The 250,033-nt window shown below is 32.8% G+C and overlaps 25 protein-coding genes, 2 long non-coding RNA genes and 2 other non-coding genes across 77 annotated transcripts; 20 read left to right on the forward strand and 9 right to left on the reverse strand.

Annotated features, from left to right (window-relative positions):
- Window positions 1-36,121: 36,121 nt before the first annotated feature.
- Window positions 36,122-47,211, reverse strand: LOC110632566 (sterol 3-beta-glucosyltransferase UGT80B1). 5 transcript variants are annotated; one of them, XM_058134874.1, is made up of 15 exons: window positions 47,101-47,211; window positions 46,386-46,457; window positions 46,168-46,261; window positions 45,872-46,014; window positions 45,672-45,742; window positions 45,162-45,243; window positions 44,877-44,978; window positions 44,671-44,726; window positions 44,172-44,206; window positions 43,187-43,394; window positions 42,870-43,082; window positions 37,698-37,757; window positions 37,552-37,591; window positions 36,544-36,646; window positions 36,122-36,429 (listed from the first exon to the last, which is right to left on the reverse strand). In XM_058134874.1, exons 1-14 carry the CDS (start codon window positions 47,179-47,181, stop codon window positions 36,590-36,592), a joined length of 1,314 nt encoding a protein of 437 aa, XP_057990857.1. In that variant the 5' UTR covers window positions 47,182-47,211; the 3' UTR covers window positions 36,122-36,429; window positions 36,544-36,589. The 5 variants fall into 5 exon arrangements, 4 of the variants coding, with proteins under 4 accessions (XP_057990857.1, XP_057990854.1, XP_057990855.1 ...); XM_058134871.1 differs by having other exon boundaries at window positions 36,544-36,765; XR_009143356.1 differs by having other exon boundaries at window positions 36,311-36,429; window positions 37,552-37,637.
- A 2,016-nt stretch (window positions 47,212-49,227) lies between these two features.
- Window positions 49,228-53,935, reverse strand: LOC110632563 (protein SUPPRESSOR OF GENE SILENCING 3). 2 transcript variants are annotated; one of them, XM_058135047.1, is made up of 7 exons: window positions 53,757-53,935; window positions 53,412-53,609; window positions 52,112-53,077; window positions 51,648-51,942; window positions 51,042-51,286; window positions 50,018-50,172; window positions 49,228-49,748 (listed from the first exon to the last, which is right to left on the reverse strand). In XM_058135047.1, the coding sequence occupies exons 3-7, from the start codon at window positions 53,033-53,035 to the stop codon at window positions 49,523-49,525; spliced, it is 1,845 nt and encodes a 614-aa protein (XP_057991030.1). In that variant the 5' UTR covers window positions 53,036-53,077; window positions 53,412-53,609; window positions 53,757-53,935; the 3' UTR covers window positions 49,228-49,522. The 2 variants fall into 2 exon arrangements, with proteins under 2 accessions (XP_057991030.1, XP_021636522.2); XM_021780830.2 differs by lacking the exon at window positions 53,412-53,609.
- A 12,702-nt stretch (window positions 53,936-66,637) lies between these two features.
- On the reverse strand, window positions 66,638-68,088 carry LOC131173274 (uncharacterized). The gene is made up of 3 exons (XR_009143529.1): window positions 67,999-68,088; window positions 67,496-67,553; window positions 66,638-66,922 (listed from the first exon to the last, which is right to left on the reverse strand). It is a non-coding gene; the product is annotated as an uncharacterized LOC131173274 (long non-coding RNA).
- A 7,621-nt stretch (window positions 68,089-75,709) lies between these two features.
- LOC131173324 (GATA transcription factor 27-like) lies at window positions 75,710-99,897 on the forward strand. 2 transcript variants are annotated; one of them, XM_058135470.1, is made up of 5 exons: window positions 75,712-75,817; window positions 76,313-76,446; window positions 76,566-76,639; window positions 99,223-99,586; window positions 99,668-99,897. In XM_058135470.1, the coding sequence occupies exons 1-5, from the start codon at window positions 75,761-75,763 to the stop codon at window positions 99,687-99,689; spliced, it is 651 nt and encodes a 216-aa protein (XP_057991453.1). In that variant the 5' UTR covers window positions 75,712-75,760; the 3' UTR covers window positions 99,690-99,897. The 2 variants fall into 2 exon arrangements, with proteins under 2 accessions (XP_057991452.1, XP_057991453.1); XM_058135469.1 differs by having other exon boundaries at window positions 75,710-75,817; window positions 76,313-76,639.
- A 490-nt stretch (window positions 99,898-100,387) lies between these two features.
- On the forward strand, window positions 100,388-101,211 carry LOC131172647 (uncharacterized protein At5g64816-like). Of its 4 annotated transcripts, none has more exons than XM_058134054.1 (2): window positions 100,388-100,527; window positions 100,673-101,211. In XM_058134054.1, exon 2 carries the CDS (start codon window positions 100,678-100,680, stop codon window positions 101,059-101,061), a length of 384 nt encoding a protein of 127 aa, XP_057990037.1. In that variant the 5' UTR covers window positions 100,388-100,527; window positions 100,673-100,677; the 3' UTR covers window positions 101,062-101,211. The 4 variants fall into 4 exon arrangements, with proteins under 4 accessions (XP_057990037.1, XP_057990036.1, XP_057990038.1 ...); XM_058134053.1 differs by having other exon boundaries at window positions 100,676-101,211; XM_058134055.1 differs by having other exon boundaries at window positions 100,409-100,531; window positions 100,676-101,211.
- LOC131172646 (uncharacterized protein At5g64816-like) lies at window positions 100,414-111,132 on the forward strand. 3 transcript variants are annotated; one of them, XM_058134052.1, is made up of 2 exons: window positions 100,414-100,527; window positions 110,597-111,132. In XM_058134052.1, the coding sequence occupies exon 2, from the start codon at window positions 110,599-110,601 to the stop codon at window positions 110,980-110,982; it is 384 nt and encodes a 127-aa protein (XP_057990035.1). In that variant the 5' UTR covers window positions 100,414-100,527; window positions 110,597-110,598; the 3' UTR covers window positions 110,983-111,132. The 3 variants fall into 3 exon arrangements, with proteins under 3 accessions (XP_057990035.1, XP_057990034.1, XP_057990033.1); XM_058134051.1 differs by lacking the exon at window positions 100,414-100,527 and adding an exon at window positions 110,307-110,448 and having other exon boundaries at window positions 110,594-111,132; XM_058134050.1 differs by lacking the exon at window positions 100,414-100,527 and adding an exon at window positions 110,307-110,448.
- LOC131172645 (GATA transcription factor 26-like) lies at window positions 100,714-109,914 on the forward strand. Of its 10 annotated transcripts, none has more exons than XR_009143214.1 (8): window positions 100,721-100,863; window positions 101,576-102,387; window positions 102,999-103,040; window positions 107,517-107,643; window positions 108,159-108,485; window positions 109,150-109,518; window positions 109,600-109,749; window positions 109,854-109,914. XR_009143214.1 is itself a non-coding variant. In XM_058134030.1 (8 exons), exons 4-8 carry the CDS (start codon window positions 107,587-107,589, stop codon window positions 109,638-109,640), a joined length of 675 nt encoding a protein of 224 aa, XP_057990013.1. In that variant the 5' UTR covers window positions 100,721-100,863; window positions 101,576-102,387; window positions 102,999-103,040; window positions 107,517-107,586; the 3' UTR covers window positions 109,641-109,845. The 10 variants fall into 10 exon arrangements, 9 of the variants coding, with proteins under 9 accessions (XP_057990015.1, XP_057990011.1, XP_057990009.1 ...); XM_058134030.1 differs by lacking the exon at window positions 109,854-109,914 and having other exon boundaries at window positions 108,159-108,292; window positions 108,412-108,485; window positions 109,600-109,845; XM_058134031.1 differs by lacking the exon at window positions 109,854-109,914 and having other exon boundaries at window positions 103,004-103,040; window positions 108,159-108,292; window positions 108,412-108,485; window positions 109,600-109,845.
- On the forward strand, window positions 110,635-120,573 carry LOC110653239 (GATA transcription factor 26-like). Of its 16 annotated transcripts, none has more exons than XM_058134046.1 (8): window positions 110,642-110,784; window positions 111,488-112,395; window positions 112,972-113,013; window positions 117,370-117,496; window positions 118,007-118,140; window positions 118,260-118,333; window positions 118,997-119,365; window positions 119,864-120,510. In XM_058134046.1, exons 4-8 carry the CDS (start codon window positions 117,440-117,442, stop codon window positions 119,875-119,877), a joined length of 648 nt encoding a protein of 215 aa, XP_057990029.1. In that variant the 5' UTR covers window positions 110,642-110,784; window positions 111,488-112,395; window positions 112,972-113,013; window positions 117,370-117,439; the 3' UTR covers window positions 119,878-120,510. The 16 variants fall into 16 exon arrangements, with proteins under 16 accessions (XP_057990031.1, XP_057990023.1, XP_057990029.1 ...); XM_058134045.1 differs by having other exon boundaries at window positions 111,488-112,299; XM_058134047.1 differs by having other exon boundaries at window positions 111,488-112,299; window positions 112,977-113,013.
- Window positions 120,574-128,089: 7,516 nt separating this feature from the next.
- On the forward strand, window positions 128,090-129,751 carry LOC131172648 (uncharacterized). Of its 2 annotated transcripts, none has more exons than XR_009143215.1 (4): window positions 128,090-128,223; window positions 128,348-128,416; window positions 129,077-129,440; window positions 129,522-129,751. XR_009143215.1 is itself a non-coding variant. In XM_058134057.1 (4 exons), the coding sequence occupies exons 1-4, from the start codon at window positions 128,108-128,110 to the stop codon at window positions 129,541-129,543; spliced, it is 576 nt and encodes a 191-aa protein (XP_057990040.1). In that variant the 5' UTR covers window positions 128,096-128,107; the 3' UTR covers window positions 129,544-129,751. The 2 variants fall into 2 exon arrangements, 1 of the variants encoding a protein (XP_057990040.1); XM_058134057.1 differs by having other exon boundaries at window positions 128,096-128,223; window positions 128,343-128,416.
- Window positions 129,752-133,627: 3,876 nt separating this feature from the next.
- On the forward strand, window positions 133,628-134,431 carry LOC131172649 (uncharacterized protein At5g64816-like). 2 transcript variants are annotated; one of them, XM_058134061.1, is made up of 2 exons: window positions 133,628-133,747; window positions 133,893-134,431. In XM_058134061.1, exon 2 carries the CDS (start codon window positions 133,898-133,900, stop codon window positions 134,279-134,281), a length of 384 nt encoding a protein of 127 aa, XP_057990044.1. In that variant the 5' UTR covers window positions 133,628-133,747; window positions 133,893-133,897; the 3' UTR covers window positions 134,282-134,431. The 2 variants fall into 2 exon arrangements, with proteins under 2 accessions (XP_057990044.1, XP_057990043.1); XM_058134060.1 differs by having other exon boundaries at window positions 133,896-134,431.
- On the forward strand, window positions 133,939-143,780 carry LOC110670657 (uncharacterized). Of its 3 annotated transcripts, XM_058134058.1 has the most exons (6): window positions 133,939-134,083; window positions 139,789-139,830; window positions 140,625-141,561; window positions 141,757-141,852; window positions 142,524-142,660; window positions 143,258-143,780. In XM_058134058.1, exons 3-6 carry the CDS (start codon window positions 140,680-140,682, stop codon window positions 143,427-143,429), a joined length of 1,287 nt encoding a protein of 428 aa, XP_057990041.1. In that variant the 5' UTR covers window positions 133,939-134,083; window positions 139,789-139,830; window positions 140,625-140,679; the 3' UTR covers window positions 143,430-143,780. The 3 variants fall into 3 exon arrangements, with proteins under 3 accessions (XP_057990041.1, XP_057990042.1, XP_021688471.2); XM_058134059.1 differs by lacking the exon at window positions 139,789-139,830 and having other exon boundaries at window positions 133,946-134,083; XM_021832779.2 differs by lacking the exon at window positions 133,939-134,083 and having other exon boundaries at window positions 139,440-139,830.
- A 766-nt stretch (window positions 143,781-144,546) lies between these two features.
- Window positions 144,547-152,070, forward strand: LOC110670674 (partner of Y14 and mago). 2 transcript variants are annotated; one of them, XM_021832794.2, is made up of 4 exons: window positions 144,547-145,161; window positions 146,438-146,554; window positions 149,096-149,347; window positions 151,806-152,070. In XM_021832794.2, exons 1-4 carry the CDS (start codon window positions 144,931-144,933, stop codon window positions 151,947-151,949), a joined length of 744 nt encoding a protein of 247 aa, XP_021688486.2. In that variant the 5' UTR covers window positions 144,547-144,930; the 3' UTR covers window positions 151,950-152,070. The 2 variants fall into 2 exon arrangements, with proteins under 2 accessions (XP_021688486.2, XP_021688487.2); XM_021832795.2 differs by having other exon boundaries at window positions 144,551-145,161; window positions 149,099-149,347.
- Window positions 152,071-152,879: 809 nt separating this feature from the next.
- Window positions 152,880-154,674, reverse strand: LOC110670673 (pectinesterase). The gene is made up of 2 exons (XM_021832793.2): window positions 153,693-154,674; window positions 152,880-153,577 (listed from the first exon to the last, which is right to left on the reverse strand). Exons 1-2 carry the CDS (start codon window positions 154,672-154,674, stop codon window positions 152,880-152,882), a joined length of 1,680 nt encoding a protein of 559 aa, XP_021688485.1.
- A 2,545-nt stretch (window positions 154,675-157,219) lies between these two features.
- Window positions 157,220-159,452, forward strand: LOC110670656 (pectinesterase-like). The gene is made up of 2 exons (XM_021832778.2): window positions 157,220-158,458; window positions 158,578-159,452. Exons 1-2 carry the CDS (start codon window positions 157,462-157,464, stop codon window positions 159,273-159,275), a joined length of 1,695 nt encoding a protein of 564 aa, XP_021688470.1. The 5' UTR covers window positions 157,220-157,461; the 3' UTR covers window positions 159,276-159,452.
- Window positions 159,453-160,869: 1,417 nt separating this feature from the next.
- LOC110670600 (pectinesterase-like) lies at window positions 160,870-162,808 on the forward strand. The gene is made up of 2 exons (XM_021832704.2): window positions 160,870-161,954; window positions 162,064-162,808. The coding sequence occupies exons 1-2, from the start codon at window positions 160,988-160,990 to the stop codon at window positions 162,756-162,758; spliced, it is 1,662 nt and encodes a 553-aa protein (XP_021688396.2). The 5' UTR covers window positions 160,870-160,987; the 3' UTR covers window positions 162,759-162,808.
- A 465-nt stretch (window positions 162,809-163,273) lies between these two features.
- On the reverse strand, window positions 163,274-166,843 carry LOC110670661 (uncharacterized). The gene is made up of 8 exons (XM_058135229.1): window positions 166,686-166,843; window positions 166,439-166,604; window positions 165,527-165,617; window positions 165,371-165,429; window positions 165,066-165,126; window positions 164,701-164,791; window positions 164,524-164,600; window positions 163,274-163,671 (listed from the first exon to the last, which is right to left on the reverse strand). The coding sequence occupies exons 1-8, from the start codon at window positions 166,711-166,713 to the stop codon at window positions 163,555-163,557; spliced, it is 690 nt and encodes a 229-aa protein (XP_057991212.1). The 5' UTR covers window positions 166,714-166,843; the 3' UTR covers window positions 163,274-163,554.
- Window positions 166,844-168,178: 1,335 nt separating this feature from the next.
- LOC131172640 (separase-like) lies at window positions 168,179-169,274 on the forward strand. Its single transcript, XM_058134014.1, has 2 exons — window positions 168,179-168,464; window positions 168,583-169,274. The coding sequence occupies exon 2, from the start codon at window positions 168,645-168,647 to the stop codon at window positions 169,095-169,097; it is 453 nt and encodes a 150-aa protein (XP_057989997.1). The 5' UTR covers window positions 168,179-168,464; window positions 168,583-168,644; the 3' UTR covers window positions 169,098-169,274.
- Window positions 169,275-170,028: 754 nt separating this feature from the next.
- On the reverse strand, window positions 170,029-174,465 carry LOC110670624 (uncharacterized). The gene is made up of 3 exons (XM_021832724.2): window positions 174,094-174,465; window positions 173,387-173,459; window positions 170,029-171,433 (listed from the first exon to the last, which is right to left on the reverse strand). The coding sequence occupies exon 3, from the start codon at window positions 171,419-171,421 to the stop codon at window positions 170,324-170,326; it is 1,098 nt and encodes a 365-aa protein (XP_021688416.1). The 5' UTR covers window positions 171,422-171,433; window positions 173,387-173,459; window positions 174,094-174,465; the 3' UTR covers window positions 170,029-170,323.
- A 3,732-nt stretch (window positions 174,466-178,197) lies between these two features.
- Window positions 178,198-180,437, forward strand: LOC110670666 (transcription factor bHLH91-like). Its single transcript, XM_058134845.1, has 4 exons — window positions 178,198-178,410; window positions 178,524-179,444; window positions 179,608-180,039; window positions 180,144-180,437. Exons 2-4 carry the CDS (start codon window positions 178,548-178,550, stop codon window positions 180,255-180,257), a joined length of 1,443 nt encoding a protein of 480 aa, XP_057990828.1. The 5' UTR covers window positions 178,198-178,410; window positions 178,524-178,547; the 3' UTR covers window positions 180,258-180,437.
- Window positions 180,438-181,107: 670 nt separating this feature from the next.
- Window positions 181,108-182,655, forward strand: LOC131173247 (uncharacterized). Its single transcript, XR_009143497.1, has 2 exons — window positions 181,108-181,406; window positions 182,039-182,655. It is a non-coding gene; the product is annotated as an uncharacterized LOC131173247 (long non-coding RNA).
- A 724-nt stretch (window positions 182,656-183,379) lies between these two features.
- Window positions 183,380-183,451, reverse strand: TRNAM-CAU (transfer RNA methionine (anticodon CAU)). Its single transcript has one exon. It is a non-coding gene; the product is annotated as a tRNA-Met (tRNA).
- Window positions 183,452-186,064: 2,613 nt separating this feature from the next.
- On the reverse strand, window positions 186,065-192,908 carry LOC110670662 (mitogen-activated protein kinase kinase kinase 1). Its single transcript, XM_058133773.1, has 9 exons — window positions 191,722-192,908; window positions 191,026-191,110; window positions 190,778-190,840; window positions 189,902-190,059; window positions 189,284-189,356; window positions 189,137-189,196; window positions 188,480-188,590; window positions 186,507-186,757; window positions 186,065-186,224 (listed from the first exon to the last, which is right to left on the reverse strand). Exons 1-8 carry the CDS (start codon window positions 192,840-192,842, stop codon window positions 186,554-186,556), a joined length of 1,875 nt encoding a protein of 624 aa, XP_057989756.1. The 5' UTR covers window positions 192,843-192,908; the 3' UTR covers window positions 186,065-186,224; window positions 186,507-186,553.
- A 7,527-nt stretch (window positions 192,909-200,435) lies between these two features.
- Window positions 200,436-206,730, forward strand: LOC110670596 (uncharacterized). 4 transcript variants are annotated; one of them, XM_021832699.2, is made up of 6 exons: window positions 200,440-201,660; window positions 202,273-202,503; window positions 202,603-203,018; window positions 203,126-203,212; window positions 205,317-206,078; window positions 206,184-206,730. In XM_021832699.2, the coding sequence occupies exons 1-6, from the start codon at window positions 201,543-201,545 to the stop codon at window positions 206,313-206,315; spliced, it is 1,746 nt and encodes a 581-aa protein (XP_021688391.2). In that variant the 5' UTR covers window positions 200,440-201,542; the 3' UTR covers window positions 206,316-206,730. The 4 variants fall into 4 exon arrangements, with proteins under 4 accessions (XP_021688390.2, XP_021688391.2, XP_021688392.2 ...); XM_021832700.2 differs by having other exon boundaries at window positions 200,440-201,651; XM_021832698.2 differs by having other exon boundaries at window positions 200,436-201,651; window positions 202,273-203,018.
- An 8,163-nt stretch (window positions 206,731-214,893) lies between these two features.
- On the forward strand, window positions 214,894-217,271 carry LOC110670653 (probable WRKY transcription factor 9). Its single transcript, XM_021832775.2, has 5 exons — window positions 214,894-215,201; window positions 215,347-215,481; window positions 215,649-216,038; window positions 216,162-216,275; window positions 216,387-217,271. The coding sequence occupies exons 1-5, from the start codon at window positions 214,953-214,955 to the stop codon at window positions 217,140-217,142; spliced, it is 1,644 nt and encodes a 547-aa protein (XP_021688467.2). The 5' UTR covers window positions 214,894-214,952; the 3' UTR covers window positions 217,143-217,271.
- A 4,708-nt stretch (window positions 217,272-221,979) lies between these two features.
- Window positions 221,980-225,773, forward strand: LOC110670588 (uncharacterized). The gene is made up of 10 exons (XM_021832682.2): window positions 221,980-222,196; window positions 222,284-222,394; window positions 222,502-222,567; window positions 222,809-222,985; window positions 223,086-223,199; window positions 223,356-223,427; window positions 223,883-223,966; window positions 224,077-224,177; window positions 224,485-224,569; window positions 225,131-225,773. Exons 1-10 carry the CDS (start codon window positions 222,116-222,118, stop codon window positions 225,515-225,517), a joined length of 1,278 nt encoding a protein of 425 aa, XP_021688374.2. The 5' UTR covers window positions 221,980-222,115; the 3' UTR covers window positions 225,518-225,773.
- Window positions 224,771-224,924, forward strand: LOC131173723 (small nucleolar RNA snoR135). Its single transcript, XR_009144036.1, has one exon. It is a non-coding gene; the product is annotated as a small nucleolar RNA snoR135 (small nucleolar RNA).
- A 1,969-nt stretch (window positions 225,774-227,742) lies between the features above and the next one.
- On the forward strand, window positions 227,743-231,972 carry LOC110670589 (uncharacterized). 4 transcript variants are annotated; one of them, XR_002497930.2, is made up of 3 exons: window positions 227,744-228,610; window positions 230,586-230,847; window positions 231,244-231,373. XR_002497930.2 is itself a non-coding variant. In XM_058135266.1 (2 exons), exons 1-2 carry the CDS (start codon window positions 227,939-227,941, stop codon window positions 229,954-229,956), a joined length of 774 nt encoding a protein of 257 aa, XP_057991249.1. In that variant the 5' UTR covers window positions 227,743-227,938; the 3' UTR covers window positions 229,957-230,161. The 4 variants fall into 4 exon arrangements, 3 of the variants coding, with proteins under 3 accessions (XP_057991249.1, XP_057991250.1, XP_021688376.2); XM_058135266.1 differs by lacking the exons at window positions 230,586-230,847; window positions 231,244-231,373 and adding an exon at window positions 229,855-230,161 and having other exon boundaries at window positions 227,743-228,610; XM_058135267.1 differs by lacking the exons at window positions 230,586-230,847; window positions 231,244-231,373 and adding an exon at window positions 229,859-230,161.
- Window positions 231,973-233,344: 1,372 nt separating this feature from the next.
- Window positions 233,345-238,280, forward strand: LOC131168762 (uncharacterized). 3 transcript variants are annotated; one of them, XM_058135498.1, is made up of 7 exons: window positions 233,345-233,464; window positions 233,566-233,693; window positions 234,313-234,393; window positions 234,645-234,733; window positions 234,829-234,903; window positions 236,611-236,672; window positions 237,428-238,280. In XM_058135498.1, coding segments are annotated over exons 1-6 (402 nt in total). In that variant the 5' UTR covers window positions 233,345-233,463; the 3' UTR covers window positions 236,639-236,672; window positions 237,428-238,280. The 3 variants fall into 3 exon arrangements, with proteins under 3 accessions (XP_057991481.1, XP_057991482.1, XP_057991483.1); XM_058135499.1 differs by having other exon boundaries at window positions 236,611-236,667; XM_058135500.1 differs by lacking the exon at window positions 236,611-236,672.
- Window positions 238,281-238,596: 316 nt separating this feature from the next.
- On the reverse strand, window positions 238,597-239,816 carry LOC131173360 (F-box/kelch-repeat protein At3g06240-like). Its single transcript, XM_058135662.1, has one exon. The coding sequence runs from the start codon at window positions 239,677-239,679 to the stop codon at window positions 238,597-238,599; it is 1,083 nt and encodes a 360-aa protein (XP_057991645.1). The 5' UTR covers window positions 239,680-239,816.
- Window positions 239,817-250,033: the final 10,217 nt, after the last annotated feature.

Raw genomic sequence — 250,033 nt, forward strand, 5'->3', positions numbered from 1 at the left:
TTTCCTATCTCTGTTCTTAACTCTTTGCATAAGCATTCTGTCTCCTTCAGGATTTGATTACACATCAATATTCATCTTTTCTATGCTTTAAACTTATAAACTGAATTCTGAAATTGCATTAAGCAAAAGAGTAAGTGTGAATATAATATCCCATTTCCCGAGGATGCAAAAATTTCACTCTGTTATCTTTTGACAATTTTCTTCTCATCAACTTTGAATCTTCTTCTATCAATTTAACATTTAAATTAATCAGAAAATGCACACCTAGGAAAGCAGAAGAGACGGCTATCAAAGAGACAGACCCCCTCTTCACTGTACTGCCTTTAATCAAAATGCAAAGTTTTGGTTGCAACAACTTTAATTGCTTCATCCAAAGGCTTATAACATGAAGTAAAAAGGACAAATCTGAAATTTGTGATCTCCAGGACAGTCTGAATAACCATGAGGAATGCTTCAGGGTGCTCAAAAAAACCTATGCTGAAAAGGCAAATAGAAACACAGAAAAAAAAAAGATCTGAATAATAAGGAAACAAGTTGGATGGTCTAATTAAACTTCCCGTTCTTTGTAGTCAATATTAGATAATAAATAAATTCAGAGATGGGCAACGAAATGAATAGATGTTCAATTGCTTACCCACAATGACAGAGAAGTAAGCAGATTTCAAGACAGGCTTAGGAGCAGGCTTAAGTAAGATTTCGCTATCAACATCACCACTGCTGCTTGTTCTAAATGAATTATTAGAATCAAGAGACACAGCATTGCCTTGGTCAGCAATGAAATCTGTGGTGGTGACAGAGTATTTACAAACACAGTGCCATCTCATGGCACTCCTAAAACTCTGTTTAGATAAAGAAACTCTCCGAACAAGTGACGAAGAAGTATAAGAACAAGTGAAAAGTAAAGCATGACTAAATATAATATTCCCATGGCTTGTCACACACTCATTGTGACCAATAATTGGATATATATCAACACAATTATAAGATACATTAAATGCTCCTTGTGGAAGTTGAATAGCACATTAAAGTTTATTTCTTGCAATGTGATGCAGTGCTTGCAAGAGAACGGTGTCAAGGAGACACTGAGCAATGGTTCTTCTTCGCACCAAGACAAGAGAGAGAAGCTATTGGAGGAAGACCAAAGCGCACTACAGCATCTGGGTACTGGAAGGCCACTGGCTCTCCATTTTCCATCTTCTCGATCATTGAAGCATCCTGACTAGAAAAGGTTATGGCGGAATTCGATATTAATTGGGTTTTCTGTGCGTCCGCTGTTGGACCGTGAAAATAACACCGTCTACCTAGAAATGCAGAACGGTGTGGATGGCTTGGTAATTAATTTATTTTCCTGCACTACTCTTTTTTTAATATCTTCAAAATTCTTGTAATTTAGACTCTATTTGTTTTTTAGAAATATTTTAAGAAAACTAGATCATTTTTAAAGAATATGATAATTTTATTAAAATAATTATAAATACATAATAACTGGAATATTTTGATCTTTTTCCTAATGAGTCATGAGATGAAAGAATAATAATGGAAATTAATTATTGAGTAAATAAATTTTGTCTTGGTTTTTCTTTCAATAAATTTACTATTTTGATTCACTCCTTAAATAGCAAATCAAGTCATGATATCATATTCAATAATTATTGTGACAATAAACTCTATAATTTTCTTAAGTTCTGATAAGAGAACTGCTCCCATGAAACCTACTTGACAGTTAACGGAATGACAAAAGAAATAAAGGAAAAGAGACACATTTGCTTTTGTTAAGTTTGCAGCCCTGGAAGCAATCCATTAAGTTTATTTCCTGTAAGATACTTGATTATTCAATGATTTGTAGGTGCATACAAACCAAAAAATTAAAATTAAACAAAAATTATTGGCTAATCTCTCTAGCTCTCTCCTAAGCAACCCAGTAGCCATTGATGGTGCTGCGTCTAGAGAGAGAAATTTACAGCCCATATATTGGAAATATATATAGAAAATGTTGACCCCGTGTAGCTCAAAATGAGCATTGATTTTGATGATAACAAAACTCAAACATAATCTATCTAACCCAACTTTAAAGTGATGTGTAGATTCCTTTTCTTATTCCTAAAGAATTTTTGAAGTTGCATATAAAGAGGAAGAATACTCAAAGGCATCTCAAGACAAATCCAAGATGAGAAAGGACAAGATTATGTAAGCCAAGACTCAAAGTAAAGGTATGAAAGTCATAGAGGTAGAGATTGAGTCTTAGGTCTTATGTGAAAAGAATAGATGAGAGTTTAGTCGAATGGAGCTCAAAAATGAAACTTTATTTTCTGATTACTTTTCCTCATCATGACCTTGGATACTGCTATTGGAACTTATTTTTCTTCTTAAGGTCTAAATCTTTGTTTTTAATATTACAAGTTAAGATATGTAGCTGTTGACTTAGTTTGCTAACTGCTTTGCTAAACAATTAGTTTGCTAATATGTTTGCTAAAACATTAGTTTACTAACTAGTTTACTGCTGTTGCCAAAATTTCATTAGTTTACTAAATGATCAGAGCTGCTCAACCTCGCACAAAAAGAGAAAACAACGGCCATTTTGTCTTGAGCAGTGTGTATAACGTTCCAAAAAGGTTTCAAACGGTCTAAAATGATTTGGGACTATAAATACACCTTCATTACTCCATTTTACACTTGATGAAATCTTACATTTGAACTCCAACCTTGATTTTCATTTATTGCTTTCATTCAAGAGCTTTAAAGTCTTTGAGCTACCATTGACAAATCAACTTATCTCTTCTGTATAGTTTGATTTGTATTGTGTAAGAGTGAGTTTTAAAACATTAAGTTGCATTTAAGAGAGGTTGTACAAGCACCTATTGAAGCTTGAGAGTATAAGTGCTTGAGATAGCACTTGTTAAGGGTTCAAGCTACCTTGGTGTTGAAAAAGTGTAAAGGGCTTTTGGTCTCTTGCCTTTAAAAGAGCAAATAGTGGAGAGAAGACTCAAAGAGGGTTCTTTGAGAGAGTGGATGTAGGCTAGTTAAGCCGAACCACTATAAAAATCATTGTGTTTGATCTCTCTAACCTTAACCTCTTTACTTTTGTGCAATTTAATTTTTATACATGACCTTGAATGTTGATTGAATATATTGAGTTGGTATATTTGAGAAATTATGAGTATGATGAGAAATTAGTTGAATGTCTTGTGATGCATGTTTTGGTAGCTATAAATATTGATTAAAGCTTGACTTGCAACTTAGGGACACTTTATTGAAATACATATCACTGTCATTATATATTAAGAAGCACCTAGTTGAACAAAGCCACAATTTTTCATTAGGCTACAAGCAAGGGCCGAAAAATTGTTAAAGTCCAATTCACCCCCCTCTTGGACTATTTTGGGACAACAAATTGGTATCAGAGCTTGTCTCTCTTGCTTAGGGTGTTACAACCTTAGAGTGATCCATAATGGCTGGTTCATCTAGCAATACTGCCAGTATACCCGCACCAATAGCTGAAGGCTACTCAATCACTAGACCACCACTCTTTAATGGCACTAATTATTCATTTTGGAAAGTAAGAATGAGATATTTCATACAATCTGTAGATATTGATGCATGGAGAATTATTAAAAATGGTCCACATGTTCCTCAAAAGAATGGTCCAGGAACTACAAAAGTTCCAAAACATGAAGATGAATATGATGACAATGATTGGAAGAAAATTTCTATAAATGCTAAAGCTATTAATATTTTGCATTGCTCACTTGACCTTAATGAATACAATTGTGTTTTAGGATGTCAATCTGCTAAGGAAATTTGGGATAAGATTGAAGTTACTTATGAAGGAACTGATGTCGTCAAAGAGTCCAAAGCAAACCTTCTTATTCGAGATTATGAGCTATTTGAAATGAAGCCAGGAGAATCAATTGCGGATATGAGTACAAGGTTTACCGATCTTGTAAATCTTCTCAAAGCACTTGGTAAAAGATTTGAGGAAGCTGAACTTGTGAAGAAAATTCTTAGATCACTGCCAAAATCTTGGGAAGCAAAGACTACAGTTATCCAAGATACCAAGGATTTTAAAACATTCACTTATGATGAACTCATTGGATCTCTCATTGCACATGAGATGGTATATAAGAAAGATGAAGTTGAAAATGAGCAAAAGAAGAAGAAAAGCATTGCTCTCAAGTCAAACAAAGATGAAGATAAGAAGAAAGGAGTTGCATTCAAAGCTAACTCAAGTGACAACTCAAGTGCTTCAAGTGATGATGATGATGAAATGGCTATGCTTGCAAGAAAATTCCAAAGAGCTTTCAAGAAGGGAGGAAGCAAATACAAGAAATTCTTGAAAAAGTATAATCCCAAGGATAAACATTTCAAGGATTCAAAAGAAGAAATTGTATGTTATGAGTGTCACAAACCTGGACATATCAAGCCCAAATGTCCATTACTCAAAAAGAAGAAAGGAAAAGAAGATAGGAGCAAGAAAGCTATGAAAGCAGTATGGAGCAACAGTGAAGAATCTTCAAATGATGAATCAAGTGACAAAGAGACTGCTCTTCTTTGTATGATGGCACTTGAAGAGAAAGTCGGAAGTTCACAAAAGGAAGAAGAAAGTGACAATAAGGTAAACTCTTATGAATCTCCAAATGTAGAAGAACTTGAACTTGCATTTGCTAGAGTATATGATGAGTATAAAAATTACAAAAGAAAATGCACTAAAATGAATTTAGAGATTGAATCATTGAGATCACAAAATATTGCCATGTCCAATGTGTATAAAGAAAATGAATTTTACAAAGGACAAATTGCCTTGTTTAAAGAACTAGATTTAGAGTTGAAAATCTCAAAAGAAACTTGTGAAATGCTCATTGAGAAAAATAAAGTTCTTGAAGCTAAAGTAGAATCTTTTACAAATGATTTGGCAAAATTTACAAAAGGAAAAGAAACTTTAGATGTACTTCTTGGAAACCAAAGAATTTCAAATGAAAAGTATGGAATTGGCTTTGATGGTTTCATGAACTATGGTAAATATAAGAATCATTTCATTAAAGCATCTACATCCTCCTTGCCTAATGTTACATGTTATTATTGCAATAAAAGAGGTCATATGATTAGTTCTTGTGCACATAGGAAAGGTCTTCTTAAGGTAAAGAAGGTATGGGTGCCAAAGGGAACCTTACCTAAGGTCACTAACCCCCAAGGACCCAAAGTTGCTTGGGTACCTAAAGCTTAATGATTAAATTTCAGGTTTGTTTCAAAGGAATGAAGGAAAGTGAAAAATGGTATATAAATAGTGGTTGTTCAAAGCACATGACCGGTGAAAAGGACAAGTTTTCAAAAATCACAATGAAAGATGGAGGACATGTAAAAGTTGGAGATAAAGGGAAAGGAAAAATAATTGGAAATGGTACAATTGGAACCAAACCTTGTATTGAAGATGTGTCGCTTGTTGAAGGATTGAAATACAACTTGCTAAGTGTAAGTCAACTTTGTGATAAAGGTTTTGAGGTAAAGTTCACTTCTTCTCTATGTACAATCAATAACTTAGATAATGACACATTGTTCATTGCCAATAGATCCAATAATGTTTACTTGCTTGACATGAATAATTTTGAAACTAATCATGGTACATGTCTAGTATCTTTTGATAACTCTAGTTATTTGTGGCATAGAAGACTGGGTCATGCAAGCATGCATACAATCTCAAAACTGTCTAAGAAAGAACTTGTTAACAGTCTTCCTAAGACTCACTATGAAAATAAATTTCAATGTAGAGCATGTGCACTAGGAAAGCATACTAGAGCATCTTTTAAATCTAAAAATATTGTGTCTACCACTAGGCCATTAGAATTGCTTCATCTTGATTTATTTGGACCAGTAACTCCTACTAGTCTTGGTGGGAAGTCATATGCTTTAGTTATTATTGATGACTATTCAAGATATACATGGACATTCTTCCTTGCTCACAAGGATGAGACTTTTGAAAAATTCACCTCTTTTAGTAAAATGGTTCAAAATGAAAAAGGATTTTGCATCACATCTATAAGAAGTGACCATGGAACTGAATTTGAAAATCATTTATTTGAGAAATATTGTGATAAATATGGAATCAACCATAATTTTTCAGCTCCTAGAACACCACAACAAAATGGGGTAGTAGAAAGGAAAAATAGAACTTTACAAGAAATGACTAGAACTATGTTGAGTGAAAATAATTTGCCAAAGTACTTTTGGGCTGAAGCTGTTAATACATCTTGCTATGTGTTGAATAGAGTTTTGATTAGACCAATTTTGAAAAAGACCCCCTATGAGCTGTGAAAAGGAAGAAAACCAAATATCTCATATTTCAAAGCATTTGGTTGCAAGTGCTATATTTTAAATAACAAGAAGGATAACTTAAAGAAATTTGATGCTAAATCCGATGAAGGAATCTTTCTTGGGTATTCAACAAAGAGTAAAGCCTATAGAGTGTTCAATAGAAGAATTTTAGTTATTGAGGAAACTATTCATGTTTTGTTTGATGAGACCAACCCCTCTATCAGAAAGAAAAATGTCTGTGATGATAATAATGAGTAGGTTTTTGGAAAAGAAAATATAATATCAAGTCAAGAAATGGAACAAATTGATGACAAAGATGAAGAAACTCAAGGAGAAACCACAATAGATGTCCATAATGCCAATGAAGATCAAATCAATGAAGAAATGCCAAATTTGGAAGACTTACAAGTAAATGAGCCCCAACATGAAGATTTACCTAAAGAATGGAGATTCCATAGAAATCATCCCCAAGAAGACATTATTGATGATCCATCTCAAAGGATGATGACTAGAGCACAATTAAGAAGATATTTTGGTAATGTTGCTTTTGTTTCACAAATTGAACCTAAATGTTTTGAAGATGCTCAAAATGACAAAAGTTGGATTCTTGCCATGCAAGAAGAACTAAATCAATTTGAGAGAAATAAAGTTTAGAATTTAGTGCCTAAACCAAAAGATCATTCAATTATTGGTACTAAATGGGTTTTTGGAAACAAAATGGATGAAAAAGGCAATGTTGTTAGGAACAAAGCTAGACTAGTGGCTCAAGGCTACAACCAAGAGGAAGGGATTGATTTTGATGAAACCTTTGCTCCGGTTGCTAGAATTGAAGCTATTAGAATGTTGTGTGCTTTTGCATGTTACAAGGACTTTATGCTTTATCAAATGGATGTCAAGAGTGCATTTTTAAATGGTTTTATTGATGAGGAAGTGTATGTTGCACAACCTCCAGGCTTTGAAAATCATGAGCATCCAAATCATGTTTATAAACTTACTAAAGCCTTATATGGTTTAAAACAAGCTCCTAGAGCATGGTATGAAAGGCTTAGTAAATTTCTTTTACAAAATGATTTCCAAAGAGGCAAAGTGGACACAACACTTTTTGTTGAGAAGCATCATAATGATATGCTCATTGTGCAAATTTATGTTGATGATATAATTTTTGGTGCTACTAATGAATCTCTTTGTAAGAAATTTTCTAAGATTATGCAGAATGAATTTGAAATGAGCATGATGGGTGAGCTCACATTCTTCCTTGGACTTCAAATTAAGCAAATGAAAGATGGCATCTTCATAAATCAATCAAAGTACATCAAGGATATGCTAAAGAAATTTAAAATGGAAGATTTGAAGAGCATGGGCACTCCTATGAGTTCAACAATTAAAATGGACAATGATGAAAAAGGTAAAGAAGTGGATACCAAGCTTTATAGAGGTATGATTGGCTCTCTTTTGTACCTTACTGCATCTAGACCAGACATACACTTTAGTGTTTGCTTGTGTGCAAGATTTCAATCGTGTCCAAAAGAATCCCATCTAAGTGCAGTTAAAAGGATCTTTAGATACCTCATTGGCACATACTCAATTGGTTTATGGTATCCAAAATGTAAATCATTTAATCTTGTTGGTTATAGTGATTTCGATTTTGCTGGAAGTAGACTGGATAGAAAAAGTACTTTGGGCACTTGTCAATTTCTTGGTCTTGCACTAGTTTCTTGGCACAGTAAGAAACAAATTTCAGTAGCTTTATCTACAACTGTGGCAGAATATATAGCTGTTGGTAGTTGTGTTGCTCATATTTTATGGATGAAACAACAATTGGAAGATTTTGGTTTAAAATATAATCTTGTTCCAATTAGGTGTGACAACACAAGTGCCATAAACTTGATCAAAAATCCAGTCCAACATTCAAGAATAAAACATATTGAGATCAGACATCATTTTATTAGAGATCATGTTCAAAATGAAAATATCAAAATAGAATTTGTTGCCTCTGAAAACCAACTTGCTGATATTTTTACAAAACCACTTAATGAGGAAACCTTTTGTAAAATTAGAAGGGAAATTGGTATGTGTGAATCACTTGCTTGAAATTTAAGTCATAGTAATATATCTGCATATTATCCAATGTGTGAGTGATTTGCAGTGATATAAGTTTACTGAGAAAACTCTAAAGAACATTAGCTAACTTGTTTGCGTACACGAGAAATTAGTTTACTAAGTTGTATGCTAATGTTGCGTGACTAAAATTAGTTTGCTATATCGTGTACTGTTCAAATTTCAAACCAAAAAGTGATTGTGCTTAAACTCTCTGCATGTCCAGCAATGCACTTATCTATTCACATTTGGTATCACATTCTCAGTGCTGTGTCAGACATATAGAAATATATATATGTGCATGTAAAGATAGATAGATATATTTGAAATTAAAAAAAAAAAAAGGGGAAATAAGTTCAGATAAGGTACACTAGAATAGAAAAACGCGGGACTCAAGAAAACTTAAAACCTCTGCTACACGAAACCGTCACCCATTTTTCCTCTCTCCTCTGCATTGGTTTATGACATTACACCTCCAAAAATTTTCTGTCCGGCAAAACTAACCCATTTTCATCAGACTGCTCATCTCTCTTCTCTTCTTCATTCATCACTGCCCCGAAAGCCATTTTAGATTTCACCATTTTTATTTTTCATCGATGGCTCGCACTAAATACAAATCCCCTGCTGCTGCTGCTGCTTCGTCATCCTCATCTACATCTGACGATCTCCCTGTCGCCGCATTACGGAAGAAATTAAAAGAAAAGAAGAACTCACCTGAACCTGAATCAACTGGTGCATCCTCTGACCCATCTAAGGTTGTCGAACCCACTGTATCGGCACCAGAAAAGAAAAAGAGGAGAAAAATGCGCGGGATTGATACCCAACGCAAAAAGGGCGCTGCCCAATCTTCGGGTTCAGTGGATAAAGCGCTGCTTGATTGTAAATTCATCAAATGGGATTACGTTGGTCAGGTAAATTTTCAATTCAAAGAACTTTTTGAGTTTAAAGAATGGATGACTGTTTGTGAGTGTACAAATGCGTATTACCCTAGACTGGTTCAAGACTTTTATGGAACTCTAAGAACAGTTGATGACGAAGACAAATTTGAAGTTGTTTTGAATGATAGTGTGTATGTTGTTTCTGTTGAGATGATTGCTAAAGCTTTGAACTTGCCTAATGATGGAAATAAAATCTCCACTCATAGAGATGTTGCTAGGGTTCCAGGCTTTAATTTTGCTGAGTTTGAAAATGAAGTCTTCCCTGCCAACACTGCCACAAATGAAAAGTCCACTAGCACAAAAGCTTTTCAACATCTTAAAATCATTCACAGTATGGTGAACTACATTTTCTGTCCTAAGTCTGGCAGCTATGGTTATTTGAGTTATCTGGACATGTGTATCATGTGGCACATTGTTAACAAAGTAAGGATGAATTTGGCTTAGTTGATTTTCAAGAAAATGTGCAAAGCTTATGGGATTGGAAAATTGCCTTATGCACATCTCTTGACTGCTTTGTTTAAAGAGCTGAATATAAATGTCTCTAAGGAAAGTTCTAGGACTGATTTGATTGTGCTTAGAGAAATTCACTCTGACACCGATGGAAGAAAGAAAAGGTTTGAAAAAGGTGGTTCTTCCTCAGCTAAGGTTGGTTCAGATTCTACAAATGAGTTTATTAGTGAGCTCCAAGGGCTAAAAATTGCTATTACTGAACAATTTAGTTCAACCCATCAGTCCATTGAACTTCTGAGAAAATTTGTGGATGTGGTTGACTACAAAGTGAGTCACTTGCTTACTCAAAATGAAGAATTAAAGAAGCTAATTGTGGATCTTCAACAGGCCAAGGAAACTGGTTTCCCAACTAAAGTTGAGGCTGCTACTCAAGTCTCTGCTCATAGTACTGATAGGGGTGAAAGTAATAAGGTTGGTGAGTCTCCAGCTGCTGTGGCACATGAAAGTGAACAAGTGGTTGAATATGAAATTGGACCTGCAGCTGAAGCCCCTGTTGAACATGCTAGTGAACAGGTTGTTGAACCTGAAGTTGGTCCTGCAACTGATGTCCCTATTGAGCATGGTAGTGAAAAGGTTATAGAACCTGAAGGTGAGCTAGCTATTGAACCTCAGAGTGAACCACTTCTGGAACTTGCAGCTGCCTCTACACAGCAGAAGGAAGCCTCTCTCAAGGATCACCAAGAGAGTGCTCCATCTCAACTATCTGCAGCTGCTGCACCTCCAGCCAAGAAAGGTAGCAAAAGATCTAAATCTACCGTGTCAAATCCATACCAGTCTCTAGCTGCTGCCCTTCAACCACCATCTGATGAAGATGAAGCACAGAAGCATGACCAGTTGGCTGACCAAGGTTCTCAGCCACCTGCTGCTAAACCCACCAGGAAGAAGATGGTGCCTTCCAAAGCCACTCGCAGGAGCAAAAGACTTAAATGATTAGAGCATCTAATCTGGATTTTTAGTTTCCTATCTGCATTTTTAGTTTAGTAGTCTGTTTGCTACTATTGTTGACTGCGTTTTTAGTTTGCTACTGTTTAGCTTACTGCGTTTAACTTTGGGCTAACTTGATTCTTTTTGGGTTAATCTCTCCTGTTTCCTTTTTGGATGATGACAAAAAGGGGGAGAATAGGATGGATATGTGTTTATACTTGTGTTTATACTTTGATAGGATGGATATGTGTTTATACTTTGACAAATGGAAGCATGTTTATGTGCATATTTTTTTTGAGAATATTGTGAATATCTTATGAACATGCTTTATAGCATAAACTCAGGGGGAGCTTTTGTATAGCTGATAAATGTCTTGGAAGTTATGTGCATATATTTAGGGGGAGCACTTTTCTGCATACTAACTTGCTTGGATATACTTACGCTCATTTTTATTATTTCTTGATTGATGATTCAATTGAGTTTTGTCATCATCAAAAAGGGGGAGATTGTTGACCCCGTGTAGCTCAAAATGAGTATTGATTTTCATGATAACAAAACTCAAACAGAATCTATCTAACCCAACTTTAAAGTAATGTGTAGATTCCTTTTCTTATTCCTAAAGAATTTTTGAAGTTGCATCTAAAGAGGAAGAATACTCAAAGGCATCTCAAGACAAATCCAAGATGAGAAAGGACAAGATTATGTAAGCCAAGACTCAAAGTAAAGGTATGAAAGTCATAGAGGTAGAGATTGAGTCTTAGGTCTTATGTGAAAAGAATAGATGAGAGTTTAGTCGAATGGAGCTCAAAAATGAAACTTTATTTTCTGATTACTTTTCCTCATCATGACCTTGGATACTGCTATTGGAACTTATTTTTCTTCTTAAGGTCTAAATCTTTGTTTTTAATATTACAAGTTGAGATATGCAGCTGTTAATTTAGTTTGCTAACTGCTTTGCTAAAAAATTAGTTTGCTAATATGTTTGCTAAAACATTAGTTTACTAACTAGTTTATTGCTGTTGCCAAAATTTCATTAGTTTACTAAATGATCAGAGCTGCTCAACCTCGCACAAAAAGACAAAATAACGGCCATTTTGTCTTGAGCAGTGTGTATAACATTCCAAAAAGATTTCAAACGGTCTAAAATGATTTGGGACTATAAATACACCTTCATTACTCCATTTTACACTTGATGAAAGCTTACATTTGAACTCCAACCTTGATTTTCATTTATTGCTTTCATTCAAGAGCTTTAAAGTCTTTGAGCTACCATTGACAAATCAACTCATCTCTTCTTTATAGTTTGATTTGTATTGAGTAAGAGTGAGTGTTAAAACATTAAGTTGCATTTAAGAGAGATTGTACAAGCACCCATTGAAGCTTGAGAGTGTAAGTGCTTGAGATAGCACTTGTTAAGGGTTCAAGCTACCTTGGTGAAAGCTTGGTGTTGAAAAAGTGTAAAGGGCTTTTGGTCTCTTGCCTTTAAAAGAGCAAATAGTAGAGAGAAGACTCAAAGAGGGTTTTTTGAGAGAGTGGATGTAGGCTAGTTAAGCCGAACCACTATAAAAATCATTGTGTTTGATCTCTCTAACCTTAACCTCTTTACTTTTGTGCAATTTAATTTTTATACATGACCTTGAATGTTGATTGAATATATTGAGTTGGTATATTTGAGGATTTATGAGTATGATGAGAAATTAGTTGAATGTCTTGTGATGCATGTTTTGGTAGCTATAAATATTGATTAAAGCTTGACTTGCAACTTAGTGACACTTTATTGAAATACATATCACTGTCATTATTTATTAAGAAGCACCTAATTGAACAAAGCCACAACTTTTCATTAGGCTACAAGCAAGGGCCGAAAAATTGTTAAAGTCCAATTCACCCCCCTCTTGGACTATTTTGGGACAATAGAAAGCCAATCTAAATACTAAAAAAAAATAAAAAATTGTAAACAGGTGAAAATTTAGCTCTCTATACCACATTTATCATTGGTTGATTGTTGATAAAACCCTTGCCTCCATGCACTTCCAAATTCTGCATGTATCCCGATGTCCGTACGATCTCTCATTTGTCAAGGACTTGATAAAATGACAAAGCGGCTGAATTAATACTAGTCAAATTTCAATATCAGTTTATATATGAATTTATTAATAGCTGTAAAAAAATTGATCATTAAGAATCTTGAAAATTCCAATTAGTCAAGTTATTCAAATATAAAAATTTACAGAAAATTTGGATGCTAAACCGAAAAAAGGAAAAACATTTTATTCCGAGAATTGCATCCCACACACAATTTTAGAGTTAACCAACTAGGGCACTAAATTTTTCACAGACAAAATAAAAATAAAAATAGGTTGAGAGGCAAAGGTATGGGGAGGGAGAGCTTACAGACATTATAGTCTCCAACCATGGTTCTGTTGAGACCAAAATTTTGATGTCTAAGCAGAAGTCACAATTGATAAAAGAGATACGAAAATTATAGGTGATCTACCTGCCAATCCCAAATGCCAGTATAAGCAAATTCTTTGGGAATGGAAACATCTCCAATAGACATGAAATTATTTAAATTTTCATGCAATTCCAAAATGGACGGTTCCTTTTACATCAAACAAATCCAACATTTGCTGTCTTGTTGCAGCTGTATTTACCCAATAAAATTAGGTCAACAACTCACTCAAAAAGGTTAAAGCTGGAAATGAATTCCACTAACATGACATTTTGTGAACAATTTCAAAATCTCTCCTTCCAGGACTCTCTACAAAAGGCTATTTGAAACGTTCACTGAAATTATGCAAAAACTTTGCTTACCATTCCAACCCCACATCTCACAGGATAGCTTTCTTCCCTGGAACTTTCCCAGCTACATTCTTAATCCTGAAACACCCAGCAGTTATTTTAACAGGAAGCACCTAAAGATATATGTCTAGGAAAAACTCCAAAATATACAGTACCCACCTGAGAGATCGACAAAAGGGTGATTCCAACAAGGCCTAAAAGCCCCAGTTGCTAAAGGGGCATTCTTTTTAGGTGGGTAAACTGTTATGAGACCAAAGTAAGGTCCTCTGTGGTTCTCTTCTTTAATGATATTTAGAGACTTTATCCTGTCAATTGGAGAGGTTGATGCATCTATAACTATCAAGAAAAATAAAGCCAGCATAAGTGAACATAGTACATATCATAGTTGCCAGATTCTCCTAACCCCCTTGAATTCTGCGACCTAGATCGCGCATTCCAAAACACGAGTCCTTTGCATCCTAAATCGCTTTGGAACGCATTTTGGATCTCTAATCAAGCGAACCCATTTCATTATATTCAACACAAAATCAAAGGAAAAAAGAAGAAGATCCTATTCATTTTTTCTTATTTTTTCTTCTATTTCTTTTTAATAAAATAAGGGATATCAGTATACAAAGAAAAAAAAAACTAGGAATAGAATAAACAAGAGCAAAAAACAATAAGAAGCAGGAGCCACAAATTCTTAAGAAGAGGAAGAACAAAAATCTTCTAAAAGAAGCCTCATATCTCTTATTCTCTTTTAATCTTCGTTGGCTTAGGTCATAATGAATATGAGTTGCTAATTTCACTTGCTATTAAGTCTAATAAGACCCATTAAGTAATTATAATATGTTATACATACCATTAAGTTCTGAATTATAAAGTCCATTAAATGTCAATTAAAAGCCCATTTAATTTAAAATATTATTATTTTTTAAAATTTTAATTGATAAAAAAATTTTAATAGTATATTATAAAAAAAGTTAGATTTTTAAAAATTTCTTTTACTAATATTAATCTTGTAAAATATTACATCATAAAAAATTTAAAAATTATGAAAAGAGAAATTATGTTATTATTTGTTTTTAGAATAGAGATTATACTAATTAATTGTAGCTTATGTTTCACAAATTGAATTGATATAATTTACATATTGCATTCTGAATTAACGTATCGACTAAATATATCCCTGCATGCCCTATATTTAGCTAAGTGACGAATCGTACTTATACTCATATCACGATCCAAGACGCTCCATGCTCCAAGTGACTATGGTACAGCTTGTTTTGCAGCCATGTTTAATTGCATCAACTCATAACAAAATCTTGCATATATAAGCATATTTTGGTCAGAAATTGCAGCTATTATATATTGTTACACAAAACATTGTCAGTCTTTCATGTGGAATTGGAGGGATTTTTTTTTTTTGAAGTTTAATAAATAGATAGGCTGATTCAGGAAAAAAAAATATTAATTATGACTACAGTCAATTCAGAAAGTATAATTTTTGCATTATCAAGGACATTACAGTCAAGATTTTGCTTACGTGTCAAATAATTTTAGTAAAAAATTAAATCAAATTCCATTAGTAATCAACTTTTAACTGTCCTTAAGCTTGTTGCAAGGTTATTGCCTATGAGAGTGTGATGTGATGTAACCTCAACACTAAACTTCTACCAACTCAAGAAAAGATTGTAGCATTAACGCAATAATAAGATATTTATTTTCAATAGAGCTATGTGGCTTAAGAGAAAACATATTCAATGCACCTTATGTAACTCAAAGTGGAATCCTCAACTTATATGATCAAAGCATTTGTAACTTTTGATGAAACAATCCTGTAGAAGCCAAACCAATCAAAATAGCAAAAAGAAGCACTATGAAGATCATAGGGCTATTCACACACACAGTACATAAGCATATGCAATTTTCGTGCAATTGATTCATTAATAAATACAATTTCAATATATACCAATATCGATTGTTATTAATCCGTAAGTATAGGAAATCACACAAGTAATATAATGATGAGTAAAGTATCATTTCCTTGAGAATTGTCTTTAATTATTAAAATTTATGTAAATTTCACTAATATCTAAACAACCAAATTAACTTGAATAAGGGAAATTATGATACGGTTTCTACCCTTAGTAGCTGATTCCACTAAGAAGAAAGACCAAAGGACCGTCTTCAAAACAAGCCAAGAAACTCCCTTGAACCTTCAACCCTTCACCTTGAAGATGGAGAACTAAAAATATAATTCCCAAGAAAGACAGCCAAGAACAAGACCAATTCACCTATGCTGATGAACAACCTTGAACATATAATAAAACTTAGCAAATCAAGGCAAGAATTTGCTAAGAAAAATAGAGAGAGTTCTAAGAAGAACTTTGAAGCAAAGCTCCAGCAATTTTGCTCAAAAAAATTACCATCTGAATTATGTCCCAAAAATGAAACAAAAGAAGGCAGAAATATGTGTTGGTGTATTCTGCCAAGACACTTCAACAACCATGGGATATGTGCAAGTCTTGGTTAATACACCAATCTCTCCTAAAAATAGATACAAGGTTCAAACATTAATAGGAAGGTCAGATTTGGCAAGCTACAAATGAGAGACAATCTGAAAAGAGATGTTTTGTCTTGAAGCTGAAAGTAGTAACTTTGCTTTTCCTATAAATAGTTGAAGCATGGCTGGAGCTCTTGGACAAAGTTATGGCTTCCAATATTTGCAAAATGGATAAAAGCATCTGTCACGACCCAACCTATGGGCCGGACCGGCACTAGGACCTGGGCCAGCCTAAAGCCCCCGAGGCCCGTAGTAAGCCTAACTGTTCATTAACCCAACTCTAAGGCCCATTTGGGCCCAGTATCAAGAAAACAAACGGACAGAGTCCGGCCATAAAATGGACTTACCAACGGGGAGTTTTCGACTCACCCGACCTGTAAACACAATATATAGTCAATTGGGGAGCTCAGCTCACTCTCCACATACTCATCAACATAATAATAAATGGGAGCTCAGCTCCCTCATCCAATCCATCAACATGCATAGCATATTAAGTTTACAGGTCCCAAAATAATAATTTAGTTTACAGACCCAAATCAAATAACATTTCTAACACATGCGGAAATTCTAAGATTTAACAAGTTTATACAAACAGTAATAATTGACCTGCGAGGGAGAAAAGCAGGTTAACCAAAATAAAATCCTCCTGTAGCCTGAAAAAATATTGAACAGGAGTGAGCGTTCGACTCAGAGAGTAAAATATCAATTTTAACCATAATCTCTATAACTATCTAGCACTAATGCAACCTGTAGAGTGAAATGCAACATCAACAACATTTTCACATCATAACATCAAAAAGGTAATTTGGAGCACTCACACACCCTGTAGTATCAATCATAACATATGGGAGCTGATCCTATCTGACTCTCTTAAATCCAACCAGTGCGGTGAATTACTCAAGCTCGGACTTCCACTTAATAACCAAATCGAGGGTCCCAGCGAATTACTCAAGCCGTGACTACCCCTCGAAGGAACGGGTCCCAGCGAATTACTCAAGCCGTGACTACCCCGTCCTATCCATAGTCCACACCACATCACACGCACGCCAACGCACGCACACTGCTCCAAATTACCACAACAACATCCATGGCACATCAACAGTTATGAATGCAATATAAATCGTGCCTAGAGTTTAACTAAATAAATATATGCATATAAGTGATGCATGGGCATGCTGAACATATAATAATATCGAAATTACAATTAAAATTAATATTTTACTCACAAACTGGACGACAAATTACTGTGGCGGCTGGGCGGAGGAAGAAGGCTGTCCCGGCTCACCTGACAATCATATTACATTTATTTAATACAATCTGACTCAATACAAACAAAGAAAAAGACCAATTACGTCCTAAGTCGTGCCGAAAATCCGGCAGAGTCTCCCCTATACCTAGGACCTACCCAAATTGCAAAAGGGCTCAAAACACACTTCTATATCCATAATTCATATATCCAGAACTCAATCACATCACACACCCCTCCCGGCCCATCAAATCAATCATTCATCACAATATGTAAAATTTCAATTTAGTCCTTATAATTGATCATTTTTGCAAAACCGCTCAAATAAGCTCTAAAAATTATAAAACTCTTGCATGGTCCTTAGAAATATTACTAAACTATTGCAAAAAGAATCGTAATTTTCTAAGCTACCACGAATATTTTATGGATTTTTAATCCTATTTAAGCACTAGAAAATTACGAAAAAGCAAGGTTCGGGTTTACCTTTGCCGATTCCGACTTCGGGAACGCGCTCGGGATGCCTGACAATAGTGGGGTAGCCAAAACCTCGATCCAATTCGGAGACTTTTCCGGTAGCTGGTCTGTCTGGCCGGAAATTCACAGATCCGGACAACTGTCGAATTTTCGCGAATTGAGGATACCTACACGAAGCCCAATAATAATATATAAAAAATCAGGGGTGTTACATTCTTCCCCCCTTACAGAAAATTCGTCCTCGAATTTTACACAAGGCAGAATAAAGCACATGATTATACATTGAACAGATAAGGGTACTTGCTACGCATGTCCCGTTCTAACTCCCAGGTGCACTCTTCCACTGATTGACTCCTCCACAAAACCTTAACCATAGGGATCTGTTTTGATCTCAAATTGCCTCACTTGGTAGTCCACTATGGCTCTGTTTGCTCCTCAAATGTCAAGTTCTCTTTTAGCTCTATCACATCCGGCTGCAGTACATGAGAAGGATCGGGAATGTATTTCCTGAGCATGGAGATGTGAAACATGGGATGAACGTGAGAGAGGTTGGGTGGTAGCTCCAACCTGTAGGCAACTGCTCCAACTCTATCAGTAACCTCAAAAGGTCCAATATACCGAGGTGCCAACTTGCCCTTCTTTCCAAATCTCATGACTCCTTCATTGGAGAAACCTTCAGAATACATAGTCGCCATCGCAAACTCCACATCCCTCCGTCTGGGTCCGCATAACTCTTACGCCTACTTAAAGTCAATTTGATCGTTCTCGATTAAAGGAACTATCTCTGAAGTGTACTGCACTAGGTTTACATCATGCACCTTCGCTTCCCCCATTTCTGTCCAACACAGAGGAGACCTACACTTTCTTCCATATAGTGCCTCGTAGGGTGCCATTCCTATGCTGGAGTGATAACTGTTGTTGTAGGCAAACTCCACCAAAACTAGCTGATCATCCCATTGACCTCCAAAATCCAAAACACTCATGCGAAGCATGTCTTCCAGTGTTTGGATTGTCCTTTCGGACTGTCCGTCTATCTGAGGGTGGAAAGCCGTACTAAAGTTCAACTGTGTGCCAAGTGCCTCCTGCAACTTTCTCCAAAACCGAGAAGTGAATTGGGGCCCTCTGTCAGATATTATGGAAGCCGGAACTCCATGCAATCTGACTATTTCTCGAATGTAGAGCCGGGCATACTGTGCCACAGAGTATGTAGTCTTTACAGGTAAGAAGTGAGCTGATTTGGTCAAGCGGTCTACGAGGCAACCCAGTCACAAAATCCATAGTGATCATTTCCCACTTCCATTCTGGGATAGGGAGCTCTTGCAGCTTCCCTGACGGTCTCTAGTGTTCAAACTTCACCTTCTGACAAGTCAAGCACTTGGACACAAAGTCTGCTATGTCTCTCTTCATGCCATTCCACCAATAGCTATCTTTCACATCATGGTACATCTTGGTGGAACCTGGGTGGACATTGTACAGTGTATAGTGTGCCTCTCGCATGATTTCATCTCTGAGATTGTCTACATCTGGCACACATATCCTAGAACCTTGCACTAGGGTACCATCATTGGCAAATCCAAACTCACCACCTTCACCTTGCTGTACTCTTTCTATGATCTTCATTAATTGTTGGTCTCTGTGTTGGGAAACTCTAACTCTATCTCGCAAGTCTGGCCTCACTGAAAAATGAGCCAACAAGACCCCCTCATCTGAAAGATCTAGGATTAAACCTTGATCCATCAACTCATGTACTTCCTGAATCAACGGTCTCTTCTCTGCTGAAATGTGCGCCAAAGCCGTGGAAGATTTTACGCTTAAAGCATCTGCTACTACATTGGCCTTCCCAGGTGGTACCGATGGGGCAATCATAGTCTTCCGTAAGCTCCATCCATCTCCTCTGTCTCAAGTTTAAATCCCTCTGTTGGAAGATGTACTTCAAACTCTTATGGTCGGTGTATATCTCGCACACTTCACCATACAGTAGTGTCTCCAGTTTTTAGTGCGAAGACTACACCGCCATTTCCAAATCATGGGTGGGATAGTTACGCTCATGCCTCTTGGTGCCTTGAAGCATAAGCCACTACTTTTCCATTCCGCATCAAAACACACCCTAGGCCAACTCGAGGCGTCCACAGACAGGTGTATCCTTCACCGCTCATAGGTAGTGTTAACACGGGGCGGTGGTTAGACACTCCTTATCCTCATCATTATAACCGACTCTATCGAGCTCTCTTCCTGTCCTTTGCATCTTATCCACTTCCCTTTTCCTATTTTTGGTATTGTTGGTATCATTTCAACTCTTGTACTTATTCCTTAATTTTAGTCCTATCTCATCCTTACACCTTTTCCTTCAAAGATGTCTATCCCATCAACAAATTTAACTTTCTTTATAGTTCTTATTCTTATATTGAATACTAGTTTAATTACTTCAAGAATTCTAACCCTATGATTTACTCCTACCAAAGACATTCTTCACCTTATGTAACACTTATAATTACCCATAGAAAAAAAATTTTTTTCTTGTATCCCCTTTTTCCAACTTAACTATCGAACATTATCATTCCCTATCACTTAGTAGGAAATTGCTTATCCTGGATGAATATGAGCACCATAAACTATAAGTTCCATCTGAACTAACACGGCTGTAGGAAATATGTGTCATGCCTTAATTCCAAACAAGATACTTCACGTGTTCATTCTCCTTACTATAATCATATATACTACCCATAGCTTTCTAAACTTCAACCTCAAATTACCCATCAGCAACAATTTCATCTATTGAATCTCAACCATAAACAGTACTTCCTCCAGCTCATAGTTTAAAACAGTTGCAAGCCTTAGTAGCTAACTCAATTTAACTCCTATCATTACTCTGTTCATCCTTTCATACTTAATACTAGGTATGCACTTACTGTCATTCTCATATCAGGAAATTATGTATGAATTTGTGCCTACTAAACTCTCAATAACTAGGTCTCCTTGACTCAGTTTCTGTTCCTTATATAACCTTCTAGAACCAAAAGCACAAGCTAAACTTGAAAAGAAAGAAAATATCCTCTTATATTCAACTACACCCGATTGTCATATTATAACGTTTCACCTAAGTTTCTTGGTCTTTCTCTCCAAATTTCATCATCTCCTAGCACAATTATGCTCTACCTATAAGGTATCATCTGCATGAACCCTTTACCGTACCATTTTCCTTCTTGACATAATATTTTATAATTTATTAACTTTACTTATACTCGACCTATGATTCATATCTATCATCGTTTTTATTGTGCCCTTAACTTTTGTTGATTCCTGAAAGATTTCTCTCACTAATAAATTCTTCCAACACTAATTCCACCCTTATATAGGGTCATTAATTTGATCCTTGAACTTTCTAGTGATTTATAACCATCCAGACTTGTCACTTTTCGTTCTACCCCTACTATTGTCCTGTCGTTATTGCTTCACTACAAAGTGATTATGTTGATCACACTAAAAATGTTTGCCTGACATTCATAACGAACCTCTAACTACCTTCTCACTATCTCAAAAGTCTAACCTAAAACCTATGTGTCATTATCTATCATTCTTTTCCTCTCATCATACCTATTTGATCCCTTAGACTGACTTTTATTCAACTTATTGCTTACTAACTTCTCTTTCTCTACCTATTTAGGTAGTCCGCAATACCATCGCACACCTTCTAACATTTACTCATTATTATTGTATTCCATACCTCCATCACTTTTCTCACTAATGTGGTCCCATTTTGGGTTTTCCATCCTTGTCATTCTCCTTACCAAGAATAACACTTAGCCTATCCTATATCTTAACTTTGTTCCTTTTATTATGCGCTCTTTAGGTTGTCCTTTCATTTATTTCCTTTGTCTTACCCAAAATAGAACTTGACTATTCTATCCCTGGTTCCATTCTTCTTCCTAACATAATAGTTGTACTTGCTAACTATATCTTTCAGAGTCTCTATCGCGTTATCATATGTCTGTGCTACTCAGATTTGGTCCTTTGACCACTCTAGCTAGTACTTCCACTAGCATTTAGATTATATTGCATCTGCAATCAATTGCCCAAACTTTCATTCTGCACTTTCTTTATCCATTGGCCTTCTGTGATTTATCTTCGCTAATTTATTACTCTTAACACTATTATAATTAGATTATACTATTGTTTTGAATAATTTGAAATTAGAAAGGAACTCAGCAAATTACAGTCATACTTTTATTGTATGATCTCTATTCTTATCCTTTAGCTTACATAATACCCTTACTACCTCGAGAACTGATTCTGCAGTAATTTTATTTATTATTATTATTATTATTATTATTATTATTATTATTATTATTATTATTATTATTATTATTATTATTATTATTATTTTCCATGTTTACTCAATTCCAAAACTTAAGATTTCGGGCACCCAAACCCGTCATCCAATTCAAAGGATTTACATCCATCGTGATCTGATTATATATGATTCCTATAATGGAACTTGTATCCTCTCCAGGATACCCGAGCCAACTACTCTCTACCACACTCTACAGTCCCATCTGGGACACTATTCCATAAGTCATCATTATCAGTAATAACCTTCGATCCATTCTGAAAAGATAGGACTATATCTTAACTTGCTGCAACAAAGGTACTACATCTACCACCTTGCCAGAACCATGTCAAGTTAATGACTCTTTTATCATATCATAGCTCTATAAATCATCAATTCATAGTTTCGACCTTCTCTAGGTAGTAGGGTTGTACTTTATTCCATACTGATACACACAAGGTATTCTATTCTCACTAAGTTCTAAGCAAAACGTCTATCGTTCTGCAAAAACCATCCAAAATTCCATACCGAAGACTAGATGGTCTCACTCTATAGGTATCAACTTTACTTTGCAACTAGTCCGAAACCTCTGGTCTGATGGCAACTCTTACTGTAACTCTAGCTCATGCTAGGGTAACTGAGTCACTGACTCTAGTTACCACCCAACTGTGACCTTTCGATATTCTAGCTCTAGACTCTTAACCAGGAGTTCCCAACTCCTTTGCAGATATAGAACTCTGTTCTGGTATTACTGTACCAAAATAGAGACTGCCTGCAACATCCTCATTATGGAGCACCACGGGGATGCACGCAGCTCTACACAATAATCTCATGTCGGTACTGTAATCTGCAGCTTACAGAGCAGACATCGAGAACATTGTATAGTTACTACGATACGTCCTGACAGACTAGGTCTCCTAATTTCTTATCTCTCCTGAATCTTCTATTATCACAAACTTATTCTGACTGGGTCATCTACTGATGACTGCTAGTAGTGGTATCCTCATCCTTATCTAGGGCAACTGTACTTTTAAGACTCACTTTTATGTACTCGTGTCTTACACGAAATGGGCACACCATTTAAACCCATACTGACAAAAATATAACATTTCTTGGAGTACGTATCCTCATGATAGATCTCACATGTCTACTAACTCTATTTCACATTTCTGTATACTCCACGAAAATCAAGACACTAAGCGAGGTAATCTTATATTTCCGAGGTATAACGTAGAATCTAGAAACAAAGAATTTTAGGAAAAGACGTAAATGAATCCTATACTCCGCATGTGACTCCTAGTAGACTCTTCCCAACACTTAGATAATTTTTCCCTATGAATCTGGAGCCTAAGCTCTGATACCACATTTGTCACGACCCAACCTATGGGCCGGACCGGCACTAGGACCTGGGCCAGCCTAAAGCCCCCGAGGCCCGTAGTAAGCCTAACTGTTCATTAACCCAACTCTAAGGCCCATTTGGGCCCAGTATCAAGAAAACAAACGGATAGAGTCCGCCATAAATGGACTTACCAACGGAGAGTTTTCGACTCACCCGACTGTAAACACAATATATAGTCAATTGGGAGCTCGGCTCACCCTCCACATACTCATCAACATAATAATAAATGGGAGCTCGGCTCCTCATCCAATCCATCAACATGCATAGCATATTAAGTTTCTGAGTCCCAAAATAATAATTTAGTTTACAGACCCAAATCAAATAACATTTCTAACACATGCGGAAATTCTAAGATTTAACAAGTTTATACAAACAGTAATAATTGACCTGCGAGGGAGAAAAGCAGGTTAACCAAAATAAAGTCCTCCTGTAGCCTGAAAAAATATTGAACAGGAGTGAGCGTTCGACTCAGAGAGTAAAATATCAATTTTAACCATAATCTCTATAACTATCTAGCACTAATGCAACCTGTAGAGTGAAATGCAACATCAACAACATTTTCACATCATAACATCAAAAAGGTAATTTGGAGCACTCACACACCCTGTAGTATCAATCATAACATATGGGGTGATCCCTATCTGACTCTCTTAAATCCAACCTGGTGCCAGCGAATTACTCAAGCTCGGACTTCCACTTAATAACCAAATCGAGGGTCCCAGTGAATTACTCAAGCCATGACTACCCCTCGAAGGAACGGGTCCCAGCGAATTACTCAAGCCGTGACTACCCCGTCCTATCCATAGTCCACACCACATCACACGCACGCCAACGCACGCTGCTTGCTCCAAAATACCACAACAAAATCCATGGCACATCAACAGATATGAAAGCAATATAAATCGTGCCTAGAGTTTAAAAAAATAAAAATATGCATATAAGACAAGCATGGGAAAGCTCAACATAAAATAATATCGAAATTACAATTAAAATAAATATTTTACTAACAAATGGACGACAAATTCTGTGGCGGTGGCGGAGGAAGAAGGCTGTCGGCTCACTGACAATCATATTACATTTATTTAATACAATCGACTCAATACAAACAAAGAAAAGACCAATTACGTCCTAAGTCGTGCGAAAATCCAGTGAGTCTCCCCTATACCTAGGATCTACCCAACTTGCAAAAGGGCTCAAAACACACTTCTATATCCACAATCCATATATCCACAACTCAATCACATCACACAGCCCCTCCTGGGCCCATCAAATCAATCATTCATCACAATATGTAAAATTTCAATTTAGTCCTTATAATTGATCATTTTTGCAAAAACTGCTCAAATAAGCTCTAAAAATTATAAAACTACTTGCATGGTCCTTAGAAATATTACTAAGCTATTGCAAAAAGAATCGTAATTTTCTAAGCTACCACGAATATTTTATGGATTTTTAATCCTATTTAAGCACTAGAAAATTACGAAAAAGCAAGGTTCGGGTTTACCTTTGCCGATTCCGACTTCGGGAACGCGCTCGGGATGCCTGACAATGGTGGGGTAGCCAAAACCTCGATCCAATTCGGAGACTTTTCCGGTAGGCTGTTGCATCGGCTGGAAATTCACAGATCCGGACAACTGTCGAATTTCCGCGAATTGAGGATACCTACACGAAGCCCAATAATAATATATAAAAAATCAGGGGTGTTACAGCATCTTCAAAAGGTTGGTGGAGATGGGCTGCCAATTGTGCTGCCACCTAGGCACTCCACCTGGATGCCACATTGGTTGCCAACTAGGATGGACTTGCTGACGTGGCTGCCACATGTATGCCACCTTGGACAGATGCCACTTGGACTCTTGGCTCCTCAAATATGCAAAGGAATGTACAGTAAGGTTGGCTTCCCTCTTCCAAGTCTAAACCGAATACTTGCAAGAGGTTGGACTTGGTGATGTGCTTATGCACCAAGCCTTGAAGCTTCTTAGCCATTGCTCTAGTTATTGGCCCTTGGTGTGGAATTGGTGCAACCGGTTCCTCATCATCCTCTGCCTCTTTGAAAGAATTCGTCCTCGAACTGTCATCATCTCCTTGAAAGTGCATCAGCCACCACATTCTCTTTGCCTTGCTTGTATTGAATCACATATGGGAAACCTTCAATGAATTCACTCCACTTGGCATGGCGCCTGTTGAGCTTGTTCTGCCCCTTTAAGTACTTGAGTGACTCATGGTCACTATGAATGACAAACTCCTTCGGCCACAAGTAGTGTTGCCAAGTCTCAAGTGCACGTACCAGAGCATACATCTCTTTGTCATAAGTAGAGTACTTCAATGTAGCCCCACTTAGCTTCTCACTGAAGTAGGCAATCGGTCTCCTTTCCTGCTTCAAAACAGCTCCAATACCCACTCCAGAGGCATCACATTCAATCTCAAAAGTTTTAGAAAAATCAGGTAAAGCAAGTAAAGGTGCAGAACACAATTTCTCCTTAAGTGAATTAAATGCATGCTCTTGTTCTTCCCCCCACTTGAATCCCACATTCTTTTTTACAACTTCATTCAAGGGTGCGGCTATGGTACTAAAATCCTTTACAAATCTCCTATAAAAACTAGCCAACCCATGGAAGCTCCTCACATCACTCACGGACTTAGGTGTAGGCCACTCTCTAATGGCTCTTACCTTGTCCTCATCAACCTCAATTCCCTTGCCACTCACCACAAATCCTAAGAAAATAACTTTGTCCATACAGAAAGTGCATTTCTTAATATTGGCATACAAGTGCTCTTTTCTCAACACCTCAAAGACTTGTCTCAAATGCAGCAAATGATCATGCATATTTTGGCTATATACTAGGATATCATCAAAATACACTACAACAAATTTTCTTAGGAAAGCATGCAACACATGGTTCACAAGCCTCATAAATATACTAGGTGTATTGGTCAAGCCAAATGGCATGACTAACCATTTATATAGTCCATATTGAGTCTTAAAGGCAGTTTTCCATTCATCTCCTAATTTCATGCGAATTTGGTGATAACCACTCTTTAAGTCAATTTTAGAAAATATGCATGCACCATGCAACTCATCAAGCATATCATCAAGTCTAGGTATGGGATGTCTATACTTTACAGTGATTTTGTTGATGGCTCTACAATCCACACACATGCGCATGCTCCCATCTTTCTTAGGCACCAAAAGAACAGGTACGGCACATGGGCTCATGCTCTTCCTAACATGGCCTTTTGCTAGAAACTCCTCCACTTATCTTTGAAGTTCCTTAGCCTCTTCCGGATTGGTTCTATAGGCTGGCCTATTTGGGATTACAGCTCCAGGCACAAAATCTATTTGGTGCTCTATGCCTCTAATGTGTGGTAGCCCATTAGGTATTTCTTCAGGGAAGATATCCTCAAACTCCTGCAATAAGGGCAAAGCACAACTAGGAATGGATGGGTCAAGGTTAGAAACAATGGTGTAAGCTCCCTTACAAATTAGCAAAGCCATTGGCATACTAGAAAAATATGTAGTCCTCACATCCTTGGCTTTTGCTAACAAACTGACTTTATTCTCTCCACTCTTCTCACAACTCTCCTTTTGCCCTGAGCCCTTTCCTTTTGGTTTCACTCTTTTTGAATTTTCTCTCTTCTCTTTCTCTCCCTCATTTTTCCCTTTTGCTTTTTCCTCTCTTTCTTTTCTTTCTTTCTCTTTTTGCACTCTTAGCTCGGCCTCTCTTTGTTGTTGATCATTCATGGTCTATTTTATCCTTAATTGATCTTCAAAAGCTTGTGCGGGTGATAATGCTGCTAAAGTAACCCTTCGTCCATCATGATCAAAGGAATACTTATTCCTAAATCCATCATGCACTACCTTCCTATCATATTGCCATGGTCTCCCTAGCAAAATATGTCTAGCATGCATTGGCACCACATCACACAACACCTCATCCTTATACCTTTCAATAGAAAAAGCCAACATCACTTGCTTGTTCACCTTAATTTCCCCACAGTCATTCAGCCATTGCAACTTGTATGGTCTAGAATGCTTGATGGTGCGCAAGCCAAGCTTCCCAACCATGAGTGTGCTGGCAACATTCACACAACTACCACTATCTACAATCATGCTACAAGTTTTACCATTCACCAAGCATCTAGTGTGGAAAATATTTTCCCTTTGTAGTGCATCTCCTTCTTCTTCCTTTGCTTGTGCACTTAGTGCACGCCTAGCCACCAGAATATTACCTCCCACCGCATGCGCTACATCACTAGCTTCCTCCAAAGGAGGCATACTCTCACTAGCATCATCATCATCATCAACATCATCATCTTCTTATTCGATCTCCCCATTCGGCCTCATCACCATCACCCTCTTGTTAGGACATTGAGATGCATAATGTCCCTTCCCTAAGCACCTAAAACATTGGATCCCTAGTTCTTCCACTAGAGGTATTCTGTCCCTTGCCTTTCTCAGTCACACTAGGCTTTTCTCCACCCCTAGTCTCCTACTTTCTTTTCCTTAGAAACAGCCTTGGAATCACAAGTTTCACCCTTCTTCCAATTCAGTTTCCATGGAGCATTGTTGCTCGAATTCATACCTACACCCATTTTGAATGCTTTCTTCTTCTTTAGTTGTTTTTCTATCTTTATTGCCATATTTAACATGTCATCAAGCTCTACATAGTGTTGTAGCTCCACTATGTTGGCAATATCAAGATTTAGCCCCTTTAGGAACCTAGCCATAGTGGCTTCCCTATCCTCCTCTACATTGGCTCTTATCATAGCCATCTCCATCTCCTTGAAATATTCTTCCACACTTTTGTTTCCTTGCACCAGCCCTTGCAACCTTTGGTGCAACTCCCTATAGTAATGTTGAGGTATAAATCTATCTCTCATGATTTGCTTCATCTCATCCCAAGTTTCAACACCCCTCATCCCATTTCTCCTTCTTTTAGTGAGCAACTGATCCCACAAAACTATGGCATAATCTGTAAACTCAACTACTGCAAGCTTCACCTTCTTTTCCTCACTATAATTGTGACAATAAAAAATGAGATCCACCTTCCTCTCCCACTCTAAATATGCATCCGGATTGGCTTTGCCTTGGAATGGTGGAATTTTCATTTTGATCCCAGTATTGTTACCATCCACTCTCCCTCTCCCTCTTGCTTCCTCCATATTACCTCTTCTCAAGTTTCTGCCTCCACCTCTTCCACCCCTATTACCTCTCATCCCTCTCGGTCTATGGTGGTCATCATGTGCAGCAGAGTGCTAGTCATCCTCTTCATCAAAATCATCATCATTTTCATCCTCCCAATCATCCATAGGTGGTGCATTGTTCACTCTAGATCCCCTAGCCCTATTCTGCCCCTCATTTGTGTTTTGTCTACCATTCCCACTATTCTGCTCAATTCTTTCAATTCGGTCAGCTAGGTTGCTCAATTGTCTACCAATTCTTGCCAAATGTTGAACAAGTGCTTGTTGGTAAAAAGGATTATCCATATTAAGTCCACTAGTTTGTTCTTGTGACATTTTTAATACCTGCACAAAAAAGTTAGTAAAACAGAAAATAACCTCACAAATTCACTCAATTTTTGGTCACTCAAGTGTTTGTACTCAGTTTATATGCTTTTACCCTCTTGGAGTTCTTGCCACTCGATGCCTTTTTCCACTCAAGCTTGCTTATGAAGTTCTTGTTAGAACCAATGCAATTCCAGCAAGTTTAAATCAAGTTTTAATATATGTTCAAGCACAAACTCAAGCAAAACGTGTGGAATAAGTGTTTGTTATGACACTTGAAGCAAGAAATGAAGACACCAAGCTCTAGAGCAATGAAGTGAAATAGGAGTCGAAATTAGCTTGCCAATTTTTAAAATTAGCTTGCTATTTTTGCCTCTCCTTGAAAAAAAGGCAAAGTTGGAATTTTATAAAACTATTTTAAGGGCAGCAACAAGACGTAATTTTAGTAGGGAAAATCAAGTCTAGAGGTTCCAGAAAGCACCTTGAAGTTTTGGACTCCAAATTGGCCTAATATGTGCTAAATTTGACTCACCAAGTAAACGGTAGAATTTTTTACAACAAATTCGATTTCTAGGCTTAATTTCCCTTACAAAGCACCCTTATGAAGTTTTAGAATTTTCTGTGTTGGTTTGGCTATACCTCCCGCAAAACAGCCACCAAATAGAAATGTTGAACTTACAATATTCCAGCACTCAAACTTACACTTTTGCACCTTTTTTTTTTACCTTTTCTTTTTCTTCTTTCTTTTTCTTCTTTTTTTTTTTATATCATGTAACCACACAAGAGATGCACTCAACACATTCAACACTAAACGCTTCAACAACACACTTCACAAGCCACAAAGATACAAATAACCAGGTTGTGAAGAAAAGACTTGAGGTAGAAAACAACACAAATGTAACAAAACTAGGGAAACAAGGATAGATGTAAGAAAGACTCTAATATACCCTAAGATTAGTAGTATTGAGTGTTAACTCACTACTAAGCCCTGAATATGTTCATATTTTCTTAAAAACATCAGAAAACACAAGGACTTGAAGAACCTTCAAGGGTGAAACACAAGGAAGATAAAAGAAGGAGAAAGGAAAAATAAGAACACAACAAAATGGATGACCAACCTGTTTTGAAGAGAGCCTAAGCTCTGATACCAAATGATACGGTTTCTACTCTTAGTAGCTGATTCCACTAAGAAGAAAGACCAAAGGACCGTCTTCAAAACAAGCCAAGAAACTCCCTTGAACCTTCAACCCTTCACCTTGAAGATGGAGAACTGAAAATATAATTCCCAAGAAAGACAGCCAAGAATAAGACCAATTCACCTATGCTAATGAACAACCTTGAACATATAATAAAACTTAACAAATCAAGGCAAGAATTTGCTAAGAAAAATAGAGAGAGTTCTAAGAAGAACTTTGAAGCAAAGCTCCAGCAATTTTGCTCAAAAAAATTACCATCTGAATTATGTCCCCAAAATGAAACAAAAGAAGGCAGAAATATGTGTTGGTGTATTCTGCCAAGACACTTCAACAACCATGGGACATGTGCACGTCTTGGTTAATACACCAATCTCTCCTAAAAATAGATACAAGGTTCAAACATTAATAGGAAGGTCAGATTTGGCAAGCTACAAATGAGAGACAATATGAAAAGAGATGTTTTGTCTTGAAGCTGAAAGTAGTAACTTTGCTTTTCCTATAAATAGTTGAAGCATGGCTGGAGCTCTTGGACAAAGTTATGGCTTCCAATCTTTGCAAAATGGATAAAAGCATCTTCAAAAGATTGGTGGAGATGGGCTGCCAATTGTGCTGCCACCTAGGCACTCCACCTGGATGCCACATTGGTTGCCAACTAGGATGGACTTGCTGATGTGGCTGCCACATGTATGCCACCTTGGACAGATGCCACTTGGTCTCTTGGCTCCTCAAATATGCAAAGGAATGTACAGTAAGGTTGGCTTCCCTCTTCCAAGTCCAAACCGAATACTTGCAAGAGGTTGGACTTGGTGATGTGCTTATGCACCAAGCCTTGAAGCTTCTTAGCCATTGCTCTAGTTATTGGCCCTTGGTGTGGAATTGGTGCAACCGGTTCCTCATCAAATTATAAACAACTTAAGCTAAGCTTAACTAATATTAAACAAATTTAACTTAATTGAAAATTAACCAACAAAAGAATCAAAGATAAGAGTTTAAAAATTAATCAAAAGAAGGCTAGAGATTTTGACTTCACTTAAGTCAATATGTAATTTTATCCAACTTTGTCATATGATCAATTTAACTATCTTAGCAAAGGCAATAACACAAATATATCTAATAATCCTTTCCAAGCATTATTAAACATTTCAATTAATCAAAATAAGCCCAATTTCCCAATAAGAATTATTTAGTTAACCAATGCATTACAAATCTAAGTTATCAAAAATATCCCATAGTCTTTAGCCTTAGTATCCACTCTTAGCTAAATAACTATGTTAAAGGTTGTTCTAACAAGATTCATAAAATACTTTCCAGCCAAATCATGAATCAAAGGTCATTCAAGTATTATTTCAAACACCCAAAAGCATTAAAATAAAAAACAACCATTAATTGCTAAAATAGAGAAAATATATCAAAATTGATAAATCACTCTAGTCAAGTTATATCAAAATCGCTACCTAAAGTATTTAGCGGCTCAAGTTAATAAAAACAAAATCAAACATCATCAAATGAAAGTGGGTTTCTATCAAAAGGAGAAAAGAGAAGAAAAAAAGAAACTCAATTATGATTGATAGTGGAAATCACAGGGCCAAAACTTTAAGAAACCCACTTAAAATGTTTGATTTTCCTTCAAAGATGGATTCTAGAAAGTGTTTGGGACTTTTTGGGGGTGAAGAATGGTGTAGAGAGCTATTGGAATCGTCCAAAAACCGTTTTGATATTTTCTCTCTCTCCTATCACACGTGTAAGGTTCGTTAAGGAGAAGAAATTGCTCATTTCATGATTCATGCCCTGGGCGTGCGTGAGGTTCTATTTCCAGGGAAAAAAAAAGGTTTCCTTTAAGGATTTTGTGGGATCCAAGGCTTGGAAAAAACACATTTGAGATCACCACCGCTACCTTTTTATTCTTGTTTCATTAATGGTAGGGCTGGCCACTGTCCGGTTTTGAACTGAACCGAATCAGAACCGGTTCGGTCAAAATCAGACTGAAATCGGTTAAAATCTAAACTGACTTCGAACCGAACCGAAACCGTCCTTCTACAGTTTGGTTCAAATTCATATTTTTTAGAAACCGTAAACCGGCGGTTCCAAACCGGATTGAACCGACGGTTCCGAATCGGATCAAACCGGCGATTTAAATACAAAAATATTCAATAAATATCTCACTCCACTCCTAATTCATTTATATATATCATTAATTCTCTACACAATTATTCTCTACACTCTCTTTAATTCTTAAAACTCTTTCAATTTCTCTCAAATTTTCTAAATAATTATTTTCTACACTCCTTTTAATTCTCAGTACTTTCGTAATTCCACTACTTTATTATTTTATATGCTCACTAAAATTTTTAATACTATCTCAATTACTCTGTTATTATTTTATATCTTCGATAAAATTTTCAATACCCTCTATTTTGATTTTTTTTCTTTTATATTTTTTTAATTATCAATTATCATATAATTTTTTAAAAAAGGGCAAGTAATACTCAACTCAACTCAATTAAGCTTTTATCCCAAAAATTTATTGGAGTCAACTATATGGATTCTCTTTCTCCACTTTAAACGAATTTGGGTTAAATTTTCAGAAATGTATAATGTTTCTAAGTCATGTTGTACTATTATCCTTCAAGTCAGTTTAGGTCTATCTATTCTTTTATTTTTATCCTCTAACCCAATGTGCTCTACTTGTCTAACTGGTGCTTTCCTATGTCTATGCTTCACATGACTAAACTACTTCAATCTCCCTTCTCTCAACTTATAACTGAAAATTTTGATTCCTCTAAACCCTAAAGGGATACATAGGCAAAATTATGTTAATGCACATTTTTCATTTTTAAAAAAAAATAAATAATTTCATCTCTAATTTTTTAATAAGTTCAAGTCTTTGCTTATTAAATTTTTCTTAAAAATAAGTTATTTTTATTCTTTTTTTTCTTATTTTATTTTGATTGAAAGATTTCTAAGAAAAATTAAAATATTTTTACAAATATAACTTAAATTCTAAATCAATAAAATTTTCCTATAATTTTTTTTCCTTTAAGTCGCTCTTAAACCACCGCTAAACCACTTTCAAACCGTCCTCAAAACCGTCTTGAACTATCATTTTTCGAACCGTCCTTTAAACCGTTTTAAACAGGAGCTCGAACCGGAACCAGCTGTTCAGGAACCGTCTTCCAAACCGTCTCATGACGGTATGGTTCATATTCATGATTTCATTGAATCTGAATCGGCGGTTCAGGAATCGTAACTGGCGGTTCATGAACCGTGGCCACCCCTAATTAATGGATGTTGACATTCTAACGACCACAGGGTGTGCTTTAATTTCAGTATCACTATATATCATACACAGATATCCTGATATGAATAATGCAGAAGGAAGGAATGAGCCTGGACCTGGAAACTTGAGGGTTAGCAAAAGGTTCTAGGAAGGGGAGGAAAGCTGGCACAAGTAACAGAAGAGCATGTGCAGGGAAAATCTATAAATAGAGAATAAATGGTAGAAGGGCATGCAGTGTGTATTCCTTGTAATTCAGCTTGATTTGCTGGGCCAAGAGATTCCCTGGGAATTTCTTTGGATTTTGAGTTTACGTTCACAGGAGCTCTGTTGGAGCAAATTCATTATAATTGCATTTCTTCTTTCATTTACAAATTTTCCAGTTCCTAACTTTATCATATCCTGGCAAGTCACAAGCGCCTGAGACTAAAATGAAGAAAGCAACAAAATTTGTTAGTAAGGAGTTATCTTCCAAAGTCCAAAGAGAATCTAATTTGAACAATTCATGTTTTGCTTAAGAATCTTTACGGCTTCCATGACTCCATCCTACAAGTTGAGTTTAACAAAACTTGGATGTTAGCAATGCTGCACTCTGACTTTAATGTCACATATAAACCAACAATTGTTGGCTTTAATGTCACATATAGAATCACTTCCTTTGTCTCCATCCCACAAAAGCTCATATCGATCGAGGTGAAGACTTTTCCACCGAAGAATGAAGTGGAACGGATTTCTCTGTGAGAAGTTTTATTTTTTTATTATCGGAATCCCTGAATTATCAATAATTTTTTAGGGGACTTGCATATGATGAAGAAAAGCCGAAGCAACATCGGCATTACCGGCATCCAATATAGAACACGGGCAAGAAACATACAAGCACACGGGGGGACGTTGTTTTTAAGGAATCCAAGAAAGAATTAGTAATACCTTATTCCTCGTTGCTTTTTTAAATTAAATTATATTATATTATAAATTTTAAATTTTTTCATTTCAATTTTTCAGCAAAATATCTAAATTTTTATTTTTCAGTAAAATGCGACAAATTTGAAGATTAAAAATTATATTTTATCAAATATAAGCTATTCTATTTTTCATAAAATTTTTTTATAGATTTTAAGAACTTGGAAGTTTCTAACTCTACGCCTATAATTAGGTCCGAGAGGAAATAACAGGACAGTGGTAGAGGCAGCTGCTAAAGCAATCTAAATCCTTCAATGGTCAACCGTATCATCAAGAATTTATTGGAAACTGGATATTCTATAGATGTCCAAAACGCTAATAGCAATGGCGATTTTGAGTCGCATGGCACGACAGATGGCTTGAATCAAAGGGTAAAAGATTTGTAAAGCTGCAGCTTACAATTGTGTTTTATACTCAGTGTCTCAAGTTTTACTACTTGTCTTCAAAACCTCTACTATGGCTGTTTTTAATTTCTTTTCACCTTCTTGTTTGAGCTTAGGCTACCAAAATGCAATCAATTTTACTATTAATATTCAATAAATTGATTATATTATATTATGATAAGAAAGAGAATGTTTTGTGGAGAAAATTTAACCTTTTCTCCTTTGAAATAGGTCACAGGAGATAGCCTGACTGAATGCGAGGTTGCCCTCAGCATAGATGGCCAAGAAGAGAACCGAAACAGGAATGAAAGCTCGAATCAAAGGGTATTCATTTATTTATGTTTCTTGGAAAGCCCTGGATTGTAAACGATTCAGTGGTGATCGATCCAATTTCCGAAACTTAGCACTAATTTAGCTAAGCAAGATTGGCATATGTTCTATGATTACCAGCTAAATGTACGGAGTAATCTGAACATCTCTATCAACTTACTACCACTTTTTCTTGGGAAAATCAGGATATGACCGTGGAACGGATTATACTTATCACAAATTTTGTTGTGGAGATTCCATCAGCAGTTTTTGATCAGCTATCCTCAGTGCGCAAACCCTAATATGCATTAATCAGTATGATCATGTCTTTCACAGTGATGCTCATCTCCATTATTGATCTTGCTCGACCAGGTCGAAGTGAAAGAGTTAAATTCATGATGAGAGGCCATATACCTTGGTTTTACTCCCCATTTCCAAGTTACGAGCCTCTGGGGACATTTGCTGATATTGTTGGATTAGTTTGTGGCATCTTCCAATGTGTTTTTGCAGCAATTGCTGATGCCTTTCAGTCTCATAAAGCTGAAAGTCCTATCAAAATCTCTGTTTGGCCGTTAATCTTTGACTCTGGTGTATTATGGTCTAGATTTCCCCGGAATCCACAAGTCCCTGAGCACTCAGATATTCATCCACAGAATCCTACTCCTGCTCAACATGCCCTGCATGCACAACTGCCTCCTAAGAGGGGTCAAATAAGAGCAAGGGTAATGAGATAAAAGTAGTATTTTCTCTATCAATGATTTCTGTTTGTCTTAATTGCTGCGCTGTTTTTGCCCACCAGGTTTTTGCCACATTTGTAAAGGGCATTGCGCGAACTGCTCAAGCATTGTGGGAGTTGCAAGAGTGAGCAGCTCAAGGAACATGAGATTGACCGTGTTGAATTTTGGACAAGAGAAGTGAAACCTAGATTATGAGAATCAGGATGCTTTCCTTTAGTTTCCTGGAAAAAAAATGCAACGGTTGGAAAAACAACATTTGGAATCACCGCCGCTACCTAGTTGCATTAATTGACGCTGACATCCTAAAGACCCCAGGCTGTGCTTTAATCTCAGTATCACTATATATCATACAGAGATCTCCTGGCAAGTGACACAGACTAAAATCAAGAAAGCAAAAAATTTATGATAATAGGAGTTATCTTCGCAAGTCCAAAGACAATCTAATTTGAACAAGTCATCTCTTGCTTAAGAACCTTTACAGCTTCCATAACTCCATCCTACAAGTTGAGTTTAACAAAACTTGGATTTAGTAAAGCTGCACTCTGAGTTTTATGTCACATATAAACCAACAATAACACAAGTAACCCACTTGAGTCAAGATAATGTATTACCTCGAGAGAGATCATTTCAGCAATTTTTAGAGCACATTCCTTAACTTCAGGAGATAATGCATAAGCTATGGCTCTTGATAGCACATTTGCAGCTACCCTGATTCTGAAGTCATCCATTCTATCAGGAACCAAATGGTTTCTTTTCAATGGTTCTGGAGCAACTCCAAGCCAGTACATCCTCTCAGCCCAATAAAATTGATCCAACATAAATGGACATAGTACCTGCCATCGAAGCATGTTGATTGGTTATTTTGAGACAGCAATATACAGAGAGATGATTAAAAACACAACCAGAATGGCAGGTGCAACTGTGGGGAATTAATTAATATATATTTTTAGCAGCATTGAGATTTTCAACAATACAAATACATGTAAGAAAGCTGACTACAATGAAGAACAATCTCAATCATGAAGCGTGACGAAATTTTTACGTTGGTTGTCACCTACCGCAACTCTTCTCCTTTATCCAGGCTTGAGACCGTCTAAACACAAACTACTTTGGCAGAGTTATAATGAAGAACGATGTGCCAATAATATTGATATGTGGATTAGAAGTGCATGTCAGTCCCGTAACCAAAGATATATATATTTATGCATGGATGGAATGATAATATAGTAATGTACTAGAAAGAAAGTCCAATTTTCCTTAAAAAAGCCATAGTTAATTGTAGGAAAATGCTATTAATGCAACAATATTCACCCTATAATAACCGAATGTATAGCACATCCCAGAGATACTCAATCCATAACATGGATAATCTTTTGGCATATTCCTCAGATGGTTAATGGTTCCACTCAAGACATTTATTATCCAGTGCTAAGCTATCAAATCTTTCCATCAGATTTCTAAGAAAGTTTTGAGTAAATTGACCAAGTTGTAGAACTGCCCTTTATTGAGCACACCATGCCCAAGCAACAACGAAAATTTTGAAGACAAAACCATTCACATGTTAGATGAGATATACAACGATGAAGATAAAGTAATAGGGTTTCAATTTCGCAACAAACCTGTGGGATTCCCGCATATAGAGCTGCAGCAGTTGATCCACTGATTTACCGTTGAAGGTAAGTAATGCAGAAGGAAAATATCCACACTGAATGCTTTAGATTTAATCAATGAAAGGATAAAAAAAAAAAAAGAGTAGAACATTTACCTTCCCCCATGATGAACAGCAGCCAGACATTTTTTAAATAGCCAATTGTATGGTATCGTACTGTTTTGCACAATAAAAGATGTCAATTTACAAAGACAAATAAACAACCACCCCACACCCACCCAAACCCACCACCACCAACAACCACCCCCCCCCCCCCAAAAAAACCTCCAACCTACCCAGCCTCTCTTCCCTCTCTACTTGCAGCTATGGGAAAAGGGATGTTATTAGCTATTTCACTTCAATGGAGTCCAGATGTGATGCTCACTGTCGCAAGGTATTTTGCGGTCGCCTGGACGAAGCTCTTTACCGAAGTGGGAAGTGTGAGGAGTCGCCACTTTAATTTTGAGGAAAATTAAAGAAAACCACTTGTGAAAATAAATTAGAAAGAAACCACTTCGAAAACAGATATTCTAAGTTCAGGATCCATATACGGGCGAGGAAGGTGTTAGGTACCCCGCCTCGTCCCTCAACGAGGGTAAACAGAGTTAATATTATGCTCTTTCATAAATTAAAAGGGTAATTAGGGGATTGGGATAGTGATGATGTTAATCCTTTGTGCAAAAATAAAGGAATGTTTAATATTTCACTTATTTTGGGTTGCCCAAGAACACGAGTTCATGAGATGACCCTTTAGTGAATAGGTGTTTGAGTGAAGTTGTCTCGTGTATTGGGGTTGTGTCGCTTGGTTTGGATTTTGCTAAGAGAGCCCGGGCGGGGAGCTTCTCTCGATCTCTAGATATGTTTTATCAAGGGTTGTAAGCAGGAGATTTCGGATAAGAACTCTCCTCCGATCTCCCTGTTTGATTTAAACGAGAATCAGGTAAGAACTCTCCCCCGATCTCTTAAAGTATTTGATTTAAAATTTGATGAAGGATCTAGTATAAGAACTCTCCTCCGATCTCCGTTTTTTTTATTTGAATGAGGATCGGGTAAGAACTCTCCCCCAACCTCTGTGTTTGGTTCAAAAATTTTAAAGAAGGATCTCGGATAAGAACTCTCCTCCGACCTCCGTGTTTTTTATTTAAATGAGGATCGGGTAAGAACTCTCCCCCAACATCTGTGTTTGGTTCAAAAATTTTAAAGAAAGATCTCGGATAAAAACTCTCCTCCGATCTCCGTGCTTTTTATTTGAATGAGGATCGGGTAAGAACTCTCCCTCGACCTCTGTGTTTTAATTTGAATAAGGATAGGGTAAGAACTCTTCCCCGACCTCTTTAAGTGTTAGTGATATAAGACCGAACTTTTCACCGATCTCGTATATGACTACCTTGTCCGAACTCTTTTGCTGGCTATATCCGATCTTTTTCGGTTACTAGTCTGGGGTCCAATCTTTTCTCGATTCCCGCTCTATTATGCTATTTCCTATACTCGTTTAGTAGCCCGACCTCATAACTTTTCCTCTGATTCCCTATTCATTCTTTTATTATTTTTATTTATTCAAAAAAAAACTTTCACATTAGGATACTGCTACTAACATTTTATTAAATTACCTACAAGTTACCTGCAACCGGAACACTTATATTCGAAGGAAATAAAAACTAAGAACGAATAAATAACGTGAACTGATGAATAGAAAAAGTAAACTCAAAAGAATAACTATCGGCCTGAAGGCTCCACGTGGGGATCTTTAGTATAACTAAACTTAATGAAAATTTCGTGAATAAAAGCAGAGAAAGTAAAATGCGAGCGTTCGGCAAAGTGACAGTCTAGACACTTACCTGTGTGAGGTCAAGGCTATCAAACCGACTCCGGAGATCACAAATATTGTGGAGTTGAAAGCTGGTGGTACAGGGACCAATGCTTACTTCGAGATTGCGAGAACCGGGTTAGAATGTAGTTGAGCCGAAGCGACGGAAACCGGGTCAAAATGAGATCAAGCCGAGAAAATAATATGCTGATGTTAGGGTGATGAAGACGAGACTGAACGGAAATGATATAGCAGAGTGATAAACAAGCTGAAAATGAAGGATTTCAGGGTTCAAAAACTCTTTCAATGGAGATACTTAAGAAAACTAGTTTCTGAAGTTTCTCAATTTTATGCAAGCTCAGAATGGCAAAGTAGCAAGACTGAATTAAATTTCAAAGCCTTTGCACTATAATCATCACCACCCTCCTTTTTTTGTCCGTCCGTCCCTCTACAGTATTGCATGCAGGTATATATAGGGAACGGGTGCTCTAAATGAAGGGTCAGAATCTCCCCTGGGGGAGACAGAGGGTTTGGATTCAAAGGTACATGATCCGATGTCTGAGAATTAAAGAGAATCAAAATGGGCGGCTGAGATCCTATTCAGAATATCTGTCCTTTCTCTTCTTAATCCAACGGCTCAGGATCTTGCCTTACAAGACGGATCTGAAGGCTGGGAATGAAAGGCGCCCTGTTGTCTGCTTTTGATCCAAGGGCTCCGGGTTCGTCCTTGCAAGTATGATCAACGGTGGAGATTGTGATATACAGAACTGCCATAACTGTTTTTGGCGTCTGTCAGCAATGTGGGCGATTCTGCAAATGAGGCGTGCGGTGAAGATTTGATCACGCCTGCAACGCTTTACCTACCTCGGCTCTGATTATGTAGAGAGTTATTGGAAGCCATCTCATTTTCTTCGTGCTTTCCGATCTCTATTCCTTCCGATCTCTCTGTTATGACTCTTTTCTTTTCCGATCTTTCTCATATTGGGTCCCTCATTGCTTCCCGATCTCTCCCATTCTAGAACTTTCCTCTTTATCCGACCTGCCTTAATCAAAGTAATTAATTCTTCAGTTACCGATGCATCCGCTTCGGTTTCTGTATGCAATAAATGCTCAAGCCCCTATATATATGCACCAGCAAGAAAACTTCTCCACACTTTATTTCTCTTTCTTCCATTTCTCCATTTCTCCTGTTCCAGCTTCTCCGGTGACAATCCCGATTATGGTGACGACTTTTGATCTTTTTCCAACTGTTTTCTTTGCTCCTCGACTGAAAATTTATGATCCCGGTGATCGGAGAATCACGAGGACAATATCTGATGACAGTGAGGAAACCGGATTAATTTACCGATCAAGATCGATAATGTCGATCGTGCCGATCTCGAATCGGTCCACCAGTATAATTGGTAGGCCGATCTCGGGCAAGAGTACTGCTAATTTCAATCCTAATGTCGGTGACCGCCTCTTGAAGTTCATTTGGCTGCTCACCACATCGGGTGTCCCGACTGCAGCTCGGTTCTGGTCGATGACATCGACGATGACTCCGCTCACCATCATGAGAGTCATAGTCACCCTATCTAAGCTGCACATCTATCTAATACTTGTGGCTGGCTTTATAATCAAACACATCTTTGGATTCAGCCACAAGACTAGGCTTTGACATAGGCCGCTACTAGGTAAAATGTAGTGCTGATCTTTCGAGATCGCCCAAATGATGTAATCTGATCTTTAAAGGTTCTCTTATTGCTGTAATCCGATCTCTTGAGATCGCCCAAATGATATAATCTGATCTTTAAAGGTTCTCTTAATGATGTAATCCGATCTTTTGAGATCGCCCAAATAATGTAATCTGACCTTTTGGAAATGAAATGAAATTCTATTTGAAGGTTATTATTTTATTTATTGCATTAGTTATTTTTCCGATTTCTGATGTGCATATCCGATCTGATCTCTAACTGAATCGTCATTAGCCGATCTGTGGCTTTGAAAGTTGGCTTAATCCGATAACCCTAGCTAACCGATCTCTTTAATTTGGTTTTATAATGACCATCTGGCCGAGCTGAAAAAACGGTATCCTGAAGATGACTTCTCCTGGATGAACGAGCTCGCCCCAGAGGCCGAAGACAAGAGCGACAAGGAGCCCAAGAGAGAGAGAGGAAATGAGAGAGATGATGATGTACTTAAAGAACAGGCTGGGGGAGACCCTCCAGCCGAATGACTTGTAAATTTTTTTTTTGAAATGAAATGAAGTTCTCTCTTCTGTTCAATTTCTTGATGAGATCGGGAAGCGTCCCAATTGTATGAGTACTTGATTGTTTGATCGTTTTAGAACATCAAACTTAAAAGCAACTATTAATCTAAGTATAAGAGATCGGAAAAACATTGTAAGTATGAGATCGGACTAAGCCATGACCAAACACCAGGTATAACTTTAGAACATTAGAATAGGAAAGACTTGACTCGAATTCTTAAGATCGGAATCATCATTAAATCGGACAGAAACCTTAACTTTATTTTAAGGAATATCTCGGACATACAAGTGAGAAACCTGGTTCTAGCATTAGCTAAACAATTTTCCGCAATATTTATAAAGAGAGAGATCGGGAGGTAAGACTGGAGGGTATGGAGACCTGAAATTGGTTCGAACCCCTCTAATAAGAGATCGGAAAACAATTTATTAAGTGCAGGATCGGTTTATTTCACGATTGAACAATCGATGTGTTTGGAAAAGTCATTTGTTGATCGAAGGACGTCGGCTGGGGGTCAATTTAAAGTCCCTTGACCTCGGTGATCGGCCAAAATATGGTGTCGACACTCACCGGCAATGTCACTTATATGATTCTATAGGTTGAATCATAAGCAATGTCACGCAAAATCAACTTTTGGATATGGAAATATATTTTATGACATGCGGACATTTTTAAAAGCAAGGGAGAAACGTAACATCAGAAATTTCATTCAAAAAAGGGGTATTTTTATACACTAATCGAACGAAAGTTCCCTAAGAATTTCTATGAATCTCTCCAATTTGTTATTGTTGCATCCATGTTGGTCTTTCAAAGTGAGTGCATTAGAAATTTTCACATTAGAATTTCTTATTTTGATAGGAAACAAGATATTCCAAACAATCATATTTTTCTTATTTTGATAAAAAATCATTTGAGAGTTTGATTGCATATGCAAGCCCATTGAATCCTCTCTCACCATGAGGCATGTTTCCTATCTTTGTTCTTGACTCTTTACATAAGCATTCTGTCCCCTTGAGGATCTGATTACACATACATATTCATCTTTTCTATGCTTTAAAACTTTAAACCTGAATTCTGAAATTGCATTACACAAAAGAATGAGTAAGTGTGAATATAATATCCCATTTCCCAAGGATCCAAAAATTTACATGCAGTTATCTTTTGACTATTTTCTTCTTATCAACTCTGGATCTTCTTCTATCAATTTAACATTTAGATGTATCAAAAAATGCTCACCTAGGAAAGCAGAATAGGCGGCCATCAAAGAGACAGACCCCCTCTTCACTGTACTGCCTTTGATCAAAATGCAAAGTTTTGGTTGCAACAACTTGGATTGCTTCATCCAAAGGCTCATAACCTGAAGTAAAAAGGACAAATTTGAAATTTGTGATCTCCAGGACAGTTTGAATAACCCTAAGGAATGCTTCAGGGTGCTCCAAAAAACCCATGCTGCAAAATGCAAAGAGAAACATAGATCAGAAAAAATAACTTTTACTTCCCCCCTTTAACCTAATGTTGGTTTCAGAAAAAAACCAAGAAAGCAAGGAACCTGCCTTCCAGCAGAACTTAGTCCTATAAAAACAGGTGGCACTGTTGTCCTCAAAAAACATTGTAACTTTACATGAGCTGCACATATTTCGTCCTTTGTTCTAGTCCCAGGAGAAAAAATTGCTGAAATTTGTCCACATTTCTTACATGTAAACTGCCATTCAATAGGGAGGAACCAAAACCCACAAACACGAACTTGTGATGGCCAATAATCTGTAAATGTAATGGAAGCAGAGGAACTTCACTAAGGAATCTTTGATCATCTCATTTGTAGATAATAAAAATATTTAGGGTGCTAAAATGGTGTAAAGGCGCAACCCTGATACATAGACTGTACTTAATTGAGACCCTCAAAAGACCAAATAGAAACACAGAGAAGAGAAGGGGAGCATTTCTCTGCCTCAGCACCACAAAGAAGGGTCTCAAGAAAACCAATTTACTTTGAGCAATTTTCCAATCTCTTGAGATTAGACCATTGCTTCTCACTAGGAGACACCGCAAACCACCACATTGCAGTGGCAGCATGATAGTTCAAACCCCAACCCCACCCCCTTTTGTTTTTTGTTTTTCCTTTATTGAGAATATAAAAGACATATTAGTAGAGAACAGTTGGCATGTATTACAATAAGGTATACATTGGAACTGCATGAATAGTGTTCATACATAATTTAATGAAAGCAAATCAAGGTTTGTATGATAAGATCAAGCCCTAACAAGCTCAACTTGTCATAGAATTTAAAAGAAAATACAAAGTAAACTCTTGAAAGATAATAATTTCAATAACCTCTAAAAACTTATTTATAAATTATCCTTGGTAATTTTGCATGAATTAAGGCTAGCATGATCAGTAAATCATACTTCTAACTCTTACCAGCCTTCAGAGTTTTGACAAAAATGAGGGAAAAAAATTGAAGGATATATATATATATATATATCACAGCTTGGAGCACAACAAAGAAGAGCATAAGTTAGGAGGAAAAACAGAGTTACCTGGGCATTCAACAATTTCTTTGCTAAACCCATACCTGTTGCATAAAGGTAGCCAATGATTAGAATAATATATCAGCATAAGTATTCTACAATTGAAATACATATCAATGTTTAAAGTCTTCAATTTGCATTTTGAGTGAGAGAAGGAGAAGCAGCAGCATGTAGAGCAAGCAAAAAAATAGCATGTTTCTGAAAAGAATGAGTCAAATTTTGATGCCATTAGCAAATAATTTATTGATGAAGCGCATCATTAAAGGATGCTCATTCAATGTATTTTGTTCAGTTCCTAACATTTATTTATCAGTGCACTCCTGGAATGAAGTCACTCAGTTGTCTTATCATTCTGAAATATGAACTTCAAGGATCAAGGTCAACTTGAAATGTTCCATTTCTTACAATCAAGGGGATTTTTACGGTCCATCCATGAACAGATTCCTTTATCTTTTTGCTCATATAAGACTAAATTTGTGGCATCGTATGTTCCAAAAACATGACTTACAAGAGGCGGGGAGATGGTGGCCAATCATGCCAAGTGGGAAGGCCCGTTACAGGATCCTGCATTCATGGAACAAGGCATTTAATGAGTTTATAGATGTATTCTAGCAACACAACAACAATTTATCAGAATCTAGATGAACTAGGAAGCAGCGCTTGTCACATTATTGAATCAAACCAACAAGGAATTCTGACTACTAAAGCACCGACTGTAAAAGGAATAGGACTCAGGTTCAAATCATCACTTCTCCATGATCCCCAATTTTCAGTAAAAAGTGGCCACATCCAGTGAATCACATCTTTCCAGCAAACCTAGCTTCATCAAAAGGTCAAAATTTTAATAGTCAAGTTGCACGTCAAAAACCAATCCGAATATAACAGGTGAAGTAATATAATTAGAATTACATTTTGTTTGTTAGCACTTAGCATTGCATGGTACAAGTCAGTTTTTAAAGGAGTAAGAGTAAAGATTCTACAAAAGAAAGTCAAAACCACCTTGTTAGTCGGAGCTTCTTGGAGATATTCATAGAGAAGGGGAAGCTCTTTTCTGAATTGATGCTCAAATGATGAAGGTGCACTGTAGAGTACATAAGAAAAAAAGTGAGCAAAAAAATTGTTTCAAAAAAGAATGCTAACAATCAATCACACACACACGCACACACACAGAGACACACATACACATACACATACACACACACACACATATACATACCACTTCTTCTCACTATTTCCTGAATATGGCACTTTGAACTCATACATGTAAACAACATCCATACATGCCACAAACAATTGCATATTCCCTTATTTTCACATGTATACATAAGATGAAGAAAAAAAAAATTGAAATCTCTTGTACATTTATCTATATTTCTATGTTCACAAGTACATGAATTTATGAATACTTATTTAAAACGCATGGACATAACACAAAATAGAATAATCATTTATGCTAAATTCCTTGAGGTATGGAGAAATCAGGTATGTAAGGCTATAATCTTGAACCACCTGTATGGAATAACATAAGGAGAAGCAACTACACAACGAACACGAAAATGTTCCGCAAGGCTCCACCCTTCCTGGCCCAGTATGCAAAGAAAACTTTTTCTTTATTAGGTGATACTTCTATTAATACAACAACATAAATCTTGACCAGAATTTCAATTTATAGAAAATTTTACATGAATTTTTTAATAAAAAAAAAATACCAATGCAAAAAAATTGATCACAATAAAATCACCCTCCATGCTTGGGCCATGTCCAAAAATTCCTTCAACTACAGAATAGCATTTTCGTCTGTGCTCTCTTGAGATAATCCTTTTCTGAAGTGAGAAAGCAGATTCCTCTGTCTCTGTAAGAAAAAAAAAATGATGCATCAAATATTTAAAAGTAAATACAGAGTGGTTAATTTATCCCTTTAGTTGTAAAGTTCATTTATTTCCACAATCATAGTCCTCCTACATGATATATAGACAATATCTTATTTGAAAACAGTAATTCAAACCTGTGGAATTATAACTCTCATGAATAGAAATAACAGATGGCGATTTAATAGGAAGAAAAGTAACATGTCTGTCTTCCAAATGGGACCTTAAGTTCTGAAAAAAAAAAAATTATATTAGGAGGGCACACTGTATCCAAAGGAAATTTTAAAGAAAGAGGAGAAAGAAGATACGGGGAAGAACATTTTCTTGTTTTTCGTTTCTTCAATATGATGCAAACCTCATGTGCTGAGTGTGTTACTAAAACCACATGATATTGATTCTGATCATGAGCAAAAGCTGCAGCAATGGCCTGAAAAGGATAAGCTCTAATTACAATAGTTTTCTTTTTTTCTTTTTCTTTTATTCAGTTGGGAGGGGAGTCAGTGTTCAATTTATTAGACATAACACATGAAATTGAATAAACCATGATTCATTGCCAACCTTTTAAAAAAAAAAAACCTTCAACATTCACAGAAAGAGCTAGAGAATTCACATAAACTAATACATAGAGATGCAACTATTCAATTCCTTTTTGGAAAGACCACCATGAGACATTACAACAGAACCCAATATATTAAATCTCAACTGGAAGTTATTTCACTTCATCTAATTATTTCTCAACCAGTTCACCAACATTAATAAGCCCAATCACAGTTCCAAATGCTAATCAAACATTAAGCAGTCAAAACAATCAATCACCAAACTTCATCAATTTAAACTTGAAACTAAACGATTATGGCAAGCACAGTGAAACAAAGAATCGACTAAAAACCTATCAGACACTAAATTTGCAAACAGGAATCAAAATGTTAAGTTGAATTAGAAGAATCGTGTAAAAAAAAATACCAAATGCTATAATCATAATCAAGGAGTAAAACTAAAAACTCTCAATCATAATCAAAGTCTCTCAAAAACAAAAAAGAAAGTCAATTTACTTGTTGTTAAGTACTTACAGCAATTGGGTTGACATCGCCTTTGGTACCGAAAGCCATGAAAAGAGCCACCGGATTCCTCTCCTCCGTCTCCGTTCCCATTTTCTGCACCGCAGAAGATCGTAAGAGTCGCAGAAACCAGACTGGATTGAAGCTGGGGAAGTTTTTAGTGTGGACTTGTAATGGGCCCAAACTGATGTGGGCTGCAATCGGCCCAAGACATAAATATTTTCGAAAAAAATTTGAATTTACTAAAGTATAAAATAAAATTACAAAAAAAAAAAAACTACATTCCATAAAAATAAATGCACTTGATTTTATATGAGAAAAGGAAAAAGAGTTATCATAGATTTTATTCTTTATTTTTCATAAAATTCATTAAAAATTTTTACAAATTAAGATGGAATTTTATTAATTATTTTTTAAATTAAAATATTATGAGTTAAGCTCTCACTTGTTTCCTTAATCTTCTTTAGCCAGTTCTCAACATAAAATTCGAACTTGAGAAACATGGTTAAGAGTTGAAATAAAAAAAAAAAATTTATGTATTAGAGCTTAATTTCATCTTCCATCTATTAGAGCTTAATTTCATCTTCCATCCACTAACTTTAAGGTTTATTTCATCATTATTTCTTAATTTTAATTATATTTCAAGATACTCTAATTTTAATTTAATATCACTCAAAATTCCTCTGATTCAGAGAATACTTCAGCTATAAATTATCTAAAAATTTGGTCATGTCTGAGTGAATAGGCTATTCTCTCCATTTGCCAAATAGAGAAATAATTTTTTTTATTGTATCTAATCCACCTAAAACATGCCTAAATTAGCTACTAGTTGAAATACTCTATGAAAATTAGACATTATACTTTTAGTGGTATTAAATTGAAATTTTTTTTTTATCCAAATTAAAATAGAGAGGCCAATAAAATAATTCCTACACTCCTTTTTGGCCGAGTGTAATATAATTTATTGATGTATTGTATTGTAATAGTATTATATAGTATGACTTTTGTTATTAACATGTTTGGAAAAATTGTATTGTACATAATGATTTCATAACTTTTTATTTTATTTTATTTGGTTAGATGGTTTGATATGTAATATTGCCTATAATTCTCATGTTGTCAAATGAACTCTATAAAGCATGCAAACAAGAAAAAATATAAGGTCGGTAGCCTGAGTAAGGCTATTCTGATAGTCAAGTCATTAAATTCCAAGGAATGAAAAACAAATACTGGAAGAGAATGAGAAATAAATTGTGTACTTTGACAGATGTTATGGGGTCTTATTTATAGGACAAAGGATTACGCCCTTATGCCAATCGGAATCTTGCTAATTCATATCTAGTTATTTTCTTCTGTGTATTATGTAAATGCAACACAATATCTAGCGACATTTTCAGCAAAAATATAACGCATCCCAACAGCCTGTGTCTAATTTCTAAGATCACTCCTTTTATTGAACTTGACTCGAGTCAGACATTCAAAGTCCTCTTAATGATTTTGCTCTATCTTATTCAAACTCTTTATATCTTATCCAAATATTTTGTGTCTCGTCCGAACTACTCATGTTCTGTTGTCTTGAGTGACGAATTTAGATTCAACTCGGACTTAAAAGTATCCAAGTCCTTTAAGAATTAGTTCAGATTTTGAGGTGTAGTATATCAGTATGCTTTAATAAATGTAAAGATTATTTAATGAAATATTAATTTATAAATAATATTATAATAATAATTAAAGATACATTTTATTTTTTTTATTTAATCACTAAATACGTATTATATATTTTTTACTTAATTGAGAAAAATATAGGGTATAATTGAATTTTATAGATTGTGTAAGAATAAAATGGAAATCTCTAAACTTTAAATCATATGAATCACCCAGTTAACAGCCTAAAACCACTAATTTTTTAGCCATACCAGCTGTTGTGAAATAATAGCCAACCATTATCCAAATAGGAATGTTAAGTAAAATTAAGCCACTGCTTTAATATATGAAAAAGGACAGTGATACCAATAATTTTTAATTTAATAATAATAATATTATTAAAGTCATTTTAAAGATGTAAAATTTTGAATTTTAGTTCTAATCAAAGCCAAATAAAAAAAAAAAATTGTTAATACTATGTCTTTATAGCTGATATAATCATCAAAATCGTGAAGATTTCATTTCCTGCAAGTCCAGAATTGGAACATAAAGAGTACATATGGAAAAGATGAAATTTTTGCACTAAGGAATATGGGCTGAAATTACCATTACAGGCAGCTCAGAAACAAAACATGAAAAGTGATAAGAATCAGTTTTTGGTTCCTATCTTTTTCTTTCAAAAGAAAATAAATTCTCTTTTTTCATGCTGTTTACCAGTGTATGCATGTACAGATTCTGTATTCAGTATCTTCTCTATTCTCTTACTCTCCCTTCAGCTTAAAATTGATAGCTAGTTGTTGCTGGTTTGCATCTCAGGGTGATTTTTGTTGTACTTTTCCATGAGTTGGTTTAAATCATTTTCCAACTTTTTTTCCAACTCAAGCAGCTCCTCCCAGTATTTCTTCATAATTGAAGCCTTCTTGTCTTCATGACTTTTTATCAGCTTCTTCCTCTCTGCTTCAAATTCTTCCATTTCTTTATCCTGAATTTTTATGAAACTAACAATGTCCTCCATCCTATTTGCACAGAGATTTCAAAAACAATGCAAGTCGCGTGAGCATAGAATTGCACGCAACAATTTGAACTCCTAGCTATGGATTTTTGATTAATCAATACAATGATAGGGTATGCATTTCTTAACAAGCTAAAAGGAATTGCACTTATTCTGACTGAATGCTTTCTAGCCTAGATTGTTGTTGTTCATGTAACTGGTTTACCTACATCACAAGCAGCTGTTTTTTCTAGGGACAATGTTAGTTTAGCATGCTATAGGGGAGGTACTTACCGACTTGTATACTTTATGGTAAAAAGATTTGCATTTGACTGCTCAACTTTCTCCCACTTTTCCTGTTGTAACTTCTCAAAATTATCTTCTTTTGCATCAATAGCTAGATGTATAATTTTTATTTGATCCTTGAAAAATTGTTCTTGGGAATCCATCTGAAAAGAATGCATTAGCATGGAAATACAACAGTAAGAAATTGATAACAATGTGGAAGTATAAAACAAGAGAGAGAGAGGGGGGGGGGTGGTGGGGAGAGGAGGATGGGGTTGTTGTGGGGAAATAAAAGAGATTAGTTAAACTTTATGTTGAATTCCTATAAATTCTGGTTGGCATTAGCTATAACTTTGAATAAAACAACAGAGGGTTTATGAAGTCCAAATTAACTATGTGAACAGAGAAGAGTTGGAAGAAATACTAAGAAGAACAGAGCATATCAATGCAAATTTAGGGGTAGAAATGCAAAGACTATAATTCTAATATGCTATAGATTGACACATAGTGTGTTGCTTAATCATTCTAGTAAAACAGAGAAAGGATTATGAGGAATTCTGAAAATAAGAGTCTTGGTGATTTACTAGGGCCAGAAACTAGAATTCTCGAATAATATTTGCTACACAAACTGCAAAAAAAAAAAAAAAAAAAAAAAAAAAAAAAAAAAAAAAACCTTCCTTCAGCTGAAAACTGTAAGAATTGTTGCTTGCATGTGCTGTTCCTTTTCTTTTTCTTTTTGGACCACAAGTTTAAATTGTGTAAAGCCTTTTAATAGTCAAACGTTAGCGTGTAAAACTATATCTGCATAAAACATATGCAGAGTATACACATGAGTTCTTGAAATATATTTAACACAAAGAAACCATGATAAATAATAACATTCTCATAGGTTCCTTGCATCTAATAGATAAATCAATTTAAGCAAAATACCAGCATCATGCCAGAGCACATGGTATTAGCGCTTAAGTAGAAGTCACAATGAAATCACAACACATGATAATAATAACAACAATTTGCAATAAAAAAATATCACCTCTTCCCTGTTTTCTTCAAGCAGCAACTTAGTTCGCTGTCCCATACCGCAACTCTTTTCTATACTCTTGGGCAGCTCCTTGCTCAATCTGCTTACTGACTCAGCTAGAACTTTCGAATGCTTTTGTTCTTGAGCAATCTTGTCCTTAAACTTGACGATTTGTTGGCTATTCTCATTTATTTGCTTTATTTGTCTCTCAACCATCTCTTGGTATGACCTCATCTCATATTTCAGCTTGGACCTCCCTAATAAGTTTAGTTAAACACCACAGAACTGTTAATTACTGAAGTTTCACCATCAATAGAGGATGGGGAAGCAGAGAAGTGAAAGCAAATGAAATAGCACTAGAAGTTGATTGCAAAACAACATGGTAGCCAAGTCACATTCTAAGTATTAGATACCTGTAATGTAGGTCTCCTGTATAAATATTAAGCATGGGATATTTCATGGACTTGGAAAGGAGCATTCCAACTGTTGTCCTAAAAACAGACTAGCTTGCATATTCACACACACACACACAAACAAGGGTTGGAAGGGGGGTTGAGGGGTTGGGGGGGGTGGTGGTGGAAGAAGGGGTGGAGAGAGAGAGAGAGAGAGAGAGAGGACCTTGAGAATGCAGGTTGAAAATATCCAAATCTTTTTTCAAAGCCATGTACCCATAGAGCTGGCGCTTCCCACCTGAACAACATGAAACTCGATTACTGTCCCAGGCATTCCTGTCTCTTCCTTGGTCTTTGAAGTGCTTGTGCAGACGAACAGCCTCTAAATAACCAGCTGCTGTGTCATCAAAAATCAACATACTCATCCCTCTATGCCCTTGTGGACCATACGAATGCCTAGCCTTCAATGCAGCATATGATTTGAAGTGATCCAGAAGCTCTTGGTTTCCCATGCCAATCCACTGCTAGAATCCAATTTAGCAGAAAAAAGTTAGCTGTTATGGATTCAATAAGTCTTGCTTAATTAAATAAAAACTTTATTCATCGTAATAACATATTCGTGGAATAAAAAGTTCAGCATAATAAATAGATTCAATAATTCAGTGCGCAAAGCAGAAAGCATGACATTACCTTGCCATTTTCCTCCTGCTCATATCTTGTGTTCATGATGACAACCATTGAAGGCCAAACTATTTCATAATCTTTGACTCTCTCATTTAGACCTTCCCACCTGCCAAAGGCTACACCAAGTGGTGCCAGTGAAATTCCCCACCTTCGCGTCTCTTCATCCAAAGTTTCAGCAAACACACGATGGAGCTTTGCCCTTCTTGTCTTTCTTGTCATTGCGTGATACATTAAGGGCTCCAGGCCTCGATACCAGTCAATGGCGCCAGGACCACCTTTGCAAGCAGGGCAATGCCATTTTCTTCCTGGTGAATTCATCTCCTCAACAGTTAGTTTTTCCAAGTCATCAAAGAATCCCTTGAACCATTTGTTCTTCTTACGCATTTCGTGGCTCTTTTCACTCGTATATAAATCAAAATCATCCTCAGAAAGCTCATCATCACTACTGCCAAATATCTCCTCTTCGTCATCACTGTTATCAACAATCCCATTCTTATCATCAATAACGCCACCATCTTGGCAGTTGGGGAGTTCATGCTTCTTCCTCTCTTCCCCACCATTCAACTGAGGGGAACCAACTTGAGTAGTAGTCCCATTCTGTCCCTGCTTAATACAGTTGTTCCGTTGAGAAGGAAAGTCATTTCCAGAGCTGGAGAAATTCTGGAAACCACCAATTTGATTTGTCCTGGCATTGTCATATCTTTGTATCCCAAGCTTATGCATCAAATTTGGACATCCCCATGCACCAGGAACAGAGATCTGAGGACCACGGCCTTCTGCAGGAATCTTTCCATCGTTATGTGCAGATTTTCCACTGGCATTTGCTACATTTTCACTCGACAACTTAACATGGCTACCACCAGAACATTTTCTATACACACTCCCCAGCCGAGGAAATGGATCACCGTTATCATCCATGATGTGGGTCATTAACTGCCTTAACCAGAAGCTTTCTTTGTATCAAATGCTGTCCTGTTTTCAATGTTTTTTCAGCAAAAAGAATCAGCTCAACAATCTTTTCTTTCTCAAACAAACAACTAAAGACAAATTTGGAACCAATCAAGGGGACCCATCCTTGTAGAAATAAAATCTTATAATTTAATTTGAAAGCACATCCAGAATGAATTGATTAATAACCAAAAGTGCATGTAAACAAATATTAATCAAGAACTAAAGAAACCCATACGATGGTATTCAATGACGTGGCATTAGATCATACATTTTATTATATTTAAAACCAGAAGATAATAAGAGAAGGCACTGAATTCAAGAAAAAAAAAAAAAAGGCACCGTTACATTACATCACCTATTTAGTGGGTTTCTTTCTCCAAAGTCATTCCAGTAACCCAAAATATAAATCCACTCAGAAGCGTCTGAAGAGACATTTAGTCGTACAAATTACGAACAAAAGAGCAAACAAGCATTAAAGTTAACTATTTCAAGACATCGGCCCATAAACTCACAACCCTTTTCCCATTGGAGGCATTTACAAGCAAGAATGTGCCTTAAAAAATCAGGAAATACCCATTAATATAAATCATAAAAAGAAGAAAGAAAATAAAGAAAGAAGAGATCTCGAAAGTGTTTTGCATGGAAACTAAAGAAATAAAACTTGCAGAAAATGGAAAAAAAACAAAGTACGGAATGGAACCTGCAGGTGATTTCAGTGGATTTGCACACAGAGGAATATCAGCTCTGCCGATTCAGTCTTCAGAGATAAATGTTTCCTTATATAATGGCTTACCGCTAGGATAAGAAAAGGAGCTAAAAGAAAAAAAGCTGCTAGATTCGAGAGCTGCCTTTTTTTTTTCTCATTAATTTTTTTTTATATTTATATTAATATTCAATAAATAATAATTTTATATAAATAATTAATAATATATTCAAGCATTGATATTAACGCTAATATTAATAGTGGTGTGTTTCCAACGACACTGTCGTTATAAACATTATATTCCTTACCTTTTTTTTTTAATTAATTATATAGTTTCTATTTATTTTTTTAATTTACTTTTATTAAATTTATATTTATTTTTATAACATTTTTATTTTATTTTTCTTATTTTTTATAAATTTTCTTTTTTTTTTTACATATAAAATCAAATTTTCCATATGTGAACTGAACTTTCTATGCGATTCTTCTTACTTTCATCTTTTATCTTTATCTTTTTTTTTTAGTAAAAAGTTTTTTAATTGAATTATTGTTAATATATTTTATTAATAAATAAAATTTTCAAAAAATAAATATGATGAAAAAAAAAGACTATATTTAAAAAGATATTAGTAAAATATAAAATTATTTTATTTTCGGTCAGATAAATCATAATTAAAAAAAATCTTATCTTATTTCTATGAATATGTAATAACTTTTATTTTTTTTAAAAAAAATAATTATCATTATTGAGTGGCTGTTGCTTTTGGCATCAAAGTCATACAAAGCGGACTCAATAAAATAAGGGTTCCCACGTGTCACATCGTGTTGTTAAACAAAAACATTTAATACTTTTAAATCATTTTCTATTAAAAAAATTAATATTATTATAATTTCTATTATTTTCAAGTTTAATTTAATATTACCACCAAATTAAGTTCTGTTTGTCTGTTTTGAAGAAAATAATTTACAAATAATTTTTTTTTTATAAAAATTATTTTTTAAAAAAATATTTTATATTATTTAATTATAATATTAATTATATTATATATAAATAAATATTTCATATTAAAATTATTAAAATTTAGACACTAATTTTTTCTTTTAAAAAAAAAATATAATTTATCTAATAGATGTAAATTCAGTCTCATTTCAATCTGTTTAAAAAAAATAAATTCAAAAGCTTTTTTTGAGAAATTTTATTATAATATAATCACTTCACGCGATTAATAACTGAAAAAAAAAATTTACTGTATAATTATTTTGTGATTAATTCATTTATTAATTAAATAAAATTTTAAAAATTATATTATAATTTATCATTACTTTCTCAATTTTAATTTTAATTTAATTAAATATAATTATGACAACTAATTAAATTTTAGCTTTAAAATTAAATTATAGTGGAAAGGTTAAAAGTTTTAAATTTTTTTTATTCAATAAGTTAATTTTAAATAAATCAATAAATTATTAAATAAAATTTTGAATTAAGCTAATATATATATATAATATCAAGTTCAAAAAAAAATTTTTGGATATTAATAAAATTGTATTTTCAAAGTTTATTTAATTTTAATATTTATTACTAATTATTCAATTTTATATTATATGAAAAGCCTTTTATTTGAATTTATTAGAAATAGTAATACCTCTTTTCGAGGGTGTTTTTTTTTTTTTTTTACCGTCCCTTCGTCTCTCTGCAATTTTGATTATATAATAAATGTCTTATTAAATGCTAGTTTAATTGAGCAGTAGAAACTAGAAAGTTTTAATTATGAAAAATTCTTGTTTATGGTAGGGTAAATAATTTAAATTATACATTTAATAAATACAAAATAGGAAGGTATGATTTTAGTAATTTTTTAGATAATATTTATTGTGATTTCAAATGATATATTAATTAAATTAAGGTAACAAATACAAATGGGAAATAAATGTAAAAAATAAAATAAAATCTGATAGAATTAATTTAAATTAATAATAAACTATTAAAATTATATTTGAAATTTCATATCGATAAATTCAATATCAGACTATCCATGTAATTCTTCTGTTCTGATAGCATTATTTTATGTTTTTGAAATTTGAATCAAGAATTGAAATTGGGTTAAAAATTTCTTATACATTGAAATTTTTTGATATAAGTGAGCCGTACTCTATCTCTTAAACGAAAACGAGTGTTCAATCCTCGTTAATGAAGAATATACCTATTGAGAGCTCTTTATTTCTTAGTGGGCCGACCCATTAATGAGTCAACTCAACGCAAATAAGATTAATCTTAGTTTATTAGATGAAAACATCTGTGAAATATCAAAAAAAGAGATATTTTAGACATCACTAAGATAGTGTTTAGAAGTCCTAAAGACCCTCTAAGTTCTTCAATAACTCCTACTATTTTTCATTTATAATCATAAAAGATTTTATTAGTATCAAAATGGTTTACCTAATGAGATATTGAGAATATTAGATATATTAAATTGATGTTTATTTAATTTTCAAGCTTCTATAAATAATTTTTTAATATTTCATTTAATTATGTAAATATAAAAGTTATATTTTTTAAAACTAGTAAAAAGAATATAAAATTTTGTTTAAAAATAAAATTATAAATATATCGTGTAATGCTCAGACATTAACTATTGTATATATAAAATGTTGTTTTACAATTTGAATTATTCGGTTTTAATGAAACGGAATCAATTGATTATTTAATTATTTTAAAATTAAAATATTTTAATAATTGGAATCAATTTATTAATTTTTAGTTGAAACATAAGAAATATTAGCGTCAGTCAACGAATTTAAACCGTCAATACATTTGGATCATTTGTATTAAATAATGAGACCTCAAGTATCAACGGCCCAGATACATCAATTATGTCACCCACGATCAATACACTAGCTCTGACACTCCTTTTAAAATATGTATATTTTCATAGTATGTATCAATTTGATTAGTTTAATAATTTTTTATTAAGAAATTTAAATTAAATCAAATTAATTAAAAATTAAAATCAAATCCAACAAAATTAATAAAATAATATAATTAAAAAAATTATAGTGGACTTAATTTTTCAATTTAATTAAACAAAATAATGGTGGCCCATAATATCAATCCCAATTCACATGCCCAAAACCATAACCAAAGAAAAATATAAGAATTTTATACTTGAAGCAGTAGTAAGAGGTACATAAAACTTTTTTTTTTTTTTAGGAAAGCAAGGTAAATGCTAAAATTTATTTGATTAAGAAGAATGGATGGTTAGATGAAGTATGTCAATTTAATTATTAATTAAGATATGAGGAAAAGAAAGTTTGTATATGACTGAATGAGTATGAAATGGAGAATATGAAGGGTATAATATCTTATGGAGCTAAAAGTTGGACATTTGAAGATATTGATATTAATTATTTGAGTTTTGTGATAGGGAGTTAGTAAAATTTTTAGAGAAAGTGTTGTTGAATTTTTATTAAATTAATATTTAATATGGAAAGTAAAATTATAATTGATTTTGATTATTGAATTGTTATGGTTTTAGGAGAAACTTTTGGATTATGGTTTATATGGAAGGAAAAGTGGTATATGCTACTTAGAATCTTGAAATACATGTGAATGGATAAATATACTTTTATTTTTTTTAATTTATATTAAATATGTTATTTTCTCATTATGCAAATGAGAATAAAGAATGGTAGTTATGTGTTAAGATTTACAATAACTGAATAAATGACTGAATATACTTAATATATGCACTGAATAGATAGCACATTGATAACATGTGATTTATTTTTAGCTTAGCTTATATTTATATTATTTTTGGGATAATATTTGATATGCATATAACTTTTTGGACGTCTATCAGGTGATCACCCTTTAAAGATAGCTTTACATATTTGTATAACTAGTATTTTTATTGTTCTTGTGTTATTTGTGTCATTTTAGAGTCTAAGATACTAGTATTACTCTCAGGATGCTAGAGTTTATTTTATGTGCTTGAAATGCCAGCACTATCTACAGAAAGCGTATTGCGAGTGTATGAGGATATTACAGATATTATGATATTTCAGTATATTTATTTTTGTAATATTTTGACAAAATAAATTTTATTTTACCATAGTTATGTGATTTGAAAAAAAAAATGATATTTATTCTCATATAGCATATCGATACACTTAAGTACTGAAATATTATATGTTTCTATTTGTTATTTATTTATCCACTCACTGAGTTTGTATTCACCCCACCTAACTCACCAATTTTGTAGGTTATATAAGGTGATTATTGATATCAATTGATGGTTTTAAAGCTCTCATTGGTTAGACTCCACGGTCTTGGGAAGAAAAGGAACGATAAGGTATGGTGTTACATGGAGCTTTGTGGTGGATTATGAATAGGAGGAGCTTGTCCAGATGGATGAACCATGCCCTTGATCAACATCTCAAAAAGGCTAAGTGATGGCGGATTATGAATAAGCACAGCTTCCCTAAATGGAGAAACAAGATCCTCGATCAAGATCCCAGAAAGGCTAAGTGATAGTGGATTATGAATAAGTGGAGCTTATCTAGATGGAGGAAGGCGAAGCTTATTCAGATGGAGGAAAAAGACCCTTGATCAATATTCCAAAAAGGCTAAGTGATGATGGATTATGAATAGGCAAAACTTGTTCAGATGGAGGAGCAGGACCCTTGGTCAATATCGTAGAAAGGTTAAGTGATTGTGGATTATGAATAGGAAGAGCTTATCTAGATGGAGGAATAGAACCTTTGATCAATATCCTATAAAAGTTAATATGTCATGACCCGATCCCATGGGCCAGACTGGTACTAAGATCTAGGCCGATATAAAGCCTCTGAGACTCGTAGTAAGCCTTACTATTCCCAAATCCATAACCAATGCTCAAAAACTGAGGCCCAACATGTAAATAAAATAAAAATAAAAATAAAATATTTCATTTTAATTCGGATCAACCCAACTCAATGAATATCAGCTACTAAAGCAAGGGGAGCCCAGCTCAACCCTATTACTACCATTTACAAATTATTTATATATCATAAAAATTTTCGTTAAGTAAAAATCAATAACTCAATTTGACACTGTCTCTAACAAGATCTATAATACTGCTGACACATGCGGAGTTCTAAATTTCAAATTTTGAAAATAATAAAACAAATAAATAACTGATGTTAAACCTGCAAGGAGAAAGCAAGTTACTCTGAAAAAGAACTCCTTCTGTAGCCTGGAAAAATAGTGAACAGGAGTGAGCGTTCGACTCAGAGAGTAAATATTTATTTTACATATAATTTCTATAACTATCTAATTCTAATGCATCATTGGAAATGAAGTGCATCATTTTCATACAAGTCACACAAATCATATTAAGTCACATCAAAGATAATCTGGAACACTTAGGTACCCGGGTCAAATCCATACTCACACATACATATATGGGGAGCTAATCTCCCTATCCAACTCTCTTAATCCAAGGCCTGTGTCACGACCCAACCTATGGGCCGGACCGGCACTAGGACCTGGGCCAGCCTAAAGCCCCCGAGGCCCGTAGTAAGCCTAACTGTTCATTAACCCAACTCTAAGGCCCATTTGGGCCCAATTTCAAGAAACCAAACGGACAGAGTCCGGCCATAAAATGGACTTTCCAACGGGGAGTTTTCGACTCACCCGACCTGTAAACATAATAAATACTCAATTGGGGAGCTCACCCTCCACATACTCATATCCTCATAAAAATAAATGGGAGCTCAGCTCCCTCATCCAATCCATCAAACATACATATCATTATACGTTTACAGGTCCAACATGATAATAATATTACAGACCATAATCAAATAAATACTTCTAACACATGCGGAAATTCTAGGAGTAAATAAAATTACACAAATATTGATAAACAACCTGCGAAGGAGAAAAGCAGGTTAACCAAAAATAAAATCCTCCTGTAGCCTGAAAAAAATATTGAACAGGAGTGAGCGTTCGACTCAGAGAGTAAAATATCAATTTTAACCATAATCTCTATAACTATCTAAAACTAATGCAACCTGTGGAATGAAATGCAACATCAGCAATAAATTCACATCATAGCATCAAAAAGGTAATTTGGAGCACTCACGCACCCTGTAGCATCAATCATAATATATGGGAGCTGATCCCCTATACAGCTCTCTTAAATCCAACCTGGTGCCAGCGAAGAACTCAGCTCGGACTTCCACTTAATAACCAAATCGAGGGTCCCAGCGAAGAACTCAAGCCGTGACTACCCCTCGAAGGATCGGGTCCCAGTGAAGAACTCAAGCCGTGACTACCCGTCCTATCCATAGTCCACACCACATCACACGCACGCCAACGCACGCACACTGCTCCAAATTACCACAACAATATCATGACACTTTAACAGTTATCAATGCATCATAAATCGTGCCTAGAGTTTAACTACATAAATATATGCATATAAGTGATGCATGGGCAGGCTGAACATATAATAATATCGAAATTACAATTAAAATTAATATTTTACTCACAGACTTGACGACAATCACTGTGTGGCGGTGGCGGAGGAAGGAGGTCAGCTCACCTGACAATTTTATTACAATCATTTAATAAATTTGACTCAATACAAACAAAGAAAAAGACCAATACGTCCTAAGTCGTGCCGAAAATCCGGCAGAGTTTCCCCTATACCTAGGACCTACCCAACCTGCAAAAGGGCTCAAAACACACTTCTATATTCACAGTCCATATGTCCACAGCTCAATCATATCACACAGCCCCTCCTGGGCCCATCAAATCAATCATCCATCACAGTATGTAATATTTTAATTTAATCATTATAATTGACCATTTTTGCAAAAACTGCCCAAATAAGCTCTAAAAATTCTAAAACTTTGCCCCGCGGTCCTTAGCAATATTACTAAGCTATTGCAAAAAGAATCATAATTTTCTAAGCTACCACGAATATTTTATGGATTTTTAATCCTATTTAAGCACTAGAAAATTACGAAAAAATAAGGTTCGGGTTTACCTTTGCCGATTCCGACTTCGGGAACGTGCTCAGGATGCCTAACAATGGTGGGGTAGCCAAAATCTCGATCAAATTCGGAGACTTTTCCGGTAGCTGGTCTGTCTGGCCGGAAATTCACAAATCCGGACAATTGTCGAATTTCCGCGAATTGAGGATACCTACACGAAGCCCAATAATAATATATAGAAAAATCAGGGGTGTTACATTCTTCCCCCCTTACAGAAAATTCGTCCTCGAATTTTACACAAGGCAAAATAAAGTACATGATTACACATTGAACAGATAAGGGTACTTGCTACGCATGTCCCGTTCTGACTCCCAGGTGCACTCTTCTACTGACTGGCTCCTCCACAAAACCTTAACCATAGGGATCTGTTTTGATCTTAGCTGTCTCACTTGGTAGTACACTATGGCTACAGGTTGCTCCTCAAATGTCAAGTTCTCTTTTAGCTCTATTACATCTGGTTGTAGTACATGAGAAGGATCTGGAATGTATTTCCTGAGCATGGAGATGTGAAACACGGGATGAACATGAGAAAGGTTGGGTGGTAGCTCCAACCGGTAGGCAACTGCTCCAACTCTATCAGTAACCTCAAAAGGTCCAATATACGGAGGTGCCAACTTGCCCTTCTTTCCAAATCTCATGACTCCCTTCATCGGAGAAACCTTCAGGAATACATAGTCGCCTACTGCAAACTCCATATCCCTCCGTCTGGGGTCTTCATAACTCTTCTGCCTACTGAAAGCTGTTTTCAATCGTTCCCTGATTAAAGGAACTATCTCTGAAGTGTACTGCACTAGGTCTACATCATGCACCTTCGCTTCTCCCATTTCTGTCCAACACAGAGGAGACCTACACTTTCTTCCATATAGTGCCTCATAGGGTACCATCCCTATGCTGGAATGGTAACTGTTGTTGTAGGCAAACTCCACCAAAGCTAGCTGATCATCCCATTGACCTCCAAAATCCAAAACACTCATGCGAAGCATGTCTTCCAGTGTTTGGATTGTCCTTTGATTTGTTAAATGCGAGGGTGGAAAGCCGCATCAAGTTCAATCTGGCGCCAAGTGCCTCCTGCAACTTTCTCCAAAATCGAGAAGTGAACTGGGGCCCTCTGTCAGATATTATGGAAGCTGGAACTCCATGCAATCTGACGATTTCTCAAATATAGAGTCGGGCGTACTGTGCAACAGAATATGTAGTCTTCACAGGCAAGAAATGAGCTGATTGGTTAGGCGGTCTACAATTACCCATATCGAATCATATCCTCGCGTGGTACGAGGCAACCCAGTCACAAAATCCATAGAAATCATTTCCCACTTCCATTCTGGGATAGGGAGCTCTTGCAACTTCCCTGACAGTCTCTGGTGTTCAAACTTCACCTTCTGACAAGTCAAGCACTTGGACACAAAGTCTGCTATGTCTCTCTTCATGCCATTCCACCAATAGCTATCTTTCACATCATGGTACATCTTGGTGGAACCTGGGTGGACATTGTACAGTGTATAGTGTGCCTCTCGCATGATTTCATCTCTGAGATTGTCCACATCGGGCACACATATCCTAGAACCTTGCACTAGGGCACCATCATTGGCAAATCCAAACTCACCACCTTCACCTTGCTGTACTCTTTCTATGATCTTCATTAATTGTTGGTCTCTGTGCTGGGAAACTCTAACTCTGTCCTGCAAGTCTGGCCTCACTGAAAAATGAGCCAACAATACCCCTTCATCTGAAAGATCTAGGATTAAACCTTGATCCATCAACTTATGTACTTCCTGAATCAACGGTCTCTTCTCTGCTGAAATGTGCGCCAAACTGCCAGAAGATTTTCTGCTTAAAGCATCTGCTACTACATTGGCCTTCCCAGGGTGGTACTGGATGGTGCAATCATAGTCTTCCAGAAGCTCCATCCATCTCCTCTGTCTCAAGTTTAAATCCCTCTGTTGGAAGATGTACTTCAAACTCTTATGGTCGGTGTATATCTCGCACACTTCACCACACAGGTAGTGTCTCCAGATTTTTAGTGCAAAGACTAAAACCGCCATTTCCAAATCATGGGTGGGATAGTTCTGCTCATGCCTCTTCAGCTGCCTTGAAGCATAAGCCACTACTTTTCCATTCCGCATCAAAACACACCCTAGGCCAACTCTGGAGGCGTCACAGTACACGGTGTATCCTTCACCGCTCATAGGTAGTGTTAACACAGGGGCAGTGGTTAGACACTCCTTATCCTCGTCATTATAACTGACTCTATCGAGCTCTCTTCCTGTCCTTTGCATCTTATCCACTTCCCTTTTCCTATTTTTTGGTATTGTTGGTATCTTTTCAACCTGCTGTATTTATTCCTTAATTTTAGTCCTATCTCATCCTTACACCTTTTCCTTCAAAGACGTCTATCCCATCATCAACTTTAACTTTCTTTTTATTTCTTAGTCTTATCTTGATTACTAGTTTCATTACTTCGAAAATTCTAACCTTACTGCTTACTCCTGCTAGCACATTCTTCACCTTTTGTAACACTTATAATTAACCATAGAAAATTCGTTTTTGTAACCCCTTTCCCAACTTAACTATCAGAACATTATCATTCCCTACCAGCCTTAGTAGGAAATTGCTCATCCTGGATGGATAGGAGCTCCAGAAACTATAAGTTCCATCTGAACTAACACGGCTGTGGGAAATGTGTGTCATGACTTAATTCTAAATAAGATACTTCACGTGTTTATTCTCTTTAATATAATCACATATACTGCCCACAACTTTCCAAACTTCAACCTCAAATTACCCATTAGCAATAATTTCATCTATTGAAACTCATCCACAATTACTATTTCCTCTAGCTCATAGTTTAAAACAGTTGCAAGCCTTAGTGGCTAACTCAATTTAACTCCTGTCATTACTCTGTTTGTCCTTTCATACTTAATACTAGGTATGCACTTACTGTCATTCTCATATCAGGAAATTATGTATGAATTTGTGCCTACCAAACTCTCAATAACTAGGTCTCCTTGACTCAGTTTCTGTTCCTTATATAACCTTCTAGAACCAAAAGCACAAGCTAAACTTGAAAAGAAAGAAAATATCCTCTTATATTCAACTACACTCGATTGTCATATTATAACGTTTCACCTAAGTTTCTTGGTCTTTCTCTCCAAATTTCATCATCTCCTAGCACAATTATGCTCTACCTATAAGGTATCATCTGCATGAACCCTTTACCGTACCATTTTCCTTCTTGACATAATATTTTATAATTTATTAACTTTACTTATACTCGACCTATGATTCATATCTATCATCGTTTTTTATTGTGCCCTTAACTTTTGTTGATTCCTGAAAGATTTCTCTCACTAATAAATTCTTCTAACACTAATTCCACCCTTATCTAGGGTCATTAATTTGATCCTTGAACTTTCTAGTGATTTATAACCATCCAAACTTGTCACTTTTCGTTCTACCCCTACTATTGTCCTGTCGTTATTGCTTCACTACAAAGTGATTCTGTTGATCACACTAAAAATGTTTGCCTGACATTCATAACGAACCTCTAACTACCTTCTCACTATCTCAAAAGTCTAACCTAAAACCTATGTGTCATTATCTATCATTCTTTTCCTCTCATCATACCTATTTGATCCCTTAGACTGACTTTTATTCAACTTACTACTTACTAACTTCTCTTTCTCTACCTATTTAGGTAGTCTGCAATACCATCGCACACCTTCTAACATTTACTCATTATTATTGTATTCCATACCTCCATCACTTTTCTCACTAATGTGGTCCCATTTTAGGTTTTCCATCCTTGTCATTCTCCTTGCCAAGAATAACACTTAGCCTATCCTATATCTTAACTTTGTTCCTTTTATTATGCGCTCTTTAGGTTGTCCTTTCATTTATTTCCTTTGTCTTACCCAAAATAGAACTTGACTATTCTATCCCTAGTTCCATTCTTTTCATAACATAATAGCTGTATTTGCTAACTATATCTTCGAGTCTCTATCGCGTTATCATATGTTTGTGCTACTCAGATTTGGTCCTTTGACCACTCTAGCTAGTACTTCCACTAGCATTTAGATTATATTGCATCTGCAATCAATTGTCCAAACTTTCATTCTGCACTTTCTTTATCCATTGGCCTTCTGTGATTTATCTTCGCTAATTTATTACTCTTAACACTATTATAATTAGATTATACTATTGTTTTGAATAATTTGAAATTAGAAAGGAACTCAGCAAATTACAGTCATACTTTTATTGTATGATCTCTATTCTTATCCTTTAGCTTACATAATACCCTTACTACCTCGAGAACTAATTTTGCAATAATTTTATTATTATTATTATTATTATTATTATTATTATTATTATTATTATTATTATTATTATTATTATTATTATTATTATTATTATTATTATTTTCCATGTTTACTCAACTAGCCAAAACTTAAGATTCCGGGCACCCAAACCTGTCATCCAATTCAAAGGATTTACATCCATCATGATCTGATTATATATGATTCCTATAATGGAACTTGTATCCTCTCCAGGATACCCGAGCCAACTACTCTCTACCACACTCTACAATCCCATCTGGGACACTATTCCATAAGTCATCATTATCAGTAATAACCTTCGATCCATTCTGAAAAGATAGGACTATATCCTAACTTGCTGCAACAAAGGTACTACATCTACCACCTTGCCAGAACCATGTCAAGTTAATGACTCTTTTATCATATCATAGCTCTATAAATCATCAATTCATAGTTTCGACCTTCTCTAGGTAGTAAAGTTGTACTTTATTCCATACTGATACACACAAGGTATACTATTCTCACTCTATAAGTGTCACCTTTACTTTGCAACTAGTCCGAAACCTGCAGTCCGATGGCAACTCTTGATGTAACTCTAGCTCATGTCAGGGGTAATCGAGTCCGACTCTAGTTATCACCCAACCGTGACCTTTCAATATTCTAACTCTAGACTCTTAACCAAGAGTTCCCAACTCCTTTGCAAATACAGAACTCTGTTCTGGCATAACTGTACCAAAACAGAAGCCATCTCAAACACCCTCATTATGGAGCACCATGGGGATGCACGCACTCTACACAATAATCTCATGTCTGCATCAGTAATCAGTAGCTTACAGAGCGGACATCGAGAACATTGTATAGTTACTACGATACGCCTTGATGACTAGGTCTCCTAATTTCTTATCTCTCCGAATCTTCTATTATCACAAACTTATTACATTGGGTCATCTACCGATGTTGCCAAGAGTGGTATCCTCATCCTTATCTAGGGCAACTGTACTTTTAAGACTCACTTTTATGTACTCGTGCCTTACACGAAATGGGCACACCATTTAAACCCATACTGACAAAAATATAACATTTCTTGGAGTACGTATCCTCATGATAGACCTCACATGTCTACTAACTCTATTTCACATTTCTATGTACTCCACGAAAATCAAGACACTAACTGAGGTAATCTTATATTTCCCGAGGTATAACGTAGAATCTAGAAACAAAGAATTACAGGAAAAGACGAAACAGAATCCTATACTCCGCATGTGACTCCTAGCAGACTCTTCCCAACACTTAGATGATTTTTCCCTATGAATCTGGAGCCTAAGCTCTGATACCACATTTGTCACGACCCAACCTATGGGCCGGACCGGCACTAGGACCTGGGCCAGCCTAAAGCCCCCGAGGCCCGTAGTAAGCCTAACTGTTCATTAACCCAACTCTAAGGCCCATTTGGGCCCAATTTCAGAAACCAAGCGGATGAGTCCGGCCATAAAATGGACTTTCCAACGGGGAGTTTTCGACTCACCCGACCTATAAACATAATAAATACTCAATTGGGGAGCTCAGCTCACCCTCCACATACTCATATCCTCATAAAGATAAATGGGAGCTCAGCTCCCTCATCCAATCCATCAAACATACATATCATTATACGTTTACAGGTCCAACATGATAATAATATTACAGACCATAATCAAATAAATACTTCTAACACATGCGGAAATTCTAGGAGTAAATAAAATTACACAAATATTGATAAACAACCTGCGAAGGAGAAAAGCAGGTTAACCAAAAATAAAATCCTCCTGTAGCCTGAAAAAAATATTGAACAGGAGTGAGCGTTCGACTCAGAGAGTAAAATATCAATTTTAACCATAATCTCTATAACTATCTAAAACTAATACAACCTGTGGAATGAAATGCAACATCAGCAATAAATTCACATCATAGCATCAAAAAGGTAATTTGGAGCACTCACGCACCCTGTAGCATCAATCATAATATATGGGAGCTGATCCCTATCTGACTCTCTTAAATCCAACTCGGTGCCGTGAAGAACTCAGCTCGGACTTCCACTTAATAACCAAATCGAGGGTCCCAGCGAAGAACTCAAGCCGTGACTACCCCTCGAAGGATCGGGTCCCAGCGAAGAACTCAAGCCGTGACTACCCGTCCTATCCATAGTCCACACCACATCACACGCACGCCAACGCACGCACACTGCTCCAAATTACCACAACAATATCATGACACTTTAACAGTTATCAATGCATCATAAATCGTGCCTAGAGTTTAACTACATAAATATATGCATATAAGTGATGCATGGGCAGGCTGAACATATAATAATATCGAAATTACAATTAAAATTAATATTTTACTCACAGACTTGACGACAATCACTGTGGCGGCTGGGCGGAGGAAGGAGGCTGTCCCGGCTCACCTGACAATTTTATTACAATCATTTAATAAATTTGACTCAATACAAACAAAGAAAAAGACCAATACGTCCTAAGTCGTGCCGAAAATCCGGCAGAGTTTCCCCTATACCTAGGACCTACCCAACTCGCAAAGGGCTCAAAACACACTTTTATATTCACAGTCCATATGTCCACAACTCAATCATATCACACAGCCCCTCTGGGCCCATCAAATCAATCATCCATCACAGTATGTAATATTTTAATTTAATCATTATAATTGACCATTTTTGCAAAAACTGCCCAAATAAGCTCTAAAAATTCTAAAACTTTGCCCCGCGGTCCTTAGCAATATTACTAAGCTATTGCAAAAAGAATCATAATTTTCTAAGCTACCACGAATATTTTATGGATTTTTAATCCTATTTAAGCACTAGAAAATTAGGAAAAAACAAGGTTCGGGTTTACCTTTGCCGATTCCGACTTCGGGAACGTGCTCAGGATGCCTAACAATGGTGGGGTAGCCAAAATCTCGATCAAATTCGGAGACTTTTCCGGTGGTGCATGCGGCGGAAATTCACAAATCCGGACAATTGTCGAATTTCCGCGAATTGAGGATACCTACACGAAGCCCAATAATAATATATAGAAAAATCAGGGGTGTTACAGCCTGCCAGTGAGATCAACTCGAGCCAGACTTTCGCTTAATAATCTATATGCGGGGGTCAGCGAAATCAACTCAAAACCGTACTCACCTCGACTTCCTCAAAAAGGACAGGGTCCCAAGCGAGACTAGCTCAAGCCGATTTGCCCATCCTACCCATATCCATCACACCACAACACATAGCTCCAGATTATCAAAACACAGTAACTAAGAAAATATCATCAAATATAAATGCAAAACAGGGCATGCCTAATATTTAACTATATAAATATAAGTATAAGTGATGTATGAGCATGCTAGAAATATAATGATATTGAAATTATAAATAAAATAAATATCTACTTATAGTATACCGGGAACTATTTTGGCTACTGGGTGAAGAAAAAATAGCTGACATCGATCACCTATTTAACTATATTATAAATTTATTAGTACTAATTCAAAATAAGACTCTAAAGAGACAACAGACAGTCTAATTCATGCCGAAAATCCGATAAAATTTTTCCTATACTTAGGACCTACCCAACCTGCAAAATGGTTCAAATAACACTTATAAACTCAACTCATATCTCATCAATATCATATGGCCCCTCCTAGGCCCTCCAACTCAGGCAAATTTCACATAATCTAACAATTTAATTATAAGGTTTAAAATGGATATTTTACAAAAGTCATTCTAACTAGCTCTAAAAATTCTAAAATTTTGTCCCACGGTTCTTAGCAATATTATAGACCTAACGCAAAAGGAATTATAATTTTCTAGCTACCCATGAATATTTTATGGAATTTTATTCTAAACTCAACACTATAAAATTAAAGAAACTCTTAGTTCGGGTTTACCTGTGCCAATTTTGACGCTTGGAATGCGTCCAGGGAGTCTGAAAATGGTGGGGTAGCCTATAACTTTGACATGGTTTTAAAGTGATTCCGGCAGCTTATCTACTCGGTCCAAAATTATAGATCCGAACGATAGTCGAATTGCCACGAAATGAAAGTAACTATGCAAAGCCCACAACACTAGGGGTTAGACTAAAATATTTATATTTACATATAAAATAATTATTTGAAAATTAAGGGTGTTACATAAGAGATGATGGATTATGAATGGGTAGAGTTTGTCCAGATGGAGGAATAGGACCTTTGTTCAACATCTTATAAAGGTCCTATAAAGCTTGTTCAGATGGAGGAACATGAACCTTTATCAACATCCCAAAAAGGCTAAGTGGTGGTGGATTATGAATAGGTGAAGCTTGTCCAGATGGAGGAACATGACCCTTTATCAACATCCCAAAAAGCGCAAGTAATGGTGGATTATGAATCGGCGGAGTTTATCGAGATGGAGGAGCAGGGCCCTTGATCAACACCCCAGAAAGGTTAACTGATTGTGGATTATGAATAGGCAAAGCTTGTCCAGATGGAGGAACATGACCCTTGATCAACATCCCAGAAAGGCTGAGTGATGGTGGATTGTCCAGATGGAGGAGTAAGACCCTTTATCAATATCCTAGAAAGGCTAAGTGGTAGTGGATTGTGAATAGGTGCAGCTTGTCCAAATAGAGGAACATGATCCTTTATTAACATCCCAAAAAGGCTAAGTGGTGATGGATTATAAATAGGTGAAGTTTGTCTAGATGAAGGAATATGACCCTTGAACAACATCCCAAAACTCCAATACCTCAACAGTGGTGGATCATAAATAGGCAGACTCTGTCCAGATGGAGGAACAGTGCCCTTACGCAATACTCCAAAATTGATGGATGAATGATCCTCATAACTAGGGGTGGCCACGGTCCGATTTTGAACCGGAACCGAATCGGAACCGGTTCGGTCAAAAGCGGACCAAAATCGATCAAAACTGGAATCGGCTTCGAACCAGACTGAAACCGTCTTTCTGCGGTTTGGTTCAGATTCATATTTTTTAAGAACCGTGAACCGGTGGTTCCGAACCGGATTGAACCGACGATTTCGAATCGGATTAAACCGGCGATTTGAAAATAAAAAAATTCAATAAATATGTTACGTCACTCCTAATTCATTTATATATATCATTAATTCTATACACAATTATTCTCTGCATTTTCTTCAATTCTTAATATTTTTTCAATTTTTCTCAAATTCTCTAAATAATTATTTTCTACACTCATTTTAATTTTCAATACTCTCACAATTTTCCTACTTTATTATTTTATATCCTCAATGAAATTTTTAATACTATCTCAATTACTTTGTTATTACTTTAAATCCTCAATAAAATTTCCAATAACCTCTATTTTAATTTTTTTTTCTCTTTTATAATTTTTAATTATCAATTATTATATAATTTTTAAAAAAAGGCAAGTAATAGAACTAGAATTTTTATTCCTCTAATTCCTAAAAGGATATATAGGCAAAATTAAGTTCATACACTTTTTGCTAATTTCTTTAAAAAAATTTAATTTAATTTCTAGTTTTTTAATCAGGGTCAAATATTTATTTATTAAATTTTTCTTAAAGATAAATTATTTTTTTTTCTTATTTTATTTTAATTGAAAGATTTCTAAGAAAAATTAAAATATTTTTACAAATATAACTTAAATTTTGAATCAATAAAATTTTTCTCTAATTTTTTTTGTCTAAGCTACCCTCAAACCATCCCTAAATCGCTTCCAAACCGTCCTCCAAACTGTTTTAAACAATTCTTTTTCGAACCGCTCTTCAAACTGTTTTAAACCGGGGCTCAAACCGGAACCGGCGGTTCAGGAACCGTCTTCCAAACAGTCTCCTGACGGTTTGGTTCAGGTTCATGATTTCATTGAACCTTAACCGGCGGTTCCTGAACTGTGGCCACCCCTACTCATAACCCAATTTAGCTTCAACAAGACAGAGCAAAAACAATGACCAATAGAAGCATAGAAAATATGCAAAATGGAGTTCTACTAATCTTTGCCATTATTTTCATTTGCTTCAAAAATGTTTCATATCATCCTTTAAATATAGGTGGATGATCCTTTGGCAAGCAAAATTTTCTATTCTATCGTTTTAAATTTATTCAGCTAAAATATAAAATAATTATTATTTCCAATATATATTCTTAATGTATTAGTTTTCATTACCAATTTATGCTTCATTCCACATTAATATAAACATCGCTAAGTTAGGAAACACATGATTTCTTTTTTCAATTCATTGTTTTGGTTGAATTAGAATATATATATATATATATATATATATATATATATATATATATATATATATATATATATATATATATATATATATATTCTCTTTTTAAAAAATTTACCCTAAAAATTATTTAAATCTTTTTTATGTTGTGTTTGAATTCATGTATTACTTGTAACACATACGTATTTCTCTATCTATAAAAAAAAATATAAATTACTTAAAGCAGTTGAAGAGCATTTGACAATGATGAATGAGATTAATTAAATTCCTACGAATAAGTTAATTAACTTGAAATATTATATGGAATTTTAGAAATTAATTTCATAAAATTATTTGAATTTTATTTACATTAATAAACTCTTTAATTAAAAAAAATTTGCCAATGGATTATATTTTAATCCAATTAAAATTATTAAATAACGAATATTAATAAATTTTATAAATTTAATGATATTGGAATCTTTCATAAAATTGTGAAGTGACCCATATTTAAATTTTTTTATCAAAATTAAATAAATGACAAAAATAAATATAAACAAATATATAAGTCCAAAGTTTGACACCCTCACATATGTAATAAATAAAAATATGAGTAAATTACTATTGTTCATGAGTTCAATCAAAATTTATTAGTTGGTCCACTCAATAAAAATGTCTCTTGCTTATTCAAAATGGAACTATTTAGTCCTTCAATTACAGATTTTGTTGATCAAAGATAAGTTGCCTCGGTCACAAGAGAGAGAGAATAGTTTTAAATTCCGAAAATACCCCTTCTTCCCCTTGACCTACCACTCCACCTTCCCTTATTTCCCATGAATGCGCCATTCTTTCTACAGAAAGCTTACTATTCACTTGCAATTTAAGAGTAAGGTGCTTTTCCATAGTTAACATCCTCCAATCCAAATGAAGCCAAAAGCCAAATTAGACAAGAATGTAAAAACTCCAATCAACTAGCCAAGGCAAGCCTAGGAGGCCGAAGCCCCACTCTCCCCCGCCATCTCAATTGATCAAACCCATGCCCCTTTGCAAGCCCAAATCCTAATCCCCCTTAACCTCAAAATCCCCTTAATTTCACCAATTACGGGTAACAGCCTGCAGGACCTGAGGCAGTAAGTAGCTGTTGCAATGCTGTTGTGACTCTTCAGGGAGCTGGCCAGGCAATGCGCCAGTCAAAAGAATTGAGTCATCTTGCTTCTCATTTATCAAAAGATATAGAGAAGCATAAAGGGAAAAAAAAATAAAGAAAAAAAATAATTTTCTCTCCTTATTTAGATAGCTTTTTTGCATAGTGAAATATATATTTTATTTTTTTATTTACCATTAAAATAAATAATTTTAGATTAAAATATAATTTTATTTAAATTTTTTATTTATTTTCTTTTTAAATTGAAGAGAAAAGTATTTATGGGTCCACATTAATTATATTTTCCTTCCTTGTGTCCTTTTTCCTTTTATTTTCTTAGTTTTCAAATTAGTCAAAATTATATGAACAACAAAAATAACGATGGGATTTAATTCAGCAATATTAATGTTGTCTTCAAAATTATGGGATCTCAACTTTGAATCCCAATTGAAGCTAATTATATCATACATATGAAGAGACATACTATGCACTGTTGAATAGAATGCAAGCATCAAACTGTGAGAATGTTATAGATTATGGTTTATTGATGGAGATCTATTACATTGGCAAACAAGAATGCCTTAGGAACATTCCAAAATTTCAAGCCTTTTCAGATGGAGGAACAAAATCTTAAGGCATCATCTTAAAATTCCAATGCTTAAATTGTGGTGGGTTATGAATGGGACTGGGTGGACTTGGACCAGATGGGGGAACAGGACCCTTAGGCAGCATCCCAAAATTCAAATTCTTAATTTCTGGTAGATTATGGATTGGTGGCTTGCCCCCAGATGGAGGAACAGAACCTTTAGGTAGCGTCACAAAATGTAATGGTGGTAGGTTATGAATGGATTTAGTGGGTTGAGAAATGGGAATGTCTTTGGGTGGAATAGCAGAATTCACAAGTTTGTATGTGGAAGAAGCCCATTTCAGCCTTTCATTGTCCACATCCAAACCAGAGGAATGAGCCTTGGTATCCAACTTGGCGTCAAGAAAACAGAAAGCAAAAACAAGTAACAACAGAAGCACAGAGAATACCCAGAATGGATTTCTTCTAGCTTCTGCCATTCTTTCACTGGTTTCTTAGTCTCTAGTGCCTAGTGCTTCAAAACATGTTGCATAACCCCTTTAAATATGAATAGACTAGTAGACTACCCTTTGAGAAAGAAATGATTTTCATTACACTCTACCATTGATTAATTGAATTTCAGTGCAAATTTATTTGTTCCTTCAATGTTAGATATCGCATAATTAGGAAAGAAATCAACCCAAATTTTCGATTTTCCTTTCCATTTAAGGCACCATTTCCTTGTTGATTTCCATAAAGGTAAAAAAGCTTAAAAATCTATAAATTTTATTTATTTATTTTTATTTAATGTATTGTAATTTAAATCACACTTTAGTCTTGAAAATTTTAAATTTAGCTACTATTTGTTTGTCTAACTTCTCATATTAAAAAATATTTTAATCCCTTAAAATTTTATATTTTCACAAATAAAATTACGATAAATGTTGGCTATTTAAGGTACAATATATTCACAAGATGAGTGGAATAAAAATGTAGAGATTAAGATGAATGTTTAATAACACAATAATAAATAAAATTAGGGAAGTAGTATTACAGGATTTACAGTTTCAGATATTGAAGTGAATCTAATGTTTAACCGAGTTGAATGGCAAAAAATAATTTATATAACCGACCTCAATTATAGTTTTGATTAAAACTTAGTTATAGTTGTATAATATATTCACATCAAGCTTCTATATAAACAAAATGAAACATTGTATAATCATAGAACAATTTTTTAAATTAGATTATTTGACAAAGCTTTTATGTATTTATTGTCAGAGATATTCCCATTAGGGGAGAACATTCGGTTAGTTGAATTGAATCGAATCGAATTTTTAACTAATTATATTATTAAATGACTTTGAAATTATTAATTGAATTCAACTAAAATTGAGAGAAAATTGAAATTAACAAAAATATAAAATATTCAATCGGTTATTAGTTACAACTAGAGTAACAAAAAAACTAAAAAAATATATTTTATATTATTAATTAATTAAATGTTAATAAAAATATATTTATAATTTTTTTATATATAAAACATAATAAATATGATTTAATATTAATAAGAGAATAATTATAAGTTAAATGTTATTATAAAATATAAAAATAATAATTATAAATAATATATTATTAATAAAATTATAATTAATATATTAATTAATAAAAATTCAGTTATTTTGATTGCTAAAACAAAAGTAATTACACTGAAAATTGAAAATTAAAAATTATTATTATTATTAATTGAAAATTAAACTAAACCGAACTTATTCTTATCGAAATAATCGAAATTCATCAATTTGATTCGGTTAAAACTGAATAATGTATACCCTAATTCTCATGATAGTTTTTACGTATCATGATTAAATTATCTATTCAAGTGATTTTAATAATGCACTCTTTCATATTAATTTTATACACTTAGAATAAATAAATTTTAAGTGATGTATAACAAAATCAAACCCTGATTAATTAAGAATAAAGACTCTCGTTCTTATTAAATCAACTGACCCTATTATATATTTATATAAAAAAAAAAACACTATTAGATTTTGACAAAGCAATTTCACGCATACATATAAATGTCTGAATTCTGAGCACTATAATTGCCAATTTAAAAGAAAGCAATTTGTAGAGAATCCAAATATTCTCAAAATAAATTTGTAAAGAATATCCAAAGAAAGAAATGGGTTAAAAAAAAATACAAGAATTGTAGGAATTTCCATTATTAGATATAAAACTTTAATTACATTTCACTATCTTTTTCCTTCTGCAACACATTCATGGAATCATGGTTGTTATCTCCTTATTAGACTCACCATTGTCAAATTAATGAAATTAATCCTACAATTGTCATTGAGCAAGTGTTTTCCACTATATATCATCTAATATTGCATAGTAAAATTCCCATCAATTCCCCCATTAACCCTAATCATCTAACATCAGGCCAATTACTAATCATCGCCTTGGTAAGTTATTGCTTCACCAACTAGATAATCAGACGCGAGTCCCTTCTCAAGCAGATTCTTCCTTTTGTTCCTATCAATCAATAGTCGTTTCTAGTTATTATTCCCTCCCCACCACTTATATTAAATTTTTATTTTTTATGTAAGTTGTTTGACTTAATTTTTGTTTTTCTTGTAGATTCATTTGGATTTGTCTATTGTTTCATTGGGTTGAGATCTTGAAGCAAATTTGAAGTTGGATTAATTTTATGAGCACTGTGTCAATATGGGAAAACAAGGGCCTTGTTATCATTGTGGCACTAATAGTAAGCCTTCTTCACTTCTCTTTTAATTTGTTTCAAGAAAAGATAACTTCTCACTATATGAATGTACTTCTAATATCATACACCTTCAACTTTCAAGTTATGATAATCAATTTAAGTAAATAGCTTATCATATAATATTAAATTATATATTTAATTAATAAATTTTAATTTAACGATGTTGAAATCATTTCTAAAATCATAAATTTTGAAATTTAAATTTTATTCAAAATCAAATGAATTATAAAAATACAGATACTAATACTCAATAAATGTAATTTTTGAAGATCCGTTTAAGAGGAAATCATTCTATTCTATTTTTTTAAAGATTTTTCTTATTTAAATTCAATTTATCATAAATTTAAAATATAAAATGAGATTCACTTATTATATATATAAATCTCATGTATTTATGTATTGAATATACGGACTGAATCTGGACAAATTTTCCTTTCTATTAACTTTATTTAATTTCTCTTTTCCCTATCTTTGGAACAGGCACTCCACTATGGAGAAATGGGCCACCTGAGAAGCCAGTGTTATGCAATGCCTGTGGATCAATGTACAGGATTAGAGGAAGTCTTGCAAACTATACACCTAAGCATGCCCAAGGACAACCAACTGCTAAAAGGGTAAGAATTAAATCCAAGTCGGCTCCAAAGAAATGCAAATTGATAAGTACTGAAGAAAACTTCTCCATTGACGTTTGCCATTCTCCTGCTTCTGATGATTTTACAACCAATAAATCTAGCTCAGAATCTGCAATATCATGTTCTCAGAGCTGCTACAATGTAAAAGAAGAAGAGAATGGAGGTGAAAGTCCAGGTAAGTTTGCAGTCTGCATTCTATAACACCATTGAAAAATTGAGATTTTGCTGTCCAAAATACTCCTAGTGCCTGTATCTTCATTCACATAATTGTGATGTTCAACTTCCAAAGGTCTTATATTCTAGGGGTGAGCAGAATTCTATTCAAATTGAAAAATTTTATCGAATGGATTTAGTTGGGAAACTCAATTTAATTTTTTGTAGTAATTTGGTTTTTCTTATTTAAGAAATTTTATTTATTTAGTTCAGTTTTATTTTTTGAGACAGAAAAATAAATTAAACTGAACTGAATAATTTTTTTAATTAGTTATTATAAGGCTTTAAATTAGAATTAAAATAAGAAATATAGCCAAAATTGAGTCAGAAATGAGTTCAAAATAAGTAAAAAAAAAATTAAGATGGAGTTTAAATCAAACTGAATTGAACCAGTTCAGTTCAGTTTTATTTAATTTGCAAAAAATTATTCAGTTTTTTAATTTGATTTGATTTAATTTTCTTTCTAATTTGCCAAAAATTTTGATTTTGTTCAAATTTTTTATTGTTTTTAAAACTGAACCGAATCAAACCCTTTGATTCTTGCCCCGCACTTAGACCTGTTAAAACTCTGGACAGAACAAGGCAGGTAGGCAAATTTAAGCATATGGTTATGGTTTGCAGGTGGATTAATCCAGGGAAGCTTGTGGAAGTCTGGTATACCTTCAAGAAAGAGGTCTGTAAACGTTCAACGCTGTCTTACACTCATTGAAAGACTTCAAAGGGAGCTTTGCAATATTTTGAAGAATGATCCTTCCATCTTGTCTGAAAATGAAGACGATGATCTTCTCATTTATAATGCAAACAACCTGCAAGTATCCTGCAATGAAATTGGCCTTGGAGGCTTTCTTCTCAAACCCAATACCACCACCACTACTACTACTACTACCACAGAAGTTGCACCACCACCAGCTGAGCCTAAGAAACACTCCTCAGCAGTAGATATCAAGGATTCTGCTTTGAGTCTCAAAGTAGATCCTCATCATCCATGTAAGTAATAGATTTTTGTCACTGTTTATGAATAAATAGCGCATTGATAACATGTGATTTATTTTTAGCTTAGCTCATATTTATACTATTTTTGGGACTATATTTGATATGCATATAACTTTTTGGACGTCTATCAGGTGATCGCCCTTTAGAGATAGCTCTGCACATTTGTATAACGAGTATTTTTATTGCTCTTGTGTTATTTGTGTCATTTTAGAGTCTAAGATACTAGTATTACTCTTAGGATGCTAGAGTTTATTTTATGTGCTTGAAATGCCAACACTATCTATAAGAAAGCGTATTGCGAGTGTATGAGGATATTACAGAAATTATGATATTTCAGTATATTTATTTTTGTAATATTTTGACAACGTAAATTTTATTTTACCATAGTTATGTGATTTGGAAAAAAAAATGATATTTATTCTCGTATAGCAGATCGATACACTTAAGTACTGAAATATTATATGTTTCCCTTTATTATTTATTTATCCACTCACTGAGTTTGTATTATCTCCACCTAACTCATCAATTTTGTAGGTTATATAAGGTGATTATTGATATCAATTGATGGTTTCAAAGCTCTCATTGGTTAGACTCCACGGTCTTGGGAAGAAAAGGAACGATAAGGTATGGTATTACATGGAGCTTTGTGGTGGATTATGAATAGGAGGAGCTTGTCCAAATGGATGAAACATGCCCTTGATCAACATCTCAAAAAGGCTAAGTGATGGTGGATTATGAATAAGCACAACTTCTCCAAATGGAGAAATAAGATCCTCGATCAAGATCCCAGAAAGGCTAAGTGATAGTTGATTATGATAAGTGGAGCTTATCTAGATGGAGGAAGGCGAAGCTTTTCCAGATGGTGGAACAAGACCCTTGATCAATATTCCATAAAGGCTGAGTGATGATGAATTATGAATAGGTAGAACATGTTCAGATGGAGGAGCAGGACCCTTGGTCAATATCATAGAAAGGTTAAGTGATTGTGGATTATGAATAGGTAGAGCTTATCTAGATGGAGGAATAGAACCTTTGATCAATATCCTATAAAAGTTAATATGTCATGACCCAATCCCATGGGCCAGACTGGCACTAAGATCTGGGTGGATATAAAGCCCCCGAGGCTCGACGTAAGTCTTACTGTTCCCAAATCTATATCAAAGGCCCAAAAACTAAGGTCCAACATGTAAATAAAATAAAAATAAAATATTTCATTTTAATTCAAATCAACCCAACCCAATGAATATCAGCTACTAAAGCAAGGGGAGCCCAGCTTAACCCTATTACTACCATTTACAAATTATTTATATATCATAAAAATTTTCGTTAAGTAAAAATCAGTAACTCAATTTGACACTGTCTCTAACAAGATCCATAATACTACAAAAACATGTGAAGTTCTAAATTTCAAATTTTGAAAATAATAAAATAAATAAATAACTGATGTTAAACCTGCGAGGGAGAAAGCAGGTTACTCTAAAAAAAGAACTCCTCCTGTAGCCTGGAAAAATGGTGAACAGGAGTGAGCGTTCGACTCAGAGAGTAAATATTTATTTTACATATAATTTCTATAACTATCTAATTCTAATGCATTATTGGAAATGAAGTGCATCATTTTCATACAAGTCACACAAATCATATTAAGTCACATCAAAGATAATCTGGAATACTCAGGTACTCGGGTTAAATCCATACTCATACATACGTATATGGGGAGTTGATCTCTCTATCCAGCTCTCTAAATCCAAGGCCTGCCAGCAAGATCAACTCAAGCCGGACTTTCGCTTAATAATCCATATGCGGGGGTCAGCGAGATCAACTCAAAGCCGTACTCTCCCCGATTTCCTAAAAAAGGACAGGGTCCCAAGCGAAACTAGCTCAAGCCAATTTGCCCATCCTACCCATATCCATCACACCACAACACACAGCTCTAGATTATCAAAACACAATAACTAAGGAAATATCATCAAGTATAAATACAAAACAGGGCATGCCTGATATTTAACTATATAAATATAAGTATAAGTGATGCATGAGCATGCTAGAAATATAATGATATTGAAATTATAAATAAAATAAATATCTATTTATAGTGTATCGGGAACTATTGTGGCTGCTAGGTGAAAAAAAAATAGCTGACCTCGATCACCTATTTAATTATATTATAAATTTATTAGTACTAATTCAAAATAAGACTATAAAAAGACAATAGACAGCCTAATTCATGCCAAAAATCTGATAAAATTTTTCCTATACTTAGGACCTATTCAACCTGCAAAATGATTCAAATAACACTTATAAACTCAACACATATCTCATCAATATCATATGGCCCCTCCTGAACCCTCCAACTCAGGCAAATTTCACATAATATCAATTCAATTATAATGTTTAAAACGGATATTTTGCAAAAGTCATTCTAGCTAGCTCTAAAATTTCTAAAATTTTGTCCCGCAGTCCTTAGCAATATTATAGACCTAACGCAAAAGGAATTATAATTTTCTAGCTACCCGTGAATATTTTATGGAATTTTATTCTAAACTCAACACTATAAAATTGAAGAAACTCTGAGTTTGGGTTTACCTGTGCCAATTTTGACGCTTGGAATGCATACAGGGAGTCTGAAAATGGTGGGGTAGCCTATAACTTTGACCTGGTTTCAAAGTGATTCCGGCAGCTTATCTGCTCGGCCCGAAATTATAGATCCGGACGACGGTCGAATTGCCACAAAATGAAAGTACCTACGCAAAGCTCATAACACTAGGGGTTAGATTAAAATATTTATATTTACATATAAAGTAATTATTTGAAAATTAAGGGTGTTACATAAGAGATGATGGAATATGAATGGGTAGAGTTTGTTCAGATGGAAGAATAGTACCTTTGATCAACATCTTATAAAGTTCCTATAAAGCTTGTTCAGATGGAGGAACAAGACCCTTTATCAACATCCCAAAAAGGCTAAGTGGTGGTGGATTATGAATAGGTGAAGCTTGTCCAAATGGAAGAACATGACCCTTTATCAACATCCCAAAAAGCACAAGTGATGGTGGATTATGAATCGGCGGAGTTTATTCAGATGGAGGAACAGGGCCCTTGATCAACACCCTAGAAAGGTTAACTGATTGTGGATTATGAATTGGCAAAGCTTGTCCAGATGGAGGAACAAGACCCTTGATCAACATCCCAGAAAGCACAAGTGATGGTGGATTATGAATCGGCGGAGTTTATTCAGGTGGAGGAACAGGGCCCTTGATCAACACCCTAGAAAGGTTAACTGATTGTGGATTATGAATTGGCAAAGCTTGTCCAGATGGAGGAACAGGACCCTTGATCAACATCCCAGAAAGGCTAAGTGATGGTGGATTGTCTAGATGGAGGAATAGGACCCTTTATCAATATCCTAGAAAGGCTAAGTGGTAGTGGATTGTGAATAGGTGCAGCTTGTCCAAATAGAGGAACATAATCCTTTATTAACATCCTAAAAAGACTAAGTGATGATGGATTATAAATAGGTGAAGTCTGTCTAGATGAAGGAATATGACCCTTGAACAACATCCCAAAACTCCAATACCTCAACAGTGGTGGATCATAAATAGGCAGGCTCTGTCCAGATGGAGGAACAGTGCCCTTACGCAATTCTCCAAAATTGATGGATGAATGATCCTCATAAGCCAATTTAGCTTCAAAAAGACAGAGCAAAAACAATGACCAATAGAAGCATAGAAAATATGCAAAATGGAGTTCTACTAATCTTTGCCATTATTTTCATTTGCTTCAAAAATGTTTCATATCATCCTTTAAATATAGGTGGATGATCCTTTGGCAAGCAAAATTTTCTATTCTATCGTTTTAAATTTATTCAGCTAAAATATAAAATAATTATTATTTCCAATATATATTCTTAATGTATTAGTTTTCATTACCAATTTATGCTTCATTCCACATTAATATAAACATCACTAAGTTAGGAAACACATGATTTTTTTTTTCAATTCACTGTTTTGGTTGAATTAGAAAATAATATATATATATATATATATATATATATATATTTTCTCTTTTTAAAAAATTTACCATATAAATTATTTAAATCTTTTTAATGTTGTGTTTGAATTCATATGTATTTCTCTATCTATAAAAAAAATACGAATTACTTAAAGCAGTTGAAGAGCGTTTGACAATGATGAATGACATTAATTAAATTCCTATAAATAAGTTAATTAATTTGAAATATTATAAGGAATCTTAGAAATTAATTTCATAATATTTTTTGAATTTTATTTACATTAATAAACTCTTTAATTAAAAAAAAATTGCAAATGGATTATATTTTAATCCAATTAAAATAATTAAATAACGAATATTAATAAATTTTATAAATGTAATGATATTGAAATCTTTCATAAAATTGTGAAGTGACCCATATTTAAATTTTTTATGAAAATTAAATAAATAACAAAAATAAATATAAACAAACATATAAGTCCAAAGTTTGACACCTTCGCATATGTAATAAATAAAAATATGAGTAAATTACTGTTGTTCATGAGTTCAATCAAAATTTAATAGTTGGTCCACTCAATAAAAATGTCTCTTGCTTATTCAAAATGGAACTATTTAATCCTTCAATTACAGATTTTGTTGATCAAAGATAAGTTGCCTCGGTCACAAGAGAGAGAGAATAGTTTTAAATTCCGAAAATACCCCTTCTTCCCCTTGACCTACCACTCCACCTTCCCTTATTTCCCATGAATGCGCCATTGTTTCTACAGAAAGCTTACTACTCACTTGCAATTTAAGAGTAAGGTGCTTTTCCATAGTTAACATCCTCCAATCCAAATGAAGCCAAATTAGACAAGAATGTAAAAACTCAAATCAACTAAATCAAAACTTGAAAATAAAATCAGTAAACAATTGCCGAGGCAAGCCTAGGAGGCCGAAGCCCCACTCTCCCCTGCCATCTCAATTGATCAAACCCATGCCTCCTTGCAAGCCCAATTCCTAATCCCCCTTAACCTCAAAATCCCCTGTAATTTCACCAATTACAGGCAACAGCCTGCAGGACCTGAGGCAGTAAGTAGCTGTTGCAATGCTGTTGTGACTCTTCAGGGAGCTGGCCAGGCAATGCGCCAGTCAAAAGAATTGAGTCATCTTGCTTCTCATTTATCAAAAGATATAGAGAAGCATAAAGGGAAAAAAAAATAAAGAAAAAAAATAATTTTCTCTCCTTATTTAGATAGCTTTTTTGAATAGTGTAATATATATTTTATTTTTTTATTTACCATTAAAATAAATAATTTTAGATTAAAATATAATTTTATTTAAATTTTTTATTTATTTTCTTTTTAAATTGAATAGAAAATTATTTATGGGTCCACATTAATTATATTTTCCTTCCTTGTGTCCTTTTTCCTTTTATTTTCTTAATTTTCAAATTAGTCAAAATTATATGAACAACAAAAATAACGATGGGCTTTAATTCAGTAATATTAATGTTGTCTTTAAAATTATGGGATCTCAACTTTGAATCCCAATCGAAGCTAATTATATCATATATATGAAGAGACATACTATGCACTGTTGAATAGAATGCAAGCATCAAACTGTGAGAATGTTATAGATTATGGTTTATTGATGGAGATCTATTACTTAGGCAAACAAGAATGCCTTAGGAACATTCCAAAATTTCAAGCCTTTTCAGATGGAGGAACAAAATCTTAAGGCATCATCTTAAAATTCCAATGCTTAAATTGTGGTGGGTTATGAATGGGACTGGGTGGACTTGGACCAGATGGGGGAACAGGACCCTTAGGCAGCATCCCAAAATTCAAATTCTTAATTTCTGGTGGATTATGGATTGGTGGCTCACCCCCAGATAGAGGAACAGAACCTTTAGGTAGCATCACAAAATGTAATGGTGGTAGGTTATGAATGGATTTAGTGGGTTGAGAAATGGGAATGTCTTTGGGTGGAATAGCAGAATTCTCAAGTTTGTATGTGGAAGAAGCCCATTTCAGCCTTTCATTGTCCACATCCAAACCAGAGGAATGAGCCTTGGTATCCAACTTGGCATCAAGAAAACAGAAAGCAAAAACAAGTAACAACAGAAGCACAGAGAATACCCACATTGGATTTCTTCTAGCTTCTGCCATTCTTTCACTGGTTTCTTAGTCCCTAGCGCCTAGTGCTTCAAAACATGTTTCATAACCCCTTTAAATATGAATAGACTAGTAGACTACCCTTTGAGAAAGAAATGATTTTCATTACACTCTACCATTGATTAATTGAATTTCAGTGCAAATTTATTTGTTCCTTCAATGTTAGATATCACATAATTAGGAAAGAAATCAACCCAGATTTTCTATTTTCCTTTCCATTTAAGGCACCATTTCCTTGTTGATTTCCATAAAGGTAAAAAAGCTTAAAAATCTATAAATTTTATTTATTTATTTATTTTTATTTAATGATATTGTAATTTAAATCACACTTTAGTCTTGAAAATTTTAAATTTAGCTACTATTTGTTTGTCTTACTTCTGATATTAAAAAATATTTTAATCCCTTAAAATTTTATATTTTCACAGATGAAATTACCATTTAAGGTACAATATGTTTACAAGATGAGTGGAACAAAAATGTAGAGATTAAGATGAATGTTTAATAGCACAATAATAAATAAAATTAGGGAAGTAGTATCACAGGATTTACAGTTTTGGATATTGAAGTGAATCTAATGTTTAACAGAGTTGAATGGCAAAAAATAATTTATATAACCGACCTCAATTATAGTTTCGATTAAAACTTAGTTGTAGTTGTATAATATATTCACATCAAGCTTCTATATAAACAAAATGAAGCATTATATAATCATAGAACAATTTTTTAAATTAGATTATGTGACAAAGCTTTTATGTATTTATTGTTAGAGATATTCCCATTAGGGGAGAACATTCGGTTTGTTGAATCGAATCGAATCGAATTTTCAACTAATTATATTATTAAATGACTTTAAAATTATTAATTGAATTCAACTAAAATTGAGAGAAAATAGAAATTAATGAAAATATAAAATAATCAATTGGTTGTTAGTTATAACTAGAGTAACAAAAAACTAAAAAAATATATTTTATATTATTAATTAATTAATTAAATATTAATAAAAATATATTTATAATTTTTTTATATATAAAACATAATAAATATGATTTAATATTAATAAGAGAATAATTATAAGTTAAATGTTATTATAAAATATAAAAATAATAATTATAAATAATATATTATTAATAAAATTATAATTAATATATTAATTAATAAAAATGCAATTATTTTGACCGCTAAATCAAAAGTAACTAAAAATCGAAAATTAAAAATTATTATTACTATTAATTGAAAATTAAACTCAACCGAACTTATTCATACCGAAATAATCGAAATTAATGAAAATATAAAATAATCAATTGGTTGTTAGTTATAACTAGAGTAACAAAAAACTAAAAAAATATATTTTATATTATTAATTAATTAATTAAATATTAATAAAAATATATTTATATTTTTTTTATATATAAAACATAATAAATATGATTTAATATTAATAAGAGAATAATTATAAGTTAAATGTTATTATAAAATATAAAAATAATAATTATAAATAATATATTATTAATAAAATTATAATTAATATATTAATTAATAAAAATTCAATTATTTTGACTGTTAAGTCAAAAGTAACTACACTGAAAATCGAAAATTAAAAATTATTGTTACTATTAATTGAAAATTAAACTCAACCGAACTTATTCATACCGAAATAATCGAAATTCATCAATTTGATTCGGTTAAAACTGAATAATGTATACCCTAATTCTCATGATAGTTTTTATATATCATGATTAAATTATCTATTCAAGTGATTTTAATAATGCACTCTTTCATATTAATTTTATACACTTAGAATAAATAAATTTTAAGTGATGTATAACAAAATCAAACCCTGATTAATTAAGAATAAAGACTCTCATTCTTATTAAATCAACTGACCCTATTAGATATTTATTAAAAAAAAAAAAAAACTCTATTAGATTTTGACAAAGCAATTTCACACATACATCTGAACTCTGAGCACTATAATTGCCAATTTAAAAGAAAGCAATTTGTAGAGAATCCAAATATTCTCAAAATAAATTTGTAAAGAATATCCAGAGAAAGAAATGGGTTAAAAAAAAGACAAGAATTGTAGGAATTTCCATTATTAGATATAAAACTTTAATTTCATTTCTCTATCTTTTTCCTTATCCAACACATTCATGGAATCATGGTTGTTATCTCCTTATTAGACTCACCATTGTCAAATTAATGAAATGAATCCTACAATTGTCATTGAGCAAGTGTTTTCCACTATATATCATCTATTATTGCATAGTAAAATTCCGATCAATTCCCCCCATTAACCCTAATCACCTAACATCAGGCCAATTACTAATCATCACCTTAGTAAGTTATTGCTTCACCAACTAAATAATCAAACGTGAGTCCCTTCTCAAGCAAATTCTTCCTTTTGTTCCTATCAACCTATTAATAGTCGTTTCTAATTATTGTTCCCTCCCCAATGCTTCTATTAAAATTTTATTTTTTATGTAAGTTGTCAGACTTAATTTTTGTTTTTCTTGTAGATTCATTTGGATTTGTCTATTGTTTCATTGGATTGAGATCTAGGAGCAAATTTGAAGTTGGATTAATTTTATGAGAATTGTGTCAATATAGGATGTCACGACCCAACCTATGGGCCGGATCGGCACTAGGCCCTGGCCAGCCTAAAGCCCCCGAGACTCGTAGTAAGCCTAACTATTCATTAACTCAATTCTAAGGCCCATTTGGGCCCAATTTCAAGAATTTAACCGAACAGAGTCCTGCCATAAAATGGACCTTTCAACGAGGAGTTTTTGACTCACCCGACCTGTAAATACAATATATAATCAATTGGGGAGCTCAGCTCACCCTCCACATACTCAATATGTCATAAAAATAAATGGGAGCTCAGCTCCCTCATCCAATCCAACAAACATGCATATAATAATAAATTTACAGGCCCAACATAACAATTATATTACAGTCCCAAACAAGGGCCTTGTTATCATTGTGGCACTAATAGTAAGCCTTCTTCACTTCTCCTCTTTTAATTTCTTTCAAGAAAAGATAACTTCTCACCATATGAATGTGCTTCTAATATCATACACCTTCAACTTTCAAGTTATAATAATGAATTTAAGTAGATGTTGACAAAGCAATTTCACACATACATCTGAACTCTGAGCACTATAATTGCCAATTTAAAAGAAAGCAATTTGTAGAGAATCCAAATATTCGCAAAATAAATTTGTAAAGAATATCCAGAGAAAGAAATGGGTTAAAAAAAAGACAAGAACTGTAGGAATTTCCATTATTAGATATAAAACTTTAATTTCATTTCTCTATCTTTTTCCTTCTCCAACACATTCATGGAATCATGGTTGTTATCTCCTTATTAGACTCACCATTGTCAAATTAATGAAATGAATCCTACAATTGTCATTGAGCAAGTGTTTTCCACTATATATCATCTAATATTGCATAGTAAAATTCCCATCAATTCCCCCCATTAACCCTAATCACCTAACATCAGGCCAATTACTAATCATCGCCTTAGTAAGTTATTGCTTCACCAACTAGATAATCAAACGCGAGTCCCTTCTCAAGCAAATTCTTCCTTTTGTTCCTATCAACCTATTAATAGTCGTTTCTAATTATTATTCCCTCCCCACCGCTTATATTAAAATTTTATTTTTTATGTAAGTTGTCGGACTTAATTTTTGTTTTTCTTGTAGATTCATTGGGATTTGTCTATTGTTTCATTGGATTGAGATCTTGGAGCAAATTTGAAGTTGGATTAATTTTATGAGAATTGTGTCAATATGGGATGTCACGACCCAACCTATGGGCCGGACCGGTACTAGGACCTGGCCAGCCTAAAGCCCCCGAGACCCGTAGTAAGCCTAACTATTCATTAACTCAATTCTAAGGCCCATTTGGGCCCAATTTCAAGAATTTAACCGAACAGAGTCCTGCCATAAAATGGACCTTTCAACGGGGAGTTTTTTACTCATCCGACCTGTAAATACAATATATAATCAATTTGGGGGCTCACCTCACCCTCCACATACTCAATATGTCATAAAAATAAATGAGAGCTCAGCTCCCTCATCCAATCCAACAAACATGCATATAATAATAAATTTACAAGCCCAACATAACAATTATATTACAAGCCCAACATAACAATTATATTACAGTCCCAAACAAGGGCCTTGTTATCATTGTGGCACTAATAGTAAGCCTTCTTCACTTCTCCTCTTTTAATTTGTTTCAAGAAAAGATAACTTCTCACCATATGAATGTGCTTCTAATATCATACACCTTCAACTTTTAAGTTATAATAATGAATTTAAGTAGATTTTGACAAAGCAATTTCACACATACATCTGAACTCTGAGCACTATAATTGCCAATTTAAAAGAAAGCAATTTGTAGAGAATCCAAATATTCTCAAAATAAATTTGTAAAGAATATCCAGAGAAAGAAATGGGTTAAAAGAAAGACAAGAATTGTAGGAATTTCCATTATTAGATATAAAACTTTAATTACATTTCTCTATCTTTTTCCTTCTCCAACACATTCATGGAATCATGGTTGTTATCTCCTTATTAGACTCACCATTGTCAAATTAATGAAATGAATCCTACAATTGTCATTGAGCAAGTGTTTTCCACTATATATCATCTAATATTGCATAGTAAAATTCCGATCAATTCCCCCCATTAACCCTAATCACCTAACATCAGGCCAATTACTAATCATCGCCTTAGTAAGTTATTGCTTCACCAACTAGATAACCAAACGCGAGTCCCTTCTCAAGCAAATTCTTCCTTTTGTTCCTATCAACCTATTAATAGTCGTTTCTAATTATTATTCCCTCCCCACCGCTTATATTAAAATTTTATTTTTTATGTAAGTTGTCGGAATTAATTTTTGTTTTTCTTGTAGATTCATTTGGATTTGTCTATTGTTTCATTGGATTGAGATCTTGGAGCAAATTTGAAGTTGGATTAATTTTATGAGAATTGTGTCAATATGGGATGTCACGACCCAACCTATGGGCCGGACCGGCACTAGGACTAGGACCTGGCCAGCCTAAAGCCCCCGAGACCCGTAGTAAGCCTAACTATTCATTAACTCAATTCTAAGGCCCATTTGGGCCAAATTTCAAGAATTTAGCTGAACAGAGTTCTGCCATAAAATGGACCTTTCAACGGGGAGTTTTTGACTCACCCGACCTGTAAATACAATATATAATCAATTGGGGAGCTCAGCTCACCATCCACATACTCAATATCTCATAAAAATAAATGGGAGCTCAGCTCCCTCATCCAATCCAACAAACATGCATATAATAATAAATTTACAGGCCCAACATAACAATTATATTACAGGCCCAACATAACAATTATATTACAGTCCCAAACAAGGGCCTTGTTATCATTGTGGCACTAATAGTAAGCCTTCTTCACTTCTCCTCTTTTAATTTGTTTAAAGAAAAGATAACTTCTCACCATATGAATGTGCTTCTAATATCATACACCTTCAACTTTCAAGTTATAATAATGAATTTAAGTATATTTTGACAAAGCAATTTCACACATACATCTGAACTCTGAGCACTATAATTGCCAATTTAAAAGAAAGCAATTTGTAGAGAATCCAAATATTCTCAAAATAAATTTGTAAAGAATATCCAGAGAAAGAAATGGGTTAAAAAAAAAGACAAGAATTGTAGGAATTTCCATTATTAGATATAAAACTTTAATTACATTTCTCTATCTTTTTCCTTCTCCAACACATTCATGGAATCATGGTTGTTATCTCCTTATTAGACTCACCATTGTCAAATTAATGAAATGAATCCTACAATTGTCATTGAGCAAGTGTTTTCCACTATATATCATTTAATATTGCATAGTAAAATTCCCATCAATTCCCCCCATTAACCCTAATCACCTAACATCAGGCCAATTACTAATCATCGCCTTAGTAAGTTATTGCTTCACCAACTAGATAACCAAATGCGAGTCCCTTCTCAAGCAAATTCTTCCTTTTGTTCCTGTCAACCTATTAATAGTCGTTTCTAATTATTGTTCCCTCCCCACCGCTTATATTAAAATTTTATTTTTTATGTAAGTTGTCGGAATTAATTTTTGTTTTTCTTGTAGATTCATTTGGATTTGTCTATTGTTTCATTGGATTGAGATCTTGGAGCAAATTTGAAGTTGGATTAATTTTATGAGAATTGTGTCAATATGGGATGTCACGACCCAACCTATGGGCCGGACCGGCACTAGGACCTGGCCAGCCTAAAGCCCCCGAGACCCGTAGTAAGCCTAACTATTCATTAACTCAATTCTAAGGCCCATTTGGGCCCAATTTCAAGAATTTAACCGAACATAGTCCTGCCATAAAATGGACCTTTCAACGGGAGTTTTTGACTCCCCGACCTGTAAATACAATATATAATCAATTGGGGAGCTCAGCTCACCCTCCACATACTCAATATGTCATAAAAATAAATGGTAGCTCAGCTCCCTCATCCAATCCAACAAACATGCATATAATAATAAATTTACAGGCCCAACATAACAATTATATTACAGGCCCAACATAACAATTATATTACAGGCCCAACATAACAATTATATTACAGTCCCAAACAAGGGCCTTGTTATCATTGTGGCACTAATAGTAAGCCTTCTTCACTTCTCCTCTTTTAATTTCTTTCAAGAAAAGATAACTTCTCACCATATGAATGTGCTTCTAATATCATACACCTTCAACTTTCAAGTTATAATAATGAATTTAAGTAGATTTTGACAAAGCAATTTCACACATACATCTGAACTCTGAGCACTATAATTGCCAATTTAAAAGAAAGCAATTTGTAGAGAATCCAAATATTCTCAAAATAAATTTGTAAAGAATATCCAGAGAAAGAAATGGGTTAAAAAAAAGACAAGAATTGTAGGAATTTCCATTATTAGATATAAAACTTTAATTACATTTCTCTATCTTTTTCCTTCTCCAACACATTCATGGAATCATGGTTGTTATCTCCTTATTAGACTCACCATTGTCAAATTAATGAAATGAATCCTACAATTGTCATTGAGCAAGTGTTTTCCACTATATATCATCTAATATTGCATAGTAAAATTCCCATCAATTCCCCCCCATTAACCCTAATCACCTAACATTAGGCCAATTACTAATCATCGCCTTAGCAAGTTATTGCTTCACAAACTAGATAATCAAACGCGAGTCCCTTCTCAAGCAAATTCTTCCTTTTGTTCCTATCAACCTATTAATAGTCGTTTCTAATTATTGTTCCCTCCCCACCGCTTATATTAAAATTTTATTTTTTATGTAAGTTGTCGGACTTAATTTTTGTTTTTCTTGTAGATTCATTTGGATTTGTCTATTGTTTCATTGGATTGAGATCTTGGAGCAAATTTGAAGTTGGATTAATTTTATGAGAATTGTGTCAATATGGGATGTCACAACCCAACCTATGGGCTGAACCGGCACTAGGACCTGGCCAGCCTAAAGCCTCCGAGACCCGTAGTAAGCCTAACTATTCATTAACTCAATTCTAAGGCCCATTTGGGCCCAATTTCAAGAATTTAACCGAACAGAGTCCTGCCATTAAAATGGACCTTTCAACGGGGAGTTTTTGACTCACCCGACCTATAAATACAATATATAATCAATTGGGGAGCTCAGCTCACCCTTCACATACTCAATATGTCATAAAAATAAATGGGAGCTCAGCTCCCTCATCCAATCCAACAAACATGCATATAATAATAAATTTACAGGCCCAACATAACAATTATATTACAGGCCCAACATAACAATTATATTACAGTCCCAAACAAGGGCCTTGTTATCATTGTGGCACTAATAGTAAGCCTTCTTCACTTCTCCTCTTTTAATTTCTTTCAAGAAAAGATAACTTCTCACCATATGAATGTGCTTCTAATATCATACACCTTCAACTTTCAAGTTATAATAATGAATTTATGTAGATTTTGACAAAGCAATTTCACAGATACATCTGAACTGTGAGCACTATAATTGCCAATTTAAAAGAAAGCAATTTGTAGAGAATCCAAATATTCTCAAAATAAATTTGTAAAGAATATCCAGAGAAAGAAATTGGTTAAAAAAAAGACAAGAATTGTAGGAATTTCCATTATTAGATATAAAACTTTAATTACATTTCTCTATCTTTTTCCTTCTCCAACACATTCATGGAATCATGGTTGTTATCTCCTTATTAGACTCACCATTGTCAAATTAATGAAATGAATCCTACAATTGTCATTGAGCAAGTGTTTTCCACTATATATCATCTAATATTAAATAGTAAAATTCCCATCAATTCCCCCCATTAACCCTAATCACCTAACATCAGGCCAATTACTAATCATCGCCTTAGTAAGTTATTGCATCACCAACTAGATAATCAAACGCGAGTCCCATCTCAAGCAAATTCTTCCTTTTGTTCCTATCAACCTATTAATAGTCGTTTCTAATTATTGTTCCCTCCCCACCGCTTATAATAAATTTTTTTTTTTTTTATGTAAGTTGTCGGACTTAATTTTTGTTTTTCTTGTAGATTCATTTAGATTTGTCTATTGTTTCATTGGATTGAGATCTTGGAGCAAATTTGAAGTTGGATTAATTTTAGGAGAATTGTGTCAATATGGGATGTCACGACCCAACGTATGGGCAGGACCGACACTAGGACCTGGCCAGCCTAAAGCTCCCGAGATCCGTAGTTAGCCTAACTATTCATTAACTCAATTCTAAGGCCCATTTGGGCCCAATTTCAAGAATTTAACCGAACAGAGTCCTGCCATAAAATGGACATTTCAACGGGGAGTTTTTGACTCACCCGAATTGTAAATACAATATATAATCAATTGGGGAGCTCAGCTCACCCTCCACATACTCAATATATCATAAAAATAAATGGGAGCTCAGCTCCCTCATCCAATCCAACAAACATGCATATAATAATAAATTTACAGGCCCAACATAACAATTATATTACAGGCCCAACATAACAATTATATTACAGTCCCAAACAAGGGCCTTGTTATCATTGTGGCACTAATAGTAAGCCTTCTTCACTTCTCCTCTTTTAATTTGTTTCAAGAAAAGATAACTTCTCACCATATGAATGTGCTTCTAATATCATACACCTTCAACTTTCAAGTTATAATAATGAATTTATGTAGATTTTGACAAAGCAATTTCACAGATACATCTGAACTGTGAGCACTATAATTGCCAATTTAAAAGAAAGCAATTTGTAGAGAATCCAAATATTCTCAAAATAAATTTGTAAAGAATATCCAGAGAAAGAAATTGGTTAAAAAAAAGACAAGAATTGTAGGAATTTCCATTATTAGATATAAAACTTTAATTACGTTTCTCTATCTTTTTCCTTCTCCAACACATTCATGGAATCATGGTTGTTATCTCCTTATTAGACTCACCATTGTCAAATTAATGAAATGAATCCTACAATTGTCATTGAGCAAGTGTTTTCCACTATATATCATCTAATATTGCATAGTAAAATTCCCATCAATTCCCCCCATTAACCCTAATCACCTAACATCAGGCCAATTACTAATCATCGCCTTAGTAAGTTATTGCATCACCAACTAGATAATCAAACGCGAGTCCCATCTCAAGCAAATTCTTCCTTTTGTTCCTATCAACCTATTAATAGTCGTTTCTAATTATTGTTCCCTCCCCACCGCTTATAATAAATTTTTTTTTTTTTTATGTAAGTTGTCGGACTTAATTTTTGTTTTTCTTGTAGATTCATTTAGATTTGTCTATTGTTTCATTGGATTGAGATCTTGGAGCAAATTTGAAGTTGGATTAATTTTAGGAGAATTGTGTCAATATGGGATGTCACGACCCAACGTATGGGCAGGACCGACACTAGGACCTGGCCAGCCTAAAGCTCCCGAGATCCGTAGTTAGCCTAACTATTCATTAACTCAATTCTAAGGCCCATTTGGGCCCAATTTCAAGAATTTAACCGAACAGAGTCCTGCCATAAAATGGACATTTCAACGGGGAGTTTTTGACTCACCCGAATTGTAAATACAATATATAATCAATTGGGGAGCTCAGCTCACCCTCCACATACTCAATATATCATAAAAATAAATGGGAGCTCAGCTCCCTCATCCAATCCAACAAACATGCATATAATAATAAATTTACAGGCCCAACATAACAATTATATTACAGGCCCAACATAACAATTATATTACAGTCCCAAACAAGGGCCTTGTTATCATTGTGGCACTAATAGTAAGCCTTCTTCACTTCTCCTCTTTTAATTTGTTTCAAGAAAAGATAACTTCTCACCATATGAATGTACTTCTAATATCATACACCTTCAACTTTCAAGTTATAATAATGAATTTAAGTAGATCTTGACAAAGCAATTTCAGACATACATCTGAACTGTGAGCACTATAATTGCCAATTTAAAAGAAAGCAATTTGTAGAGAATCCAAATATTCTCAAAATAAATTTGTAAAGAATATCCAGAGAAAGAAATGGGTTAAAAAAAAGACAAGAACTGTAGGAATTTCCATTATTAGATTTAAAACTTTAATTACATTTCTCTATCTTTTTCCTTCTCCAACACATTCATGGAATCATGGTTGTTATCTCCTTATTAGACTCACCATTGTCAAATTAATGAAATGAATCCTACAATTGTCATTGAGCAAGTGTTTTCCACTATATATCATCTAATATTGCATAGTAAAATTCCCATCAATTCCCCCCATTAACCCTAATCACCTAACATCAGGCCAATTACTAATCATCGCCTTTGTAAGTTATTGCTTCACCAATTAGATAATCAAACGCGAGTCCCTTCTAAAGCAAATTCTTCCTTTTGTTCCTATCAACCTATTAATTGTCGTTTCTAATTATTATTCCCTCCCCACCGCTTATATTAAAATTTTATTTTTTATGTAAGTTGTCGGACTTAATTTTTGTTTTTCTTGTAGATTCATTGGGATTTGTCTATTGTTTCATTGGATTGAGATCTTGGAGCAAATTTGAAGTTGGATTAATTTTATGAGAATTGTGTCAATATGGGATGTCACGACCCAACCTATGGGCCGGACCGACACTAGGACCTGGCCAGCCTAAAGCCCCCGAGACCCGTAGTAAGCCTAACTATTCATTAACTCAATTCTAAGGCCCATTTGGGCCCAATTTCAAGAATTTAACCGAACAGAGTCCTGCCATAAAATGAACCTTTCAACGGGGAGTTTTTTACTCATCCGACCTATAAATACAATATATAATCAATTTGGGAGCTCAGCTCACCCTCCACATACTCAATATGTCATAAAAATAAATGAGAGCTCAGCTCCCTCATCCAATCCAACAAACATGCATATAATAATAAATTTACAGGCCCAACATAACAATTATATTACAAGCCCAACATAACAATTATATTACAGTCCCAAACAAGGGCCTTGTTATCATTGTGGCACTAATAGTAAGCCTTCTTCACTTCTCCTCTTTTAATTTGTTTCAAGAAAAGATAACTTCTCACCATATGAATGTGCTTCTAATATCATACACCTTCAACTTTCAAGTTATAATAATGAATTTAAGTAGATTTTGACAAAGCAATTTCACACATACATCTGAACTCTGAGCACTATAATTGCCAATTTAAAAGAAAGCAATTTGTAGAGAATCCAAATATTCTCAAAATAAATTTGTAAAGAATATCCAGAGAAAGAAATGGGTTAAAAGAAAGACAAGAATTGTAGGAATTTCCATTATTAGATATAAAACTTTAATTACATTTCTCTATCTTTTTCCTTCTCCAACACATTCATGGAATCATGGTTGTTATCTCCTTATTAGACTCACCATTGTCAAATTAATGAAATGAATCCTACAATTGTCATTGAGCAAGTGTTTTCCACTATATATCATCTAATATTGCATAGTAAAATTCCCATCAATTCCCCCCATTAACCCTAATCACCTAACATCAGGCCAATTACTAATCATCGCCTTAGTAAGTTATTGCTTCACCAACTAGATAACCAAACGCGAGTCCCTTCTCAAGCAAATTCTTCCTTTTGTTCCTATCAACCTATTAATAGTCTTTTCTAATTATTGTTCCCTCCCCACCGCTTATATTAAAATTTTATTTTTTATGTAAGTTGTCGGAATTAATTTTTGTTTTTCTTGTAGATTCATTTGGATTTGTCTATTGTTTCATTGGATTGAGATCTTGGAGCAAATTTGAAGTTGGATTAATTTTAGGAGAATTGTGTCAATATGGGATGTCACGACCCAACCTATGGGCCGGACCGGCACTAGGACCAGGCCAGCCTAAAGCCCCCGAGACCCGTAGTAAGCCTAACTATTCATTAACTCAATTCTAAGGCCCATTTGGGCCCAATTTCAAGAATTTAACCGAACAGAGTCCTGTCATAAAATGGACCTTTCAACGGGGAGTTTTTGACTCCCCGACCTGTAAATACAATATATAATCAATTGGGGAGCTCAGCTCACCCTCCACATACTCAATATGTCATAAAAATAAATGGGAGCTCAGCTCCCTCATCCAATCCAACAAACATGCATAAAATAATAAATTTACAGGCCCAACATAACAATTATATTACAGGCCCAACATAACAATTATATTACAGTCCCAAACAAGGGCCTTGTTATCATTGTGGCACTAATAGTAAGCCTTCTTCACTTCTCCTCTTTTAATTTGTTTCAAGAAAAGATAACTTCTCACCATATGAATGTGCTTCTAATATCATACACCTTTAACTTTCAAGTTATAATAATGAATTTAAGTAGATTTTGACAAAGCAATTTCACACATACATCTGAACTCTGAGCACTATAATTGCCAATTTAAAAGAAAGCAATTTGTAGAGAATCCAAATATTCTCAAAATAAATTTGTAAAGAATATCCAGAGAAAGAAATGGGTTAAAAAAAAGACAAGAATTGTAGGAATTTCCATTATTAGATATAAAACTTTAATTACATTTCTCTATCTTTTTCCTTCTCCAACACATTCATGGAATCATGGTTGTTATCTCCTTATTAGACTCACCATTGTCAAATTAATGAAATGAATCCTACAATCGACATTGAGCAAGTGTTTTCCACTATATATCATCTAATATTGCATAGTAAAATTCCCATCAATTCCCCCCATTAACCCTAATCACCTAACATCAGGCTAATTACTAATCATCGCCTTAGTAAGTTATTGCTTCACCAACTAGATAATCAAACGCGAGTCCCATCTCAAGCAAATTCTTCCTTTTATTCCTATCAACCTATTAATAGTCGTTTCTAATTATTGTTCGCTCCCCACCACTTATATTAAAATTTTATTTTTTATGTATGTTGTCGGACTTAATTTTTTTTTTTTCTTGTAGATTCATTTGGATTTGTCTATTGTTTCATTGGATTGAGATCTTGGAGCAAATTTGAAGTTGGATTAATTTTATGAGAATTGTGTCAATATGGGATGACACGACCCAACCTATGGGCCGGACCGGCACTAGGACCTGGCCAGCCTAAAGCCCCCGAGACCCGTAGTAAGCCTAACTATTCATTAACTCAATTCTAAGGCCCATTTGGGCCCAATTTCAAGAATTTAATCGGACAGAGTCCGGCCATAAAATGGACATTTCAACGGGGAGTTTTTGACTCACCCGACCTGTAAATACAATATATAATCAATTGGGGAGCTCAGCTCACCCTCCACATACTCAATATGTCATAAAAATAAATGGGAGCTCAAATCCCTCATCCAATCCAACAAACATGCATATAATAATAAGTTTACAGGCCCAACATAACAATTATATTATAGGCCCAACATAACAATTATATTACAGTCCCAAACAAGGGCCTTGTTATCATTGTGGCACTAATAGTAAGCCTTCTTCACTTCTCCTCTTTTAATTTGTTTCAAGAAAAGATAACTTCTCACCATATGAATGTGCTTCTAATATCATACCCCTTCAACTTTCAAGTTATAATAATGAATTTAAGTTTACAACTTATCATATAATATTAAATTATTAAATTATATATTTTGAAATCATTTCTAAAATCATTTCTAAAATCATAAATTTTGAAATTTAAATTTTAATCAAAATCAAATGAATTATAAAAATACAGATACTAATACTTAATAAATGTAATTTTTGAAGATCCGTTTAAGAGGAAATCATTCTATTATATTTTTTTAAAGATTTTTCTTATTTAAATTCGATTTATCATGAATATAAAATATAAAATATAAAATGTGATTCACTTATTAAATATATAAATTTCATGTATTTATCTATTGAATATATGAACCGAATCTAGACAAATTTTACTTTCTATTAACTTTATTTAAATTTCTCTTTTCTCTATCTTTGGAACAGGCACTCCACTATGGAGAAATGGGCCACCTGAGAAGCCAGTGTTATGCAATGCCTGTGGATCAAGGTACAAGATTAGAGGAAGTCTTGCAAACTATACACCTAAGCATGCCCAAGGACAACCAACTGCTAAAAGGGTAAGAATTAAATCCAAGTCGGCTCCAAAGAAATACAACCAACAAATCTAGCTCAGAATCTGCAATATCATGTTCTCAGGGCTGCCACAATGTAAAAGAAGAAGAGAATGGAGGTGAAGGTCCAAGTAAGTTTGCAGTCTACATTCTATAACACCATTGAAAAATTGAGATTTTGCCCTCCAAAATACTCCTAGTGCGCTGTATCTTCATTCAGATAATTGTGATGTTCAACTTCCAAAGGTCTTATATTCTAGGGGTGAGCAGAATTCTATTCAAATTGAAAAATTTTATCGAATCGATTTAATTGGGAAACTCAGTTTAATTTTTTGTAGTAATTTGGTTTTTCTTATTTAAGAAATTTTATTTATTTAGTTCAATTTTATTTTTTGAGACAGAAAAATAAGTTAAACTGAACTGAATAATTTTTTTAATTAGTTATTATAAGGCTTTAAATTAGAATTAAAATAAGAAACATAGCCGAAATTGAGTTAGAAATGAGTTCAAAATAAGTAAAAAAAAATTAAGATGGAGTTTAAATCAAACTGAATCGAACCAGTTCAGTTCAGTTTTATTTAATTTGCAAAAAATTATTTAATTTTTTAATTTGATTTGATTTAATTTTCTTTCTAATTTGTCAAAAATTTTGATTCTGTTCAGGTTTTTTATTGTTTTTAAAACTGAACCGAATCAAACCCTTTGATTCTTACCCCGCACTTAGACCTGTTAAAACTCTGGACAGAACAAGGCAGTTAGGCAAATTTAAGCATATGGTTATGGTTTGCAGGTGGATTAATCCAGGGAAGCTTGTGGAAGTCTGGTATACCTTCAAGAAAGAGGTCTGTAAATGTTCAACGCTGTCTTACACCCATTGAAAGACTTCAAAGGGAGCTTTGCAATATTTTGAAGAATGATCCTTCCATCTTGTCTGAAAATGAAGAGGATGATCTTCTCATTTATAATGCAAACAACCTGCAAGTATCCTGCAATGAAATTGGCCTTGGAGGCTTTCTTCTCAAACCCAATACCACCACCACTACCATTACTACTACCACAGAAGTTCCACCAGCTGAGCCTGAGAAACACTCCTCAGCAGTAGATATCAAGGATTCTGCTTTAATTGAGTCCCAAAGTAGATCCTCATCATCCATGTAAGTAGTAGATTTTTATTATTGTTTATGATTTTATATATATACGTGTTACAACTCAAATTTTGCCTTGTATCAATGCAGGGGTGGGTTTCAAGAAAATTGAACCAGTTGCAGATGGCTAGCTTCAAGGGCAACTGGGCAAGAGCAGGTGGAACCATATTAAAAAACTGTAGTCACATTTTTATTTTTTCATTTTTGCCATCCATTGAAATCTCAAAAATGTACTTCTTTACATTAATTTGATGTATTTATTTTTAACAGTTTGCAGTAAAACTAAATTTGACTGATAAATTATAAGATTAATTTTATTATTTTTTTTTCATTAAGTAGATTTTATAATTAATATTAATTTATAGTTACCCATTCTATTCAATTGGCATAAATACAAATTTTTAATAGAATTTATGATTTTTTTATAAAAATATTTGTATATTTTAATATTAATTAGTCATAGCACATTTCTAATATCACTTTTAATAAGAGTTAATAAAAATAATTTTTAATACAAAATAATGATAAATTATCAATAAAATAAAATTTTAAAAATTAAATTATTAAAAAATTTGTGACTAAATTATTTTTATATTAAAAATAAAGATAAGACAGTTTAATCATTTGTATTAAAATTAATGATAAGTTAAAAAAATTTTAACGGTATGAATTATTATTAAATTTTAGGATTAAATTATTTAATTTTAAAAAATATAAAGATTAAATTATAAATTTTATTAAATTTTGTGGATTAAAATATAATTTATTTTAATAAAAATAAAAATAAAAATAAAAATAAAACCAAAATGACTCTTATGTCCCATAAAATTGGAACGATTTAGACTGACGAGTTTACGCTTCTCTCCATTGCCTTTTAATCCCACCGCCGCAAGCGCAACTTCCCGCTTACAGCGCCCCCCAGCGCCACCGCTGCCGCCACTACTGCTTTGGTAGGTTTTCTTATTTAGTGTTCCTCGTTTGCTGCTGTCTGTTATCGAAATTGAGAAGCCATGAACATTTACTGCTAGAACCCACTTCTCTGAAGGGATTTCTTTTTGAATGGTTAATTGTTGATCGATTGCTTTGTTTTTGTAGCAGCAATGGTGGATCCATGGTGGACTCTGTTAGGTGCGGCCATACCAGCCATAATTGCAGGTCAAGCTTTCAGAATGAAGAAGAAGAGTGTTGAAGAGCAAAGGTTAAAGAGTGCTAGAGGACGTGAAAAAAGCTCTGATGAAATTTTTGTTTGTGAAAGGGTATGCACTTCGAAAAGGATGTTAAAAAAGGTTGGTGCTTTTTCTAAAGACCCAACTGTTGATTCTTGTGTCACTGTTTGTGGTGTTTCTGAACTTGATGCTTGTGCTGATGCTTGTGCAAGAACTTTTTGTGTTAATCAACATCAAGTACCCAATTGGAATGATGTCTGTTTAAAGAGGTGCCAAAATGAGTGCCTTAGGCTGTCTAATTCCTCTGTTGCTTCTTGAGAATTTCGTGTATCTGCAATTTACTTGACTTTGATTTGCAAGAAGTTTGTGTTCTTCTATATTTTAGTGAATTGATTATCAACACTGTCTATGTTAACCCATATCCATTCGAAGTGTTTATTTTATACCATTTTCGGGTTGAAGTAGAAATTGATTTGATTCTAAAATGCATATTGAGATTGAGTGGATCAGGTCAGAGTTTCTTATATTTCTTTTTGTGTTCACTATGATTTTTTTTTTCTTTTTTTGTTATGTAGTTCTCTTTGCATTTTAGATATCTTGGTGGACTCTTATCTTGCTCAAAGTGATTTTTTATGCTCATGCCTCTGAATATTAAAAAGTTTTGAGTGTATATTTAGCACTGAGGTTGAAAATTTGTCCAAGAAAGTACCTTTTCAGGTGTTTTTGCAATGCTTTTACAGAGAAACCTAGTTGCTTAGGAGTTCTTGTAACCAGAACAAGTTAAATTCTCTCTCTCTCTCTCTCTCTCTCTCTCTCTCTGTCTTTTGGTTAGAAAAGGGAAATGCGGGACTCAAACTTGTGTCTTGGCCCTAGTTGAGAGATGCAACTAAAGGTGCAAGTTGCCTTTAATTAATGTATGCAACATCAATACTAAGAAGCCTAACAGATATCGAGTATAAGCCAAGGCGGGCACCTGCCACCTAGTCAAAGTTCATTCTGTCATCCAGCATATCCAAGGTAGGATTAGTTTAGATACTTTGTGAACTGTGGACAAGTACAAGTGCTACTTTCAAGTGGTACTGCAAACATGCTATCAAGGTCTCTTTTTCTTTTATTCTTAATGCTCTAATCTTCATTATACACAATTGTTGATCTTACACAGTTAGTTCCCGAGTTGTCAGCTACTGGCAGGCAGTTCAATATTTGAGTTTTTGCTGCCTTTCTTGGGCGTCTGACTTCTGCGGTGGGAGTAGAAGTTGCTGGATGTAATAACATGTTTGCATCTGGATATATATGATTTTTCTTGTTTATACTATATGTACTCTTATCTCTCAGGTTAGCATTTTTCCGATTAAGCTACTAGCCCTTTAGGCATGAGCTTATGAAAATGCGCCACTCCCTTAATCTCATCTTTTGTTTCCAATCCATCTTATCTTTGAGGCAAGCAATTTGCTAATGAACAACAAGCCAATTAGGCATGAACTTATGATAACACTCCGCCACCTTCATCTCATCTTTCTTGTTTCCAATCCATTAGTGAAAGTGGCAATGCAATTCTCATTTTGAGGACTCTTCAACAAGTCTTGCACTTGCACTTGTGGACTCTCTTGTTGAAAGTGTCATCTAAAGTCCAGGCTCAACAAGGTAGATGCCAACCCTTATTTCTGGTTAACATGTTCTTGTCTTGGCAGCAGCAGCAGCATAAGTAGCACATGAGCATTGGATGTGTTAAAAAATCATGTAATTTTAAATTGTCATTTTCATTATACAAAGGATGTGTTATCATTTTCATTGTTTAAAGAAAATTGATGATGAGAATTATTTAAAAACTAGAATGTAAAGAATAATCTTTTGTTCACTAATCACTCCACCTCATATAACTCGATAAAATAAAGCATCCATTTCAAAGGGAAATTTAATAATTAAAATTTTAAACTTCTATTAAAAAAAATTTAATATCTACTTAATTAAAAGTTTTATATAAAAGAAAAGAATCTTGTTAGTAAAAAAAAAAAAAATCATCATACACCTAAATAATTAAATTCTGATTATCAATCGTAAATTATTGAAATGTCATAATTGTTTTATAGACTTTGTTACAATTGCTTATGTCTTAGCGATTATTATGGAATTACAAAGAGATTATGTAGAATTATAACCATTTCTTATTTTTCATTTTTCAAATAAATTTGTTTTAAAACATGATACAAATGATATATATATATATACCTAACTTACCTTTTTTCCGGTGGCAGCGAAGGCATTGTGGCCGCCTGAAATGGCCGTTCTTATATCAGGTACCTATCAATTGCTTCTGAATTAACTTATATATTCTTATTATTATTATTTCCAATATATATTCTTAATGTATTAGTTTTCATTACCAATTTATGCTTCATTCCACATTAATATAAACATCGCTAAGTTAGGAAACACATGATTTTTTTTTTCAATTCACTGTTGTGGTTGAATTACAAAATAATAGGTACATATATATATATATATATTTATTTATTTCTCTTTTTAAAAAATTTACCCTAAAAATTATTTAAATCTTTTTTATGTTGTGTTTGAATTCATGTATTACTTGTAACACATACGTATTTCTCTATCTATAAAAAAAAATACAAATTACTTAAAGCAGTTGAAGAGCGTTTGACAATGATGAATGAGATTAATTAAATTCCTACGAATAAGTTAATTAACTTGAAATATTATATGGAATTTTAGAAATTAATTTCATAAAATTATTTGAATTTTATTTACATTAATAAACACTTTAATTAAAAAAAATTTGCAAATGGATTATATTTTAATCCAATTAAAATTATTAAATAACGAATATTAATAAATTTTATAAATTTAATGATATTGAAATCTTTCATAAAATTGTGAAGTGACCCATATTTAAATTTTTTTATCAAAATTAAATAAATGACAAAAATAAATATAAACAAATATATAAGTCCAAAGTTTGACACCCTCACATATGTAATAAATAAAAATATGAGTAAATTACTATTGTTCATGAGTTCAATCAAAATTTATTAGTTGGTCCACTCAATAAATATGTCTCTTTCTTATTCAAAATGGAACTATTTAGTCCTTCAATTACAGATTTTGTTGATCAAAGATAAGTTGCCTCGGTCACAAGAGAGAGAGAATAGTTTTAAATTCCGAAAATACCCCTTCTTCCCCTTGACCTACCACTCCACCTTCCCTTATTTCCCATGAATGCGCCATTCTTTCTACAGAAAGCTTACTATTCACTTGCAATTTAAGAGTAAGGTGCTTTTCCATAGTTAACATTCTCCAATCCAAATGAAGCCAAAAGCCAAATTAGACATGAATGTAAAAACTCCAATCAACTAGCCAAGGCAAGCCTAGGAGGCCGAAGCCCCACTCTCCCCTGCCATCTCAATTGATCAAACCCATGCCCCTTTGCAAGCCCAAATCCTAATCCCCCTTAACCTCAAAATCCCCTGTAATTTCACCAATTACGGGTAACAGCCTGCAGGGCCTGAGGCAGTAAGTAGCTGTTGCAATGCTGTTGTGACTCTTCAGGGAGCTGGCCAGGCAATGCGCCAGTCAAAAGAATTGAGTCATCTTGCTTCTCATTTATCAAAAGATATAGAGAAGCATAAAGGGAAAAAAAATAGAGAAAAAAATAATTTTCTCTCCTTATTTAGATAGCTTTTTGAATAGTGAAATATATATTTTATTTTTTTATTTACCATTAAAATAAATAATTTTAGATTAAAATATAATTTTATTTAAATTTTTTATTTATTTTCTTTTTAAATTGAAGAGAAAATTATTTATGGGTCCACATTAATTATATTTTCCTTCCTTGTGTCCTTTTTCCTTTTATTTTCTTAATTTTCAAATTAGTCAAAATTATATGAACAACAAAAATAACGATGGGCTTTAATTCAGTAATATTAATGTTGTCTTCAAAATTATGGGATCTCAACTTTGAATCCCAATCAAAGCTAATTATATCATATATATGAAGAGACATACTATGCACTGTTGAATAGAATGCAAGCATCAAACTGTGAGAATGTTATAGATTATGGTTTATTGATGGAGATCTATTACATAGGCAAACAAGAATGCCTTAGGAACATTCCAAAATTTCAAGCCTTTTCAGATGAAGGAACAAAATCTTAAGGCATCATCTTAAAATTCCAATGCTTAAATTGTGCTGGGTTATGAATGGGACTGGGTGGACTTGGACCAGATGGGGGAACAGGACCCTTAGGCAGCATCCCAAAATTCAAATTCTTAATTTCTGGTGGATTATGGATTGGTGGCTCACCCCCAGATGGAGGAACAGAACCTTTAGGTAGCATCACAAAATGTAATGGTGGTAGGTTATGAATGGATTTAGTGGGTTGAGAAATGGGAATGTCTTTGGGTGGAATAGCAGAATTCTCAAGTTTGTATGCGGAAGAAGCCCATTTCAACCTTTCATTGTCCACATCCAAACCAGAGGAATGAGCCTTGGTATCCAACTTGGCATCAAGAAAACAGAAAGCGAAAACAAGTAACAACAGAAGCACAGAGAATACCCACAATGGATTTCTTCTAGCTTCTGCCATTCTTTCACTAGTTTCTTAGTCTCTAGTGCCTAGTGCTTCAAAACATGTTTCATAACCCCTTTAAATATGAATAGACTAGTAGACTACCCTTTGAGAAAGAAATGATTTTCATTACACTCTACCATTGATTAATTGAATTTCAGTGCAAATTTATTTGTTCCTTCAATGTTAGATATCACATAATTAGGAAAGAAATCAACCCAGATTTTCTATTTTCCTTTCCATTTAAGGCACCATTTCCTTGTTGATTTCCATAAAGGTAAAAAAGCTTAAAAATCTATAAATTTTATTTATTTATTCATTTTTATTTAATGATATTGTAATTTAAATCACACTTTAGTCTTGAAAATTTTAAATTTAGCTACTATTTGTTTGTCTTACTTCTCATATTAAAAAATATTTTAATCCCTTAAAATTTTATATTTTCACAGTTGAAATTACGATAAATGTTGGCCATTTAAGGTACAATATATTTACAAGATGAGTGGAACAAAAATGTAGAGATTAAGATGAATGTTTAATAACACAATAATAAATAAAATTAGGGAAGTAGTATCACAGGATTTACAGTTTTGGATATTGAAGTGAATCTAATGTTTAACAGAGTTGAATGGCAAAAAATAATTTATATAACCGAACTCAATTATAGTTTCGATTAAAACTTAGTTGTAGTTGTATAATATATTCACATCAAGCTTCTATATAAACAAAATGAAACATTATATAATCATAGAACAATTTTTTAAATTAGATTATGTGACAAAGCTTTTATGTATTTATTGTTAGAGATATTCCCATTAGGGGAGAACATTCGGTTAGTTGAATCAAATCGAATCGAATTTTTAACTAAATATATTATTAAATGACTTTAAAATTATTAATTAAATTCAACTAAAATTGAGAGAAAATTGAAATTAACGAAAATATAAAATATTCAATCGGTTATTAATTATAACTAGAGTAACAAAAAAACTAAAAAAATATATTTTATATTATTAATTAATTAATTAAATATTAATAAAAATATATTTATAATTTTTTATGTATAAAACATTGTAAATATTATTTAATATTAATAAGAGAATAATTATAAGTTAAATGTTATTATAAAATATAAAAATAATAATTATAAATAATATATTATTAATAAAATTATAATTAATATATTAATTAATAAAAATTCAGTTATTTTGATTGCTAAATCAAAAGTAAATACACTGAAAATCAAAAATTAAAAATTATTATTATTATTATTAATTGAAAATTAAACTGAACCGAATTTATTCTTACCGAAATAATAGAAATTCATCAATTTGATTCGGTTAAAATTGAATAATGTATATCCTAATTCTCATGATAGTTTTTACATATCATGATTAAATTATCTATTCAAGTGATTTTAATAATGCACTCTTTCATATTAATTTTATACACTTAGAATAAATAAATTTTAATTGATGTATAACAAAATCAAACCCTGATTAATTAAGAATAAAGACTCTCATTCTTATTAAATCAACTGACCCTATTAGATATTTATAAAAAAAAAAAAAAAAAAAAAAAACTACTAGATTTTGACAAAGCAATTTCACACATACATACAAATGTCTGAATTCTGAGCACTATAATTGCCAATTTAAAAGAAAGCAATTTGTAGAGAATTCAAATATTCTCAAAATAAATTTGTAAAGAATATCCAAAGAAAGAAATGGGTTAAAAAAAAGACAAGAATTGTAGGAATTTCCATTATTAGATATAAAACTTTAATTACATTTCCCTATCTTTTTCCTTCTCCAACACATTCATGGAATCATGGTTGTTATCTCCTTATTAGACTCACCATTGTCAAATTAATGAAATGAATCCTACAATTGTCATTGAGCAAGTGTTTTCCACTATATATCATCTAATATTGCATAGTAAAATTCCCATCAATTCCCCCATTAACCCTAATCACCAAAAATCAGGCAAATTACTAATCATCGCCTTGGTAAGTTATTGCTTCACCAACTAGATAATCAGGCGCGAGTCCCTTCTCCAGCAGATTCTTCCTTTTGTTCCTATCAACCTATTAATAGTCGTTTCTAATTATTGTTCTCTCCCCACCGCTTATATTAAAATTTTATTTTTTATGTAAGTTGTCTGACTTAATTTTTGTTTTTCTTGTAGATTCATTTGGATTTGTCTATTGTTTCATTGGGTTGAGATCTTGGAGCAAATTTGAAGTTGGATTAATTTTATGAGCATTGTGTCAATATGGGAAAACAAGGGCCTTGTTATCATTGTGGCACTAATAGTAAGCCTTCTTCACTTCTCCTCTTTTAATTTGCTTCAAGAAAAGATAACTTCTCACTATATGAATGTGCTTCTAATATCACACACCTTCAACTTTTAAGTTATGCTAATGAATTTAAGTAAATAGCTTATCATATAATATTAAATTATTAAATTATATATTTAATTAATAAATTTTAATTTAATGACGTTAAAATCATTTCTAAAATCATAAATTTTGAAATTTAAATTTTAATCAAAATCAAATGAATTATATAAAAATACAGATACTAATCCTCAATAAATGTAATTTTTAAAGATCCGTTTAAGAGAAAATCATTCTATTATATTTTTTTAAAGATTTTTCTTATTTAAATTCGATTTATCATGAATCTAAAATATAAAATATAAAATGGGATTCACTTATTAAATATATAAATCTTATGTGTTTATGTATTGAATATATGGACTGAATCTAGACAAATTGTCCTTTCTATTAACTTTATTTAATTTCTCTTTTCTCTATCTTTGGAACAGGCACTCCACTATGGAGAAATGGGCCACCTGAGAAGCCAGTGTTATGCAATGCCTGTGGATCAAGGTACAGGATTAGAGGAAGTCTTGCAAACTATACACCTAAGCATGCCCAAGGACAACCAACTGCTAAAAGGGTAAGAATTAAATCCAAGTCGGCTCCAAAGAAATGCAAATTGATAAGCACTGAAGAAAACTTCTCCATTGACGTTTGCCATTCTCCTGCTTCTGATGATTTTACAACCAATAAATCTAGCTCAGAATCTGCAACATCATGTTCCCAGAGCTGCTACAATGTAAAAGAAGAAGAGAATGGAGGTGAAAGTCCAGGTAAGTTTGCAGTCTACATTGTATAACACCATTGAAAAATTGAGATTTTGCTGTCCAAAATACTCCTAGTGCGCTGTATCTTCATTCACATAATTGTGATGTTCAACTTCCAAAGGTCTTATATTCTAGGGGTGAGCAGAATTCTATTCAAATTGAAAAATTTTATCGAATCGATTTAATTGGGAAACTCAGTTTAATTTTTTGTAGTAATTTGGTTTTTCTTATTTAAGAAATTTTATTTATTTAGTTCAGTTTTATTTTTTGAGACAGAAAAATAAGTTAAATTGAACTGAATAATTTTTTTAATTAGTTATTATAAGGCTTTAAATTAGAATTAAAATAAGAAACATAGCTGAAATTGAGTCAGAAATGAGTTCAAAATAAGTAAAAAAAAAAAAAATTAAGATGAAGTTTAAATTAAACTGAATCGAATCAGTTCAGTTCAGTTTTATTTAATTTGCAAAAAATTATTTAATTTTTTAATTTGATTCGATTTAATTTTCTTTCTAATTTGCCAAAAATTTTGATTTTGTTCAGATTTTTTATTGTTTTTAAAATTGAACCGAATCAAACCCTTTGATTCTTACCCCGCACTTAGACCTGTTAAAACTCTGGACAGAACAAGACAGGTAGGCAAATTTAAGCATATGGTTATGGTTTGCAGGTGGATTAATCCAGGGAAGCTTGTGGAAGTCTGGTATACCTTCAAGAAAGAGGTCTGTAAATGTTCAACGCTGTCTTACACCCATTGAAAGACTTCAAAGGGAGCTTTGCAATATTTTGAAGAATGATCCTTCCATCTTGTCTGAAAATGAAGAGGATGATCTTCTCATTTATAATGCAAACAAACTGCAAGTATCCTGCAATGAAATTGGCCTTGGAGGCTTTCTTCTCAAACCCAATACCACCACCACTACTATTACTACTACCACAGAAGTTGCACCACCACCAGCTGAGCCTGAGAAACACTCCTCAGCAGTAGATATCAAGGATTCTGCTTTAATTGAGTCTCAAATAGATCCTCATCATCCATGTAAGTAGTAGATTTTTATTATTGTTTATGATTTTATATATATATGTGTTACAACTCAAATTTTGCCTTGTATCAATGCAGGGGTGGGTTTCAAGAAAATTGAACCAGTTGCAGATGGCTAGCTTCAAGGGCAACTGGGCAACGGCAGGTGAAACCATATTAAAAAACTGTAGTCACATTTTTATTTTTTCATTTTTGCCATCCATTGAAATCTTAAAAATGTACTTCTTTGCATTAATTTGATGTATTTATTTTTAACAGTTTGCAGTGAAACTAAATTTGACTGATAAATAATAAGATTAATTATATTATTATTTTTTTCATTAAGTAGATTATATAATTAATATTAATTTTATAATTACCCATTCTATTCAATTGGCATAAATACAAATTTTTTAGTAGAATTTATGATTTTTTTAAAAAAATATTTGTATATTTTATATTAACTAGTCATAGCACATTTCCATTATCACTTTTAATAAGAGTTAATAAAAATAATTTTAATACAAAATAATGATAAATTATCAATAAAATAAAATTTTAAAAATTAAATTATTAAAAAATTTGTGACTAAATTATTTTTATATTAAAAATAAAGATAAGACAGTTTAATTATTTTTATTAAAATTAATGATAAGTTAATAAAATTTTAAAGATATGAATTATTATTAAATTTTAGGATTAAATTATTTAATTTTAAAAAATATAAAGGTTAAATTATAAATTTTATTAAATTTTGTGGATTAAAATATAATTTATTTTAATAAAAATAAAAATAAAACCAAAATGACTCTTATGTCCCATAAAATTGGAACGATATAGACTGATGAGTTTATGCTTCTCTCCATTGCCTTTTAATCCCACCGCCGCAAGCGCAACTTCCCGCTTACATCGCCCCCCACCGCCACCTCTGCCGCCGCTACTGCTTTGGTAGGTTTTCTTATTCGGTGTTCCTCGTTTGCTGCTGTCTGTTATCGAAATTGAGAAGCCATGAACATTTACTGCTAGAACCCACTTCTCTGAAGGGATTTCTTTTTGAATGGTTAATTGTTGATCGATTGCTTTGTTTTTGTAGCAGCAATGGTGGATCCATGGTGGGCTCTGTTAGGTGCGGCCATACCAGCCATAATTGCAGGTCAAGCTTTCAGAATGAAGAAGAAGAGTGTTGAAGAGCAAAGGTTAAAGAGTGCTAGAGGACGTGAAAAAAGCTCTGATGAAATTTTTGTTTGTGAAAGGGTATGCACTTCGAAAAGGATGTTAAAAAAGGTTGGTACTTTTTCTAACGACCCAACTGTTGATTCTTGTGTCACTGTTTGTGGTGTTTCTGAACTTGATGCTTGTGCTGATGCTTGTGCAAGAACTGTTTGTGTTAATCAACATCAAGTACCCAATTGGAATGATGTCTGTTTAAGGAGGTGCCAAAATGAGTGCCTTAGGCTGTCTAATTCCTCTGTTGCTTCTTGAGAATTTCGTGTATCTGCAATTTACTTGACTTTGATTTACAAGAAGTTTGTGTTCTTCTATATTTTAGTGAATTGATTATCAACACTGTCTATGTTAACCCATATCCATTCGAAGGGTTTATTTTATACCATTTTCGGGTTGAAGTAGAAATTGATTTGATTCTACAATGCATATTGAGATTGAGTGGATCAGGTCAGAGTTTCTTATATTTCTTTTAGTGTTCACTATGATTTTTTTTTTTCTGTTTTTGTTATGTAGTTCTCTTCGCATTTTAGATATCTTGATGGACTCTTATCTTGCTCAAAGTGATTTTTTATGCTCATGCCTCTGAATATTAAAAAGTTTTGAGTGTATATTTAGCACTGAGGTTGAAAATTTGTCCAAGAAAGTACCTTTTCAGGTGTTTTTGCAATGCTTTTACAGAGAAACCTAGTTGCTTAGGAGTTCTTGTAACCGGAACAAGTTAAATTCTCTCTCTCTCTCTCTCTCTCTGTCTTTTGGTTAGAAAAGGGAAATGCGGGACTCAAACTTGTGTCTTGGCCCTAGTTGAGAGATGCAACTAAAGGTGCAAGTTGCCTTTAATTAATGTATGCAACATCAATACTAAGAAGCCTAACAGATATTGAGTATAAGCCAAGGCGGGCACCTGCCACCTAGTCAAAGTTCATTCTGTCATCCAGCATATCCAAGGTAGGATTAGTTTAGATACTTTGTGAACTGTGGACAAGTACAAATGCTACTTTCAAGTGGTACTGCAAACATGGTATCAAGGTCTCTTTTTCTTTTATTCTTAATACTCTAATCTTCATTATACACAATTGGTGATCTTACACAGTGAGTTCCCGAGTTGTCGGCTACTGGCAGGCAGTTCAATATTTGAGTTTTTGCTGCCTTTCTTGGGCGTCTGACTTCTGCGGTGGGAGTAGAAGTTGCTGGATGTAATAATATGTTTGCATCTGGATATATATGATTTTTCTTGTTTATACTATATGTATTCTTATCTCTCAGGTTGGCATTTTTCCGATTAAGCTACTAGCCCTCTAGGCATGAGCTTATGAAAATGCGCCACTCCCTTAATCTCATCTTTTGTTTCCAATCCATCTTATCTTTGAGGCAAGCAATTTGCTAATGAACAACAAGCCAATTAGGCATGAACTTATGATAACACTCCGCCACCTTCATCTCATCTTTCTTGTTTCCAATCCATTAGTGAAAGTGGCAATGCAATTCTCATTTTGAGGACTCTTCAACAAGTCTTGCACTTGCACTTGTGGACTCTCTTGTTGAAAGTGTCATCTAAAGTCCAGGCTCAACAAGGTAGATGCCAACCCTTATTTCTGGTTAACATGTTCTTGTCTTGGCAGCAGCAGCAGCATAAGTAGCACATGAGCATTGGATGTGTTAAAAAATCATGTAATTTTAAATTGTCATTTTCATTATACAAAGGATGTGTTATCATTTTCATTGTTTAAAGAAAATTGATGATGAGAATTATTTAAAAACTAGAATGTAAAGAATAATCTTTTGTTCACTAATCACTCCACCTCTTATAACTCGATAAAATAAAGCATCCATTTCAAAGGGAAATTTAATAATTAAAATTTTAAACTTCTATTAACAAAAATTTAATATCTACTTAATTAAAAGTTTTATATAAAAGAAAAGAATCTTGTTAGTAAAAAAAAAAAAATCATCATACACCTAAATAATTAAATTCTGATTATCAATCAAAAATTATTGTAATGTCATAATTGTTTTATAGACTTTGTTACAATTGCTTATGTCTTAGCGATTATTATGGAATTACAAAGAGATTATGTAGAATTATAACCATTTCTTATTTTTCATTTTTCAAATAAATTTGTTTTAAAACATGATACAAATAATATATATATATATATATATATATATATATATATATATATATATATATATATATATATATATATATATATATATATACCTAACTTACCTTCTTTCCGGTGGCAGCGAAGGCATTGTGGCCGCCCGAAATGGCCGTTCTTATATCAGGTACCTATCAATTGCTTCTGAATTAACTTATATATTCTTATTATTAATATATCCAATATATATTCTTAATGTATTAGTTTTCATTACCAATTTATGCTTCATTCCACATTAATATAAACATCGCTAAGTTAGGAAACACATGATTTTTTTTTTTCAATTCACTGTTGTGGTTGAATTAGAAAATAATAGGTACATATATATATATATTTCTCTTTTTAAAAAATTTACCCTAAAAATTATTTAAATCTTTTTTATGTTGTGTTTGAATTCATGTATTACTTGTAACACATACGTATTTCTCTATCTATAAAAAAAAAATACAAATTACTTAAAGCAGTTGAAGAGCGTTTGACAATGATGAATGAGATTAATTAAATTCCTACGAATAAGTTAATTAACTTGAAATATTATATGGAATTTTAGAAATTAATTTCATAAAATTATTTGAATTTTATTTACATTAATAAACTCTTTAATTAAAAAAAATTTGCAAATGGATTATATTTTAATCCAATTAAAATTATTAAATAACAAATATTAATAAATTTTATAAATTTAATGATATTGAAATCTTTCATAAAATTGTGAAGTGACCCATATTTAAATTTTTTTATCAAAATTAAATAAATGACAAAAATAAATATAAACAAATATATAAGTCCAAAGTTTGACACCCTCACATATGTAATAAATAAAAATATGAGTAAATTACTATTGTTCATGAGTTCAATCAAAATTTATTAGTTGGTCCACTCAATAAATATGTCTCTTGCTTATTCAAAATGGAACTATTTAGTCCTTCAATTACAGATTTTGTTGATCAAAGATAAGTTGCCTCGGTCACAAGAGAGAGAGAATAGTTTTAAATTCCGAAAATACCCCTTCTTCCCCTTGACCTACCACTCCCCCTTCCCTTATTTCCCATGAATGCGCCATTGTTTCTACAGAAAGCTTACTATTCACTTGCAATTTAAGAGTAAGGTGCTTTTCCATAGTTAACTTCCTCCAATCCAAATGAAGCCAAAAGCCAAATTAGACAAGAATGTAAAAACTCAAATCAACTAGCCAAGGCAACCCTAGGAGGCCGAAGCCCCACTCTCCCCTGCCATCTCAATTGATCAAACCCATGCCCCTTTGCAAGCCCAAATCCTAATCCCCCTTAACCTCAAAATCCCCTGTAATTTCACCAATTACGGGTAACAGCCTGCAGGACCTGAGGCAGTAAGTAGCTGTTGCAATGCTGTTGTGACTCTTCAGGGAGCTGGCCAGGCAATGCGCCAGTCAACAGAATTGAGTCATCTTGCTTCTCATTTATCAAAAGATATAGAGAAGCATAAAGGGAAAAAAAAATAAAGAAAAAAAATAATTTTCTCTCCTTATTTAGATAGCTTTTTTGAATAGTGAAATATATTTTTTATTTTTTTATTTACCATTAAAATAAATAATTCTAGATTAAAATATAATTTTATTTAAATTTTTTATTTATTTTCTTTTTAAATTGAAGAGAAAATTATTTATGGGTCCACATTAATTATATTTTCCTTCCTTGTGTCCTTTTTCCTTTTATTTTCTTAATTTTCAAATTAGTCAACATACTATGCACTTTGAATAGAATGCAAGCATCAAACTGTGAGAATATTATAGATTTTGGTTTATTGATGGAGATCTACTACATAGGCAAACAAGAATGCCTTAGGAACATTCCAAAATTTCAAGCCTTTTCAGATGGAGGAACAAAATCTTAAGGCATCATCTTAAAATTTCCAATGCTTAAATTGTGGTGGGTTATGAATGGGACTGGGTGGACTTGGACCAGATGGGGGAACAGGACCCTTAGGCAGCATCCCAAAATTCAAATTCTTAATTTCTGGTGGATTATGGATTGGTGGCTTACTCCCAGATGGAGGAGCAGAACCTTTAGGTAGCATCACAAAATGTAATGGTGGTAGGTTATGAATGGATTTAGTGGGTTGAGAAATGGGAATGTCTTTGGGTGGAATAGCAGAATTCACAAGTTTGTATGTGGAAGAAGCCCATTTCAGCCTTTCATTGTCCACATCCAAACCAGAGGAATGACCCTTGGTATCCAACTTGGCATCAAGAAAACAGAAAGCAAAAACAAGTAACAACAGAAGCACAGAGAATACCCACAATGGATTTCTTCTAGCTTCTGCCATTCTTTCACTGGTTTCTTAGTCTCTAGTGCGTAGTGCTTCAAAACGTGTTTCATAACCCCTTTAAATATGAATAGACTAGTAGACTACCCTCTGAGAAAGAAATGATTTTCATTACACTCTACCATTGATTAATTGAATTTCAATGCAAATTTATTTGTTCCTTCAATGTTAGATATCACATAATTAGGAAAGAAATCAACCCAGATTTTCTATTTTCCTTTCCATTTAAGGCACCATTTCCTTGTTGATTTCCATAAAGGTTAAAAAGCTTAAAAATCTATAAATTTTATTTATTTATTTATTTTTATTTAATTATATTGTAATTTAAATCACACTTTAGTCTTGAAAATTTTAAATTTAGCTACTATTTGTTTGTCTTCTCATATTAAAAAATATTTTAATCCCTTAAAATTTTATATTTTCATTGATGAAATTACAATAAATGTTAGCCATTTAAGGTACAATATATTTACAAGATGAGTGGAACAAAAATGTAGAGATTAAGATGAATGTTTAATAACACAATAATAAATAAAATTAGGGAAGTAGTATCACAGAATTTACAGTTTTGGATATTGAAGTGAATCTAATGTTTAACAGAGTTGAATGGCAAAAAATAATTTATATAATCGACCTCAATTATAGTTTCGATTAAAACTTAGTTATAGTTGTATAATATATTCACATCAAGCTTCTATATAAACAAAATGAAACATTATATAATCATAGAACAATTTTTTAAATTAGATTATGTGACAAAGCTTTTATATATTTATTGTTAGAGATATTCCCATTAGGGGAGTACATTCGGTTAGTTGAATCGAATCGAATCGAATTGTCAACTAATTATATTATTAAATGACTTTAAAATTATTAATTAAATTCAACTAAAATTGAGAGAAAATTGAAATTAACGAAAATATAAAATATTCAATCAGTTGTTAGTTATAACTAGAGAAACAAAAAACTAAAAAATATATTTTATATTATTAATTAATTAATTAAATATTAATAAAAATATATTTATAATTTTTTTATATATAAAACATAATAAATATGATTTAATATTAATAAGAGAATAATTATAAGTTAAATGTTATTATAAAATATAAAAATAATAATTATAAATAATATATTATTAATAATTTATAATTAATATATTAATTAATAAAAATCCAGTTATTTTGATTGCTAAATCAAAAGTAACTACATTGAAAATCGAAAATTAAAAATTATTATTATTATTAATTGAAAATTAAACTGAACCGAACTTATTCTTACCGAAATAACCGAAATTCATCAATTTGATTCGGTTAAAACTGAATAATGTATACCCTAATTCTCATGATAGTTTTTACATATCATGATTAAATTATCTATTCAAGTGATTTTAATAATGCACTCTTTCATATTAATTTTATACACTTAGAATAAAAAAATTTTAAGTGATGTATGATAAAATCAAACCCTGATTAATTAAGAATAAAGACTCTCATTCTTATTAAATCAACTGACCCTATTAGATATTTATAAAAAAAAAAAAAAAAAAAAAAAAAAAAAAACTCTATTAGATTTTGACAAAGCAATTTCACACATACATACAAATGTCTGAATTCTGAGCACTATAATTGCCAATTTAAAAGAAAGCCATTTGTAGAGAATCCAAATATTCTCAAAATAAATTTGTAAAGAATATCCAAAGAAAGAAATGGGTTAAAAAAAAGACAAGAATTGTAGGAATTTCCATTATTAGATATAAAACTTTAATTACATTTCACTATTTTTTTCTTTCTCCAACACATTCATGGAAGCATGGTTGTTATCTCCTTATTAGACTCACCATTGTCAAATTAATGAAATGAATCCTACAATTGTCATTGAGCAAGTGTTTTCCACTATATATCATCTAATATTGCATAGTAAAATTCCCATCAATTCCCCCATTAACCCTAATCACCTAACATCAGGCCAATTACTAATCATCGCCTTGGTAAGTTATTGCTTCACTAACTAGATAATCAGACGTGAATCCCTTCTCAAGCAGATTCTTCTTTTTGTTTCTATCAACCTATTAATAGTCGTTTCTAATTGTTGTTCTCTCCCCACCACTTATATTAAAATTTTATTTTTTATGTAAATTTATGTAAGTTGTCTGACTTAATTTTTGTTTTTCTTGTAGATTCATTTGGATTTGTCTATTGTTTCATTGGGTTGAGATCTTGGAGCAAATTTGAAGTTGGATTAATTTTATGAGCATTGTGTCAATATGGGAAAACAAGGGCCTTGTTATCATTGTGGCACTAATAGTAAGCCTTCTTCACTTCTCTTTTAATTTGTTTCAAGAAAAGATAACTTCTCACTATATGAATGTGCTTCTAATATCATACACCTTCAACTTTCAAGTTATGATAATGAATTTAAGTAAATAGCTTATCATATAATATTAAATTATTAAATTATATATTTAATTAATAAATTTTAATTTAACAACGTTAAAATCATTTCTAAAATCATAAATTTTGAAATTTAAATTTTAATCAAAATCAAATGAATTATAAAAATATAGATACTAATAGTCAATAAATATAATTTTTGAAGATCCGTTTAAGAGGAAATCATTCTATTATATTTTTTTAAAGATTTTTTTTATTTAAATTCGATTTATCATGAATCTAAAATATAAAATCTAAAATGGGATTTACTTATTAAATATATAAATCTCATGTATTTATATATTGAATATATGGACTCAATCTAGACAAATTTTCCTTTCTATTAACTTTATTTAATTTCTCTTTTCTCTATCTTTGGAACAGGCACTCCACTATGGAGAAATGGGCCACCTGAGAAGCCAGTGTTATGCAATGCCTGTGGATCAAGGTACAGGATTAGAGGAAGTCTTGCAAACTATACACCTAAGCATGCCCAAGGACAACCAACTGCTAAAAGGGTAAGAATTAAATCCAAGTCGGCTCCAAAGAAATGCAAATTGATAAGTACTGAAGAAAACTTCTCCATTGACGTTTGCCATTCTCCTGCTTCTGATGATTTTACAACCAATAAATCTAGCTCAGAATCTGCAATATCATGTTCCCAGAGCTGCTACAATGTAAAAGAAGAAGAGAATGGAGGTGAAATTCCAGGTAAGTTTGCAGTCTACATTCTATAACACCATTGAAAAATTGAGATTTTGCTGTCCAAAATACTCCTAGCGCGCTGTATCTTCATTCACATAATTGTGATGTTCAACTTCCAAAGGTCTTATGTTCTAGGGGTGAGCAGAATTCTATTCAAATTTAAAAATTTTATCGAATCTATTTAATTGGGAAACTCAGTTTAATTTTTTGTAGTAATTTGGTTTTTCTTATTTAAGAAATTTTATTTATTTAGTTCAGTTTTATTTTTTGAGACAGAAAATAAGTTAAATTGAACTGAATAATTTTTTTAATTAGTTATTATAAGGCTTTAAATTAGAATTAAAATAAGAAACATAGCCGAAATTGAGTCAGAAATGAGTTCAAAATAAGTAAAAAAGAAAAAAATTAAGATAGAGTTTAAATCAAACTGAATCGAACCAGTTCAGTTCAGTTTTATTTAATTTACAGAAAATTATTCAATTTTTTAATTTGATTCGATTTAATTTTCTTTCTAATTTGCCAAAAATTTTGATTTTGTTCAGGTTTTTTTATTGTTTTTAAAACTGAACCGAATCAAACCCTTTGATTCTTACCCCGCACTTAGACCTGTTAAACTCTGGACAGAACAAGGCAGGTAGGCAAATTTAAGCATATGGTTATGGTTTGCAGGTGGAATAATCCAGGGAAGCTTGTGGAAGTCTGGTATACCTTCAAGAAAGAGATCTGTAAATGTTCAACGCTGTCTTACACCCATTGAAAGACTTCAAAGGGAGCTTTGCAATATTTTGAAGAATGATCCTTCCATCTTGTCTGAAAATGAAGAGGATGATCTTCTCATTTATAATGCAAACAACCTGCAAGTATCCTGCAATGAAATTGGCCTTGGAGGCTTTCTTCTCAAACCCAATACCACCACCACTACTATTACTACTACCACAGAAGTTGCACCACCACCAGCTGAGCCTGAGAAACACTCCTCAGCAGTAGATATCAAGGATTCTGCTTTATTAAGTCTCAAAGTAGATCCTCATCATCCATGTAAGTCGTAGATTTTTGTCATTGTTTATGATTTTATATATATATATGTGTGTGTGGGTGTGTCTGTCGCGCGCTACCCTTTGTGTAAATCTTAGTTGTGATCGCCCTTTAGAGATAGCTCTGCACATTTGTATAACGAGTATTTTTATTGCTCTTGTGTTATTTGTGTCATTTTAGAGTCTAAGTTACTAGCATCACTCTCAGGATGCTAGAGTTTATTTTATGTGCTTGAAATGTCAGCACTATCTACAAGAAGTGTATTGCGAGTGTATGAGGATATTACAGATATTATGATATTTCAGTATATTTATTTTTGTAATATTTTCACAGCATAAATTTTATTTTACCATAGTTATGTGATTTGGAAAAAAAATGATATTTATTCTCGTATAGCAGATCGATACACTTAAGTACTGAATAATTATATATTTCCCTTTGTTATTTATTTATCCACTCACTGAGTTTGTATTCACCCCACCTAACTCACCAATTTTGTAGATTATATAAGGTGATTATTGATATCAATTGATGGTTTTAAAGCTCTCATTGGTTAGACTCCACGGTCTTGGGAAGAAAAGGAACGATAAGGTATGGTGTTACATGGAGCTTTGTGGTGGATTATGAATAGGAGGAGCTTGTCCAAATGGATGAACCATGCCCTTGATCAACATCTCAAAAAGGCTAAGTGATGGTGGATTATGAATAAGCATAACTTCTCCAAATGGAGAAACAAGATCCTCGATCAAGATCCCAGAAAGGCTAAGTGATAGTGGATTATGAATAAGTGGAGCTTATCGAGATGGAGGAAGGCGAAGCTTATCCAGATGGAGGAACAAGACCCTTGATCAATATTCCAAAAACGCTAAGTGATGATGGATTATGAATAGGCAGAACTTGTTCAGATGGAGGAGCAGGACCCTTGGTCAATATCGTAGAAAGGTTAAGTGATTGTGGATTATGAATAGGTAGAGCTTATCGTGATGGAGGAATAGAACCTTCGATCAATATCCTATAAAAGTTAATATGTCATGACCCGATCCCATGGGCCGGACCTGCACTAAGATATGGGCAGATATAAAGCCCCCGAGGCTCGTAATAAGTTTTACTGTTCCCAAATCCATAACCAATGCCCAAAAACTGAGGCCCAACATGTAAATAAAATAAAAATAAAATATATCATTTTAATTCGGATCAACCCAACCCAATAAATATCAGCTACTAAAGCAAAGGAAGCCCAGCTCAACCCTATTACTACCATTTACAAATTATTTATATATCATAAAAATTTTCGTTAAGTAAAAATCAATAACTCAATTTGACTCTGTCTCTAACAAGATCCATAATTTGCTAACACATGCGGAGTTCTAAATTTCAAATTTTGAAAATAATAAAACAAATAAATAACTGATGTTAAACTTGCAAAGAAGAAAGCAGGTTACTCTGAAAAAGAACTCCTCCTGTAGCCTGGAAAAATGGTGAACAAGAGTGAGCGTTCGACTCAGAGAGTAAATATTTATTTTACATATAACTTCTATAACTATCTAATTCTAATACATCATTGGAAATGAAGTGCATCATTATCATACAAGCCACAAATATCATATTAAGTCACATCAAAGATAATCTGGAATATTCAGGTACCCGGGTTAAATCCATACTCATACATACATATATGGGGAGTTGATCTCCCTATCTAGCTCTCTAAATCCAAGGCCTGCCAGCGAGATCAACTCGAGCCGGACTTTCGCTTAATAATCCATATGTGGGGGTCAGCGAGATCAACTCAAAGCCGTACTCACCCCGACTTCCTCAAAAAGGACAGGGTCCCAAGCGAAACTAACTCAAGTCAATTTGCCCATCCTACCCATATCCATCACACCACAACACACAGCTCCAGATTATCAAAACACAATAACTAAGGAAATATCATCAAGTATAAATGCAAAACAGGGCATGCCTAATATTTAACTATATAAATATAAGTACAAGTGATGCATGAACATCCTAGAAATATAATGATATTGAAATTATAAATAAAATAAATATCCATTTATAGTGTACCGGGAACTATTGTGGCTATTGGGTGAAGAAAAAATAGTTGACATCGATCACCTATTTAATTATATTATAAATTTATTAGTACTAATTTAAAATAAGACTCTAAAGAGACAACAGACAGGCTAATTCATGCCGAAAATTCGATAAAATTTTTTCTATACTTAGGACCTACCCAACCTGCAAAATGGTTCAAATAACACTTATAAACTCAACCCATATCTCATCAATATCATATGGCCCCTCCTAGGCTCTCCAACTAAGGCAAATTTCACATAATCTAACAATTCAATTATAAGGTTTAAAACGGATATTTTGCAAAAGTCATTATAGCTAGCTCTAAAAATTCTAAAATTTTGTTCCGCGGTCCTTAGCAATATTATAGACCTAACGCAAAATGAATTATAATTTTCTAGCTATCCATGAATATTTAATGGAATTTTATTTTAAACTCAATACTATAAAATTGAAGAAACTCTGAGTTCGAGTTTACCTATGTCAATTTTGACACTTGGAATGCGTCCAGGGAGTCTAAAAATGGTGAGGTAGCCTATATCTTTGACCTGGTTTCAAAGTGATTCCGGCAGCTTATATGCTCTGCCCGAAATTGTAGATCCGGATGACGGTCGAATTGCCACGAAATGAAAGTACCTACGCAAAGCCCACAACACTAGGAGTTAGACTAAAATATTTATATTTACATATAAAGTAATTATTTGAAAATTAAGGGTGTTACATAAGAGATGATGGATTATGAATGGGCAGAGTTTGTCCAGATGGAGGAATAGGACCTTTGATCAACATCCTATGAAGGTCCTATAAAGCTTGTTTAGATGGAGGAACAGAACCCTTTATCAACATCCCAAAAAGGCTAAGTGGTGGTGGATTATGAATAGGTGAAGCTTGTCCAGATGGAGTAACATGACCCTTTATCAACATCCTAAAAAGCGCAAGTGATGGTGGATTATGAATCGGCGGAGTTTATCCAGATGGAGGAACAGGACCCTTGATCAACACCCCAGAAAGGTTAACTGATTGTGGATTATGAATAGGCAAAGCTTGTCCAGATGAAGGAACAGGACCCTTGATCAACATCCCAGAAAGGCTAAGTGATGGTGGATTGTCCAGATGGAGGAATAGGACCCTTTATCAATATCCTAGAAAGGCCAAGTGGTAGTGGATTGTGAATAGGTGCAGCGTGTCCAAATAGAGGAACATGATCCTTTTATTAACATCCCAAAAAGGCTAAGTGATGATAGATTATAAATAGGTGAAGTTTGTCTAGATGAAGGAATATGACCCTTGAACAACATCCCAAAACTCCAATACCTCAACAATGGTGGATCATAAATAGGCAGACTCTGTCCAGATGGAGGAACAGTGCGCTTACGCAATACTTCAAAATTGATGGATGAATGATCCTCATAACCCAATTTAGCTTCAACAAGACAGAGCAAAAACAATTACCAATAGAAGCATAGAAAATATGCAAAATGGAGTTCTACTAATCTTTGCCATTATTTTCATTTGCTTCAAAAATGTTTCATATCATCCTTTAAATATAGGTGGATGATCCTTTGGCAAGCAAAATTTTCTATTCTATCTTTTTAAATTTATTCAGCTAAAATATAAAATAATTATTATTTCCAATATATATTCTTAATGTATTAGTTTGCATTACCAATTTATGCTTCATTCCACATTAATATAAACATCGCTAAGTTAGGAAACACATGATTTTTTTTTTTCAATTCCCTGTTGTGGTTGAATTAGAAAATAATACGTACATATATATATATATATATATATATATATATATATTTCTCTTTTTAAAAAATTTACCCTATAAATTATTTAAATCTTTTTTATTTATGTTGTGTTTGAATTCATGTATTACTTGTAACACATACGTATTTCTCTATCTATAAAAAAAATACAAATTACTTGAAGCAGTTGAAGAGCGTTTGACAATGATGAATGAGATTAATTAAATTCCTATGAATAAGTTAATTAATTTGAAATATTATATGGAATTTTAGAAATTAATTTCATAAAATTATTTGAATTTTATTTACATTAATAAACTCTTTAATTAAAAAAAAATTTGCAAATGGATTATATTTTAATCCATTTAAAATTATTAAATAACGAATATTAATAAATTTTATAAATGTAATGATATTGAAATCTTTCATAAAATTGTGAAGTGACCCATATTTAAATTTTTTATGAAAATTAAATAAATAACAAAAATAAATATAAACAAACATATAAGTCCAAAGTTTGACACCTTCGCATATGTAATAAATAAAAATATGAGTAAATTACTGTTGTTCATGAGTTCAATCAAAATTTAATAGTTGGTCCACTCAATAAAAATGTCTCTTGCTTATTCAAAATGGAACTATTTAATCCTTCAATTACAGATTTTGTTGATCAAAGATAAGTTGCCTCGGTCACAAGAGAGAGAGAATAGTTTTAAATTCCGAAAATACCCCTTCTTCCCCTTGACCTACCACTCCACCTTCCCTTATTTCCCATGAATGCGCCATTGTTTCTACAGAAAGCTTACTATTCACTTGCAATTTAAGAGTAAGGTGCTTTTCCATAGTTAACATCCTCCAATCCAAATGAAGCCAAAAGCCAAATTAGACAAGAATGTAAAAACTCAAATCAACTAGCCAAGGCAAGCCTAGGAGGCCGAAGCCCCACTCTCCCCTGCCATCTCAATTGATCAAACCCATGCCCCTTTGCAAGCCCAAATCCTAATCCCCCTTAACCTCAAAATCCCCTGTAATTTCACCAATTACGGGTAACAGCCTGCAGGACCTGAGGCAGTAAGTAGCTGTTGCAATGCTGTTGTGACTCTTCAGGGAGCTGGCCAGGCAATGCGCCAGTCAAAAGAATTGAGTCATCTTGCTTCTCATTTATCAAAAGATATAGAGAAGCATAAAGGGAAAAAAAAATAAAGAAAAAAATAATTTTCTCTCCTTATTTAGATAGCTTTTTTGAATAGTGAAATATATATTTTATTTTTTTTATTTACCATTAAAATAAATAATTTTAGATTAAAATATAATTTTATTTATTTTCTTTTTAAATTGAAGAGAAAAGTATTTATGGGTCCACATTAATTATATTTTCCTTCCTTGTGTCCTTTTTCCTTTTACTTTCTTAATTTTCAAATTACTCAAAATTATATGAACAACAAAAATAACGATGGGCTTTAATTCAGTAATATTAATGTTGTCTTCAAAATTATGGGATCTCAACTTTGAATTCCAATGGAAGCTAATTATATCATATATATGAAGAGACATACTATGCACTGTTGAATAGAATGTAAGCATCAAACTGTGAGAATGTTATAGATTATGGTTTATTGATGGAGATCTATTACATAGGCAAACAAGAATGCCTTAGGAGCATTCCAAAATTTCAAGCCTTTTCAGATGAAGGAACAAAATCTTAAGGCATCATCTTAAAATTCCAATGCTTAAATTGTGGTGGGTTATGAATGGGATTGGGCGGACTTGGACCAGATGGGGGAACAGGACCCTTAGGCAGCATCCCAAAATTCAAATTCTTAATTTCTGATGGATTATGGATTGGTGGCTTGCCCCCAGATGGAGGAACAGAACCTTTAGGTAGCATCACAAAATGAAATGGTGGTAGGCCATGAATGGATTTAGTGGGTTGAGAAATGGGAATGTCTTTGGGTGGAATAGCAGAATTCACAAGTTTGTATGTGGAAGAAGCCCATTTCAGCCTTTCATTGTCCACATCCAAACCAGAGGAATGAGCCTTGGTATCCAACTTGGCATCAAGAAAACAGAAACCAAAAACAAGTAACAACAGAAGCACAGAGAATACCCACAATGGATTTCTTCTAGCTTCTGCCATTCTTTCACTGGTTTCTTAGTCTCTAGTGCCTAGTGCTTCAAAACATGTTTCATAACCCCTTTAAATATGAATAGACTAGTAGACTACCCTTTGAGAAAGAAATGATTTTCATTACACTCTACCATTGATTAATTGAATTTCAGTGCAAATTTTTTTGTTCCTTCAATGTTAGATATCACATAATTAGGAAAGAAATCAACCCAGATTTCCTATTTTCCTTTCCATTTAAGGCACCATTTCCTTGTTGATTTCCATAAAGGTAAAAAAGCTTAAAAATCTATAAATTTTATTTATTTATTTTTATTTAATGATATTGTAATTTAAATCACACTTTAGTCTTGAAATTTTTAAATTTAGCTACTATTTGTTTGTCTTACTTCTCATATTAAAAAATATTTTAATCCCTTAAAATTTTATATTTTCACATATGAAATTACGATAAATGTTGGCTACTTAAGGTACAATATATTTACAAGATGAGTGGAACAAAAATGTAGAGATTAAGATGAATGTTTAATAACACAATAATAAATAAAATTAGGAAAGTAGTACCACAGGATTTACAGTTTTGGATATTGAAGTGAATCTAATGTTTAACAGAATTTAATGGCAAAAAATAATTTATATAACCGACCTCAATTATAGTTTCGATTAAAACTTAGTTGTAGTTGTATAATATATTCACATCAAGCTTCTATATAAACAAAATGAAACATTATATAATCATAGAACAATTTTTTAAATTAGATTATGTGACAAAGCTTTTATGTATTTATTGTTAGAGATATTCCCGGGAGAACATTCGGTTAGTTAAATCGAATCGAATCGAATTTTTAACTAATTATATTATTAAATGACTTTAAAATTATTAATTGAATTCTACTAAAATTAAGAGAAAATTGAAATTAACGAAAATATAAAATATTCAATCGATTATTAGTTATAACTAGAGTAACAAAAAACTAAAAAAATATATTTTATTTAATTAATTAATTAATTAATTATTAATAAAAATATATTTATAATTTTTTTATATATAAAACATAATAAATATGATTTGATATTAATAAGAGAATAATTATAAGTTAAATGTTATTATAAAATATAAAAATAATATATTATTAATAAAATTATAATTAATATATTAATTAATAAAAATTCAGTTATTTTAATTGCTAAATCAAAAGTAACTACACTGAAAATCGAAAATTAAAAATTATTATTATTATTAATTGAAAATTAAACTGAACCGAACTTATTCTTACCGAAATAATAGAAATTCATCAATTTGATTCGGTTAAAACTGAATAATGTATACCCTAATTCTCATGATAGTTTTTACATATCATGATTAAATTATCTATTCAAGTGATTTTAATAATGCACCCTTTCATATTAATTTTATACACTTAGAATAAACAAATTTTAAGTGATTTATAACAAAATCAAACCCTGATTAATTAAGAACAAAGACTCTCATTCTTATTAAATCAACTGACCCTATTAGATATTTATAAAAAAAAAAAAAGCCTCTATTAGATTTTGACAAAGCAATTTCACACATACATATAAATGTCTGAATTCTGAGCACTATAATTGCCAATTTAAAAGAAAACAATTTGTAGAGAATCCAAATATTCTCAAAATAAATTTGTAAAGAATATCCAAAGAAAGAAATGGGTTAAAAAAAAGACAAGAATTGTAGGAATTTCCATTATTAGATATAAAACTTTAATTACATTTCACTATCTTTTTCCTTCTCCAACACATTCATGGAATCATGGTTGTTATCTCCTTATTAGACTCACCATTGTCAAATTAATGAAATGAATCCTACAATTGTCATTGAGCAAGTGTTTTCCACTATATATCATCTAATATTGCATAGTAAAATTCCATCAATTCCCCCCATTAACCCTAATCACCTAACATAAGGCTAATTACTAATCATCGCCTTGGTAAATTATTGCTTCATCAACTAAATAATTAGACGCGAGTCCCTTCTCAAGATTCTTCCTTTTGTTCCTATCAACATGTTAATAGTCGTTTCTAATTATTGTTCCCTCCCCATCAATTATATTAAAATTTTATTTTTTATGTAAGTTGTCTGACTTAATTTTTGTTTTTCTTGTAGATTCATTTGGATTTGTCTATTGTTTCATTGGGTTGAGATCTTGGAGCAAATTTGAAGTTGGATTAATTTTATGAGCATTGTGTCAATATGGGAAAACAAGGGCCTTGTTATCATTGTGGCACTAATAATAAGCCTTCTTCACTTCTCTTTTAATTTGTTTCAAGAAAAGATAACTTCTCACTATATGAATGTGCTTCTAATATCATACACCTTCAACTTTCAAGTTATGATAATGAATTTAAGTAAATAGCTTATCATATAATATTAAATTATTAAATTATATATTTAATTAATAAATTTTAATTTAACGACGTTAAAATCATTTCTAACATCATAAATTTTGAAATTTAAATTTTAATCAAAATCAAATGAATTATAAAAATACAGATGTTAATACTCAATAAATGTAATTTTTGAAGATCCGTTTAAAAGGAAATCATTTTATTCTATTTTTTTAAAGATTTTTCTTATTTAAATTCGATTTATCATGAATTTAAAATATAAAATATAAAATGTGATTCACTTATTATATATATAAATCTCATGTATTTATATATTGAATATACGAATCTAGACAAATTTTCCTTTCTATTAATTTTATTTAATTTCTCTTTTCTCTATCTTTGGAACAGGCACTCCACTATGGAGAAATGGGCCACCTGAGAAGCCAGTGTTATGCAATGCCTGTGGATCAAGGTACAGGATTAGAGGATGTCTTGCAAACTATACACCTAAGCATGCCCAAGGACAACCAACTGCTAAAAGGGTAAGAATTAAATCCAAGTCGGCTCCAAAGAAATGCAAATTGATAAGTACTGAAGAAAACTTCTCCATTGACGTTTGCCATTCTACTGCTTCTGATGATTTTACAACCAATAAATCTAGCTCAGAATCTGCAATATCATGTTCCCAGAGCTGCTACAATGTAAAAGAAGAAGAGAATGGAGGTGAAAGTCCAGGTAAGTTTGCAGTCTACATTCTATAACACCATTGAAAAATTGAGATTTTGCTGTCCAAAATACTCCTAGTGTGCTGTATCTTCGTTCACATAATTGTGATGTTCAACTTCCAAAGGTCTTATATTCTAGGGGTGAGCAGAATTCTATTCAAATTAAAAAATTTTATCGAATCGATTTAATTGGGAAACTCAGTTTAATTTTTTGTAGTAATTTGATTTTTCTTATTTAAGAAATTTTATTTATCTAGTTCAGTTTTATTTTTTGAGACAGAAAAATAAGTTAAATTGAGCTGAATAATTTTTTTAATTAGTTATTATAAGGCTTTAAATTAGAATTAAAATAAGAAACATAGCCGAAATTGAGTCAGAAGTGAGTTCAAAATAAGTAAAAAAAAAATTAAGATGGAGTTTAAATCAAACCGAATTGAACCAGTTTAGTTCAGTTTTATTTAATTTGCAAAAAATTATTCAATTTTTTAATTTGATTTAATTTAATTTTCTTTCTAATTTGCCAAAAATTTTGATTTTGTTCAGGTTTTTTATTGTTTTTAAAACTGAACCGAATCAAACCCTTTGATTCTTACCCCGCACTTAGACCTGTTAAAACTCTGGACAGAACAAGGCAGGTAGGCAAATTTAAGCATATGGTTATGGTTTGCAGGTGGATTAATCCAGGGAAGCTTGTGGAAGTCTGGTATACCTTCAAGAAAGAGGTCTGTAAATGTTCAACGCTGTCTTACACCCATTGAAAGACTTCAAAGGGAGCATTGCAATATTTTGAAGAATCATCCTTCCATCTTGTCTGAAAATGAAGAGGATGATCTTCTCATTTATAATGCAAACAACCTGCAAGTATCCTGCAATGAAATTGGCCTTGGAGGCTTTCTTCTCAAACCCAATACCACCACCACTACCATTACTACTACCACAGAAGTTCCACCAGCTGAGCCTGAGAAACACTCCTCAGCAGTAGATATCAAGGATTCTGCTTTAATTGAGTCCCAAAGTAGATCCTCATCATCCATGTAAGTAGTAGATTTTTATTATTGTTTATGATTTTATATATATACGTGTTACAACTCAAATTTTGCCTTGTATCAATGCAGGGGTGGGTTTCAAGAAAATTGAACCAGTTGCAGATGGCTAGCTTCAAGGGCAACTGGGCAAGAGCAGGTGGAACCATATTAAAAAACTGTAGTCACATTTTTATTTTTTCATTTTTGCCATCCATTGAAATCTCAAAAATGTACTTCTTTACATTAATTTGATGTATTTATTTTTAACAGTTTGCAGTAAAACTAAATTTGACTGATAAATTATAAGATTAATTTTATTATTTTTTTTTTCATTAAGTAGATTTTATAATTAATATTAATTTATAATTACCCATTCTATTCAATTGGCATAAATACAAATTTTTAATAGAATTTATGATTTTTTTATAAAAATATTTGTATATTTTAATATTAATTAGTCATAGCACATTTCTATTATCACTTTTAATAAGAGTTAATAAAAATAATTTTTAATACAAAATAATGATAAATTATCAATAAAATAAAATTTTAAAATTAAATTATTAAAAAATTTGTGACTAAATTATTTTTATATTAAAAATAAAGATAAGACAGTTTAATCATTTGTATTAAAATTAATGATAAGTTAATAAAATTTTAACGGTATGAATTATTATTAAATTTTAGGATTAAATTATTTAATTTTAAAAAATATAAAGATTAAATTATAAATTTTATTAAATTTTGTGGATTAAAATATAATTTATTTTAATAAAAATAAAAATAAAAATAAAAATAAAACCAAAATGACTCTTATGTCCCATAAAATTGGAACATTTAGGACCTGTTTGGTTTAACTGTTGGATACAACTGATAGCTGTTATTGTTAGTTGATAGCTGATGATTGATAGCTGATGATAGCTGTTTTATGTTAAGTGTTTGGTAAAATTATATTTAGCTATTGCTGTTGATATGTGAAATGACTATAAGGGTATATATCATATAATTCATTTAATTTTTAAATAAATATAAAATTATAAATTTATTACATTATATTTGTCACGACCCAACCTATGGGCCGGACCGGCACTAGGACCTGGGCCAGCTTAAAGCCCCCGAGGCCCGTAGTAAGCCTAACTGTTCATTAACCCAACTCTAAGGCCCATTGGGCCCAAATTCAAGAAAACAAACGGACAGAGTCCGGCCATAAAATGGACTTTCCAACAGGGAGTTTTCGACTCACCCGACCTGTAAACACAATAAACAATCCATTTGGGAGATAATCTCAACCTCCACATACTCATCAACATAATAATAAATGGGAGCTCAGCTCCCTCATCCAATCCATCAAAACAGACTTAAAATATTAAGTTTACAGGTCCAACATGATAATAATATTACAGACCAAATTCAAATAATTACTGCTAACACATGCGGAAATTCTAGGAGTAACTAAAATTACACAAATATTAATAAACAACCTGCGAAGTAGAAAAGCAGGTTAACCCTGAACAAAATATCCTCCTGTGGCCTGTAAAAATTTTTGAACAGGAGTGAGCGTCGACTTCGAGAGTAAAATATCAATTTTAACCATAATCTCTATAACTATCTCAGAACTAATGCACTCGTGGAGTGAAATGCAACATCAACATCATATTCACATCATAGCATCAAAAGGTAATTTGGAGCACTCACACACTCGTAGCATCAATCATAATATATTGGGAGCCGATCCTATACTGACTCTCTTAAATCCAACACAGTGCCTGAAGAACTCAAGCCGGACTTTCGCTTAATAAACCAAATCGAGGGTCCCAGAGAAGAACTTAAGCCGTGACTACCCCTCGAAGGAACGGGTCCCAGCGAAGAACTCAAGCCGTGACTACCCCGTCCTGTCCATAGTCCACACCACATCACACGCACGCTAACGCACGCACACTGCTCCAAATTACCACAGCAACACTCATGGCACATTAACAGTTATGAAATGCAACATAATTCGTGCCTAGAGTTTAACTACATAAATATATGCATATAAGTGATGCATGGGCATGCTGAACATATAATAATATCGAAATTACAATTAAAATTAATATTTTACTCACAAACTTGACGACAATTTACTGTAGCGGCTGGGCGGAGGAAGAAGGCTGTCCCGGCTCACCTGACAATTACATTACATCTATTTAATAAATTTGACTCAATACAAACAAAGAAAAAGATCAAGTACGTCCTAAGTCGTAGAAAATCGCAGAGTCTCCCCTATACCTAGGACCTACCCAACCTGCAAAAGGGCTAAAAACGCACTTCTATACTCGCAATCCATACATCAACAGTTCAATCATATCACACAGCCCCTCCTGGGCCCATCAAATCAATCATCCATCACAATACGCAAAATTTCAATTTAGTCCTTATTATTGATCATTTTTGCAAAAACTGCCCAAACAAGCTCTAAAAATTATAAAACTTTGCCCCGCGATCCTTAGCAATATTACTAAGCTATTGCAAAAAGAATCGAAATTTTCTAAGCTACCACGAATATTTTATGGATTTTTAATCCTATTTAAGCACTAGAAAATTACGTAAAAACAAGGTTCGGGTTTACCTTTGCCGATTCCGACTTCGAACGCGCTCGGGCGTCGACAATGGGGCTAGCCAAAACCTCGCCCAATTCGAGACTTTTCCAGTGCAGTCCGTTCGCCCAAATTTGCGAACTTCGATCAATCGCCGAATTTCCGTGAATCGAGAATACCTTCACGAAGCCCATAACACGGGGTTAGTACATAAATTTTTCAGAATTTTCTAAGCTCATTTAATGCTCGAAAATACACTGCGGTTCGTGGGACCCACCAAAAAGCGGTGTCGGAAAAATTAAATTTATGTCGTTGAAGCTCTCGACGAATGGAGCGTGCTGGTGGCCTCGATTTTCTCGTGGATTCACGGTTTCGAAATCTAGCCGAAAGTCGAAATGGGCTAAAATCTTCCCGAGCTAAATCGGACAATCCGCTCGACGGATTTGGCGTTCTTGGTGTCTATGAAAAGCTCGCCGAGTAAATGATTTTGGACACAAGACCGGTCCAATTGGTGGCGGATCGGCCGGTTGGCCGAGGAAGTCGGCAGCGCAGCCGCAGGGACGTTACATGGCGTTTCGGCCGTTGCTTGACGGCCGACCGGCTTCTTTGGTTTGGCGCGGCGCCGTCATTGGCCGGGTAGGCTGGCGGGCGCTAGCGAGGAGAGAGAAACGAGAGAGAAGAGAGGAGAGGGCGTCGCGCGCGGGAGGAAGAAAAAGAGAAGAGACCGGTCCGATTCGACCGGTCCGATCCGGTCCGATTCGATTCCGCCGGTTCGATTCGAAATACAAAATTTTGAATTTTTACTCTGCCTCGGGACCGAAAACGAGGTCCAAAAATTCCGAAAAAAATTCCGTAAAACTCAGAAAAATACGTAGACTCCAAATATATTTTTAGTTTTGCCACGTGGTCTTTAAATTAATTTTTAAAAATCATCAAAGTTTATATTTTCGGAAAATCGAACCCGATTTTTAAAATCCGAAAAATCTCAAAAAAATTCCTAAAATTCAAATAAAATTAAAATACCAAAAATACTCATAAATAATAAAATTTTGGGGTGTTACAATATTATTTATTTTATTATTAAATTAAATATGTAATTATTTAATTAATATATTATATTATTTAAATAAATATATAATTATTAATCTTTTATCATTTATTTTATTATTAAAATAAGAAAATAATTTTTTTAAATAATTAAATAATTTTAAAAATATAGATAAAATAATTATTATTATTAATAGAAAAATTTATAATTAATTTTAAGTTTTTAGATATAAATAAATATTTTATATTTTATGTTATTAATAAAAAAATATTTTAATAAAATTAAAATATATTAATTAAAATTAAAATGTTAAAATTATAAATAAAAAAATATAAATATTAATAATATTAATTTTTAAGTTAAATAAAAAAAGATGATATGATCAAAATAAAAAATAAAATAAAATCAACTATAAGCTGATGAGAAATAACTCTAAAAATAGAACAAACTGCAGCTAATGGCTAATGGGTATCATATCAATTGTCCATATCAGCTCTATTTTTTTTAAGCCTATCAAACAACACAATTCGTGTCTATCAACTATCAACTGTCAACTATATCCCTGAAAACCAAACACCCCTTGGACCGACGAGTTTACGCTTCTCTCCATTGCCTTTTAATCCCACCGCCGCAAGCGCAACTTCCCGCTTACATCGCCCCCCAGCGCCACCGCTGCCGCCGCTACTGCTTTGGTAGGTTTTCTTATTTAGTGTTCCTCGTTTGCTGCTGTCTGTTATCGAAATTGAGAAGCCATGAACATTTACTGCTAGAACCCACTTCTCTGAAGGGATTTCTTTTTGAATGGTTAATTGTTGATCGATTGCTTTGTTTTTGTAGCAGCAATGGTGGATCCATGGTGGGCTCTGTTAGGTGCCGCCACACCAGCCATAATTGCAGGTCAAGCTTTCAGAATGAAGAAGAAGAGTGTTGAAGAGCAAAGGTTAAAGAGTGCTAGAGGACGTGAAAAAAGCTCTGATGAAATTTTTGTTTGTGAAAGGGTATGCACTTCGAAAAGGATGTTAAAAAAGGTTGGTGCTTTTTCTAAAGACCCAACTGTTGATTCTTGTGTCACTGTTTGTGGTGTTTCTGAACTTGATGCTTGTGCTGATGCTTGTGCAAGAACTGTTTGTGTTAATCAACATCAAGTACCCAATTGGAATGATGTCTGTTTAAAGAGGTGCCAAAATGAGTGCCTTAGGCTGTCTAATTCCTCTGTTGCTTCTTGAGAATTTCGTGTATCTGCAATTTTCTTGACTTTGATTTACAAGAAGTTTGTGTTCTTTTATATTTTAGTGAATTGATTATCAACACTGTCTATGTTAACCCATATCCATTCGAAGTGTTTATTTTATACCATTTTCGGGTTGAATTAGAAATTGATTTGATTCTACAATGCATACTGAGATTGAGTGGATCAGGTCAGAGTTTCTTATATTTCTTTTAGTGTTCACTATGATTTTTTTTTCTTTTTTTGTTATGTAGTTCTCTTTGCATTTTAGATATCTTGGTGGACTCTTATCTTGCTCAAAGTGATTTTTTATGCTCATGCCTCTGAATATTAAAAAGTTTTGAGTGTATATTTAGCACTGAGGTTGAAAATTTGTCCAAGAAAGTACCTTTTCAGGTGTTTTTGCAATGCTTTTACAGAGAGACCTAGTTGCTTAGGAGTTCTTGTAACCAGAACAAGTTAAATTCTCTCTCTCTCTCTCTCTCTCTCTCTCTCTCTCTCTCTCTCTGTCTTTTGGTTAGAAAAGGGAAATGCGGGACTCAAACTTGTGTCTTGGCCCTAGTTGAGAGATGCAACTAAAGGTGCAAGTTGCCTTTAATTAATGTATGCAACATCAATACTAAGAAGCCTAACAGATATTGAGTATAAGCCAAGGCGGGCACCTGCCACCTAGTCAAAGTTCATTCTGTCATCCAGCATATCCAAGGTAGGATTAGTTTAGATAATTTGTGAACTGTGGACAAGTACAAATGCTACTTTCAAGTGGTACTGCAAACATGGTATCAAGGTCTCTTTTTCTTTTATTCTTAATGCTCTAATCTTCATTATACACAATTGGTGATCTTACACAAATGAGTTCCCGAGTTGTCAGCTACTGGCAGGCAGTTCAATATTTGAGTTTTTGCTGCCTTTCTTGGGCGTCTGACTTCTGCGGTGGGAGTAGAGGTTGCTGGATGTAATAACATGTTTGCATCTGGATATATATGATTTTTCTTGTTTATACTATATGTATTCTTATCTCTCAGGTTAGCATTTTTCCGATTAAGCTACTAGCCCTTTAGGCATGAGCTTATGAAAATGCGCCACTCCCTTAATCTCATCTTTTGTTTCCAATCCATCTTATCTTTGAGGCAAGCAATTTGCTAATGAACAACAAGCCAATTAGGCATGAACTTATGATAACACTCCACCACCTTCATCTCATCTTTCTTGTTTCCAATCCATTAGTGAAAGTGGCAATGCAATTCTCATTTTGAGGACTCTTCAACAAGTCTTGCACTTGCACTTGTGGACTCTCTTGTTGAAAGTGTCATCTAAAGTCCAGGCTCAACAAGGTAGATGCCAACCCTTATTTCTGGTTAACATGTTCTTGTCTTGGCAGCAGCAGCAGCAGCACAAGTAGCACATGAGCATTGGATGTGTTAAAAAATCATGTAATTTTAAATTGTCATTTTCATTATACAAAGGATGTGTTATCATTTTCATTGTTTAAAGAAAATTGATGATGAGAATTATTTAAAAACTAGAATGTAAAGAATAATCTTTTGTTCACTAATCACTACACCTCATATAACTCGATAAAATAAAGCATCCATTTCAAAGGGAAATTTAATAATTAAAATTTTAAACTTCTATTAAAAAAAATTTAATATCTACTTAATTAAAAGTTTTATATAAAAGAAAAGAATCTTGTTAGTAAAAACAAAAAATCATCATACACCTAAATAATTAAATTCTGATTATCAATCATAAATTATTATAATGTCATAATTGTTTTATAGACTTTGTTACAATTGCTTATGTCTTAGCTATTATTATGGAATTACAAAGAGATTATGTAGAATTATAACCATTTCTTATTTTTCATTTTTCAAATAAATTTGTTTTAAAACATGATACAAATAATATATATATATATATATATATATATATAATTTTTGTAAATGAAATTTTATGCTATAAAAATATTCATTAATGGGTGTATTTAATATAAATTCAAGCTAATTTAAGAATGACCTTAATAATGATTAGATTAAATATTTATATTGTGATATGTACATAATTAATTAAATTGTCACGACCCAACCTATGGGCCGGACCGGCACTAGGACCTGAACCAGTCTAAAGCCCTCGAGGCCCGTAGTAAGTCTAATTATTTTCCAATCCAACTCTAAGGCCCATTTGGGCTCAATTTCAAAAATTTAACCGGACAGAGTCTGGCCATAAAATGGACCATTTAACGGGGAGTTTTTGACTTACCCGATCTGTAAACACAATATAATATAAACTGGGGAGCTCAGCTCACCCTCCACATAATCAAATGTCATAAAAATAAATGGGAGCTCGGCTCCCTCATCCAATCCAACCATACATGCATTTAATAACTTTACCGGTCCAACATGACAAATATATTACAGACCCAAATCAAATAAATATTTCTAACACATGCGAAAATTCTAGGAGTTAACCGAATTATACAAACATTATAGATATTAATAGACGACTTGCGAAGAAGAAAAGCAGGTTAACCACAACAATAATCCTCCTGTAGCCTGGAAAAATAATGAACAGGAGTGAGCGTTCGACTTAGAGAGTAAAATATCAATTTTAACCATAATCTCTATAGCTATCTAAAGCTAATGCACTCTGTGGAGTGAAATGTAACATCGTCATAAATTTCATACAAATCACATCAAAAAGGCAATTTAGAGCACTCACACACCCGATAATGTCAAACAATACATATATGGGAGCTGATTTCCTATCCAGCCCTCTTAATCCAACCTCTGCCAGCGAAGATCTCAGCCGGACTTTCGCTTAATAAACCAAATACGGGGTCCAACGAAGAACTCAAGCCGTGTCTACCTCGAATGACCGGGTCCCAGTGAAGATCTCAAGCCGTATCTACCCGTCCTATCCATATCCAACACCACACCACACAAACACCAACGCACGTACACTGCTCCAAATTACCACAAACAACATGCATAGCACTTTAACAGTTGTGAATGCAACATAAAACGTGCCTAGAGTTTAACTACATAGATATATACATATAAGTGAAGCATGGGCATGCTTACACATATAATAATATCGAAATTACAATTAAAATTAATATTTTACTCACAGACTTAACTGCGATCCTTTGTGGCAATTGGAGGAGGAAGGTCATCCCTCACTGACAATTTTATTACAATTATTTAATACATTTGACTCAATACAAACTAAGAAAAGATCAAATATGTCCTAAGTCGTGTCGAAAATCCGGCAGAGTTTTCCCTATACCTAGGACATACCCAACCTGCAAAAGGGTTTAAAACGCACTTCTATATCCACAAACCATACACCCACAACTCAATCACATCACACAGCCCCTCCTGGGCCCATTCAAACAGTCATCAGTCACAATATGTAAAATTACAGTTTAGTCTTTATAATTAACCCTTTTGCAAAAACTACCCATATGAGCTCTAAAAATTCTAAAACTTTGCCCCGTGGTCCTTAGTAACATTACTAAGCTAATGCAAAAGGAATCATAATTTTTCTGAGCTACCATGAATATTTTATGGATTTTTAATCCAATTTAAGCACTAGACAATTAAGAAAAAGTAAGGTTCGGGTTTACTTATGCCGATTCCAACCTCGGGAATGCGCTCGGAACGTTTGACAATGGTGGAGTAGCCAAAATATCGACCCAAATTCCGAGACTTTTTCTGTAGCCTGTCTGTCTGGCTGGAAATTCACAGACTCGGGCAACTGTTGAATTTCCGCGAATTGAAGGTACCTACACGAAGCCCACAACACGGGGGTCAGTATATAATTTTTATGGAATTTTCTAAACTCATTTAATGCTCAGAAAAACACTATGAAGTTTCGTAGGATCCACCGAAAAACGGTATCGAAAAATTTTAAAATTTATATTGCTGCGAAGCTCTCGACGAGTGGAGCGCTATAGTACTCTCGGTTTTCTCTTAGGGTTCACGGTTTGTGAGAAATCTAGCCCAAAAGTCGAAATGGGCTAAAATTTTTCGGACAAAAATTGGGCAAATCGCTCAATGAATTTTAATGTTCTTGGTGTCTATGGAAGGCTCTGGAAGTGTAGATTTGCTTTGACATAAAACCCGGCCCAAACGGTGGCCGGATTGGCCGAATTTTGGTCAGGAAGCCGAAACGGCGGGCGCGAGCAGGGGGAGCTTGGTGCGTCGTTTCCGGCCACTTGGAGCGTCGGCCGGCGGCGAGGAAGAGCTAGGGTGGCGTGCCGACTAGGTGGGGAGGCTGGCCGACGAGGTGAGGAGGCTCTGGGGGAGGAGGGAGGAGAGAGAAAATGGGAGAGAGAGGAAGAGAGACGAGAACGCACGAGGGAGAAGAAAAAAAAGAAGAAGGCCGGTCCGATTCGATCGGTCTGATCAGTTCGGTTCGATTCGGCCGGTCCGATTCAAGATAAAAAATTTAAATTTTTACTCTGTCTTGGGACCGAAAACGAAGCCCAAAAATTTCGAAAAAATTTTAAAAAACTCAGGAAAATTCGTAGAGTCCAAATATATTTTTAGTTTTGTCACGTGGTCTTTAAATTAAGTTTTAAAAATTATCAAAGTTTTAAATATTTTCGAAAAATTTCAAATAATTTTTTAAAAATTTAAATAAAATAAAATATTAACATTTACCCATAAAATAATAAATTTAAAAATTTAGGATGTTATATAAATTGAGTGTACAAATTTAAATATAAAATTTAATCTAATGGTTAATAAGTTCATTCTTATATAAATTTAAATTCTTTATAGTTACACATTTCATTTTTTTTAATATTATTCAATGAAAAAACGTAATTTTATTTTTTTAATAGCACAGGTTTCTTTATTTCATAAGAAACATTTTTTAAAAAATTATTTAATATTATAATTAAATAATAAAAAATATAAAAATATTATATATATATATATATAATATAAATACATATAAATAATTAATATTATAATTAAATAACAAAAATATATTTTTATAAAAAATAATTATATATATAAATTATTTTTCATAAAATAAATATAATCTAAAATGAAATAATTTTTTTTAAATTATAATCATCTATAATTCCTAATTTTATTTATTTTCTTTTTTTTAAAAAAAATCATAGACTAATTCAGGTTGCTCGCGTCCTTGTCGGCGCGTAAACCAACATTTTCGCTCTTCTCACTGACAGTGATCTTTGCTTCTCTCACAATTCCTTCCCTCCAAACCACCACCACCTGCATCTCAGAATCTACCCCTTCTATTTCGCCGCTAATATCTCCTTCTTCCTCTCTCTCTCTCTCTCTCTCTCTCTCTCTTTCTGGCCATGGATTTCGCATCTCGAAGAAGCAGATCTTATCCCATTCCCATTCTCATTATCACTTACTCATTCTTTTTCTTGTCTTTAATCATAAATCTCACCAATGCCTCCATCCACATCTACGACAAAGAACCCTTCGACGAAGTTGGAAATGCTTACCTTCTTTCCGGTGGCAGCGAAGGCATTGTGGCCGCCCCAAATGGCCGTTCTTATATCAGGTACCTATCAATTGCTTCTGAATTATCAGAAAAATGTGGGATTTGAAGAAGATGTTGCGGGTCTTGGATTTTCTAGTGGAATTTTTTTTACTGGATCTGATGTTGCATTTTATTGATGAAAAGATTTGTGGGTTTTGGGTTTAAAGAAGCATTGGGATTTGCTCGAAATTTTAATTAAACCGAAGATAAAAACATGAGATCTGAGGTTGCCAATCGAGTTTTGGTGCCATGAAAGCTGAGGAATCCGAAGCAGAAGGTTTTTGAAGCTACCCATTTTTTGTAGTTCTAAATATTTTAGCCAAATATGATATTATAATATTTTTAAAACGAATCTAATTTTCTGACTCTAGTGAAAATTATAGAGATGGAAGACAGATTTATATGAGTTCATAAAGATGCTGCTTGCTATCATTTGCTTCCCCATTAGCTGCGAAATCAACAGTGTTAAGGAGGAAAATAAAGCCTAAGCAGCACTCAAGGACATGTCTTTTCACAAATATTATTTCATGAAAGATTTCTGGAGTTTAGCTCTTTCCAAAGTGTAAATTTTAAGTAGTGAGGTAGCATGTGCAGGCTCTGAGAGAGAGAGAGAGAGTTTGATATTACTGGTTCTTGGGCTGGTGTATGTATTCATCCCTGGATTTAATAGTGTTTCTGTTCCTGTTAATGCATCGTATGTTTTAAAGATCATATGATTTCTACCATTTTTGTGTTTATACTCGTGCTTATTGAATTTTTGCATTTCTGACTTTCTGTTGAAAGATGGATTCACTGTATAATGGTAACTGGAACAGGTTTAGGGATATCACTCTTTGGAGGACCAAGGAGGCTGCTGATGAGCATTCAGAAATGGAACACAGTTCAGGATTGGTACAGGTTGTGATTTTTGAGGCAGCTGACCGGAATAATATTGGCGGTTCTGCTTATGGTGGACAAAGATCGATTTGTTGTACCCCTGATCTTGCTAAGCTGGAAGGTTGCAAGCAAGGTGAAGTCATTAGGATACCTTCAGCGACAGACAATAAGTGGCCTATTGTTTTGAATGTACAATTCAGTGGTAACTACTTATCTACAAACATACGAGATGAGTATGTTAATGTCACGAAGACTGGGATGTATAACTTATTCTTTATCACATGTGATCCAAAACTCAAGGGACTAGTAATGAGTGGGAAGACAGTTTGGAAGAATCCTGATGGTTATTTACCTGGTAGGATGGCCCCTTTAATGAGGTTTTACGTGCTCATGTCTCTTGCATATCTTTTGCTTAGTGTTATTTGGTTTTTCCAGTACATGAGGTTTTGGAAGGACATATTGCAACTTCAGCATTGCATCACAGCTGTTATTGCCCTAGGATTGTCTGAGATGATTCTTTGGTATTCTGAGTATGCAAATTTTAACAGCACAGGAACTAGGCCAGTTGCAATTACAACTTGGGTTGTGACTGTTGGAGCTATAAGGAAAACTTTTTCTCGTCTTGTTATACTCTCAATTTCAATGGGTTATGGTGTCGTACGGCCCACTCTTGGTGGTCTTACCTCAAAGGTGCTTCTTCTTGGATGTACATATTTTTTGGCGTCTGAGTTGCTCGGTATTACTGAGTATGTGGGGAGTATTAATGACATATCAGGAAGAGCAAGATTGTTTCTAGTCCTTCCTGATGCATTCCTGGATGCATTTTTGATACTATGGATATTTACATCGCTTTCAAGGACATTGGAGCAGCTACAGGTATTAACTTGTGGTAATCATCTGTTTCTGCTTAGGATCTTAATGTCTTGCTATTATAAGTGCTTGTTTTTCCTCTTGCCATTTTTGCAACTTTTGTTTCCTACTTTCTTACTTTTGGATGCCAAAATTATTATTATTATTATTATTATTATTATTATTATTATTATTATTATTATTATTATTATTATTATGCAGGCAAAAAGAAGCTCTGTCAAGTTGGATATCTATAGGAAGTTCTCAAATGCACTAGCTGTGGCAGTTGTAACTTCTGTTACTTGGATAGCCTATGAGGTATGATATGTGGGAAAGTGCACATTGGCTTCTGTGCAAATTTATCACATTTACTTGTATTATATTCTTCATTTACATAGATTGTCTTGGAAGATGGATGTAAAGTATGTTCCATTTACCAGTCAAAAAATAATCATGTCTTTTCTGTTTTTCTAGTAGTGTGCTTGTATTGGAATTGAAAAAATTGTAGTACAATGTTTTCATCTGGAAAAAAATTTATATATGCAATGCATTACTTTCCTCTTGAATGTTGACACAGAGAACCCCCTCACAGCTTTCATTTGCTAATTGAGCATAACTTAGGCTGGTTTACCTTACGCGGATCACTTGCACAGTTGCACTTGTTAAGGATTCAATGAGCTATTACCCTTAGACATGGAGATCTTTCATACCAAATATCTTAGTTTTACAGAAATTGCGAAGGAGATTGTTAAAGATAGTTGATAGCCTGTTCTCTGGAAACAACCGGTATCATTTGCTGCTTCAAATATGAACTTTTATTTTCCATTTTGTTACTGATCTTCTTTGCTTCTGTTTAGGAGGAAAACTTTTTTGTCCAATAGAATGTTGTTTTCTTGTAAACAATATGCAAATAATTTTTCTCCTCTAATTATTAAGCTGTGAATGTGGTTTGCTTAGTTTGTTCTGAATCTGATATTGCTTTCTTATAGGTTTACTTCAAAGCAACAGATCCATTTAATGAACGGTGGCAAAGTGCTTGGATAATTACTGCTTTCTGGGACATTCTTGCATTTGCCTTGCTCTCTGTCATTTGCTATCTCTGGGCTCCTTCTCAAAGCTCGCAACGGTATAGTATAATCTGAAAGTTCTTTAATTTAATGTTGTTCATTTGAAAATGCCTATGTATTAGCATTTGGTCTGCTGATGAGAGCTCTCTTTAGGTAAAAAATAATACCGAATGATGGTATATAACATGACTAAATTATATGAAATAAATCACAAATGAGTTGGCTAAGAGAAAGGAGGTTTTGACCTATTACTGTCAAGATGGTGGTTGAAATTCTTTTTGAAATAAGTGTTACGTAAATTGTCCAGTGAACTTTTCATGAAAAGTAGACTTTCTCAAACAATATTTAAAAGAAAAAAAAAATCATCATTAAAGCATAATAACTAACCTCATTTGAGCAAGGGCTGGGGATCTAATGAGAGCGAGTGTCACTCCATTATTTGGATAATGGCCTAGTGAGAGTCATGATAGGTAAATGATATATATATATATATATATATATCTTCAAACATTAAAACATGTTTGAGGCCAAAGTTCTAAAATTTTTCTTTACCTCATTGCTGAGAGCATGTGTCCAATTTTCACCTAAAACATGTCACCACATATTATGTCCTCTTGCCACCTTTTTATGCTGACCTTTTCTGCCAAACTACACAGGTATGCCTACTCAGAAGAAGTAGGAGAGGAATCTGATGATGAAGAAGCTCATTCTCTAACGAGGGGAAAATCAGATGGTGACATAAGTTTAATTGAGAAGAAAGAGAAGAATGCCAGGACCACAGATGTTTTTGATCAAGAGGATGAAACAGAAGAGGAGAAAAGAGAATGATTATTTGTAAACATATTCTTTCAGTGACCTCATTCAGCAGTGCTAAACAAATCCTGTCAATTTGAGCTCAAAGAGATGATTATCTGTTATTTCAGAGATACTTCTACTAGGCCTGCAGAGGTTTAAAATTTTGACGTCATGTGATTCTGCTAAATCTCCAGAGTGAAAAAAAAAAACAGCAGCAGCATCAGTTTTGTGATTATTGTGCAAGTATATGAATGGGCAAAATGTGGGTTGGAAATGAATACTTTGTTAAGGAGTACATGAAATATTGTCAAAGAAGGGTTGAACATTTTTAATGCCCTATGTGGGGTTTGTATCATAGTTAATTGTAATGCTTTTATCTTTTAATTGGTTTAAAATTCATATACAACACAATTGAGCACCTTAATGCCTGTTTCACATTGAGGTTTCAGGGCTAAAATTGTTTTTCAGAGAAAAACTATTATTCTAGATGATAGTGAAAAAAATAATTTAGAAAATATTGATTTACCATTGAACCTGTCTCATTGGAGTAGGGAGTTGAACCGAGGTGGAAGAAGGTTATTTCACCATATTAATCATTTGGTTACCATGCGCAGTGATAAATAGAATGTTTGATATTTTGGATTGTTTGGTATTTTGGTGGGAAGCCCCTTTCATGTTTGAAATTTGACAATAGCTCCAACTTTTCTTCCGACTTTTATCATATTGAAAATTTTTTTAAAAAGTAAAGGGATATTAAGGTATGAATTAATTTTAAAAAATTTTAAAGTTTAGGATTTTTTTAAGATTTTTTCCTTTTTATTTGTTATTGAAAATTTTGTGATATCATGTTTCTTGTAAATTTACCATTGGTAATTTTAATTATCATTTATTGTTATTGAAAAAAAAATTAACGTTTACTGTATGTGAAAGATAAAGGATTAACTAAAATATTTTATTGTATAATAATTAGCAAATAAAAATATTATTAAAAGTTAGAATTTCAGGGAAAAAATAAAATATTAAAATTTTATAATTGATAATTAAAATATAAAATTATTTAAAATTTAAATAATAATAAAAATTAATTATTATATACACTGATATAATAAAATAATTTTACTTCATTTTATAGGAGATGAAATTCATTTTTTCAGTGAGAGAATGCAAATGAATCAGCGCGCCTAATAATGAAAATTCAGGGGAGCGTGGAGGAATTGTAGCTCAATTCTGCTGGTATTGGGTCCAATCAAACCCTACCAATTGATCAAATAATCATTACAAAAGAAATATATTATTTTTTATTTTTTAATCATAAATTAGAAAATGCAAATAAATTTTATTTTCAATTTAATTTTTTATTTATTTTTAAAAATTCCTTGCTACGATTTTAATTTCTCGAATTGCGGCAAGCTGTAGCGAAGCATGAACAGGAGTCACTGAACTCAGAACACAAAATTACCAATCAAATCAGTCTATTGATCGATCGATCAATTGCCCAATTTGATTTCGTAATTAAGTAAATATTAATTACTTAATGGCTAGCAGTAATCATGGTGGGCGAGGAAGAGGAGGAGGTGGTGGTGGTGGAGGACGAGAAGAAGAGCAGCTCGAGAAAATGGCAGAGTTAAGCAAAACCCTAAAAGAAGGAGAGAGAATTGTAGCCCCAACCCGACGACCCGACGGGACTCTCCGAAAACCCATCCGGATTCGCGCTGGTTATGTACCCCAGGACGAAGTCGCCATCTACCAATCTAAAGGCGCCCTGGTAAGTGTATAAATATATATTCTTTCATGTGCATGTTTTTGTACACAACCCTTAAGTTTATTCCATGTTTGGCTAATGTGCAGGTGTAGCATTGATTTTATGTTTGGTTGCTCACAAATTGAAGAAGAAATTTGAACCTTTGTAAATTTGTATGATTAATTCCAAATGTATTAGATGGCCAAAGCAGTGTTTTATGTGGTTTTAGTATTGAGAATGTAGAATATAGGTATTAGCTTAAGCAATTCAAGTATTTGCATTAGTATAAAAGATGGACCACTCGCCCTAAACAGCCAGAAAGCATTCTTAGCCAGCAATTTGTACTGGCTTCAACTACATCTATAGCTCCACCATTCTTAGGAAGCAGAGGTATAAATGAAGCACTGAAAATGGGTTTGAAACTAGGCTCCATTTGTTTCATGGAAAATGACTTGCATCTAGAAAATATTTTTCAAAAAAATATTTTTCATAAAAATATTTTATGTTGTTTGGTTGTAATGTTAAATTAATGATACTTATTTATTTCATGCATGTGTTCACATTTTAATAAGATTTTCAAAGTTTCGAAAACGAAAAATGACTTCCTCTTTTGAAAAATAGAAGTTATTTTCTTAAAAAATGACTTAATTTTTTTTTACCAGAAAAATATTTTCCAATGATCAATTTTCCTGAGTGCACCCAAACACCAGAAAATACGGAAAATGTTTTCTAGGAAAATATTTTCCGTGAAACAAACGGAGCCTAAGAAAGCTTCAATTTGTAAAAGATTCTTGAAAGAACCATTACATCATTGCTTGCAACATTTTCTTTGAAGAAATCCACAGTTACCACTATTCTTGTAAAGTCCTTTTACTTGTTATTGTTTTTGCTTAGTGAATTTTCTTGATATTCTCTTTGTGTGCAGTCTTAAAACTTATACTGCTTCTATTTGAAATGGTGGTATCTACTATGGTATCTATTGACAAAATGGTTTTTGGCTTGCTGATCCAATAAAAAGAAGTAGGAAAGATAAGATTCCTTCTTCCTATGATTTATTGCTTATCTACATGATATAATTTCTCTTTTAGAATTGTTCAAATTGTTGAAATAGACACGTTTCAATGGGTGCCTTATCTTTTTCAATTTCCTAAAATTTAGAAACTACAAATAACCATAATTTTCTTTTATAGTGAATTCTCTGCAATTTAAAGGAATAGAAAAGCTTGGTTAAGTTGACAATGGTTTTCTCTAAGGGAAAGTGAAAACAAATGATAGGATTTCACCGTCTTTTGTGATGCAGTGGAAAAAGGAGATGCAATCTCAGGTAGTACCTCCAGGATATGATCCAGTTGTGGATGTAAAACCAAAGACAAAATCAGTAAAGAGGAATGAACGGAAGAAGGAGAAGAGGTTACAGGTATGTTGCTCATTTGTTCTTATGGTCTTGCCTCAATTTCAATGTTCTTATTTGTTTTGAACATTATATTCTTCAGTTCAATATTGTTTGTCCATCCTTAAAGGGGATAACTAATCATGGTCTGTAACATACCTTAACCCTTTTGTATCATTGATTCTTTTTATTCCTGCAACCTATATTCTGTGCAAGATAGGAGTAATTATGTAGCTGACAGTAATAGATTTATTGTGGTCCACACTTACACCAGTAAGCCAAATTTTATTGAAAAAAGTTGGGATAGTGCCGTTTGCTAAATCAAGCGCATCTGTGCATGTGCTGCTTGTAAATTCTAATCATGAAAGCATAAAGAAAACCTCCTAAGTACAAAGCATTTTGACAATGTCTTCCAATGTCAGCCACAGCTAACTCCAAACCTTGGTTATTTATTCCTGTTAGTCTCACATAAAGGAAAAAATTAGGATGTTTTGTTCTCAGTTCAATTTCCTATGTTCTCTACCCTTGCATGGGATGGAGATGTCTCTTGGGAATATACCAGGACACCTCAGACACTGATAAGAACTAAAAAGTGAGACCAAGATTCTGAATCAAACAAATATTGCTTGGTCAAATATTGGGAAGTTTTCTCAGATGTGCTTGTAATGCCTACATTTGGAAGGGTCAACTTACCGAAGATACGGAACTTTGTTAGGATATCAATTGGTGCTTTATTTGAGGCATCTAATCACCTTAGAAGAGTCTCAATATACTTGGCAGGGAAGCCATTAACCTTAACTTAGCTCAGGGATCAACTTAAAACACTGTTATTAAAGGCGTGCCCAAGGCACCCTTGACGTGCAAGGCGCACCAGGGGAGGGACCCATCGCCTAAGACACCCAAAGGCGAGCCCAGGCGCGCCTTAGAGAGCCCAGCCATAAACACTCGCTTCTTTTTTTTTTTCTTCTCCCTTTCCACATGTAGATAACAGCCACAAAACAAAAAGAAGAAGAAGAAGAAGAAGAAGACATTGAAGACAGCAAACAACAGCCTTGAAACAGAAGAAGAAGAAGAAGGAGAAGAAGTTGTCGAAAACGATGCGTACCTGGCTGCCTGCTGATGAAATGTAGGCTGCTGCTAAGTGGTGGGCTGTTATTGGTGTGGCATGTACTGATATTATTTAAATGGGCTGATTTTAATGGATTGATGGTTATTGGGCTAAGCTTAATTTAGAGATAATATATTTTATTAATACTTTTTTGCATGTATTTTTTTAATTCTATTTTTCATAAAATAAAAATAAATATAAATTATAGTTATAAAATTCAATTTAAATTATTTTAAATTATGTTTAGGCAGATATTACTAAACTAAACCTATAGTTAAAATTAAAATTATAATGCAATAAAAATTAAATTTATTATTTTAATATTATATTTGATTTAAAATAAAATTAATATGATAAATTTTAATGATAATTTTCAATTATATATAATTTAATTAACAAAAATGGTGGTTAATATATTTTTATATGATTACTAATATAATAATTAAATTTATGATGCTTATTTTTAATGACTTTATTATAGTATTTATTTTTAATGAATTTTTCATATTTTTGCTCCTCACCTCACTCAAGAACGCGTCTGCGCCTTTCACCTAGGGTCCAGGACTCCCTAGCGCCTTAGTGCGCCTTGAGCCTTTAATAACTATGCTTTAAAAATCTCAATTGCTAAACCTTATTTATCAATTCGCTCTTAGAGTTTCTATCCACAATAAGTTGTGTCTTTATCTAAAAAATTGACAAAGAAGGGGAGTAGAAAACATCATCAACTTTGCTATTTGGAACTAAATAGATTGCTCTGCCCAACCAAAAGTTGTAGAAAGAAGTCCACAAGCATGAGAAGATATTTTTCTGCAGATACTACTATGATTTACCCCTGGGATGGAATTTCTTGCTATGACTCAGCAAATAATTTTTGCAAAATCACCTTCTGCAAACTGCAGTAGGAAGTTTGGTTGAGAATAGGCACATCACATATAATAGGAAATTGTATTTAGATGAGTTGTTTTTGCTAAACAATAGCAGCTCAACATTTGCAGACTTCCTACTGCGCCAATCTATGTGTAACTTCTGGGTGCTTGGAACTGATTTCATTGCTATGCATTTTTGTTAATTTGCACAGTGTGTCAAGTAAAAATAAAAGGGCTACATCCTGTTCTCTTTATGTGCTAAAGTGACTCAGTCATCTGAAAACTATTAGATATCCGTGTCGCCAGCCAACATTGGAGGATGCTTGTTTTGATAGTTACTTATGAATGCTGCCTGCAGTTTTATGAAGTTCATAAATAGGCTAGTTGGTTAGTTGGTTTCAATGTCAATACTATATAATGTCAGTGAAGTTAAATTTTATGTGAATTCTCACCTAGTTTTATCATTATAAGACATTCAAAGTTTGCACATAAGTCCTTTAGAATTTCACGAATTTAATATTTAGTGAATTTAAAATTTTTGTGTCCTTGTGCTGTAAATTTTGGGCACAAGTTTGATTAATTTATTATTATTAGCAGGCTGCTCTTGAAAAGGGTAAGAACTTGGAAGCAATGGCAGATGACGACATGAAAAATGAAGAAATGTTACCTGCTGAAGAAGTAGGTAGCGCATCAGATTCTGTCAAGTCATTGACATCTCAAATGAATGAGCTAGCTGTTTCTGCAAATCCCGTTTGTAGCACTCCACCTGCAGAATTGACAGAGGCTTCAGATCCAAGTGCTCCATCTCAAGATATTGATAAAAGAATTCGGGCACTTAAAAAGAAGGTATAATTAGCCATATTTTACTCTTCCCTGCTGTATTATGCACTTTTAAGAAATTAAATAGCTGACACCCCCCTTCCCTTTCTAGACATGCCAAAAAAAAAAAAAAAGCAAAAGGCTAATAATATTATCTAGGGTGATTCTCACAATAAGGAATCCTGCTAAGAACTAATCATTTTATGGGTTTGGCAACATTTGTGTTTTGAGTCATTTTCTTCCAACGTGCATGCCATATTATTTTTCTTGTCATGATTATCACTTAAAATACTTTTCCCCTTTATATTTTTGAATGCCTGAAAAATGTTGTCTTATACAACTTTTTAAGTAAAGTGGGGAAGAATATATAGCCTGGTTTGCTATATACTTGCACTTCCTATACATATCCAGAGTATTTGCAAGTGTCTACTCATATGTACATTAATTTCTCCATTCTAATTCATTAGAGATCAACTTTTTTATAAGTAGTGATGCTAAATCAGGGCTATCGCATAGCATAAGTAATAACCACGCCTTTCCATTTCAGAAGAAGAAGAAGAAGAAGAAATGATATTAAATTTTATTATTTTTCATCGTCATTTTGAGTATACTTACCAAGGGTTTGTTTGGATGAGAGTGAGGGAGGGGTAAATAAAGGTAGGGAAGGGCCAAAAACTATTTTATCCCTGTTTGGGAAGAGATGAGTTAATGGAGGGTAAAGCCTTATCCCTCAAATTTCAATTTTTTTTGCACCCCAAATTGGGGTGTAAGGAGGGGTAAGGAGGGATAAGGAGATGAGAGTTATGAATATTTCTATTTATAAACCTCTTAAATTTATCCCTCCTTCACCTCCCCAAACATAACAAATATACATTAACTCTTCTTATCTTTTCATTAATTCAACTCTTCTCAAACATGATATTTTTTTTATTATAATTTCCTTATCCTTACCCTTCCCCTTCCCCTTCTTTAGGGCCCTTACTTACCCTTCCATTACTTACACTTCCCTCATCCCAACCAAATAGACCTTTAGTCTTTAAATTCATTCTCTTCTGAACTGGTGCATTTATTGGTCTAGTTATCTGAAAGGATTCTCTTTTAACTTCTCCTCAATGTATGTTTCCTTCATTTCTTGTGAATGAATTCATTTATTCACTTCCACATAGCTTTCTCATATTAATACACTAAAATGGTCTTCTAATCACGCATCACCTAGCACCTTAACTGAACTCCTCCATTTAACTGCTATTGTTTAAATATATGGGTGTTATCTTCACCCTTATATAATACAAATTAGGTATTACAAATAAGGACTGATTCAGGTCTTCTACATCTAATCTAAGGATACCTCATTGTCTGTACCTGGTTGTAATGCACATATATGTTACGTATCAGAGGAGAAGGTATAGGAAGAAAGGTAGTCAGCAGTAGCAGTGGAATGAGTGTGAGTAGCAGTAAAGAGAAGGAAAAGCTGTTATAGCAGGCAGAGTTGTTAGAGGCAGTTGTAATAAGTCAACAGTAGCTAGAATTAGTTAGAATAGCTGTTATGATTGGCGAGAACTAATTGTAACAGCAATTAGCGATGAGAGAATTTAGATGAGATTTATATAAGATGTAACCAGAATCTTGAAATAATATCTTCTTTCTGTTCTATATTCTTTCTATTCTTTTTCCGAGTCTCTCTAGCTTTCTTTCTCTTCTACTTCTCTTCAATTTCGATCCAAAACCCTAAGAATATATTGCTTAATCTAAAAACATATGGATCCAATGAATTCTTCCGCAACTTTTTGTTTTCAGTACTCTGAAAATGTTTGGATCCCGTGAATTGTGGTTAGTTATTATCTTGAATATGCTTGGTTGGTTAATCTATGGCCAAAGCAAAAGATAAAGGTTCAAAGCATGTCCTTTGCAAAAACCAACTGTAACTGGTAATTCATCTATATTGAGTTCAACCGTCCTTGTAGTATCTCCCTGTACATACCCTTTCTATATGAATAACTCCTTACACCCACTCTATTTAGGACTGCTACATGCCTTTGAGATCAATTATCCTCCTTATGAAAAACATTACAACTGTTGTCGACACTATTGGTATAAACCAAATTAGTTTTCAGATATCATATTGTCACACGCCTTGATCCATGTTTGATTAGCAGATATTATTGGTGTAAAACCTAATCAATGGCTTGTAATGCTTAGTAATTACTGAATGCTGTAGTGCTTGTTTGTGACACAACTGGGTTTATGATGACATAGAGAATTATGCCAATAACAATGTGATTAAACTCTTAGACATCACTAACTGTTTATGAAACAATTTGAATATTCTCCACTTCAAATTTGCAAACAGTTCCCTTTCTGGTAGTGGCTCTATAGGTTTTATGAGAATTTTGGAATTTACAATATTCTAATGTGATTTAAGCAAATGGCTTTGCTGTTCCCATTTTGTATGATTGCTTCATCTGAGGGCGTTCGCTCTTTCCAGATTCGAATAGCAGAAGGTCAGCAGCAGAAATCTGCACCAGAGGATATGAAGCCAGAGCAGTTGGAGAAGCTGGTAAAATTGGAAAGCTGGCGCCAGGAGCTAAAGCTTTTAGAGTGTAAAAAGGCTGAACAGGCAGCATCATGAATGGAGGTTTGTTCCATGGTGAACAAACTGTGTAGTTTTTCATTTATTTTTTGATGAAGCTGTGAACTCTGCTTTGTAGGATCAAGATTATTCTCTCAAAGATTTTTCCAACTTTTGTTCATGAGTTTGCCTATAAACCCTATACTTCATTCTCTCTCTCTCTCTCTCTCTAAAAACCTTGGACAAATACCCTTGCCAAGTTGTTAAAAACTCATCAACTCTCTGTGCAGCGCGCAGGATATCAGAGAGAAACAAACAGGGTTACATTCTTATTTATTAAGTTTAATTCATCACCGATGTGAACAACTAGTATATGCATGATTTTTATTAATCTGATCAGTATTATTTACTGTATTTGACTGATAAAATACTGAAACATCAAAAAAAAAATGAAATTGTTAAAATAAGTATCTGTTATCATAAATTAAATTTCTGTCAATAAACAACATTTCCTCTCTTCTTTTAAAGCTTATATATTAAATTTAGATTGAAAAGAGAGAGAGAGAGAGAGAGAGAGAGAGAGAGAAACATGATATGGAAATGAAACATCATTAACTAAAGAAAACATGAAGCTCTTAGCATTAGTATAATGCATCAGAATTGAAGATCTATAGAAGCAAACAAAAGATAATAATAATAATAATAAGGCTATTATAAACATTACCAATAATATCAAATACATGAAGCACCAGACTTGTTTTTTTCTTTATTCAAATGTTCAAAGGGATACAAAAAATAAAAATAAAAATAAAAAATAAATCAACAACATTAAGAGAGAAAGAAATGTTGCTTCTGAGAGAACAGAAAATAAGCCTTTTCCAATTCACTTGGCTTTTTCAGGCTTATCGATGACATAATATATTTTCTATGCCTCTCCTATTTTATATCATTAGTTCTCTTTTGTTTTTTTTGATAGCTGACTCTGCTCATCTATGCCCGAAATCCAAGCAAGAAAGGAACTCCAGCGCCTCCGATCCATTGACCGGCGCCGGCCAGGAATGTTCCAACAGTGAATCTTTGAGCTTCATTCTTGTTAAGGAAATGAAGTGTCTTCCACTTCACCCTCCTAGCAGTATTGGCACCAGGTCCAGTATTTGCGTACTCAGCATAGAACAAAGTGTCAAGGAATTGGCTTCCAGCCCATGGCATCCAGCCATCTGGTTGAATCAAATCTCCTAATTGTGACTCCATAACTACAGTTGTCGAGAATTGCTTCCAGGGCCTGCCCAAGTATGTTTTCACAGTGAGCCTCTCAGGGACAAGCTTTGCCTCAGGTACAATTCTGCAGTTGTGGATAACAAGTCCAGTGGTTTGCCCCTTTTCCTTCTTGCCATCTGCTGTCACTGTGTTGAATTGGTTTGGATTAGGCTTCCTGACTATGATCAATGAGTTCTGGATCACAGCTGCGCCGTAACCGAAGAGGAAATCAATGGTGCCTGAAATGACACAGTTGCGGTAGAATTGGCGCCCGGCTTGGTACAATAATGTATCTTGATACCCATCAAACCTGCAGTTATGGAACACTGACAGATCAGAGTTAACTCGGATGGCAACGGCTTGGTGACCATCAGGACCTGCAGTGTTCTGGAATCCCATCCCCTTACAGATGAACCCTGGTGCTTCAACCACTGCAAATGCCAAAGTAAAGCAAAATGTAAATTGATTATATTGCTAATACGTTATCAGTTTGAACCAGAACTCTCCCAATTTAAACAAAAAAAAAAATTCCATGATAAAACTTACCGAAGGAAGCAGTGTTCCAGGTGTTTACACCACTAGTGAAGCTCTTCTTTCCTGTGACAATGGTCCTCCTTGGTCCATCGCCATACATGAGAATATTAGCTTGAGTCTTTGGCACCACTACGGCCTCGTTATAGATTCCTGCCTTAACATAAATAACAAATCGACCATTTTGGCCTTTGGGTCTTGAGTTAATAGCCGCATTAATGGACTTGAATTGCCCACTTCCATCTAGGGCAACCACCGCATTTGGTGCAGCCTTGCCAGCGTTTCCGACGGCCAAGAGCTTACGATCAGCAGCAGATAACCAAGTTGGGTACCCATCAGCACCAAGGAGCCGACGAGAATTGATGTTGGGAAGGTTAAGCTGGAGACCAAAGTTTTGCAGAATGTCTGAAATCCCACCAAGAATAGTCAGGACATTATCTGTTAGTTCACTACCATAGTTCGTACTGTTTTGCACTTTAGATTTCAGGTCGCCATCATGGTCAAATCCATCAATACACAATTCTTGGTAGGAGATGATAGAACTCAACCAAATACGAAAATCATCGGCGCGTTCAGCTATGTTTTTCAAGTCGTTATCAGACATCTTTGCAAGAATATCTTGCAGCTCATCGGAGGCATTTTTCAGCAATATATTACAATCATCCAGGGCAAGTTTCGTACGGGGCTCACTACTACCAGCATTTCCTACAAGATCCTCACTCAAGTTCATGGATTTCGTTAAGGAATCCGAGATAGCTAAAACTCCTGCCTTGATCAACGCCTTAGGATCAGTACTGTTGGCAGAACCGAGAACCTTGGTGCAAGTCTCCTTGTAATTAGTAGGCTGGCATAGTTGTGTAACAGCCTTCATTTGTGGTGACAAAGCATCAGTGTTTTGAGAACTGTCACCACTACGGTTGACAGCAGCCACAACTCCGATGACTACGCCGACAACAAGAATCAGGGATATTCCTGAAACAACTATTTTTCCAATCATATTTTCTCCTTTTTTATCTTATCTTTTTTTTTTTTTTTGACTTCTCTTCTTCTTTTTTTGTACTTTTTTCCTCTTTTACAAATCTCTCCCCCCGATGACTGGCCCTAGGATGATTCTAGGCCAGCGCGAATGGGCGAAAAATCGGAGAGGAGCGATAGAATACAGAAATGTAATGCTTTCTTTGCCCTGGCAGATGATGGAGAGCTTGCAGGTACTGGTTTTTATAGGCTTGTAATTGTCCTAAATTAGCATTGCATGAAATTTTCCTCCAAATATTTAATGGTAAACCGCTTCTTCAGTTAATCAGTTGGACTCCAAGTGTATATAACCAAACCAACAAACTATTTTTAAGCCAATAGAAAGGATTATTGCGATATGATAGCAAATTACAGTTTGGCTGTTAGAAGCTCATTTCCAAGAAAAAAAATAATAATAAATCACATGTTATTTGTCATGAGAAGGGATTTTTTTTAAGGATCTACTAATTAAAAGAAAGGTGTAATTGGCAAAATTTATTGTGATATTTGAATATTTTATTAGATGTCCAAGGTTTTTTTTTTTTTCTGAAATTATTGCTCAAGAATGTTAGCAAATTTTAATATTTTTAAGAGCCAATACAATCTTATTATTATTTGGCATATTAATGGTGTAATTGAAATAGTATTATGAAACTGGGAAAATATTTTTTTAAACTCGGTCTATTATGGATTTAAAATATAAATATATAAAATTTATATATTTAATAGGAGGCTCTTATTATATATTTTGTGTATTAAGTATATGATGGATCAGATCTAAATAAGAAAAATCAATGAAATTAATAAGCTTTGAAAGATCATTATATTGATATTTTTAGGGTTTATATTCCATTCTAAAATAATATATTAATATATACTCCATTTTATTTTTTTTTTATTTATTGAAATGCCTATGTTGTCCATTAATTGAAAAAAAAAAGTTTTAACAAACAATTATTAAAATGTTTTGCATGTGTTTTAGTTAGTTTTCATTTCTCATTGAGAGAGAGAAATGAGCTTAATTAGTTTCCCTAAATATAGCATAATTAAGTAGAAAGAAATATGTGTAAATAAGAATTAAAGGGATATTAAAAAAATCATTTTAGATACTATTGCCACTATAATAAATGTTATAATTAACTAAAAATAAAATTGCAAAATTTTACTATATATGAAGCTAACATATGACAATAACATAAATAATTATCGCTAATGACACATAAAAAAAATGACAATAATTATTATTATCATTAAAAAAATTTTTTAGCAATAATTATTACTACTAGTAATTGTATATTTTTTTTAATAACTACAATTTTGTTATAAAATATTTACGACCTTAATTTATATATCGCCGCTATAGAATCATAGTAGTAAATTTTATACGTTTGATAATAAAAATCATTGCTGCTAAATCTAACCCTTTTAATGTGCAAAAAGGTTTTTCTTTTTCCTCTAACATGTGAGGTATTTTGATTTTATCTTACAAATAATTTCTAAATGAATCAGTCAGTTAATATACATGCTAGCCACCTTCTACATGTATCCAAAATTCAAATAGAGAGCTAGCCACCACCTGATGTATAGATTTGTAGCTTTGTATTTTATCAAAATTTTTAAACTTTTGAGCTAAATATTAGAAAGGTTTTTTTTTTTTTTTAATTCATTTAAATTTAAACTCGAAATATCATAGAATTTTATAGTTTTAAAATTAATTTTAGACAATCTATTTTTTATATATATATGTACAAGTCAATAAATGAAAAAACACTTGAAGTTAATGATGAGTGTTCGTAGCTCCTTCGAGATATATATATATATATATATATCTTTGAAGGGGAGACATGAATTCAGATGGTGCTTCTAAATGCAACCCTGGCCATAGAGGTGGACGTGGGATTCTTCATGATCACAAGGGAGTTGGGTAGCAGGTTACTGTGTCAAATAAGGCATCCATAACTAGATTCAAGCTGAATTTCAAGCCCTTCTCCAAGGTCTGAAACTAGCTTGGAATATGGGCGTCCAGAAAATGACTGTTGAATTGGATTCCAAGGCAGTTTTGTATTTGCTCTCAGATGAAGAGGTGCCTCATTTGCTGTTCGAAAACTTGATCTCTCAATGTAGATACCTCCATTTAATTAAAGTCTCTAAAATTATATTTTTCATATAAAATTAATTAATAAATTATTCATATTTGAAACCTATAATTTAATTTATAAAAATTTATCCGATGTAATTATACATACAACAATTATTACGATAAGTTTCATTATAAAGATCATTTCCAGGACAGTAAGGTCTCAAGTTATTACCAAAATTTCAGTAGTCAATGAATACTAATTTGAGGTTTTTTCACTAATTGACCACCTAATTAAATTGTGATTACTGATTACCAATCCATAAAAAAGACAAAAACCCATCAAATTAGCTACAAAACCGATCAACCATGAATTTAACATCCTCTCTTTACCCTATAAAAGGAGCCCTGTGACCATGCAAAGCTTCATAACTCTGATTTCAGAGTCGAACAATAAACTAGGAGCACCTTGGTTAGTTTCCCTCTTCCTCTCCGATTCCGTGCTTTCCATTTCTGAATCCTTGCAGGAATCGGAAATCGATTTTCTAGTGCATATCATCCGACAGAGGGAGGTATAGATATCATCTGAAAAACACAAAAAAAAAAAAAAAAAGAAAGAAAGAAAAGAAAAGAATAAAGAAGAAATAAAAGAATTTTTTTTTCTTGGGATAATTTTCAATAAAATTATTCAAGATGATGAGCAAAGTAGTTGTATCAGCTTTTTCGCTCATTCTAGTAGTTGGGGTGGTGATTGGGGTTGTCGCCGTCGTCCATCGAGGTGGAAGCGAAAGTGGTGACAAGGTGTCTACCTCCACAAAGAATGTAGCTCAAATATGTCAACCCACCGATTACAAGGAAGTTTGTGAAAAGAGTCTTGGTTCTGTAAATAATACTGAGGATCCCAAGGAATATGTAATGGCAGCTATCTTAGCCACTATGGAAGCTGCCAAAAAATCTTTTAATTTGTCTGACGATCTAGTAGTGAAGACAAAATCATCTGATCCTGACACAAAAATGGCCCTGGAAGATTGCAAAGAATTGTTGGATGATGCAGTTGAAGAGCTTCAGGCATCGTTCGCTTCGGTGGGTGAAAGCAGCCTTCACACCATGGATAAACGTGTAGCTGAGCTACAGAACTGGCTGAGTGCAGTTATCACTTACCAACAAACCTGCTTGGATCAATTTGGTGATCCGAATAGTCAGTATAAATCCACCATGAAAGATGGTATGGTAGACGCAAGCCAACTCACCAGTAATGCCTTAGCTATCGTAAATGCATTGGCAAAGATTGTATCTTCACTGGGACTAAAGTTTAATTTTGGTAGTGATAGCGGCAATAGTACTCGGAGGCTTCTTTCAGTTGGTGAGGATGGCTATCCCACCTGGTACTCTAGCCCAAAACGTAGGCTTATGGCCACACAAGACCTTAGCACCATTAAGCCTAATGCCACTGTGGCTTTGGATGGTAGTGGAGATTTCAAGACCATTACTGAAGCTCTTAACTCTATCCCACTAAAGAATGAAGGCCCATTTACCATCTACGTTAAGGAAGGAGTTTACAAAGAATATGTGTCTGTGGACAAGAAAAAGGTCAATGTGTTCATGTATGGTGATGGCCCTCTGAAAACCATCGTCACAGGAAGCCACAGCAATAAAACTGGCTACAAAACCATGAGATCTGCCACATTCGGTAAGTAGATGAATTAAGATAGCTCGTCAGGAATTGGACTGCTTGGTTAATTAGTAGGTGTTTAATGATTTATTTATGATGAAACTAATGGAAATTTTCTTGCTGTATTAATGTTTCAGAGGCTCTAGGAGAAGGATTCACTGCCAGATCGATGGCCTTCGAAAACACTGCAGGTCCAGAAGGTCACCAGGCTGTGGCACTCCGAGTCCAGGCAGATAGAGCAGCATTTTTCGACTGCAAGATTGATGGGTATCAAGACACCTTGTACGTCCAAGCCCATCGCCAATTTTTCAGCAAGTGTTCAATTTCAGGCACAATTGATTTCATCTTCGGAGACGCCTCTTGCGTGATCCAGAACTCTGAAATTGTGGTGAGGAGACCAATGAATAACCAATTTAACACTGTAACTGCACAAGGCAGGGCTATCAGGCATCAAACCACTGGATTAGTCCTCCAGAATTGCACAATTATAGGTGAGGACAAGCTATTACCTGACAAGAACACCCTTTTATCATACTTGGGCAGGCCCTGGAAGGAATTTTCAAGGGCAGTGATCATGGAATCAGAAATTACAGATGTCATTCACCCAGATGGGTGGCTACCATGGAATGGAAATTTGTACCTTGACACCTTGGAGTTCATTGAGTATGGCAACACTGGCACCGGAGCGGCCACCGATAAGAGGGTTAAATGGAAGGGTTTCAAGGTCATGACTGACAAGAATGAAGCTACTCAATTCACTGTCGATCCTTTCATCCAAGGAAACGAATGGCTGAATGGGACCAATGGAAATTATATCCCAGGCTTGATACGTTAATATTTGCTGTTTTAGCATTCAAAGTGGTCTATAAGACCCCTCTTAGAGCTCAAATAATGCAATTAGGCAAATGAAAATGCCTAATCTTTTGTTTTGTTTTGTTTTAATGATTTTTTTAATATTCTATTGTAATCCAATTTGATATATTAATTGTAATTATATTTTTTGATTCTTCAATTCCCTCTCAAATTTTATTATTTTTCGTTTTCATGATATCATCACTTATATTATTTTGTGAATTTATTCATGTATATTCTGATAGTGATATATAATATTTTTTTATTTGTAAATTAATTTCTCAATTAAAATGACCAAAGTGATTGCAATTTTATATACTATTCATTGGGAATATGCAATAAATTTCTAATTATTTTTTTATTTTAAAATTTAATAAAAAATATTTATCAAATTTAATTCACCGTGAATAAGAAACACAAGATATACGATGAAATATACTTATTAAATATAAAAAACTTACATAATTATATCTTGATTTCACAATAAATCAAGTCTGAACAAAAAAATTTTAAATTCATATATCCAATAAATTTTAAAGATTTATTCACATGTTATTTCCATTGGTTTCTCCAAATAAAATTAATGAGTTCCAATTGAAGAGAACTATTGATCACTAGCCAAAACCCTAAAAGGAGATACAGAATGAGATTAAAAAAAAATTGAAAATTAAAGAAAACCACAAATATATATATACTAAAAGAAATTGAAAGAAGTACCTTCAAATTCAAAGGCAACTATCTCAGCAAAAGAAAGCAAAGAAAGAAAAAGTTTGCTACATATAATGAAGGAGTACAATTCTTCTCTACAAATTCCTCAACATTTTAATTTAAGCTTCATTTATTTCTCTATCAAGTTGAACATTGTCTATCATTTTTGTTGAAATTGCTATTAAAAAATGCATATATTTTTTAAATTTATTAGTGTGAGAGTATTAAAAATAATTTAGAATTAAATTTGATAAATTTTAAACATAAAAATATTAAAATAACATATCAAATTTTTTAATTTTTTAATGATTTTTTTCCCTAAAAAACAGTTTTAATTCGATCAATTACAATTTTGTCATTTACATATCACAAATTCAATTCAAGTAGTTATGAATTCAAATGGACAGTTTGGAATATTAATTGCATTAATTATAAAACTAATTAAATAACAATTCACTTAATTATTGTTATGAATAACAATATCCCAAAATTTAAAATCTTAACCATTCATCATATTTCGATTCAATATGATTTAAATTAAACTTAACGTCCATAATAAATAACACAATCTGGCAAATTAATAATTTTTAGTAAATTATCCGTTTTACTTAGAACACCAACTCTCCTATTCTCTTAACAAGAACTGTTATTAGCAGTTGAAGAAGAGAAACCTGTTAGAAACAGCTTTTTAGTTTCTTTCTGTTTCGTTACTGGAAAGACAAGAACAGACACTTAGTTCCCAATTGATTGGAACTAAACAGTTTGCAAGTTCTGAAAACTAAATCAACTACACAACTCATACCCAACTGAAACTGGTCTCTAACCATAACAAAGCTTACCACTTCATGCAAAAACCCTACCGTATAAAACGTACCAATGCGTGCAATCTCTTCATTACCATCAACCCAATCTACACATAAATGCACTTAGAAAAGAGAAAATATTAAAAGGGTTTGAGTGTAAAACAAGAAAAAAAAAAGAAAGAAAATGATTACCAAAGTAATTGTTTCGATTTTTTCCCTCATTCTTATTGTTTGTTTCGTCATTGGAATGGCAGGTTGGTTCAATGAAGAGAGTGAAATGAAAAATGTGAATCCTCATATCAAGTTTGTTCATGACCAAGTTTGTGAACCCACCAATTACAAGGAATCTTGCGCTCAAACCCTTGAATCTATAAATAGCACAGACCGTAAAGAGATTATAAAGGCAACTATTCTAGCTGCATCAGATGCAGTGAAGCAATCGATAAAGTTCACCAAGCGTTTGGAAGTTAAGGCTAATAGTGAGTCTCGGACGAAAATGGCCCTCGATGATTGCCAAGAATTGCTGGAAAATGCTATGCAGGAGCTTCAGGTATCGTATTCACTAGTGAACGGTAGTGACTTGAGCACAATCAATGAACGTTCTGCCCAATTGCAGAGTTGGCTGAGCTCCGTCCTTGCATATCAAGAAACATGTGTGGATAATTTTGAAGACCATAGCATCATTAAGCCTTTGATAAGAATGGGTATGATTGATGCCAGCCATCGCATCGATAATGCTCTAGCTATCCTTTCTACATCGTTCAATGTCCCCAAGTCCTACGACTATTATTCGCCCCAAAGCTCTCGCCGGCTTCTTTCTGTTGGTGATGATGGATATCCCACATGGTTCTCTGCCTCTGACAGGAAACTTTTGGCCTTGCAAGATAATGACAGGATTAAACCAAATGCTGTTGTGGCTCAAGATGATAGTGGACAATTTGTGAACATTAGTGCAGCCCTTTCTGCATATCCCAAGCACCTAAAGGGTCGATATGTTATCTATGTCAAGGCAGGAATCTACCATGAGCACGTTACTGTCACCAGGAAACACCCTAATGTGTTCATTTATGGTGATGGACCCAAGAAGACCATAGTCATAGGAAAAAAGAGCTTCGCCAGTGGTGTTAACACATGGAGAACTGCCACATTTGGTAAGTCGATTTGGAAAAGGGAAGAATCTATCCTATGTATAACAGATTCATTCCATAATTTATCAATTTAGTAATGGCTAATTTGGTTGTGGCGACTAAATTGATTCAGTGGCTGAAGCTGATGGGCTCATCGCCAAGTCAATAGGATTTGCAAACACTGCTGGTCTTAGTGGACGCCATGCTGTGGCACTCCGAGTGGATTCAGATATGTCAGCTTTCTTTAACTGCAGAATGGATGGGTATCAAAACACATTGTTATACCAAGCTAAACGCCAATTCTACCGGAACTGTGTCATTTCCGGTACCATAGATTTCATCTTTGGTTATGGCGCTGCAGTGATCCAGAACTCCTTAATCATCGTCAGGAGGCCAAGGACCAACCAGAAGAACACAGTGACTGCAGATGGCAGGAAAGAAGAGCATGCAACAACTGGATTAGTCATCCACAACTGCAGAATTGTCCCTGAGAAGAAACTAGTCCCTCACAGGTTCAACATCCCAACACACTTAGGTAGGCCTTGGAAGCCATTTTCCAGGACTATTGTGATGGAGTCACAATTGGCAGATTTCATTCAGCCAGAGGGATGGATGGCTTGGGCAGGATTTTTACACCTTGACACTTTGTACTATGCTGAATATGCCAATACTGGACCTGGAGCCAATACTAATCGCAGAGTTAGGTGGAAGAATTTCCATGTCATAGACAGGAATGAGGCCCATCAGTTCACTGCCGGGGAATTCCTTCATGGAGCTGAATGGATTAAGAGAGCTGGAGTTCCTGTCTTGCTTGGATTGCGAGGCTGAGAGAAACAGGAAAAATAATTTGCAAAATACATGAAGCACGCAACGATGTTGATTTCATTTCATTTCAATGAAGGAACACCCAACTATACTTCTAACGAAAATTCTTGTTTTTTTGCTGTGGACGTATTGACATTATACCGGTAGAACGCAGCTAATCCTAATACAAGGATATATTGTGGACATATCGACTCCTAATACGAGGATCTGCTGTGGACATATCAACATTATATGGTATAATGCAACCAATCCTTATACAAGGATCCTACTGTATACATTTTTTATATAGACGTATACATTCAACTAATTATACAAGATAAAGACTGATTTGCATGAAATTTTCTGTCTCCTCGACCTCAGTGTTTCCATACCATAACTTCTCCACAGGCAGACCTCTACTAAAAATAGGTTTAAATAATAATACTACTAATAATAGTTTGCCTTCCCACCACAGCCTGCTTCTTGCTCTTAAATGATGAAAAGATTATGACTAACATGTGGTCATTCTACAAACAGAGTAAACAAAATAATCTGTTTCTAATTTCTTCGTCATAGTAGTCAAAATAAATGAAAACAAAAATCAGACCCAGCAGCTTGCAGACAAAATTGAATAATAAAACAAGAAGCTTCCTTTGATTAACCAAAGGTACAAAGCTCCTCTATTACTACGCACTACAAACAGGCACACACACAGCCTACTGGACTGCATTAACTTGTATTACATACGATTTAGATGGATCGATCTCATAGCAGGATTTTACATAAATTCAAGGAGTATATAGACTAAAGCCGCACTGTTTTATGCAGATTCCACATCTGACTCATCTTGCCCTTCTCTATAAAGCTCAAAATCTTCAGGACTCCATCTGCAAATTAAGTGAAGTCGGAAAGTAGCCATCTTAATGCCCAATAATCGCTGCAAATAAGTAACAGATCAATCATGAATCCCTTCCTCTGACTAATAGAAAGAATAGGTAAAAGAGAAAGTGGCTAGTCAGATACAATGGATAGCTACTGGCAATAATATTAGCAGCAGAGTCAGCTGTTGTACAAAATCTATGCTGGTCACAATAACCAAATTTCAAATCCACAGTGGCCCAGAGAGACTGAGTGATTTGAAAACCAATCACAAAATTTGTTAGCAAATGGACAGGACCAGATTATAATAATAAAAAAATGAAAAAAAAAAGCATATGTACAAAAGAAAATAGAATTTTTGGGACAAAAAAAAATCATATAGCATCAATTATTCCACAATTGATGTGAAAATGCATGTTAGTGGATCTCAAAAAAAAAAAAAAGATGACCTGACAAGTTGGATCAACATTAACTGCAAGCCACTAACATATCATGTGTCAAAGCACACTAATGATAAGGAAAGCATCATAGATAAGCATGCGACAGTTTTTCCACCAACAATGACAAATCATATATACGTGTACACCGGATTGCAACTTCTATAAATGCTCAATAAGAAAGGAAAGAACCACCCTATTCCAAGATGGGAAACCAAAATTTCCAAGCATAGTGATTTACAAGTCAAATTAAAACACCAGTCACCAAGTTTCCAAGGGAAAAAATGGTTGAATGTGCAAATTCAAACTTGACATTTAAAACTCATTGGAATCAAACATGGTCGGGGAAAAGGAAGGGAAATCAATGAGAGCTAACCTACCTATAGTCCAAGGTCTAGTAGCCTCCTGATTACCCAAAAGAAGAATAAAAAGATGGGGCAAGAGGGAAGAATAAGGTTAAAGATTAGACTAACCAATATTCGAGCCGACTCAGGTGACAAATGCTTTCCCTCTTCACAAACAACATAGTCTGAAACTAGCTCCACAACACCTGCAGACCATGATTAATTTGATCATGCATCACATGCTATATACATATTTACATCCTCGTCTATATAAAGGAAACCAAACAGCAAAAAGCAATTATATACCCTTGTTCAACCGAACAGGCATTCCTTGCTTGCGAAGAAAGGGCTCCATTTCATGGGTAAACTGCTCCAAAGGACCTTCCTTAAGTTCTACCTGAGACATTCAAACTTGAATGAATGCCAGGATATATATCTAATGTGCAGTATAGATATGGAGATGGCAATTGTATAGTGCTTTTGTATGGTAAGTGGTAACAACAAAATGGTATTTCCCTTCGGTCAAAAAAGAGTAAGAGAGATCAGAGGAGTGAACTTGGATTTTCCAGTTCTTTGATTAAAGTCAATAAGTCATGAACTCAATACAGTTACAGTTGTTTTTTACCAAGAAAACTGGCATGCAAGTCAAATAATTGAAGGTTTTTCTATACCTTTTCCATTGCAATGCTTCCAGTCCTTGCAAAGTCATATTCCTCGTATTCATTAAATAACCTGCAAAATATCAATGAAAAAAAAATTATAAATACAAGTTGTAGTTTGGTCCCAAAACCACACAATTGCTAGTAATTCTTAATAGCTCCATAAAAATGATTCTTGATCTGTTAAAGAGCCCTAGGAGAGTCTCTGAGATTGCCTAAATGCCAAAAGTAAAGGGACCACAGTACTCTTAATCTTCAAAAATATAATACTGAAAGCATAAAGGAAACAACACATCATAGACAAATACAAAGGTTACCTTTCAACTTCTTCTTTTGGCAAATTGGTGAGAAAAAGTCCAGCATCTCCACGGAGAAGCTAAGAGAAAAATCAAGTAAACAAAAGGTAAAAGACAAGAAATTTCTACAAATGAAAGAAAAAAATAACTATTGCTTTCAAAAATGAAAAAGCATACCTTGGAAACTTTGTGAATTCCTGGCCTGATCTCATCAGCAACTGATCGACCTAGAGATACCTGCATTACTTTGTTTGATCCAAGGAAGAATCTGAAAAATCATAATAATAAAAACACTTGTGAGATGGGCATTGACAACAAGATGGTAGAGAAGAGCTACGTGCCTTGAGTTCCCACAACAAAAGTTGAGCTATTCACTAAAAAGGAAGGCTCAATCTCGTAAAGAACCACAGTATAAACTATGAAAATTTCATCCTAATTATAATCGATGGTGCTAGCAAGATAAAATCCCTGTTTTTAAGAAAAGAATCATTTTAAGGCAGTTGAAGAAAACAATTTAGAAAAAACTATTTTGTTATTTTGGAGTTTTTATAACTAAAACACCATAAATTTAACTTTAAATCAACTTTAAATACCATTTAACTAACATATTTAAGAATATGTTTTTCTCAAAAGCATCTCCAAAAACAATGCCAAACAGAATCTTAGTAATCTGTATATGACAGTAACTAAACCACAAATCAAAAGGAATAAATCAAAATGTTGAACTTATAGCTATCTGGAAATGAAATGCTCAACCCAAATTTATCTTGATTGAGAACCATGCAATTCATGAATTTAGCTGGTCAGAGAGTACTGAAAATTGAGTTTAAATAAAATTTAACATGTTTTAGTCATTAAAAAAAAAAAAAAAGAACCCTGGTTTCAAGCATCTAAAATGACGATTAAAAGCGGTTTTTTGTCCCTAAATCTCAATGCCAAGGAGGGCTTTAGTTGTCCCGTCCCGAACCCAATTTCCAATTACTAAGAACCGTAAATTCATGAAATCTAATTACCCAACAACTAACAAAGATCTCTATAATTAATCAGGAATTGAATTTTCACCCAAAACAAAAACAAAAGGAAAGAAACCTGCTGGTAGATTTGAGCTGCTCTCTAAACTCCTTGAACTTGAGATTTCTCATGTTCTCAAAAGTAAACACATAAATCGAATTGTAGTTTTCCACCGCTTCCCTTATCGAATTCACTATCGTTTCCTTGTGTTCTCTCCCTTTCTTCTTGGTTTTTGTCAGCGAAACTACAAACATCACACAACAGATTCACAATTAATAAAATACCAACGAAGAATGAGAAGAAGAAGAGGGAGAAGAAATTAGACCTGCTCTGTTACGCTTGGACTTTGGCATGGTTGGTAATTAATTGAGCTGCACGAGCAAAAAATGGCGGCTCTTTCTTGTCTTAGCTTCAGAGAAGCTAATGAACAATCTTCTGGGAGGTTTTTGAGTTAGGGTTTTATGGCACCTATACATGAGTCTCCAGGAGTTATTTTAAATCGAATCGGTTAGTGAACCGGTCAGAAGACCAGTCACCGGTTCACCATTGGTTAAATAAAATTGTGATACATCATTATAATTCTTATAGTTTATCAAAATTAATTATTTAATTTTTATTTTTAAAAAATTAATTAAATTTTTTATATATTTTATAAAATCAAGATTTACTTTTAATGTTTATATTGTTTAGTTTTTAATATTTTTACTATTTATATTATTTAATTTTATAACTTTAATTATTTTAATTAAAATAAGTTTATTATTGCATATAAAATTAATAAAAAATTTCAAAATTTTATTTTTTAAAATATAAGGACGCGTAATTGGGTTTTGAAAGAATAGATATAAGTACATTATTTTTATTTTACTATATGAAAAGTATATTATAATTATTTAATTTAATGAATCATTAAGGTAAAAATTAAAATTTTAAATCTAGCAATTTCATAAATTTAAATATTTTCAAAAATATCAAAAATACTAATGAATTGAAGAAAATTATAAGGTAAAATTTTTAATTTAGTTCTATAAATTTATTGGAGAATTTCAATTTAATGATTGTAGGGAGAAATAAATATTTTTAATTGATTTTAAAATTTTTAATTTAAAAATATTAGTATTGATTTTTTTGTTGGGAAAAATATTAGTATTATTTATTGCTATTAAAAAGTGAATTTAAAAGATAAAATAAGGGATAAGAAAATGATTTTTCAAAATTCTAAATCTGAAAGTAAAAACAGTTTCTTATTTTTAATAAAATGAAAAATCAAAAAATAAAATTGTTATTGAAAAGATCCTAAATTTTTTTATCTAAATAAAAAATTAAAAATTTTAATTTTGAAATTAAAATTTTTAATTTAAATTAAAAAATAAGAAATTTAATTTTTTGTTTTCTTATTTTTAAAATATTAAATTTAAATCAAAACTTTTAAATTAAATTAAAAAAAAATAAAAATAAATTAAATTAAAATTTTTCAGTAAATACAAGAATCAAATTCAACTTCAAGCCTAAATTATAACTTGTAAGATATACTCAAAACATTGTTATGGGTCGACCCGGGCTTCATCTTGGGCGGGGCTAAGGCCTTGGTAGTTCATATTTCTAAACAGAAAATCGGGTGGGCCTAAATTTTGGGTTTAGACCGGGTCAGCATATGAAGTTCGGATTCAACTCATCGGAGCGGTCAATAATTCACTGCTTTGAAAAAGAAATCCCCAGGCCAGGCAGGCTCAATTCCCGCCATTTAAAAAAAAAAAAAGGAGAAGCCATTTTTCACTCGCAACTCCAACTCTCACTTCTTCCGGTTCCTCTCTCTCTCATTCATGGCTTCGCTCATCGAATCCAATCTAATTTCCAAGCTCGAATCCTCCACTTCTACTCCTATCTTCTCCCTCTTCTTCGATTTCCTTATCCCCTTCACCGATCTCAAAAGCCCCAAGAAGCCCAAACTCCAAATCCAGACACTCACTCCATCTCTAGCTAAGCAGTTCCTCCCATTCCTTAATCGTTGTCTTTCAATTTTACCAAAACGACTCTCTGATCCTTCCAAATTACGCTCCGAGAAGAAGCCATGACCTCTTCTTATATTTTGGCCATGGAAATGGTATGAATAATCAACTGTGCTACATAACAATATTATTTTTGTTCTTACTATGTTTTTTTAACCTGCACTCTTGTTTTGTGTTTTGAACCACCCTTGCAATGTTCATCTGGTGGAACAGGAGCACAATACATTTCCCAGCAAGAGATTCAAAAGCTTGAAATTTGTGCTGCTACTCTTCTGATGGGATGCAGTAGTGGTGCTTTGTCACTACATGGGTGTTACACGCCACAAGGTACTCCTTTATCCTATCTTCTTGCTGGTTCCCCAATCATTGTTGCAAATCTTTGGGAAGTTACGGACAAGGATATCGATCGGTTTGGAAACGCTGTGCTTGATGCCTGGTTAAAGGAAAGATCTAGTGCTTCCACTAGTTGTGCCCAATGCAATTTACTATTGAAAGAATTTGAGGCCATGAACTTGAAGGATGGCAAAGTTACAATCAAGAGGAAAGTCCCAAAGAAGAAAGAAACTGAAACTTGTGATAGTGAATCCTTGAATTCTTGTAACCATAGACCCAGGATTGGATCATTCATGAGTCAAGCTCGTGAAGCATGCACCCTCCCTTGTTTGATTGGAGAATCTCCAGTGTGTTATGGTGTCCCTACTGGCATAAGGAGGAAGAAGGATTTGTAGCAATATTAACCAGTTATTTTATTTTGCCAAATTGGCTTGGCTTTGGAATTTTTAGACCCAATGCAAGTTAAACATCAACGGAATTATGCCACAAGATTCAGCTAACATCCACTGATAGTTTTCATTTCCTGTGAAATTGCAATATTCCTGTCAACGGGCATATGTGAAATTGCAATATTCCTCGGCCATTCCTTCTGTAATACAAATATTCATTTTTCCATAAATATATATCTTCTTTCTTTTTTTAATTCTGGGTTATTGAAGAATTTACTTCTGATACTGTGTAAACTTTGAATAATTTAAAGTTCAATTCAATATTTTTATCTTATATATTTTTAGTTTACTTCATGTAAAACAACATATCAAACAAAAATTTACTATCCAAAGCCAATTTATTAAATAAAAAACTGATTAGGAGACATGAAAACTTAAAATTTAATATTTTACAATTGTTTTGATTTTTCAATTACTATGAGAATTGTTAAAAATATATTTTATATTTATTAATATTACGATTAAGTCGAAAAAATTATTTTTTAATGCATATTTTGGTAAAATACTAAAAATATGATTGACATTACTTTTAAAGTTGTCAAAATATAAATTCTTAAATTCATTAATCAGAAATATTAAGAAATTTAATATATTTTAAACATAAGAATTTTTAATTAATTAAGTAATTTTTCTTGCTATTTTTAATAATATTAAAATAATTTTTTACAAAAAATTGACCTCAACCAAAATTTCAAACTGAGGTTTCAAATATTTTAGGGAAAAAAAAAACTGAAAAATCAAAGAATTTACGCTTTTTCTTTTTTTTTTAAGTTTCTTCATGGCCATTCCTTCGCCACCACAAAAAAACTGAAACATTCAACTCTTAATCTCGGCTTCTCTAATCTTAATATTTCCTGGACAAAATTCAGATGATAAATAGACCAAGAAAAATAAAATTTCATCAGATTAAAGAAAATACAGGTTTACATACATGTTTACAAATGTTATTTCCAAATAGAAGAATGTCCGTAGTCTACCATGAAACTACGTCTATGATAATTATATAACAAGGAATCAAAGCCACTCTTTCCGCATCAATTTTCCCCACCAATCTATCACAGATACCATGCAATATCAATACCAGCTAAATACATGAAATTTGAAGTAAATTACTTTGTGTTTCTTTTATCCAGAAATTTCGTCCTTCCTAAAACTACTTGCTTACTGAATGCTTATCCCCCAGTACCATTCCAGTTCATCTCCGAACCCCCACTGGCTTCTCTATGCCTGCGCCTCCTACCAGAACGTCCCAGAAGCACTCTGCCATGACGGCGAAGGCGGCTTACAAGTGATAACCCACCGTCACCATTGTCATCATCACTACCATTGTCATTATCATCTGAGTAATTCAAACCACCAACAGGAGAAATGCGGTGGATACCAGCAGCACTCTCATCCATTGTTTGGTGGTTCGTTCTCTCAGACTGCCTCAGACGTCTATTGAGCCCATTCCCTGATGGCCCAAATGCATGCAATAGAAGGAAGACGTTCACCAAGTTTCGATCAAAACCTCCATTCCCCTCTGCAGCATCTGCATCAAAACCCCCAATTTCTTCATCTGTATCAAAACCATAATTATTTCCCTCTATTACATAATCCCCAAAAACCATTGCCCCAGGCATCGTGGACCGTATTGTACTAATTACATCATCATGTTCGCGTTCCCTCTCAAGCCTACTCCATTTCTGCTCCAGAATTGGATCAACTTTGCGTGGCTGTGCAGAGGGGTGAGCTGTCTTCATGTGCTTCCTTAGCTCCTTGTAAGTTCCAACAAATGAGCAGTCATCCTGCATGCAGCTTCTCTTTTTGGTATTTAGATATTCTCGTGCAGGTTCCACCACAGTCCACCCTTTCACCTGGCCCCTGCAAAGGGGGCAAGCAAGGTTTGTAACTTCACACTTGTCAACAGGCCAACCAGAATCTGATAGCAGAATTGGGTTATCAGCAGTGCCACTGGAAGAGATTACTTTAGTGTAAGCCTTTCTGTACTGGTCAAGGCAATTAGAATAACGAAAGCTAGTTGCACACATATAGGGACGACAACCCTTGTCATAAGAGGAACAAAGTAGAAGAACAGCATTATGTGGGCACTCCATGCACACAGAACAAGTTACATCTTCCCAGTCTTTCTTATCCAACACTTTGGAGGATTTCTTAAGGTACAAATCCTCGAAAACATCCTGATTACAAGATGGCAGTTGGTATGGCGCTGGCCTGCATTGTCGGGAAGCAATCCTGCGCCGTCCTCTGCTACTGCTACCTTTTGCCATTTCCAGCTAAACCTACAAACCCAAATACAAGAATTTATGAGTTACTTCAAGTTATTTGATATAATTAGACACCTATCCAAGAATGCCCTTGAAGGCAATTCCATCAAGGCATACTTAAAATGTTAAACTTCACAACAAAGGAGCAAAGCAGCCTTCACTATCAATTTTTTTTTCTTTTTACTTAATCTGAGAATAATTCAAATCAAAATTTCAAAACATGCAGTGAGTATGAAAATATTGACATTTTTTTAACAATATAAAAGAACACCAAAACAAATGAAATTCAGCCACATTCCGCCCAAACTTTAGATTTGTACAGGGACCTTAATCTGCTATATTTTGCACAAGTATTGCATATTGAATGATTCTTATTCTATTCTTCATAAATTGATTCATTTCCTAATGTGATATGAATTTCCCATCCCAAATAATCAGCATGCCTTTACCAGTGGCATTTTTTTTTTTTTTTTCACAATCAAGCCTTTTGAAGTGCAAGGTCATAATCATCATCATCATCAGTCCCACATCCTGGATAACAATCTGATTTATCCAGAATCTGTACAAGGTAAATAAATACAACATCTCATGTCATTCAAGGAATGTTCGAAATAATCCACAAGACTCCATTTTCTTCACCAATAAAAGAAAATATTTATACAAAAGAAAGAATTAAATACAATTGCAAGAATAAGCTATCCTCTAACAGATGAATAAATAAAAACAGTATTAAAAGAACTAAATGAGACAGAAACAATATGCAACAGGACAAGAATGGCAGATCCAATTATATCAGATATCCAGCTATATGGAAGCATACTAAAAAAGAACAACCCATTTAAATGAGATTGAAGTGTCAAATACTCAAATTCTATCTATTCCCTTCTGCTATCTAGGCATTCTCCCACCATCCCCCCAAAAGAAATAGAAACAAAAAATAAAAGCTGGCTCCAGACAAAAGGAGGTAAGAACTAAGAAAAAAGTTCAATCACAAACTGCATTCTTGCGGGAAATGGTAAACGAACCAAATTCATGTGAATTGGTTTTTCTGTTCTTGAATTTTATAGATGATCCACTTAAACTAAACTTAAATTTATGTAATTATATTTAAGTGGGTAACTTGATTTCTCAATACATTCCACAACCATATTTACACAGCTGTTGCTTGAATAGAGGACCCAAAAAAAATCCTCTAACAACAGTGTTATATGAAATGCCCGCCAAGCAGATTTCCACAGCTGTCGCTGAGATACACAGTTGGACCTCTAACCATTCTCAAAGATATCCTTTCACAACCCCAAGTATATAACTAGTTATCCACAGGTAAAAGAAGGTTGGAAATTATACAATAACTATGGAAGGATGAGCCTGAGCTACAAGCAAAATTCCAACAAACACTGGTCACCGAAGGGCAAAATAGAAATTCTTTTCATGAATCATCTTATGTTCCTTAAGGTGCAAAATGGATGAGCCTAAGAGGTAAGAAAAAATTTCAATAAAGGCCCAGATGCACATGCCATTAGTAACAATAGAAGGATTTTATACACGCTCATTTTATAGCAGCTTTAATTAGTTGATGGAAAAAATGAAAATAAAATATCAAAACAACTTGTATAGATGCATAATTGATCAATATCAAAGCACCCAAAAACAAAAGGGATTCACAACAGAGTGCAATTCTGTGAAATAAACCAGAATTCCGCAAATCTCTTTTCTGCATTGCACTCATTGGAGAAAAGTAAATTGCATTGAAACTCAAGGGCGGAAAAATTACTAAATACGCAGCAAGGAAACAATCACAAACACTTACAAGAAGTAGCAATTAAGGATCAAGCCGTCCACTTTGGATTATATAGCTCCAAATTTACCCAGAAACGCAAATTACGTGAAATAAGACAATTCTCGGGTATTGATTCAAAATGGGTATCAAAAATTGAAACTATATATACAGATTTGCAGAGTGCATACCTGTATTCTAACCACACAATTTGAGCAAATCTAGACCGGAAAGACAGAACGAGTTGAAGAAGCCAAATTGTATCTGATATACATAAGCATTCACCACCAAAACAAGCAAAAACAAAGTTAAGAGATTCATATACATACATTAATTAATAATTACCTAAATACTAAGAACGTGCTTAGCTAAAGAATCACGCTAAACTGACAACTGGTTCATCAATAAAATAATCAAAAGAACAAAAAAGCTAATATTATACCCACATGGCTCCTGACCTCTTCATCCATCTGAGATCCAATTTTATTATTATAACCCATTTTCAAAAAATTAAAAAAAGAAAAGAAGCAACCAACCAAATGTTTAAACTTCAAGTTACACCAAAATCATTTCAATAAAAAAAAATTGCACATTTACGCAATTTCCACACTGTTCGATTATTAGAAAAATAAATTTCAAAAAAAAAAATTAACCCAAAAAAAATACCCATGCTGTAGAATTGAGAAGTCCATTTCAGGACAATTACATCTATTAAGGCATAAAAAATTTGAAAATAAAAATAAAAAACCTAGAATCCCATTCAAATTTATATAGGAAATTCAAAAAAAAAAATAAAACAATTTTTTTCATAAATTTGCTACCTCACGACCATTTCGTTCCAGTATATCAGTAACCAGAAACAAACAACAAAGCAGGGAATCAAAATCACTATACATACCGGGGAAATTCGAGAGAGAAATGACGAGAAACAGAAACAGAAAACAACAGAAAGAGAAGTGGAAATTAGGGTTCAATAATTTATCATTTTCTTTTCACAATAAATTGAAACCAAAGGTAAGGCGATGGGATCGAAACGCAGAAACGGAGGGAGCTACAAGCGGGAGTGAAAACATTTCTCTCTCATTTTCTCTTTTGACGCTTTTAAAGCACGAGAGAGAGAGAGTTTTTATCGGATTCGTCGAGTCATTTCGACGCGATGTATCGTACTTTCTTTCTCCTCTTCCACCCTCTAACTGTTGAAACTGGAACATAATTTCGACACGCGCGAGACAAGGATATTTGTTACGCGCTACTCGAACTTGGAGAGAGATGGAGGCGTAGAGTTTTGTGATCCACGCTCTTCTTGTTTGTTGGGCAAGCACGCGATATTTGAAAATGAGACAGGTGGATTGTATGGCGGCCACGTTATTTGTTGTTGGGGTCAACGAATTTTATAAGCGACTGGAGATGAAATTTGCAGTGGGTTTGGGGATTGGTGACCGATGACGCAATGTGAGGAGAGTGTGATCGACGTGCTTATTTACTGGGCTTAAGGATTCACGTACTGTTGACGAATGGCTCGCGTTAAGCTTTTTGTCTTTTTGATCCATCTAACTTCAACCTCAAGGGCTCGTGGGGGATCGGATCTAGTGTGATGAACTTCATTTGTTATGGTGTGGAGTCCAATGCTTTTGGAATAATCCATGGAATCCAACCAAAGGTTCTGTTTTTTTTTTTGTTTTTATAATTTACGAATTACTTTATTTCTAATTTTTTTAATTAATAGGACTAAATAAATATATAGATTTTACTTTTTAATCCATATAAATTATTTTTTATATTTCAATTCTAAATGGATTCATGTATTAAGAAGAAAATTATATATATTATGTAGTTTTTTAAATAAAATAAAAAAATAAATTCAGCCCATACTCAAAGCCTTTGCTCAAACCCAAACTAATCCAAATTGACATGGTTAAGTGGGCCGAGTTGGGCCTCATGTCCAAGGTCAAGTCGGCTCTGCGCTCTGTAAGACTACAATATTATTATGATAATATATAATTAAAATTAATTTTCAATTTGTTGGCTTGCTCCAAAATCACCATTTTATTCCAACAAGAACAAGGCCACGTCTAAGAAACCTGTTAGGTTTGCTTGCTATTTCTTTAATTAATAATTATAGAAAGAGTTCCCCATTCAACTTTGTTTTCTTGCCTTGTTATCCTTTTCAGCCTCCAAACAATGCTTCTGTCAATTACGCAAACTGGAAGTTCAGTTGATCCTGCCTTTCCAACTTGAATATTATATTTTAAACAATTCTTTGGCTATTTCACCATTAAATTTGTTAAATTTATTGGGTGTTCTTGAAAATTCTTCAAACCACTGTGATGAAAGGGATTTCAATGGGAATTTGAGATGATGCCATGCCACTTGTGTAGGTGAATTATGTTGGAAAAGCCTTGTGGAATGAATTTGACTGGGTTGGTAAGTTTGATTAAAAGATCTTGCAAGATAGGGGTAGCAATTTTAGACACAATACGAACATAATACGAAAATATAAGATTTAGGATAAGCTTATTCGTATTCGTGTCGATCCATTTATAATACGGTTATAATCGTGTCGTGTCACGGGTTAACCCTGTAACCCGACTTGACACGTTTATGACACGATTTAATATTCGTGTCACACTCGTGACTTACTAACCCATTTGACCCACTATGACCCATGAACCCACTTATATAGCGTGTTAAATGGGTTAAGTCGTGTCAAACCATGTTAAATGAATTATTTTATGTTAAATGGATAGTGTCGTGTTGAATATATAAAATACAATTTAATATTAATCGTGTTGTGTCGTGTAACTCGTATAATAAAAGAGTCGTGTTCGTATTTAAAATTTTGACATGATTTGTTAATCGTGTCGTGTTTGTGTTGACTTTAATTGTATTCGCGTCTCGTATTGATACGATACGAGCATGACCCATCTACCTGAATTGTCACCCATACTGCAAGACAAGCTGGGCTAAAAACCAAAGAGGCTTGAAAGCACCTTAGCACTCTCATGGTTAAGTTAGTTATGGTAAAAGAAATAATAAATAAATAAAAGTGAAAGAATCTTTATTGACATTCTCATAACTTATTTATATTATTCATGAACCAATGGAGGAATCTTGATTGATTGGAAGTTATGAGTTTTTTCAATGATAATTTTAAAATTTTAAAATACAAAATATTATAATTTATTTATATTAAACTTTATATATAATTATTTGGCTCTAAACATAAATTTAATTTCAATGTTTGATTAAATGAATATTTAAGGTGTATAGTTATTCTATATGAATCACCAAATTTTCACAATCTATAGTATTCATGTAAATTTTTTTGTCATGGCATTAATTTTAATTAATTATTTTTTAATATTAAAAAAATAAAATGTTGAAATCTACTTTTGAAATGGTTTTATGTTACTATAAAATATTTTGATTAAATTTCCTTTAATTGAAATTTAAATTCAAAATCTCTCAATCTTGAGAAGATCACTAAATTAAAAAGATAACTAAATTAAATATCACTATATATGATAAAAAAATTATTTTTAAATAACAATGAAAGAAGATTTTTTTTAACTTTTCAATAACAATTATTTTTATATATTTAAGTATTTGAATATTACAATTAAAATATATATATATATATATATATATATATATATATATATATATATATATATATATATATATTATTAGGATTTTATTCAAAAATTATTATATTTCTAACTTGTAATTTATTTTTTTCCATTGTCATCCAAACTCAAGTGGCAATTGAAGTTAATTGTAAAAATAAAAATAAAAATAAAAATAAAAATAAAAAATAAAGAATAAAGAATAAAGAATAGTTTGGTAGTTTAGGCTGCCATTTTGCATGTACAAAGCCAACTACTCAAACCTTCATGCCATTGTTGTATTTGCACCACATTTTGAGAATTTTTTTTTTAATTTAATGTTCAAAACAAATAAATAAGAGCTATAATAAGAACACACATTGAAATTTTAGTTTTTCAAAGTATTTAAATTCACTTAGTTTCAATAGAATTAAAGGCTTTTGTGGCTAAATGAACATTGAAATTTTTATATAATTTTTTTATAATAACTAAAAAATGAATGTGAAGGTTTAAAATATCACAAAATGCAAGTTTCTTCCTAAATATTATATAAAAAAAATTATGAGTTAGAGTTTGAATTCAAATTTCAACAATATTCAAATAATACGAATATTGACTAACGAGTGTTTGGTATGAATGATTCACCCTTTAAAATGGGCCGATCTAGCACAAGCAAACATTGAACTCCCATAAATAGTGGCATATAAATTGTGGTATGTTCATTTGATCTATACTAAGTTGATTATTACATGAAGAACAATCAAATAATATTTGTAATAAAAACAATTTAATTAATTGATTACAAAAAAAAATTAATATCTTAATCTAATGATGAAAATAGACTGTTTGAAGGACTAGAATTCAAATTTTACTAATTATGATCTTCCTCTTTAATATTCAAAAATTTGTGATTGGAATTATAATGCATTTATTTTATACAAACTCATACTATCATACAATTTGTTTAGAATAATTCTTATGCAATAATTAAATTCATTTATATTAAAAAGAATTCAATTTACATGATTTTATAATAAAATTTATGTGTTAGAATATATAATTGACAAATGAAATAAATGCACTTAACTTTTTATTGTATTATTATTAAAAACACAAATATTTTACCACTTATGATATGGCTTTTTCAAAAATTATTTTTTAACTAAAAAATTAAATTTTATCAATTTTTCCATTAAATGACAATATTTTACATAAAAAATTTCCATTAAAAACTGAAAATTAGATCATACCCTATGCATTTTCTTTTAAAACTATATATCTGAGTTCATAATTAAGTTGAAGGAAGAAAATTAGGGAAGGGGAACAAAAGAAAAAGAAAATAAGAGGGAGAATGAGAGTGGGACCTTGAAACCAAGAATCTCAGTAACAACCAACAACCTTCTTTTCTGTGACAAAAAGGAAATCATCACATAAGGCATGCACTATTGGCAGTTCCATCTTTCATTTCCTAATTCCTCCTACCACCACCTTACTTTCCTCCATTTCCATTTAATATATTATTCTCCTAATCTTTCTCCCTCCATCTCTATCTTATAACTGAAATTTGATCCAATTCTCCATTTGGGTTTTGAGAGTTTCCCTTAAAATTTGTGAGCTTTTACTGCAATCTTGTTTGTTTTTGTGTATTTTTTATTTTTCTGTTCTCGTTACTCATTTTTTTTTTTTTCTTTTGGGTTGTCTTTGTTTATGGATTTTGATGTAGGAGATAAGTTGCTGGAACCAAAAGATGCATGGAGAAATAGGTTGCTTTGATACCAACTCCATGGTGCAAGGAGCAGATGATGGAATTGGCCAGGTTTTGCAACCTCCACCTCCTCCACCACCCATGGCAGGGCGTACCATAAATATCCATAATGGCTTTGAAGAGAATCTCAAGATGTCCACAGAAGAGCTAGAGAATCTCAAGTTGTCCAAAGAAGGGCTATCTTACCACCATAGCTATCTTCATCACCAAGAAGAGGATACTTCTGCTGCCAGAGAAATCCAACTTCAGAATCATCAGCAGATGGCTTTTAATAATACCCATTTGATGCAAGATTCTTCAAATCAAGTTTTGGCTTTCACTTCATCTTCTTTGGCAGATGCATCGACCTACACTTCAACAGCGGACCTTTTCAATCTTTTCCACTTACCCAGATGCTCAGCTTCCTCTTTGCTCCCAAATTCTTCCATCTCCTTCACAAACCCTACACATACAACTCCACTAGGCTTTGCTGGAGATCTTCCAATGACAGATACAGCATCTGCCTCCTCCATTCTCTATGACCCACTTTTCCACCTGAACCTTCCCCCACAACCTCCTTTATTCAGGGAATTATTTCAATCTCTACCTCCACATGGATACTCGTTGCCTGACTCGAGAGGCAGCTCCTTGTTTGCTGGTGAAGGAGATGATCACGTTGAGGGAAGTGGAGGAGGAGGAGAAGGAGGTCTTTACCAAGATGGGGATGGTGAGCAGCAGTTTGATAATGGAGTTCTGGACTTCACATGGGACATGGCTTGTATGGGTAAAGATAGAGAAGCTGGGAAAATGACCAAACACTTTGCCACTGAACGCCAAAGGAGACAACACCTGAATGACAAGTACCGGGCCTTGAGAGATTTGGTTCCTAACCCTACCAAGGTACTTTCTTTTCATTCTTTCTCAATACCCCATTTGATGATAAGTTCAGAGTTTTTAATCCATGTTTGGTGTTTGTTAAAATTACAGAGAATTGTTCTAGAATTCTTGTTTATAATGGCTAGATATATAGCTAATGGTTATTTAATGATGTTTGGTGGAAAAGAGTGATAGAGCATCTGTGGTTGGAGATGCAATAGATTACATAAAAGAACTTCTTCGAACAGTAGATGAGCTGAAAATACTAGTGGAGAAAAAGAGATGTGCAAGAGAGAGGAGCAAGAGACTCAAAACTGAAGATGATTCCATAGGGAATACTGGTAATGAAAGTTGTTCTACAGTAATGAAGTCTATTGGTGACCCAGATCAGTCCTTCAATAATGGATCATTAAGAAGCTCTTGGCTTCAAAGAAAATCCAAGGACTCAGAGATTGATGTTAGAATAATAGATGATGAAGTTACTATCAAACTTGTTCAGAGAAAGAAGATCAATTGCTTGTTGTATGTATCCAGAGTTGTTGATGAACTTAAGCTTGATCTCCATCATGTTGCTGGTGGCCAGATTGGTGACTACTACAGCTTTCTGTTTAATACCAAGGTTGTTTAATTACTTAATTATACTACTCTTTGTTTTGTTTTCACCCATTTACTTAATTATTTTGCACAGTATAGCAAAAATTATTAACTTGCAAAATGTTGCAGATATATGAAGGTTCTTCAGTTTATGCAAGTGCCATAGCAAACAAGCTGATTGAGGTGGTGGACAGACATTATGCATCAACTCCATCTACAACTCCATCTACAAGTTGCTATTAGTGCTTTGTTTATATAGAAAATAGCCTGTTTGAGACAATTAAAATTTCATATAGAAGGGCTTAATTATGGAAGTGCTTAATTAAATAAGAGTAGATGTACTGTTTGAGACAATTAAACATTAAATTTCAAGATTCAAGATATTGCCAATGAGAAGCTAATTGCTTTGAATTTAAGAGTTCATGACTGTCTAAAACTTAATTAATTATGATTAAATTTATTAATCTGCCCATATAGAGTTTTTTGTGGAAGTCTATATTGGCTATCAATTATCAAGTTAAAGTCTATTGAATGCATAACATGTCTAAATTTCAATTTATAAGATCATTTTATTGGGATGAAGTCATTTACTTATATTTCATGCTTTTTGAATACTTAGACTCCATTTGTTACACAGAAAATGTTTTTATGTATTTTTTAACATTTGAGACATTCAGAAAAATAAATTAATAAAAATATATTTTTATTAAAAGAAAAATTAAGTCATTTTCTATTTTTCTAAATTTTAATAATTTTATTAAAGTATGAAAATATTTTTACATTCATGACATATTATATATTATTAATTTAATATTACAACCAAATAACAGAAAATATTTTCTATTATTTAGATGTAATTTTAAACATATATATATATATATTAATAAGATTATCAACTTTAGAAAATGAAAATGACTTTTTCTTTTACCTTAAAAATGGCTTAATTTTTTTAAATAAAAAAATATTTTCTGTTAATCTATTTTCAAAGTACATCAAACATTAAAAAAATATGAAAAATATGTTTTATAAAACAAACTGAACCTTAATTAGTATGATAAAAAAAATTGAAATTAAAATTGATTAACTGGATTGATTGACTTTTTATCCCTTTTATAAATGCTAATGCAACAGTCATTGTTTTCTTCTTGATGCTTCTAGATTAAAGCTTGGAAATGGCTTTCAGTATGTGTTGAATGCTGAGGGTTCTACACCCGCTCAAGTTATGGGAATTGACTACAAATCTACATTTAAGCCAGGACTTGAATCCTTTGCTGATGATATAAAGAGACGCTCTTTGGCAAAACTGGAAGAGTCAATGAATCATCGGAATTGACTGCTAGGATTGAGGGCAAAAAAAATCGTGCCACTGTGCTTCAATCTCATATTGATGAAGTATGTGTTATCAAATTACTTCTTTATGGTTCACAAAAAGAGTTTGTGTTGTGCATTTTTAGCATATTTTTCTTTGTGGCATGAGCTTTGTTTCATGGATTCTTTACTCATCTTATAATACTTGCAAGGTGATGGCTACTGGGTCACATACCAGCAAATTCTACGAAAATTAGTCAAAAGTGGACTTTTACTGACGCCTTATGTTATATTCATGCTTGATTCTTGAATCCATGCTAACATGATCCTTTGAGGATGAATCGTAGAACAATAAAATATATATATATATATAATGGAGGAGGAAAACTACATGCTAAAAACAATTTATTGAATTGAAAGGGGAAGAATTTTTAATGTAATTTGAGGAAGGAAACCAGTCAAATTACACGGGAATGAAAATGGAAAACTTTCAAATAGAAAAGAAAGAAAAAATGCAATTGAATTGTAGTTCTTTAATATGTTTCTTGGGTATGAAGCATTTGACATTTATTGGATGTTGAATCTTAATTTGGAGGGTCAAACAAATCAGCACTACTTATGTGCTATTCTTTCATTGACTGTTACATCCACGACATTTTTTTTTTTCATGGAGAAACTGGATGATTCATCCTAATACCAAATAAATTATTCGTTAGGTGGAAGCTCAAATTAACTCTCTGAGGAAAGAAACAGAGGATTACACTAATAGATATGCAGCAGAAGCTAAAAAGCTGGTGCATGATGTTCAAATGGAGACGCATAACTTGGATATTTTGGAAAGAGAAGCAGCAGAGATTCTGAAGGTACGGCCTCATGATTCACATATTTCTTTAAACAGTTAACAATGTTGGTGTTGCCAAGTATTCAGAAATACAATCGAAAATAACTTCTACAAGTAAATGGATAAGTTAAGCAAATCCCATCTCTTATCCATGGGATTATTTTGCTGTCCTCTGCAATATTCTTGATTGATGAGAATGTGGAATCCAAGGAACATATGGAATCCAAAATTTCAGGGATGAGGAGCAAGCTCTCAGAAACTGCTGTTGCTGTTTCTGCAGCTTACAAGCATTCATTGCTTGCACAATTTGGTATAAGCCTTGATGCTATTCACTAATCTTTATTAAGAGAAGAAAAGTTAAATAGGAAGAAGCTGCAGCTAAGGTATACAACCCAAGTAATGGCTTGTTCTTCCCTTTTATGTGTGCTGAAGAATGTGATTGCAGCTCTCGACCGTACCTCTCTAACCATAATAAAGGACTTGTTTTTTACATTTTTATTCCTTCTACAGCTGCTTATATATGAGATTGGGACTTGGATGGAATAAAAAATAGTTGAATTGGCCATGAGGCTTTTGGCACCCTCTCCGGATTTTAAAAATAATATTCGTGACAGGTTTGGATCATGTTCAGATTTTATATATTGAGTATCTGTTATCCAAATCCGTTTACATAAATATTTAATTAAATATAAAATATATATTTTTATAATAATATTTATAAATTTTTATATATTTTATTTTATATAAAATAGAATTTAAATATTTTATGAAATTATTAAAATTTTAAAATATAAATTATTAATTAAAATAATTTTTTATACAAAATATTAATTAAAATATATAAAATTAAACGGATTCGGGTTTTTTTTCGGATAATAATAATTAGATTTGAGACAGATAATTGAGAATAAATTTTAAATAGATTTTGGACGAGTTCAGATTTTGATAATATTAATCTGATTCAGATAGGTTAATTTTTACGGATATCCTACTTATTGTCATTCTTAGCCTTTAGAGGCGGTGGAAAATGTTAGACCCTCAATTTATAATTACTCGATATTGCAGGGACTTGATTGTGTAATTTTATATTTGAATTCTTGCAATTTTATAATTACTCAAAATTGGGGTTTTTTTCCTTAATTTTCTTTTTCATTTTAAATTCTGTAGAATTAATGCAATTATTTTAACAAAAAAAAAATCATTGGAAGCCACTCTTTATCAGAGCCTGGTTTCGATCCAGGGACCTGTGGGTTATGGGCCCACCACGCTTCCGCTGCGCCACTCTGATTGTTGTGATTTTACAGAAGAAAAATTATTTATAACACAAGAAACTTAATTAGATATTATTTCAGAAAAGTTCTTAAATAAACTTATTAATTATTTTTAAATTGTGGATAATATGAAAAATATCATTAAATTAATCTACACAGTCCTAGTTAAGGGCTAATTCATGGTCAAAATGGGTGGTTTCAGTTCATGGTTGAAAATGTTTAAAATTGGCTCGTATATAAATATAGTTAATTAAATATAAAAGAATTATAATATTATAATCTTTATAAATTATTTAAATATTTTATTTTATGTAAATAAAATTTAAAATTTAATAAATCTTAAATATAAATTTGTAATAAAAAAAATATATTTTACATAAATTATTAATTAAAATAAATAAATTTACTATTTAATCCTTGAGTTCTTATCAATATTATAATTTAATTTTTATATTTTAAAAATTCCTTTATACTTTTGGCAAGATCAGATGCGATTTCATTCAATATTACTATTAGTTTAAATGAAAAGATAAATATATTTTTTCTTCAATTAAAAAAATTTACTATTTGACTTATAAAATTTGATGGATATTACAATTTGATCTTCATATTGAAAATTGAAAAACTCAATTCCTCATTTATGTTTTTCTTTATTAAAATTAATTATTATAAAATAAATTAATTCTTTCTATTTTATAAAAAGAATTGAAGAAAAATTTTTAATTAAGAACAAAAATAATAAAAAAATTCTAATACTTTCACTAATTATTAAAAATCAGTACAAATAATTTTTAATTAAATTTAAATATTAAATTATTATTAAATTTAAGTTTAGATAAGCCTTTCTTATAACCATTGCCCAGGATTTTTGTTTCTTTCTCGTACAGAATGTTTGGATTGAGGGGTTACAATGATAAAGAAAAGTAAGAGGTGGTTTTAAAAAATTTTACATTTATTTGAAATGGAGAATTGAAGAATAGGAAGGTTTTTGGAGGGTTATTTACAGTGGGGGTGAGCATTTGGTTCGAACCGAACCGAACCGAATTAAATTATAAAAATCAAATCGTAAATTTTAGAAATCGAATCGAACTGAAATGGGGTGAAAAATCGAATCGAACCGAACCATTCGATTCGGCTTAAACTGATCGGTTTGATTTTTGATTGATTTTTTAATTTAGACTTGATTTTCAAGTTATTTGATCTAATTTTAACTTTGGTTTGAACCTAATAACCATTAATCAATGAAATTAAACAATTAATATATATATATAATTAAATATAATTCATAAAATTTTCATAAAAATAAATCAATTCAAAAATCGATTTAGTTTGATTTGACTATATAAATTACTATTCGGTTTGGTTCAGTTTAACCGATTTTTTTCTCTTTAAAACCGAACCAAATCGAAATAACTGAAATTTTTATAATGTAAAACCGAACCGAATCGATTAAATTTTAAAATCAAACTGATTAAACCTAATTGACTCGATTCGATTTGATTTTTCGATTTGAACCGAATTCTGCTCAGCCCTAATTTACAGGTTGAAAACCTCCCAAAACCTGCCACTTTTCAACCCGCTGATTTGGTATTTTTTTTTTTTTTTTTTTCCTACATTACCGATATCAATTTTCAAAAAAAAAAAAAAACCCCTTCTTATTTATTATTTATATTTCTTCTTCTAAAAAAACCACCACCTAAACTAATAAAAAAAAACAAAAAAAAAAAAAAAAAAAAAAAAAAATAAAATATAATATTTTTTTTATTTATTATTATATTATAATATTTTTTTTTTTTTTTTTAAAATTTTTTTTTTTTTTAAAAAAAAATTTTTTTTTTTTTAAAAAAATATTATTTTTTTTTTTTTTTTTTTTTTTTTTTTTTCTTTATATTAGAAATCTTATACAAAGATTCATAAATTAAATTATTCAAAAAAAAAATAAAATATAAAATAACAAGTCTCATAAAAATAATTATTTTATAATTTTTATATTTAACCTTATCTTCGAATACTATCCAACTAAATAAAATAAAATTATAAAACTTTCATTTACTTCATCATTTTTCTCAAACATAAATAAGACTATTATTTTACCTTATCATACCATTCCTTCTTTTACCATATCTTAACTTATTTTACTAAACCTCCCTTCACCCCATCCGAATAAACCCTTAATCTCAATGTCAATATCACTCACTGAGATATTCTGTTTTATTCGTTTCTTTCCAATATCAAAATTATCTGCATCTCTTTTGACTTAAAAAAAAAAAAAAAAAAAAAAAAATTCATCACAGCTTTATCCACAATATCAACACATGCGTCAACTGGAATTTTCTTTGTAGTGAATACATTGCCTCACTCAGCTTTGATTAAAAAAAAAAAAATTACATTGCATAAGATGTACATTTCATTGAGAGCTTTTTTTTTAAAAAAAGAAAAAGAAGAGATGGTGCTCCCAAGCAATAATAAAACCACCCAGTAATTTTATCATAAATGGTGTTATAGTAGCATTTCTTTTTAAGTTTATTAAGATTTTATATCTTTTAATAAAATTACTGGTGTGTATTTTTATTATTGGTTGGGAGCACCATCTCAGCTTGATAACATGGTACTTTAGGAGTAAGTAATAATTTCCTAAAAATAAAATAAAATTAAATAAAAAATTGCCGCTATCCCATCACAAAACTTCTATTGCAGAAATGGGAACTAATGCTAGAAATGACGCATCCTTAGCTCTTATGAGATCAGCATCTGCTCCTTGGGATAGCAAAGTAAATCATTTGCCTGTTCCTGTAAGACAGAACAGCCATTGACCTCAATACTAGCTCAATGCAAGGGCTTCAAACCTAAATGATGCAATAATTGTCATCATAGTATAAGTTTTCTTAAGTGCATAATTATGGACCCAAAGCAAGGAGTGCAGCCAACTGGGCCGATGATGTGAATGTTTAGATATTATGAACAGAGTTACTATGAAGATTCCATTGATATACATGCCAGTTAGATGCAACAACTACAATCAGAAGAAAGTATTAACTATTATCGATAGCAGGGCAAGTGGTGCTAACTTACCTCCACACACATGTGCCTGAGCGGTTGGTCAAAATTTTTCATGACTATTAGCTGCTGTAACGAGGAGAAGCAGGGTTCACAAAGTTTTGAAGTGGTCTCTTCACAAATGGATGGCTCAACAGCTGGGTTGCTGTGGGCCGATCATTTGAATTTACTTGCAAGCATTTAAAGATGAAATCCTGGGCGTCTTTTGATAATGAATCAGGTACGAGAGGAGGTTCACCCCTGCCAATCCTAAACAATGCTTGCATCTGTCACCCACATGAGAAAATAACATTAATTAAAACTCCATATGAACTTCAGAAATGGTTAAAATTAAAGGACTTTTTAGCCAACTGATATCTCAAGATATTAATATCCCAGTAGATAGCAAATGAAATTGCAAAACCAGATTTGCTTTACATGGAACTCGAAAAATATCATGATGTATGTGATTGTTCATTTTTTATGACTTCAAAAATAACTTCATTAACCTTTTATATCAAAAAAGGCAGCATCTATTTCTACTTAGGGCTTATGACCCAGAGGTTCATGCTCTAAGAACTGGCTATACCCTGGTTCTCTTGCTAGCAATTCCCTTTACTCTCATCTGGGCCTTATTTCTAGCAAGCACTAGAAGTGATAGCAGTCCCAAAACAGCACTCCACATTTATCCAGCTTAACAACCTTCTCATGGTTCTTTCTTTTCCTTTACCTAGAGGCTTAAGCATCACTTTCTACTTTGTCTCACCTTACTTCACCACAATTCACATGGGGTAAGTAACACTTTTTCAACAAACAAAAAGTTTGATCATGTTTTTCTCATTTCTTTTACTTACCTGGACAAATTCTGAAACAACATGCTTTATTTTAGTGGCATCTGCACTGACTACACTAATCCATAATACAGGAGAGTGCAAGACAAAGATCCTCATGGATCTTCTAGCCCGACTTTGAACAACACGCTGCAGTTTTTGAGCTAGACCCACTATAACAAGTTCCAATAAAAATATAAGAAGTAACAGAGAGCAAATAATGCCTTAAATTTACAACCACCTAAGCAAGTAAAGCAGTTGTAATTTTCATACCCTTTAATTCAAGCTTTGTGCAGGATATTGCATAAGCTAATTCTATTTAAGAAGTAGCTATCTCAATAACTAAGAACTACGTTATCATGAAAAATTTTCAGTGAGACAGATTAAAGAGAGCACATTGAACCATATTTACCATGCAAACACCTTGGGCTAGACAAGAACAATAGACTTCGACATTTAAAGTTTCAGAATGATGAAGTGAATAAATGTCAACCATTTTAAATCTTTTGTGAAATCTGAAATGAACTTCAACTTGTTGCTGCCTTTCTTGAGGAATTGCAAATATAACTATCATTCAAAGGCACCAGTAGAAGACTAGTAGTACAATCAAATAGCATAGCAGAAGTTAAGACAAACGCAATGCCAAGGCAAACAAGGTGTCAGTATCTTAAAGCAAAGTGCCAACATCTGAAATCTAAGTACCAATTTGCCCAAAATGAATGTTTAACAAGGTTCAGAATAACTGTTCATGTCAATTTGAATTTGGATATTCCAAACTCAGCCCATTCAGGCATTATCTTCAAGGCATCAACAATTATTTGATGCAAACAAGGGTAGATTCCTAGTTCCAATCAACATCACTCCATTTACGCATGCAAAGGTTAGCACATATGACATGCACTTATATCAAACGTTATACAAAATTACAGTTTACTTGTCTTAAAATGTTAGCTGGTAAAAATAGCTCTCATATTGGCCACCTGTAGAACAATGAGGTTCCCATGGCTATATTTAACTTCGACATGAAGGAGCAATAGTTGGCAAGTAAGAACACACAAGCCAACAAATTGACATCTCATATTAATCATAAAAATGTTAAAATCTAAAGTTATCAAATCAGGGTTATATATATATATATATAGAGAGAGAGAGAGAGAGAGAGAGAGAGAGAGAGAGTACCCCTTCCAAGTGAGAGTATGGTGGTCGACCAGTTAACATCTCCAACACCGTACATCCAAGGCTCCATATATCAGCTGCAAGTCCATAGCCACGATTCTTTAAATTAACAACCTGCAAGTGCATGATTAAATTGTTAAGTGGTTAACATCCCACCAATGAAACCTCTTGAAAGAAGAGTTAAGAATTTGCACTTATTGTTGAAAAGGTGACACTGCTATCACTATACAGCTGAAAATGAGAAAAATTGCCATCAACTTCCCATATTAGAGGGAATGAACAATTCAGCTTCAGAAGTAAATCTACATAGGTGGAATTATTTAACAACGATAGGCCGTGTGCACCTTTTATTCTAAGGCAAAGTGTGTGCTAAAATTTAAAAACATTAAGATACAAGCTATGCAATGGTGCAACAACTTTTTTTTCCTTTTAAAATATCAAAATCTTAGCATTAAATACTTTTTCAAAACATTATAAATTAAAAAGGAGCTAAGTAGCACTACCAAAGCATATGGGAAATACACAACAGAAGCTCCCAAAACTATAAATTGTAGAAAAGGAAAATAAAAGAAAGAAGATGCAGAATGAATGAGAAAATCTAGCTCAAGAATAGAGACCATCCACAAAATCCATAACATAACAAAAAGGAAGGAGGCTTACTTCTGGGGCCATCCAATATGGAGTCCCTTTGGAAGATTTAACGTCATTTAATTTAGTAGCCTAAGAAGAGTAAAATCCAAAAACAATGAAGTAAGTATTTAAACCATGAATGATATATCAGGAGAAAAATTCTGTGAAATAAGGCACCTTGGCCAACCCAAAATCTGCGAGCTTTACGGATCCATGCACATCCACTAGAATATTGGCACATTTGATATCCCTAGAAAGAGAAAAATTAAGAACACAAATAAAGAGAAAATTAAAAATAGAATAACAAAAAAAGTTTAACAAATATCATCAGCATTACAAACCAAAGCAACAAAATTTCACACAGCTAACCACCAATGACCGGAAGGTAACCCTTTAATTTCTCCCTAAATTTTAGTCTACAAGCCCATTAAATGAAATTCAATTGTTTATATCACACTTATAAGATTCAATTTGAATTTTCCCTTTTGTTCTCCACACTTTCTATGCATTTCAATAAGGCAAACCAATGTATACTCCATTTCTCAGTTGGTCTTTCATCTACCTTTCTAAAGAATATAGTTCAGCCAATTTTTACATAGTCCTCCCAGTCTACCACAAACAATTTTATAGAAATTAGACCTTTGGAATATGCTTATACACAACAAAAAGTAACGGACCAAATTCCGTACATAAAGGCCTGGAAAATTAAAATATGGAAAACATTTCTCAAGCAGTACAACAAAGAATATAGAAGCCGAGATCCAAAGAATTTAATATTAAAATTATATGTATTACCTATGAACCACATCCTGATCATGGAGATATTTTAAACCACTTAATATTTGTCTTGTGTATGCGGAGACTTGGGAATCCCTCAAATGGTACTTCTGATAAAGTTTGGCAAGTGAACCTTTTGTTGCTAGCTCAAGGAAGATGTAAAGCTTAGATTCATCCTGGAAACCATTTAACAAATTAGTACAGAGTGTTCAAATGGTTTTAAAACCAGTTTCCAAGACACCTATAAAACCACAATGACAGTTGAAAAGATTCCTCCACTACCCCCCTCCAACCCACAACCAAAAAAAAAAAACTCTCACTTATCAACCAGATGGTTCATGAACAAGCAAAATGGAAGCCACAAGTATGATGTATGAGAAATAACTACAAAGCCTATCCACTAATGGTGCAAGACAAAAAATGACTTCCTTCAACAATTTTGAGAGCACAATGGGTCCAATTTCAACTTTTAAGCAAAGCAAAGCCAAGAGCAGCAAAAGAAATATGTTGATACCATAAACCCTGCATGCATCACAAATAAAAGCACATTATCTGCTAAAACTTTTTGCAGTCTAAAAGATCTCTGCTATTTAATGCAAGAACAACCTAATCTGCCCTTAAGCAAGACCAGATAGGCTTACGAGTCCCTTGGGAATAGAAATGAAATAGAATTCGCATCACAACTCTGCATGGTTAGAACAAAGACCTGAAGGTAACTGTACCATTTTCATATATTTGTTCCATATAGTAGATATATTGGGTCTAAGAAATTAGTAAGATGCCTGAATATCATTCACACAGTTGAGGAATGCATGACAAGTACAGTTACATTTTGTATTCTCATTCCACAAATATTACATAGCACAAAAAGACACTCAAAAATAAAAAGCATACCTTGTCTGTCCCAAGATATTGAATTATGTTCTCGTGTTCAAACTTTCTTAATAGAGAAATCTCCTGGACCAATAAACATGGTATTAGAAATAAACATATCATGATGCAGTCATTTCATCTATGCAATAGTTGTAAGAGGTGTTATAGAAGCATACAACTATATTAATTTTGAATTGTTTGATGTGAAGAAAATTACTAGAGGGATAATTTAACTGCGTGAAACAAAAAAGAAGCTTAATTCTTCCCACCTGCTCAAGTTGCAAAATGCTCTGCTTCCCTTGGCTTCCTTGATCCAGTAAAGAAACTTCTTTTACAGCAAAAAATAATCCATCACTGTAGAAAACCCAAACAGAATGTGAAAGATATCAGAGAACTTAAAATAAATCAATTATTTATTCCACTAATAATAAATTCTTGACCAGATAGCCCCCTGCTTTTCTTATTCAACTAATGTGGCCAAACAGAAACAAATAATTGTAACAGTTCATTCATTTTTGGTAAGAAGCAAATCTTAGCACAGCAACAGGAAGTGGAAAACACATAGAAAAAAGAGATTTCTTGGCCAAAAACAAAAAGGGAAATCAAGAACAGAGGAAAAACAGCTAGGCACAGGAGAAGTAGACATTTCAAAGAGACAAATACCACTTAAATCAATTTGAGTTTTCTGAAAATCTACAGACTTTGTACAGACTGTTGAAAATGTCTTTTTTAACAGCAGCAAGAATTAAATGCCAAGGCCCCCATTAAGACCACTTAGGAAGTCCTTCACCCACGTCATTAAAGCAAGGAAAAATTTTCCCCATATTTTTAGAGTTGATTATCATTCAAATTTTAGGTAAAATTTTTATGAAATCTGAGAACTATTTTCATTATTTTCAGCATTCGGTCAAATGATGGAATAAAAGCAGGTAATATGTAGAAATACGTATGAAAAGATTACTTACTCGGTGAATCCTTCATACACTGTTCCAAAAGATCCACTTCCTAAAAGCTCCCCCTTTTGCCACGAACTAATGCTTCTTCTGAATTTCCCATTTGGAGAAATGCTATAAACTGGCTCCATTACTGTTAAACTTTTATAATCTCCACGATCATCGCCGGCGGCGTTGTGATCGTCAATATTATTTGACGGAGACGAGCAACCTTCAGAAAGGACTTCTTTCTCCGGGATCCTCTCCAAATTCATTTGTTCCCTATCTTCACTAACATCATTATTCTCCTCTTTCTCCTCCTTCTTCTCTTTGATCACTCTATCTCCTTTATCTGAAGGGCTTACATCCCCAGCTCGAATTGAAGAATCCAAATCTTCAACATCTTGAGGAGCAAAAGATTTCAATATATCCCAAGTTGAGCTCGCATGATCAACCACGGGTGGCCGCAACAGCGCCGGTGGCGGCGCCAAAACCGACGGTCTCTCGCCCTTTATCCCTACACCACTGCCGCGGTCTCTAATGGTTCTCACACTAATTCTATGTCGCCCAAATCCACCGCCACTTCCAAACTCAGCTAAATTCGAACCATTTCTCAACTTAGAAAACTCACCTTCACGTTTACTGAAATCACCTACACCATTTCCAATTGCCTTCCCACGAACCAGATTACCTTCATCACTAACCTCACCATTAGCCTTAGCAATTACAACCTTAGCTTCAAATTGAGCAGCTAACTCGTCCGGCTCAGCCGAATTACGCAATCGCAAACCACTATCGAAGGACGACCGGCGAGCTTTTTGGGCCTCCCAGACTGCAGTAGGAATGGCAAAATCTTCAGGTCCTGAAAACCCCAAAGTCTGACATATAAGGTCGAATTCACCATCTATTCCCTTGATACGGAAGCTGGTTTTAGCGTCCAAATCGAGAGACCGAGTCCGTGGAGTCGGCGACTCATTGATGTAAAACGAGGCAAGAGCAGCAGCAGCAGCAGGAGAAGAAGAAGAAGAAGATGATGATGATGATGAATACGACGCGTCGTATTCAATGTTCTTGACTGCGTTTCGGCGATCGAGCTTTGGCCTGGAACGTTTGAGCTTGGCATCCATTACTACACCGTTTCTGGTCTCTAACATAAACACAGCGGGAGAGAGAGAGAGAGAGGTACCTGTGGAAAACTAAGAAGTTGGAAGGGAAGGAGAAGGGAAAGGGATTTGTTTAAAGAGACTGCGCTGTATTTTTTCCACACGCATAAATCTCGTCAGAGAGCTGAAAGTAGACACTGGGGGAAACGCTTTTGAAAGTAAAGACAGAAACGGTCAAATGCAGCGGGTCCATTTCATTGATCGAGTAAAATTCAAATCTGGTCCTTTGAATAATATTGTTTAGAATTAGAATATTGTTTGATAACTTCATCCTCTGCTTGAGATCAATAATTCAATTTAACAGCATCTGCGAAGCATTGGAACCAGCATAATAATGAGTTTTATTTTTGTAATATTAAAATTATTTTTAGTATTATAAAATTTTAAATTTAAATTCTGATTAAGGTGAATTATTAGAAAAAATAACAAAAAGAAATGATATCATGAAAGAATAATATATTATAATTCTCACTTGTTTATGAGTTGAAAAATCACTTGTAATTCTATTATAATTGAATAATTAAATTAAATAATTAAAATTTAATTATTTTGATAAAAATAAATTTAATTTGATTTGATTTTTAGTTAATAATAATAAAAATTTTTATTTTAGATTATTAAGTTTGGTTATATTTGATTAAGTAATCGAATTAGATGAAATAATTAAATTTTAATTAATTAATATATTAATTATAATTTTATTAATATTATATTATTTATAATTATTATTTTTATGATTTATAATAATATTTAACTTATAATTATTATTTTATTAATATTAAATTATATTTATTATTTTTTATAAATAAAAAGAATATAAATATATTTTTATTAATATTTTATTAAATAAATAATAATATAAAATATTTATTTTATTTCTTTTCGATTAATTCGGTTATAACCTATTAAATATTTTCGATTTTAGTTAATTTTAATTTTCTCTTAATTTTAATTTGATTTGATTAATATTTTTAAAGTCAATTAATAATTTAATTAATTAAAAATTTAATTTGATTTAGTTTGATTAACTTAATACTCACTCTACTTAAATAATGATGTAAGTGATGATGTCATTCTATAAATTTTTTCATTATACATTATCTTGTATCATTTTAAATTTATTTTATAAAAAATAAATTTTGAAAATTTATTTTATAAAAAATAATATTATGAAAACTATATACCTTTTGACTTCTGACAATTCTGTGATTGTTATTATTATTATTAGCAATTATTTAGAATGGGAAAAGTCAAAAGTCAAAATCCAAAATTCATAAATTTTCACACTGTAAAATCATTATGTTTCTTAAAGTTCACAAAAAATAGTAAATATACTTGACAAATAAATAAATCCTCAGCCATTAATTTAACAAAAAAATTAGATATAAATTGTAAATTATTAAGTTTAATTAAAAGAATGGTTGGATAATTTTAATTTTCTAAAAATATATTAGTAATGAATTAAGTCATCTTTTATTTTACTTAATTATTTATTATATAATATAATAAAAATAAAAAATAAAATTAAAAAATAATAATTAATATTATTTAATTTTTTAAATATGATAAATAATTATAAAAAAAACTCAATTATAATAAATAAAAAGTGTGGAGATAATAATTTATAATAAAATAAATAAATAAAAGCAACGGAAAGATGGATTCCAGCGTCTTTGTAATTGACCAGCTTTTTGTGCGTATGTATTTGCAGCGACAAATGGATAGAAAAGGAAAGGGAGGGAACCCGGCAAAGTGGACCTGGTGCCACGTGGAGGCACCCAACAAGATGCTTACATCAGAAAAAAGAATGAAGAATCTCGGTACATAAAATTCGGTGCTGATACGTTAGACGTTGGAGCTGTTAAGTAAAAAATTATTAAAAAAAATAAAATATTTTAATTATAATATTTTAAAATAATTAAATAAATTATTTAAAAATTTTTTTAATAACATTTAGATTAGGATGAACATTCGATTTAAATCGAATCGAATCGAATTAAATAGAATTAAATTATTAAAATTAAATTATATATTTTAAAAATTGAACTGAATCAAAATGAATAAAAAATTGAATTGAATCGAATCGTTTTATTTTCGTTTGGTTCGGTTTAAATCGATTAATTTTGATTTTTTATTAATTTTTTAACTTAGACTTGATTTTTAAGTTATTTAGTCTAATTTTAATTTTGGTTTAAACCTAATAACCATTAATCAATTAAATTAAATAATTTATATATATATATAATTAAATATAATTCATAAATTTTCTATGAAAATAAATCAATTTAAAAATTGATTCGGTTAGATTAGGTTCGATTTGAATATATAAAATTACTATTAGGTTCTGTTTGATTTAATTGATTTTTTTCTCTTTAAAATCGAATCGAAATAACTGAAATTTTTATAATATAAAATCAAATCAAACCGATTAAATTTTAAAACTAAACCGATTGAACCGAATTACTCAATTCAATTTGATTTTTCTATTTAAACAGAAATCTGCTCACCCCGACATTTAGGGGTGTGGATGGATCTAATTCTTTTTAAAAAATTAAAATTTTAAATAAATCAAATTAAATTTTATTTATATATATAATTAAATTGAATTAATTAGGATCAAATTAATTAGAAACAAATAATATTAATCAAACTATGAAGCTCACAAATAATATTATAAGAACAATATTAATTTAAAAAAAAAAGTTACAAATAGAGGGAAAAAAATCCATAACCATTTACATTGAGGAATCCATGTGTTATAAACTCAAATCCTCTTATTCCTTTTTTTTTTCTTATTTTACGGTAGAAGTCTTCAATATTGTAAATGACATAAATCATAGAAAATGATCAAGAGGCTACAAAGAAAGGACAAGAAATCGATAGAGGAGATTTAGCTATGAGATGTCAGATCCTAAATATGCATAAAATAAAAAGAGAGAAAAAAAAAATTTGGAGTTTCTTGAATTGCTTTAATTTTAGGTTTGCTTTGATTTGGTTGAATTCTTGAAATTGCATTTGTGATTTTTGGAAATTTCAAAGATTCAATGGATTTTCTGGTGGGGATGGACATTTCTCGAGAGCATTACGATGCTATTTTGATGGACTACCGGTTCTTTAAAGCCTATATAAGACTAGGACAGCCAGCGCTCTACCTTCCTCCTTAGTGGTTTCAATTCCCATGGCAGTGCTCCTTTGGTTCTTATGGGTTTCTTGCTTGCCTTCCCAAAGCTCTTCAGTTGTTATTATCTAGGGGACTTTCTTATCAAACATCTCAGCCGTGTATAGTTCCTTAGCAGTGTATCAGTCAATTAGTCATATCTCCCACCGGTGTCAGCTAGACGATCGATTTGGGATGTGCGACGATTCTCGCTAGAGTTTCTTTGATTCCTTCTATATGGCCCGATGAGAACATTCTATCGGATTATAGATTTTGAGTATAGATCCATTTTCTGCTAGCATAGATCCATTCTAGTATTCGGGTCTGACTTTGATTTTTTAGATTTGAGTTTTTTTATTATTAATTCATTTTACTATTTTTAAACACTTTTAATTTAATTAATTTTAATAACTGAGAGCTTAAAGAGATATTTAATTACCCTCATTAAATAAACATGAATTAACTACAAAATTTTTTATTTTTTTTTTCTTAATTTTGAGAACTCTTCATAAAATGTCTATTCTAAACTGCTTCTCTCTTTTGGAACTTTTTCTTTTCTTTCTTCCTTGATTTACTTGTCCTCTTCATTGTATCTCTGGTCATATTTTGACTGCTATGGACGCTTCTTTATCTATATTCTCTACCTCCAATAAAAAGGCCATAAAGTCAATTGAGCCAATACTGAAGTGAAAAGTACTGAAAAATGTATGCCTTTTCAAGAATTCGACATGGATGACAAGTACATCTACATGGGTCTCAACAAATCAACGAGCATCTACTCTAAGAAAGAAGGCCTTGTCGTCCTCTACAATGTGCCTTTATTGAACAGCTTTGATAAGGTACTGGGGGTTTACTGGTGATATATAATGCTCGCAGTGCAATTCAATTTTTGAAATTTTAACAAAAAAGTTCTATATCTGTTGATTTGTTTGTTGAATCTCATTGGGTTTTTTTTTTAAAGCTAATTGTGCATTTTTGTTATTCGTGAGAAATACAACGCTCTTGTGACCAGTTTTGTGCTATAATTCGTTGATTTCGCTATTAGCATCAACCGTTTGTTGAAATGCCAATTCGTAAATTTTGGCCCTGACAGGATTAGCTAGCAGTTTAGCTATTTTTTTAGAGGTATCAGCTATTTTACTGTTGAAATAGAAATTTCGATAAAAATAACTGTTTAAATAATTATTAAATATAAAAATAGTAATAGTCCATCACTTCTTTAAAGTAAAAATACAGTTAAATATTACGTCACTAAATAATATGAATAAGATAAATGGTGTGTTAACTTTGATTAAAATGCTAAAAGATATTTTAAAAATTATTATTGAATGAAACTTTTGTATTTTAAGCTAAGAAAATGAGTACGATATCATTATTTTATATTGAATAACTATTTTTACTGAATATTATGCTTTAAATCACTATATAAAATAACTAATAATTAATAGCTAATATTTAACAGATAATAATTAATAAAACATTTATTAGAACAGCTAATATTGCAAATGAACAATTAAACTTAAAGAGTGTTTGATTTAACTCGTAAAATTAACATAGTTTTTATGAGTTAATGTAAATTCAACTCAACTCAACTCAACTAAACTTTTATTCTAAAAATTTGGGGTCGGCTACATGGATTCTCTTTCTCCACTCTAAACAATTTTGGGTTAAATCCTCAGAAATGTATAATACTTCTAGGTCATATTGTACTACTCTCCTCCAAGTCAGTTTAGGCCTACCCCTTCTTTTCTTTATATCCTCTAACCTAATGTGTTCTACTTGTCTAACTGGAGTCTCCGTATGTCTACACTTCACATGACCAAACTAACTCAATCTCCCTTCTCTCAATTTATCCTCAATTGGCACCACTCTTACCTTTTCTCTAATACTCTCATTACGGACTTTATCTAGTATAGTATAGTCACTCATCCACCTTAACATTCTCATCTCTACAACTCTTAGCTTAGACACATACGACTCATTCAGTGCCCAACACTCATTGCCATATAACATGACCGCTCATATGGCTGTACGATAAAATTTTCCTTTCAACTTATTGAGAATCTTGTGATCACATAAAACTCCAGTAGTACGTCTCCACTTCAACCATCCGGCTTTAATCCTATGACTAACATCCTCCTCACATCCCCCATCTACTTGAATGACTGAGCTAAGAGATTTAAAGTGATTACTTTGAGATAGTATCACTCCATCCAAACTAACTCATTCTCTATCACCAGTTTGGCATTCACTGAACTTGGAATGCATGTATTTTATATTCCTTCTACTTAAATCTCTTTGATTTTAGAGCACTTCTCCAAAACTCTAAATTTCTACTGACTCCTGACATCTCATCTATCAGAACTATATCATCTGTACTAAGGGATACTCTCTTGTATATGTTTCGTCAATTTATCTAAAACTAATGTAAAAAAGTAAGGACTTATAGTTGAATATTGTTATAATCTAATTGAGATAGGAAAATCTCTTGTGTCCTCTCCTACTGTGCGCACAATAGTAGTTACTCATTCATACATATCTTTCAACACTTGTATGTACTTAATAGATACCATCTTTTGTTCTAACACTCTCCATAAGACATATCTTGGAACACTGTCATAAGCCTTTTCCAAATCGATAAAAACCATGTGTAAATCTTTCTTCCCATCTCTATATTTTTCCATTAAGCTTCTAATGAGAAAGATCGCTTCCATAGTTGAACGACCGGGTATAAAGCCAAATTGATTGGGAGAGATAGAAGTATCATGACGAAGTCGATCTTCCACAACTTCATAGTATGGCTCACGAGTTTAATTTCTCTATAGTTTAAATAACTCCGTATGTCTCTCTTATTTTTAAAAATATGTATTAAAATACTCATTTCTCCATTCATCAGGCATTTTCTTTGAGTTTAGAATTTTATTAAACAATTTAGTTTTTATGAGTTAATGTAAACTTCGATTTTTTTAGTGAGTGCAATATTATACGTGTTAAGTTTTATTAAATATGCTTATTTATTATTATAAGCACATTAATTAAGAAAGTAATCCAATCACTTGAATTATAATAAAATACTTTTTAATTTATCTGAATTACTTTTTAACTCACTTAATTAAGAGAGAGAAAGAGACGCTAAGATAGTTTTTAGAAAAATATAAAAATAGTTATTATATTTAATAAAGATAATGAAAAAATTAAAAAAATTAATTAATACTTTTTAATATTTTCAAAATCACAAATAATTTTAAATAAAATAAATTTTTGAAAAAATATAAATAAAAGAGAAGGTAGGAAGTACTAATTTTAATTCTCTTAAATAATCAAACATTTGAAAATTTTATCCAAATAAAATAAAAATATCAAATTGAAAACCTGACTATTTTTCTTATAGATTTATGCTCCATTTGACTTTAATTAAAAAAAAAAAAGCTATTCAATCGGATTCCAATCATTTTTGAAACTAATATTGGTATATCTTTATTCCTTATATATAAATAAATTCTACAAAATTTTATAAAATTTATTTATAAATCTAAAATTTTAATATTTAATTTAAATAAAAATTCATTTAAGATTCTTAATAATTAATTTTATCAAATTTATCATAATTAAATTAAATTTCTTTAAAATTAATAGAATTTATAAATAAATTATAATCTTAAAATCATATATATTTTAAGTAATAAAATTTTACTCTTATTATATATCATTTTATTTTATTTATTTCAAAATTAAAATTTATTTTATTTAAAATAAATTTCATATTTAATATAAATTATATCAAATAAAAAATACATTTATTAATAAATTTTATCTTGAAAGTTATTTTACAAATAAAATAAATTTTATCCTAGAATTGAATTAAATTGAGTCTTAAACTTTAAACTGAATAAAGGGCATATTTAAAATGTTATGATTTAGCAAAAATTCTATTTATTTAATAAAATTTTTTATTAAATATAAAAAATTTTCTATTTAAATTATATTTATTTTTTATAAATAAGGTAAAAAATTAAAATAAATATATTTTTTTACTTATCATTTATTTCAAATAATAAAATTTAAATGAATTGTATCATTTTACTGAATTAAAATTGAAATTGCTAATAAATCAAAATTGAATTAAAATGATGAAAATGGATCCATTTTAACTTGATTAAATCACGAATTAAAACCGTTGATTTCAATTAGAAATTAGATTAGAACCGGTTCGTGGGCAGGGCTTCATAGTCCCATCGGTAAAACCAGACCCGACTCGTACGACTTTTGCCTCCTCCTCGTGGCGGTTGTGCTTGCGCGTGTGCAAATCCGCGATTTTTTCAATATTCAAAGGTAGATAAAAAGGAAAAAGATCAACGGCAAATGATTAAAAAGAAAAATTAAAAAAAAAAATTATTGTATATATTTATTTATTGTGTTTTTATAAAACCATTTTCATACACAACATACACAAGACACTTCCTCTCTAATCTTCTCCTTCTCCGTCTCTTCTTCTCGGTCCAATCGCAGAGCCTCTCTCTCTCTCTCTCTCTCTCTCTCTCTCTCTAGAAGCTTTCATCTCATACAGTTCACAGTTCTCTCTCTAGAACCTTATCATCTGAGCGCTGTTTTTGCTTTCGTTTCGCTCTACTACTGTGGTTTTCGCTCTTGTTGATTCGCTGAATCGCTACTGCATAACTCCAGCCGTTGATACAAATTGAGGATCTCTTTTAGCTAATTTCCCCTTTTCTTAATCCAATGGTTGAGTTTTAGTTCATTCCTGATTCTTTTGATAATTAGATAACTTCTTTTAGTCCTCTTAGATGCTGGGACCTCATGTTTTTTTAGAGGAGTTTTTGTTGTGCACAGATTTTAGGGTTTGTTTTTTTTTTTTCCGTTTTCGTTTTACCATTATGGGTCTGGGTTTTCCTAAAATTGCCATGTTTCGGTCGTTTTTGTTCGCTGGGTAGTTTTGTCATTTAATGGTCTTGCTGCTGGTGGGTACAGAGGTGAGGGTCTTCTTAACATAACAAGCCTTCTTTAGGCAAAAAAGAAACATGAATTGCTTTTTATGAGAAGTACTTTTCAATAGAAATTGCGTGGTGAGAATTCTCTGAGAGTGTGATAAAGTTTTATTAAATTTATTGATTGGTGAAATTGGTTGTTGACTTGAGTGTTTGGTGACTTGAAGTATATAGTGTACAGAGAGAAACTTGCACAACTCTAATTACAGTGTATAGAGCAGTTTTCAAGAATTGGGGTTTGCAAATCTTGGTTGGTGAAAATAGTAAAGTGAAAATAAAAGTTAATTGATGTGAAATTTGACACATATTGGCCTTAGGAAATTTTGTTTCGGCACAAGTGGTGATTGGATGCTTTATGTGAATCGATTGTAAAGGGAGGATTCAAGGCGAGGAAAGTGAATTAAAGTCAGATTCTGTTGGTTTTGTAGATAAAAATAGTACAATGCCTCTTTTGTGGGTGGATTGAGGAGCTTAACAAGACAGGTTGTTTTTTTTGGGGGTTCTTTCATATGATCATGTTTGGTTACTGTCATGGATAGGAGTAAGCATGCTTTAGTGCCAGAATGGTTGAAAAGTGGCGGAAGTGTCCCTACTTATGGAAGTGCAAACCACCTATCTGCATCAGCATCGTCGCAAACTGGTAATCATGGTTTAATTGAGATTTGCGTTACTTGTTTTACATGTTTGATTGCACAGAAAGTGGAGGGATAGGAATGAAGAAAGAAAATCTGAAACTATCCTTCTATATGCTTGAATAATCCCATTTGCATCTGTTTCTGTTTGCCAGCATCTACGGGGATATCGAGTAAATGTTTTTACTAGGATAATATATTGAAAGAAGCTTCTCTAGTTGTTGTATTGGCAGTATAGATTTTTAAGAGAAAATGTAGGACTTTCTTATGAAATTTAGTTAATGCATAAATCCCATAATATTGCTAATGCTATTTGAAGGTGAAATAGGGTTTTCAGTTGAAGTAATCTCTCTGTGAAGATGCTTTCCAAAAATACTCCACATTCAAAACATCAAACAAACTAATCCAAATGATTGCAACAAATCTCATTGATGATGAGTAATGAGGAGTTTATTTTTTTTTTTTTTTTAATTATAATTCTGTTGCTATCCCTCTACTGTTTGTGGCCTCAAAAACTAAAAATATTCCTGCAATTCTTTCCCATTTCCATATCTATTTATTGCACAATTGGATAAAACAGTGTGATTTAGGTTTAAATAATCTTGCTTACCGTGTTCTGTTTCATGTAGATGATCATCTTGTATCAAAGCATGCAGGGAATAAATCATCTATAAGCACTAGTGATCGTGATACATGCCAATTATCAGTTCTGGAAAGAACCACTTCTGCCTATTTTCACCGGAGTTCTAATAGCAATGGTTCTGGTCAACTGCGTTCTACAAGAAGCTTTGGTAGAAGTCACCATGATAGGGATTGGGAAGATGAAAATAATTGTCGGGAGAAGGAAAAGTTGGTCTTAGGTGAACTTAGGAACTATGAGCTTTCTGATTGTCTGGATAACTTTTTGCCAAGTAAATTTGACAAAGATAAGTTACGCCGTTCGCATTCTTTGATTACAGGAAAGCAAGATGACACTTGGTCCAAGAAAGTAGCTAGAGACTTGACTAACAATAAAAATAAACTTAGCAACAGTAACGGCAATGGTCTGCTTGCTAGGGTTGGTGATGGTTCTGTGCATGATAATTCATTTGAACAGGATTTCCCCTCATTGGGAGCTGAGGAAAGACAAGGCGGTATAGGAAGGGTTTCTTCTCCTGGCTTAAGTGCGGCTACTCAAACTGGTACTTCACCTGTAGTTGTCAGTGAGTATTGGAAGTCAGCTCTAGCAGAGGTGCCGATTATCATGGGAAGTGTTACATCAGCTCAGCAAGCTGTTCCAGCAACCTCAGTCACTGTACTACCAAACATTACAACAGGACACAATATGGCTGAAGCATTAGCACAGGGCCCTCCTCGTTCTCGTACACCTCCCCAGGTGATTTCAAAGTTTTCCTGAATGTGTGGGATTTATGTGTGGGATTTTGTTACAGTGAATTTCAATGCAATATAATTGATTTTTTTTTTCCATATTTGCAATTGTAGCCGACTGCTGGGATACAGAGGTTTGAAGAACTGGCTATTAGGCAGTCAAAATTGATTCCCATGACTCCTTCCATGCCTAAAACCTTGGTAAGAGATGGTGCTGCTTATTTTTGTTGGTTTCTTTTTATAGATTTTGTCCATTCTAGCTAGTTGTATCTAATATTAGTGATTAACAAGCCTCTTTGGACGATTTCTAATTGTCAAGCGTCAACTTTAAGCATACTTAGTGTTGTTTGTATTAGGTTGAGCACATAAAGGAAAAAACAGAATTTGATTTTGAAAATTTTTATCACAACTTATTAAGGGTGTTCTGGCTCTTCCTGTCCTACTTCTTTGTTGGACCCAATGGCTTACATGAGTTTAAATTAAGTGGTTGATCAACTATTAATCTGCTTGAATAGTGGATCTTATTACTGGGTTTGGGTAAATGACGTACTCATTACCTTGGAATGGGTTTTGGCCTGTGAAATTCAAGAGGTTGCTTCGTTGATGATTTTTTGCTATTTGTTTTTATCCTTAAAGTGCATAAATGCTTATTGCAAATAATTGTCGAAAACTCAAAATGCATGTGATGCTTATGCTGATGGGCTTCACTTAAAAGACCCACATATGGATGGGCCTCAAGGAATATGTGTTTATGTGATGCACAAGAACATTGCAACTGATTGCCTGATTTCCTAATGATTGTTACCAATACTAAACTTTATTTGAATCTAGAATCCATATATTCTCTTATGTTTTTTTCTTTCCAGATATTCCTATGTGGTTATACTTATTATCTAATTTTTATTTCATTTAAGCAGTAGACAATTTCAATTTCTAACAAAGTTGAAAACTATAATTTCCTTTGTTCATCTCCATTCTGCTGCCTCTTATAAGAAAAAATAGTATGAAGATGTTACGCCTTATCTGGTTGAATTCATGTATGGGCCGGGTTCTTCTAGAGCTTCAAAAATATTATTTTAAATTTTTAATATACTCTGTTGATCAGGAAATATATATAAGATAATTCCCACAGACTTTTTATTACGATTATGGTGCTAGATACATCTGGGATGGGAGGCCAATATTTTTAATTCATGATATTTAGAATTAGGTATGCATTTGCAAAGTTATCCCTCCATTTCCTTTTAGAAATTGTTGCTCTCTCTCTCTCTCTCTCTCTCTCTCTCTCTCTCTCTCTCTTCTCTTGCACAATCTTGTATTTTTTCTGGTAACTACTTAAAAGGCACAATCTTTTTGTCTTTCTTCTTTGGACTTCTACTAGTAAAGAATGACACTTGCTCCTTTAAGAAATGAATACCTTATCCCTTGCTCTTACCCCTTCCTGCAATGGGTTAATCTCTCTCTCTCTCTCTCTCTCTCGCACTTTGTGCTGAGATGTCTTTGACTCATTCGATCATTTAAATAATCTATTGGCTTCTATTTCTCTTGTGTTTGTATTTAGGTTTGTGTGTGTGTGTGTGTTTACGTTTGGACTTCTCTCGGGTGTGTGCTCAGGCATGTGTTTGTGTGTTAGAAAAACAAATGGTGCACCAAAACACAAAATCTTAAGTTGAATGATGATGACTGAAGGATAGACTTGCTGGCATGGTCATTGGATAGAATGTATCCTGTTTCTTAGGAAAATTTTTACTTATAGATATCTTTTCTATGTCTGTATTTTGCATAAATATTAGGTAAACAACATGCAGCCTATTACAAATTGATCCTTGTTGTTAAGGACAAATTGAGTAACATGTAGAATAGTCAGAACTGGCTTCAGGATCTTCTTAGATTGATGTGCAAGAAATGCTTTAGATGTCTTGAACCACACATGTTCACACTTATTAATCATAAATGGGAAAGACCAGGCATCACCTTTGAAAGTTTGAAACCATTTGGCACTGAGGGTTCTTTAAGAAATATATTTAAGACAAGCTCTCTGTTGTTCCCTATATATATATATATATATATATATTGGGAAGTTCATTTGGAGGATAATTCATTCCTTCTAAAATTTCTTGGGGCTATTTTGGTTTTGCACCATTTGCCAACAGATCCCACTCATTGTTCTATTTTATAAAAAAAAAGGACAAAAGAGAACCATTTGCAAATTGGAATAGCCATTCATATAATTTGCAATTGACCCTTGATCTCTGATGTATCCGAGTCACATACGTGCAAGTAATTATTGATATCTTCTTTATAGGTGGTCAGTCCTTCAGAGAAATCAAAACCCAAGATTGGTTCGCCGAAACACTCTGTACACTTCATCAATCATACTCGTGGTCCTGCAAGACCTGATAGTGCAAAAATGTCTAATGAGGGCAGGCTTCAGGTCCTCAAATCATCACGAGAATTGAATGGCATCTCTTCAGCTGAAAAAGGTAGCTTGAGTCCTACAAATGGAAGCAAGCCGGTGAATGGCTTACTTGGTATCACTCCATTGACTGCTGGTTCTGTTCCCTCAAGGACCTCAGGCAATCCAAACCGTCCCAGTGCCGAGCACCTTCCTTCAGTTTTGCGGCCAACCGTAGAGAAGAGACCAGCGTTTCAAATCCAGAGCAGGAATGATTTTTTTAACCACCTAAAGAAGAAATCCTCCACAAACTCCACAGCTGGGGTATCGGATCCTAGTCCTGTTTCATTGTCATCCTCCTCAGAGAAGAAGTCTAGTGAATCTGTCACAGAACGTACTGCTGCTTCAGTTACTGAGAATGATGGAGATTCTTCTTCATCAGAAATATCTGTTACTAGCTTGTCCAGTGATAATAGAGGTAAAATAATCCACAATGGAGATACTTACTATGGGACTCATCTATTTGACAACGGAGAGAAGGATTCAAACTCTGACATAACTCCCAACCCAGATGAGGAAGAGGCTGCCTTTTTACGGTCACTTGGTTGGGATGAAAATGCTGGAGAAGACGAAGGCCTTACGGAGGAGGAGATCAGTGCTTTCTATGAGAAGGTAGACATTATTCTAGAATCTGTCCAGAAATTTCTTTGGTTACATATACAATATAATTGGATTTATCTAATTTACTAATATTCTTTTGTTATTTGTTTGGTGCAGTACATGAAATTAAGGGCTTCATCAAAAATTCTCCACAGAATGCCACCAAGAATGTCACTCGACCCTCAGAATATTAGCTGTGGTGTTGCTTCATCTGCACTGAGTTCATCTGACTCAGAGTCAGATTCTTGATTCGCCAGATGTCTGAAACTGACTTGAAAGTTTGAACTGATTGCTGGATGTGGTTTCTTTTGTTCTCTTTTATTTGGCTGATATTGAATATAAAATTCTGATCCTATCAGATGTTAAAAGGAAGGTGAAGGTATAGGATGCATAGTGTCTGATTTTGTTGGAAATGGATTGGAATGATCTATGATTGATCCAGTCTGAAGACAAATGATTTGGTCAGCTTGCTTTTTCAGCTTAGAATTTTCTGAGGTATAAAGGTTGAGAGAAGAGGGTGGGAATAGTTTTTTTATTATGCTGCAATGTAGGATGCTACTGGGGAGATAGGGTATAAGAAATTTGTGTTCTCTGTGAAGAGAAGAATTCAACAGTATATTTCTTTGTCAATTGAAGAAGAAAAAGAAAGAAATTTTAGATCGTATTGATTTTTCTCTGTTGACATTTTCTTTTTACTTGTGGCTTGGAATCCATGTTTATAATTGGAATAAGTTGCTTATTCTTTTACAGATATCAAGGCAACTTCTTATATGTCTTGTTTATAAATTACTTGGTAATTGTAGCTTGATGATTTGAATTTATCAATCAACAGTCTTTTTTTTTCTTTAATGTTTAAAATACAAAATTGGCCAATGGAGGTTGCTGTTTAAGAGCTTATATTTAGTAAGAAAACCAATGTTTCTTCAAAGATTTAATCTGAATTTTTTTTATAATGTGATGGGACTTACCATTACATTAAATACCTACCAATTTTGAAAGCTACTGTTAATGTCATGCTTGGCTGATAACAAGTTTTACCCAATTGTTTATTGGAAGCGTTCTATGTAGGGAAGGCTTTTCAATTATCATACCTGTCATTAGATCTATACAATGAATTGGAAATTATGAATTTTTGTTTGGTTCTTCATACTATTCAAGTAATTCTTTTCATGTAAATTAAAAACATATAAAATGTTAAAATATTTATTTATTGGATAATTTATATTTCTTAAGCAAAATATAAATCTCAAATTTAATCCACTTTAGAGTTGGGTTTTCAATGAGGGTTAAAAAGCATTGAACTTAAAATTCCTAATTCATTTATGAATTTTTATTTTTTAACTAGTACACATATTAATAGTCAATTCAGATTAAAATTACTTCTTGAAAATGTGTTATTTAAAAAAAAATAATTAAAAAATTATTTTGAAATTATTATCATTTAAATATGTAAAATTTCAATTTAAATTTTTTAAATTAAAATTTAAACTTTTTTAGTAAATATTTTATAAAATAATGGCAGTTCAAACACTAGTTTACTCGTACTTGTCATGTCTTCTTAGAGTTGGGCCTTTTGGTAACAAAAATGAAAAATTAGTACCAAAACTCATAATTTTAATACTTTAACAATTTAGCCCAATATTGAATCCATTTCTACTCGAATAAGATTTTTATCAAGGAGTTTGGAATAAATGAATTTTATAAAATTTATTTACAAATTAAAAATTTTATATTTGAAAATAAAAAAGAAAATATGAATTTTAATTATATGATTTTAATTCTGTATAATTAAACATAATTATCAAAATAGTTAGAATTTGTAAAAGAATTTTATAAAATTTACCGTAAAAATTTTTATCATAAAACTACTCATACTTTCACCTTTGATTTCTTTTCCCTCACAAAACCCATTTTTTCATCCTCATTTTCATATCATTTTGTCATTCTAAATTATTTAATTTACATAATAATAGATATTATTTTAAAGGTAATAATATACAAATATATGAGTATATAATGTATCTTAATAAAAAAAAACACAAATACAATATTATTATGTTAAGTAAAATTAATATAATTATAAATTTATTATTTATTTTATAAGATTATTATGTTAATAATATTTTAAGAAATAAATGTAAATGAATCTTTAATTCTACATTAATTCCAAATATGATTTTGTGAAATTCAATTCAAATACATATTTTAATATATTAAACAGGAAAATTCATTTAATAAGAATTTTACATTTTGAATTCTAACATGCCAAACAGTGTGTAATTTTTTATTTTTTGTTTTCAAAAATTATAAATCCCTCTCATCCTATTATATGTAACTTGACTTAAAGTTGAGTTCCCTCTTTAGCTAATTAATTTACATCATCATCTTCTTATTTATTATTTGTTGGTCCACCTCCAAACCCTAGCTTAATTAATTATTAGAATAGGCTATGCAAAGGGAGAGGCTTCATTTCTTGCTACCTTTGGCTTCTTCTTCTCATGAAACAATATAGGTAACTAAAGGATTTTCCCTTTTTTATATATTTTGTGGAGAACCTAAAAAAATTTGAGTCTAAGAATTTATTCAATTCAATAATTATATATATATCGGATACATTTTGATCATTGATTATGATAAAATTCAAATAAAATCTATCATAATTAATAGTTACAATACAACCGTACTGTTGTGTTTTAACATTTTTCAACAATAGATTTTCATGATCTTATTTTAGTTGGGAAAATTGCAAAATAGAGTAAAAATAGATTATAGGTCTTTAATTATTTCAAAGAAAAAACTTAATTTTTTTGTTAGTGGATTTTTTTTTTTTAATTTTAAAGTATAATTAAGATTTTGATAAAAAATTATGTAAAATAATTATATAATTAACAAAGAGATAATTTTAAATAATTTAAAATTAGGAAATATTTTCAAATAGTCCAAATTAAACAAGATATTTTTTTAAAGAAAAAAAAATTGTATGTTTAAAATTTCAATGGTATTGAAAAATATCACAAATCCAAAAGATTCAATTAAATTGGGGGGACCATGATTTTTCAAATTAGGGTTTGTGTCATGTGAGATGTGGATTTAAAGATTAATTAAGATTTAGAAATTAATCAGATTAATAGGATCCCATTAATTCCCATGTGCATTGCTTACCCAAATGCCCATATTTTTTGGGCAACCCAATTGGTCATCAAACTAAGTAAACCAATGTCGGGTCAACGAGCTCCATTTAAAAAAAAATTTAATTATTTCAAAGTTTTTATAGTTAAAATATATAAAAATAAATTTAAATAATATTTTAATATATTATTTTTTTAATTAATTAATAGTAACTTATGAACAAATATTCTAAATATTCTAAACACTAAAAAATAAGAAAATATTTTCTATAAACAATTGGAAAGTTCTTATCAGTAGTTTAGTTAAAAAAAGGTATATCTTTGAATTAGTCTTATTGACTAAAAATTAGATTAATTTTTAAAATTTTAATTAACAAACTACTTAATATATATATATATATATATATATATATATATATATATATATATATATATATATATATATATATATATATATATATCACCTGAACAATAACTTAAAAAAAATATTAACTTATACTTTAGATCACTACGCAATTAAAAAATATTCTATATTAACTCTTAAATATTCCATTATAATTAATTAGATAATTTATATTTAATTAATTCTTATTTTATATAATATAAAAATAATAATTCCAGTGAAGGGTAGGAGAGTTCTCTAATATCTCTAAAAGAACTGTATTTTTTAAGGATAATTTTAAAGGAAAAATAATAATTAATCAAATATTATATATAGTTGATAACATAAATTTTGAGTATTATTAATATTATTATTGAAATTGTTGTTGAAAAATATATTTTTAAAAAACATTAGTTAGAAAATATTTAAATTAAATTTAACATATTTTAATAATAAAATAAATTATTAAATTTATTTTTTTTTAATGTTCTAATGCTAGCTATAGTGATCCCAGGTCCAAACAAAGGCACTGACGTGGGTTTTGAAAGAAAAAATAAATAATTTTTATAAAATAAATTTGATGCTAATGACTCATAATTCCAAATTTATAAATAAATAAATAAATAATGAAAGAATTCCAAATATAATAATTAATTGCATGTATATTCAACTTGACATTGGTCTAAACTAGTATAAAAAGGGGTGGTCGGCTATTCAGGTCATTATGGTCTTAATTAATTAATTATTAAAGAAATTCTTCATGACGTACACATAATTTTATTTTTTAATTTTTCATCATTGAAATTATTATTTTTTTAAATTTTCATGATTGAAATTATTATTTTTTTAATTTTTTATGATTGAAATTATTAGAAAAAAGAATTACATGTGGGTATTTAATTTACTAATGAGAAATTTGAGATATGAAATTAAAATAATATATGTGATGTAAGAGATTAACTAAGAATAAAAAAAAAATGAAGCATTGCTTTAAACTATCCACATGTCATTCTAAAATTACTAATTTCAAATTAATTATTATGAAATTGGCCATGACTTTTTCTTTTTTTTTTTTTCAATGTAAAAAAGTCAATGAATTCTAGTGTTTATATGTTATAATTTTGAAGTGGTTTTTGTTTTAAAAAAAAAAAAATTCCATGGAAGTAATTGTAATTTTTAATAATTTACCCTAAAATTAAAAAAAAATAAATTGTGACATTTAAAATTTTTTAAACGTCCTGTAAAATACTTCAACTCTTATAAACGTCCCATGACACACTTCAATATTTAGTAAAATAAAATTAAAATATTCTTTGAATCTTAATTAGTATATAATTTTCATGTCAATACGATTGAAGTTTACGCTTTTTAATTTAAGATTTTAAGGATATTTTAATTTTACTTTACAATAATTAAGGTATATAATGAAATGTTTTAAAAATTTAAAGTGCTATAAATTTTTTTTTCAAAAAAATTTAAATATAAAATAGTATATTCAGCTATTAAGGTATAAGAATTAATCAATGGCATGCATCATATTGCTTTGGATCATTGGATGGAAACATAAAATTTTTAAAAATAATTATATATTTCATTTTTATATATAGTTAGAAGCATCATAATTTAATTTTCCTGTATTGTATTAATTTTTTTAATTTAATTAAAATTAATTAAATCATCAATATAGTGAAAGGAAATTCAAGATAAATAATTAAAATTTAATAAGAATAATTAAGAATTATTTACCTTAATATATCTATTATAATTAATATTTTAAGCTAAAAATAAACTAGTAAAATTAATTTTTTAATTATTTTTTTAGAAATTTATAATTTGATCTCTAAAATTTATCCTACACTACATTATAATCTCTTAATTTTAAAAAATTAATTATTTAATCTCTATTTTTACAATATATTATACTATTTTACTCCTTAAGTTTTAAGAAATTAATTATTTAGTCCCTAAATTTTATAATATATTACACTTTAATATTTATAATTTAATATATAGAATAATTTAGTCATTATGTCAATAAATAAATTTATTATAAATATTAAAATTATAAAAATTAAATTATTGTATATATTAAAATTAAAGGAAATAAATAATTAATTTCTCAATATTTAAAAATTAAATTATAATATAATATAAAATTTAGAGGTTAAATAATTAATTTTTTAAAATTTTAAAACTAAAATATAATATATAAAATAAAATTCAAGGGTTAAATTATAAAATTCTCTATAATTAAGGGCAGTAATCAATAGTTCAACTGAAATATGACTATATGAGAGAGAGAGAGATGCCTTTAATAATTTAATTTAAATAATTAATGGTTTTGATTGGTCTGTCATTTTAGTTATTTTATTGTTAGGGTTTAAATATAACAAAACCCAACGGGAGAATTTGCTACGGCGTCGCTTCCTCCTCCTTCATATGCCCTTTTCGCCATTTTCTCTCTCACTTCCATATGCTCCCGCCCATGGGTCTGAATTGGATTGAAACGAACAGCTTTAAGGGTCAGTTTTTTTTTTTTTTTTTTTTTTTTTTTTTTTTTTTAATTCCTTCTAAACTTTAAACTAAATTAAATTAAAATTAATGATTCAATTAAACAGTCCGATCCAATTTAAGTCATTAATTTATGATATAGTCTGCCCCAAAATCCCAATGAACGGTTTGAATATGGGTATTCAGATGCCTCATACTTGGTCAACTGGATCTAAGTATCTAGCAAAGTAGAAGCAATAATAATAATAATAATAATAATAATAATAATAATAATAATAATAATACAATTTCTTTATTCACTATAAAAAAAAAAATAGATTTAACAGCAATCAGTTTTTATTGCTAAATGCATGAAATTTATTATCATGAGTTTATATGAATTGATACATGTTATTGCTATAAAATTATGAACATGAGCACAACAAAAATGTAGTTGCCGAAAAAAAAAAAATTATTAACAGTAATAATTATTACTGTAAATGTAACATTCTCACTTTAGCTAATCCGTACAATCTACTGCAATACCTAACAAGATTGATTTGGATAAGTTGGCATGCCAATAGGGTTCTGTTAGCAGTACTGCATATGGCTTCATGCCATTCTGTGTTTCATGGTTTCCCATGCCATTCTGTGTTTCATGGTTTCCCATGCCATTCTGTGACATTAAAATTTTTTTTATAATAATAATTGCTATTTTTTTAATTACCATTAGCAGCAATTGTTCATGTCGCAATTATATGTCAACTTTCTAAACAACAAAATTAATGTTGCGATAAAATTTTTACTGCTGATTCTAACATTTGTTATAACGATTCTCATTTACCTACAAAAGTGTCATAAGCTATAGATAATTATGGCATGAGTTTTAATATGCTAATTAATACCAATTTTGATTGATTTATAAGACTAAAAAATTCTTGTTTAGATTCGGTCTGACTTGAATTTAAAACATAATATATAAAATGAGATATACATATAAAATAAGTGAAATTTATATATTTATATATTAAATTTATAATAAATCTGATTTAAGTAAGTTTTTTCTTTATAAAACCTTATTCCAAAAAGTCAAGCTCAAATTTGTTCAAAAATAGATTTTTATTTCTTTTAATCTTATGGTAGGTTTTCAATGGTCTCATATATCTCTCTCTCACTTATATATATATTGGAAGAATATGTAATTAAGCATATTTAAATTAATTAAAATCAAAACGTTAAGAATTTGAATGGTAGTTGTATTAATTATTGATCAAATTAATTAAAAATCATTAATAACATCATCTAATCAATGTGTACTAATTAACTTGTGCAGATGGAGATCAGAGAGACATTGACTTTGGTTTAATGTAGAAATCCAAAAACTTACATGGGAGATTAGAATATAGATTTATGAATATGCTTTGAACATGGAGAGAATATATATATATATATATATATATATATATATATATATATATATATATATATATATATATATATTTGTGAGGTCTTTCTCTACGAGTTGACACTTTCAAGATCTGATCCCAAGGCTCTCATGTTATGGGATTTCGTATGGGGCTCATTTTATCCTAACTATTTTATTATTATTTTATTACCATTTCTTTGTTCAAAATCACCAATATGAATCTGGGTTTTGATTACCAATATACATATGAAGGTTTCTCTCAACTTTTATCCACACATCTATTAACTCTCTGTTTGGAAAGAGATAAGAAGTTGAGTAGAGGAAGGTTTTGTAAAATAAAATTTTTGAATATAATATTTTTTTACAGTATTTTGGAGAAAGAAAATGTTTTTATGGTATTTAGAGGTTTTAATGAACCTTTCTAACCCATTAATTTAGTGAGTTGAAAAATTAAATTTTTTAAAATTTTCTAATATTTCTAAAAATTATACTTTAAAAAATCTTCTACTCTTCTAAACACAAATTCATATTTTTTAAATATTGAAAAACCTCCCATTTCTTTTAAAAAAACTCCCCCTTAAACAAAGGCAAAAACCTAGCTTTGTAGTGAATGACAATATTGCTTCCTCTAATTATTCTTTTATATAAATATATATATATATATTTGAATTTACTAGAATTATATTGTAACACCCTAGGCAAATCCCACATTACACTCATAGTGACGCGTACAATATTGCTTCGGTCTAGAGCGGACAATATCACTAGTGGGTTAGGCCATTACATTTGTGGTATTGTCCGCTTTGCGCCGAAGTCCTCACGGTTTTAAAACGCGTTACTAGCGGTTACGAACCGCCAACTTATAAACTCAGCATCTCTCCCCTGTTTTGCCGATGTAGGATTTACCCAGTTACTAGATCAAATCAGATCAGACAATACAAATTGAAAATTTAAATTATTATAAAAAAACCTTTTAATAAAAATTTCACAATATAAATGATATATCAATTGTCAATTAAATTAAAGAAATAAACTCAATATAACGCTAAAAATGAACCTGAATATCCCCATTTCAAAGGGGAGAAAAGAAGATTAATGATCTATATATATGTGACCTTAATCTACTATAAAGGCCAAAAAAGAGGTGAGCTGTAGGGGCATAATGGCAATTTGCAGCATAGAGGAGAGACCTAAAAATGAAACATTAATTGGGATGCCTAGCTGCCTAATTCACCGAAGTCTATTAAACTGCTAATTGATTATTGTAGTCTTAATTAAATTGAGATTAATTAATTAATTAAATTACCCAATTAAAGTCATAGCTTAGATGCGTCCCAGTGTGTCTAATTATACTCTTTGGGACGAGGGAATTGACTTTGGTGCCTCAAAAGCAGCAAGCATTCACACAGAGAGAAGAAAAATAAAGAAGAGAGAAATATTGTTATCTTGTAATCTCTCAAATGGGTAGAGAAGAAAAGAAAATGGATATCGATCTTTCCCTGAAAATAGACACTGAAGATAAAGAAGAAGGAGAGGAAGAAGAAGTTCAAGAAGTTCGAGAAGTTGAAGAGAATGGTGAAGAAAAGAAGGTAGCAGATTTGCAAGAAACAAATGATAATGAAGCAACAGCAACAACAGGTACAGGTGGAGAAGTAGTAGATGATTCTTCTGTAGAATTATCCTTGCAAGATAACACTAAAGCAGAAGAGGTATTACATATTTCTATAGCCTCACCATTATCAGCTAGTTGAATTCTCCTCTTCTCTCTCTCTCTCTCTTGAATTATACTTTTCTGCTCGTGTGCATGCTCATAATTGCATTAATAAAGCTTAGTTATATGGATATGTCTGTCAGTTATCTGTTCTGAAAGTGGAGATGAATAGAATGAAAGAAGAGAACAAAGTCTTGAGAAGAGTACTAGAACAAACCATGAAAGATTACTATGATCTTCAAATGAAATTTGCAGTTATTCAGCAGAATACCCAGAAGGTAATTAATTATAATTAATTTCTTGAATTTTTATATATTTCTTTCTTCTCAAATCAAGATTAATTAATTACCATGATATTGAATTGGTATGAATTTTAGGTTCTTTTCACTTAGATCAATATATTTACTTCTCTTCACATGAATTTTACAATTTTTTTTTTATATAGGATCCACATATCTTTCTCCCACTTAAAGATAGTGACAAGAAAGCTCTTCAAGAACCAAAGGGATCAGTTCCAAAATTTTTGGATGCTAATAATCAAAGAAGTTTATCACCTTTATTACCAAAGGATAATGATAGGATTATAGGAGAAAAAGAATTAAACCTGTCATTAAGGCTGCAAACTGATCACTCAGATCATCATCTTCAAGAAAGAGAGGAAGATTATAAAGAAGAGAATAAGGAAGAAAATGGAAACTATTCTTGGGTGCAAAATGATAATAATAATAAGCTTCAAAGAACTGATCATCACTTGGCTGGAATCACTACTCATGCTGCTTCTCTACCCAACAGAAAAGCTAGGGTTTCCGTCAGAGCTAGATGCCAAGCAGCAACTGTAAGCTGAATTAATTAAGTTCTTGAATATTGATCATATTTTACTAATATTACTTCCATTTTAATTCTACCCTTTTGCAAATTCTATAATTAGATAATAATTTTAGCATCTATGTTATTGTAGATGAATGATGGCTGTCAGTGGAGAAAATATGGGCAGAAAATTGCGAAGGGCAATCCTTGCCCTCGAGCCTACTATCGTTGCACAGTAGCTCCAGGATGCCCAGTCAGGAAACAGGTTGATTAATTATTCAAGATTTTGATTTTGAGTCTCAGTTAGAGCTTTTCAATTCGAGGACTAATCACAAATTCTTTATCGTTAATCCTTTTCTGGGTGTGGATTATATAGGTGCAAAGATGCCTAGAGGACATGTCAATACTCATAACAACTTATGAAGGAAACCATAATCACCCACTTCCTGTGGGTGCAACAGCTATGGCATCAACTGCTTCAGCAGCTGCTTCCTTCATGTTAATGGAATCTAGCAATCCTTTCTCTGATGGGATTCCTAATTTCACCCAATCATCATCACTCCCATATCGCGGGGGCGGCATGGGCCCCCACATGTTTTACCCTCATTCAACACCTTTCAGAAGCATAAACCCTAATGATCCTTCTAAAGGAATTGTTCTTGATCTTACAAACGATACTACTCATCATGATCATCCTCCAGAAAAATTCCCATTACCCATCTCATCATCATCATCATCATCATCATCACCAGCGCTACCCTTATTTTCTTGGATGCAAAACAAGTCATCATCAAGTCACCAAAATAATGGGAATAATAATGCTAGTAGTACTGTTGCTAGTACTCACTTTACTAGGCTTAGAGTGGATGAAAGGGGATGGAATAAAGGTGAAGATGAAGACAAATCACTAGCTGAAAATGTTACAGCTATTGCATCTGATCCAAAGTTTAGGGTTGCTGTTGCTGCTGCTATCACTTCTCTCATCAATAAAGAAAAGGGTGCCCCTCAAGCTATGGGGTCTTCATTGGTTCCTAGTAAGGAGGGGGAAGGTGGTAACTCTGGTAGCAAGAATTGGATTCTTGAATCTCTCTCTGCTGCAAGTGGTAAGCCAATCAGAAATTCATCACCTTGAAAAAAATCTGCACAAGATCAATAATTATTCAAAAACATCAATTAGGATATACACAAATTATGTAATATTAACCTTGTTTAGATTTTGTTATTGTGTTCTTCCCAATAAAACTCATACAGGATTGATCAATTTTCTTTTTCTTTTCAAGCTTTTCTTATCTAGTTTTTTTCTTTTTTTAATGTAATTACTTGAATTTACTGTGCATGATTCAAGGAACTAGAAAACTTATTTCTATTTTCTCTTGGAGTTTTTTAGTCTTATACGTGAACATTCACCATAAAATAGGCTTAAACATTATTAAACTTTTATTTTTAAGTTCATTTTTAAAGTGAAGGGAATAAAAATATACTCATATTATTAGATTAATAGTTCAATGATCGAGTACCTGTCTTACAATATAATAAGTCAGATATTCATCAACCTTTAATACCTATTTATTTAAGATTAATAAAAGTACATTTATTAGTTTTTGAAGTCTAAACAACGAATTTTGGCAACAAAATGCTGCATGTATGGAGTACAAGAAAATTTAATATCCAAACCCAGCTGCCCAACCCTTCTGAGTCTCTGTGTGTGTGTGTGTGTGTGTTTGTGTGCTTAGGAAGGGCTATAGCTTGGCCCCAAGGAATATTCTCCAAGAAACTTTTGGTACTTTCTTCTTCAACTTGAATATTCATAGGCTTTCTGCAGCTTTTGCTGTGAGAAGTGAGATGTGTATATATATAATTACAATAGCATTTAATGGAACTTGTACATGCATGTCTCATAAAATAAGAATAGTATTAATTAATTAATTATTAATAGCTATGCCTCATGCATCTCTCTTTAATTTCTTATATATTTTGCTGTAAGACCAAATAACTAAGCCTTAAGTGCATGCAGGATTTCAGGATCTTCATAGATGTAGATAATATTAATTAGAAATGAACATAATGATTAGAACAAGCAGTCTAACTGGAGTTCTTTCTGAGATCTGAATCTGATTCTGATAATTAAAACAAGAACTAGAGGTACTAATTCAAATTAGGTGTGTGAGTAGTGAGCCTCAAAGTCAAAGGTAAGCCAGTGAAATACCAAAAAAATTAATATGTAATATTATCTTACAATGAAATAAAAATTATTATTATTTTAAAATTCCATTTGTTTTATAAAAAATATTTTTTTGAAAAATATTTTTTTTGCATTTTTTAGCATTTGGGCTCTCAGAAAAATAAGACAATAGAAAATATTTTACTAGTTAAAGGGAAAGCTAAGTTATTTTTAATGAAAATGAAAAGGAAATTATTTTCTATTTTTTAGAACTTGATAATCTTATTAAATGTGAAAAATATTTATATATACATAATATAGACACATATTATTAATTTAATATTATAATTAATAATAAAATAAAAAAATATTTTTCATATACAAATTATTTTCTACAGAATAAATGAAATAATTTTTCAAAAACCATTTTTTTATCATAGTTCAGAATTTAGACAACGGTTTTTCTTTGATAAGGATATATTATAATTTGAATTCTAATTTTTTTTTTTATAATTTTGGAATACATCAAATTAATTTTAAGCTCCATTTGTTTTGTGAGAAATATCTTCTTACCGAATACTTTTCACATTTTCTTATATTTAATGCACTTAGAAAGTTAGTTAATAAAAAATATTTTTCTAATCAAAAGAAAATTAATCAATTTTTAAGAAAAAAAGAAAATTAATCAATTTTTAAGAAAAATAACTATAAGAAAATGACTTGATGTAGTCATTTTTTTATTTAAAAAATATTATTAAAATGTGAAAATATTTATATATGTATAATATAAACACATATTATTAATTTAATATTACAATCAAATAATAAAAAAAATTTTATGAAAAATATTTTTTTATAAAATAATTTATATGAAAAATATTTTTTATATATATAAATTATTTTTTATAAAATATTTTGGATATTTTAACAGCTAAAAGCTACATGCTAGTATTACCCGAAGGTATAAGGATATATCATCTAAAATCTAAATATCCATTCTAATTTAGCAGCTTAGCTTTGTGAATAAAAAGAAATTTTAACCTAAATTCGATTCATTATGAATTTTATATTTATTAAATATATTAATTTTATTTATTTATATTTTAAATATATAATAAATTAAATTTAAGCAAGAAAAATTGATAAAAAAATTGATAAATCGAAGAATCTACAATGTTAACAACAATAAGGCTGCTTTTCGTTTCTTTTTGACTAAATTCTATCATTGAATTCCAAGATAATTGATAAATGGGTACAATTTTTATATAAATTTAGGTTATATATGTACCACATGTATACAAACTTTTTTTTTTTTAAATATCATTTTTATATGAATAATTTATTTATTTATTTTTAAATTATACAATATAATTCCATTTATTGCCGCATGTACCCTTACCGAAAACCATTGGAGAAGCTAAAGAGGCAAGCCCATAATCTAAGAGCCCAAAATCTAAATCTCAAGTTCTGAACATTGATCTTTCAACTTAGCATGCATATTGCCTATATGCAGAGCAGAAATTTCACAGCAAATTTTCAATATAGATATTCAAAATACTAATTTTTTTTTTCACGATCAAAACTAAAGTACAAATCATAAAAAACTTCATAGAGTTATTATTATTACCCATTATTTTCATTATCATGGTACTTTCACCTTCGTTCAACCATAGTTTGTGATGATTTCATCATTAATATATATAATTTCAATACTTGTTTAGGAAGATTATTCTTTAATTATGATGATTTTAGACTATAAAATATGATTTTTTAATCATTATTTCAACACAAATTTTCAAACCATCAAAATCAAATTGGTGATTTGAAGTGGTTTAAAATTTTTGTTTTTCTATTTTATCTTTGCATAATTTATAAAATTCCAATTAATCATATTCTCTTGTGAAAATGATATATATTTATAAGATACATTTAGTGATTAATTAAAAAAAATGTGTCTTTAATTATTATTGTGTTAACATTATTTATAAATTAATATTTTATTTAAATAAATATCTTTAAATCATTTACATATTTAAAACAATAATTAAAAAGTATTCTAGCTATCTTTATATTTATTTTACCATATCATATTATTTAACCAACATCAAAGGTTTATTAAATCATTCTATAATATGCCATATTTCCAAATATGTTAACAATAAAAACCATATCATATAATAAAATATGATATACGATACCATATGATGTATTAATAAATTACGCTGCACTCAATTTAAACAATATACTCATCCTACAACTACCCTTATCACATTTCACAACAACCACATTTCTTTTAATAAGAGAGAATAAAAACTCGAATTTAATATTTACTAAGTAAGTAATATACTTAAGTCAAGTGGACAAAGCCAAGCTAGATATATAGTCACATATTATCATTATCTATGGTTACTTATCAAAAATTCCAATTACTATTTTTAAGAATAAAAAAATAAAAATAAAAATAAAAATAAAAAAGTATAATCACTAGGCTAAATAAATAAATAATGGAATTTCCAATACAACTTTTTTCAAATGAAAAATAATTATCAGTCAAATTTCACATCTCAAATTTTTTTTTAAATAAACTTAAATGAGCACTCCAATTATAATCAGAATCAAAATTGAAGAGAAAATAATTAATTGAGAGTATTACTATGACTTTTTTAAATAGTAAAAATTAATATTTAAATATCATATATAACAAGTTGTGATATTTTAATTTAATAAATTAAAATTTATGGATCACAGTGTTAAAAATTGTTGCGATCTATAGATCTACAAAACAGAAAATAAATGGATCAGAGGTCCACTGGATATGGACTCGGTGAGGGCTCTCCGATACTCAAATTATAACTGATATATGAGAACAATATATTAGATTAATTAGAAAGAAATAACATATTTTTATAAATGATCTGATCTCTTTATATAGAATACAGAAAATGAATGGTTATGGTAAGTCAATTATGTAATTATGTGAATATTATTAGAGATTATTATATTTGACAATCATACCAATATTGCTTATCTCAAAATTATTTCTTTCTATTGAGTGGGTCTTATAGTTGTTAAACCGATTGAATAAATCTTAAGATCGAATTATTAAATATCATTAGGCTTATTGACTATCTAAAAACTCAAGTTACTTAATTAATTATATATATTTTGAGAAACTATATCATGAATAATAATAAATAAAATTTAAATTTAAATTTAAATTAAATAGATAAATAATCTATTTTGAGAGAGATTATTCATTACATAAAATTCATATGTATCTTTAGTTATATTTAATGTGAAATTTACTCATTTTAAGGCCATGTTCGGTAATAGCTTATAAAGTAGTGTTAGTTAAAACACTATCTCTCTTATTTGTAATATTCGGTGATATAATATTTCTCTTATTAATTTTTAGAAATTAAAAAAATGTTTTAACAAAGATCAATAAAATAATAATATTATTTTTATATTTAATAAATAATTTAATAATTTTTATAATTAATATTTAATAATTAATTAATATTTAATAATTAATTATTATTAAAATAATTAATATTATCGAATAAAACATAATTAACATGGAGTTCACAATTTTATGATTGACAAGAGTATTGCATTCTTGCATCCAATGATATGCGACTTCCCACATGGCAGTTTCCAAACACAACCTCGGAAAAAATTCTTTTCTTGTTTGGTTTTGAAGTGTTGAAACCTTAAAAAGTTTCATTCATGGGCTTTGTTTATTCTTCATTTACCCATGGCGATAAAATTTGGGCCACCCCCGTCCATAAAACATCACAAATTTTCCAAGCCCTCAAAAGGGTTTTCTTTCTCTCCAACACGACCACACCCAACAACTCTTACAGTCACAGACGTAGCTTCTGGTCTCTGTATTGTTGAGGTCGCGCAAATTCTTGAAGCAGCTAACCGCAACCGCACCCGATATGGGTACCAGCACCGCTATTGACAAGACTGAGGAAGAGCTCCAGCGAGAGATCGATGAGCTCCACCGCCAACAGCGTCAGGTCCCTTTAAGATTTTTGTTTGGGTGTGATATGTTTGCTAATTTTGTTGGGATTATTGATTTTTTTTTGTTTGTGTTCCTCTTACAGATTACTGAGCGGCTGCGTGATCCTCGGGGGCTCCGAAGGGGTGGGTTGTCTGGTGCTGGTCCTCGGAACTTTGCCTCCAATGGGGTTCACCCGCGAGGCTTTGTTCGACCTGTAATTTCTTCTTGCTTTTATTTACTTGTTACTCTTTGAAGCTTAGTTTTGTCATTTTTTGAAGTTTGATTTGAGTTTTTTAATGGGATTTTGTGGTTGGTTTTCAGGCAGATAGGAATGATGCAGAAGATCAACCTCCTGCAAAACGGCGGCTTTTGTCTGCTGTTGTCAAGGTGAACGCTTTGTGTTTGATGTGATATGTTCATGAGTTTGTATTTGGAGGAATTAGGAGAATAAAAGGTCCATAGAAGTGTAAATTCCTAGTTTTATGCTGCTTTGGGTTCAAAATGAGCTGTAGTTTTTGTCATATAAGTGAAAGAAAATGGTTGAATTCAGTTGGGATGCTTGATGAGTAATTGTATTATCTTTTTCATTATATTGTATAATTGAGCTTTTTCCAATTTGGGAATGAAGGTCGAGGATGGAGAGATTGTTGAGGATCCTGCAGTGTCAAAGGATTTGAAGAAGAAGCAATCAGCTGAGGAGGACAATGTTGTGGTTGCCATAGAGGATCAAAGTGATGGAAAGCCATACAGTCTACAGGAGAGCAGTTGGTCCAGGAGGGATGGCAATCAGAGACCTGGAAGGAGGGTAAATGTTGATCTCATATTGTTTTCTGAGTGTTTTTTTTTTTTTTTTTTTGTCTGTCGATGCAAATAATATTTTTTTTTCATTGTGATTTTGTTGCTAGGAGGCTGAACTTCCAGTGGCTGAGCCTGTGCCAAGGGTGTTGCCAAAGGACGAGGATCCAAGTTTGGTTAGCAGAAACAAAAGAATGTTGGGGCAACTTTTAGGTACTTTGGAGGTATGCATAAATGAATTCTTTGATTTTTTTTTTTTTAATTTATTATTGGCCAAGTAGGCTTTTATAAGAAAATTGTTGCCTTTTATTTTGATGTGAAATTGTGTTTTGTGTCATGTTATTTCTTATATTTCTGTTATTAATTTGTATCTGTTGCAGAAATTCCGGAAAGAAGATATGAAACTTTCAGGGACGGAGGCATTTAAGCAAAGGTCAAATGCTTTGCTAAGAGTGAGTATATTATTCCATATCAATCCAGCTTTTTCTTTAGCATGCTTACATTTGAAGTGTTCCTTGACTTGGAAAAAGCGTTAGCCATGAACTATCGGCTTGGCTGCAGTAATGCAACTCCATCTAATGTCTTTATCTTTGTGAATCAAAAATCAGAGTCCCCAACCCCCAAGACATCTGTAAAAACTACTATTTTGCTTGAGAATTTTGTGCTAAAAGTGGCTGTGTGAGAATTATCATTTGTACAGCACCACAGCTTGTATTGGGGGTTTCAGATTTTCTGATTGTTTTGTTGGTAGAGTTAATAATGCATCCATAGTTTTGTTTCTCCCTCAAAATGGACATGTTCCTTTTAATAAAAAATGTCTTATAGCCCCACCAATGTCATAAACTTTTGCAAAAATGTTGAATATTATGACATTCCAGTGTTTGGCTGATGTCTTGAACTCCACTAGGCGGAGCAAAGAGCACGAGAAGAAAGTGAAAAGCTGAGGCAGCAAGAGCGTGAACAAATTGCAGAAAAGAGAAGGAGAGATCTGGTTAGTTCTTGAATGTACAAATTATAGTTGTGTTGATGAAACCTTGAATAGTTTCCTTTAACTCTATGGCGAAGCTCACTGTCTTTAATGTTTTCCTTCTACTGAAACAGAGTCTTAGAGCACGTGTTGCTGCCAAAACAGAAGAAAAGAAGTTGGAATTGCTGTTTCTTCGGTGGAGTGAGCACCATAAAAAGCTTTGCAATTTTATAAGGTATGTGTTTCTTCCATTTCATATAAAATCTTTTGTGCTTGTTAAAAACATTAACATTTAATCAATTGCATTAATATTTTTCTATAACCAATATTCTGTTGCAGGTTATTTTTAACTTTGGTCCACAGTGTCCATATTCACAGTTTTATTGAGACAAAGATAAGTTTCTGTTCATGTGCATAGTAGTGTTGAAGGAACCTGATGAGTGAATGTTCCTGCTGCTTTGCAGGATTTTAGATAGAATTACTTAGTACTTTCTTCATCACTTTTGACACATTGTTAATTATTTTTGGGATGTGTTTTTCAGGACTAAGGCAGAGCCCCCAATTTATTATTTGCCTAACAAGCCATTGGAGGAAGATGCAACCTTGCTTGAGCAACGCAAAGAGCAGGTTAGTTTCCTGCCGTATCAATTGTAATTTGGGTGTCTTCTTTACCCCTACTGGTTGATGTGCAAGCGATTTAGATATTATACCAATATCATTCTCTTATTATTAATAAAACACTGAATTCCTGGAGGTGGTTTTTTTTTTTTTTAAATTTTTTTAATGCTTTGTCTGCAACGCTATTTTTCAAATCCCAGTTTTATGGAACGGGCAGGGATTGTGTGTATCGGCGTTGTGCTACAAATAAATGCACTCTGTTTCCGAAAGAGTTCCCTGCTAAATAAAAAGTCGGCTGAGGAAGGTGGGCAGTTGTGCTTCATCTTGCTTGTTGGGAGTTTCAACAATCATCTTCCTCATATTACATTTTTACCCTACTCCCTATGACTCTATCGCTCAGAAGGTTTTTTTTTTTTTTTTTTTTTAATTTTCTTTTAATCTCCTGTTCTTTTCTTTAGGGCCCTCCTCACATGCAGGAGGGAGGGTTGGTGGTCTGGAAGGTTTTTGAACAGAGTCATCTCCCATTAGATTTGTGTAGAATGTCTCACACATCTGTTCATTACATTTCAGACATTTTCAGAATGGAAGGCTACTAGGAGAGAGGAACTGTCTGAATATCAGAAGCAGATTGCAGAGCAGTATCTTAGCAATGTTGAAAAGGAATTAGAAAGGTGGCAAAATGCAAGGAAAGCAAGGAGACCTAACAATGATGCAAATTTACAGGAAACAATGGACAAAGAATTGGACACCCATAGGCTTGAGCATGGTCCCAAGACAAGAAAGATCCCTGGTGGAAGCAACAATGAAGATGAGGATGATGTAGAAGATATCAATGTTGGGGAGGACGACATGATGGATGATGTGCTGGTAGTTGATGATAATGGTAGAAGGGATGATGAAGCAGCCAAGCCAGAAGCTGGTAGCGCCAGCGCACCCCCAGATAATCTTGATCAGTAATTATTGAAGGCATCCAATGAAATCCTTCGTTCAGGTTATTCACTTGTTAGGTTTATCTTGTCTTCTGTATTTGCTTGCTTTTTTTAGGTTCTCTCTCTCTCTTTTTTTTTTTTCTTTTGTTTGTTTTCTCTTTGACGTCCTATCTTGATGTTTTTAATGCATTTAGGATCAAGTACTTAAAAAGCTCAAATGGTTATTTTTTTAGGATGAATTTTTATATATTACTGCATGTTCATGTTGAGGAGTTGCTTGATTATCTCAAGACTTCATTCATGGATTCCCTTCTCATTATTAAATTATTAATTTTGCTAAAAACGAAAAAATGGGCATGATGTTTTGGGGCAGTAGGCTTTAAAGGCATTGCACAAATGAAGGAGTAGCAGACAAATTTATACAGCCTAATAAAAATCAAAGGAAAGGAAATGCCAGCCTCAGTACCCGCGGGCTCTGTTCATCAACCCCGCCACTTCATGGAATTTCATTTCTTGTATCTCCGCGGTATAATATGGTCTGCAAAACAATCGAGAACACTAAGTGGTTGTCGGGGTGAGCATTCGGTTCAAATCGAATTGAATCAAATCAAATTAAATTATAAAAATTGAATCGTGAATTTTAGAAATCGAACTGAATTGAAGTGGGTGAAAAATCGAATCGAATCGTTCTATTTCGGTTCGGTTTGATTTAAATCGATTGGTTTGATTTTTTATTGATTTTTTAATTTAGACTTGATTTTCAAGTTATTTGGTCTAATTTTAACTTTGGTCTGAACCTAATAATCATTAATCAATAAAATTAAACAATTAATATATATAAAATTAAATATAATTCATAAATTTTTCATAAAAATAAATCAAATTAAAAATCAATTTAGTTCGATTTAGTTTGATTTGACTATGTAAATTACTATTTAGTTGGGTTCGGTTTAATCGATTTTTTTCTCTTCAAAACTGAATCGAATCGAAATAACCGAAATTTTTATAATGTAAAACTAACCGAATCGATTTAATTTTAAAACCGAATAGATTAAACCGAATTGACTCGGTTCGGTTTGATTTTTTGATTTGAACCGAATTCTACTCGGTCCTAGGTGGTTGGTTTGGATAATTTCTCCAATACTTTAAGTTAGTATTGGAAAACTGGAGGATTAAACATTAGGTCCTGTTTTTATTGGAAAATATCGTTCTTGAAATTTTTATTACCCTCTTCTCAAATCGGATTAATACTTGCAATGTTTAATGGCTACAATTCACATGATAAGTTGCTAAACTTTAGAAACTTGTAAATTCTATTTAAAATTTGTTTGATATTGTGGTGTAAAATTATTTTAATATATTTTTAAATATTATTAAAAATAAATTTAAAACTTTTTTTTAAATTATTTTATAATGATTAACAGTGAAAAGATTGAGTAGGAAAAGAGTGAGGTTTAAAATAACATGAAGGGAAGTGGTATTTAAAAATTTATTATTATTAAATATTGATGCAAAATTAACTTTAAATAGAGTCAAATTTCAATTAATTGTTTGTAATATTAATGTTAAATTCAACTAATATGTTTTGAGTGATATTTATTTAATAATATTGCAAATAATAATATTAAATATACTCTTACTTTTTTATTTGACTTGCTGAATGACATGTAATATAATGAAAATATAATAACTATTTCATATTAAATCATTATTTTTAAATTTAAAAGGATTGGTATGTTACATTGTGTTTCAAGAGTTTGATGGGTGATATTATTTTTCAGATATTGTTATATAGTGTTCTTTATTTAATTTTTTTTTATATATTTTTTAAGTATTTTAATACTTAAAATAAGTAAATTTTTATTAAATAATAAAATTCTATATCTTTAAACAATATCTTTATTATATTATTATATTTTTATTTTTTACAAAATTTTTATTAAAAATTTAAGAGATAAAAATTAATAGAAAATATAAAATAATATTTAATTAATAAAAAAATAAAATATATAAAAAATAAAAAATAAAATAATTAATAAAAATTTAAGATATTATTTAATTTTCATATATTAAAATCAAAATTAATATATATTAAAATTATTTATTAATAATTTCTAAATATTATATAACTCATTTCCATTGATTTAAAATTGAAGTTTAATTATTATTATTATTTATTAAAAATTTTTGTTAATAATTATTATTTAAATATTAAAGTGGTCTTTTTTTTAAATTATTTTTCTGTCTACACAACTCGTGCGCATGTTCAATCTCGCTGGCTTTTCCATTCCACTCTTCTTTCCCCTTCTCTCTCTGTCTCCACCGCCTTGAAGAGCAGAGGGTACTGTAGCGAGAGAAACCAAGGACCAGAGAGACTAGAGAGAGAAGAGAAGAGAGAAGGAAAGAGGGCTGGCAACTTTCACTTTCGGAGGAAACTAATTCCCTGAAAATGCCACCACCGACACAACAGAGCACTAGCCTGAACGGTGACCACAGACCATCACGCCCACCGCAGCGTTCAGACACCCACCACCACCACCACCATCCGTACTACCCAACATCGTCGTCTTCCAACTCAGCCTCCTTGAAAGGCTGCTGTTGCTGTCTCTTCCTCCTCTTCTCCTTCCTCGCTCTCCTTGTCCTCGCTATCTTCCTTATCATTATTCTCGCCGTCAAGCCTAAAAAACCTCAGTTCGATCTCCAACAAGTCGGCGTCCAGTACATGGGCATCTCGGCTTCAAATCCCAGTTCGCTTGACCCGACCACCGGCACAACCACCATCGCTACTGGCCCCACCACAGCTTCACTGTCTTTAACCATCCACATGCTATTCACCGCCGTTAATCCCAACAAGGTTGGGATCAAGTACGGGGAGTCCAAATTCACTGTCATGTACCATGGGATTCCTTTGGGCAAAGCTTCGGTTCCTGGGTTTTTTCAGGAGGCCCATAGCGAGCGTCAGGTGGAAGCCACCATTTCTGTCGATCGCTATAGCTTGATCCAGGCCAATGCTGCTGATTTGATAAAGGATGCTTCGTTGAATGATAGAGTGGAGCTTCGGGTTCTGGGTGAAGTTGGTGCTAAGATCCGTGTCCTAGACTTCGACTCCCCTGGAGTACAGGTCAGCCATTTTTACCCATTTTCCTTTTCTTTCTATCTTTCTGTATCAACTTTTGTTTTCTTGTTCATAATTTTTGACTTCTGATTTCTAATATTGGCTTTACCTTACATTAAATATCCAGCATTGCCCATTTCTAATTTTGGCTTATAATTTCTTTCACCCAAGCTAATTTTTGCTCTAGTTTCTGAACTTTTGGATGTGGGTTCTTTCTAGGCTTAGGATTTCTAGTTCCTAACTAATTTGTGGTTTCTGGATCTTTTCTAGGCATAAAATTTTTGAGCATTACCTTATTGGGTTTAATCTTTCCTGTTCTTCAATTTCTATACATCCGAATTGTACACTACTCAGTATTTATGTTTCTGACTTTAGCTTCAATTTCTCATTATATTTGCTTCTCCATTCATATTTTTGTATGAATAAAGTTTTGGCTAAGCTTTCTCCAGAAATGGGTTTTGGTCTTTCGTTAGTTTTTCCAGTTAGCGCAGTCGTGGAGGGGGCTGGTCGGCTCTGTACCAGCGAAATCCACCAACGTCTGTCTCACTCTTGCTTAGGCTTTTCCTTTTGCCTCATCAATTACTGTGGAAGAGCATGTGTTTTCCTGGGTACTTTCTTTCTTGAAAGGGATATTCTTGCTCATCTACCCTCTTGTTTTGGCCTATTTATATTTCTGACCCCGATGAGCATCTTTTCTTTGCTATTAGTGCCCTTTGCTTTTTGGTGCACCTGCGCTGGTGACCCTCATGGGGTGTCTTTTTCGGTCCCTTTTCTTTCAAGAAATTAGTGATTCTTGGATTTCTTTATGCCTTAATCCTGTCTTTTCAGTTCTTTAAAAAGCACCAAAAAAGGTTGCTTAGAGCAGTTCTTTAACTTCAATTTTATCGTTGATGGCCGCTAATTGGTAATTACCAGCATAATTTCTTTCTTTTCAAGAGCTTTCTTAAAACGCACCAATGGTGTCTGGACTATGCGGAATGAGATTTCTAAGCAATAGTTTTTTACCATGGCTAGCTCGTGGTTTTCATTCTCTTAGAAACCTATCCTAACTACCCACGTGCCATTTATTCCCCTTGGCTAATTTGTCTAATAGCATGTATTTTGACTTGGGTAAGGTAGTTCTTGATTCTTGCGAGCTATTTTAGCAAGAAATATAAACCCCAAGATGCTAGCCACTGGTGCATGTGAATGGTGGATTCATGTGTGTCTCATCATATCATGCATATTGATATTTCCCTTTACATTATTAGACAGGAACCAAGTTCCCTCCCTCTCAAATGAATTGTAAATCTCATGAGAAGGACTGGCTTGTGGGAGAGGAGAGCGCAGCATGGTCCCACCCAGTATTTTGAGCAATTATTGTTAGTAGTTCCCAGTACACTTCACGCACCATGTGAGGGACCATTGGAAACCGTGGAAGGTGGGATTTCATGGTCTACCATTTCTTTGTCCAATAACCAGAAGGTTTTGGGATTCACAGTTTATGGTAACAATGCAAAATAACACATGAGCATGGATTGGTTTGTTTTGTGGTAAAAAATGTCAAAACTTCATTCCTCATTTTTTAGCCTTAGGGAAGAAAAGGTCTTGTTCCGTTTCTTAGCATGTGAATTGGTGATTTTTGGGGCCCTTGTGGCCCCTAGGAAAGAGATGTGATGGGATCCAAAGTTTGGCTGGGCTGGAAGGTGCAAGTTAAAATTTTTCTCTGATCTTTTGTGGGGTTCTTGTAGTAGGCAATTGGGCATCATCCATTAATTGCTTGGATCTTACTAAAGCCTGCATGTGCCTTCTACATTAATGTTTCAGATAATGTTTTTTTTGGTACACCATGAAGAAATTAATGTTTAGAAGATGAAGATCTATTAGCTCCTAAGAAAGTGTGTTTGGGGACAGTTTAGTTATGAAAATTGAGAAATCTACCTTGCAGCCACTAGCTCAAGGTGAATTGATCTTTCAACTTGTTGCTTGCTTCAAATTGCAGGGATCTGGAAATGGGCATTTTGTATGGCTACAGGACTAGGCTGAGAGGCACTGCTCATGCCAATCATTTCTCAGTAATATGATTGCCCACAGTAATAAACAGTAACAAAAAATAATGTCTCTGTAGTGTGGCATGTCAGATTGGAATTCATATTTTTCAACATCATTATGGAGGCTATATTAGCGCGTGGCTACCACTCGCTTGAAAGGTTGCCTGTTGCCAACTTGCTTTTTTTGACAAAATAAACAAAGAGAGCAAATAGGTACAGTGACACTATGTCATAGTGTTGTACTGAGTTAGTTCTTAATTATTTTTTTTATATTTTACTATTCACTTATAATATTTTATTCATTCACTTCATGCAAATATATTATTATTTTTTATATATTTTTTGCATTTATTTGTGTTTTTATAAACAAAAGAAGAACCCAACATGTTGCTGCATTAGCAGTAGTGTCTGTAATATAATAAACTATAGTAAAATAGAAATTTAAATATTTGACAATTCTTATATTTTCTAAGAGTTTTAGAAATACGAAAGAAAAAGAAGGAAATGGAAAATTTATTCCCATTTCCCACTAATGTTGCTGGCATGAATAATTTTTCTTTGACATTTTCTTTCCCTTCAAAAACATCTAATTTGGGTCTGGATGAACAGGTATCAGTGAACTGTGCAATAATGATAAGTCCAAGGAAGCAGGCTCTTACTTACAAGCAGTGTGGATTTGATGGACTAAGCGTTTGAGTAAGCCGTACCTGGGCAAAAACAATGGGCACGTATGAAAAATATGAAAGGAAGAATTTCCCACACAACAACCCCCCATCCCACACACTCTCTTTCTCTCCTCTCTTGTTTAATTTTTTTCCCCTCTCCTTAGATAAGAGAGAATGTGTAGAAAGCAAAGAGAAGGTTAGAAAGCAGAAAGCATGTTAAGACTGGAGACCCATATCCTCTCGTGGATAAATGGAATTGGATGGAAGGTAAGCAAATAAGTGGTAAAAGAGAAATGGGGATATTCTAATTGGGAAATCAAAATGTTTTTCCCAAGATTTTGCAGATTTTTATATTGGTTTACTTCATGAAAGCTTAAAAAAAAAAAAAAAAAGCTGATTGCTTGTATAAAGTGTAATTCTCATGTAATTCCACACCCAATTAGCCTCTCTCTCTCTCTCTTCCTTTCTTTCTTTTTCCTTCTATCCTCTAAATTGTGGTGTGTTGGTACATCAAGCACACGTATCGTTTTATGGATTCATCAAGTTGAGTGTATATGTTTAAATATAGATTAGAATCACTTGTATATTTTTAGGATTTTTTTTTTCTAGAAGGTGTTTTATGTTTTTATTAAAATATTTTGGATGAATATAGTAAGTTATATTTACCATCTCATTTATTGAATTAAAAATTCATGGTTAGGAATTTACTTTTTAGTATATAATGATGAAAATTTAAATTTAAGTTTTTTAAATTTTATTTGCTAATTTATAATCAAAAGATTAAACTAAATGAAGTATAATAAATTTCTTGGAATAAAAAGAGTTATGCTTTCATGAAACTGCCAGTTGCCATTATAAGAAGTAATATAATATGCAGAATGGTGGAAATAAAATTGGTGGAATGTAATTTTACTTTTGAATAATGGAGAAAAATTATGAAAATAAGTCTTTAAAATTATTTTTTAAAAGATAACTTTGATGTGCTGAAATTGTTTTAAAAATATCTTTTAGGGAGTGTTTGATAGTAATGAATTTTATAAAGTTTTATGGAACTCATTTGTCAATATAAATTTTTAGTATTTGATTAAAATAAAAATTTATTTAAAATTTTTAATGATTAATGCTATAAAATTTATTATAACATAATTAAATATTATCAAAATTGATATTGATAGAATTTATAAATAAATTCTAAATATAAAATTATATAAATTTTAAATTATAAAATTATTATTTTATTTTATTTTATTTTATTTTAAATATAAAATTATATAAATTTTAAATTATAAAATTATTATTTTATTTTATTTTATTTTAAATATAAAATTTGTTTTATATTTAAAAGAAAATATACTAAATAAAAAAATTATTTATAAAAAATTATTTATAAATGAAATAAATTTTAATATAAAATTAAATCAGATAAGCTTTACTGAAAATATTAAAATCCTATTTGATTCAATTTTATTATAATATTTATTTTATTTATAAATAAATTTTATAATAGAATTTATTTATAGAATTTATTTATAAATGGTTTATATATTTTATATTAAACATAAAATTTATTTTCAATAAAAAAAATTTATGTTTAAATAAAATAAAATAATATATAATAAAATAATAATTTTATTACTTAATATATTTATAATTTTAAATTTTAAATTTATTTATAAATTATATTAATTTTAATAAAATTTAATTAAAATAAATTTTATAAAATTAATTATTAAAAATTATAAATAAATTTTTATAAATTAAATACTAAAATTTTAAATTTATAAATACATTTCATAAAATTTTATTAAATTTATTTATATTAAATATTATGCATAAGAAAAAAAAATAATGATAAAAAAAAAAACCAGAGAAAGAAAAACAAAAGAGAGGCCTAGGAATCCGCCACGTAAACCCCAACCATCGGATCCCTCCTCCAACTATAAATATCCAAATTAAAACCCGCCTATTCAGTCTGCTTCACTGACACTGCAAAAAATCCAAAAACAAAATCCAAAAGCTCAAAGCTCACACAGATAAGACCGTCACCGCTGGTATTCAACTCTTTCCAAAAACCCTCCAATCGATCTCTAATTTTAACCTTTTTTTCCTCCCTCACTTTCCGTTTGGTTCACGAGAAAATCTCGAGGAAAATATAAAGAATCTGAGTGCGTGCGTGTGTTTTTTTTTTTTTGAAAATTTTATCTTGTTTTCTCGGTAAACGAGCTGGAAGAGCTACTGGGATTTTGTTTTTGGCGATTTTTCTCAGTGAAAATGGATCGGTACCAGAAGGTAGAGAAGCCAAAGGCTGAGACAGCTATTAGTGAGAACGAATTGAGGATTGCTGCTCAAGGGAGGATGAGGAATTACATTTCCTATGCTCTTTCTCTTCTCCAGGTTATATTCTTTCACGCCCTACCTTCACTTAGTTTCTGGTGCTCTCTGTTTGGACTCTAGTAGCTTAAGTTGCTTTATTATTATTTTACTCAAGTAGTTGTGTATAGTTAAAAGCTCTGCTTTCAGTCTTTCAACTAAATAGAGTGGGAAACTGAATGGGGCCTGATTTCTGTGAGATTTTCTAGTCGAATTATATATCTTTCTGTTTGTCTGAGTTTGCTCTGGTGTATGTTAGTTCATACTTGCTATTTTATTTTTTAAATTTTTGGTAGAATATCAGCAAATGTGATTACCATAATAATTTTTCAGGTGATACTTGGGCGGTGTTTTTCCCGGCGGGGAGGGAGAGGGTGGTGGGATGGGGGTGTGGAAAAGGCTGTAGTCTTAGGTACCGGTGCACACATTTTCATACATGTGTGACTGTGTGCGGGCATGTTTGTGCATCCATGCAATACACGTATGAATATATTTGCATACATATTTGCGTGTTTGTGCGTGGATGTACATTTTGTTGAATTTATTTTCCTTCCACTTTTTATTTATGGTTTGCATCGCATAAAATTAACGTGTTTTTCTATTATCAGGCTGTTTTTTAATGCTGTGTTTTATATTCCTACAGGACAAAGGCACTGATGAGGTTGTCCTGAAAGCTACGGGTAGAGCTATCAACAAGACTGTGATGATTGCTGAATTGCTCAAGGTGTCTAACTGTCTATTTGATTTTATTATATATTTAGTCTCTTTTTTTTTTGGCTGTTGGCTACCTTGTGTGCCATAGCAATATTTATGTAGAAAAATCTTTTTGAAATGGGATGATATCTTGTTTTGGTGACACTGTTTATGATATTTTAACTTCTCAAAATTAGTTAATTTAGACAAAAAATACGTGGTGATACATTTTTGGAATATAGAATATATCTCACAAGTTATGTTGAAATGCATCACTTGTAGAGACGAGTTGTTGTTCTTCATCAAATCACATCAATTGGATCTGTTGATATAACTGACACTTGGGAACCCTTAGAAGAAGGTCTACTTCCGTAAGAATCGAAATTTCTTTTGTCAATTTATTCATTTATGCTTTAATACTATTATTGCTATAATTCTTATGACTGGTGCATGTCTACTTGTGCAGCCTAGAAACCACCCGCCATATTTCAGTTATCACGATTACCCTGTCTAAGAAGGAGCTTAATTTGTCTTCTATCGGGTAAGTAGCAAAAGTAAATATGTATTTTGAGATCATGGTTATATGTTGAATGAATGGTGGATATAGGCTATCAATTTATAGTACAGATGTAAATTTAGTTCAGATTTAATCTTATAAACAAGTTTATGTAGGCAGTTTTTTGGTTGCTCTGGAAGTCTCAGATGGATCATAGATTGTGTTGTCAATTAAGATGTGTGAGATCAACTAAAGTGCAGTGCTCTTATTGTGTTGTCAATGTGATTATAGAATATAGCTTAGTTTTGTTATTCTAGGTCTTATAAATTATATCAATCAGCAAGGAATAGCTTATCCCCTTTCTTTCTTTCTTCTTTGGAATGAAATTTATTATTTTATATGAAAAAATAAAACAATTCTTTTTTTTGTTGCCGCATCTATTTGTAAGTCATTTTCCCCCATTTGTGCGTCTATGAGTTAGTATGGGAAGGAGTGAGAAGGGGAAGGGGGAGGTCTAAGATGATGTGGGGAGATATCGAGGTGAACCTGGTGTGTAATAGAGTTGGATGGTGAAAAAAGATCCATATATTCAACCTCAACTAGTTTGGGATTAACGGCCTGTTTGGTTTAACTGTTGAATACAACTGATAACTGTTAGCAGATGGCTGATAGCTGGTAGCTGATAATAGCTGATTTATGTTAAGTGTTTGGTAAAACTATGTTTAGCTGATGTTGTTGATATGTGAAATGACCAATAAGGATATATATTATATAATTTATTTTATTATTGAAATAAATATAAAATTATAAATTTATTATATTATATTATTTATTTTATTATTAAATTAAATAAACAATTATCAAATTAATATATTATATCATTTATTATATTATTAAAATAAAAATATAATTATTAATCTATTATATTATATTATTTATTTTATTTTGAAATAAGAAAATAATTAATTTTTTTAAAAAATAATTAAATAATTTAAAAAATATAGATAAAATAATAAAGTAATTATTATTGTTAATAAAGAAAAAACTTATAATTAATTTTAAGTTTTTAGATATAAATAAATATTTTACATTTTATGTTATTAATAAAAAATATTTTAACAAAGTTGAAATGTGTTAATTAAAATGTTAAAATTATAAATGAAAAATATAAAAGTATTAATAATATTAATTTTTGAGTTAAATAAAAAAGGATAATATGGTCAAAATAAAAAATAAAATCAAATCAGCTATCAGCTGATGAGAAACAGCTCTAAAAATAGAGCTGATACAAACTGCAGCTGATGGGTACCATATCAGCTACCCATCAGCTATCAGCTTTATTTTTTAAAACTTACCAAACACTCTAGTTCACCTGTTTGGGTGTCTATCAGCTATCAGCTGCACCCAACAGGTGAACCAAACACCCCTTAAAGCTTAGTTGTTGTTTTTGTGGGTGACCTGTATTTGGGAAATATTTCAAGCCCATTTTGCTCCTATTCCACATGACCTGGGCGGCCCCAAGGGATGATCATTTTTGCTCTTTGAACTTACTTTTTGTTCTTGCATTCCTATTCCTCTTTATCTCACTTCACTTTTAGAAAAGCTCAAATTCACTGTTTTTCGTAGTCAGTCAGAGGGGATTGCAATTTTTTTAGTACATGCTTTATTTATTTTTTTTCCCCCTTCCTTTTAAGTCTATAATGATTGCATATAGCATGCTTTATTGAACTTTTGCCCTCCCTTAAATGATAGATATCAGCCCCCAATCCCAGCTGATTAAGTAAAGCCATTAGCTGAATATGATGACGAGCGAGGTAAGCTCACACTTCTCATTGGTGCTTATTTCCTTTTCTGCTATCTCTGTTGGTGCATGTGCATTTCTTCATCCAATATCTGCCGCTTAAGTTTAATATTATACTTTATTTGCAATTCACATGCAAAGCAAAGGTAGTAGTGGTCAAGGAAGAAATATAGCATAGATAGTTTCCCTGGTTTGATATTGTTAGAAAATATTACTTTTTTGAAGTTGCAATTTAATTTTCTAATGAAAATAAGCATAAATCAGCTGCTCTTAACCATAAAGGGATAGGACTGAAATTGGAGTGGAGCCAAGGCCTTATTCCAGGGTGCAAGGAAATCTTTTGTTAGTAGTGATGTATAGGTATCCCAAATTCTTGGGATAAATGTTTAGTTGAGTTGAGTTGAGTTGATGTATAGGTACAAAGAGTATGTCAAACTTATGCTACCTAACCACAGGAGACTTCTAAGAGGAAAATGGAAGTTAAACTAATAGAAAGACAAACTTGTAGATTACTAAAATCAGTTGGTGTTAAAGAACTCATAAAAAAAGTAACAACTAACTGATCTTCTTAAACTTAAAGTGAATGCTTGGCAGTCTCTCTGATGATTTTACAAGCCTACGTTGCACCAGAGACTGGGTTTATTATGATGGGGTGACAAGTTGATGAAGCTAAATCGGTGCATTCGTTCATGCCACTCTATTCTTGTGAACTTAATCTATTATGTTGTGAAAGTTGCAATATCCCAGATTTCTGTTGTTATTATGTAGGTAATAGCAATGGTGTAGCAGAACATAGCAATGGGGGTTGGGATGGTGGTCGAGGATATTGTGGTAGAGGTCAAGATGGAGGGCGTGGTTTCCGTGGGCTTGGAAGAGGTTATGGTGGTGGAAACATGAAAAAGAATTCAGGTTATTACAATGGTTATGGTGGATCAGGGGGATTGCCTGCTCAAACCCGTGGTAAGATCCTTTTCCATTGATGATTCTTTTGCAGTCCTTTCCTGTTATTTTCTTGGTTAGTTGCCTTATATACACCGCAATGTGTGAACAATCTCCCCTGTTATTTTTTTTCCCACCAAGTACTAACCTCCTCTTCCCGCAGGCTTGCCCCCTCTTTTTTCATGATCATGCCTTCCCTTTTTAATGGTGAGTTAAGACATAGGACAGTGGTTCATTCAATCATTGCTTCATGGGATTTCTTACAGGTCGTGGGTGTGGCAGGGGAAGGCCTCATGGTCGTGGTCAAGGTGTTAGAACTGGCGGGCCAATCCAAGCAGCTGCATGACTGGCAGTGTCAAGCATTTGAGATAAAACGTAAGTTTCCAGCGTGAAAAGATGGATTGGATGCCTGATCTGCACTTAACTTTTCATCAAATGGAAATTGTTTCTGTAAGCTGCATTTTTGTAGTTAGGTATAATTATTCTCTTTATCATTAGTCAGTCGTTGTTACAGAAGTGTTACTTCGCCATATTAGTGTTGTACAATTCGTAACTCCTAATTTTTTCCCCTATAAATAACAGAGCAGTGCATTCATTCGATTTTGTAGTGGCATTATTCTGTACCAGACCAATATTTACTTCCATTGCTATGGTCAATTGGCAAGAAATTCAGTTTTTCGTATCATAATATCTTCAAACAATTTGAAAGTGGTTTTACTTCACTGACCAATCATTAACAATTTATTGAGGGTTTGGGATGGAAAGAAGGTTTACTGGCAGCATGAATTTGTATATGTATATACACACACGCGCGCACACACACACACAAACACACACGTGCGCGCAATCAAGTGGTATACAGACTATATAGGGACGTGATAGCTAACTCTGAAGTAATTTTCTCATTGGGAAGAGCTAATTACAAATTTCTTACTAGTGGATTCTTTTCCTGAGTTGAATTTTACCTGCTTTGTTATCAGAAGTTGCATCACTTTTCCCTAGTGATGAGCTTTATCAAGTAACATTAGACTTTCAACATAAGGATGTAGGAAAATCCAATCGCCTAGTTTCTTATGAATCCCAAGGCTCTTGGTCTGCTGCTTCTCTAAATCGTATAAAACGATCTCCCCTTCACTGAAGCTCAATAGCAATTCTCCACTTTTCCTAAATCTTAATGCTCTAGGTATTAATCCCTCTTGAGTCTCAACAATGAACACCTTAATCCATGACCCAAGATCACCATACTTCTTCATTAACCATAGATGACACTGATAATTTGAGTCTAGTGTGAAAATTGCAATGTTTGACTCCATATACACAAGTACAGATCGAATCTCTTCATTGAAAGTTTCCGGTAGCAGATTGTCGCGCAAAACCTCGTCACCCACATCAAAACCCAGAACCAACATCCTATCCTGAGCATTCTTCGGAGAAGCAATAAAATGGAAAACTCCTTTGACGAATGCCTTCGAAAAAGAATCGAGGATTTCATATTTTAGCACTAGTGTAGGAAGACACTTCCAAGAACCTGAAAGAAGAGAATAAACCTCAGTTGTAGACTGATCATTCTCGGTGGATGCAGCGATTCTCAACACTTTGTAGTCATCTGTGTGTAGGTCATACCCAAAACCAAAAAAAGCCTGGTAACCACCATGGATTTTCAAGGTGATATTTGGCTTGGGGAGGGTTAAGGTCTTCCTGATGCAGGGGTTCCATAAAGTGAAGGCATTGCCACAACCCCAAAAACTATCTGCGATGCAAATCAAGCCATTGCAAGAACCAATGATACTGTAATACTGCTTGAGTTTTGAAGGTTTGTCCAGATTCATATATTCTGTAAATTCGTCATTGTCAAAATGGAGGGATAAGTGCTCTTCATGATTATAGAAATTTCTGAGAAGAAATAGGGAATCATTAGCTGAAGAAAGGCCTTGTTTGAGGTGAGCGGAAAAGAAAACAGCGTTTTTAATGAGCGAGTGCCAAGATTTGCATATGCATGTGCATCTTACAAGGGATATAACAGGCAATTTCAGAAGAATTTCTACAATCACTTCTTGAGGTAAACAGGCTGGACTTTTCATTCTTCCTTTGGAAGAATTTGAGACTAAGAACAGCAAAAATTTTAATGGGAAATGAGATGAGATGAGAAGAGCTTCACAATTACTCACAGAAAAGAAGAATTCTTCCTTTGGGGTTTTGATTTAGCCCAGGATTATAAGATGCACCCTTCTGGATTGGAAAATCATGAAGAAAGAGACCAAAAAGAGAAATCTGAAACATGCCACGTACTCTAGTTGTGTGATTTATTCTTTGTCCAAGAGAAGGTAAAAATAGTACTGCTGATATAATGCAGAACAAGAATCCGGACATTGAAGCCGGCCAAGTTTCACTATGCAACATCTTTATTTTAATATTTTTTGTTGTCTTTTCTTGCAATCATGTATTTGTAGACTTGATCGCACTCGTTCTCTGTCAATACAAAAAAAATAACCTGCAAGCCAAGATGATAAAGACTTGCTGAATATTGAATATATTGAATAAAGTACATTCTTTTGGATGCTTGAATTGGATTTGCATAATACAACCTAAGGAAAGAAAACTCCATCCATAACTTCTCTGTCAGGCTTTCTGTCTTAATGTGTTCAAACAAGGTGCTTTTTAGATAATTCCTGCGGACAAGTGGGATTTCAATAATCTTTCGAGGAAAATACAGGAATATGCGCATATGCAGGAATCATAATTTATCTATTGCTAGGAATTGGTATCCAAAGAGGCTGTGCTTGGAGATCACAGATATTTGACTTTATGAGTTCAAAGAGGTAACATTGTTAAAAGTTGCTTCGGAAACAAAGGTAGGAGAGGGTCTATTTTCAGAGTTTTTTTTTTTTTTTTGTTGCGAAGAGCATTGACCCATTTGGTGTCTAAGAGGGCAGACAGGATTTGATAATGGATGCAAGAACTTGTTAATCTGCGATCTGCTTTAAGCATATTCGCAAACAGGTTGCCCTTTCTCTATTATGCCTCCAATATCTTTCATTTGCTAAGATTCTATGGCATGAAGAAAGGAAAAGGAAATGCTCTTTCTCTCTAGAGGAAAAAGAAAAACACTGGTTTAGGCCTTGCGGGTGATCAACTCTCATCATCAGGCTTTTGACAACAACAGGTCGTCGAGAGGAACCATGAATTGATGGACTTCAGTTTGTTTGTATGTTATAGGAGTTTCTGTTGGATCATGTAGAGGAAATGACACTAATAAAGTACGAAAGTGAGTAGTCGTTCAGTGAAAATCAGCTTGCTGTTTGAAGAAAATGATTGGCTGCTTTAGCCAAAAATATTAGTGCTTTCAGCCCAATTGAATTAAGTTCTTTCATTTACATTATACACACCCAAATGGATAGAGAAAACCAGAGAAGGAAATTACTTTTACAGCGAGCCTTAAGTGGATTGTATAAAAACTCCCATGAGCAAACTCATGCTATGCAAAGATTTCTTACAAGTGGAACCTTGTTCTGGCCTGCTTTCTCCTTACCTAGACATTAATAATTGGCTATGGCTTATCAAGTAATGCTAAGCTTTCCACATAAGTACATAGAAAGTGGTCGCCTCGTTTGTTATGAATATTAATACTCTTGCTTTGCTGTTTCTCTGCATCATATGAAACAATGCCCTTGGTGCTACTTCTGTAAAAGTCCAACAGTAACTCCCCACTTTTCCTTAGTCCCAATGCCCATGGTACTGCTTCTCCTTGTTTTGCGAACAGCTTAGTCCATGATTCCAAGTCACCATACTTCTTCATCGCCCACAGGGAACATTGAATGGGGGAATATGATTCTATACAGAAAATAGCAATTGTTGACTCCTAAAATACAAGCACGGAAAGAATCTGCTCTCCAAAACCTTCCGGCAACATAAACTCGCAGAAAACCTCGTCACTGAAATCAAAACCCGGAACATACATTTTTTCAGTATCACCATGTTCATCTTCCTGAAAAGCAATAAAATGGACTACTCCATTAACGAATGCCTGTTTACATTTCTGAACGATATTGTATTTCTGTCTGGTTGAAGGAAGAAACTTCCAAGAACCTGCAATAAGAGAATAGACTTCAATCATAGGCATTTCATTATTATTGAATTCTGCAATCCTCAGAACTTTGTAGTCGTTGGTGTGTGAGTCGAACCCAAACCCAAAATAAGGATGGTAGCTGCCATGGGTTTCGAATGTCACATTCGGTTCGGGGAGTCTCAGGGACTTCCTGATGGAGGGGTTCCACAGAATAAGGTTTTACTGTGAGGGTAAAAACAATCTGCAAAGCAAACTACGCCATTACCAGAGTTGATAAAATCGAAGTATCGGTTGCCAACTAAAGGGTAATCCAGGTGCATGTTCTCATTTAGTTCCTCATCATCGAATTGGAAAGAAAAATACTCTTTCATGTTAGAGAAAAACCTGAGAAGGAATAGGGAGTCTTTAGTTGAGGAAATGTTTTAACTAAGATGAGTAGATATGAAGGTGCGGGTTTTGATGAGAGAGTGCCAAGACTTGCAAACATACATGCATCTCATTACGGATTTAGCAGGAAGTTTGCGAAGAATTTCTAGCATTACTTCTTGAGGAAAATAGTCTGGACATATGTATATATCCTTGCCCTTGTAGCCCAAGGTGGGAAAAAGCTTCTGACTGGGTTTACAAGAAGAGAGAAGTTAAAGAAAAAGGGATGTAGAAGTTGCCTTATAGTGCTATTGTTTAAGCTCTTTTGCTGGACTTCTAGTCACAAAGAAGGTGAAAAGAGAGAGAGAGAGAGAGAGAGAGAGAGAGAGAGAGAGAGAGACAACCTCTCCTGCTGGTATGCTTTACAAAAAAGAATGCAGACATTTTGAAGCCGGCTGATGTTTACCCTGCAACTCTATTTTGGTATTTTCAGTTTGTCCTTTTTTGCCAACCTGTTTTCAGCAGGCCGGCACTCTACATTGGTTACAGCTCTGGATTTTTCATTTTGGTTCTCTTTGTTGGGGCACTAACATTTCTACTTGCATACGACTCTGATGATGTTGATGAAGATTGATGCAGCGAAGTTAGATAAATTACTCGAGCACCCTCGTGGGAGAAAGAATTTGAGAATAAAATCTCAGCTGAAATTTTATTAATTGAAATCTGAATCAGAAATCTATAATTTTGAGAGTATTTATAGAGTTGTGGACTCCAAATCCTAATAGGAAAATAGCTTTACTTAACAAGAATTTAAATTAAATCCATATACATTAGGAAGATAAAGATAAAGTGGAAATTAACTAGTCCTAGCCTAGGTAGGAAACATGATTGAGTTGTAAATAGAACAGAAAAGCTTAAAAATTAATTCTGAAACAATTACTCTTGTTAAACAAGGAGTCCAAGTTGATCTAGGACCGTTGGTGATAAAAAAAAATAATTAAAAATCGTAGCTCCCTTTACTACCCACCAAAACGAGTGAAAAACAATCAAACTTGTTGTTTTTCACTCGTTTTCTCTCCAGAATGCTTTCTTTGTTTTCTCCTTTGAACCTTCTCCCAATTTTTAACAAAATTATCACTAATATGATCCACATCAGTCTCCTCCACTTGGGGAAAACTCGACTTCGAGTTTGAGTCATTAGGAGTATACAGAGGCTCATCCATGGAGTGGGATGGATACAAATCAGCTACATTGAAAGTTTGCGAAATTCCCATGCTATCCAGCAAATCAACAACATATGCATTGTCATTGATTTGTTTGACAATTTCATAAGGTCCATATTTTTTTGGTTGCAACTCACTATAAGAACCCATGGGAAACCTCTTACACCTTAGGAACACCATCACCTTATCACCCACCTCAAACACTTGCTTTCGCTTGTGTTTATTAGTTACTTCTTTATACTTCTTGCTAGCCTCTTCCAACTTCAACTTTACCTCTTTGTGCACCTCAACAACTTGTTCTATGATGTGCCTAGCTGCTACACTCTTTCCATTTTCTTTAGGCAATTTGACCAAGTCAAGAGTATGTTGAGCTACTTTTGTGTATACCACTGAAAATGGAGACCTTCCAATAGCGTTATGAATAGCATTTTTGTAGGCAAATTCAGCTTGGGACAAAGCCAGATCCCATTGCTTGTGTTTATCTCCACAAATGCTTCAAATTACATTTCCCAATGTGAGTTTAACTACTTCAGTTTGGCCATCACTTTGAAGATTTGCTGTACTGCTGAAATTCAAAGATGAATAAAAAAGTTTTCACAAGGTCCTCCAAAAGTGTCCCAAGAACTTATCTGAAGTGATTGACTTAGGCACTCCATGCAAACGAACCACTTCCTTGAAGAACAATTTAGCAACATGAATTACATCGAAAGTCTTTCTACAAGGAATAAAATATACCATCTTGGAAAATCTATCAACAATCACAAACACCGAATCCACTTCTCTTTGTGTTCTTGGCAATCCTAACACAAAATCCATAGACAAATCTTTCCAAATATTTTCAGGTATAGGAAAAGGCATGTATAAATTAGTATTTTGGGATTCTCCCTTAGAAGTTTGACAAATAAATCACTTTATGACAAACCTAGTCACATCCTTGTGCAATTTAAGCTAAAAATATATTTTTTTCACCGCTGTAATGGTCTTATCTCTTCCCAAATGGCCAGCTAGTCCCCCTCCATGTAGATCTTGGATTACCTTCTCCCGTAACGAGGTTCGAGGAAGGCAAAGCTAGTTCTCATGCATCAAATACCCATTAAGCACATAAAAATTTTCATAAGGATGGCCTTGAGAACACTTACCCCATTTTTCTCCAAAGTCCTTATCATTGGCATAGAGTTCCTTTAGTTGCTCAAACCCCATAATCTCATGGCTCAAAGTGACCAATAATGCTCCATGCATACTCAAAGCATCCACTACCTGATTTTGAACTCCGAATTTGTGCTTGAGCCTAAAAGGAAAATGTTGCAAGAATTGGCACCACCTTGCATGCATATCCTTGCTAATCCTCTTTTAGCTATTTAGGTACTTTAAGGCCTCATAGTCTGAATACAAGATGAACTCTTTACCTATCAAATAATGCTCCCAAGTTTTAAGAGCACGCACCAATGAATAGAACTCTTTGTCATTGGTGCTCCAATTCCTCCTAGCATCACTTCGTTTTTCACTAAAATATACCACAGGCCTTTTCTCTTGGGATAAAACCGCTCCAATTCTGATTCCACTTGCATCGTAATCCACCTCAAATAGCTTTTCAAAGTTTGGTAAAGCTAATACTGGTGTGGTGCAAAGCTTTTCCTTGAGAATTGCAAAGCTATTTGTGGCCGCCTCATCCTATTGGAACTTTCCCTTCTTTAGGCACTCCGTCATCAGTGCTGCTATGGTGCTGAAATCTTTGATAAATTGTTGATAGAATGTAGCTAACCCATGGAAACTTCAAACCTTTGAAATAGTAGTTAGAGTTAGCCACTCTTTGATTGTTTTAACCTTTGCCTCATCTACTTGTATGCCTTTTGCACTCACAACATACCCCAAGAATAGTAGTTTGTTGGTCATGAAACTACAGTTCTTAAGGTTGATGTATAGCATGTTCTCTTGCAAGGCTAATAACACCTTCCTCAAGTGCATTAAGTGGTCCTTTTCTGACTTGCTATATATTAAAATGTCATCAAAATAAATAACCACAAAGTTCTCAATAAAGGGTTTTAATACCTTATTCATCAATCTCATGAAAGTACTAGGTACATTTAACAACTCGAATGGCATGACAAGCCACTCATAAAGCCCATCCTTTGTCTTGAATGTTGTTTTCCATTCATCATTAGATCTTATGCATATTTACTGGTACCCATTCTTCAAATCTAGCTTGGTGAACCATCTAGCACCATGTAATTAATCCAACATATCATCCAATCTAGGAATTGGGAGGCAATCCATCCAGTATATCATTCGGTATCAACTCCTCAAATTCTTTCAACAATGGTCTTACTAGCTTAGGAGGCTCCTCCACTTGGGATTTTTGACTCCTCCATAAGGATTTGCTTCACAAACAAAGCATGGACGTGCTTTATTTCCTTAGCCTCCGCCTCGAACTCTTTAGTGACTGGTAAGAAGGTTCGCACCTCCTTCTTTGTTGATTTGTTCTTTAATGGAAAAAGAGAATAATTCACTCCTTCCTTCTCAATGCTATAGGTGTCAGTTCTTCTAGAGTGTTGTGCATTGACATCATATTGTTATGGCCTCCCAAACAACAAATGGCCCACATCCATGTCTACAACATCACAATACACATCATCATATTTGTATTGGCCAATGGAGAATGAAACCTTGCACCTTTCATTCACCTTAATAGTGCTAGCTGTTGCCTTGATCCATCCCAAATTGTATGGGTTAGGATGTTTTTCGGTTAGTAAACCCAAACTCTTTACAGTCTCTTTTCCTATAATGTTTTCACAACTACCAGTATTAATAATAACACCAAATATTTTATTATTAATAGCGCACCTGGTTCAAAATAGTTGGTGGCGTTGTGTTTGATCCTCTTGCTTTGGAGCTAGCATCATCCTTCTAACCACATAGTTTTGGCCCCCATCAAGCTCCTCTTCATATTCATCTTCTTCCCTTTTGGCTTCATAATAAATATCAGCCTCATCTTCCTTTTCTCTTGTAATAACATTCACCATCTTCCTCAAAGGACAATCACTAAAGCGATGCCCTTGCTAGTTGCACCTAAAACACTTCCCATAGATCGGTTTAGCATAAGAATTGGTAGCTTTAGGCATCTCTTTCTCCTTCCCTTCATTCAATGGATGCTTTTTGGCTGCTTTCTCCTCTTGGACAAACTCCTTGCTAGTACGGTTGCTACCATACTTCTCATAAGATCCATCATTATCATTTGCTTTAGCTTTAGTACCTGGACTTATAGTTTTCTAGGAATCGAAACTCCTCTTTTGCATCATCTCTGCCTTCAAGGCCATATTTATAGCCTCGGATAAGGTCCGCAATACTTGAACTCCAATTTGGTCCTTGATGGACGGCTTTAATCCCTCCAAATATCTTGCAAATTGCTGCCTTTCGGATTCATGAAGGTTGTTTCTTTCAGCCAACCTCATGAATACACAGCTGTGTATTCATGAACCGTTCGGCTACCTTATTGGCACCTTTGGTATTGTTAGAAGAGAATTTGCTCATAATCTGGGGGCAAAAACTCTTGTTGTAGCAAATACTTCACCCGGTACCAAGTTCAAATTGGTCCCTTACCTTCTCACTCCCTCCTAGATTGCAGTCTCTCCCACCAGGCAAAAGCTCCACCCTTCAACCAGCATGCTACTATTTTCACTCTCCTTTCAAGAGCTATCTCCATGTAATCGAAGAATCTTTCCACATCAACTATCTAATCCAGAAATTCCTCATTGTTCAAACTCCCATTAAAGTTAGGAATATCAACTTTGAGCTGAAAATCATTGTTTTCCTGCTCATCATAACCACAAGCATCTCTCCTCCCATATTCTCCTTGTCGTTGGTGTCTAGGGAATTGTTCATATTCATCCTCCTTTTCAGAGTCCTCATTGTAGATAGGATGTCTAAGTGCAACAATTGGCCGTTCAATAGGGTCTCCATGGGCTATACTATCCCTTGGACTTCTATTATCTACCCGATCCCTATTGCCATTGATTTCTAAAGTATCAAGGCGATCCACAATTTCTTCAAGACGCCTTTCCATATGCTCGAATCTGTGGTCCATTCGTTGCTTTAGTAATTAGTTCAAACGCTGCTCCAAATGTTGCAACGCATCGTCCCTTAGTTCAAGGGTTCTAGCTCTCTGATCACTATCGCGAGGGCTATTGCCATCATCACTGCCAATTGCCATCCTTGCTTTGATACCACCTAACATAGTGAAGCTAGATAAATCACTCACACAAACATATGGGAGAAAGAATTTGAGAGTAAAATCTCTACTAAAATTTTATTAATTGAAATTTGAATATGAGATACATAGTTTTTGGAGTATTTATAGAGTTTTAGACTCCTAATCCTCATAGGAAAATAGCTCTACTAAATAGGAATTTAAACTAAATTCAAATTAGCTAGTACTAGCCTAAGTAAGAAATATAATTGAGTCCTAAAAAGAATAGGAAAGCCTAAAAATTAATTCTGAAAAAATTACTCTTGTTAAACAAGGAGCCCAAGTTGATCTAGGACTGTTGGTGATAAAAAAAATTATTAAAAATTGTAGCTCCCTTTACTATCCACCAAAACTTGTATCAAACTTGTTTTTTCACTCGTTTTCTCTCCACAATGCTTCCTTTGTTTTCTCCTTTGATCCTTCTTCAATTTTTCAATAAAATTATCACTAATATGATCCACATCAATGATTATGACCTCTCTCTTAATGTTCGTGCCACCAAGAACTCTATAGCTGATATCCTCCATCGAACAAGTGCAAACTTAAAAGTATGAACCATTTTCACTCCATCTTCTTCCAGATGGAGTAATAGGTTTTTTTTTTTCGAATGAGATAATTATGAGGACTCTAATCTAGCAAAAGCAGAACATTGAGAACTAAATGATTTATTTAAGTTGCTTTTAATTTTTATTAACTCATCTACGTGCATTGGTTGGGATTTTGTTGTAGTAGTTACATAAATCTAAGGCACACAAACAAATTGCATAATCACACAGTATAGAAAAGAGAATAAGAATAAAATAAGATTTAATGTGGTTCAACTTAAGGCCTACATCTACAAGAGAAAAAATTCCACTATGATGAAAAAGTGAGCTACAATCACTCAAAATTCTCAAATTCTAATCTCATTGTATTTTCTAAATATCTCACAACTCTACCACAAATGGTAGAATATTATAATATTTATACTAGTCCATATCATGAGGCGTTACCTCCACTCCCCTAAAGAGATCAGTGGTGCCCTCTATTACCACCATAGACCTCACTTTTTATCCTTAATCGGATCGTAGCGTGAAACTTTCAGGTCGGATCACAACTCGAGTTCATGAAGACATATCCAAAATTTAAGTCACATAAAAATATAATGAAATTCTTTCATTTGGCTATGATAATATTAAGATTATTAACATTTCTAAATTTTGAAATGGATATGATTATAAGAACAATAGTGTAACTTCACCATAATCAATTAATTCTAACTGGACACATCTATTCAAAGATTTCTTGCTAGTGGAAGCTTGTTCTCACCTGGTTTCCCATGCTGTTAACCCTTGCATCAGTGAAATGCAATTCAAGCTTGAAAGGGATATGCATAAACTACTCAGAGATCAATATACTACAAACATATACAAGGTAGGGAACATTAAAATAATTGCTAATCAGAAAAATTTGATAAAAAAGTTATTTCTTACTAGCGGAAGCCGTTTCTGACCCTTTTTGCTGCCTTTCTAACCTGAAGTTGTATAATGATTTGCTCTGTCAAGTAGCACTAGGCTTTGCACATAAGTCTATACAAAATAATTGCCTGATGAATCCAATGCTTGATCTGTTGGCTCTCTACATTACATGAAGCAAACTCCCCACAGCAGAATTGTAAAAGTAATGCTCTAGTTTTCGTAATTCCAATTGCCTTTGGTAATGCTAATGCTTTCAACGGTGACTCAAAGTTTAACAGCTTAGTCCATGACTCTACAACACCATACTTCTTCATCACCCACAAATGGCACTGATAAGGACCATGACAAGTTCCTGTTAATATAGTAATGATTGACTCCTCAAACACAAACACAAACCTAACCTCCTTGGCAAAACTTTCTGGCAAAATCATGTCCTGAAATACATCATCCCTTAAATCAAAACCCAAAACCAAAAACCTGTAAGTTCTACCTGGTTTAATTGCTGGAAAAGCAACAAAATGGACAACTCCATTAACAAATGCCCGTGGACAAGTAGTAACGATACCATATTTTAAGACAACTTTGCTAAGGATTTTCCAAGATTTTGAAATCAGAGAGTAAATCTCAATCACAGGCTTATCATTATTGTTGAGTTTCACCATTCTTAACAATTTGTAGTCATTTGTTTGGGGCTCGAACCCAAATCCAATATTAGAACTACACTTGTCGCGGGTTTCGAAGGTGACATTCAGCTTGGGAAGTGTCATGAACTTGCAAATGGAGGGATTCCATAAAATAAAGGTGTTGCTTGCAGCGTAATGATAATTAGCAAGGCATATCAAGCCATTGCAGGAACCTATAAAACTGAAGAATTGGCCAGTTCCCTTTAAAGGGTAATTTAGCTGCATGAAGACATCAAAATCCTCATCATCAAAATGGACAGAAATGTTTATCTTCATAACATAACTTAAGGAGAAATAAGGAATCTTAGTTGAGGAAATGGCTTGATTTAGATGAGTGGAAATGAAGGTAGGATTTCTGATGATGGCATTCCAAGATTTGCAGATAGATGTGCATTGT

This window comes from Hevea brasiliensis, chromosome 14, assembly GCF_030052815.1.
Source record: "Hevea brasiliensis isolate MT/VB/25A 57/8 chromosome 14, ASM3005281v1, whole genome shotgun sequence".
NCBI lineage: Eukaryota > Viridiplantae > Streptophyta > Magnoliopsida > Malpighiales > Euphorbiaceae > Hevea > Hevea brasiliensis.

Excerpts from the sequence above, each read along its gene's own strand:
- LOC110632563 (XM_021780830.2), bottom strand. The coding sequence starts at position 53,035 with ATGACCCACATCATGGATGATAACGGTGATCCATTTCCTCGGCTGGGG. Across the intron at positions 51,943-52,111 it reads AGCAGGAGGAAAATGGCAAG|TGGATTGGCATGGGAAACCA; the intron begins GTAATGTCATGC and ends GGATTCTAGCAG. Across the intron at positions 49,749-50,017 it reads ACCATAAAGTATACAAGTCG|GATGGAGGACATTGTTAGTT; the intron begins GTAAGTACCTCC and ends CTGTGCAAATAG.
- LOC131172648 (XM_058134057.1), top strand. The coding sequence starts at position 128,108 with ATGGGCCACCTGAGAAGCCAGTGTTATGCAATGCCTGTGGATCAAGGT. Across the intron at positions 128,224-128,342 it reads GACAACCAACTGCTAAAAGG|CTCAGAATCTGCAATATCAT; the intron begins GTAAGAATTAAA and ends CAATAAATCTAG. Across the intron at positions 128,417-129,076 it reads GAATGGAGGTGAAAGTCCAG|GTGGATTAATCCAGGGAAGC; the intron begins GTAAGTTTGCAG and ends TATGGTTTGCAG.
- LOC110670588 (XM_021832682.2), top strand. The coding sequence starts at position 222,116 with ATGGGTACCAGCACCGCTATTGACAAGACTGAGGAAGAGCTCCAGCGA. Across the intron at positions 222,197-222,283 it reads TCCACCGCCAACAGCGTCAG|ATTACTGAGCGGCTGCGTGA; the intron begins GTCCCTTTAAGA and ends TTCCTCTTACAG. Across the intron at positions 224,178-224,484 it reads AAGCTTTGCAATTTTATAAG|GACTAAGGCAGAGCCCCCAA; the intron begins GTATGTGTTTCT and ends TGTGTTTTTCAG.
- LOC110670661 (XM_058135229.1), bottom strand. The coding sequence starts at position 166,713 with ATGCCAAAGTCCAAGCGTAACAGAGCAG. Across the intron at positions 166,605-166,685 it reads GTCCAAGCGTAACAGAGCAG|TTTCGCTGACAAAAACCAAG; the intron begins GTCTAATTTCTT and ends TGATGTTTGTAG. Across the intron at positions 163,672-164,523 it reads CTGAGTCGGCTCGAATATTG|CGATTATTGGGCATTAAGAT; the intron begins GTTAGTCTAATC and ends ACTTATTTGCAG.
- LOC110670662 (XM_058133773.1), bottom strand. The coding sequence starts at position 192,842 with ATGTTAGAGACCAGAAACGGTGTAGTAATGGATGCCAAGCTCAAACGT. Across the intron at positions 189,197-189,283 it reads CAGATTTTGGGTTGGCCAAG|GCTACTAAATTAAATGACGT; the intron begins GTGCCTTATTTC and ends TACTCTTCTTAG. Across the intron at positions 186,758-188,479 it reads CATACTCTCACTTGGAAGGG|ATGCAAGCATTGTTTAGGAT; the intron begins GTACTCTCTCTC and ends TGTGGGTGACAG.
- LOC110653239 (XM_058134040.1), top strand. The coding sequence starts at position 117,457 with ATGGGAAAACAAGGGCCTTGTTATCATTGTGGCACTAATA. Across the intron at positions 117,497-118,006 it reads TTATCATTGTGGCACTAATA|GCACTCCACTATGGAGAAAT; the intron begins GTAAGCCTTCTT and ends TCTTTGGAACAG. Across the intron at positions 118,334-118,996 it reads GAATGGAGGTGAAATTCCAG|GTGGAATAATCCAGGGAAGC; the intron begins GTAAGTTTGCAG and ends TATGGTTTGCAG.
- LOC110632566 (XM_058134871.1), bottom strand. The coding sequence starts at position 47,181 with ATGGGAACGGAGACGGAGGAGAGGAATCCGGTGGCTCTTTTCATGGCT. Across the intron at positions 45,244-45,671 it reads CCTTATGTTATTCCATACAG|TGCACCTTCATCATTTGAGC; the intron begins GTGGTTCAAGAT and ends TGTACTCTACAG. Across the intron at positions 44,727-44,876 it reads TGAGTCCTATTCCTTTTACA|GATCCTGTAACGGGCCTTCC; the intron begins GTCGGTGCTTTA and ends CCATGAATGCAG.
- LOC110670653 (XM_021832775.2), top strand. The coding sequence starts at position 214,953 with ATGGGTAGAGAAGAAAAGAAAATGGATATCGATCTTTCCCTGAAAATA. Across the intron at positions 215,482-215,648 it reads TTCAGCAGAATACCCAGAAG|GATCCACATATCTTTCTCCC; the intron begins GTAATTAATTAT and ends TTTTTTATATAG. Across the intron at positions 216,039-216,161 it reads CTAGATGCCAAGCAGCAACT|ATGAATGATGGCTGTCAGTG; the intron begins GTAAGCTGAATT and ends ATGTTATTGTAG.
- LOC131172646 (XM_058134052.1), top strand. The coding sequence starts at position 110,599 with ATGGTGGATCCATGGTGGGCTCTGTTAGGTGCGGCCATACCAGCCATA.
- LOC110670624 (XM_021832724.2), bottom strand. The coding sequence starts at position 171,421 with ATGGCAAAAGGTAGCAGTAGCAGAGGACGGCGCAGGATTGCTTCCCGA.
- LOC131172645 (XM_058134028.1), top strand. The coding sequence starts at position 107,604 with ATGGGAAAACAAGGGCCTTGTTATCATTGTGGCACTAATA. Across the intron at positions 108,486-109,149 it reads GAATGGAGGTGAAAGTCCAG|GTGGATTAATCCAGGGAAGC; the intron begins GTAAGTTTGCAG and ends TATGGTTTGCAG. Across the intron at positions 109,519-109,599 it reads AATAGATCCTCATCATCCAT|GGGTGGGTTTCAAGAAAATT; the intron begins GTAAGTAGTAGA and ends GTATCAATGCAG.
- LOC131172647 (XM_058134054.1), top strand. The coding sequence starts at position 100,678 with ATGGTGGATCCATGGTGGACTCTGTTAGGTGCGGCCATACCAGCCATA.
- LOC110670600 (XM_021832704.2), top strand. The coding sequence starts at position 160,988 with ATGATTACCAAAGTAATTGTTTCGATTTTTTCCCTCATTCTTATTGTT. Across the intron at positions 161,955-162,063 it reads ATGGAGAACTGCCACATTTG|TGGCTGAAGCTGATGGGCTC; the intron begins GTAAGTCGATTT and ends AAATTGATTCAG.
- LOC131172640 (XM_058134014.1), top strand. The coding sequence starts at position 168,645 with ATGGGATGCAGTAGTGGTGCTTTGTCACTACATGGGTGTTACACGCCA.
- LOC131168762 (XM_058135498.1), top strand. Across the intron at positions 233,694-234,312 it reads ATGCTCTTTCTCTTCTCCAG|GACAAAGGCACTGATGAGGT; the intron begins GTTATATTCTTT and ends ATATTCCTACAG. Across the intron at positions 234,734-234,828 it reads TTAGAAGAAGGTCTACTTCC|CCTAGAAACCACCCGCCATA; the intron begins GTAAGAATCGAA and ends CTACTTGTGCAG.
- LOC110670596 (XM_021832697.2), top strand. The coding sequence starts at position 201,543 with ATGGATAGGAGTAAGCATGCTTTAGTGCCAGAATGGTTGAAAAGTGGC. Across the intron at positions 201,661-202,272 it reads GTCGCAAACTGGTAATCATG|ATGATCATCTTGTATCAAAG; the intron begins GTTTAATTGAGA and ends TGTTTCATGTAG. Across the intron at positions 203,019-203,125 it reads GTTCTCGTACACCTCCCCAG|CCGACTGCTGGGATACAGAG; the intron begins GTGATTTCAAAG and ends TTGCAATTGTAG.
- LOC110670674 (XM_021832794.2), top strand. The coding sequence starts at position 144,931 with ATGGCTAGCAGTAATCATGGTGGGCGAGGAAGAGGAGGAGGTGGTGGT. Across the intron at positions 146,555-149,095 it reads AGAAGGAGAAGAGGTTACAG|CAGGCTGCTCTTGAAAAGGG; the intron begins GTATGTTGCTCA and ends TATTATTATTAG. Across the intron at positions 149,348-151,805 it reads TTCGGGCACTTAAAAAGAAG|ATTCGAATAGCAGAAGGTCA; the intron begins GTATAATTAGCC and ends CGCTCTTTCCAG.
- LOC110670666 (XM_058134845.1), top strand. The coding sequence starts at position 178,548 with ATGCATGGAGAAATAGGTTGCTTTGATACCAACTCCATGGTGCAAGGA. Across the intron at positions 179,445-179,607 it reads TGGTTCCTAACCCTACCAAG|AGTGATAGAGCATCTGTGGT; the intron begins GTACTTTCTTTT and ends TTGGTGGAAAAG. Across the intron at positions 180,040-180,143 it reads GCTTTCTGTTTAATACCAAG|ATATATGAAGGTTCTTCAGT; the intron begins GTTGTTTAATTA and ends AAAATGTTGCAG.
- LOC110670673 (XM_021832793.2), bottom strand. The coding sequence starts at position 154,674 with ATGATTGGAAAAATAGTTGTTTCAGGAATATCCCTGATTCTTGTTGTC. Across the intron at positions 153,578-153,692 it reads CTGGAACACTGCTTCCTTCG|TGGTTGAAGCACCAGGGTTC; the intron begins GTAAGTTTTATC and ends TGGCATTTGCAG.
- LOC131172649 (XM_058134061.1), top strand. The coding sequence starts at position 133,898 with ATGGTGGATCCATGGTGGGCTCTGTTAGGTGCCGCCACACCAGCCATA.
- LOC110670657 (XM_021832779.2), top strand. The coding sequence starts at position 139,619 with ATGGATTTCGCATCTCGAAGAAGCAGATCTTATCCCATTCCCATTCTC. Across the intron at positions 141,853-142,523 it reads TTACTTGGATAGCCTATGAG|GTTTACTTCAAAGCAACAGA; the intron begins GTATGATATGTG and ends GCTTTCTTATAG. Across the intron at positions 142,661-143,257 it reads CCTTCTCAAAGCTCGCAACG|GTATGCCTACTCAGAAGAAG; the intron begins GTATAGTATAAT and ends CAAACTACACAG.
- LOC110670589 (XM_058135266.1), top strand. The coding sequence starts at position 227,939 with ATGCCACCACCGACACAACAGAGCACTAGCCTGAACGGTGACCACAGA. Across the intron at positions 228,611-229,854 it reads TCGACTCCCCTGGAGTACAG|ACAGGAACCAAGTTCCCTCC; the intron begins GTCAGCCATTTT and ends TTACATTATTAG.
- LOC131173324 (XM_058135469.1), top strand. The coding sequence starts at position 75,778 with ATGGGAAAACAAGGGCCTTGTTATCATTGTGGCACTAATA. Across the intron at positions 75,818-76,312 it reads TTATCATTGTGGCACTAATA|GCACTCCACTATGGAGAAAT; the intron begins GTAAGCCTTCTT and ends TCTTTGGAACAG. Across the intron at positions 99,587-99,667 it reads AGTAGATCCTCATCATCCAT|GGGTGGGTTTCAAGAAAATT; the intron begins GTAAGTAGTAGA and ends GTATCAATGCAG.
- LOC110670656 (XM_021832778.2), top strand. The coding sequence starts at position 157,462 with ATGATGAGCAAAGTAGTTGTATCAGCTTTTTCGCTCATTCTAGTAGTT. Across the intron at positions 158,459-158,577 it reads CATGAGATCTGCCACATTCG|AGGCTCTAGGAGAAGGATTC; the intron begins GTAAGTAGATGA and ends TTAATGTTTCAG.
- LOC131173360 (XM_058135662.1), bottom strand. The coding sequence starts at position 239,679 with ATGAAAAGTCCAGCCTGTTTACCTCAAGAAGTGATTGTAGAAATTCTT.